The sequence below is a fragment of the Saimiri boliviensis genome, chromosome 8 (assembly GCF_048565385.1).
Source record: "Saimiri boliviensis isolate mSaiBol1 chromosome 8, mSaiBol1.pri, whole genome shotgun sequence".
In the NCBI taxonomy this organism is placed as follows: Eukaryota; Metazoa; Chordata; class Mammalia; order Primates; family Cebidae; genus Saimiri; species Saimiri boliviensis.
The window spans coordinates 17114841-17403198 of NC_133456.1; the positions used below are offsets into that span (position 1 = coordinate 17114841).

Consider the following 288358-nt stretch of genomic DNA (forward strand, 5'->3'; position numbering starts at 1 on the left):
AACTAAAAATTCCTAGAATATATAGATAACAGCTCAATGTAATTTTTGTTAAGTCAAGTTTTCAAAAGAGGAAAAAAGAGAGGAAGTAGCATAGAAAAAAATGAGAGGGAGCTGGCTTTAGACAAATCATCATTTTTCTCTGCAAAAAGAGGGATGAAAGATTAAACATTTATACAATACATACAAGAGAGTGTCCCATATCTGGTTTCAACATAATTTCAGTTTGTGATAATTCTATCAAGCCATATGACTTTTTAAAAGCCAGAATGTATTAATCTCCAAAGTATGGAAAGGAATGATGCCTCCCTTGTGAAACAAAATGATCTGTCATTTAGGCAAACCAGACAAAGACTTTCCCCATGAGGGTTCTTTCATTCTTGGTATCCAGAGTCTTCTTAAGATGTTTAGCCAAATGCTGATGTTTGTACAATAGAATGATTTGCCAGCCAACATGTTTGTTTACCTGACATAGCGACAGTTTTGGACTTGAAGCCTTCCATAAAATGTGGAAATGTCAGCATCTAAAGATGAGTGCTTGGGCGCAGTGGCTCAGGCCTGTAATCTCAGCATTTTGTGAGGCTGAGTTGGGTAGATCACTTGAGGTCAGGAGTTTGAGACCAGCCTGGCCAACATGGTGAAACCCGTTCTACTAAAAATACAGAAATTAGCCAGGCATGGTGGCGCACGCCTGTAATCCCAGCTACTCAGGAGGCTGAGGCAGGAGAAAATCGCTTGGACCCGGGAGGCAGAGGTTGCAGTGAGCCGAGATCAGACCACCGCACTCTAGCCTGGGCGACAGAGTGAGACTCCATCTTAAAAAAAAAAAAAAAAAAAAAAAAACAACCCAAAAAACAATAAAAAACAAAAAACAGATGCTCCTGAGAAAAAAGATGCTCCGATTTCATATTAGTGATAACTTAAGAATATTTTAGAGAGGCATTTTTTGAGTTCAAATCATACCAGTTGAAGACAGTAGAGCATTGGACATGGAGAATTTTGCTTTGTTTTTCTTTTGTCTAAATCGGAGTTTCCCCAAAGAAGTCACTATAATTCCAAATTATCCTTGGGAAAATTGTGCCAGTTAGAAAGTTATGCACAGGCATTAGCGTTAGAAAAAATGTAAAGGGAGCCAGTGTTTGGCTTGAAAGAAAAGACTCTATGGGAACTTCAGCGTGTCCACAGGTTGGTGCTTGTGTGACATTGCGTCTTGGAGCCAACCAAAGACTAATCAGTATTCAGGGTTGTCCAAGGCTTGGAAGACAAAGCCCTCAGAACACACTGATCACGAGCTGGATGCCATGGTGGGAGCAATAAGCTCTCAAGCTTGCCAGTATTCACAGCAAGGGGATTTCCAAGATCAAGTGGGGGAAGGTAATGGAATGAGTTACAACTTCCTGGGGAAACTGCCCCTGTGTGAACCCAACTGGAGAGGCCACGGGGAGGAGGGGAGAAACACAACCAGCCTCACCAAGCGCAGTGCTGGAGCAGGCCAGATGAGCCAGGGAGGGTCCCCTTCACCTTAGTAATGGCCTCATGCTGAGGACAGGCCTGCCGCAGTCTGGGAAGGCCCAAGGCTACTAGCGCCAGCGGGAAGGCTGCTGGGGGAATGTCTAGGGGCTGGGAAGGAATTCATTTCTCACTCAGCTCCAGCAGCGCTGTGGGCTGCCCCACGTTGGGTGGGCGCCACCAGGCAGGTAAGGAGAGGAAAAAGCCTGCTTGGGTGACCTGGGGCTAGCCCAGGAGGACGACCGTTCCCTCTTCTGCCAGCACCGTGGCCTGGCTCCATGGGACACACAGCAGCTGCTGGGTCCACAGGCTAGGGAACCTGGTGAGGATTCAAGGTGTGCCTGGGCTGGGCGGTCCCAGTGAGCAGTGGTGACATGGCGGGGCAGCATCTAATTCTCAGGGACATCAAGGTGTGAAGAGGGTGTGAGGCCCAGCAAGCCAGACCCAGGGGAGTAGGGAGCAGATCGAGAGATGTTCCCAATCCAGGAAGCCCTGGCTTCCATCATGCTGAACACAAACCTACCCTCTCAGAGGACATCGCCCCTTGTTTGTAAATTCATGTTCTAGAAAATCCCCGATGCTGTTTTTGGAGCCATGTGACAGGACTGCCAGAAATCAGGCAGGGAAAGCAATGGCAGGCACACTTCCAGGTTGGGGGCGTCAGGCGCTGTGACAGAGAGAGGACGGGGCAGGGGCCAGTGGGGAGCTTCCCTGCAGGGTTCTGAGATCGCCAGGCAGAAGCTAGGCTGGGATAGGGTGGGAAACGCTTTACACAATAAAGATTAGATTGCTAGGAGCCCCAGCCTTCTAATGCTCTCCCTGTCCGCTGAAGCTCCCTCCACAGACTCCTCCACCCCAGAACCTTCCAATAGGTAAGCTTCAAACCCTTCCTACCTGTCCAGTTCCTTAGCTCCTGGCCAGCCCCTCACTGTTGAGCCCCTCAAGCCCCTGTTTCCAACCACCCTGACTCTGGGGATCCCTGCAAGTTGTGCTAACTCCCCCAAAACCTTGTGGCCACCAGGGGATGCTGGGAAATCGTCTCTGCCTGAGCAAATCAGAACTTCCTGTGGGACACAGGTGTCAGGACCCGCTTCTGGCTGAGCTAGTTGATATTCTGGGTAGCGCACATTGAAGTTCCTCAGGATTGACAGTCATTGTGTCCATTCTAAAGAAGGTAAAGGAATTTGATTGAAAGAAAGTAGGAAGAGTCACCCAGACTTGCAGGCTGCCTCCTGTGCTGATCCTGAGAACGTGCTCACATGGCATATGTGTTTCCTTTTGTGGCCATTTGTAAGAATAGGAAATGACCTATTCTTACAATTGACTGCAGGTGTGCTGCTTGATACAACACCTTTTATTTATTCATTTATTTATTTAGAGACGAGTTCTTCCTCTGACTTCCAGGCTGGAGGGAGCATAGTGCTGCAATTTCGGCTCGCTGCAGCCTTGACTGCCCTGGGCTTAAGTGACTCTCCCACCTCAGCCTTCCGAGTAGCTAGGACCACAGGTGCATGCCACCACCTGCAGCTAATTTATTTCTATTATTATTATTATTTAAAGAGTTGCATTCTCCCTATGTTGCCCAAGCTGGTCTGGAATTGCTGGGCTCAAGTGATCCTCCCACCTCCCAACTTGTTGGGATTACAGATATGAACCACCAAACCCAGCCACAACACCCATTTCCTCTCATACCAATGAAGTCCCTAAGTCAGCAAGCATGGCTTGGTACTCCGCTTAGGGTCTCATAAGATCAACATCAAGATTTTGTCTACCTTCGGCTTATATCGGAGCTCTGGGAAAATCCACTTCCAGGCTCATTTTGTTGACACAGTTTCCATTAAGCCCTTTCCATTGTCAAGCCAGCAACAGTGGGTTGAGTCCTTCTCATGCTTAGAATCTCTCTCACTTCTCCTGCTGCATCTCTGTGGTGCCTGTCAGAGAAAGCTCTCTGCTTTTTAGGGCTTAAGTGTTTAGATTGGACCACTTGGGTAATCCAGCATAATACTCCTAGTTTAAGGTCCATAATTTTAATGACATCTGCAGAATACCCTTTTGCCATATAATGAAACACAGTTATGGGTTCCAAGGATTAGGGCAGGGCCATCTCTTTGGGGGACCATTCTGCTGACCACACATGGTCATGTTTATGTAAAATTTGCAAGAGTGATTTTTCTGGTGTTCTTTTGTATCAGATTCTCCATGCTTCTCTTAATTGAAGACTATGTTTTTCAAGCTATGGTTCATTATTGTTGTTACAAAATGAATTTGAATGGCAATCATCATTTTATTAAGGAATATAGTAAATTTAATTACACTAAAAAAGTGGAAAATATCAGAGACTATTGTACATAACTATTTACATTCCACGAAATTGTTAGTACACACACATCTCTGAACTAGGTCAAGACATAAGTATACTTAGTATACTTGGTTAAAATTAAAATATTTTGAAAAGACCATTTAAGGAAATGATCCTAGAATTCACCTGGAGCCTCCAGTTAGGCCTGTCCTTGTCCCAGGAAGGCTTAAAGCTCCGGGAGGAGAGCGAGCGAGTCCCCTGGTGAGAGGTTCGGGTGAGGGAAGCCCTGCCCCGGCAGTTCCCTCTGACCCTCCACCCAGCACATGGAGAATGGAAGACTCACCCATGTTGTCTCACTTTTTTACCTTTTAGGTATGTCTAGAAGTCAGTTTGGACAGGGACAGAAACCTCTAGACATGTTTTTCTGGGTGAATGAGATAAGTGGAGAAATCACCTACCCGCTGCAGAAGGCAGATGCACCTGCGGTTTCTCCCGAGAGCCCACAAGAGAAGCCCCCATCTCAGCCCAGGAGTGCACAGGGGGCCCCTGGCAGTCCCCAGGGCCCGCCTGCACAGAGGCCTGCCCCTGCACCTCCACCTAAGGCTTCTCCGAAAGACTCGGGCGCAAGAAACCCCCACTCATCTGCGCCGACCTGGGGCCAGGCCAATGCCGGAGGAGGGAGGAGCCCCCACCATTCTCAGCAATCCCTGTCACCATCTCATCACCAGGAGGGACTCTGCCCATACTAGGGCCCCTGGGACCAGCCCCTCAGCCACCGGTCTCCACCTTTCCTGTCAGCCCTTCTGCCCCCTAGGCCTTCAGCTGCAAGCTGAAAAATGTCCCTACTAAGAATAACTGGTTTCGTTTTGAATCTTAAGAGAATTTGGCCACAGTCTTTAAGCACCTTCCTGAGCCACCTGTGGACAGAGCGGCCCCACCTGTACACCAGGCTCTGCAGGCCCCACCTGCCTTCCCTGAAAGCACAGGCCTCACCCCAGGGGTCTCACAGAAATGCCCAGTGCTTTCAAGTCCAATACAATTTTACTTCGATTTTGACATAACGATCTCTAGAGCTTCCTTTCCCTTCCTTTAAAATAGCAAGCTGTCCTGGTATTTCACAATTAATTCTTTGGGCTTCTGACGTTGGTGTCAAAGCAATATGCTTAGTTTCCAGCCAGCGCCTGAGGACCTCCTTGGGTGGGGATGGAAACAAGCCAGGATGACTGGGATCTGCAGGCCTAGGGTCCCCAGGCTTGGGGACAGCTCTCAGGGCAGGGAGGAGCTGGGGTCCTGCATGGAGCTCCCTTCTGAGGTAGCCTGAGGCTGGAGGAAGCCAGCAGGGGACACCACCCTTTTCGGCAGAGTCACCCAGCTCTGTGCTTTCTCTGGGCACTGCCTCTCGGCCCTCCAGGCATGGAGTGACTCAGGCAATGTGGGAAGTGGCCCCCTCACAGACCTGGCCCTCTGGATCAGGCTGGCTGAGAGCTGCAGGAAGCCCCAGGGGTGCAGGAATGTGTCCTGGAGGAAGGACAGGCTTGGCCTGGGCACACGGAGTGACCTGGTTTGAGGAGGAGCTGCTGGAGAAGTTACTGGTGTCCCTGAACAGGTGCCAGGTGGCTCCAAGTTGTACCAGAGCAGCTCCAGGTGACATGTGTCATCAGGATGGACTATGAGTACCCCAGGAACACCAGAGAGGAGTGGCGCACGCAGAGCAACATCAGCTCAGAAGCTGAAGCGCAGCCTGGCCGGCACCTCGGCGCCTTAGCCGGACTCGCAGCACGTTCTCGGCTTTGCCAGTGGGACACTGTGCCCAGTCACATGGAGCTTGAGGTGCTGGGTGTCAAGGAAGTGGACTTCCAAGGGCAAGGAAGAGCAGAGCTACCCAAAAGAGGAGACCCTGGTGCTCCCGGCTCATGGGTGTCTAACCACGGAGTCCTGGTGGAGAAACACCTCCCCTGCCCCTCAGCAGGCTGTACCAGCCCAGACCTGGAATCATCACACCTAGGTGCCTCCCAGGTCTCATCTGATTCTTGGTCGGACCCAGGCCTCCAGGGCCCTTCATCCTAGGTGGGGCAGGTCAGAGGTCAAAGGTTAGGGTGGCTCTGTGTCTCTTTCTGACTAGGGCTTCCAAGTTATTCCAGGAAATGGGCCCATGGAGGAACCTGACCCTTCTGAGAGTTCTCTGAGCTGGGTGCACAGGCCTGGGGTCCAGTCTCAAGTCGGCCACTATGTCCTGTGACTGCAACAGGATTCTACCTATCTTGGCCTCATTCTCCCTCCCTGCACAGTATGGGAGTGAGCGAGCCAGTCTGTCAAGCCTGCAACCTACAGTTTGTGACAAAACACTGGGAACAAGAGATGGCATGGAGGTCAGGCACAGGCTGGGGTCAGCTGTCCTGAGCCTGGCTGCTTCTGAGGGTGGCAGAGGCCCTGCCCATCAGCTCCACAGGGGAGTGGGAGGACTGGTGTGCACTCCCTGTGCCCCTTGTAGAGCGACCTTAATGAAGTCCTTGGTGTCACTGCTGGTGGTGCTCCAGGACATCCATCTGTGCATGGCAACACAGCCAGCAAACAATGGAGAGCAGGCCAGGCTGGAAGGCAGAGGGAGGGTCGGAGCCTGCAAGGTCATCTGGACCCTGGGCCTTGGAGGGAAAGGTTGCCAGGGCAGGGGCTGTGGGTCTCTTGGGCAAGTGACTGAGACCAGGGCCTCCAATTCTAGAGCCCCAGCAAGTGTCATAGAGGCGCCCAGAGAGATACAAGCCCGGCCTGCCGCAGGAATCTGAGTTCACCCTGAGGTGGGGATCAGGGCTCAGTGTACACTAGCAGAGTCCCCAGGGCAACAAATCCCCTGCACGAGCCACCCAGAGCCCTTTTGAGACAGCATGGCTCGGTACTCTGCCCTGGGGCCTGGCAGGGGCCCTTCTCCTGACAGAGGATATATGAAAATAACTGGGCAGCAGTTTCCACCCATTTCTAAGACAGTTATCAGTTTGAGCTCTCAGCGTCTCTAATCTGGAAAGGCAACTGGCAGTGGGAGTGGCCCCTCTCACGTGGGCTTGGTGCGGTGTTGGATGACAAGGGCCTTGCAGTTAATAAAATCGTAACAGCTGGGCGCGGTGGCTCACGCCTGTAATCCTAGCACTTTGGGAGGCTGAGGTGGGTGGATCACCTGAGGTCAGGAGTTCAAAAACAGCCTGGCCAACATGGGGAGACCTTGTCTCTACAAAATACAAAAATAAATTAGCAGGCTGGGCGTGGTGGCTCAAGCCTGTAATCCCAGCACTTTGGGAGGCCGAGGCAGGTGGATCACGAGGTCAAGAGATTGAGACCATCCTGGTCAACATGGTGAAACCCCATCTCTACTAAAAATACAAAAAATTAGCTGGGCATGGTGGCACGTGCCTGTAATCCCAGCTACTCAGGAAGCTGAGGCAGGAGAATTGCCTGAACCCAGGAGGCGGAGGTCGCGGTGAGCCGAGATCGCGCCATTGCACTCCAGCCTTGGTAACAAGAGCGAAACTCCGTCTCAAAATAAATAAATAAATAAATAAATAAATAAATAAAATAAAATAAAATAAAATAAAATCGTAACTTCACCCCAGGGTAGGATATGTGTGTGTGTGTGTGGCAGAGAGAGGGTAGGGGAGATGGAAGTGAGATGAGTAGGGATCTGTGAGTGATCTTATTCTTCCACTTTCTGAAAGATGAGGAGACTGAGGGTCAGAGTGGAGAGACCCTTTAGTCACACAACTGTGAAGAAAGGGGCTACTTGGTCATGGAATGCACATTCTGTCCCCAGTGGTAAGAGGAGTGGGAATTGGAGGGGATCTTGGGAAGTGTCCTTGGGGATCATAGACCATAGAGACAAAAGCTGTCAGGCCTGGGCAGGGAGGGTGCCCAGGCCACACATTCAGCAGCCTTCTTTCTGGGGGTTTGTTTTGAGGCCCCACTCAGGTGAGCTAAACTTGCTGCATTGTGGCTCTGATAGGGTAATGTTTTGAGTAAAGCCCAAATCTCAGGTTTTCATGTCTCCCAGGCAGAATTCGTGTTAGGGGGTGGCGTCCTGTTTGGGGCAGAGATGAGGGAAGGGTGAGGGGGTTCTAGGTCTGTATTAGTCCATTTTCATGCTGCTGATAAAGACATATCCAAGATTAGGTAATTTATAAAGAGAAGGACGTTTATTGGACTCAGTTCCACGTGGCTGGGGAGGCCTCACAATCATGGCGGAAGGGAAAAGGCATGCCTTACATGGTGGCAGGCAAAGAGAGAAAGAGAGCCAAGTGAAAAGGGCTCAGATCTTGTGAGACTTACTCACTACCTTTATAAAAACATCAGATCTTGTGAGACTTACTCACTACCACAGAGCAGTATGGGGGAAACTGCTCCCGTGAGGCAATTCTTTCCCACCTGGCCCCTCTCACAACACATGGGGATTATGGGAGTTCATTCAAGATGAGATTTGGTTGGGGACACAGCCAGACCATATCAAGGTCATCTGAGGGTTGTGCCCTAAGGAGGTGATTCCTGGGGAAGAACTGAGTGTCCTGAGGCTGCCAGGTCTGGAGGAGGAGACACGGGGTCCGGCAGGGGCTACCCCGCAGGGACCATGGGGCTGGTGGGGGCTCAGTGGGGAGCCCCAGGAGCATATTTCAGTTCCATTTGGAAGAGGTTTTGTTTGTTCAGAGCTCCACCCCACCTTGTGAGCTGCCTGTTAAGTGAGCAAGCTCTCCATCACTGCAGACGTGCAAACAGAGCTTGGGCAAGCCCTGCTAGGGCCTCCCAGGCTGCAGATGGCCACAGGTCCTACAGATCACACACTCCTACCAGGGCTGGGGGTGGCCTGAGCTAAGCACCCTCCCATCCAAGGGCAGCCAGGTGCTGTCCCCCCACCCCACAGCTGCTGAGTATGTGTTTTCAGGTGTGGCTAAAGGATGGGGCTTTCAGGGAGAGACCCAGTCCTCTGCCCCTGGCCACACTATCTGCTCCCTCACCATCTCTAGTGCCTTCTGACTCAAAGACTGCTCACACATCTGCTCTTTCCCAGCTCCGCGCCTCTCCCCCAGCCACTCACGTGGCTTATCCTGTGAAATACTCCCTCTTGCTCTCCTTTGCAGGCTTGGAGCCAAAGACAAGTCCCCTTGGGTCGGAGCTCCATGCAATGCAGTTGCAGAGTTTGTGTGCCTGGCTCTGAGGGCCGAGGTGGGGCACAGGAGGAGCCACTGGCTCCTGAGGCATGGGAAGGGCATCCTGGAAGGCAGGAATAGCCTGAGCAAAGCTATGGAGGCCGGAAACTGAAACAGAGCAGGTCAGAGTGCTGGCTGGCCCAGCAGGCCCAGCTGCAGATATAGGCAGGAAGATGTGAGGTGGGAGTGGGAGGGCTTTAAGAGACCCATTGAGGAGCTGCGACTGTTTCTTCTGTCCTGGGGAGCCACAGAGGGTCTTTGAGCAGGGAATGCAGTTCTGAAGGTGTGAAGGGTGAGCAGGGGAGCGCTCTGTGGTCTGGGGCTGAGATGGTGTAGATATCTGCAGGGACAACCATTGCACAGGTAGATAGAGTGGGGGAGAGAGGACGGGACGCTGGGGCAGGGCTGATATGGAGGCCTGGAGTGCTGGGCAAGAAGCAGGATGCAGAGGGCTGGGGAGAGTCTCCTTGGCTTCTGTCACTACCCTTTCCTTGAACAGGCCTTCTGGCAGCTCCTTTGACACTGGGGCTCTGGTGGAGGAAAATATTGGTGTGGTTAGAACTTGATCTAGTCCTGGTCCTCCAAACACCTGTAGCCTACTGCAAGACCACAGGCCTTGGAGTGATCTTTGCTGTGGGTGGGGGCTTTGCTAGGAAGCTGGTGTTCGGGTGCCTAATGGTGGTCAGAGAGGGGCCCTGGAACAGTGGGCCAGGAACCAAACGCAAGCACCCTCAGCTTGGAACTGGGTCTTGCTCCCCAGGAAAATAAACTCAGCATGGCAGGGAAGCTTACTTCCTGGTGGTCTGCTAGAAACTGAAGGTGCCCATGACCCTCCCATGACCCTTCCCCTGTGTGGCTTCCATTGCCTGCTGCGCCAAGCCAAGAGAAGACATTTAGAGGACCCTCGACAAAGGATGTTAAGGCCCTCCAGAGGGAGTGACTCCCCTTTGATCTCCAGGGCCCCTGTTCCTGCTCTGTGCCAGGTCCCTGTGGGCTAGAGGTTGCTTTAGTGATGGCCTGATGCTGAACCATGCTCCCTGGGCCTGTGTGTCCCCAACGGTGACCTACACAGATGGGAGCCTGGGGTGAGGGGAGGGGAACCCATAAACCCGGGTTACTCGGATACCAACCTCATGAACAAAGGCAAGTGGCCCTCGGGACCTGTCACAGCTCTCAGGCACACTGAGTGTGTGAGAAATAAGGCCAGAGACATCCTCATGTGCTCAGCTTGGTGGTCGTCGAGGCCCTGAGACGTACTATGGTGACTTATTCACTTCCCAAGTGATGGAATTATCCATATTCTAACTCTGGTGAGGCCTCTGATAGCCAGAAAATTCTTTCTGTCTTACCACTGCCTTGCCTGCTTTGGCTTAAGCCAATATTGGGGCAGCTGGCCAACCATTCAGGATGAGGGACATTCTAACCTTGGGCTGTTAGGGGGAAGATGGCTTCATGGACATCCAACTTCTCTGCCGTCCCATTGCGGAGCTCACCTTTCCTCAAGGAAGTGGTTCTGGTCAGAACAGAGGGTTCCAGCCAACCCAGGTGAGGGCTTGGGACAGAGGTCCCCAGTGAGCGCCAGACCTGGATGGGCTGGCCCTACAGATCAGGCAGTGGGGAGGGCCCTGGGCTGGGACACACCAGATGGCCCTGGCTGGCTCCTCTTATAATAACCCTTGGCCCTGGGTTTGAGGGACATGGGAAGTACACACAACCCTGGCTCCATCCAGTCCCTGTCACATGTGTGACGTCGCCTTGCTGGTCTGGTACACAGGGCCCTCTGCGTGGTTTCCCTGAACATGTGGCCTCCATCCTGTGGTGACCTCCCTGCCTGGGCTGTGCTGCGTGTGCAGTCATTACTGAGCACAGCATCGAGTTCTGAAGCCAGTAGGCCTTGATTTGGGGCCTGGCTTCTTCACTTCCTGGCAAGTGAAGCTGAAGATGGGGATGGGTGGGTAGTCCCTGTTCTGTGTCCACCCTGGAGGCTGCAGCAAAGACTCCATGGAAAAAGGAGTACATAAGGGGAGCCCAACCCTGGCTGAGGAGGGAAACAGATTCCTAGGGCTGGGGGCTTGCTGTACGCAGCCCTGCGGTGCTGAGACCACCTGGCCAAGAGGGCCATTGCTCATCCCTCCCTGTGCTGCTGAGAGGCTCTGTGGGCTCAGCGTGGGAGGCAAGGTGTCTGGAGCCCAGCCCTCAAGGTCCCCTGCCATCTGGGCAGAATGAGTGGGTCTTGCCCTGACCCTCATAAATGGGGGGGGCTACCTGCTTCTCCAACCAAGGAGACTAGCTGGCAGGGGCAGCTCCTCCCTGTGCCCAGTGCCTATGCCATCTCCTGTTCCAGGCCCACATTGGGGAGGGGCCAGGTGAGGCAGCCTCAGGATGGGACATGGGTGTTGCCCCAATGTTGCATGAAATGGGAGATGAGGGGGTGGCCAGATAAGCTGTGCCTCGAACCATGTGGAGCCAGACATCAATCTGTGGGCTGGAGAGTGTGACTGTGCACTGCTTCTGACTGGGAAGGGACTGGGAGACACACCCAGAGCAGAGTACTCTAGGGTCATTCTAGGGACAGTGGGCCACTAGGGTGAGAACTGCAGGGCTCAGTTCCTAATGGCCACTGGCTCCATTCCACACGTATGCACATCATCTCCCTCGATTTCACAGCAGAGCTCATGTGCCACAGACACCCTCATTTCAGCAGCCAGGCCACAAGTGTTGCCCACCTGTGCCTGTAGCACTCAGGTGGCTGAGGTGGGAGGATTGCTTGAGCCCTGGAGGCAGAGGTTGCAGGGAGGTGAGATTGCACCACTGCACTCCAGCCTGGGTGACAGGAGATCTCATCTCAAAACAAAACAACAACAAAAAATCCTGCACTTCTGGGTGGGGATAAAAGTGAGGCACCAGGGCTGGTACCTACACAGATTATCCCTGCCTCCCAATCACACTGCCCCTCCTGAGGCGTGTCTGCTGTCCTGCTGACCTACAAGTCTCTGGCTCATGCAGGCTGTGAACAGTTCTAGGCCAGTGCCCATGCTAGTGACAAATGAGAAAGTAAGAAATACCAACCACTTCCCCCTCCTGAGGATTATAAGGGTGAAAATCTGACTGCCCTTTCAGTTTGAGCAGCACCCTATGCTGAGCCATTTTCTCCCAAATGAGGACTTTTTTTTGAGACAGGGTCTCACTCTGTCACGCAGGCTGGAATACAGTGGCACAATCACAGCTCACTGCAGCCTGGACATCCTGGCTCAAGTGATCCTCCTGCCTCAGCCTCCCTAGTAGCTGGGATTACAGGCATGTGTCACCATGCCTGGCTAATTTTTCTTATTTTTAATAAAGATGGGTCTCACTATGTTGCTCAGGCTGATGGTGGGCACTTTGGGGCAGAGGTGTGCAAACGTTGCTCTGAGAATGACACTCCTAGGCACCTTTGTGGTCCCAGTGTGCCCGTGCCCTGGCTGGAGCAGAGGGAGAATGAGGCTTCCTGAGCAGATTAGCTGGTGGGAGGTGTGAGGGGCAAGGCCTGCCAGGATTCCCAGGGGAACAGTGGGAGCAGAGCTGCAGGGTGCTGCCCTGACCCAATCTGCACAGCAGTTCTGTGGGAGCAAGTTGAGCCCTCCCGCTGCTGTTCTGTTCATTCCTATCCTGCCAGACCTGACATGCCTGGCAACCCAGGGGTCATCTAAGGTCCCTGTATGTCTCTGCTGTGATCCTGCCTTTCTCCCAGATGGAGCAGTGCTGCTCTGAGGGCCTGCGTGGTGGTGACTCTTTCCTTGGTGCTGACCTCATAGTGGGCTTGCCAGAGCTGGGGGTGCTTCTGCCTGCTCAGATCCGTCCAGTCCCTGGGACACCAGGATTCTAATCTCACCTCTCCTGCCTGCAGCTGGCAGAGGGCCTTGGACAAGTTCTCTTCCCTAGTTTGGGCCTCAGTCCTCCCATATGTAATATCTGTCAGCTTAGGGAAAAACATCCCTAAAATGCTCCATAACAGTTCCCCATGAGGAAAATGTTTTTTGTTTTGTTTTTGAGATGGAGTCCCGCTGTGTTGCCCAGGCTGGAGTGCAATGGCATGATCTCACTGCAACATCTGCCTCCTGGGTTCAAGTGATTCTCTCCTCCCAAGTAGTTGGGATTACAGGTGTGGCCCACTGCGCCTGGCCTGAGGGAAGGGTTTTTAGCAGCCAAGAGAACCAGCTTGTAGTAGCTGAGACTTGGGGAAAGTAGGGTCCCACAGCACCTATGCAGGTCTCATCTGCCTGGGGCACTGGCTGCTCCATTTCTTTTTTCTTGTGCTTGCCCAACTGCTATGGAATAAGGGGTACCCAGGCTGGGGCCGAGGACTACTCATGTGAGCAGTCTGGCTTCCTGGGACAGACTTGCTCAGGGTGGCAAGAACCTCCAAGAACATGCCTTGGTGCCTCCTTTTATAGGTGGGAAGACTGAGGCCAAGTGAGGGGTGGGCCTTGCACCCAGGGCCACTCAGCATCTGCAGCCACTGGGACTCCATATCAGGGTCATGTTTTAACCACGGGTTGGAACCTGTTGTAACCCTGCCATGTCAGAGGGCCCACTATTGGGGTCTTTGGCCAGGTGGCACAGGTAGGGGGCGTGGTCTTGGAACAGGGTGGGCACTTCATGGTTAGGCAGTTGCCAGGCCTCACTGGATGCCTCTGTGGCTCCTGGCCTGTGGGTGGGAAGCTGCCAGGATCATGGTTCCCTACAGAGGAGCCTGCAGCCTTGGGGCCCATCAGTCTCCATGGGACTCATTTGATCTGCTTGGTTTACTCCAGGGAAGCCTGGGCAGAATTCTCCAGGGAAGCTGGGGGTGGGGCAGCAGGCTCCATGAAAGAGGCCAAGTTAGTAAGGGGACGCAGGGGCATCAGGTTGCTGGGACAGTGACCTGAGCTGGAGGGGTTAGCTCCAGGGACCTCTGTCTGGGATGTACACTTACTCCCTGGAGATGCCAAAGGTGAGCTGGTCTTGGAGATACCTCTGGTCCCTCTTGTCCCACCTGCCCACTTCTGAAAGCCCAACACCCTCTCATTAGCTCAGGGAGGCTGCCTGGAGGTGGAGTCCTTTAAGAGAAGGAGGAAGCAGGGCCTGGGAAGAACCTGTCCCGGGGACACATACGCCTTCCTGCCAGGATAGCCTGGGCAGGGGAGGGCAGGCCTGTTTCTTCCTTGGGACAGGTCGAGCCCTGAGCTGGAGCTCAGGCCCCTTTGGAGACCACTTCTCACCTGAGGCTTTGTAGAAACAGTAAGAGGGGTCTGCTCCTGTGCCAGCTTTCAGTGGGGGACAGAATTTTCTCTTTCACGTTAGAGTGGGAGAGGAAGTCAAATAGGCATATGCAAGGACCAATTTCTTCGAATTTCCTGTTATACTGGAATACTTCTAAAACTACTAATAGTTGGGTAACAAGAAAAAAATTATCTGGTTGATGTAGGTATTATTTATTATGTAACAATTAGTTCTGAGACAAAATCCAATTCAAAACATATTACTGAGGATTCTATATTAGTATATTTTAGAAATGCTATAACACAAACCTGATTTTCCAATACATTTTCTTACATAACATTTAAGGAATTTTTCACTATCATTATTTGGCTCTGGAAAATCTTTACAGGAGACATTTGTTACACTAGAAAACAAAATTGAAGTATAGTTGTTATGCATGGTTACAAGGGATGATACGCACAAACTATAATAATTACAAATCAGTGCTTCTTTTGAATACACATTTTAATGTAAACTTTTAAAATAATCAGTGTTTTAGACAAATATAAAACATACTTCAAGAACTGATTTTAACATCTCCTTTACTTTCTAATGCTCTTTAGAAAAAAATTCCTTTCTGATTCATTCAGCAGCAAGAGCCCAAAAATGGTGTTCCAAACCAGGATTCGCCTTGTCCTCTTCCGAAATGATCTGAAGAGGTTTTGGATTGGTTACAGATATTGCCCAAAGGAATCTTAGGGTAAATCTGAGCTAAAAACACTGAATCCAGAGATCAGGTCTCTCGGCCATGCCAGAGTCACCATCAACCACTTGGGGTTAAATTGCATTGCTATGAATGGAAGGTGACTCTGAGGGGCTTTAACCATGCTGGGGCCAATGAAAGGATTTCAAACATCAGTAAGAACAGTAAGATCGTGGCTGAGAAGGGTGACAAGAAATCCTGGAGGGTGTGAACCATTTTATACCTGATTCTATTTCCTAGAGCTCTTTGGGAAACAAGCAAGAATTTTCCTGGATGGTGTTGGCCATGAAACAAATAAGTCACCTCATTAAATGATTCAAAAACATTTCCCACTGGTTTCATACTACCAACAGTTGAAATATTTTAATGGATAGGAGAAATTACAGGTTTAAAATTAAATTCTCTGTCACTGAAGATGTTTTAATAAACTGGTTATCAGATTGCTTATGACAGTGTCAGTACCATATATTCAACTGCTTTTAGTCCTTCTAGTCTTTCTCTTGGCAAAATTTGTGGTTATCTACTTTTTGCTACCTATCAATCACCTGTTTTGGACATTAACTGTCAATTACTGGCTGCAAAATATATGTGTGTGTATATATACATGAGATGTAACTATACAGATGCATGTTGAATTGTAGACATGAGTTCTATTATTTCAGAGCTATACTCTGACTATGAGACCTGTTTGTATTTATACACATATACCTGTCCAGCCCCAACCCAACATTCATTCATATAAAAATATATGACTACTGTAGAATCTTTCATTTACCTATCACTAAAAATATGTTATTTCATTCTAACATCTTTTTATCTAGCCTTGCCAATCAACATCGTTAAGACTGGAATATAAAATATTTTTATTATTTATTTAAAATTATTATTATTATTTTTTGAGACAGGGTCTTGCTCTGTTGCTCAGGCTGGAGGGCAGTGGCTCACTGTAGCCTTAGCATCCTGGGCTCAAGTGATCCTCCTATCTTAGCCTCCCTAAGTAGCTGGGACCACAGGCATGAACCACCAAGCCTGGATTATAAAACCTTTTTAAAATACATTTCCTAGCAGAAATTAATTTATTTTAAAAGTCTACTTTTAAAGCAGCAGTTAGAAACTTTGTTCTTTTAATATGTAAATAATACTGTTATATCAAATTGTGGATTTAAATATTTTTAATTTAAGTCCCTTTCTTATCTCTTAAAAAAATAAAACAGATTTCTGGGTTACTTAATGGCTTCTCCATTCTTCCAATTCCAAGGAATACAAAGGTCTCCATCTTGCATAACAGAGTAAAAATGTGAAACGCAGAGGTGCATCCCATGTAGGTAAGGCAATGATTGTTCTAGAAGTCTCTTACAACAATCCACCATTTGTATACTAGAAATGCTGGGCTCTTTATATAACTTCTCCAGAGAAAATTTCTTTGTTGATGCCTCTATCAATTCATTTTCAATAACCTTTAACCTATTATATAGAGAATAAAAATATTGCCATAAGCTATAACCAAATAAATTAACACACAATGTAAATATAGTCTTACATACCGGGGCTATAACTGCACTCACAGCACTGAAAATGCCATCCACAAAGGCCAAATTAAACATTTGGAAGGCATGCCAAAAGCCATCATGCATTAAATCTTTTGGGTTACTGCCATGTGGATCTCTAAAAGTATTTGTTAATCTTTTTAGCAGTAAAGGGCTAAAAATAACATAAAATTTAAAAAGCTCTTATATTGCCTTACCTAGAAGCTGCTAGTGACTGAAGAAAGCAGAAAACGAAGAATATAAAACCTCTAGCTTTAGGAGCCACCTAAAGTTTTACCCTTAGGCAATAATGCCATCTAAAGATTTCCCAGATAAACAGCAGATTACAGCAAACCAGGATCCTGAGGAGGACAGGTTCTCTTCACTCTGACTCTCCTATTTCACCAGCCCCCTGTCTGTTCCCTCCCCTCTGCCTGAGGTTACAACTCTCCTATTCCATCAGGGGCTTCAGTTCAGGTCTACAAAGTATACAACTCTAGGCAGAACTCAGTGTCTCAAATAGTTTTTCCCACAGGTGGCAAGTGCCTAGGGATACAGTGATTTGGTAAGTGAATTCAATGTGCTACATCTAGACCAATACATGAGTTACTCAGCAAGTCCATTTAACAAAGTGAGTCAAGCAAAACTGCCATGGTCATGTCCCTGAACCAGCCTATTTTAAATACTTCATTGGTTTAAGATGTCCAAATAGCTTATATTTAATCACCCTTAAACTCTGCATAGAAAAGTAGGTATTATAAAATTTCCATAAACTAGACAGTCAAAAACAGAAATGGTCATAGCAGTTAGTTATCCTGGCCTATAATACTGAATCCCTTTCTCTAACAATACCCCGCTCACTTCTCAAGTGCTGTTTGCTTTTTTTCTAAGATTACTCCCCTACGCAGTGCTGCTTAGAGAAAGGCAGACAGTAGTCAGGGCTGACGGTTCTGAAAATGCTCCCGCTAGGCCTGCTTCTAATCTCTCCAGGATTAGACAGAAGAACTCCTAAACTTCTATCAATAGCAGGGGATGAGTAACTTTTTCTGTAAAGGGATTTTTCACTTGTCAAGAAAAGAGATACTAACAACTAGGCTTAGAAATGAAAAGCCTTGCAGTGTGACCATGTTGCTGCATAGTTCTCCAACAGTACATCTTTAAAATCTGGGCAAGACTCTCACTCTCATTCCTTTCAGGAGAAGCCTACAGTCTCATCCCTGGGTTTCCCAGACTCATGGGTCACAAGCTTTATATCAGGAGAATTCATCAGTTCTTCTGGGGTACAATCTTAGAGAAGCATCTGATCCTGACAAGGCAGCCCCTGGTAAGGTTCCCCAGGGGCTGTCCTCTCAAAAGGAAAATAATGTGTACCAGCCTCTCCTCATCCTTGGTTACCTCTACAGTCTGCAGGAGATTAATTTTTTTTTTTTTTCTCCTGAGACAGAGTCTCACTCTGTCACCCAGGCTGGAGTGCAGGGGCACGATCTTGGCTCACTGCAACCTCTGTCTCCCAGATTCAAGCGAGTCTCCTGCCTCAGCCTCCCAAGTAGCTGGCATTACATACATGCACTACCATGCCAGATATTTTTGTATTTTTAGTAGGGATGGGGTTTCGCCATGTTGGCCACACTGGTCTTCAACTCCTGACCTCAGGTGATCTGCCCACCTTTGCCCCGACAAAGTGTTGGGATTACAGGTGTCAACCACTGTGCCTAGTTTAGGAAATATTTAAAATACTGTTTTTTTTTTTTTTTTTTTTGAGATGGAGTTTCGCTCCTGTTACCCAGGCTGGAGTGCAATGGCGCGATCTCGGCTCACCACAACTTCCGCCTCCTGGGTTCAGGCAAATCTCCTGCCTTAGCCTCCTGAGTAGCTGGGATTACAGGCACGTGCCACCATGCCCAGCTAATTTTTTTTATTTTTAGTAGAGACGGGGTTTCACCATGTTGACCAGGATGGTCTCGATTTCTTGACCTCGTAATCCACTCGCCTCGGCCTCCCAAAGTGCTGGGATTACAGGCTTGAGCCACCACGCCCAGCCCAAAATACTTTTAAAAATTATTTTTTTATTTTCCTTATAATTTCTTTGCTTTATTATATTAATACTTGAGAGAGAGAGAGAGAGAAGAGACAGGCTGAGAACACACAAGAGAAACACTGTAACACGGGTGTCTGTGTGAGTACAGGGATTGTGGAACAGGCCTGGAACCAGAACAGAACTTCTGTTCTCTTGGTGAGAAGTTTTCTTTTAATGTTAAAAAATAGGCCACACATTTCCTAGGGGGAAATGAACCTCCTTTCTCTTAACAAAAGTTATATTAAAATGTATTTATCACTTATTTATATTATTTTTACAGATAGGGTCTTACTCTGTTGCCCAGGTTGGAGTGAAGTCATTGCAGCCTTGACTTCCTAGGCTTAAGCGAAGCTCCCACCTCAACTTCCTGAGTAGCTAGGACCACAGATGCACACCAATATACTTAGCTAATTTTAAACTTGTCTGTAGAGACAGAGTTTCCCCTGTTGCCCCGGTGGGTCTTGACCTCCTGGCCTCAACAACCTCAGTCTCCCAGAGTACTAAGATTACAGGTGTGAGCCACTGCACCCAGCCTATTTTCTAATATATATATATATTTTAAAACACTAAGTTTAACAATTCTACCTTTAACATCAGAATGTGAGTTCCACAAGGGTATTTGTCCTGTTTGCCTGTATCAGCACTAGTGACTTTTTACAGTGCTTGGTAGGCATGTAAGTACTCATTAAATATTAGTTGAATGAATAAATGAACATTTTTTAAATGGTTGTTTTTCATTTTTCTTTTTGAGACAGAGTCTCACTCTGTCATCCAGGTTGGAGTGCAGTGGCACGATCTCTGCTCACTACAACCTCCGCCTCCTGGATTCAAGCAATTCTCCTACCTCAGCCTCCTGAGTAGCTGTGACTACAGGTGCCCGCCACCATGCCAGGCTAATTTGTGTATTTTTAGTAAAGATGGGGTTTCACTATGTTGGCCAAGCTGGTCTCAAACTCCTGACCTCAGGTGATCCACCCACCTCAGCCTCCCAAAGTGCTGGGATTACAGGTGTGAGTCACTGTGCCTGGCCTTGAGGTAGGGCCTTGCTGTTGCTCAGGCTGGAGTACAGGGGCGTGACCGTGGTTCACTGGAGCCTTGACCACCCAGGCTTAAGCAAACCTTCTGCTTCAGCTTCCCAAGTAGCTGAAACTACAGGTGCACAACACCATACCCAGCTAATTTTTAACTTTTTTGTAGAGATGAGGTCTCACCATATTGCCCAGGCTGGTCTTCAACTCCAGGGCTCAAGTGATCCTCCTGCCTCAGTCTCCCAAAGTGCTGGGATTACAGGTGTGAGCCACCATGCCTGGTCTTCAGTCACTGTTTCTATTACATGCAAGTATCAGAACTACTTAAACATTCTTTTATTACTGTACATTTTGATTGTTTCCAACTTATCGAAGTGATTTTAAAATCTGAAATGTATGATATAGAGTAAAAGGAAACATCTGAGTGGGTTACTATAAAAACATAAAGGAGTGTCCCTGCTAGAGAGAGGTGGTTGACACTTAGGCACAGGTTACCCTGGGTTATTACTGCCCTACAGAAAAACTATGAACTAGCTTATCATCAGCCTCCAAAGGACTAGGCGTTCCACAGGCAGCAAACGCTGTCCACATGCCAGCCAGGCAATGCAAAGAGACAGGAGCTACAAGTCACACAGTCTTGGGATGGGCATGTGGGTTGTACATACTAGCTTAGAATAGTGTGGGGTTTTTTTCCCCCCTTTTTTAACTGTTCAGCAAGCTGAGGGTTCTGCAGAGCTACTCAGAGGACCCTGTGAGTATGGGTGGCCTCTAGTTCCTTTTCTCTTGAACTAGAACAGCTGAGAGCTTTAATCTTACCAGTTGATGCAAAAGTAATTGCAGTTTTTGCCTTTTTTTAATGAACTGAAACTTAAGAATCTACCTTATAAGTTAAAAAGTATCTGAAAACCACTCTTAGGAACATGCTTCATCAAAGGAGAGAAGTTAGTCTTCATCACTACCCTGCAAATATAAAGAAAGTGTCTTACTAAGGCAGGGACAGCAGAGTAAAGGAAGGGGAGCCTCCAAAGCGGAGGAGAGGCTCCTGGGCCCAGAGTCAGGGGCACCACGGTGATGACTGAGCAGGAAGGCTGGAACCAGTAAGAGCTTCCTCTTCTTGGGCACTAAATATAGGGATGAGGACTCTGGGGCCCAGAGCCAGAAAGAGGCTAAGGAAGCAGGTGAAAGGTCAATGGGTATTTGCTGAAGGATCCCTGTGCGCCAGGCACCCAACCCAGCTGGGCCTGGCACTGGAGGGCACAACATAGATTGAATTCTGCCCTCAGTGGGTTTACCTTCTGTTGGGCGGGAGAGAGAGAGAGAATACGTTAAGGAGGAAACAGCAAATTTGCCGAGGTGGATAGAGAAAGGCACGCCAGCTGAGGTGGAGAGGAAAGTACAGCAGAGGGTAGGGGTTCCACACTGCAAGTTGTGTGGCCGGAGAAAGCGGAATGTGAGCAGGGCCTGAGGAAGCTGAGATTTCTGAGGAAGGAGCGCCCCAGGCTGGTGGAAAGCACACAGGCCCAGGCGTGGATACACACCCAGAGTGCTCGAGGAGGGTAAAAAGGCTGGAGCAGAATGAGTGAGAGTCGAGTCCCAGTAGCTGAGCTGAGAGAAGCAGGGGAGTGGGCAGAGGGCCTTGTGGGCACCAGGCAGAGGGGTGACAGCTCCAACTAGCTTCCCACTTCTGCTCTGAGAACAGTTCGGATCGAGGAGGTGCTGAGTGTGGAAGCCTGAAGACCAGACAAGGGGCCATCAAAAAATGATGGAGGCTCAGACTAGGTACGGCAGGAAAGGAAAGAAGCGGTGAGTTTTTTCCAGGTGTGCTCTGAAAGGTGGACTGGGGTTGGGGGTGAGATGGGAGATGAATCAAGATGACTCATGGGTTTTTATTCGCCTGAGCAACTGACAGGATGGAACATTCAGAAATTGACCCATTTGAATTTTCTTTCTTTTCACTTTCCTTTCTCACAGTCTAACAGCATTACTCCAAAGCGATACAAGGGCCATAGAGAAAAAGTGGAAAAGCAGCCGATAGGTTACAGCAAACAAAATAATCAGTCCTAATGATGAACAGTTGGCTAGAATTGCCTCGAGGGTTAAAGCAGATGTAAAATTTAGAAAAGAAATAGCAGTAACAAATACCTAACAACCAATCAAGAGGTAGGGTGTGATAGGATCTGGCCTACTGAGTTGTCCTCAGTTCCATAAGGAAAAAAAAGGGATGCTGCTCCTTCATTTATTTTATACATAAAATTATCCCACTATCTCGTGCTAAAAGGATGGCTTTCACGGTTAGTTGCCATCTCTTCTCTCTCCTTACTTATTTATTTTTCAGAGATGGAGTCTCACTCTGTCGCCCAGGTTGGAGTGCAGTGGCCTGATCTCGGCTCATTGCAACCTCCGCCTCCTGACAAGTGTTTCTCCTGCCTCAGCCTCCTGAGTAGCTGGGATTACAGGTGTGTGCCAGCATGCCCAGCTAAGTTTTATATTTTTAGTGGAGATAGGGTTTTGCATGTTGGCCAGGCTGGTCTCAAACTCCTGGCCTCAAGTGATCCTCCTGCCTCGGCCTTCCAAAGTGCTGGGATTACAGGTGTGAGCCACCACACCCAGCCTCTCTATATTTAAAATTCCTGGCTTTTTAAATGAACACTTTGTGGAAACTGAGCCTCACAAAAACAGTAAGGCAGAAGAACTGCTTTCACCAGCACCCTGCTAAAAAACCTGTTCCCATAACCCTGTCCTCTTGTCTCCTTGAAACGTCCCTCCATGGACATGTGCAATGGCATCCTCTTCAGCTTCCATCCTGTTGCCTGCTATTGCCTTCCCTTGTCCCCTGTGCTCCCAGGGTGTCAGCTTTAGCTCTTCCCACTTGACTGTGCTCCCGTGACCACTGACAAACTTACATCACTCACATCTCCTACTAGAAATAATTCCAGGAGGCAGAGAGCATGTCTGAGTCTTTCTATCAAAGGTACTGATCTCAGCTTTGGGTACATAACAGTCATAGTAAATGCTGGCTAAGTAAATGACCTCATTTCTTCACAGGTGATACATAAAATATTATCAAGCAATATCTTACCACCTACAAAATAGTAAACTGTTCTCTATAACAGGACTCCTTCAAAGATACAAACAACATAAAACAACACTGCTTAGGAACTAAAATGATACATGTATTTTTTTGAGACAGGATTTTATTATGCCACCCAGGCTTGAGTGCAGGGATGCTATCACAGCTCGCTGCAGCCTTGACCACCTAGGCTCAATCAATCCTCCTACCTAGCTGGGATACAGGCATGTGCCACTATGCCTGGCTAATTTTTCCCCTCCACCATATTGTCCAGGGTTTCACCATGTTGCCTAGCCTGGTCTTGAACTCCTGGGCTCAAGTGATCCTCTCATCTCGGCCTCCCAAAGTGCTGAGATTACAGGCTTGAGCCACTGTGCTTGGCCTAAAATGATTTTTTACTTTAAGTTTTCTTCTCCACTTAACTAAAATGCAGATAAAGTTTTCTTTATATCAGTGGTTAAAAGGTTTAGTTATTATTTATTATTTTTTAAGAGACGGAGTCTAACTCTTTCGCCCAGGCTGGAGCGTAGTGGCGTGATCTTGGCTCACTGCAATCTCCCCGCCTCCTGGGTTCTAGCAATTCTCCTGCCTCAGCCTCCCAAGTAGCTGGGACTACAGGCACATGCTGCCAGCCTGGCTATTTTTTTTTTTTTTAATATATTTTAGTAGAGAGAGGGTTTCATCGTACTGCCAAGGCTGGTCTCAAACTCCTGAGCTCAGGCAATCCACCCACCTTGGCCCCCCAAAGTGCCAGGATTACAGGCGTGAGCCACTGCGCCCAGCCTTTTTTTTTCTTTTTTTGAGACTGAATCTCGCTCGGTGATCCAGGCTAGAGTGCAGTGGTGTGATCTCGGCTCGCTGCAACCTCCGCCTCCTGGGTTCAAGCCATTCTCCTGTCTCAGCCTCCAGAGTAGCTGGGACTACAGGTGACTGCCACAACACCTGGATAATTTTTTGTATTTTTAGTAGAGATGGTGTTTCACTGTGTTGGCCAAGCTGATCTCAAACTCCTGACTTCAAGTGATCTGCCTACCTTGGCCTCCTAAAATGTTGGGATTACAGGCGTGAGCCAATGCACCTGGCCTAAGATATTTTTTCCTTTAAGGTTTCTTCTCAACTTAATTAAGATACAGATAAAGTTCTTTTTATATCAATAGTTAAAAAAAATTTAAACAATAAAGATTGCTGTTAATGAAGTAATAATCAGTATTTTTCCTTGTTGCCAGCCTTTTCCATCTGGAAAATTCCTTGCTGATATTCTTATTTTTCATTCTGTTCCTGAATTGACTTTTATATTAAGAAGCTGTCCTTCTCAAACTGAGGTCCATGGTGGTAACATAATTTAGGTTATTATACTTATAAAACATGTAATCTCTTGCAGGTAGGGAATATGTAAATATGAAATATCTACAAATTAGTCAATTTCCTAAGCTTCACACAGTTTCCAAGTCCCATATTTATGAGTTCCAAATATCTGTCAGTTAGACTGAATGAAGTGACTTTACAGAGGACTGGCAGTACTTACTCTTCCTTTCTTTTCATGTTCTCTCTTGCCTGCTGAGCTTTGGTGAGAATAAACCACTGGAGATTTGCTGGATCGCAGAGTGCTGGAATATTAAAATGCCCGAGTTCATGCAAGCTTGGAGCATATCTGTCACTGCAATAAAATATACATTAAAGGAAAAACTGTTGACCCTCTCCTCTCCCCTACCCGGGAGAATTTTTATTAGTCTTTGGGAAAATTAAAAATAAAAATCAAGAAAAGCCACCTCGAAAATACGGCAAACACTGATTAAAGCTTTGCTGCCCCCGAAGACACACTTCTTCAGTATTGTGACATACTTGCAAGCCCTCTGATCTTTCTTATCTATCACATGCCAGGGGTGACCTGCTGCACCGTGAGGTTGTGAGAGTTAAAGACAGAATGCATGTAAATATCCAGCATAGTTCTTGGCAAACAGCCGAGAACACACACCACAAATGTTGGCTACCAATTTAATATTAGCTTAATCTTATGTTTTCCACTGGATTGACTTTGCCCAGTAAATCCATTCAGCAATATATTCAAAGAATGTTCTAGACATTGAATCCTTCAGTCCTCCCATGCCGGTGTTTCTAGCATGTAGAAGAGGGTTGCTAACACAAGTAGTGGCATTCTTTTAGTTCCTAAGAACTACACATCAAAATACAAAACAATTTAATGCATTTACACACACAACCCACCTAAGGGAAGGAATCGAATAATTCATCTTAGATATTTACCTGTTAAGGATCATTTGTAAACCACGCAAACTTCGAGGGTGAAAAAGTATTCTATTTTTCAACAGTCTATTATAAAACACATCAAGAAGAGAGTAATATTCTTCAAGCGTCAATACTGGCTGTAATTCTTCAATATAAACAACTTGTATGCCACCTAAAAGATAGCTTATTTGGTCTTCTAAAAGCATCAGCCTCCTCTGAAGGTCAAAATAACTTGGCAATCTTTCAAAAAGCTACAGTATTAAAAAAAGGAAATAAATAATTAATTTTATGTTACCATAATAATTTGATTTTAGAATTCCAATAAATGGCATTAAGACATTTTAACAAGAAAATTACTTTCATAGAAGGAAAGTTCAAGTAAGAGATTAAAAAAAAAGACAATGTAATGCTGGAAATATTAATATTCAAAACAAGCCACTGTAAATCTTTTTTAAAAAATTTATTTATTTTACTTTAGGTGAAATGTAAATCAAAACCACACTGAGATATCAGCTCATGCCAGTTAGAATGGTGATCATTAAAAAATCTGGAGACAACAGATGCTGGAGAGGATGTGGAGAAACAGGAACACTCTTACACAGTTGGTGGGAGTGTAAATTAGTTCAACCATTGTGGAAGACAGTCTGGCGATTTCTCAAGGATCTAGAAATAGAAATTCCATTTGACCCAGCAATCCCATTACTAGGTATATGCCCAAAGAACTATAAATCGTTCTACTATAAAGACACATGCACACGTATGTTCACTGAAGCCATTGTAAATCTTTGGGATTTTTAGATGGAAATTTGTGAGGTTCCAAAAAAATAACAATATGCTCCAAATAATGTAAGTCTTAATCCTAGGCACTAATATTTAAATATTTAGATAAGAATCTTAAATTGGTTTAGAATTATTAAATGGTATGATAAAGGTTTCAGAAATAAAGTGTATGTATTTCAACTCAGTGTATTCCTTGAAAATTTACTTTAAAGCAACTATATGCAATTAAATGCAATAAATACGACTGTGCACCTACCATGTATGTAAGCACTGAGCTGGGCACTTGAAGTGTACAGAATATAAGAGTTTGTTCCTGTTTGGCTGGGACTCACAGTTGGGGTACAAGGACACAAAAATCCAAATTTAGCATACTAAATGCCACAACGGGGTGAGTGGATACAGAGGAGGTTCAGGCAAAGGTTTCTAAGGGAGTCTAATTAGACCAATCTTAAACAGTAAGTAGGATTTAGAAATGGCACATGAATGTGGGGGATGTTTTGGGGGAAGAAAAAAGAGCATGTGCAAATATGGAACCAAGAAAGGAACAGCCATGTTTGGAAACAATAAGGAACTTGGTTTGGCTGGCATGTGACCTGCTGCGAGTGAGTGAAAGAGAAGGGCTGAGGGAGGATGTAAAGGCTGGATCAGGGCAGGACCACTAAGGACTTAAGATTTCCTATTAAAAGCCAGGGCCTTTTAGAATAGCTATGTAAAAATTCTACAAATTATTTATAATCTACTTTTAACATCTTGTGGAAAGTAATTTTACTCCCTATTTTTCAATTTTTCTCTCTACGGGTTTTACTCATGTACATATGGTAACTACATTTTAAAAACTTTTTGAGATAACTGTAGATTCATATACTTTCACTCAACCATACATATTATACAATTATTGCATAAGATGTATGCAATTATTGTATAATACCACAACCAGGAAATTGACATTGATACAATTCATTAATCTTACTCAGAGTTCATCAGTTTTACTTGCATGCATTTGTGTGTGTATTTAATTTTCACATGGTATTCACTGTATTTTATGTATATATAATATATAATTTTGACTGTGACACTGCCATAGTCAACACACACACGAGTTCCATTACAGGGATCCCTTTTATAGCACTAACACCTCTGCTCCCCTGCTCTCTACCTCCTGGCAACCACTAATCTGTTATTCTTTTCTATGATTTTATTATTCCAAGGATGTTATGTAAATAGAATCATACAGTTTGTAACTTTTTGAGACTTCTTCACTCAGTGCAATGCCCTTGAGATCCATGCAGTTGCTGTGTGTATCAATAGCTCATTCCTTTTCATTGCTGAGTAGGATCCTATGGAATGGATGTACCAGTTTGTTTAGCTATTCACACACTGAAGGACATTTGTTTTTTTTCCTAGTTTTTGGCTACCATGAACATTCATGTACAGGTGTTTGTGTGAACATAATTTTTCACTTCTCTGCTGTAAATGCCCAAGGGAAACTGCTGGGTCACATTTGGTTTTGTAAGAAACCATTATAGTCTTTTTTTCAGAATTCCTGTACCACTTTATATTCCCATCAGCAATGTATGAGTGACCCATATTTTTCTGCATTCTCACCAGCATGCAACTGCTTTTCATTTTAGCCATCCTGATAAGTGTGTAATGATAATGCACTATAGTTTTAAATTGCATTTCCCTAATGGCTAATGATAAATTGTTTGTTTGTTTTTTCGAGATGGAGTCTTGCTCTGTTGGTAGGCTGGAGTGCAGTGATGCGATATTGGCTCACTGCAACCTCTGCTTCCTGGATTCAAGTGAATCCCCTGCCTCAGCCTCTTTTTTTTTTTTGAGATGGAGTTTTGCTCTTGTTATCCAGGCTGGAGTGCAATGGCATGATCTCGGCTCACTGCAACCTCCGCCTCCTAGGTTCAAGCAATTCTGCCTCAGCCTCTTGAGTAGCTGGGACTACAGGCGTGCACCACCACACTGGCTTTTTTTTTTTTTTTTTTTTTTTTTTTTTTTTTTTAATTTTAGTAGTGACAGGGTTTCACTATATTGGTCAGGATGGTCTCAATGTCCTGACCTCTTGATTTACCTGCCTCGGCCTCTGAAGATGCTGGGATTACAGGTGTAAGCCACTGCGCCTGGCTAATAAATCTGTTTTTATGTGCTTACATGTCATGTGTACATTCTCTTTGGTGACATGTCTTTTCATGTCACTTTTTTTGGCTGGATTGTTTTAGTTGTCCTTTTTAGTTGGATTTTTAACTGCTAAATTTTGAGAGTTTTAGATTGCCCTTTTTCAGTTGGATTTTTTTTTTCCTGCTGAGATTTGAGAGTTTTAAAATATATTTATTCTAGATATAATGTCTTTGTCAGATATGTGGTTTTCTAATATTTTCTACCAAATAAAGATTAGATTTGAATAGACATTTCACTAAAGATGGTAGGTGGATGGCAAATAAGCACATGCAAAGATGTTCACTATTATTTATTATTAGAGAAATGCAAATTAAACCTACGATGAGATTGTACCACAATCTCATCGTAGGTTTAATTTGCAATAGACTGAATAAAATTACAAAGATGATCATAGTAAGTGTTGGCAGTTTTTTAAAAAGTTAAAATACCATATGATTCAGCCATTCTATTCTAGGTATTAACCCAAGAGAGAGGAAATATATGTCCACATATTTGTACACAAATGTTCATAGCAGCTTTATTTATAATAGTCCCAAAGTGCTAAAACCCTATATCCATCAACAGATGAATGAATGAAACAACTGTAGTATATTTATACAATAAAATAGTACATAGTAATAAAAAGGAATAAACTCCCAATACATGCAACAGCATGGATGAATCTCAAAATAAGTGAGTGAAAGAAACCAGACCCAAAAGTTTGCGTGTCCTATGATTCCACTTACATAAAACTCCAAAACTAATCCATAGTGACAGAAAACAGACCAGTGGTTGCTTGGAGAGTGGGGTGGTGGGAGGGAAGGGAGAGCTTACAAAGGGCCATATGCTCACATATATGACCAGGGTTGGATATGTTTGTTATCTTAACTGTAATAATGTCTTCATGGGCATACATATATGCCAAAACTTACCAAATAACACAAAAGAAACATGTGCAGTTAACTAAATGTCAGTTATACCTCAATAAATCTGCTAGAAACAAGTAAAACAAAACAGCAGAATATAAGCTTTCAGGCTGTGCTTCAGAAGAGAAGGCAACACTACCAGATAAAAACTGCCTTAAATACCAGTCTTTCCTTTTAAGTATTTTAAGTACATGATACTTAAGCATCTAATCTGAAAACAGCTGACACTATGATTAAAAACATCTTTTTTAAGTTCACTGACATTATAGCATTGTTGGAAATGAAAGTCTATGAGTGATAAGGAGTTTTTAATTTCAAGGCCCTTTCTTACCTTTGTCCAGTGATGATGGACATCCATTGTTCCTAGCATCACATGGCCCATTGCACTCATGCCTGAACGGTCTGTAAATATTATTGTACACCCTGATGATAAAACACAAAACCTTTGGTCACGGTGAAGGAGCTTCATTCTTTCAGCATTGTGCAAATAATTAAATTTAGTGTATAAACTCAGGATTCAATTCAGTAGAAGTTTAAAGGCTAACTTTATGCCACTGCTTTATTCAAAGAACAGATTTAAAAGTTCAGCCGTGATAAAGTTACTTGGTTTTCCATTAAAATTTATAGATGTACATAGCAGCTAAGTGATATTTTAAAAGAAAGTGGGAAATGTTTACCTTTTGCTTTTTTAAGTGTTTCCAAATTCTGCTGTGCTAAGCGGCCTAAACTATGTAACTGGCTACAGCGGTGGGCAATGCCCCAGCTCCTCTGCCACCTAGACCAACAGAGCACACAGGAATGTTAATAAATGGCACCCGAAGAAGGACCGAACACTCAGCACAACTGCCAGAGTCCTTGGGAAGTCAATGAGTTTCTTTCTGAAGCAGGCACATAACACATTTTGATTGATCATATGTTTCTAAGCTAGCTACCTTTTAAAGAATCAATCAAATGGAAAATGGATTGTTTACCAGAGGGCAGAAATATTACTACTATGTTCAGGTGCCCAAGATTTAAAATAAGCAAATATACAATGTTTCTATTTAAAAATAAGATGATGAAAAGGGAAACCTTTGAAAAAAATATTTTTCTTTATTACATTGTTACAATGATGATGGTTTTGTTTTGCACTCAAGTTCCAACTAGGAATTCCAGTTAGGTTTATCAGGTTCTCTTTTTGTTTTTGAGACTAGGTCTTGCTCTGTCACTCAGGCAGGAGTGCAGTGGTGTAATCATGGATCACTGCCGCTTTGACCTCCTCTACTCAAGCTATCTGCCTACCTCAGCCTCACAAGTAGCTGGGACTACAAGCATGCGCCACCATGGCTGGCTACTTTAAAAAAATTTCTTATAAAGACAGGGTTTCACCATGTTGTTCAGGCTGGTCTTGAACTCCTGGGTTGGGTCAAGCTATCTGCCCGCCTTGGCCTCCCAGTGTTGGGATTACAGGCGTGAGCCACAGCGTCTGACTTCTGCTTCTTTTTATCTCATTCTAGAGAAAGGGATTTTGATGAAATCATGTAATCTGCTCATTTTATAAACTAATATTAAACCTCAGTGACACATGGAACCTGACAATAACATGATGACAGAGGCCCTGCTGTGTAACTGTGAAGACTACTGGTCTCAAGTGATGTCAGAAAACCCACCTTGGAATTCTAATTCTGTGGTTTACCAGCTCTGTGACCTTGAACAAGCTGCTTTCAGCCTTCCTAAGGTTTTCACTTTCATGCATGCAGAGTGAGGTTTCCTGCTGCACAGGTAGTAGACATCAAATGAGGTAATGTGTGTGAAGGAGTCAGGCATTCAAAATGGGCTCCCAAGAAACTTAGGTTCTTCTTTTACCCTAATACTGATTTTGATGAATGTCATTTCTGATCAAATGAAAACTTGCTTAAAAATTGTTTTTTCTTTAAACTACAATTTAAAAAGTAATATAATTTCAAAGAATATTAATTTTTGATTATTTGAAATTAAAAAATATAAGTGATAAAGGTAGTAAATGCTATTTTCATTAAAAATGGTTTATATAGGCTGTTTAGAATGAAAAACAATGTAATTAGTTAATGTTTCTGTTTGCTGGAGTTTTGGCTAATTTTTTTTTAGCAAGTAAAAAAGCCCTCATGCCCATGGTCCTCAAATGTTATGGTCTCAGGACCCTTTTACTCCTTAAAAATGGAACACTCCAAAGAGCTTTTTTTGTTTTTTTGAGACAGAGTCTCACTCTGTCACCCAGGCTGTAGTGCAGTGGCTTGACCTCAGCTCACTGCAACCTCTGCCTTTCAGGTTCAAGCGATTCTTCTGCCTCAGCCTCCTAAGTAGCTGGGATTATAGGCGTGTGCTACCACACCTGGCTAATCTTTGTACTTTTAGTAGAGACAGGGTTCTATCATGTTAGTCAGGCTGGTCTCGAACACCTGACCTCATGATCCACCTGCCTCAGCCTCCCAAAGTGCTGGGATTACAGGCGTGGGCCACCGTACCCAGCTGGGTTACATCTATTGACATTTACCATCATATAAATTAAAGCTGAGAAATTTCTCCATAATACTGTAAAATAATTCTTTTTATGTTTAAGAAATCCTTTCATTTTCCTTGCCCCAGTCTGCTCTGACAGATCTTTTAAAATTACTATTAGAAAAAGTTATTTGCATGCACCTTGATTTATTTACCTTAAAAACTTTAAGAAATGATCTTACTATTTTGTTTTTGGTTAGAAAAGTTTATGCTAATAGACTACGGAATGGGAAGAACCCCCTATAATAAAAATTGAATCTGAAAATGATTAGGGTGATGATAAAATAACAGATATATGCATACATTCAAACATTCCACACATGAAAGCCTAAAAGAATGCTTTGAAATTCTGAATTATCTTATAAAATGATTATTTGGCTATACAAGAACAGAACATGTAAATACCATCTGTACTCTGTAAACACAGGGAAAAAAGATGTTATTATGGTACACAAATAGTCATTTGGTTTAATATAAGAAAAAAAGTTCTAATAATGAGAACTGAAAACAACAAAACAGGCTATAGCAAAAAGTAACAAAGATGTTTAAACATGAAAACTGGATGATGATTTTTCTGAGTTCTAGAGATGGGAAGTCCATGACTGAATCACCTGATTCCTCCTATTCTTTCCTTACAGTTTTAAGAACTGTTAAATCTATTTTGCAATAAATTTCAGCATGGTTCTTTATATAACTGTAATTTCCAAGTTTATGAATACTTATTGAAAAAGTTCTGCTATATAATATAGAACCAAGAATACAACATCCATTTTCTCTTTCCTCTCCTCTTTTTAAACTCAAATACCAATCTTTTAAAACACTTATTATTATTATTATTATTATTATTGTTATTTAGAGATGGGGTCTTGCTATGTTGTCCAGGCTGGTCTCAAACTCCTGGCTTCAAGTGATCCTCCCACGTTGGTCTCCCAAAGTGCTAGAATTACAGGTATGAGTCCCTGTGTCTGGCCTTAATATCTTACAAGATGGGGGAATAATTACTTTTTATATATTACCTGTATATGGAAGAGGGTATTTTTCTTACAAACTTATTATGTAAAAGTTTATTATACTAAAAAGTTTATTATGCTAAAAACTTAAACCTTACTTAAGTAACATACATATAATTTGAGATGAAGTCATGCTCTATCACCCAGGCTAGAGTGCAGTGATGCAATTATAGCTCATTGCAGCCTCAAACTCCTGGGCTTAAGTGATCCTCTTGCCTCAGCCTCCCAAGTAGCTGAGACTACAGGTACATGCCACAGTGCCTAGCTAATGTTTTAAGTTTTTGTAGAGATGGGGCCTCCTTATGTTGCCCAGGCTAGTCTTGAACTCCTGGGCTCAAGTGATCCTCCCACCTCAGCCTCCCAAAGTGCTGGGATTACTGGTAAGAGCCACTGTGCTCAGCCTTACTTCAATATTTAAAACAAGAAATTAGTAAGAGTTTTCTTACATAGATGAAAATTTCATTATGTTCATAAAGATAATTGAAGAGTACTCAGTTATCAGAATAACTAAAGTTAAAGATGCAAATATTTAGCTGCTGAAAAGCTTATCTGTAGGTAATTCATATTCATTTTAATTTTTAAATTAGGTAATCTCTTCTTTATTACCTGATATCTGAGAGCTGCAACTGATGAGACAGTTCATCTTTTAAACGATCTAGTTCTTTTCTAAGTGGCAAACTATTCTTCAGCTTTTTAACAGCACTTTTCCCATTGTTATCTAACCAGGATCTAGAAAGAAAAAGGAGAGATATATATACTTTGCAATACTAACTATAATATAAATATTTATACTATTAAAAGACACATGCATGCACTTGAATGTTCACAATATTAAAGATTTGGAATCAACCTAAATTACAATCAATCACAGATTGGGTAAAGAAAATGTGGTACATATATGCCATGAAATACTATGCAGCCATAAAAAAGAATGAGTTCATGTATTTCATGGGAACATGGATGGAGCTCGAGGCTATTATCCTTGGCAAACTAATACAGGAACAGAAAACCAAATACTGCATGTTCTCACCTATAAATGGAGCTAAATGATGAGACCACGTGGACACAAGTACGGGAACAAGAGACACTGGGGTTCACTTGAGGGTAGAGGATGGGAGGAGGGAGAGGATCAGTAAAAATAACTGTTAGGTACTAGGGTTAGTACCTAGGTAATGAAATAAACAGTACAACAAACCCCTATGATGGGAGTTTATTTATATAACACACCTGCACATGTACCCCTGAAAATAAAAGTTAAAAAAAAAATTGTGGCCAAGTGCAATGGCTCATGCCTGTGATCCTAGCACTTTGGGAGGCTGAGGTAGGTGGATCATGAGGTCAAGAGATCAAGACCATCCTGGCCAACATGGTGAAACCCTGTCTCTACTATAAATACCAAAACTAGCTGGGTGTGGTGGCGTGTGCCTGTAGTCCCAGCTACTCAGGATGCTGAGGCAGGAGAATCACTTGGACTGGGGAGGTGGAGGTTGCAGTGAGTTGAGATGGTGCCATTGCACTCCAGTCTGGGCAACAGGGTGAGACACCACCTCAAAAAAAAAAAAAATTGTACTCAGAAAAAAAAAAAAACGACACATACATTATCTTAAAGCAGAGCCAGTGTTAAACTGAGTTTTCAATCAAACCTTTACTTCTATGTATTCTTTCTTGGAATACCTACTTTTAAAGTAAGTTGCTTGGCGAACTGCCAACACCTGTCAAATCATATTCTAGCTATCACAACTTCCTTCACATATTAAAAAATTAAATTTTAGTTACATCAAACCAGTCACTAGATTTTATAGAGATAGAATAATTTTTTAAAAATTAAAAATACTTCAAAGCATGTTTATTACAACCTTCAGTAGGCTACACTACATCTTCACCGACATCAGTCATACACACAGGGGAGTGTAGAACTAATACTAATTATGAAGCAAGTGTGAGCAAATATAATGGAGCTAAACAGGTGTAAAAGTCAAACTTGACAGACATATCCGATGGGACTAGTGACAATTAAGAGGCAATGGGTCCTGATGAAGGAACATGAAGATTACTTTGTGGATTCTTGCTGGGTGGACTCCAGTTTCCCCTTTATTTTAGTCTTGGATATTACTACCCTGAGCTCCCAATGCTGATTCCCTCATCCCTGTAACCTAGTCCCTCCACTGGTCAGACTTTGCCAATCTAATCATTTGTCACAGTCTTCTTCCAGGTGGGTCTCTTCACTGTCCTGGTGCTCACTGACTCCTCCATTCCTTTCTACCCAACCAAGTGTCCAGTTTTAGTCTCATCTCAACTATATTAACTCTGTAATAAGCTCAGCAGAAAGATGTTCTCTAAACCTGTATTTCTTAGAATGTTTACCTCAATTGTCTTACAAGAATAAATAAATATTAAAAATGCTTTTAGGATTAGGAAGAATAGCTTTCAGAAAAGAGCTGAAGGCCTGTGTGGCCTTCTAGAGAGCAGCACTGCCTCTGTAGAAACTGTCTCTCACTTGGTGCTATAATCATCACGACACAGGGGTGCTTGTTACTGCTCGGGGTCACTGGCTCCCCAAGGGGAGTCCAGAGAAATGAGTTACCTGGATGGAGTCCTGGGAGGGTGAAGAGCTGTTGTAGGAGTTGGGGGTGGAGGGTAGAATGGCAAAGTGACTCTGGGCTGAGGGGAACATTTCAGATTCCAAAACGAAGTGGTGGGGGTGGGCCCTAGGCATTACTATGCAAGAGAAAACTCCAGGAAAACCAGAGGTTCCCTTTCTTCTTCTTCTTATTTTTTTTAATAGAGACTGGGTCTCATTTTATTGCTGGGCTCAAACTTTTGGGCTCAAGTGATCCTCCTGCCTCAGCCTGCCAAAATGCTGGGACTACAGGCATGAGCCACCGTGCCTGGCCATTTTTTCTTTAACAAAAATTTTTTTTGGCCAGGTGTAGTGGCTCACGCCTGTAATCTCAGCACTTTGGGAGGCTGAGGTGGATGGATCATGAGGTCAGGAGAGTTAGACTATCCTGGCTAACACGGTAAAACCCTGTCTTTGCTAAACATACAAAAAAGTTAGCCAGGCATGGTGGCACATGCCTGTAGTCCCAGCCACTTGGGAGGCTGAGGCAGGAGAATCACCTGAACCCAGGAAGGAGAGGTTTCAGTGAGCTGATGTCACACCACTGCACTCCAACCTGGGTGACAGAGCGAGGCTCCATCTCAAAAAACAAACAAAAATTCATGGGCCATGCTAATCTTCTCTGTTTGGTTCTAATTTTTTTGCAATGGGGGTCTCACTATGTTGCCGAGGCTGGTGTGATCACAGCTCACTGAACCTCGACCTCCTGGGCTCAAGTGATCCTCTAGCCTTAGCCTGGGGTGATCGACCTCCTGGGCTCAAGTGATTCTCTAGCCTTAGCCTCTCTACTAGCTGGGGCTACAAGCATGGGCTACCACGGCCGCCTAATTTTTTAAAGTTATTATTTGTAGAGACGAGGTCTTGCTATGTTGCCCAAACTGCTCTTGAACTCCTGGGCTCAAGTGATTGACCCCACCTGGACCTCCCAAAGTGCTGGCATTACAGACATGACCCACTGTGCCTGGCCTCATTCCATTTTTAGTATATATACTGCTGGAGCGAGCACTAGGTTTCTTAGTAGTCACTTTAAATGTTTTAGATGTTGTGATCTAAAGTATTTAAAAATTATCAAGTTTAGAGTATTGAAACTGACAAATCATTATGCAAGGAAGATAAAGTCTCTGTTTTAAAGGAAGACAGATCTAACAAGGAATATACAAATAAGCAATTAGAATAGAATATAAGAACTACCATGAGAAAAGAAGAAGTAATGATTCCTGGAAGATTCTATACAACAGGTAATATGTGATCTGGAACCTGAGAGATACATCAGATCTTTCCAGGCAGGTGAGAGAGAATGTTATGTCAATCATATTAGTACGTAAGGATCTAAGAGATGAACCCATATGCCCAGATGACAGGATGCTTAGAGGGAGAGAAGGGCATAGAGGAGACTGCAGAGGCACTGGGGGTGAAGTGTGCACATTGAGAAAGGGAATTGGAAGCTTATCATTTAGGTGAAAGTGTTCAATTTTTTTTAAATCCATTGACTTTGTGTAGCCATTAATAATCCTTCCTATACCCTCTTTAAGAATATTGGTAAAAATTTTGTCACTTCTGCATGGTGTGTAATCAAGTAGGTAAAAATACCTTAATTTACATTACTACTGTTGATATGGCATTATAATTTTCCAACTTTTCCTCACTGATTAATACATGTTACTTAACTTACTTTAAATCATGTAAGAGAAAGCATGATTTACTGACATACGAATTATTAAATGACACACAATGTTTGATTTGGGGCCCAAATGTTTTACAACATGGATTCAAATATGATCTTATAATTATACAGTCATGAAGTGATTTTTGGAATTCTTACATTTAATGTATAAAAATCACTGGTCTAGCTTAACAATACTTGTGTTTTGTTTCTAAACACTGAAGTAAAAACAAAGGCTCTAAACATGGTTGTTAATATATACAGATATAAAGATAAAGATACCTGTTTCCTGGCTTTGGCCACTGAGAGGATTAGTAGCAACTGAGCACATGTAGCACTGAGATGTTGGTGTTTACACACCATTCCCTACTAGAAAGAACCAGAGCTTCCTGGCAAAACTGCTGAATCAAACTTTGGGGCAGGAACAGTTCAGACAATCCTGGAACAACTTGTGAACCAGAAAGTAAGGGAGTACTCAAGGGAAGACGGGGACATAGGCACCACCCTGAAGAGATGATGAAACGAGGAAATCAGCATGTGGCAACCAGCAGAGTAATATGTGATTCAAGCAAGAATCATCAACGAATATTAAAACAAGCAAGGGAGTAAAAATCTAATGAGTAAAAGGTTATTTACGTAGCCCTAAGTATCTCCTTAAAATAATTAGAGAAAAAAACCTGTAACTTTCTGGAAGAAATTAGTATCATGGGTAATGGGTTACACATACATCACATGCCTCCTAAGTAATCCACTGAAAACAACACACCACTTCTGGGGTATGCCTGCAAAAAACTGAAAAATCTGACTCTAATTATGAGGAAACATCAGATAAACAAATGGAAAGGCATTCTACAAAATAACTGGCTTGTATTCATCAAGGTAATGAAAGACAAGAAAACACTGAGGAACTGTTCCAGATTAAAGAAGATTAAAGAGATTTGACAATCAAATATGGCTCTTGATTTGGGATTTTCTTCTCCTAATAAAGGGCAGTGCTTAGAAAATGAGTGACATTTGAATAACATCTAGGGGTTAGCTAATACTATTTTCATAAGTGTTAATTTCTTGATTATTATTATTTTCTTTTTTTCTAAGGGTTTAGAAAAGCAACTTTTAAAAAGTTATTTTCTTATATAAGAAAATGTTTTTTATTTTTAAAAAGCACAACCTAGGTATTTAAAGGGCTATTGTGGCTGCAACTTACTCAAATGGTTCAGGGAAAAATGTGTGTGTGTGCATGCATATATATATATATATATATATATATATATATATATACACACACACACACATACATACACACACACATATATAGTTTCTATAGTTAAAATGAATATAAAAGGCTGGGTGCAGTGGCTTACTCCTGTAATCCCAGCACTTTGGGAGGCTGAGGCAGACGGATCACAAGGTCAGATCAAGACCATCCTGGTCAACATGGTGAAACACTGTCTCTACTAAAAATACAAAAATTAGCTGGGCATGGTGGTATGTGCCTGTAATCCCAGCTACTCGGGAGGCTGAGGCAGGAGAACCGCTTGAACCAGGGAGTCAAAGGTTGCAGTGAGCCATGATCACGCCATTGCACTCCAGCTAGATGACAGAGCAAGACTCTGTCTCAAAAAAAAAAAAAAGTATATAATATATAGAGAGAATGATAAAGCAAATGTGGTACAAAATTAACATTTAAGGAATCTGGGTGGAAGTTATATGGCACTTCTTTATATTATTTCTGCAAATTTTCTCTATTTTAGAGACAGGGACTTGCTCTGTTGCCCAGGCTGGAGTGCAACAGCACAATCATAGTGTCATGGGATCCTTGGGGTGTCACTTTTCCATTTGGAAACCTCTGTGGTCGGTGGTGTCTTTGTCCAAGTTTTGCTTGTGCCCACTGGGCTCATTCTGCCCACCTGGCCTGGCAGTCTACACTCAGCTTACACTATTGGCCCAGATTCCACATCTGCCAAGGGCCAGCCAGGTGCAGAGTGGCAAGGGGTGTGTGAACGAACACAAGGTCCAGCCACTGCGCACAGCCAGGTGTGCTGGCTGCAGCAGAGTGAGCAACTCCATATGCTGGCACAGGTGCTAGCTCCATGCAAGACTGAAGCTAGACCAGGTGTACCATATGCAGCTACTACTGTGGGAACCAAGGGACATGGTGGTGCCCAGAAGCTTGAAGGCACTGGAACTGCAGAGCCCCAAAGAGAGTGTCACAGTCCAGATTTAGGGAGCCCCTAGGTCTGGGCTCCTTGAAGGGCTGTAGTTTTTCTCTTCTGTTGCCCACAATGTGGTAAGCAGGAGGTGTGTTTCAGCCCTGTTTGTGTAACAGCTGTTTAAGTCCTGCCATTAGGTGGTCCTAAGTTCTTGTCCCACGTCCAGGAAGAATGAGGTACGTGGACAACTGGAGGGCAAGCAAGTTGGAGAGGAGCTTCCTTGAGCGACAGAACAGTTCTCAGGAGACCTGAAGTCAGTAGCTCCTTTCTGCAGGCAGGTCATCCCCATGAATGTCCAACTCTCAGCAGAGAGGAGACCCACAGTGGGTAGCGCCTTTCTGCAGGTAGGTTGTCTCAACATAATGGAGAACTGAAGTGGGTAACTCCTTCCCACAGCTGGTAGTCCTGATGTCTGAGTGTGGGTGAGTTCTAGGTTTTTATGGGCTCCGAAAGGAGCTTTTTCCTGGTGGGTCTGGTAAAAGCATCATCTGATTGGCTGAATGGTCATCAATGAAGTCCTCACTCTGGGCCAAGGACTTTACCTAGAACTGGCAGCCCAAACCCGAAGCTTCAGGCTGTTTCTCGCTTGAAGGTGGGGTTTCATCGGGGACCTCCTGCCATCAACATGCCATCCATGGTGCCTAGGGTGTTTGTGCTGAGGGGTGCCTGCAGGCCTGGACCAATGCTGCCCTTAGCCACCCTCACCATGACTCCTTCCCATGCTTGTCAGCGCCCAAAGTCCGGAGGGGACCAAGACAGCAGGGGACTGGCGTGTCAGCACCACTCTGAGTGTGCACGCACATGGCCAGGTCACGATAGTGCCCAGCCTCTGCTGCAAGTTTGCTCTGCACCTGAGCGGGCACTGAGAGTGGGGAGAGGCCAGGGAGTAGGAGCAGACACTTCTGAGCCAGTGGAGGTGGGGGTTCCCAGGACCCTGAGAGACCAGAGATGTCCCAGTTGAGAGCAGGTGGCTGGGCAACTGCAGCTGTGCTGGGGAGCACGGGGCTCCCACCCCAACAATTCAGTAGGGGGTGGGGCTCCTGACTGTTCCCAGCCAACACCAGCTCTGCAGAGCACACAGCCCCCGTCAGGTCTCTCCTTCTGCAGCCAGTGTCTTGGCAGTGGCCACTCCAGGTGGGCCACTGCTGCCATCAATAGCTCACTGTAACTTTGAACTCCTGGGCTCAAGCAATCCTCCTACTCAGTCTCGGGAGTAGAAAGAACCACAGGTGTTGCTAATTTTTAAGTGTGTTTGTGTGTGTATGTGTGTGTGTGTGTGTGTGTGTGTGTTTTGCAGGGTCTGGCTCTGTTGCCCAGGCTGAAGTGCAGTGGTGCAATCTCAGCTCACTGCAACCTTTGCCTCCTGGCTCAAGCCATTCTCCTGTCTCAACCTCCTGAGTAGCTGGGATTATAGGTGTGAGCCACTCTGTCTGGCCCTATTCCTGCAAATTTTATGTAGGTCTGAAATTATGTCAAAATTAAAATTAAAAAACAGCTTAAAAAAAGAAAGTATAAGTTGCTGGTTAGTTATTGTAAACATTTCTCTAGAGAAAAAAAAACTGTAGAGAATGTCTTTATTCTAGATTATGGGAAAAACAAAACTGAAAATAAAATCAGCAAAAAGATTTTCTTTTTAGTTTTGGTGCTTATGTACAAAGAACACCATCATGTGCTTCTGGATTTTGATCAAATCAATGCAACTAACTGGTCAGGTGAAGGTAATCAGAGACAAATTTTCAGAATTATTTTTTATGCTCATTAACGTTTTCAGGATCAGTAGTTCCTGTATTATCTTTAAAACAATTTAAATGCCGGGCACGGTGGTGCATGCCTGTAGTCCCAGCTACTCAGGAGGCTGAGGTGGGAAGATCACTTGAGCCCAGGAGTTCTGGGCTGTAGTGCGCTTTGCCAATCGGGTGTCCTCACTAAGTTTGGCGTCAATATAGTGACCTCCCAGGAGTGGGGGACCACCAGGTTGCCTAAGGAGGGGTGAACTGGCCCAGGTCAGAAACGGAGCAGGTCAAAACTCTTGTGCTGATCAGTAGTGGGATCACACCTGTGAATAGCCACTGCACTCCAGCCTGGGCAACATAGCGAGACCCTGTCTCTTAAAAAAAAAAAAAAAACAATTTAAGTAAGTATATGGATTTTTTTTTTTTTTTTAGAGTAAAAACACTCTGCACAAAAGTATTTAAAGTAAACTAAGAGTCTCTTCTCAGCTCATACTCATCTGGACATTTTCTCAACCACGTTCTCCAATCTTCTGTAAATATGACCAGAGACTTGATATCCTTGTAGTTTCTTTTCTTTTTTTGAAACAGGGTCTCCCTGTGTCGCCCAGGCTGGAGTGCAGTGACATGATTTCGGCTCACTGCAACCTCTGCCTCCCAAGTTTAAGCGATTCTCCTGCTTCAGCCTCCCAGGTAGCTGGGATTACAGGCGCCTGCCACTATGCCCGGCTAATTTTTCTATTTCTAGTACAGACAGGGTTTCACGATGTTAGGCTGGTCTCGAATTCCTGACCTCAGGTGATCTGACCACCTCAGCCTCCCAAAGTGCTGGGATTACAGGCGTGAGCCACCGTGCCCGGCCTGTAGTTTATTTTCTACTTACATTAGATAGAGCTGGTTTCTTTTGTTGGCAACCAAAAACTCTTGACTAATAAAATTCCCTTGGACTTTTTTTTGCTTCTTTTGAGACACAGTCTCACACTGCTGCTCAGGCTGAAGTTCAGTGGAGTGATCTCAGCTCACTGCAACCTCTGCCTCCTGGGTTCAAGCGATTTTCCTGCCTCAGCCTCCCAAGTAGACATGCGCCACCATGCCTGGCTAATTTTGTATTTTTAGTAGAGACAGGGTTTCTCCATGTTGGTCAGGCTGGTCTCAAATTCCTGACCTCAGGTGATCTGCCTGCCTTGGCCTCCCAAAGTGCCTGGATTACAGGGGTGAACCACTGTGCCCAGCCTTCCTTAGATTTTCTTACTGACAATCGTAAATAGTGCAAGTATATCTCTGCCTTTCCAATATTTATATCTCCCATTTCTGTTTATTATGCATTGGACAGATTCTCCAGGACAAATACATTATAGAGGTGATAGCAGGCATTCCAGCTGGCTTGTTTCTCCACAGTTCTGAGCTCATCTGCTTTCTATCTTTCAAAAATTCCCAAAAATGTGTCTATTATTAGTATTTTCTTATTTATCAAGTTCCACGAAATTTAATAAATCAGTGAGTATTTGCAGGCTACCAACTGGGATCTCCTCTAAATAATGTATGTGCTATTAAGGGGAGTAATGTGATCAAAGCCTTTGGTAAAGTTGGGAACATAGAGGGGAGGTAGAATCCAGGTTGCAGGGAAGAGAAACTGGTGGCAGAAAGATCCTTAGCAAGTTATTCCAATAGTCTAGTGAAAAATGAATGTGGCAATGAGGATTCCCATTAAACAACTTTGAATGATCTTTTCCCAAATGAAGCAAAAACTATGAAAAATGGAAGTAAGCCAAGAGCTATATTTACTTCAGACTCTTTCTGAGCTCCCGAATGTCCTGTGATTGGCTGTAATACTTGTTCAGTATTCCTTTTTGAGCCAATCACAGCCTGTTTGTATAATAATTTGTCTCCACATGTCTTATGTATCCCATTATTCTATTACCCCATGAGGGAAAGATGAGTCCTTTATTATCTAGTATGTACTTAACTGAATGTCACCACAGTAAGATCACTAGACGGTATGCAATTTGACTACTCAAATTAAATTATAAGGTAAAGAGAAGAGAGTACCTTCCTGACCAATGTGGAAACACATGGTTACCTTGTCTAACCATACTTTCGGTCAGAGATAAAGTTCTAAATTACTCTCTAAATGAGAATACTCTATTGGATTTTAAAAGAATCATTATTGCCTGAATTTGCCACATAAACCATTTTAATTCTTAGCTTAAATTTTATAATCACAGACATTTAAAAATTCTGAGCCTCGCCTTTTGTGGCCATCACCTAAGCGGGAGCTGCCAAAATGAAGTTCAATCCCTTTGTGACTTCCAACCAAAGAATCACAAAAGGCATTTCAATGCACCTTTCCACATTCGCAGGAAGATTATGTCCTCCCCTCTTTCCAAAGAGCTGAGACAGAAGTACAACGTGCGATCCATGCCCATCGGAAAGGATGATGAAGTTCAGGTTGTACGAGGACACTATAAAGGCCAGCAGATGGGCAAAGTAGTCCAGGTTTACAGGAAGAAATAGGTAATCTACATTGAACGGGTGCAGCGGGAAAAGGCTAATGGCACAACTGTCCATGCAGGCATTCACCCCAGCAAGGTGGTTATCACTAGGCTAAAACTGGACAAAGACCGCAAAAAGATCCTTGAACGGAAAGCCAAATCTTGCCAAGTAGGAAAGGAAAAGGGCAAATACAAGGAAGAAACAATCGAGAAGATGCAGGAATAAAGTAATCTTGTATACAAGCTTTGATTAAAACTTCAAACGAGGAAAAAAAAATTCAGAGCCTCTGTTTTCAATGGTGAGAAGTTCAATTAATTACTATTGAGGTAGAATAGAGAAATCACATATTTATTCAATAGTAAAATACCAAGTAAGCTAGACTGTTTAACCTCTACTAAGCAAGAACTTTTTAAAAATGCTAGTTTTATTTAAAATGAAATTACCTATGAACAAGTAAGTATTAGTAATCACAAATATATTTTTCTCAATCTTTTTTTTTAAAGACAGGGTCTTACTTTGTTGCCCAGGTTACAGTGCAGTGGTGTGATCATGTCTGGCTAGTAAGCTTGGCTAATTTAAAAGTTTTTTTCTTTTTCTTTCTCTCTTTTTTTACTTTTTATTTTTATTTTTATTTTTATTTAGAGACAGGGTCTTACTATGTTGCCCATGCTTGTCTTGACCTCCTAAGCTCAAGTGATCCTCCCAACTTGGCCTTCCAAAGTGCTGGGACTATAGGCATAAGCCACTGCACTCAGCCCTTTAGTCATTTTCAAGTGTACAGTTCAGTGGTCTTAAGTACATTCACATTGTTGTGCAACTATCACCACCAGCAATCTTCAGAACTCTTCATTTTGCACACCTCAACTCTGTATCCATTAAACACTAACACCCCTTCCCCTCCCTCCAGCCCCTGGCAACCACCATTCTATTTTCTGTCTCTATGAATTTGAATACTTCTTGTACTTCACGTAAGTAGAATCATATACTATTTGTCGTTTTGTGACTGGTTTATTTCATGCAGCATGAAGGTTCATGTGTTGTAGTCATGTGTTGTAGCCTGTGGTAGAATTTCTTCCTTTTTAAGGCTAACATTCCACTGTTAGAATATATCAAATTTTGCTGTAGTTTTAATTTGCATTTCCCTAATGATTAATGATGTTGAGTATCTTTTCATGGGCTTATAGGCCATTTATATACCTTCTTTGAAGAAATGTCTATTCAAGTCCTTTGCCCATTTTTGAATTGGGTTGTTGGCTGGTTGTTGAGTTTTAAGAGTTGTCTATCTATTCTGGATATTAATTCCTTTATCAGATATATGAGTTGCAAATATTTTCTCCCATTCTGTGAACTGCCATTTTACTCTGTTGATAGTCTTTTAGTGCAGAAACTTTAAAAATGTTAATGAAGTCCAATTTGTCTATTTTTCTTTTGTTGCCTGTGCTTTAGGTTTTATATCCTAGAAATCACTGGCAAATCCAATGTAATGAATCTTTTGCCCTAGGTTTTCCTCTTAAGAGTTTTATAGTTTAGGTATTACATTTAGGTCAAAGATCCATTCTGAGTTATTTTTAGTACATGGTACAAAGTTGGTGTCCCAACTTCATTCTTTCGCGTGTGGCCTGTTTTCCCAGTACCTTTTATTGAAAATATTTTTTCCCCCATTTGGTGGTCTTGGCATCCTTGTTGAAAATCAGTTGACCATAAATGCAAGGATTTATTGCTGTATTCTCTATTCTATTCCATTAGCCTATATGTTTGTGTATTTTTCTTTTTATAGAGATGGGGTCTCACTATGGTGCCCAGGCTAGTCTCAAACTCCTGGACTCATGTAATCCTCCTGCTTCCGTCTCCCAAAGTACTGGGATTACAAAAGTGAGCCACACCATGCCTGGCCTATATGCCAGTATCACAATGCTTTGTTTACTATAGCTTTGTAGTAAGTTTTGAAATGAGGAAATGTGAATTCTCCAGCTTTGCTCTTTTCAGGATTGTTTTGGCTATTTGAGGTCCCCTGAGATTCTAATTTTAGAATGTGGCTTCTATTTGTGTAAAAAAATGTCATTGGAATTTTGATAGGGATTGCATTAAATCTGTACATTGCTTTGGGTATTGACATCTTAATAATATTATCTTCTGACCCATGATCATAGAATGCCTTTCCATTTATTTGTATCATCTCTAATTTCTTTCAGAAATATTTTATAGTTTTCATTGTACTACAAGTCTTTCATCTCTTCAGCCAGTTCCTAAGCATTTAGTCCTTTGTGATGCTATTGTATATGGAATTGTTTTTGTAATTCCCTTTTTGGATACATTGCTAGTATACAGAAATACAACTGATTTTTGTGTATTGATTTTGTATCTTGCTAATTTGCTTATTAGTTCTAATACATTCTTCAGTGGAATCTTCAGAATTTTCTATGTATAAGACCATTATCTGTGAACAGATAATTTTACCTTGTCCTTTCCAATTACATGACTTTAATTTCTTTTTCTTGCCTAACTGCTCTGGCAAAGACTTCCAGCAGTATGTTGAATAGAAGTGCTGAAAGTAGGCATCCTTGCCTACTTCCTTATGCTACATAAAAAACTTAACTCTTTTACTATTGAGAATGATGTTTGCTGTGGGTTTTCATATATAGCTTTTATTATGTTGATGTAGTTTCCTTTATTTCTAGTTTGTTGAATGTCTTTAGGATGAAAGGATGTTAAAGTTTGTCAAATGCTTTTTTCTGCATTATGATCATTCTGTATGATTTAAATGATGATGTGGGTTTTCTCCATTCTGTTAATGTGTTATCATACGGATTGATTTTGTATATTGAGCCATCCTTGTACTCTAGGAATACATCCCACTTGGTTATGGTATAGGATCCTTTTAATATGCTGCTGAATTCACTTTTCTAGGATTTTGTTGAAGCTTTTTGCATTAACATTCATAAAGGATATTGATTTGTGGTTTTCTTTTCTTTAAGTGTCTTTGTCTGTCTTTGGTATCAGGGTAATGCTGGTCTCACAGAATGAGTTAGGGATTCAGTTTCTTTTTGAAAAGTTTGCAAAGTATGGCTGTTAAATGTCTGGTAGAATTTGCCAGTGAAGCCATCCAGTTCAGGTCTTTCCTTTGTTGGAAAATTTAAAATTACTGACTCAGTCTCATTATTTTCTATTTCTTTGTGGTTTAGTTTTGGTAGATTTTGTGTTTCTAGAAGTTTCTCCATTTTATCTAGGTTACCCAACTTGTTGGTGTACAACTGCCCATGGTACTCTTTCATAATTGTTATTTCTGTGGAATTGGTACTAATGTTCCTACTTTCATTTTTGATTTTAGTAATTTGAGTCTTCTTTCTTTCTTAGTCCATCTAGCTAAAGGTTTGTCAATTTTGTTGATCTTTTCAAAGAACCAATTTTTGGTTTTGTTTTTATTATTTTTCTATTATCTATTTTTTAAATCTAATATCTATTTTGATTATCTGCTCTAATCTTTATTATTTCCCTCCTTCTACTAGTTTTGCATTTATTCTTCTTTCTCTAATCCCATAAGGTGTGAAGTTAGATTGCTGATTTGAGATCTTTCTTGTTTTTTAAATGTGTTTATAGCTATACATTTCCCCCTTAGCATTGCTTTGCTGAATTTTCTGTGTCCCATAAGTTTTGGTACTTTGTGTTTTTATTTTCATTCATCTGTATTTGCTTTTTTTCCTCAAAATTGTTAATCAAACATTTTAAATAAAATTTTCAGGCTACATTCAGTAATTTAATATTCATATGATTTGTAAAAATCAAATCAGTGTAATTGGTATATCCATCACCTTAAGTATTTCTTTGTTATGCTAGAACATTCCAATTATTCTCTTCTAGCTATTCTGAAATACATGACTGATGATTGTAAAATATAGTCACCTTACTGATCTATCAGACAGATCTTATTTTTTTCTGAGATGAAGTCTGCTGTCTCCCAGACTGGAGTGCAGTGGCACAATCTTGTCTCACTGCAACCCGACTCCTTGTTTCAAGCGATTCTCTTGCCTCAGCCTCCTGAGCAGCTGGGATTACAGGCACCTGCCACCATGCCTGGCTACTTTTTTTGTATTTTTAGTAGAGATGGTGTTTCACCATGTTGGCCAGGCTGATCTCAAACTCCTGACCTCAGGTGATCCGCCCTCCTTGGCCTCCCAAAGTGCTGGGATTATAGGCGTGAGCCACGGTGCCTGGCAGATCTTATTTTTTTCTTTCAAACTGTGTATCTGGACCCATTAATCAGCCTCTCTTCATATCCCCCTGAAGATCTTCCCCTCCTTTTTCTTCTAAGAGTCTTAGTACTTTATGTTTTACATTTAAGTCTATGATCTGTTTTGAGTTAAAATTCTTAATTTTTTTTAACTTTTATTTTAGGTCTGGGGCACATGGGCAGGTTAACATAGGCAAACTTGTTAACATAGGCAAACTCATGGCATGGGGGTCTCATGTACAGACCATTTCATCACCCAGGTACTAAGCATAGTACCTGATGGTTATTGTTCCTGATCCTCTCCCTCCTCCCACTCTCCTCCTCTCCTCCCTAGATATAATTTTGACTTTTATTTTAGATTTGGGAGTACACGTGCAGGTTTGTTACATGGGTATATTGCAACATGTTGGGGTTTGGTGTATGACTGATCCTCACTCAGGTATTGAGTGTAGCACCTGACAGTTACTGTTTCAACCCCTTCCCCCCTCTCCTTTCCCACTCTAGTTGTCCCCAATGTCTGTTGTTTTCCTTGTTGTGCCCACTGGTTCTCATTAATTTGTTCCCACTTATGGCCTCCAGCTCCATAACTATGTTCCTGCAAAGGACACAATCTCATTTCTTTTTATGGCCACATAGTGTTCCATTATATATATGTACCATATTTTCTTTAACCAGTCCCAGTCCACTGATACGCATTAGGTTGATTCCATGTCTTTGCTATTGTGAACAGTGCTGCAATGAAGATATGGTAGCATGTGTACTTATGGTAGAATGATTTGTATTTCTATGGGTATACACCCTGTCGTAAGATTGCTCAGTTGAATGGTAGTTGTTTGAGAAATTGCCACACTACTTTTCACAATGGTTTAACTAATATACACTCCTACCAACACTGAATAAGCATTCCCTTTTCTCTGCAACCTGACTACAGTATCTGCTATTTTTTTTTTTTTTTTTTTTTTTTTTTTTTTTTTTTTTTTTTTTGAGACAGAGCCTTACTCTGTCACCCAGACTGTGAGTGCAATGGCGCCATCTTGGCTCATTGCAACCTCTGCATGCCTCCTCCCTGCAGGCCCAGGCTCAAGCAATCCTCTTGCCTCAGCCTCCCCAACAGCTGGGACCATAGGTGAATATCACCAAGCCTGGTTATTTTTTTGGAATTTTGGTAGAGACAGGGTCTTGTCATGTTGACTAGGCTGGTCTTAAACTCTACTGAGTTCAAGCAATCTCCCCACTTTGGCCTCCCAAAGTGCTGGGATTACAGGTATGAGCAACTGTGCCTGGCCTGACTTTTTAACACTAGCCATTCTAACTGGTGTGAGATGGTAACTCATTGTGGTTTTAATTTGCATTTTTCTTATGATTAGTGATACTGAGCATTTTTTCAGAAATCTGTTGGCTGCATGTACATCTTCTTTTGAAAAGTGCCTGTTCATGTCTTTGCCCACTTTTTAATGGGGCTATTTTTTGCTTGTAAAAATTTTTTTTGGTGGGGAGGGACAGAGTCTATCACTCAGGCTGCAGTGCAGTGGCATGATCTTGGCTCATTGCAACCTTCACTTCCTGGGTTCAAGTGATTCTTGTGCCTCAGCCTCCCCTGAGCTGGGATTACAGGCATGTGCCACCATGCCCAGTTAATTTTTGTATTTTTAGTAGAGTTGGGGTTTCACCATGTTGGCCAGGCTGGTCTCAAACTGTGGACCTCAGGTGATGTGCCCACCTCAGCCTCCCAAAGTGCTGGGATTACAGGTGTGAACCGCCATGTCCAACAGTTTGTAAATCTTAAGTTCTTGACAGATTCTGGGTATCAGACCTTTGTAAGATGTATAGTTTGCAAGTATTTTCTCTCATTCTGTAGGCTGTTTGCTCTATTGATACATTGTTTCTTTTGCTGTGCAAAAGCTCATTTAATTAGATCACATTTGTCAATTTTTGCTTTTGTTGCAATTGCTTTTGGTGTCTTCAGCATGAAATCTTGTCCAGCCCCTATGTCCAGAATGGTATTTTATATATTCCCTTATGATTTATTTTTATTTTCAATTTTCATAGGTACATAGTAGGTATATATATTTACGTGGTACATGACACCTTCTTTGATCTGCTGGTTAAGAGTGCTTTAATTTCCACAATTTTGTTAAATTTCCAGTTTTACTTCTGTTGTTGATTTCTAACTTCATTCCAATGTGGTCAGAGAAGATGCTTTGTGTGATATTTTTCTTTTAAAATCTATTGAGACTTAGTTTGCAGCCTAAAATACGGTCCACCCTAGAAAATGTTCTATATAGACTTGAGAAGAATGTGTATGCTGTTCTTGTTAGGTAGAGTGTCTTATACATGTCTGTTAGATCCAGCTGGTTAAATTGTGCTATGCAAGTCCTCTGTTTCCTTACTTATTCTTGTTTGATTTTTCTAAACACTATTGAGAGTGGAGTATTAAAGTGTACAGCCATTACTGTAGAACTTTCAATTTCTCTCTTCAATTCAGTCCACTTTTGCTTCATATATTTTGAGGATCAGTTATTTGGTAGATAAATATTTATAGCTGCTATCTCTTGTTGCTGTATGGAGGCTTTTATTAAGATGTGATGTCCTTCTTTATCTCTTATAATCTTTTTTGATTTAATGTCTATTATGTCTGATTTTAGTATAACTTTCTTTTGGTTAATATTTGCACAGAATACTATCCTTTTCCATCCTTTCATTTTCAACTCTGTATCTAAAATGAGTCTCCTGTAGACAGCATATAGTTGAATCATGTTTTTTAAATTCACTCTGCCAATATTTGTCTTTTGGAAAGTTTAATCCATTTATATTTAAAGTAATTACTTGACAGAAGGGACTTAATTTTGTCATGTTGCTATTTATTTCCATGTGCCTTATAGCTTTTTTTTGTCCCTTGTTTCTTGCATTACTACCTTCTTGTTATTTAGTTGATTTTTTTTTTTTTGTGGTGAATAATTTAAATTCCTTTCTTATTTCCTTTGGTGTATATCCTTTCGATATTTTCTTGTGGTTCTTGTGGGGGATAACATTTAACAACCTAAAGTTATAACACCCTAATCTGAATTTATACTAGCTTAAATTCAATAACAAAAACTTTGCTCTTTTAATAGTTCTCCCCACCCCTTTCAGTTGTTATCACAAAATTATCTTTATACATTGTCCAAAAACATAAACTAATAATCTTTTAATAAATATATTTTTTAGAAATAGTGATAGATTTTTAAAAATAGCTTCACTGAAATATAATTCATACACCACCTCTACTAAAAAAAAAAAATACAAAAATTAGCCAGGTGTAATGGCACATGTCTGTAGTCCCAGCTATTTGTGTGACTGAGGCAGAACTGTCTATGTAGTTGACTGTGATCAGCCTCTTTGACTTAGCATGTTTTCAAGGTTCATCCATGTTGTAGTATCTATAGTACTTCATTCCTTTTTTTGGTTAAATAATATTCCTTTGTATGGATATGCCACTTTTAAAACATTCATTTATCAGTTGGTAGACAATTGGGTTATTTGTTCTGACTATTATGAATAATGTTGCTATAAGCATATTTTTGTGTGGATGTCTGTTTTCACTTCTCTTGGGTGTATACCTAGGAGTGGAATTCTTGGGTCACATAACTCTGTTTAACATTATACAGTATTGCCAAACTGTGTTCCATAGCAGCTGCACCATTTTGTATTCCCATTAGCAATGAAGGAGAGTTCCAATTTTCCTATCTGCTCACCAACACTTGTTATTCTCTTTTAGAACATAGCCATCCTAGGGTATGAAGTGGTACCTGGTTGTGGTTGTTTAGTTGACCTTGGCCTGTGCTACAGTTTAAATATTTGTCCCCTCCAAATGTGACGTTGAAATTTAATCCCCAGTATTGGAGGGAGGGCCTGGTGGGAGGTTTTGGGTCATGGAGGCAGATCTCTCATGAATGGCTTTATGTCATCCTCATGGTAATGAGTGACTTCTCACTATTAGTTTCCAAAAAATCTGACTGTTGAAAATAGCCTGGCGCCTCCTCCCCTCTTGCCACATGATGCTTGTTCTTCTTTCCCTTCTACCATGACTGGAAGCTTTCTGAAGTCCTTAACAGAAGCAGATGCTGATGCCATACTTCTTGTACAGCCTGCAGAACCATGAGCTAAACAAATCTATTTTCTTTATAAATTACCCAGCCTCTAGTATTCCTTTATATTATAGCAATGCAAAATGGACAAAGACAGGTTGGTTAAAAATGATTTCATTATATCTACAGCAAATATATATATATATATATATATATATATAAATATACATATTGCATGTATTGTTATAAGATCCAAGTAAAAAGAAAAACCCTGATAATAAAATGAAGTCAAAAGAACATTAAAAGGTACATAAAAATGAATGCCAGGATGCCATGTACAAGGACTAATGTTGGACTGTGCAATCATTTGGTTTAGTTTCTAGTGTCATGATGCTTTTGAAATAAAATAGTAACTCAAGCAAGGCTGTTTTCCATGGATTTAAGAGAACAATAACAAAAAAAGCGTCATGATCTAAATTACAAAAAAGTTGAAATTGCATAAATTTTACACTCCTAGGCCTCAAACTCTGTAAAACAAAGTAAGGATTTTAGACCAATAATGGCCTTTATTTTCACTGACCTGAAGCTAACAGAGCAATGGTTTTTTGTTTTGTTTTGTTTTGTTCTGAGAGACAGGGTCTCACTCTGTCACCCAGGCTGGAGTGCAGTGGTGTGATCATAGATCACTGCAGCCTTGACCTTCTGGGATCAGGTTATCCTCTTGCCTTAGCCTCCTGAGTACTAAGAGTACAGGCACATGCTGTCACACCTGGTTAACTTTTTCATTTTTATTTTTCTAGAGACAGGGTCTTACTATGTTGCCCAAGCTGGTCTTAAACTCCTGGCCTCAAGCAATTCTCCTGCCTTGGCCTCCCAAAGTGCTGGGATTACAGTCTGGAGCCACTGTACCTGGCACCAAAAGCTTTTTCTGCTTCTCTGATGGCAACCCATGGTGAGAAATACTTCACATAGTGAACCAGCATATGCGCACACACTTGTATTTACGTGTATGAAACTAAACCAAGTATTTTGAGAAATAATACTTAAACTTAGTAGTAGAAATATGTTCACAATATATAGTTAAAATTAAAAAAAAGTAACAAAGCAAAGCAAAATAACTTTGCTGGTCCTGAGTCACTAAAGGGTGCATTATAACTTGTAATTAAAAAAACAATGACTTAGCTTATAAACAAGGGGAAGAGTAAATAAATTGCATGATATGAGTTAAATCATGGCTATCAAATCCCAAACATTCTATGAAATAGTTCCAATGTGTAGGTGTCCAATATGGTATTTCATGGCCATAAAAATTGATTCTAAGTTTAGATACTGAAAGTGAAATATAAATATATTTGAGCTAAGGTCAAATGGAGAAAATGGAACTCTGACATTCACTGCTATCTTTGTAGCTGTAATAATAGTAATACAATGGTTTTTTAAATAGTTCAATGACATGCTTGTTCAGTGAGATAGACATTTCATATGGAATTGTTTTGTTTATATAAAATGGATCTGGTTAGCTCCTCTCAAATACAAGCTATTTTTTTTTTTTTTTGAGACGGAGTTTCGCTCTTGTTACCCAGGCTGGAATGCAATGGCGTGATCTCGGCTCACCGCAACCTCCACCTCCCAGGTTCAGGCAATTCTCCTGCCTCAGCCTCCTGCTATTTTTTTTTTTAATATATCTAAGAATATACCCAAAATGTAGAACTACAAAAATTAACAACACAGAACAGAATTTCCTAATTTTTAAAAAACTGGAACATTCCTTTTATAATTGTATATAATTTTCAAAAATGACTTAGGTATTAACATTTTCTTTTCTTTTCTTTTTTTAGACAGAGTCTCGTTCTGTCACCCAGTATAGAGTACAGTGGCACAATCTTGGTTTACTGCAGTCTCTGCCTCCAGGGTTCAAGCAGTTTGCCTGCCTCAGTCACCCAAATAGCTGGGACTACAGGCATGCGCCATTACGCCTGGCTAATTTTTGTATTTTTTTTTTTTTTTTTTTTTTTAGTAGAGATGGGGTTTCACCATGTTGGCCAGGCTAGCGTTGAACTCCGGACCTCAAGTGATCTGCCCACCTCAGCTTCCCAAAGTACTGAGATTACAGGTGTAAGCCACCACACCCGGCCTAAAACTTTTATTTTATCATCTATATGGTATACAACAAGGGAATGTTGAAGTAAGATAAAACACAATTTGCTCAGAAATTCAAAATTATAAAGCATGACCTAAAATATACATTAAAATGTAATTAATGAGTATAAACAAAGATTAAGTAGAGTTTTTATGAACTAATAAATCTCTCATTTTGTTTTTTAAAAAATCCTCTATCCTGGGCAACCAAATAAGACCCTGTTTCAAAAAATATTAAAAAATAAAAATAAGGCTGGGCATGGTGGCTCACACCTGTAATCCCAGGACTTTAGGAGGCCAAGGTGGGTAGATCACAAGGTCAGGAGATCGAGACCATCCTGGCTAACATGGTGAAATCCCATCTGTACTAAAAATACAAAAAATTAGTTGGGCACAGTAGCATGCACTTATAGTCCCAGCTACTTGGGAGGCTGAGGCAGGAGAATCGTTTGAACCTGGGAGGCAGAGGTTGCAGTGAGCCAAGATGGTACCACTGCACTCCAGCCTGGGTGACAGAGGGAGATTCCATCTCAAACAACAACAACAACAACAACAACAACAAGCAAAATAAAAAAACTCAACTGATTTATTGTTATGATTTCTTATTTTAATTTAAAAATGCTAAGACAATTTTACCCTGTACTTCTTAGCAAAACCAAAAACAGATAAAATTATTTTGAAAGTTAAAAGTCTATACTAAATAATACTGTAATTATATTTTCTTGTTTCACACAGTGTTCAGAAACATTAAAACCATCTTAACTTGCTTTCAAGATTTAATTTAAAAGAAAATTTTAATCCAATGAATGCAATTTGTAAATCAGGAGATCAGTTTTATATAAATTTGAGGAACTGTCACTTTATTCTCCTTCTGAACTATGTAATTCAGCATGTGTTCCTTATGATTTTTCTCTATAGTCTATATATGTAATGAAGATGAATGAAACAATACAAGAATAAAACTTAAACTCCATATGGCCAAAATGACCATGGTGGCTAACAGGTTTTAGTAGACTTACAGGCACCCTGAATCTCCCTAATAGGCAGTCACTTGATTCACTTGATTTGAAAGCTCTGAAATGGTTCAACAATTTTACAATTATTTGTAAAGTAATTACAGATACTTAAAAAATCAGTACAGTGGTCGCTTGCTATACATGAGGCATTAGTTCCAAGCCCACCCATGGGTACCCAAATCTGTGCATACTCAGGTCTTGTAATTGGCTCTGCCAAACTTGCCTATACCAAAAGTTGGCCTTCCCTATATATACGTTTCACATCTTGCTAATAGCATATTTTCTTTTATTATTATTTATTATTATTTCAATAGTTTTGGGGGTGCAAATATGATATTTTCAATATGCTTTTGGTTGAAAAGAAATCCCTGTGAGAATGGACCTGCACAGTTCAAACACATAGTCTTCATGGGTCAATTGTAATTGAAATGACAAATTGATAAGAGATACCATCTGGCTTTTATGATATAATCTCCTGGAACCCTTACTAGGAAAAACGACCATATACCAAAACGTTGAACAAACCCTCAGCACAGGTTCATTCAAACTGGGCAATGACCATGCTTGGGGAAAGGTCAAGGGGCTCTGGTCCTATGTGAATATGCTAGAATTCGGAAACCAGGTTATGTTAGGGAAATAAGAAACATGAAATCTTTCAGATGAGTACACATGTTATAATGCTACATCAGCACTGTAAGATATGCTGGTAAAGGCATTTAGCCTATGCTGCAATTCACTCTACTCTAAGGGCCCAATGAGCAGTATTACTTGTCTTGTCTTGTCTTTGTTCAGTATAGTGCTCTTCTACCCAGCCTGGACTTTTTGCTCTAAAATTACGCATTCTTAAGCTAAACTCAAACTCCATGAGGTGTGATGACCTGGTTCAGGTAAATTAATAAGATGTCAATGCTTAAGAAATACAATCTGGCTGGGCATGGTGGCTCATGTCTGTAACCCCAGCACTTTGGGAGACTAAGGCAGGAGGATTACTTGAGCTCAGGAGTTTGGGATCAGCCTAGGCAACACAGTGAGACCTCGTCTCTACTAAAAATTAAAAAATTAGCCAGGTATGGTGTCACATGCCTGCAGTCCCAGCTACTCCAAAGGCTGAGGTGGGAGGATCACTTGAGCCCAGGAGTTTTGAGGCTGCAGTGAGCTGTGATCATGCCATTGCACTCTAGCCTGACAGAGTGAGACCCTGTCTCAAAAAAATAAAAATAAAAAGAAATTAAAAAAGAAATACAATCTAAGGGCTTTCAATATAGGCATTAAAAACAAACAAACAAAAATACCTATTTACTGTAATGCTATGTCACTATTTCACTTTATGAAGCTAAATAAGGCTCTAACTGTTTAATAATGGGGTTTACTTTAATTTCTGTAAAGATAAAGCAGGTATTGACAACAGGACTGGATAATAATCATCAACGAATTCGAAAGTTAAATTTCTACTGTCTTCAATTTCTAAAACAGTGGTCTATTTTTAAACATAAGTTGTTATCCTCTTAAAAGGTTGACAAGTCAAAGTGAGTTGTTTTTTGAGCTTGTCATCATAACTGTCAAAATGAGCGCTTGAATTTAAAACAAAGCTGACTTTCAAGGAAATCAAGAATTCATAGCAACGTAACTTACCTATGCACAGAAAATTTCCTTAAGACAATGTATCTTTCACTAAAAATAGCAGATTTTTTAAGTTAACATTAATGAAATTAACAGAGGCACTTTAAGAAAAAATAGCCCTCTAAATTCATTGCTAAGTCACTTCTATTACTACCCTATGTGTTATGTCACTCAGCATTTCCATATTAAAGCCTGAGTTCTTTATACTGAGCCTCTAGCACATCATATTCAGTTATTCAACAGTTCTTCAGTTCAATGAAAATACCGGATGGGTTCTATGAATCTATGAAGTAGATTATTAGACACAGAGATTACCAACACATATTCTCTACTCTTAAGAACTCATATAGTATAATGTAATACAAGAAAGTCTACTTTTACTAACGACTGAGGAGTTTTATTGGATGAATGACATACAAATAAAAAAATTATAAATACTGAGCTTAGACAAGGAATCCAGTTGAATACCACTTTATCTTGTTGAGTTGGCTTTCTATAGTTTCAATCTGTTTTCATTACTTTGCCAAGTATCTAAATCCAGATCTAGGTCCTTGGGGCACTCTTTTCATGATGGCTGTACATACAGCTCCAGATAAAAACTGTGCTCTACGAAATATTCAACTGAACTACAGATCAACTGCTTCTCGGAAATCCTTTAATACATTATTCTTAAACCCTTTAGCTAGAGTAAAGTCCAACAACTGATATTTTTGCAGTTTTGGCTTGACTTTTTCAATCTCATTTTTTTCTATACCATTTAGGCTAGTAATCCCCAACTTTTTGTTCATCTAGACACAGTGCAAGATGAGTACAACAATATCCTCCTATGGGTGTAAGCAGTTTTGTGTGCTGTATCCCACATAAAACTTGAATGCAAGGTTGAGAACCTCTCTTCCAGTCTGTGCTCAGAGAAACCAACTCCCACCATAGCTTCTGTGTGCAATTAACCTTAAATTATCTCTCTTGTTTTTCTATACCAAATTTTCTTTTTTTTTTTTTTTTTTTTTTTTTTTTTTTTTTTTTTGAGACGGAGTTTCGCTCTTGTTACCCAGGCTGGAGTGCAATGGCGCGATCTCGGCTCACCGCAACCTCCGCCTCCTGGGTTCAGGCAATTCTCCTGCCTCAGCCTCCTGAGTAGCTGGGATTACAGGCACGCGCCACCATGCCCAGCTAATTTTTTTGTATTTTTTTTTAGTAGAGACGGGGTTTCACCATGTTGACCAGGATGGTCTCGATCTCTCGACCTCGTGATCCACCCGCCTCGGCCTCCCAAAGTGCTGGGATTACAGGCTTGAGCCACCGCGCCCGGCCCTCTATACCAAATTTTCAATTCAGCAACCTCTATGCCACCACGACTCTGCCATTTATTTATTTATTTATTTATTTATTGGAGATAGGGTCTTACTTTGTCACCTAGGCTGGAGTGCAGTGGCATGATCATAGTTCACCACAGCCTCAAACTCCTGGGTTCAAGGGATCTTTCCACCTCAGCCTTCCAGGTAGCTGGAACTACAGATGTATACAACCATACCTGGCTGATTTTTGTATTTTTGGTAGAGATGGGGTCTCACTATGTGGCTCAGGCTAGACTTGAACTCCTGACCTCAAGCAGTCCTTCCACTTTAGCCTCCCAAAATGCTGCTGGGATTATAGGCACAACCCACTGTACTGGGCTCTTCTTCATTTTTTATCCTACTTCTTACTGTGCCATTACTTCTGGGCCATCATTAAATGATCATTCCCAAACCCACATTTCCATCTCAGTTTTGTTTACAGAAGAGAATCTGAACAATTAAAGTAAACATACTTAGGGAAGTGATTTATCCATCAGTTATACATATAGACAAATACCATAGACTACCATATGTAGGTACATACATACATGTCTTCAGACACATACTTCTGTCCTTTTCTGTACTGAACACTGCTACCTCCCTACCTTTTCAGCCTTATTTGGAATCTAGCTAGGTAACAAGGGGAAGAATCCCTTAATATAGACAATCCACAAAGCAGATATTATGCCAGTGGATAATTAAGGATCATTTACTATGCCATAATGAGAGAATCCTCTTATAAGCCACTGGACTTTTTAGATACAATCAGAGGAAGAGAATGTGCTGGGTCTTTATGAAATCCAAAAATGACTTAAAAAACATTAAAGGTGACTTTACAAGTAAGGTATGCCAAATAACAGAAAACATTTTACACATGGTTTTTATCATCAAAAAAATTACTCTTTAAAGAAGTTATCCTAGATGATATTTAATAATGTTGTCACTACATATTTTTCTTACGTATAGATTATTACACTAAAGTACATTACTATTGAACTGCAAAAGAGTAAAAAATATTTGTATAGTCTTAGGTATAGCCTTTCTCCATGTACTGGGGTAACTTGAATAGAATTTTAAAAACTTAGACAAAACAATCTCCTGCATGTGTTTGGTATCAAAAGACCACAATTTTAAACATGGTTGGAAGTATTTTGGCAACTTTAAGAAACATGAAATATCTTTCTCATAATGGTTACTGGATTAACTAGATTGATAGTATTATTTTTCCCGGAAAATCAGGCTTTAATTTTAAACATGAACTACACTTTTTATTTATTAAAAAAAATGTTTTTGCCATCCAAATAAATCAGTGTCATAAACACCAACTACAAATAAGAGTTTAATTAAATAGAAAGTTTTACATACGTGAGAGTTGTTTCCATTCTTGAGACTTGTTCAAGGTCTTCATCAGGGTCCCTGAATCCAGTAAAGTAGTAATAAGACTTGTTCCATTTGATGGGCCTGTCAGGCCTCCTTTTAGCTTCTTTGAGAGGCTGGGTATGCACATTAGTATTCAAGCTTTGGATATGTTCAACAGATAAACTGCAGGAGTTGAGAATATATAATACTGTGCTTAGCAGATCTCTGGTGTGCAAAGTAAATTTGACTGCTCGAAATCCTAGAGAATATAATTCCCCCAAACAATTAATACAGGTGATTATTTGCTTTATTTCAACATTTATACAATCAAAATCTTTTAAAACATTCCATTACTGATTTAAATTTGTCCTATTGGCAAACCACCTGTAAATGGAAAACGACTTTCCTTCTCCAAAACTATACCACACTATTTTTACCTTCATGAATTCCTTCAATCGCTCCATTTTCTAGTTTGGCCACAGTGACCAAACCCATCCCAGCCCAAGGAGGGGATTCAGATTATTCTCAATTCTGTTGATAAATCTGGTCTGTTAAGAGACAGAAAAGCTCTCCTATAAGCAGGTGTCCACCAAACACAGTTTCTAGTGGAGAGAGGACAGAGAATATAGGTATGCACTGTGACAGTGGGTTAGATAAGAGGGGCCATATAATCTAGTCTCAGTGGTCACAGAAACCGATCTTGAATTTTCTCTGATTGAAGCAGATGGTCCTCATACTTGCTCACTTAACTAGGTAGTAACCCAATATTTTCAGGGGTGATTTAAAATTCTAATTGTTTAAAAGTTACTGATTTTGATGTTGAGTAATCATTGGGCTAAGGTAAGTAATCTAAATTGTTAAGTCATCAATAGAAAATCCACTGGTTTGGTTTTTTTTTCCTTTCTTTTCTGGGTGTTAGGCATGGTTCCAGTTGAGTTTACGTACCTTTTCAATCAACACCACTACCAACTATGCCATTGTCATTTCTCTTATCAAAAGTGAAGAAACATAGATTAAGAATGAAGCCAGGGCGTAAATCTGTGTTGACACTAAGCCAAATATTTTCTCTATTACCACATGCTGACTTCTTGCTTCTTAAAACACATTTTTAATTAGTTTTGGAAATTATACATGTATAAGTACAAGCTTATTATAAAATTAGAGATACATACAGTAAAAGCAAAAGTCTCATGTTAACAGGCATATAACTTTAAATCTTTACTTGAGGTAATCAATATTAACAGGTACATATTCTAAGATGGTAGCCACTAGCACATGGGGCAATTTAAAATTAAATTGACTGATATGAAGTAAAAATTCAAAATTAAGTTCTTTGGCCACATTGGTCACATTTCAAGAGCTCAATAAGCACATGGGGCTAGGGCCTGCCATATTAGATGATGCAGATATGGAACACTTCCCTCATCACAGAAAGTTCTCTTGGACAGCACTGTTCTTTGACCTTTCCCATCTATGTGCTTGTGTGTATCATGTATGATATATATGCACGTGTGTTTATATGAACACATACACAGTTTGAATTATTTCTTAATATATATATTAAGTGGATTCTAGATACATTACCTTGAAACATGCTTTCGTCACTTAAACTGGGTGACCCTTCCATATCTGTATGTATAGATCAACCTCATTCTTTTTAGCAGCTGCATACTAGTCTTTATTTTCTTGTCTTTGTGGATGACAGACACCACAATTTAAATCATTCTGAGAGATAACACATTCTGCTTGCCACACCGACTTATGAGATTCAGAACATGCTGATGAAGAAAGAACTTTCTTTTTTAGTTCAATAATTTGGGTAAACTGAGAACTACCAGCAAGGGAATTATTCTAGTCAGTGAAGGACGAAAGGAAAATCCAAATTGCTACATTGGAGATTAAGAAAAAATAGCTTGTTTTCAGAAGTGCAAAGTAAAGGAGTAAATCTATTTCTATCTCAATTTATCAGCTTCATTATTTAATCCAACATAAGAGCTGCTATACAGTGAGGACTATCTGTACCACACTGCAAATATCCTTTACTGGTTCCTCGGGATACATTCCACAAAGAATTTTGTGGCTTTGGGAAGAGAATTCCAAGCTGCAGTTTGCACTAATTTATACACCTGTCAATAATGTGGGAAAATGCATTTTTACCATCTATGGGTATTACCAGCAAGAAAAAAAAATTAATAGGCAAAAAATAGTAACTAATTATCTAAGTGTGCATTCAAATACTGAGGCTAAAGATTTATTTTTTATTTTTTAGACAGGGTCTCACTCTGTCACCCAGGCTGGAGGGCAATGGTGCCTGCCATCTTGGCTCACTGCCACCTTTATCTCCTGGGCTCAGGTGATTCTCCTACCTTAGCCTCCTGAGTAGCTGGGACTATAGGCACATGCCACCATGCCTGGTTAATTTTTTGTATTTTTTAGTAGAGATGGAGTTTTGCCATGTTTCCCGGGCTGGTCTGGAACTCCTAGACTCAAGCAATTTGCCTGCCTTGGTCTCTCAGAGTGCTGGGATTATAGGCATGAGCCACCATGTATGGCCTAAAGATTTTATTATACTTAACTGACCATTTATATTTATTATTTCCTGAACTGTGTATTCATCATCTTGGCCCATTTTTGCAATGGAGCTACTCTGGTTTCTCTTCAATCTGTAAAAACTCTTTATATATGAGCATTATCTTTTTGTCATATATGCTATATATTTTCTCCCATTTCTAGTTTAATGTTTTCTATAACTTTTACATTTTTGTTTTTAAAGACAGTCTTGGCCAGGGACAGTGGCTCACACCTGTAATCCCAGCACTTTGGGAGGCCCAGGTAGGTGGAACACAAGGTCATGAGATAGAGTCAATCCTGGCCAACATGGTGAAACCCCATCTCTACTAAAAATACAAAGATTAGCTGGGTGTGGTGGCACGTACCTCTAGTCCCCGCTACTCGGGAGGCTGAGGCAGGAGAACTGCTTGAACCTGGAAGGTGGAGGTAGCAGTGAGCTCAGATCACACTATTGCACTCCAGCTTGGTGACAGAGCGACACTCCAGCTCAAAAAACAAACAAACAAACAAACAAACAAACAAACAAAAAAAGACAGTCTCTCTATGTTGTCCAGGCTAGCCTCAAACTCCTGGACTCAAGTGAATCTCCCATTTCCATCTTCTGAGTAGCTGGGAGTACAGGCTTGTGTCACCATGCCCAGCTATAAGCATTTTTTGTGTAAAAAAATCATTAAAAGTTAACCATTAACTGAAAGTAAAAGATTCTGTTTTTACTCAGCCAGAGCTGGCTACAGCTATTTGTCTTAGTGTTAATTCACAGAAAGTTCTTAGTAAATCTTTAACTTGTTTTAAAATGTATTCTAATAACAGCATTTATTTCCTCATGAACCACCAAAAAGATATGGAGCAGAAGAAATAATTTCAGACTTTAAGGATTTCAATGTATTAATAATGCCAAAGACTCATAAAATTTCATATTGAAAATCATTAGTAAATATTTAACCTTATCACCATCTTAATTACTGAAAGCTGATTAATGATTTCTAATGTTCTAGAAATAAAAATTTTTTAAAAACCTACTTGATTTTAATTTTATAATCAGGTAAAAATGTTACAGAAGTAAAAATGCTTTTAATCTTTGTCAGAGGGCCAATCTTTGTTATAAAGGCAAAAGGAAAAATGATTAACTGCAATATTTTAAAAGAAGAATAAATAAATAATGCGGTATACAAGTAAAAACACTGGACTAGGGATAAGGAAACATTAGTTCCAGTACTGGTTGTGTCCCTAATTTGCTGTGTGAAACTGTCTAAGTTTTCCACTAAGCTTTCGAATTCAGTTTACTCTTTAACTCCATGTATATTCAATATTTAAGACAAATCCAGCTGACGGTGATATAGAAGTAGTAGTTGTAGCTGTAGGAATGAGCTTGACTCCCTCAACCACATACAAATAAAAACAGATTGATGATAATATTTTTATTTTAAAAACTATAAAGGATGTAATCTGCCTCTAAAAATTCCATCTGTCCTCCTGAAGAAATCAAGAAACCTAAGTAGACCACTACATATAAGGAAGGTTTTATTGAATTCCTAGCCTAATCTTGATCCTGAGTTAACAGGAGCATATATCTATTTAAAATATTTATGAATATTTGGTTTTATACAAGTAACAATGCATCTCAGTTGCTTATGAGACTCTCATGGCTACAAATAGCACATTCATAATGGATTTAAACTTTCAAACAGAACTGTGTCACTCAGAGTGATCAACATGCTTATTATTCATTATTTACAGCATTCTTCAGTACAGCTGTTCCTTCACAAAAGGGCTACGAGTTGACTTTCTGATTTTAAGTATTGAAGAATAGGACTATTTTAATAAAAACCGTAAGGCAGAGGTAGATGGAGAAACTGCCAAAAAAAAAAAAAAAGAATCTGTGACTCCTGATCTCCCATATTCAACTATGAGAGAATAAAAGGTAGGAGACCGTATATTATCAAATACTAGTCCCTGCAGAGACTGGGTGAGGAGTTGTCTTCAACAAAAACATCCTACTTCAGCACTCTTCAGATCAAGCTCTTCCTCCTTCCATTTGAGGTCCTGAGAGCCGTGGGAGAGTAAGGTGTATGGCAGGGATCTTTCATGTGAGTGGCCTCTACACAGTTCTCCAACTCTTTCATTTTAATAAATGAAGACCCAAAACTTAAGGTCACACAGCTAGGTCACTGGCAGAGCTAGAAACAGATTTTAGATTCCAAAGACCTATCAAATTCTGAGTTTTATAATAGTTTGTTTCAAAAAAAAAATTACAGTGTGTCCTCTGTTTTACCTTAACTCATAGAAAGCACTCAGCAAATATTTAAATTGTCGTAAGTTCATTCTAAAAATATAGTTATTTCCTCAAGCATCATCAAAAGCATGTATAATTACAGAAATGATAGGCCTTTAGTGATCTTTACCTCAATATTTGTCCTTAATTTTAAATATGGGAAAGTAGTGACAAAAGGTAGTGAAAAAAAGGTTGTCTGCTAAGATCAACTGGATTTTAGAAGTAGCATTAAGTTGAAGTTAAAAGACGGGGTTCAAGATCTATATTCTTTCTCTCTGGTCTTGGGAAAGGCACTAAACAAAACTAAGTTACAATTGGGTAAATACTGCCAGCCTCAGAGTATTTGGAGGACTAAATAAGAGAATGCAAGCTATGGTTTTTAGAAATACATATTGTTATGGACATGTTTAACACTTAAAGTAACACCGAACTAGAAAAGGGACAAATAGGAACACTTTAGTTTTATACACGAAAAAGTTTAAACATGCAAAAAAATCGTTGGTTCAAACATAATATAGCTAGGAATAGAATCTAATTCTAAGAAAACAATCAATTAAATGCTATTATTTTTCTATGACTAAAGTTTTGATCCAAAGGCATTCTGACAATGTCAAAATTAATGAATACATTTAACATGAAGCTTGCAAGGGACACAGCAGAAATAAAAAACGTACCGGAAGTACCAAAAGGTTCCTGGCCATCAGAGGAACTCTGGTCTGTTTCTCTTACATAAAATGTGAGCTGAGTTGGTTTCAAAGACTTGAAGCCTGGTTTCTGGAGGTTTTCTAAGTAGACACTTAACCTCTTAAGAGAATTTTCATTGACTTCCTGGAAAAAATCATTAAGGGCATTTACACACAAAATAGAATAAGAAAATATCATAAACTAATCTGACCTTTTAAATACATTATTGAGTATTAAATAATTTAGTACTTTTAAATGTTGGGATTTCATAGCTCTTTGGTAAAAGATAAAATTGGATCTACATCTCACAACATGTAATAAAATGAACTCCATATGGATAAGATGTAAAAAGATGTAACCACATAATAGAAGAAAACATGGTTGAATTCCTTTATAACCTAAATTTAGAAAATGCCAATGATTAAATATCCCAAAGTAATAAACGTTTGTTTAATTTATTATAATATGATGTTCTTAGCCATTATGAGTCCTGTAGGCAAGTGTGGTACATTTATTGCCACTCTAAGACTAAATTGTCATCATTATTTTTTGATAAATATTTCTATTTTTGCTAAAAAGCAACAAAAGAAGGCTAAACATAGTGGTTCACGTCTACAATCCCAGAACTCTTTGGGAGGCTGACGTGGGCAGATCGCCTGAACTCAGGATTCTGAGAACACCCCAGGCAAAATGGTGAAACCCCAACTCTACAAAAAATACAAAAATTAGTTGGGCATGGTGATATGTGCTTGTAGTCCCAGCTACTCAGGAGGCTGAGGTAGGAGGATCACTTGAGCCCAGGAGTTTGAAGCTGTAGTGAGCCCCTTGATGGTGCCACTGCACTCCCCACCTGAGTGACAAAGCAAAACTCTGTCTCCAAAAAATTGAAATAAATAAATAAATGATTACATATAGGAAGTGAATAGGAATTGGGTAACAGAAATAGGAATACAGGAGCAACTTCTCATTAAACTTGGTATTTAGTTTTAATTTTTTTTTCTTTGAAACCAACAAAGGTTTTGCAGATTTTAAAAGTAAATCAAAGAGGATTTAAAAAGAAAAAAACGCTGTGCATCGCTGTGAAACCCTGGACTTTTGAGTCTGATGCTATGAATAGATGGGACTTTAAGCCAGTCTTCCTTAGAAAAGGGCAAGGGTTTTCTATAATAGCGGGAAGAAGACTGAATTGAACATGTGGTGACAAGAAGAATGAAAAGGACTTCATGGAGCTTGTAGTTCAGTGAGGGGAGAAAAATAAACAACAAACCTAATAAATAAGGAAATAGGGTACATGGAAAGGAAAAAAACAAAACAAAACAGAAGTACTGCAGGGTAAAGAGGAGGGGGAATGCTAGAGAAGGAAAGCAGAGATTGCAATTAAAAATAGGGTAGTTGGCCGGGCGTGGTGGCTCATGCCTGTAATCCCAGTACTTTGGGAGGTGGGCGGATCACAAGGTTAAGAGATCGAGATCATCCTGGCTAACAGGGTGAAACCCCCGTCTCTACTAAAATACAAAAATTAGCTGGGTGTGGTGGTGCGTGCCTGTAGTTCCAGCTACTCAGGAGGCTGAGGCAGAAGAATTGCTTGAACCAGGGAGGCGGAGGTTGCAGTGAGCTAAGATCATGCCACTGCACTCCAGCCTGGCGCCTGGCGACAGAGTGAGACTCTGTCTCAAAAAATAAAAATAAAATAAAATAAAATAGGGAGGTTTAAACAAAACAAAACAAACACAAGTAAAGTAGGATAGTCTGGGAGAGCCTCACTGAAAGGTGACACTTCAGTGAGAAAGTAAAGGACAAGCCATATCTGGGATATCTGGAAAAAGGATGCTCCAAGCAGAGGGAGCAGCTAGGGCAAAAGCTCAAAACAGAGGAGGAGTCAATAAATACAAGTTTAAAGAGAACATGAAAATGTAAACTTATCAGAACCATTAAGCTCTAGACACATTGCGTCAGGGGTCCCCAAAACCACTCTCAAGTTCAATGATTTAATAGAAGGATTCATAGAACTCAGACAAGCTGTTTTACTCACCATTGTGGTTTATTACAACGAAAGAATGCAGATTAAAATTAACAAAGGGAAAAGGTATAGATAGAGAGCAGAATCAGGAGAGACAGGTGCAAGCTTCTAGTTGTCACTTCACGGTGGAGTTTCATAGACAGTGCTTAATCCCCTCAGCAAAGGTGTGTGACAATACGTGAGAAGTGTTGCCAACCAGGCAATTTCATCCAAGTCTGGATGTTCAGAATTTTACTGGGGGTCAGTAAGGTAAGCATTTAGTGCTTATGTAAGTCACTTTAGCTTTTCAGTCTCAGCTCGCCAAATCCCCCAGGTCAAAAGAATACAGTGCAGCCCAGGGCCTTAGACACAGGAAAACAGGTATTCACTATAAATCATATTGTTAGCATAAACTATCTGGCATGGTCCAAGGCCTCAGGCAAGCCAGAAACAGTCCTATCAGGTAGGACATTCCAAGGACTCAGAGCTCATCTCCCAGGGGCCAAAGGTTAGCACTGAGGTCAGACCTTTCTTTAGAATGTGCAAGGTTTAAGCAATCCAAGCTCGCTGAGTTAACCCTTTACCACACATAGAAGTTTTTGTTGTTTGTTTTTTAAATTTAAGAGATGAGGTCTCACTATTGCCCAGGCTCGAATTCCTGGGCTCAAGTAATCCTCTTGCCTCAGTATCCCTAGTAGCTGGGACTACAGGTGTGCCATCATGTCCTGCTGCATACAGAAGTCTTAATTTTAAAAAATGCATTGGTAGAAGAACATTAAAGTATTACTAAGCTTGATTTTTCCATACATGTTGAATATTAACATGTCAAATTATTAATGCATCCCCAAGGTAATGAGTATTTTTCTGTTGATTCAAGTTACTGATTACTTAGAAAAGTTCTGACTTTGAGTAACCAACATATGTATCAAATATCATAATCAGAATATTTCCTAGAAGCAAAAAAGCAAAATAGATTTATTTTCCATTGCAAGTAGAAAAATATAACAATGTTCTAATTTTCAAGATTTTAAGTTAGTTTTCATATTAAACTAGATATCAGTGTTAATGAAAATAAAAGGAACCAATTAAGTAATTCCAAAGCACATGGCTTTGTAATATATAGTAGTCCCTTGGTATCCATGGGGAATTGGTTCCAGGACTTCCTGTGGACACCAAAATCCACAAATGCTCAAGTGTCTCATATAAAATAGGGTAGTATTTGCAAATAACCTATGTATATCCTCCCATATACTTCAAATCATTTCCAGATTACTTATAATACCTAAAATAATGTAAGTGCTATGGAAGTAGTTGTTATCCTGTGTTGTTCAGGGAATAATGACAAGAAGGAGAAGTCTGTTCATGTGTAGTACAGATGTTTTTTTTCCCCTAATATTTTCAGCCTGAGGTTGGTTAAATCCATGGATGCAAAACCCATGGATATGAAGGGCTGACTGTATTTTCTAATGTTAAAATATATTGACTGTTTTAACTACATCTACCATAAGTCATTTTTCATTTCAGTTTGTATTCCTGGAGCACACATTAACTGATGTTGTAGGGAAGTGGTCCAGCAGCATGCATCATAAGGAAAAATCACTAGGGCACTGAAAACTCTTCCATGTATCATCCTTAAAAAAAAACAAAAAACAAAAAAAAAAAAGAGATTGATCATGATAAGAGAGGTCTCAGGTTTTCTTTCAAACCCTCAATTGTATTTCAAAAATTAGTACCAAAAACATGATTACTAGTACTCTAAAGAGTTCAAATGACAGCTTTATTGCCTGTACAAAACAATGACAGCTTTCACAAAAAAAGCTATATTTTCAATTTTCAGTATCTACATTTCAAATTAGTTCAAAGCATTGATCATATCACCACAACAGAATAATCCAAATTTATAAAATTCTATGTATTCTACTGTATCAAAGGTAAATAAACTAAACAGAAATGTACACTAATGGTTAAAAAATAAATAGATGTTTACCCTTTCTATGGGGTGCTGTCCAAAGAAATCTGGATGTACTGCAAAGTAGAACGGCCTCAAGGCATTGACTGCTTCAGCTCCTGATAAAGCTCTTGAATAGGGAAACCAGTGTGGCAGTATCTTCTCTAGACATAACCTTTTAAAAAGATGCAGACAGGTTATTCATTGAGGCACTCATACACACACAAATCCTCCATGTATAAAGTCAGAATAAAACTAAAAAGTACTAGGCACAGCAAAAACAAGATAGATTTTTTGTGGTTTTCTGAAATCTATTAGTTTTACAAGTGGTGAGTGCCACATGGTTTCTAAAACCATGGTTATACATTTTTCTGGTGGAATATGAGAAATATTAAATCTTCCCCTCAATACTCCACTTTGAAATTCAGCTAACTTCATTGCAAATAACAATTTTCTTTATAATTTTCTTATTCAGATAAAAAAAACTTAATATCTAATAGTGTATTCCTTTCCTCTTCCCTTTCTTTTTCTTTCCTCTTTTTGTTTCTTTTTTCCTCTCTTCCTTTCTCCCTCCCCTTCTCCCTCTTTCCCTCCCTCCAACCTCTCTCCCCCTGTCTTCCATCTCCTTCCTTCCTTACTCCCTCCCTCCCTCTCTTCCTTCCTTCTTTCCTTCCTCCTTTTCTTCCTTCCTTCCTTCTCTCTCTCTCTCTCTCTCTCTCTCTCTTTCTGACAGAGTCTTGCTTGTCACCTAGGCTGGAGTGCAGCGGTGCAATCAGGAATCGCTGCAGCCTTGACCTCTGGGACTCAAATGATCCACCCACCTAACCTTCAAGCAGCTGGGACTACAGATGCATGCTACCACACCCAATTAGTTTTTTGCTGATCTCAAACTGCTGGCCTTAAGGAGTCCTCCCACCTTGCCATCCAAAAGCAATGGAATTACAGTCATAAGCCACCATGACTGGCTCAATTTTTTTCTTTCTAGCAGCAAACATTTTGATAATTATTATACTTCAAAAGAGATACAGATGTCTATTAGTTCATTCCCTCATTATTAGCACACTAAAATTATACTAGTTGGATAACTTGATATTCTTTTTTTTTCAGACACCGTCTCACTCTGTCGCCCAGGCTACAGTGCAATGGTGTGATCTCAGCTCACTGCAACCTCTGCCTCCTGGGTTCAAGCAATTCTCCTGCCTCAGCCTCCTGAGTAGCTGGGATTACAGGCGTGTGCCACCATGCCTGGCTAATTTTTTTATTTTTAGTAGAGACAGGTTTCACCATGGTCTGGTGAAACTTGAACTCCTGATCTCATGATCTGCCTGTCTCGGACTCCCAAAGTGCTGGGATTACAGGCGTGAGCCACTGTACCCAGCCTATTTGCAGTTTTTTGAAAGCACTTCCACGACACCTATTTTAAAACGTTGTAATTTACCTTTTCCATCCTAAGCTGCTTCTTTTTTTTTTTTTTGACACAGAATCTCACTCTGTCGCCCAGGCTGGAGTGCAGTGGCGAGATCTTGGCTAAACCTCCACCTTCTTCGTTCAAGCAATTCTCCTGCCTCACCCTCAGAAGGAGCTGGGATTACAGATGTGTGTCACTAGGCCCAGCTAATTGTTGTATTTTTAGTAGAGATGGGGTTTTCCCATGTCGGCCCGACTGTTCTTGAACTCCTGACCTCAGAAGATCTGCCCACCTCCCAAAGTGCTGGGATTACAGGCATGAGCCACTGCACCTGGTCCAACCAAAGCTTTTTATAATGAAGTCTCTAGACATTGTACATGCTTTTGTTCTCATACATCTGAACCTTTTATAAAGTCAGTATATGGATTTGTACATGAAGGAATAGAACAGGAGTTTAAAGCAAAGGAAACAATCAGCCAAGATTAATAAACATGAGCTAGTCTAAGTAAACCACAGTGGCAACTCCGGTTATCCCTCTGAGCTTCTGTTCTGATTTCCCAACGTCTGACATATACTTAGCTCTCCTGCCAGCTGCTCAAATTTTACATATCTAAAAAAAAGGAGTACAGGTCATTATTATCTTTCTAAACTCAGCCTGGTTACAGAAGACTAGGGAGCAGTTAACAACTCAATCCAGGATTATCTTATTTTTGTTATTGTGGTACCACGTTTCTCAATGTGGCAAAGCACAAAACCCACATTAGTTCACTACCCTCATTCACTTTCAGTTAGTACAGTCTTCTCACTTTACAATGTTCAATGAAATAATTCCTTCTTTCTACTTTCTCTGCTATCAATTATTATCACTATAAAATGGACAGTACAGTCTTATAATTAGTCTACTCTGCTGTCCCTTTCTCTGACCATACTGGGTATCACCAACAGATTAACTTTCCTAAAATCCTACCATCACTGTATTCCTTACTCAAATAGCTTTGGTGGTGCCCTAATTCCTGAAGAATACAGTAAATCCACTCCTTAGTCTGGTATTAGAAGCCCTCTTTGATTGTTTCCCCATCAATCTTTCCAACTTGATCTCCAATTAAGGATTTGACTGGATTCTGTAAGGAAGATTTCCTTATAGAAACCCTCAGTTCCAGCTCCCAAGAATCTTCCTCATTCTTCCCTTTTTGTCCTACATAATTTCTAAGCCCTAATGCACCCTCCCTGACCTGCATTTTTACCTATCTAAACGGTACTGTCACTGAACAATTAACTGCACACCTCCATGTGCCAGGAGGCATTATACCTATTCCCCAGAATCTTTCCTTTTGTATTCTCATTAGTCTCCCCCTCTTTTAAACTCTAAAGAAAAGAAACTGTGTGCCGAAGTGAACTGAAACGTAAGACCAAAAAGTGAATTGTGTTAAGAGGAAACTTGATCTGTTTTTAGGCTTTTCACACCTAACTATTCTGAAAGAGTATTATTTTTACCTTCCACTCTGAATGTACTCTTGGAGGACCTGTCTGCTCACGTAAATTTTCTTTCCTTTTTTGTTCTAGCTTTTGACCATAAATTCAGAAGTAGAAAAATAATAACACACTGAAATTAACCAAATGCATAACAGACCTCCCCCCACCAATACTAATTACAGATTGGACCACGATGCTTACCTCCTCATAGGTCTCAGGTGGCAAAACATTTCTGAATATATATGGACGTCAACTTCCAGGCATCCATTAATTGCTTAAAAGTTAAGCAGATACCACAAATGAACAAGTGGAATTTGAAATGTAAAACACATTATGATTTATATTATCACCCCAAAATATGAAATACTTTGTTATTAATCTTATAAAACATATATAAGATCTAGATAAGGAAAACTACAAAACTCAAGATGAAGGAAATAGGAAGGCTAAATAAATGCAGAGATACTCCATGTTCACGGATAGGAAGACTCAATATTGTCAAGATGTCATTCGTCCCAACTTGATCTATAGATCCAACGAAATTCCAATCAAAATCCCAGCAAGTTAATTTGTGGATATGACAAATGGATTCTAAAGTTTATAAGGAGAGGCAAAAGACACAGACAGTAGCCAACTTAATAAGGAAGGAGAACAAAGGTGGGAAAACTGACACTACTTTATTTCAAGACTTACTCTAAAGCTAAAGTAATCAAGACAGTGTGGTGTTGGTGAAAGAATGAATAGATCCACAGAACAGAATAGAGAGCCCAGAAATAAATTCATACGAATAAAGTCAACTAACCTTTGGCAAAGGAACAAAGGTAATCCAGTGTAGCAAAGACAGTTTGTTCAACAAATGACACTAAAACAACTGGACATCCACATGCAAAAAAATTAACCCCGATAGAGACCTTATGTTTTTCATAAAAATGAGCTCAAAATGGGTCATAGACCTAAATATAAAATGCCATAAAACTCCTAGAAGATAACAAAAGAGAAAATCTAGATGACCTTGGGGAAAGAGATGACTATTTGGATGTAACACCAAAGGCACCATCCAGCTTAAGTAATAAGCTGGACTTCGTTAAAACTGAAAACTTCTGCTCTGTGAAAAACAACGTCAAGAGAATGAGAAGACAAGCTGCACACTTGGAAGAAAATATTTGCAAAAGACACATCTGAAAACAAACTGTTAACCAAAGTATACGAAGAACTTCTGAAGCTTAACAATGAGAAAACAAGGAACCCAATTAAAAATGGTCAAAAAACCTTAACATTTTGACATACAGAGGGCAAATAAGCATATGAAATGCAGTTTAATATCATGTATCATCAGACAATTGCAAATTAAAACAACAATGAGATGCCACTGCACATCTATTAGAATGGCCAAAATCCAAAACACTGACAACAACGCCTGCTGGTAAGGATGTACAGCCACAGCAACTCTCATTCACTGCTAGTGGAAAGTGGGCAGTTTCTTATGAAAGTAAACATACTATTACAATACTCTCCAGCAACAGCAGTCCTTTGTAATTTACAAAACAAACTGAAAACAATGTCTACACAAAAACCTGTGTACAGGTGTTTACAGAGGCTTTATTCATAACTGCTAAAACTTGGAAGCAAACAAGATGTCCTTTAGTTTAGTAAATGGATAAACTGTGATACATCCAGACAACTGAATATTATTCAGGATTAAGAAAGAAGTCAGGGAGGAAACTTAACTGCATCCTACTAAGTTAAAGAAGTTGGCTGGGTACAGTGGCTCACATCTGTAATCCTAGCACTTTGGGAGGCTGAGGTGGGGGTATCACCTGAGGTCAGGAGTTCAAGAACAGTCTGGCCAACATTGTAAAACCTTGTCTCTACTAAAAATACAAAAATTTGCCAGGTATGGTGGTGGGCGCCTGTAATCCCAGCTACTATCGAGGCTGAGGCAGTAGAACTGCTTGCACCCAGGAGGCAGAGGTTGCAGCAAGCCGAGATTACGCCATTGTACTCTAAGTTTGGGCAACATGAGCAAAAACTCCATCTCAGAAAAAAAAAAAAAAAGAAGAAGTGAATCTGAAAAGAGTGCAATCTCTATGATTCCAAGTATATGAACTAAGCAGTCTACGAAAGGCAAAAAGTCTGAAGACAGTATAAAAAGATCTTTGGTTGCCATGGGTTAATTGGTAGGGAGGGAGGAACAGGCAGAGAGCAGAAGATTTTTAGGACAGTGAAACTATTCTGTATGAATACTACAATGGTGGAAGCATCAATTGCCAACATTTGTCAAAATCCTTAGAATGTATATTGAGTGAATGAATCCTAACGTAAAAAATGGATTTTGGGTGATAAGGATATGTCAGTGTAGACTGACTGTAATAAATATACCATTCTGGTGTGGATGTTGATAGTTAGGGAGGTTATGTGTCAGCAGGGATGGGAGTATATGAAACTCTCTTTACTTTCTGCCTAATTTTGTTGTGAACCTAAATTGCTCTGAAAATTAAAGTCTATTTTTAAAATGAGCTATAGAGATAAAAGTGGGGGAAAGGATTTGTATCATATGAACTTTTCCAACTTTTCTAGCAAGACATTGGAGTATACTGTGGTCTCCCTATCAACTGACCAAGTGATTTTTAAATCCTATGAGCAGTACCTTATTAAAGTCTTGCAAGTCTATTTTATTCACATAACCACCAGGTAAAAAATTATTTTCTCTCCTATGTAATTGAGCTCTGAGCTTTTTCTGTTATCCATTATTCCATTCTTGTAGAGATCTGTTGAGCAGCACATTCTCATCAAACAAATCACCACATGGCTAAAGTCCTATTCTGTAAAATCTTAAGCACTGTGTGTGTGTGTGTGTGTGTGTGTATGTGTGTGTGTGTGTGTGTGTATGTGTACATATATACATATATACATATGAAGCAGCCAATATATGTGAAACAAAGTAACCTAATGAAACATAACTGTCATTAATAGAATGAGAGAAAATTTGAAATGAAAAATCAGAAATTTTTTTTAAAAAGTGCATTCTCAAACAAAAACAAATACTTCATTTCTAGGTTGAATGATATGGCAAAAGTTTCTTAGAAACAGAATGTGTTTATAGATATCCATTTAAATATTTAAAAGGTGTGCCAGGTGCAGTGGATCACACCTGTAATCCCAGCACTTTGGGAGGCTGAGGCAGGAGGATCACCTGAGGTCAGGGGTTCGAGACCAGCCTGGCAAACACAGCAAAACCCCGTCTCTACTAAAAATAGAAAAATTAGCCAGGTGTGGTGGCAGGAGCCTGTAATCCAAGCTAATTGGGAGGCCAAGGCAGCAGAATCACTTGAACCCAGGAGACAGAGGTTGCAGTGAGCCAAGATCATGCCACTGCACCCCAGCCTGGACAACAGAGCAAGACTGTCTCAAAAATAAATAAAAATAAAAGAAAATAAATATTAAAAAGGCAATTTTATGAAATCATGCACATTGATATTTTGTTTGAGACAAATACACAGGTTAACAAAATACTTCTACCACTTCAAAGAGTTCTGAGATCAAATGGAGATACAATGAGGGAAAAAAAAACAAAAAACCATTTGGGGCCAGGCCCAGTGGCTCAGGTCTATAACCCCAGCACTTTGGGAGGCCGAGGTGGGCAGATCACCTGAGGTCAGCAGTTTGAGACCAGCCTGGCCAACAAGGAGAGAAACCCTGTCTCTAACAAAAACACAAAAATTAGCTGGCCATGGTGGTATGTGCCTGTAGTTCCAGCTCCTCGGGAGGCTGAGGCAGGAGAATGGCTTCAACCTGGGAGGCAGGTGTTGCAGTGAGCCAAGATCACACCATTGCACTCCATCCTGGACAACAGAGATTCTGTCTCAAAAAACAAAACAAAACATAACAAAATTTGGACTATTTGAAGTTTCAATGTTACCTGTGAGGAACTGAATTCTCACCAAACTTCATCATAAGGTAAACAAAATAATCTAGATGTAGTTAAGATGCACAAGTGCAAGCCCTGAAGCTTGCAAAGAAAAAAAAGACTAGAAAAATACGCAATCTGTAACAGTGGCTGTCTCTAGGTGGTAGGATATTAAATGTTTAATTTCGTTTCTTATTTCCTAGATTATTTATAACAAACATGCGAAATATATTCTTTAAAAAAAATCAGGCTGGACATGGTGGCTCACGCCTGTAATTCAGGCACTTTGGAGGCCAAGGTGGGTGGATCACCTGAGGTCATGAGTTCAAGACCAACCTGACCAACATGGTGAAACCTCGTCTTAAAAAAAAAAAAATCATCTGCATATGATGGTTCTCACTTGTAATCTCTGTAATTCAGGAGACTGCAGCAGGTGTATTGCTTGAGGCCAGGAGTTCAAGACCAGCCTCTGGGCAACATACTGAGACCCTGTCTCTAAAAAAACAAAAAAGTAGCTGCTGGTGGTGTGTGTTTGTAGCCTCAGCTACTCAGGAAGCTGAGGTGAGGATGGCTTGACTCTGGGAAGTGGAGACTACAGTGAGCTGCAGTTGTGCCACTGTACTCCAGTCTGGGAGTGAGACCAGTGTCCAAAAAAAAAAAAAAAAAAAAAAAAAAAAAGAAAGAAAGAAAGAAAAAGAAGTGGGGCCTTTGAGAGGTAATAAAGTCAGTAGTGCTCTTATAAAAAGTCCTGTTCTCTGATCAGAGCTATCAAAAAAAGGCAAATTACAAAAAAGGAAAATGAAAAAAGCCCCAGAGAGCTGCCTTGCCCCCTACCATGTGAAGTTACAGCAAGACAACAAATCTGCAGACTTCTTGATGTTGGATTTCCCAGACTCCAGAACTGCGAGAAGTAAGTTTCTGTTGTTTTTAAGCTATCTGGTTTATGATAGTTTGACACAGCAGCTGAACAGACTAAGATTGTATCCTTAATGACTTTTAATCATGGAGGATAAAGTTTGTTGTGCGTAAGATGGAATTATGTAGCATATCTGAGAAACATTTCTAAGGCTGGGTATGGTGGCTCATGCCTGTAATCCTAGCCCTTTGGAAGGCCAAGATGGGCAGATCACTTGAGGCCAGGAGTTCAAGACCAGCCTGGCCAACATGGCAAAACCCCGTCTGCTAAAAATACAAAATTAGCTGGGTATGGTGATGCATGCCTGTAATCCCAGCTACTTGGGAGCGGCATGAGAATTGCCTGAGCCTGGGAGGTGGAAGCTGCAGTGAGTCGAGATTGCACCACTGCACTCCAGCCTGGGCAATGGAGTGAGACTTTTTTTTTTTTTAAGCATTTCCATTAAAAAGAATAAAAAATAAAATTACATTTCTGCAAAGTACTAAGTTTTCAGTTATTCAGTTATCCAGAAAAATTAATTCATCTACTATTTACTTTGTAATCATAGAGTATAAGTAAACTACTACTGAGCAATGACTAATAATGGACATTAGTGCTTGGACATGTGACAACAGATTTTCCCAACAAAAATAAAATGCCAAATACAATTCTAAACATTAAATCATGGTTTCCAGATTTCAAAAGAGAGCATAAAAAAAAAATTACAGGTTGAGAATTAGGTGTTTTCTACCTGCTTATTTTGTGAGTAAGCTATTTCCTAAAAAGTATTACACTGCAATACAGTAATAGAATTAGAATTTAGGCCTTTTCCTGTCTAAAATGGTAGCCAGCCACTAGCCATATGTAGCTACTGAGCGCTTGAAATGTGGTTAGTCTAACGTATCCACTGGATTTAAATGATTTAGTACAAAGAATGAAAAGTATCTCAGCAATAATTTTGTATATTGGTTATGTGTTGAAATGATAATTTATTAATTTCAATTTTACTTTTTAAAAAGTAAAACAATGCCGAGCACAGTGGCTCATGCCTATAATCCCAGCATTTTGGAAGGCTGCGGCTGGCGGACCACTTGTGGTCAGGAGTTCGAGACCACCCTGGCCAACATGGTGAAACCCCATCTCTACTAAAAATTCAAAAAAATTAGTTGAACATGGTGGTGCACGCCTGTAATCCCAGCTAGTTGTGAGGCTGAGGCAGGAGAATCTCTTGAACCTGATAGGTGGAGGTTGCAGTGAGCTGAGAATACGCCATTGTACTCTAGCCTGGGTGGCTGAGCGAGACTCTGTTTCAAAAAATAAAAAAGTAAAACATCTAGTTTTAATTGTCTTTAGCAATATACTACTAGAAAATTTCAAATTATATCTGAGGCTTCCATTCTATTTTTATTGGACTGTGCTGATCTAAACACTTCAAGTTAATGTAACTCTTAAAGTAGGTAATTTGCACAATGGATAGGAAAGGGAGGCTTAGGGAGCTTGAGATCTGTATTCAAATCTTGACATCTTCAGTGAGTGTGTGAGCAAGGGCAAGTTACATTACCTTCTGGAGTCTGTTTCCCCATCTCTTAAATAACACAAATGGTTAAGAAGTCTGTTGTACTGCCAAAACATACATATATACAGACATACATACATACACACATACATACATTTATTCCATTCATTCATTCATTCATTCATTCATTCATTCAATTGGAGACACAGTCTTGCTCTGTCGCCCATGTTGTAGTACAGTGGCATGATCTCCGCTCACTGCAACCTCTGCCTCCCAGGTTCAAGTGATTCTCCTGACTCAGCTTCCTGAGTAGCCGGGATTACTATTGCCTGCCACCACGCCCAGCTAATTTTTGCATATTTAGCGGAGATGGGGTTTCCCCATATTTGCTAGGCTGGTCTCAAACTCCTGACCTCAGGTGATCCACCCATCTTGGCCTCCCAAAATGGTGGGATTACAAGTTCGAGACACTGTGTCTGGCCCCAAAACATTTATTTAATGTGAATTAGCTTATGTACAATTGGTCAATAGGGGAAAGATATTATACATGCATTTCCCCCCAACATATTACTGATTTGAAGTGATCAGAGGTGGGTTTTCCACAGTTAAAAAAAGGCTTTAGTGATATGTAAAAACCTTAAGGAAAAAAATAAAATGTCCCAGGTGTTCTTTCTTCTGGTTTAAGATGATGTTTAGTGGCTTCATGTCTGGCTACATTTTCCACTTCATCAAACCATCTGGTAATGTGTAGGATAAATAAAAAAGCTAGAGATTTCCAAGTCTTTTAAAAAAAAAATGTGATTGATAAATCAGGCTACTCCTAGATTAGAATGTTAATTTTGATAAAACTAGTCTAAACTAGATTTACTTGTACTAGTATGTTTATTAGGGTTATGGTTTTTGTTAGTGCTCTTATAAAATTTTGTTAAGTTTTGAGTGGTGTGTGTTTTTTCTCCATAGACTGTTACTTGACTTATTGTTTGGCAGAATATCAGGATTTCCAAAAATGCAAGTATGGCATTACAGCAGAAACATCTGGATATATATAAACATACTGTCCCCATTCCAAACTGCCTTTTAATTCTGAATTTTAAGTTTTCATTAACTGAGAGAATACTTTGAGCTAACACAATGCTACTCTGCTAGACAGGAGTACAGTTTAGTCAATGAAATTAGTGAATATTTTACTGAATTTTGTCTTTATTTAAAAAATTACAATTCTAGTACTAGTAATAAAGAATATAAAATTAAATACAAATGAGAAAACGATATCTGTATTGCTATTTGGTCTGTATCTGATGCTCACTGGAAAGATGAAATGCTAGAAATATTCAATAAGACTTTTCTAAAAGGTGAAATCTAATTTAGAACCTAATGATGTTTTAGTTCTCTGGATATGGAATCCCACATCTGACTTTGTGTACCTGTTTTTGGGGGTACATTACTTATGAAAGTAGGGGCTATCTTTTTCATAGGATTCTTGTGAAGCTTAAGTGAAATAATATGTATAAGGGATTTAGCCACATTTGGTAAAGAGAAAATTCATAAAAACGACAACTATTATTATGTCAGAGTGTATTAAAAATGGCATAATTCTTTTTTACACCTAATGTCGGATCACACGTAAAACAATCAGTTAAATACATTTTATCTGAAAACAAATTTTGAAAAACTTTGTTGAAAAACATAGAATTATCACAATAAGGAGTCAATGTCTGAAAGTCTTAAAAAGTACAAGGTAGTAGGCAATTTTGCCAAGGCTACATACAGTTCAAAAAGTACAAATGAATAATCTAATTTCATAAAATTTTCTCTAGAAAAATACTTTTAATTCATCAGAATTAACAAATAGCTGATTATTTTTACTATTTGAAAACAAAGTTAGCACTTGCTAATAAATAAAAACACAAGTTTTGATGGAAGTAGCATTTCTCTCTTCAAAATAAAAACCTAAAGTGAGTATAATAAAGTCATATTGTGCTGTGGGAATTGCCTTTTTTATGAATTAATACTTTTAAAGACAAGTGTTCCTGGGGCATGGAGAAACAACAAGAGCAATAGAGAAATGACAGGGAATGTGACTTTTCCTTTTTCCAGCAATTCTCTCCCACAATGGTAGCTAGTTCCTATTTCTAGAGGAAAATGCTATGTACATAAAATATATTCAGTTAATAATTCTGCGATCCATTCAACAAAATTATGGCTCTAAGATGATCACTTCCTATACAAATCATTGGAGAAAATTAAAAATATATTTTCTGGTTCTGTTTAAGAATGAACAACCAATGTTTCCCTTTGGAGTCCTATGAGCTTTTTTTTGAGAATGGGCTCTGAAAACTAAGTGACAGATCAAGATCCAGTTTTAGAAAACAGGAAAGGGATACGGTAGGAAACAGAGAAAGACACAACTCCTAGGGCAGTGGTTCTCAAAGCAGCAACAGCATGAGTGAGAAATGCAAATTATCAGGTCCCACCCTAGTTTTGCAGAATCAGAACTGGTGGGATTCAGGAATCTATTTTAATACATTTTGGGGGATTCTGATGCGAACTCAAGTTTGAGAACCACTCTATTAGGGAATCCTGATTCTATTACCACAGAGGATTCTGGGGCATCTGTTAATGTTTACCCTTTATTTAAAAATAATTTAATATGAACTTGGATCTTTATATACCCAATTTATGCTAAAAATCAAAGGAGGATTTCAAGTTTTTGCTTGAATTAGTTGTTTCCTGCATGATTTATGTAATTTTCAGATTAAAAAATTAAAATTCTAAGTAAAGACAATGTTAGAGTCCAGCAAGTTGGCAGGCATGGCTGCTTACCTCTTCATAAAGCCCAGATTTTGGGTTAGTTTTCAACCCTGTAAGTCCAGAACCCAATTTTATCACTTCAAGGCAGAAATATGAGGGCCTTGGGAAAGCTAAATCAGAAGGCCTGACTGATAACTAGAAAGTCAACTTTTAAATTTACTTTGAGATTATAACTCCTAAGATGACTAGAAGATTCAAATCTAATGTTCTTCTTTCAGGGCTAGCTACACAGAAAATCAAATTACTATCGGCTGACTGCAGACACATTGCTTCAGAGTAGAGTTGGGTGCTCTCATTTAGACACTAGCTCTGAAAGCCTGGGGCATCAGCAGCAACTGCAGGCTCCTAGTCTTCAGGCAAATTCTTACATAGGTGGTTCCTGCCCATAGGGCACTTAGCCCATTATACTTCCATTTGGAAAATGCTATAAAACAACTAAAGAGGTGCACTGTCTTATCAGACTTGGGAGGCACACTGAGTCCTTAACTCACCCATTCATTACCACTTATGGGCCAGGTCCTGTGTAAAGCATAGGGACTAGAAAACTATTAAGACAATTCTAACACTCAAAAGACTTGTAGAGGGAGGGGAGAGTGTAAAACTATATATTACTTCATAACTATAAAACAATGCAGTAATGCAATAATACAAATATACACAGAATATGAGAAACTCCCAGATGCTACACTTAGAATGGGGCGGAGGACGCTCAGGAAAGTCTTCTTTAAGATGATGCCTTTTCCGGATGGGGGCAAAAGACCGGGAAAGACACAATTTATTTACCATTGTAATGATTACTTTGTAATGACTGTAAATGTAAACCATTGTAAATGATTACTTCAATGTACTTAATAGTGATACTAGTTTTCATAAAATGAAAATTTCTAATTTTACCTAAAATCTGTGCTAAGTGAGGCATTAAATCTTCTGTGCAGTTTCAAACCGAATTTGGTGGAAAGATACGTGAATCGGTGAAAAATCCAAATTATGAAAGAGTACAAAACGGTTTTGTTTTGCTTAAATTACTTTCGACTAACACAGAAAGAATAAAAGTGTGTGCCAAACAGAGCTCTCAGGATTGAGCTTTGACCATTTGGCACAATTTTTACTTGAAAGTAATTTATTTGAACAGTGACTTCCCTTACTGACTATCTCGTAAGGTTTCTGAAAGCAGTTTGTTACACCAAGGAGGGATAAAAGCGGTAATTTTCATGGTTTTTCAGTTTAATATGTACTTCTTGGAGTAGGGGGAAAAGGCAAAGAAAAAGAGCAAAAGCAGGAAATACTATTAGATAAATTAGCCTAGATTCTGTGGCTTCCTTTTCTAAATCTCTTGCTATGAGATTTAGTTCGTAACAATTTCCTGTAAATAAAGACCTCCGTAAAATGTTAACTCGCAAACAATAAAACCTAAATCGTCTTTGCATTCTCATTTTCAAAGGGAGTGAAAATATAGATGCGATGCGGCTACTGCGGCCCCTGGCACTCTGCCTCAATTCAAAAGTTAGCACGTTGCGCTAAGGTGGCTCTGAGCACTCCCCTCAGACCCCGCTTCCCCCCGAGAGGAGCAAGAATGCACCACCGGAGTCCCTCCCCTCCTACTCCTTACAGTTCCAGCACCGGTCCGACGCGAGGGCTTTGTCCGACCTGTTCCACCTCCCACCCAGTGCACCAGGAGGGAGGACAGTCGCTCCTCCCGCAGGGCTGTGCGGGCGCGCATGCGCACCGGGGCGCCAGCCGGCCAACCAGCGCGCGCCTCACCGCCCGGCGTTCCCACCTGCCCTCGCCCCAGTGGACGACAAGTTCTGACGGGCTCCTAGCCTCAGTGCTCTCTGAGCCTCCCCTAACGCTGAATTCTCAGCTGGGCTCGCACAGCTCCACCCGCCCCCAACACTCTCCTCGCTCCGGCGACGGCAGAACGCTCAAGGCAAGCCCGGGCAGGGGGACGGGCTGCAGCGTGCCAGGCCTTCCCCTTACAGCGCCTGCGCGCATTCAACCTTCGGTAGTGCCCTGCCCCTAGCTAACGTCAGCACCCTGGTGACGGCTCCACCTTCCTCGCGCGCTCTGAGGCCCCCGCTCCTCCGCGTTCTTACCGGCTGCCCTGAGGGTTCTCGGCGTGCTCGGCTGAAAGCTTTAGGAGGCGCTAGCTGGCGCTCCAAGTAGGCCGGAGCGAATCGGAAAATGATTGGCCAGCAGGTGGTGGGTCCTGACTCAAGGCCGGCAGGGAACGGAGAAGGGCAGCCGAGCACGCGCTGGATCCTGGGGAAGAAAGGGACAGCGGGCGCTGGAGGACGCGCGCACGCGCCGTATGGTCCCTCGCCCCGGGCGCCCTGGGGGCAAGCGAGGCTCTGCGGGACTCCTGGAGCTGGTGCCGGGGGTCAACTCTCAGTGGAGAGCCTTGGATTTTAGATGTCTCATTTAAGTATCCCTTTTGGTTTTCATTGTATAAATATAGCTAACTTTTAAACATTTATTTTCCGGCCTACGTTGACTTTGGCCCTCTCAACACATTTTTAAACGTTAAGCATTGTCTAGTCAGCATTAGCGTTTTACTGTTTTAATTTTGTTCCTGTAACTTTGATTTTACCCCCCAGAAACTGCCACAGATAAAATCAAGCAAATAGAATTGATAACTAAGATCGCCTGGTGGCCGTCAAGCAGACCATCCTTAGGCAAAAACTTCTTACTTGGGGAATTTAGAAGTAACTAAACTTCCCTGTTATCTAAAGCAAGCATCTGGTACCAGGCTTCTTCCCCCCAAATTTAAAAGTAACTAGAATTTCTAAATTAACTAGAATCTCCAGAATGCACGCGTGTTAAAACTCATTATGCACCTCTTGCTATCTGCTCCATGCCCCAATCATCCCCCGCCCCCGCCATCCAGATAGCTATCACCCACATACTTGGCACAAAAGTTACACGTGCGCCACTAGTACAGAGTTCTCAGAAAATTCCCCCACATATTTCGCCTCTCCACAAGGTGGCAAATGGAGATTTGGGAACAATTCCAGTTCATGCCCCTTTTTCAATGTCTGATCTTTGTCAAATTCAATCCAAGTTGGGTTTAGGCAGGATCCCTCTAAGTTCATTCAAGAATGTTGGGCTTAAAAAAAAAAAATGTTGGGCTTTATTGCCTTTGATTCAACCTGGCAAAACAGATTTGTAGGTATTAATTATTTGCTGTTCCCACGAAGAAAAATAACGCATATGGTCTTTAGCTCAAGCTTGGGCGGACAAAGCTCAGCTGGCAACCCTAATAATGGAGGTGGGGCAGAAGCTGTCCATGACACAGAACCCAACTGGCAATACCAGGCTGCCAATGCCAGCCCAAACAGAGATGGGCAGACAAGATTATATGATAACTGGTTTGTTAGAAGGAATAAGACTGTAATAAAACCTGTTAATTTTTCTGAATTATGAGAGATCACTCAGGAGCCAAGAACCCTGCCCTTTTGTCCAAGCTACGCTGATGGAGACCATACATAAATATACAAATTTAGACCCTGAAAGTCCTGAGGGCCAATCCTTTCTGGCCATATATTTTATAAGTCAGGCCTCCCCGGACATCAGACAAAAACTCCAAAAATGAGAGCAAGGCCCATAAACTCCCTTTCGTACTTTATTAAAAGCAGCCTTTAAGGTTTTCAATAACCAGGAGGAAACATCAAAAAGAAAAAAAAAAAAGGCTCAATTAGAGGAGGAAAAATGCTGTCACCAAGCTAATTACAATGAGACAGCTAATGCTCATTCTTTTTCATTAGCCAATAACCCCAAGGCTCATCCCCATAACACTAACAGAACGGGGAGGCCTGTCATTAATGCAGGAATCAAGGACACTGAAGGTGAGAATGTCCCAAACCTCCAGGTTACAAGCCATCTCTAGGACCCTGTCCTCACTGCAAACAGGACCCGTCCTCACTGCAAATTGGAAGAGTCCCTCCCTCCCTCGTGAAGGTGGGCCACCTCTTCCTTCTAGGCTATGACAGTCACAACCTCACCAACCTACCTGACAAGGGGGTCCTGCAGAACGAGGGTGAGGGCAAGGGCAAGGGCAAGCACCTCTAAATCTATTCCTGGATTATGATCAAGTCTCTGAAATGTCAGTCATCCATCCTCTAGATCAGGCGTCCCCAAACTACGGCCCCGCGTGCCGCATGCGGCCCCCTGCCGCACTTCAGGAAGGGGCACCTCTTTCATTGGTGGTCAGTGAGAGGAGCACAGTATGTGGTGGCCCTCCAATGGTATGAGGGACAGTGAACTGGCCCCTGTGTAAAAAGTTTGGGGACGCCTGCTCTAGATGACTGATGGGGCCTTGAAGCCATCCAGGCCCCTGTATTTTCCATCGCTATGGATCAGCACAGGGTAAATCTGATTGTGGCTGAATATGAGTAACAGATGGTGTTACTCATAGATACAAGGGCCAGTTATTCAGCTTTAAACATTTACTATGGCCCAATATGCCAGTCCTCCATTTTCCTCATGGGCATTGATGGAAAACCCCAATGAGGCTGTTTCACACAGCCACTTCCTGGTAAAATGAAAGGCTATTCCTTTACTCCTTTTTAGCCAAGCTGCCCTGTTCCATTATTAGGTTGTGACTTACAAAATTACAGGCTAATTTACAGCTAAGGCCCCACCATCTAGCTGTATTAACACTTCACCCAAAGAGCTCCTGCAGCTTCTCCCAGATAGTAATCTACTTCAGTATGTGGATGATTTACTAAACTGTAGTCCTAACAAGGCTGTTCCAGACCAAAATACAGTATTAGTACTAAACAAACTTGCTAATTGTGAGTACAAAGTATCTCCTTCTAAAGCACAAATATCCACACAAATTGGTTCAATTTTGGGGTCTTACTGTAATTCCCCAGTGAAAAAGCCTTTGCAGTGCTTGTAAAGATCTTAAACACGACACCTGTAGCAACTAAACAGCTTCAGTCATTTTTGGGTAAGGCTGGGTTTTGCAGAATATGGATTCCTTCCTTTGGGTTCATAGCAAAGCCTTTATATGAAGCCCTCAAGGGAACTAAGGAATAGCCTGTATTCTGGACTAATGATATGAGGCATGCCCTAAACACTTTAAAACAGGCTTTAATCTCGGCCCTGACCTCCGCCCTACCAGATCTGACTAAGCCTTTCTTTTTGTATGTACACAAACAAAAGGGAATAACTGGGAGTCTTTGCCCAAGATTAAGGGGCCTTCTAAGGGCCAAGTGCCCTATAGCATGTTTTTAAAGAAACTTTAGACCTAGTATCCCAGGGATGGCTTAAGAGCCTTAGCAGCAGTGGCCTCTTAGACAAAGAAGTCTTAAAAATGTATTACCTGCCCCTCCTGGACTCTTACGGTTTTGTGGCACTGCTATTAATTATTTAAACCCTTTTCAAGCTTTGGCCCTATCCCACCTTGATAATTCTCTTCATTATGATGATAGTACTCTGGGTATAATAGCTATGACCCAAATCACTGTCTTAAACATAACTTCCAATCTAGAATCTCATTCTAGAAGAAAAAGGGCCTTAGGACTTACTGTTGGAGTAGTGGGAATTATTACAACTCTTGCTCCTTGGGGAAATTGTACTTATCTTGAAATCACACTATGGGAACTTACTGCCTCCCTCGAAATAGCTTAGCAAAAACTAGCACAAGTTTGTCAGCACTAGAAAAGTCTTTAGACTCGCTAGCAGGAAAGGTTTTTTGATAATAGAAAAGCTCTAGATTACCTCCTAGCTGAACAAGGAGGAGTCTGTTATTAACAAAATTTTTGTGCTGTCATTAACAGAATCTGTTGCACCTACATTAATGTGTCTGAAGAAGTGGAAACTGATGTCCAAGAAAATTTCAAACAAACCACATGGCTACACACACTTTCTCAAAGTAACCCAAACTAGGGCAAAAATCACCTGGCTTCTCCGATTCCTTGGACCTTTATTCCTCATCATTCTTCTTCTAATATTGGTCCCTGGCTCTTTAATGCTCTGATTAAGCTTCTATTTTCCAGAATACAATGATTCACCTGCAGATGATTATGTAATCCCAATACCAGCCTGCAACAGCAAATTCCACTTATATGGAGTCTCTTAATGGAATCCAGTGTCTCCCTGTCCCCAATAAGCTTTTCATGAGCTTCATGACAGACGGCAAGAAAGGGAAAAACACAACTTATCTCCTCAATGCTCCCTTTCAGCAGGAAGTAGCCAGACAGACTTGATAACCCCCTTCACTGTGCCGTTTTCCCTTTCCTGAAACCCGAATAGGCAGCAGGTACACAGGAGCATGGAGGGGATAGAAAGGGTCAAAGATGTGACCAAGATATCTATCAGAGGGAAAATGAGGAGAGTAAAGATCACCTGGTGGCCATCAAGCAGACTATCTGCAGGCAAAATTCCTTACCTGAGGAATTTAGAAGTAATCAGACTTCCTCATTATCAAAAGCTGGCATCTGGTACCAGGCTTCTTTCCCCCGAATTTGTAAGTAACTAGAGTTTCTATACATCTCCAAATGCAGGCATGTCAAAACTCATTGTGAAACCCTTGCTAACATCAAGGCACCAAAATATCTACAAATATAATCATTTATCGTTACCTACATGGCTAATATGGTCCAAATTACCCTTAAGCTCCTGCTTTAAGGTCTACAAATACTCCTAAGGAAAAATCCACTGAGGTGAGCTCAGTTCTCTCTTGCTGAAGCACCCTTCTGCATCTTTCTGCAGCATTCTTTCTATCTAATGAAACTTCCTTTTCAAACCTATACTGTTGTCAGTAAATTCTTCTTACTTCCTTTTCAAACCTATACTGTTGTTAGTAAATTCTTACTACCCAAGAGCCTACACTTTTTGTTGCTGGGGCTCTGACACCTCATCCAGCAATTAACGCTCCTTTCCCTTTTCTATCATTTGGCACTGCTGATACGCAAAAATGCCTTTATTTGTTCCAGCAGTAAGCCTCTTATCATTAGAAACCAGTCTAGTCACTTGTGATCCATTCCATCCAATCCCATGTTTCCTAAAAGCTTAATTTATCATCCCTTCCCTCCTGCATCTTCATCCTAATACATCTTTGCCACCAGCATCTCAGCAGTCGCTTATTTCTCTAATTCCTGTCTTAGGGTTTCAGTTATTATTTGTAGAAATGACTAACTACAAATTGCCCCGTTTCTATTCTCCCCTTGCTTTCAAAGGTGCCTCAAAACGATCTCTAAACCTAATTCATTTCCTAGGTGCTCCACTGAATTAATGGCAGGTTATAGTCACCCAGCTCCTCCATACTAAAGAACTGGGTATCTTTCTGGACGTCTCTTGCTTCACTTCCCCATATCCCATTTGTGATAATATGCATTCCACATTTCATCCATAGTAATCAGGCATTCTGGCAAGAGCTAGGATTTAACTTTCCTAGTATTGTGATGTTGCAGACTTATTTCAATGATGCTGCTATTTACCATATTTTGAGAACTCTCTTAAGAAATACTTTTGGTCCAGCCAGGCATGGTAGTCCATGCCTATAATCCCAGCACTTTGGGAGGCCAAGGCGGGCAGATCACTTGAGTCCAGGAGTTCAAGACCAGCCTGGGCAACATAGCAAAACCCCATCTCAAAAAAAAAAAAAAAAAAAAAAAACACAAAAAAAACAAAAAAACCCAAAACCCACAAAAATTAGCCGGGCATGGTGGCGCATACCTGTAGTCTCAGCTACATGGGAAGCTGAGATGCGAGAATCACTTGAGCCCAGGAGGTTGAGTTGGCAGTAAACCATGACCATGCCACTGCACTCCAACCTGGGCACAGAGTAAGACACCTTCTCAAGGAAAAAAAAGGAAAGAAAGAAAGAAATACTTTCAGCCCGCTTAGTCACAACTTGTTACCTTATTCATACTTTTTTCTCTAAACAATTTTAAATTATGGTTTAAAGTATCAAATTAAAGATGAAGACTACCTCCTTGGAGAATTTGCTACAGATTCTCAATATGACTTGTAAAGAGGAGTTTTAACTTCCTAAACTGGTTTGAAAGGAATAATCTTTGTTCAACTAATTAAGTTCTGGGTATATTTGTTTAAAATAATTGCTTTTAGTCATATCTACTGTAATGTACATAAATTTTCAAAACTCATCTAGTATTCTAAGATACACTAAAGGAAAACCATTTTGAGGGTAATTTAAACTTTTTTGGTATAATTCAGAAAGCATTCTGAATTTTGGTGTTCATTTTCACTATTATTCTCTATTACAGATGTAGTATAGCTTTAGAGACTAGACTGAGAACATCTAAACCTATTTTACACCTCTAAATGTTTTTCTGAAAACTTCAGTTACCTGCTTGCATATTTTCCCAGTTATGTTTCCCACTTATTAAATGCTGCACAGTATTCAGTTTTGGATTTCAGAATAAATAGGGATTTATCATGCTTAGTTTCTCTGAAAGTCAAAAAGTAACCTGAAAAGTCACTTTTCAGTGTGAATAAAATAACTGAAAATTAAATATCATAACAATTTTTAGTGCTTTAAAACTATTAACTTGCTGTAAGTCAATAAAGTCAAAAAGCTGAATATAGTGAAACTTCTTTATTTTTATTGCGTTTTATTTTCAACAATGATTACTTGAACTTAAAAAAAAAAAAAAAGAAGACTTTATTAACTAATGGTTACTAAAAAGCCAAACCTTTCCAGCCCACTTCATATTCTCATTTAACCATTTCAGGGCAGAACAATGTTCTAAACTATAAACCTGTTCCTTATTAACATTGACAGTCATGTGTTTGATGAAAAGTTTTGGATCCGATATACGAGCAGCCATAATTAACCTTTCTACTGCGGCTTGATAATCATCATTCCTCTGAGACTGGTTGTTTTCACACCTATAAAATGAATACCTCATAAAGTCAGAAACTCTTTAAACAGATATGCTATATGGTTTCTTCAAAAGATAGTCATTTACATTTATTGGTACTAAGCTATGACAGTCTTTTTACTATATTCCTCTAAAAGTGGCTTTCAAACTTTTTTGATCATGACCCACAGTAAGAAAGGCATTTTGCCCAGGGCTGGTGGTATAATCCCAGCGCCTGGAGGCTCAGGTTGGGGGGATCGCTTGAGGTTAGGAGTTCAAGATCAGCCTGAGCAACATAGCGACACCTTCATCTCTACAAAAAATTTAAAAACTAGCTGGGTATGATGACGTGGGCCTGTAGTCTCAGCTGCTCAGGAGGTTGAGGTGGGAGGACGGCTTGAGCCCTGGAAGTTAAGGCTGCAGTTAGCTATGATTGCACCACTGCACTCCAGCCTAAGTGACAGAGCAAGACTCTTAAAAAAAAAGACATATTATGACCCAGTATATACCTTCATACATAAACAATAAAACAAGACTTACCCTGATGACAAAAACCCTGATTTAAAAAATAATGCTGGTTGTAACACCCTAAATTGATTTCACCATACAAATAGTCTGCAACCCAGTTTGAAGAATACTGATCTAGAACACAGCTAATTACCTATATCTTTGTATTCTGAAAGTTAATAACTGCATAATTATTCATGAGAACGCATAAATTACTAAATGTAATCCAGTTTAGAATTAACATTCACATGTTAGTTTTACTTTGACACTAATTTTAGTTATAAGCAAATACTTAATATGTAGCTAACGTTTGGTGATAAATTGTATAGCTATAGGGCCTTTATTACATTTCTGGTTATTTTCTTCAATCCTGATTTAAAGTGCTTTCTTAAGTGCTAGAATTAATTTTTCTAACGAGTATTCTACCAGCTCTATCTGCAATCAATTGTGACTGCACTGACTTTCATAAAATTCACAACTTATGTCGGTTTTTCTTCCGGGGCAGGGAGTGGGAACTATTTAAAATAGAGATGTGGCTGTTACATTAAGCATGACTTTTTTCTTTGTGTTCACTGCTTCCTACTCTTGGTACCTATGCGATCCAGAGTGACAGGTGTAAGGACTTGCACTTGAGACAGGAACCAGTGGTTACAAGAAGGAAAGACTGGTCAGGTGCCTTCTAGTACATTCTTGCTTAGAAAGAGGTACCCAGGAATCTGGTAGGTGGTACAGATGCCAATCATGTGCAGTTTTAAAAGTCTAAAGATGAACAACATTCTCATAGAGGTAAATGTAACAAGGCAGGGCTCAGCATGATTATAACAATAGAGAAAATATATTGGCTTGGACAAAATCAAAGATTCATTAGGCATGTCACTAGTTATGCACTACAGTTCCAATACCTTCCAAATTCAAAAAATAAATAAAGAAGTTATATGTGTGTGGGGAATAGAAAGCTATGAGGAAAAACATGACCTAATTAGGATGATGAGGAGCTTAGATGCTTTAGCCACCATAGTGGTGGTAAATAAGGAAGCCCTCGGGGGGTGGGAGAAGACATCTATAAGAAAAAAGGAGAATTTTAGTTTTTTTTTTTGAAGGTAGAAAAAAAAAACTTAATTCCTAATTCTCCTCCCCTTAAGTGTGGGTTGGACCAAAAGAATCACCTACACCAAACAAAGGAGAGCAGAAGTGACAGGATGTAACTTTGGATAGTAGGTTGCTGGATGACAACTCTCCATAGGTCTTTCGAGTTTGTGAAGTTTTGCAAGAGTCACTGCCTACCCTTTGTTCTTAACTACAAGGATTATACAGTGAATGACCTTGAAAGATAAAGATAGTTTCTTCTTCTGGAGCAAAAAGCAGGTATGCTCACAGTCTTAGAAGATGGAGATAGTACCTCCCTGCAAAGCAAAGGGCAGGCATGCTTATTACTCATAAAAGATTTGGGTCTCCTAAGCTGGGCACTCCTCTCCTGTTAACAGAACTCATGGCATATGTAGGTATCCATGTGGGCCCACTTATGGGATGTAGGAGCAAGAGGAAATGATGCAAATATGTAGATAATCATGCTGTTTGCTGTACCACAAGTAATAAAATCCTCTGTTTTGAACACAGGAGTCTTATGTCTTATGCTACTATCTAGGAAACTGTGATAGGTTAGCTTGTAGCTTGCAGTTAGGGTAAAATTTCAAACTCTTTGCAGTTTTTGCTTGATATAGGTCAAAAAAGACCTTGTAGCTTCCTCCTTGCTTTGTCTTTCTTGGATCACTCATTCTGGGAGAAATTAGCTGTCAGTAATGTCATTTAACACTTAACCAACCTATGGAGAGGCCCATGTGGTGAACTGAGGCTTCCACCCAACAAGTAGGGAAGGATCCTCCAGCTCCAGCAAGCTATCACGTAGGTGACTGAAGTTTCTGACAACATCCTGACTCCAACTATGTTGAAAAACTCTGAGTCATATGAAAATCCCTGAGCCAGTACCATCCAGCTAAACCTCTCTGAAATTTCTGACCAACAGATTCTAAGATACTATTTGCTGTTTTAAGCCATTGGGGCCAGGGATAATTTATTCCACAGCAATAGATAACTAATGTAATTTTCAACCAGAGGATCTGGTTTGTCACATCAGTAAACTGAAGCAAAATTCTTGTCAAAAATCTCTAAAACAGGATTCCTAGGAGATCTTTATATTGCAAGTTTCCTGGATAAAGCTGACAAGAAATCATATGGCATACCACCATTTAGGCACACCATCTACTATATGCTTAAATTCTAGGACTCCAAACAAAATTATGTGAAAGGGTATCACTCTGGTACAATACCTACTTTATAATATTTATGCATATATAGCATTGTAAAATGTAGAAACCAGGCTGATGGCTTTATTTTCAATGGTATTCATAACTGAACCTAATAAATGATCATGTATTTCCCTTTTTGATCCTAGTTCTTTGATCTTTTGAGTTGACCAGAGATAAAGATTTTTATAGGTAATGATCTCTAAACACAAGAAAGGTTGGTACCTAAAAAGGATCCATCTCTTTGAACATCTTTGAATGTCTGTATCTTTGAAGTTGCTAAAGTGTTTGCCGAATGCTACTAATTTGTTTGGTTTTAAGCCTCAAACAGGTCTAATCCTTTCTCAACTTAAATGATAACAGAGTTTGCAATACACACACACACACACACACACACACACACACACACACACACAGAGTACATATAAAAATATACACATAAATATATATGTATATATAAAAATACATAAAACATTTGCATCCTAGGGTGGGTGTGGGAAGCCATGATCTACATTCAGAATGCAGTTAAAGTTATGTCAACCAACCTTTTCAAAACTATCTGTAGTATCTGTGTAGAAGTTCCAGGACTCTGAATACTACTAGCATTAGATACCATGAAGATTTCAATTGCTAAAAGCATTTCAATTTCAGATAAATAAGATGGAATTAGAAGAAGTTTTCGGTATAAATTTCCTTCCAGTCGTGGGTAGCAACCCAAGGAAAGAGCACCTGAAAAATCAAATAATAGGTCAAACTTTACTAAAACCCAATAGGAAAAAACTAGATTTCTGAAATACCTACAGGTGATAATTACTTACACAGAATCAATCTTCATATTAGAAGCAGATTAACAAATTACATGATAGTGAGAGCTTCTACTTGTATATCTGACATTATTCTTTGTAAAGTGCTTTTGAAACATTAAATAAAAAGTGAGAAGGGCTGGGCATGGTGACTCATGCCTGAAATCCCAGTACTTTGGGAGGCTGAGGTGGGCAGATCACAAAGTCAAGAGATTGAGACTATCCTGGCCAACATGGTGAAACCCCATCTCTACCAAAAATACAAAAATTAGCTGGGCGTGCTGGTGCGTGCCTGTGGCCCCAGCTACTTGGGAGGCTGAGGCAGAACTGCTTGAACGTGGGGGATGGAGGCTGCAGTGAGCTGAGACTGCACCATTGCACTCCAGCCTGGGCAACAAGAGCAAAACTCTGTTTCAGGGAAAAAAAAAAAAAAAGTTTTGTTAGGATAAGTTTCTTGAAGAAATCTTTCTAATGTGGGTAATAGCTAATGTTTGAATACCTACTATGATGTGCCAGGTACATGTGCTAAACACACAGGTTTTACCCCATTTTAACCTGACAATCTGCTACCTTTGAAATTAGGTACAATTACTCCCATGTTATAGATGAGGGGCTTTGGTAAGGACTCAGGCTCTCCAAGCCTTTATGGGGTGCCCACTTTCTAGCTCCAGATTTCGGATTCCTAACCACTAGGTATTCCTACCTCCCTAGGTCACTGCAAGGAGCAACAAACTGTTAACTCATTAATTTTACTAGTTTTGGGTAAGTATAATTTACATACATTCTTATTTAAATTTTCTTAACAGAATTTAAAAATAGAAAATAACGGATTAAGTAGAAATCTACTAATACGATTTTTTTCACTCAAAATGAAATGTGAAAAGAAAAATACATTTGATTCTGGGGGTGGGAAGTAATGGAAAGACATACTAATAACATCTCTCTCCTGATTTTTCAGTTCTGAGAGAAAAGTAGTATTTTTAGGACAAGGGAGAACAAACCAGGAACATGGGGAAGGCAACTTTGCTGTCCCTGGACAATCTCCTCCTGATTAGTCTGGCATGAAAGCAAGGCAAAGCCATCAAGAAAGTAACAGACAACTCACAAGATGGACAAAATATTTGTAATTCATATATCTGAAAAGGGATTTGTATACAGAGTGTATATAAATGCATATGTACACATGTATATATGTATGAATACAGTCTTACAACCAAAAGAACCCAATCAAAAAAGGGCAAAGGATTTCATAGACACTCTTAAAAGAAAATATACAAATGACCGATGACTGTATGAAAAGGTCCTCAACATCATTAGTCATTAAGGATATGAAAATCAAAACCATAATGATATATTACTTAACATCCACTAGGAGGAAGGCTAAAATAAAAAACACAGTAACAACTGTTGATGAAGATATAAAGAAACAGGAAATCCCATACATGGCTGATGGGAGTATAAATATAAAATGGTGCAGCTTCTTCGGGAAACAGTTTGGGAGTTTGGCAAAAAGCTAAATATAGATTTATTTAGTCAGCAATTCTCCCAAAAGAAATGAATGCGTATATACCCATAAAAAATTTATGTAAATATTCAAAGTAGCACAATTCACAATAGCCAAAAAGTAAAAACAACTCAAATGTCCATCAACCAAAGAATAAACAAATTCTATTCTATAGAATATTGTTTAGCAATAAAAAGGAATATATTACTGATACATGCTACAACATTGAAATTTGAAAATCCTAGTCTAAGAAGCCAGTCACAGCTAGGCGTGGTGGCTCACTCATGTAATCGCAGCACTTTGGGAGGTTGAGGCAGGAGGATCACCTGAGCTCAGGAGTTTGAGACCAGACTGGCTAACATAGTAAAACCCTGTCTCTACTAAAAATACAAAATTAGCTAGGCATGGTGGTGCGTGCCTGTAATCCCAGCTACTCGGGAGGCTGAAGCAGGAGAATCTCTTGAACCTGGAAGGCGGAGGTTGCAATGAGTGGAGATTGCGCCACTGCACTCCAGCCTGGGTGACAGAGTGAGACTGGGTCTTCAAAAAAAAAAAAAAAAAAAAAAGCCAGTCACTAAAAGCCATGTATTGTATGATTCCATTACATGATCTGTCTAGAATGGGCAAATTCATGGAGACAGAGAATAAATTAGTTGCTGTAGGACTAGGGTGGAAGAGGAGACAACTAGGGAATGGAGAAGAAATGCTTATAAAAGTTTCTTTTTCTGGAGGTGTTAAAGATGTTTTAAACTTAAATGGTGGTGATGGCTGCATGACTATGTGACTATACAAAAACAAATGTATTATATACTTTAAGTGAATGAATTTCATTATATGTGAAATTATCTCAATAAAGCCATAAAAAATACTAAAAGAAAAAAAGTTGTAAAAAAGTCAAAACAAAGGCACTCAAAACAAAGGCACTGGCACCAAGTCTTAACAGTGTCTTGAAGAAAGCCAGCCTTAAGTCCCAAATAAAGTACTACTAGACATTATTAGATGCCATTGAAAGGCTCTTCTTGCAAGTGTTAAGCATCTCTGGGCATTTCACAATGTTGTGAATTAGCTGGGCATGGTGGCACATGCCTGTAATCCCAGCTACTTGGGAGGCTGAGGCAGGATAATTGTGTTTGAACCACGGAGTTGGAGGTTGCAGCGAGCCAAGATCATGCCACTGCACTCCAGTGTGGCAACAGAGCAAGACTCCGTCTCAAAAAAAGAAAAAAAAGTTCCAAGACAAAGGTAGTGTATTTTACATAGACATTAATTGCTTTAACATACTGCTAAAAAAATCTTTAAAAGTAATTCTTACTAGGACTGAATAAAGTGAATTTGCAGGAGTGAGGAATGACAGCTAATGGATACGAGGTTTCTTTCTGGTGTGAAGAAAATATTCTAAAACTGATTATGGTGATGGTTAAACAACTCTGTAAATACAGTAAAACCATTGACTTGTATACATTAAATGGGTAAGTTATATGGCATTTGAATTATACTTCTATAAAGTTGTTAAAATTTTTTAAAATAAATGATTGTTAGGATCCTTTAATATAAAATTTTATTTCCAACTACAAAATAGAAATATGTATAGAAATCTCATTTAAATGTCTGAGCTTATACTTGTTCCTGTGGCATATAAACACCTTCTGATGGTATCTCCCCCAAGTTGCACAGTTATATAAAAAATAAATTATTCTCATTAATTTCAATTCTAGAAACGAAAATCACACACATACACATATATGTGGGTGTGTATGGTTTCTAGAAGTCTGAAGGTAAATAGTAAAGAGTTGAAACATAACCACAAAACTGAAATTAGGTATTATGAACAAACAGTTTTATCTTTCCTCTAAATTGTGGATCACCCTTTTTAAGAAACTCAGCTTAAAACTTCTTTTGATTATAACCTACAAGAAACACATTTTACATAATGACCCAGCATACATATGTGCATATATGCAACTAAAGTGAAAATTTTATCAAACAATTAATCTTACTACTATAATGTGCCCTAATATTTTCTTTCCCATTTCATTGGGGAAAAAAAGTTACCACGTGCTAAACTGATCACAGCTGGTTGTCTGAAAAACAGGTAGCAGTGGCTAGGATGTTTGAAACATCTGATACAGGGTGACACAGAGTGGGCACACAAATATTTGTTATATACATGAAAGTGGTAGAAATGGTAATTGAAGACAAATCACTCATGAAGGTAAAAAAACAATTCTTTTCTAGCTCTAGAATCTACATGGAATTACTTTCTAATTAAAATACCTGCAAAGTGGCTTGGACTAGAGAAAACACTAGTTTTCCAGGCTTGTTTGTTAGAGAACAACAGCTGTAAATAGATTAACAAAGTTCTATTACTAGAAGCCATGTGAAAAACATACCATGTTTCATTGTATGGCAGCCTTTGTGCTTCTGATGTGATCTGCTATTGAATATTCTTAGTTATAACAATTAGGGATATAGCAGAGATAAATGAAAACACAGATATTCTTTAAACTTCATTCTACCCAATTGTTTTACTCCTGTATTATTTATAAGGTATGCCAAACTGGTTCAATCCTGTCATTTGTTCCCTTTGCTTGCCCTCTAGTGGAAAAGCTAGTGTGCAAGAAATAAAGATTAAAAATTGGAAAGACTGGAAACAAGGAAAACAATTGGAAACAAGAGAAACAATAGGTTTCAAAAGACAGCACAGATCTGTTGAGACCACCATATTTGAATATGTATTAATGCTCTTTTAATATATAAAAATATCTAATCTTAAATATTATAAATTCTGTCAGATAATAAAATTATAAACCAATATATCAAAACATTTTAAAAGTAACTTACTTTTGTAGTGGGCTCTGGCTTTGAGCCATAAACAACTCCTTCCTAAAGAAGTAATTAATCTTCTAAGAAAGGAAAAATCAATAGGTATGCTCTTTGAAATCATGAATTCTGCCACAGAGGATGACATACCAAGACTGTTGCTTTCTATACAGGAATCTAGAAGCTTATTAAAAAGAACACTATATTGTGAGACTTCCACAGTTTCTGAAATGAAAAAAAATGATATAATAAAATTGATTTATCTTAGTATCTCAAACTTTCATCTTATACTCCTTTTTCTTTCTCCTCTCCTTGACCTTTTCTTACCCATTATAGGAGTCACAGTCACTAAAATACAATCATCTTATATATTCTCTTTATTTTTCTTCTCCTTTTCCGAGACAGGGTCTCGCTTTGTCGGCCAGGCTGGAGTGCAGTGGCATGATGCTGGCTCACTGCAATCTTCACCTCCTGGGCTCAAGTCATCCTCTAGCCTTAGTCTCCTAAGTAAGTTGGGTCTACAGGTGCACACCACAAGGCCTGGCTAATTTTTATATTTTTTGTAGAGACAGGGTTTCACCATGTTGCCCAGACTAGTTTCAAATTCCTGGGCTAAAGTGAACTGCCTGCCTTGGCCTCCCAAAGTGCTGGGATTACAGCCATAAGCCACCATGCCCAACCTATCTTACATATTCTCTAAGTAAGAAACAAAAAAGCATTAGACAAAAGCAATACCATTAACTTCCTTTGCAATGGAGAAGATAAAAAGAAGTTTGACAAAAATTTCAGAGGTTGCATTAAGACCTCTGTATTTGATCCCCACATGTGACTGTATCCGTAGTGTCTTGAATAATTTCTTGATTCTGTTTGCATTATATACAGTTCAGACCTTAGCCTTATATATCCCTTGACTAAAAATAAATCATCCCCTAATAAATATTTACTCTCAAATTTAAAACAATCCTTTAATAGGTTTTCTATTCCTTTAGTCACTCTTTTTTTTTTTTTTTTGAGACGGAGTTTCGCTCTTGTTACCCAGGCTGGAGTGCAATGGCGCGATCTCGGCTCACCGCAACCTCCGCCTCCTGGGTTCAAGCAATTCTCCTGCCTCAGCCTCCTGAGTAGCTGGGATTACAGGCACGTGCCACCATGCCCAGCTAATTTTTTGTATTTTTAGTAGAGACGGGGTTTCACCGTGTTGACCAGGATGGTCTCGATCTCTCGACCTCGTGATCCACCAGCCTCGGCCTCCCAAAGTGCTGGGATTAAAGGCTTGAGCCACCGTGCCCGGCTCCCTTTAGTCACTCTTAAAAGAAAGAGAAGTCATCTTAGAGACTTTTTTTTGTATTCCCTATATTCAATCAGTTAGGTTTTTGAGCCAGACTGTAGTTCTTTATAGTTTTAGAATCTTTTAGTTATCCAGGCCTTATCAGGAAATCAAGCTCTCTACTTTTAGTATTTCCCTAAACACTATTGCCAGAGGAACTTCCCTGAAACACCAACTTCATTATCTCACTCCCTAGACCCAAAACTCTAGTGACCCCTTTTTATTATACACAAGAGAAGAAAACTCCTTTAGGTCTTCCAAAATCTGGCACAACTATCTGTCTAATCTCCCTATTACTAGTTTGTTTTATTACCAAGTAATTGTATATTAAGAGATTGCTAGATAGCAGCCATTAGGCCAGGAATACCAAGGTAAAGAAAATATTACCACCTTGATTGAGCTCACTCTGTAGAAGGAGAAACAGATAAGAATGCTAATTACAATACAGGAGCATAGGGGAATTAAGTGGAAAAATGAAAATTTATAAATAATATGATGAAAGTACTGAGGGGAGGCCCTGAAGTTAATGTTTTCATCATCCTCTGAACCTATCACACAGCTCATTCTTGACCCAAAGCTTTTGCTCATGGATACCCAACATTCAAGAGTACTGCCTACCATTGCCTGCACTGGTATTTTTTTGAGCTTGGCATCTGTTTCATTTCCTCCATTTCATTCTGGTTTACCTGTGTTCCTAGTTAATGTAAACTAAGTTCTGTATTTATTCAGTGATAAGAGAAAAAGCTTGCTCGGGGCATTTAAACATATTGTTTACCGATGACTTGACAGAAGTAGGAAAAAAGGAATGAAAAAAATGCTTGTCTTAGGAAGTGCTGGCATACAACCCAAACGTAAGCATCTCTGATTTTTTCAAACCATCAGGAAAACACATTCAATTTGCAGAGAACACATTGTACAGAAAACTACTTCATTAAAAAATATGCTGGAATAGAAAATTCAATCAAAACAGGTGGACAACTGTTTCTTATTAACAGTTAAACACCAGATGGGCAACAGATAATTAAGTGAGACTTTTAAAAAACATACCTTGAGAATTCTGAAAACCTGGTAGATTCTGCAAAACTTCAAATGCCTGTCTAAAAAGGTTCTTGGCTAAGATGTCATGTGCAATTGTACAGAGCAAATTATGTCGATTAAGCACATCCAGCCGATCACAAGGCCACAGAGGCGTATCGATTATCCATTCTGACTCTTACAAAAAGAAAAAAATATGAATATTTTATACCATTAAAATGACACTTAACAATATAATCACAACTAATATTTCAAAATATCTTTTGGAGAAATTGGAAACTTAAATATGTGTACTCAGAAAAGATAACCATGGCTGAAATTTATTTGAAATAACTGATATAGTGATAATCATCATTGGAAGAAGATGCAAACTAATGGCCACTTTCTTATACTTATTGTTAATTAATTATTCTTCTAAGTGTACTAGTCAATTACTAATTTTAAAGGTAATGTTTATTTTTATACAAAAAGTTCAAATTATTGTATTTGCTTTAGTATATAATATTCATGTGGATAAGCTTAACAATTTCACAATAAATACCTAATTTAGTTAGTTTTGGTGTTACTGGGGATTTTTTTTTTTTTTTTTTTTTTTGAGACAGAGTTTTGCTCTGTCACCCAGGCTAGAGTGCAGTGTAGTGGTGTGATCTTGGCTCACTGCAACCTCGGCCTCCCAGGTTCAAGTGATTCTCCTGTCTCAGTCTTCCAAGTAGCTAGTACTACAGGCGCATGCCACCATGCCTGGCTAATTTTTTGTATTTTTAGTAGAGATGGTGTTTCACTGTGTTAGCTGAGATCATCTCCATCTCCTGACCTCGTGATCCACCCGATTTGGCCTCCCAAAGTGGTGAGATTACCAGGTGTGAGGCATCACGCCTGCCCAGCCAGGGAATAGCTTCTATTAACAATTTCTGTCTATTTAAAAAACAATTTCTATTATGAAATCATTGTTGTATATAGAATAATATCTAATATATGTTATAAAAGCATAACAATAAAATTAACTATGTACCCATCACACCCATCCTAGGACTCTCAGACCAACAGATCTCAGAGCTTCTTTTAAAAAAAAGAATTTACCTATAATGCAGAAGTTCCTTAATTTCTGCCCTGATTTTCACATTAAGAAAAACAGTGGGAGACTGTAGTACAGAACACTGAGGTGCTAAAATGTTAGAAATGTAAATATTTTATCGTTTACTTAATTTACTCAATCATTATACACATAATGAAACATTACTATACATAACATCCAAATCACATTTTGGTGCTGTTTTTCAACTGGACTAAATATAGACGTAATCCTTTTCTTTTATGGTCTTCCCAGCACAGTGAATATAAAAAGTATTGAAGAAAAAGTTGGTAATTCAAATATATGATAACAAAAGAAAGCTTTCAGTATCCAGTATAAAGCTTTAAAAAGGAGCTTTTCAATTACTGGAGCTCACTTGATTGATTGACTTAACAGAGTTATACTATGTGTTGGAATGTTCTAAGTGTTTTAAGAATATTAACTCACTTAGACACTTTCATTAATTTACTCCTACATTTGTTGAAATTTTAATATATGGAGAAATGTAAATGAACTTAGTATCTTCAAAGACTGTATGATCATCTGTTAAACATAATTCCCATTAAAAGTAAAACTGTTAGTTCACTATTCCTTATAAAGTGAATTTTACTTTAATTATTTTTTATCTGTTACATATATCCAACATACAAAAAGTAGACTATGTAAACCTTTCCTCACAAAAATTGCATTGTTTTTCTTTAATACTTTTTTTTTTTTAAAATACTTAAGGTAGGGTAATGGTCACATTTTTTGGAAAGTATATATGATATTTTATGAGATTCATTTAAAATTTTTTATCAAACTGTTTAGCTATATAAGAAAATCTGATCTTGCATGCTCTCTCCCCACATTGTCTCCCTGTCTGAGTTTTTGGGTTTTTCTGTGTTTTCTTTTCTTTTTTCTTTTTTTTTTTGAGATGGAGTTTCTTGTTACCCAGGCTGGAGTGCAATGGCGCGATCTCGGCTCACCGCAACCTCCGTCTCCTGGGTTCAGTCAATTCTCCTGCCTCAACCTCCTGAGTAGCTGGGATTACAGGCACGCGCCACCATGCCCAGCTAATGTTTTGTATTTTTAGTAGAGATGGGGTTTCACCATGTTGACCAGGATGGTCTCGATCTCTTGACCTCGTGATCCACCCGCCTCAGCCTCCCAAAGTGTTGGGATTACAGGCTTGAGCCACCATGCCCGGCTTTTTTTTTTTTTTTTTTTTTTAGAACCTGTTCGGTGCTGCCAATCAACTGAGGGTCTGTGAGTGGCAGCATGGGATCAGGCGGCAGGGTTTTCCCCATCCCTTGCCCTGGTTCCTTTGCAGGATTGAGCCATCTGGCCATGGGGGGAGGGGCCAAGCTATATCCCAATGCATGTAGGGTAAGGGTCCCTGCTAGCACATCCAGGTTGTGGGCCAAGCTGCGCTGGGGAGAAGAGACCTGGACATGAAAGGGAACCGGTCCCCAAAAGTTTCCAGTTGCCTCTCCTCTTCCCCTTTTTGTCAACAGATCAGTTTGTGGTTTCTGTACCTGCAAAAGCTTCAGGAATTATTAAGAAAAGAAAAAATATGTATTTTTTTCCCAAGGAATGGGGTGGGGACAGTGGAAAGGTTGCTGGGAAATAAGTCCCCTGGGAGAGGGGGCACAGCCACGATGCTAAAATATCTCAGCCTTCTGAATGGCTGGATTTTCCTAGGACCCTCAGATCCATAGGCCTCAGACCCTCAGACCTGCCCCGGGGCCTGGCGGGGAAATTGAGGCTCATACAAGGCAGTGGAATTCTGATTTGTTGGGGCTAAGTCTGACCCCGACTCTATGCTAATCCCCCAGCCCCACCGTGGCTTTCAATAGGTTTTTATTGTGACGGAGTCTCGCTCTATCGCCCAGGTTGGAGTGCAGTGGCGCGATCCCAGCTCACTGCAACCTCTGCCTCCCAGGTTCAAGCAATTCTCCTGCCTCAGCCTCCTGAGTAGCTGAGACTACAGGCGTGCACCACCATGCCCAGCTCATTTTTATATTTTTAGTAGAGGCCGGGTTTCCCCATGTTGGCCAGGCTGGTCTCAAGCTTCTGACATTAGGTGATCTGCCTGTCTTAGCCTCCCAAAGTGCTGGGATTACAGGCATGAGCCACCATGCCTGGCCCCTCAGTAGGTTTTAAGGAGCCCCCAGCCCTCCTTCTCCCCTTCTGGGCCTGACCAGCTATACTGCTTCATCACTCCCCTGCCACACGCCCCACCAAGTGCTGCACAGGGACCCCCATTTCAGGGGCCCTGTACCATGAAATAATGTGAAATACTGTCTATGGACCAAACACAATAAAACCACTGTTGTTAAGAAAAAAAAAATCTGAGTAAGCTGATTATTTTATGTATCAAAGTTAACTGATAACTGAGAAGTCACTTGGAAATTAATAGCTTTAAATTTAACTAATCCAGCTAGTTCACAATTTTACCAACATAAATACTAGGATGAATATTTCATGAGAACTCTTATGAGAATTAAATTCCCAAGAATAAGAAACAGTTTACTAGTGGACTTAATACTAGTTTTACAGCAATAAAAGTTATTACTGCATTCATCTTCATGTTTTTCTCTATTTCATATTTGGGAAATATTTTCTATTTGTCTAAAGCCTCAGAATCAAAGGGAGAGCATATTTTCTATAATAGCCTGTCTTTTTTTATCCACTTACTTTCCAACAGATGCACATTCAATCATTATTCATGCAAGATTTTGAATACATACACCAGCAACATAAAACTATTAAATGAATTTTCAGACTAGTCAGTGAGACTATCAAACAATTATCCTTTACAATAGTGAATAGCAAAATGTGGGACTATGTAAAGATACCTATTCTTCCCTTTAGGTATACATTTATTTTATTTTTTTGAGACTGAATCTCGCTCTATTGTCCAGGTTGAAGTGCAGTGGCACAATCTCGGCTTACTGCAACCTCCTCCTCCCGGGTTTAAGTGATTCTCATGCCTCAGACTCCCGTGTAGCATACACGTACCCACCACAACGCACTGCTAATTTTTGTATTTTTAGTAGAGATGGGGTTTCACAACATTGGCCAGGCTGGTCTCAAACTCCTGACCTCAAGTGATCTGCCCGCCTCGGCCTCCCAAAGTGCTGGGATTACAGGCATGAGCCACCAAGCCCAGCCAAGGTATCTATTTAATATAATTCCAATCAAATTTCCTACAGAACTGGATTAAAACCTGATTCAGTAATTCTGAAATTCACTTGAGAATAGCAAAGAATAATTTAGAAGAAGAGTGAAAGTGGTCTTGCCTAAATAGACAGGTATCACATATTCTAGGATTGTATTAAATGAAAAGAACATCGTGCTACCATAGAAACACAGAGATTCTTGGGAGAAAGGTGCAGAAACAGAATCAAGATTCTAATACATGATAAAAATGGCATTTCAAGTAATTAAAAGATGAAATGTGAAAACATTTGGAGGAGATAAATAAAATTAAGTTGCTATCTCATACCAAAACTTAAACTAACAAGAAATGAAAAAATTGAAAGAACATATAGATGAATATGTAACTTTGAGATAATTAAGGACTGCCTAAAAGCATGATAGAAAACAGAAATTACTAAATATTTAAAAAGCAGTTTAATTAAGTAGAAAAAAATGTCAGTGGGCAAAAGAAAACAAACAAAAATGCAAAAAACATCATAAAGTTAGAGAAAAATGAAAAGGTAGGAAAAATATTTGTAAATACCCAAGAGATCAAGGACTAGTATCTTTAATACGTAAAACTACTGCAATATAAAGGGACATTATTGTACAGTGTGATTATTTCCTAAGTGTGATTGATACACACATCACTGACGGTACCTGAAAATTTGAGGTGTTACATTATAATTTTAATAATTTAATTGTATATTTAAAAATTATAAAGATCACATTAAATATGAAAATCACAGTGAATCTGTGGTTTCACAAATATCTGGATGAGGCCAAGTTGCTTGATCTACTTAAAAAAAAAAGTTTTTCTTTTTTTGAGACAGGGTCTCACTCTGTTGCTCAGGCTGGAGTGTAGTGGCATGATCACTGCTCACTGCAGACTTGACCTCTGGGGCTCAAGCAGCCCTCCCACCTCAGCCTCCTGAGTAGCTGAGACTGTGCCACCACACCTGACTAATCAAAAAAAAATTTTTTTTGGAGAAGAGTCTGACTCTGTTGCCAGGCGTCAGGCTACAGTGCAGTGGTGTGATCTTGGCTCACTGCAACCTCCGCCTCCCAGGTTCAACCAATTTTCCTGCCTCAGCCTCTTGAGTAGCTGGGACTACAGGCGTGTGCCACCACACCCAGCTAATTTTTGTATTTTAGTAGAGACAGGGTTTCACTATGTTGCCCAGGCTGGTCTCCTAAGCCCAAGTGATTAAACTGCCTTGGCCTCCCAAAGTGCTGGGATTACAGGCATGAGCCACTGTGCCTGGTATTTATTTTTAAAATATAAAGTATTTATTTTTAAAATATAAATGTTTACTATAAAAAACTCAAGCAAAACAGAAAAGTACAAAGAAGTATTTTAGAAATAACTGAAAATCCCATGACTGTAAATGATTCACATCTGGTAAAAATTATTCGAGAAAGAGGTGTTAATGATTTAAGTAGTAGGTCTTGATGAGTAGATATAAGTGGAACTGTGGTATTAAATCAGAGACTGAAGATGGCCTGGCCTAATACAGCTTTGTGCTGGGGAGATCCATCCACTGACTGAAAATGAAGACAACATATTTTTTCTTAAATATTAACATTGTTTATATGCTTATATTAGTACTGTAATCATAGGTACTGGTCCACATGTGTGAGCTAATCTTTACGCTAAATTTAATAGTATAAACAACAACAAAAAAAACCACACACACATGCTTTTAAAACCTCTATCTATTTCCTTCTTGGAAGGTATAAAGATATATAAATGAAGAAAATCCATCCATCCATCCATCTACTCACCTCAACTAATATTTACTAAATATTTACTCTGTGCCAGATACTACCACAGGTGAAATACTCTAAATGTAATTAACTTAAAAAACAATAAAAATGGTAGTGCTTATAACAGTGGTTAATAAACTCGGGGGAGTGACTAGAGTGAATATGGTTTAAGAACACAGGTAAGGAATGAGAAAATGTCACTGTGAGAGTGCTGCAGGGAAATGGTCCTCAAAGTGAGGTCACCAGATCAGTGGCATCAACAACATTTAAAAACTTCACAGATATGCAAATTTTTAGGACCCACCCCAGACTTAATGGATCAGAAAATCTGGAGGTGGGCCCAGTAATAAGCGTTTTAACAAGCCCTCTAGAAAATTCTGATGGTCAAGCTTGAGAACTACTGTCTTAGATTTACCAAAACAAGCTCAGTATCACCATTTTGCTCAGGAAGCTGACTATCTCAGGTCAGGATCTATTTGTGTAGTTTGTGCTTCTGCTCTAGTTGCAATTTTATGAAGTGTATTAGAGCAGAAACTAGGAAAATAATAGTACTGGTGTACTAATTAAAAATATGGACTTTGCAGTCAGACAGACCTGGATTGGAATTCCTGGTCTACACTTATTTGTTGTGTGATGTTCTCTGAACCTCAGCGTCCTCATCTTGGGATACCATTACCTACGTTATGGGGTTAGTATTGATTAGACAATATGACACAAGTAATACATTTAGCACAATGCTTGGTAGACAGTGAATACTCACATTATTATGAAACCCATAATGAAGAGAAATGTTAAATTCAGAAAACAGACCAAGAACATAAACTGGCAATTCACAAAAAAATAAGGTTTAGATGGGCAAAAAATTTCTTTAATAATTAAATGCAAAGTAAAGCTGTGAATATAACTTTTGCCCTATTAAATTAGCAGAGAGAAAAGAAAAAAAAATAATACTCATTGTTGGCAAGGGCATTTCATAAGCTGCATCTTCATACATTGTTAAGAAGACTGTAATTACTATAACCTAACCGAAGGTGTAGAGGACTTTCATACGCTTTTCAGAGAAAAAACCTGGAATGGAATGTACTAAATAGGTAGATTAGGGTTTGCATAACCTGGAATGTACCAGTCTGCCTGTCTGATAACCAAAAACCATAATATCAGGCACTAACATCCGGAACTGACAACTAACATCTGCACCTGTGATCCCTAAAGGACATGTTTGTATAGAAACTATACCTAAATGCAATAGCTCTCCAATAATTTCTCATAAAGAAGAGACTTTCTAATAAACCTGAAATAACATCTGCAAATCTGAATAGCAATAAGGGCAAATTTGCTGACATTTACCAAAAAGCTTTAAAATGTCTTTACCCTTTAATACAGCAATTCTGTCAGAATTTATCCTTAAGGAAAGAGATTTAGCAGTGATGTTTAGCAGGGATTATTGTTTATAAGTAAAATCTAAAAACAAGCCAGTTCAGTAAAAGTGGATTCATGGATCAAAAGATGGATCTATCCAACTGTCTGTTTATAAGATAGAAAACCATGCAGCCCATTAAGTGATGCTGTAGAAGAAATTTTCATCAAAAGGCTACTGCCTGGAAAAAAAAAAAAGCACAGTATAAAAGAGTCCATATAGCAACATTAAAGTGGATAATAGCAATTTCTGGGTGACCAAATGATATGGGATTTTTATCATTAGTTTTGCTTATCCACCTTTTCATATTTATTGATATGTATTATTTATATAAAAGCAATAAGTTATTTCAAAATTCAAAGGCAGTTTCTCAATAAATGTCATATATATATATTTTTTTTTACAAAATTTGTATTATAGAGAGCTAAGATACTTATTTTTCAGCCTCTGAACAAAGATTATAAAATGATGGTTTTTAAGACTTTTTAGGTTGGTATGGGAGAAGGCATGGTAGGACTCTGTTGCTCATTTGCAGGATAAAAAGCACTAGTGCTGAGAAAGAGTTTGAAATGTCAAAGTGAAATGCCAAAACAATAGACGACTTCTTGCCATAAAGTCTGCCGCCCACGAAACAAAAAAATGTGTGAGATATTCTGCATTTCTCAAACTTGAGTAATGTATATAACCCCATCTTTTACAAATTCAGTAGGTAATAAAGACATATTTTAAAAAAAATAAAATATACGCAAAATGTTAATAGGTTGCCCTGTCCTCCAAGCAATTTCTCCTCCCATAGGCAGAGGCAGCCACTATTACTAGTTTCTTGTGCATCCTTCTAAAAATATTTTAAGGGAAATAAGCAAATATGTATTTATCCACTGTATTATTATTTTTATTGAAATGGTAGCAACTGCTCTGTATATTCCTTTTTTTTTTTTTTTTGCTTTGCAATACATCTTGGAGATCATTCCAAATGGACACCTACAGATCTGCCTCATTCTACTTTATCATTTGGCTATAACACAGTTCAACTGGAATGAGGATTTAAGCTACCTGGAATCCTTTGTTACCATTGTTGGTGTAACAAAAGATTCCAGATAATTTAATATGCATACCTTTGTATACAGGTATAAATGTATATGCAATACAAATTCCTAGAAATGGAATTAGTAAATGAAAAAAATGCATTTTAAACTTATGACATTTATTTTGCCAAAAAGCTCCCACAGACGACCTCTGTGAATGTCTTATTTCTCTATACCCTCATGAAAAGCATATCACCAAACTTTGATCTTTGATAGTCTAATGGATTCAAAAATGGTATTTGTAATTGTAATGTACATTTCTCTTATTACAAGTGAGTATTAATCTCACTTATTATCAGTGAGATTGAACTATTTGTATTCCTTTCTTAGGAATGGCCTGTTCGCTATAGAACCCTTTTAAGAATTAAAAAATTCTAGGAACAATGGAGCAAACTTCTGTGGGCTCTTCTTTTGTAGAAATACAATTTTACTTATGAAAATTACCTTTAGGTAAAACTGTCACTGCAAAAAAAGAATTGATAGAAGTTTAAAGTTAGTCTAAAAATGGCAACACTGAAATGTAAAACAAAATCTCCACAGATCACTCCACATCCCTCCTAAAACTCCCCCAGTTTCTAGTTTGAGAAAGACTGGTTTTGCCACAAACTTTTAGGCAGGTGGTTCCTATTGTAAGGTGACTGAAGCTCATTTTTATCTAGTGTTTTCCCATTCCCATTTCCTGCCACATTGCTTCTTTCCGCACAGAGCTTGTGAGCTCTGGCTTATATTTCACTAATTTATATTTTTGTATTTTGGCACTCTTCCCACTTAGGAAACCTCACTCATCACGTTTAAGTTGAAGAATACCTTTACAAACAAGCTTTTGAATGAAGCCTACTCATAACCTCTGTATTAAACCGTCAGCACTGAACATATACAAGGTGTTTTATACACATATATTTCCCATATATGAATCACATGTTCATATATGTGCCTATATGTGAATTACATGTATTCATATATATATGTGCTAGTATGTGTGTTAGTGTTTTAAAGTTCTCCATTTGTTTTATTTATTGATTCTGTCTTCCCACCTAAACTCTTGTTATCCTTGAAGTTTCTTTGTTCTTATCCCACTTTATCAAATAAAATCTGTCTGATGGTCCAAATAGCCAGAGCTATCATTAGCTTCATTAGTGTCATAACACTATTGCGCTGTTTTATTTTTCTCATACCAAACTAACCTTATTTGTTCCTGCTGGCTTAACGTCATTGTAATTTCTGCTTAGAAAAATTGCCTTACCAAGGAAAGTAAGCTCTACTCATCTTGGTTTGAAGTCATGTTTGCCTATATGTGTGAAGACAAGAGTTTATGCATACTACAATCAGGATTTCTGTTTTACAAAGCTGCTGAAGCCTGGGCTCTGAAGCTGGATTATCTGGGTTTGAGTTTGGCCTCCATTCCTTACTTGTTACGTCATTTTGGGCAAGTTCGTCAATATCTTTGGCAACATTTTTTTATCAATAAAATGGGGATTTTCATAGTTCCAAACTCAGTGTTCTATGAAGATTAATTGGGATAATTCAGGGCAAACAGTAAGTATGGTGCCCAGGCCATAGAAAGAACTAGTTTCTAAATCAACAAAGGCTCAATAATTTCTTCTTTAAGGCTAAGTTAACTTTTGCCTTTCAGTTTACATAACAACCTTTCCTACCCCATATCTTCACTAGGGTTTAGACCAAACTATTAACCACAGTTCAATAGCAACTTAAACTAATTACATAGACAAAAATGCATAACAAGTTTAACAAATTATTTTATGCTTGCATACATCAGAACTTACCCCTCATTACCCAAATGGCACCATTTAGGCTTCCACTTTTTAGAAAAATTTCTGCTGCAACATTCACAATCTGACATCTTGATGCTAACATCTCAGGCCCTATAAGTCCTTTTAAACTTGTAAAGTGTATTTTTAATTCATATAGTTTATCTAAGACCTTCCTTCCCTAGAATAAAAATAAAGAATGCTAATTGGGTATCAATCAATTATAGACACACAAAGTCACTGATAATTATTCACAAGCCAATTATCCAGTTTGAATCATCATCCTAGACTGCTGAACTGCACCAAGACTCTTTCCTTAAGCCCCTTACTGTTCACAGATGAAAGAGAAAGAGGAACAAGCAAGGTTCTCCCTCATATTAACCACCCTTCCCACCAATATCACAAGACCCCCTTTAACAGCAGCCTTCTTTTTGTTTTATACACTGTACTTCTCCTTAAGATTTCATTTGACAAAAGGATTCTAGTTAACATTAGAAAACTACTGATTATACGTTTTTGCTTCTCTTCTGTTGGTCAGTCTGGGATCTAGGAGGGAGAGACAATAAAAATGAAAATAATTTGTTAACAAATTTAGACACACTCAGGAGGAGGCTGAAATAGGATGATCACTAGATCCCAGAAGTTCAAGACCAGCCTGGGCAGTGTGGTAAAACTCCTGCCCTACCTCCCAAAAAATTTAGAAAAAGAATGATAGTGAAAAATAAAATTGTTAGCTAAAATTATTAATTGAGTAGATTAATTATTTCATGTATCCCACATGAAAATTACCTTTGGTTTAGACATCAGAAGTTGGACATACATAATTATTTTATACTATAGGTCAGCAAGCTTTTCCTGTAAATGGCCAGATAGTAAATAGTTTAAGGCCACATTTAGTCTGTTGTACATTCTTTTTGATTGTTGTTTTTTAAGTTTGTAACTCTTTTAAAATGTAAAAAAATTCTTAGCTTGAGGGCTATATAAAAACAGGCTTTGGGTAAATTCTGGCCCATGGGCCTTAGTGTATAGACCCTTGTTTTATATCCTATACTAGTTCAATCAAATGCTTATTATGATGTGAAGGTACTTTCAAGGTGACCGTATAAATGAGTGCATTTTAAAAGGGATATGTTTAGTTCAATTTCAATTTTACTTTTACATTAAAAAGGAATAGGTTTCATTAAAAAATTCATACTAAGGTGATAAAATACTTTTCTAAATAAATTGGTTAAAATTTTAATTAAAATAGATAAAATTCACCAATCTACTGTCTTAAGAAATAATAACCAAATAAAATTTAAAAATACTCTAAAATTTCAGCAAAATCAGTCTTTTTTTTTTTTTTTTTAACTTGAGATGGAGTCTCACTCTGTCACCCAGGCTGGAGTGCAGTGGTGCGATCTCTGCCTCCCAGGTTCAAGCAATTCTCCTGCCTCAGCCTCCCAAGTAGCTGGGATTACAGGCATGCACCACCATGCCCAGCTAATTTTTGTATGTTTTAGTAGAGATGGGGTTTCATGTTGGCCAGGCTGGTCTTGAACTCCTGACCTCAAGTGATCTGCCCACCTTGGCCTCCCAAAATGCTGGGATTACAGGCATGAGCCACCACTCCTGGCCTAGTCTGAGTTTTTATAAAGGATCTTCTTGTTAGGTAGTCCTTATATTCCCAAGCATTAAATAGTCAGGATATTAATGCTATGACGAACCTTAAGCTCAATTGTGAGAGCAGACACAAGCTACATCTTGCCCACTCCAGGCCTACCACACAATAAAAGCAAAGCCTCCTGGAGACTTTTGAGCCTGGAGACTTTCTATTTAACTATTCTAGGTTAAAAAAAATTTTTTTTATTCATGAATTTTGTAGGTATACAGGTGACCATGTACTAAAATGTTATTGAACATACTCAATTATGAAATAACCTCTTCATAAAAGTAGCAAGTAACAAAAGATATACTTTAATAGTTAAATCAATAGTGACTACAATCTCTACTCCACTCTCTATGTAACTCCATCCTGAGCACTTCCTCCCTATTTTGGATTTCCCTGTCCTCTACTTGAACTCTACTGAGCCTATAACTCCACCTGCCACCTCAGGAATATCTAAAGAATGGTAACACAATATGGTCTTGAGTCGCTAAACCACCTCTATCCATGGTAAGCTAAGACTCAAAGACATCAAGTTATATCATATATAGTGTTCCGGGGTATTCTAAGAGGTGATTTTTAAGAAGTTCTGTTAATTGTGAGTATTCTGAGTTCATCTTAAGAAATGTGTCTTAGCTGGGTGCAGTGGCTCACAACTGTAATCCCACCACTTTGGGAGGCTGAGGCAGGTGGATCACCTGAGGTCGGGAGTTTGAGACCAGCCTGACCAACATGAGAAACCCTGTCTCTACTAAAAATACAAAATTAGCTGGGTGTGGTGGTGGATGCCTGTAACCCCAGCTACTTGGGAAGCTGAGGCAGAAGAATTGCTTGAACCCGGGAGGCAGAGGTTGTGGTGAGCCAAGATCACACCATTACACTCTAGCCTGGGCAGCAAGAGCGAAACTCCATCACAAAGGGGAAAAAAAAGAAATGTCTTGAACTCTTCTAAAATTACAATATAACTGATACTCATGTGTTGGCAAAATAATACAAGTTGAAAGTTACTTCAAATAAATATGACATTTAGCATGGGTTCTTAACCCATTTATGCCTAGTGTTAAGCTTGTGGGAGTTATTTACATCCTACTGCTCAAGGTCATCACCAAGGTCTGATTTTTTCCACAAAAAATTTTGCAACTTCTGGCATAAATGGGTTAAGTGTTCTCTATACTGAGATTTTATTTATTTTTATAATAACAACTATTTTTAAAGATGGGAATCTGTCCATGCTGCCCAGGATGGCCTTGAACTCAGCTTCCCGAGTAGCTGGAACTATAGGTACATGCCACTGCATCCAGTTTAAATAGTAGCCATTTGCTTAATATACCACCTAATAAAGCACTCACTAGTCTGGGTCCCATTTTATCAATGAATGATTATTAGCAAGCTCCTAATTGGCAGGGTTAACTTATATTCTGTTCATAATTTTAAAGCTAATGCTCTTTATACCAAGCTAAGACAAAAACTCCATGAAGTACCTTGGACCACTGCAACAGCTTGTGATAGGAGTACAAAGCACTGATTCCGATTCTTCCCAGTACACTTTTATCTACTTTACTGTTTTGTGGATCTTTGCTAACTGAAACAAAAAGCAGGCATACAAAAGAAAACAGTCACTTAAAATGATGGAAGAGCCAAATTAATACAGAATTATTGATACTACCACAAAGACCAGGTGTTGGCAAAATGTGCCCTGTTTTTGTATAGCCTATGAGCCAACAATGGTTTTCCTGTTTTCAAAGCATTGTTTAAAAAGAAAATAAAACAATGTGAGAGATCACATGTGGTGTGTTCAAAGCCTAAAATATTTACTATATGGCTTTTTACAGAAAAAGTTTGCTAACCCCTGATAAAGGCTACAGTAGTAAAGAACTCAGGTCAAAAACAAAGCAAATTCAAAACTACACAAATTCTATTTACCTGTAATAGTAAAGAGAGTAACAACTTAAATAATTCAAAACTTCAGGTGCTCCAGTATAATTTGCTAGCAATAGTTTTACCAATTTGAGTGAAAAGAAAAATAAGAATATAAAACATCTGATACTAAAACACCAATTCCTCACTTTTTATCATTATACTCTAACTTAATAAATAGATGGAAAACTTCAGAAACAGAAGGAAGGGTATCTGAAAACTGCATTAATTTATTCACAACCTGGAAAATATTAAGGAGTTTTACATTCTTGTTAAGAACACTGCCACTGGCCAAGCTGTGCCTTATGTCTATAATACCAGTGATTTGAGAGGCTGAGGTGGGAAGATCCCTTAAATGCAAGAGTTTGAGACTAGCCTGGGCAATGAAGCAAGATCCTGTCTCTACAAAAAATAAAAAAATTAGTTGGGTATAGTGACATGTTCTTGTAGTCCCAGCTCCTTGGGAGGCTGAGGCAGCAGAATTTCTTGAGCCCAGGAGTTCGGGGCTGCAGTGGGCTATGACTGCACCCCTGGACTCCAGCTTGGGTAAGAGAGGAAGACTCTGTCTCTAAAAAACAAAAAAGAACACCACATCATCCTCATACACAATATTCAGGCCAAAAGTTACATTTTACCTGTTTCAGCAAATTCACAAAAAGGAACATCTGGTCTTTCTTCTCCATAGTTTTTTGTGAGTGTTTTAGCAATGCAAACACAAAATGTCTCAAAATCTGCAAATTTTTCACAGCCCATTTTTACATTAAGGTACAATTTTCCCAATGTGGTCCAGTCACCTTTTTCTTTACAATGCTATAAAAATTATTAAAAACAAAACGAAAAAGAAAAAAAAGAATAAAAACTATGTCATTTATGCAAACATGGTTTTAGGGTCAAGCAAGTTTACGCATTAGATATACATAAATTAGTAAGACAAAATTTGCAAATCTTATAAACTTACTGACAAGCACCACATCAATAATATACTATTGTAAGTTTGCTTTTCTGGCTATAGTAAAGCCTCTATAAATTCCAAACAGCAATGCACATTTGCTTTAATTATCCAGGTCTTAAAGTGTTTAACTATACTCACCCCCAAACCTGAACTTGACAGTGGAGATGGATTTTATGGAAAACAGATGATGAGCAGCATGATTTGAGCTAGCTCCAGGGCAATGCATTATTTTACTACTTTTAGAAATTCCCTTTTAATGTTATGTGGGCCCAAATTATAAATGGCTAAATATCATTTTGGACATTACATTCTACAAAAGTAGCTACAAAGTAAATTTCAGTAAACTTATCTTTCTATAATTTCTGTTAAAAAGTCTTTCACAACAACGAAAAAGTAGTCTAAAGGATATAAAAGTACTAATTAAAACCAGAGCAACAATTACTACATACATACAAAAATGATATTAAATTTAAAAGTAATAATCATTCTTAAGGTCCTCATTTCTTATACGCTAAATGGTTGGAGGGTTCTGTGTGAGCTGGGCTTTCTTCCACCATTTCATGTACTGTAGCCATCCATAACAAGTACCTCAGCTTTCCTGTGAACTGAGTGAGTCTGCCTACCCTCAAGAATTAAAGACTAAGTTTATAATTATTATTTTACTTTAATGTAAGTTAATTTTGAAACTGAACAATTATTTTTAGAATTCTTTTTAAAACAGTCTACAACTCTAGAAATTAAAATGTTTGCATTTCAAAATACTAACTTGTAAGAAAAATAAAACTTCCTTTTCTTGAGCATTTTCTCTGTATAACAGCCACATTCCTAAAACTTTTCATAAAATGGAGTTATTATTCAAAACTTTTTGGTTGCTATTGATTTTCAGACACCCCAGCGATGTATTTAAAATAATAAATGTCTTTTTTTTTTCTTTTCTCCTAGGCAGAACTGTGGTTCAGAAGGATAGAATAATAAATATCATACCTCTAATTTATTCAAGGCTGAATCTAAATCACACTTCCAGTTCTTTTTAAATTGCCTCATCTGTAACCTTTAACAACAGAAAAGGGTTAATTATGCTATATTTAAAGTATATTGCCTTAAAAGTCACTGCCGTATCTAATTAATCTTTTCTATAGTTTATACCTAAGAAACCAGAAGAAAAAAAATGAATGTATATAATATGCAATAAACATTCTTCAGAGCTTAAAAAAAAAAGGGAGCGATATAGATACCTACTTTATACTATTTCCTCCCCAAAACAATAAGAAGGAAAAAGCAAATTCCACATGAAATCATACCTTCAGCCTAACTTGAAGACAGAAGATGCCAAAACTTCAAAATAACTGTGACTAAAAGGAGAAAAAAAAAGACCAAACATGATCTCTATTGCTCCTATCCTACCCTTACTGCTCCACGGGATTTGTGGCAAGCAAAGACAGACCAAAACAAAAACAGAGCAAGTAAACACACAAAACCTGACGGGGGGAACTGAAGAGGAAACTACCAGAAAGATCTAACATTGATTTAAAAATACTGACACAAAGACTGAGTCCACATTAAATCTGAAAATGCTAAAAAACAGAAAGCATCTGGGAAGATCAGAACATAGACCACAAGGAATGATCTTAAAAGTCTGTGTGATTTAAAGGAAGCAATTTTTGAAATGCATAGTTTTTGGAAAAGAAAAAAAAGACAAAAATGAAAAAAGCACCCTTTAGCACTAAGAAAGAAAAGAAAAAAAAAAAAAAGGCAGAAGGAGTAAGAAGGTACCACTGAACTAGGAGTATTATGTAATACCCAACTATGAGTTCGTCGATTTTGGCAATTTGTCTAGAGCATTAAGAAGGAAGAACATACTATCACATTTGGGATTAAGAAAAAAAATGAAAAACAATGTTCTAACTCCTTTTACAAAGCAAGTATAACTGATATTTAAACTAGATAGACAGGCTGTGTGAGGTGGCTCACACCAGAAATCTCAGCACTCTGGAAGGCTGAGGTGAGCAGATTCCTTGAGTCCAGTATTTTGAGACCAGCCTGGTCAATATGGTGAATCCTACCTCTGCAAAAATTAGCCAGGCATGGTGGCATGCACCTGTAGTACCATCTACCTGGGAGACTGAGGTGGGAGAATTACCTGAGCCCAGGAAGTCTGGGCTGCAGTGAGCTGTAACTGCACCACTGTACTCCAGCCTGGGAAACAGAGCAAGATCTTGCCTCAGTCAATCAACAGTCAAACAAAAAACAACAGCTTTTATAAATACAAAAATATATATATATATATATAAAATGATACAGAAAACCTCACTTACAATAGCACCCAAAATATTAAGTACTTATACAAGGAAAATTATAAAACATTCCTGAAAGACACATTACTACTACATGGAGCTAGGAAGTTGACACTAAATATATGGAAAAGCATACATGCAAGAAGATCCAGGAAAACATTGAAAAACTATGAAAAAGAATTATCCCTACCAAATATTAAAATATACTATTAAAACTTCTATAGTTACTACAGTGTGGTTCCAGTGCAGGAGCAGGCAAACAGTCCAGTGGAATAAAATACAAAGAGGAGAAACAGACACCACAAATACGGAATTTAGAATATGATAAAGGTGGCATCTCAAATAACTGGAGGTAAAGATGGACACTTTAATACATGTTGTTGGGAAAGGTGGATAATCATTAGAAAAAGCTATAACTGGATCCATATCATACAACATACCTAAGAGAAAAAACTCCACGTAGATTAAAAACTTAACTGTAAAAATGAAATCATACAAATAGTAGAGGAAAACATGTGCCAGTTTGTCTAAAACATTCATGTAGAGAAATGATGACCCAAAATCCACATGCAATAAAACATAACCTTGACTCAAAACTGAGAAAAAAGACTGAAATATAAGATTGCATAAAAATAAAACCTTTTGCATGGTAAAAAACACCAGAAGGTCAAAAGACAACTGACAAACTGGAAGAAAAATTGCAATATTTACTACAAAAGCCTAATATCTGTATATGTTAAGAACTCTAAAAGTTTAAGGACCAAAGAACAAAAACGTAATAGAAAGAGGGGGAAAAAGAGCAAACAGTTCATACAAAACATGTAAAAATAGTCCTCAAGTATCTGAACAGAAAATGCTCAAATTCATTCATGAGAGAAATGCAAACTAAAAGACCATTTGTCACCTAATAGATTAGCAAACATTAAAAAGTGTTTTAACACATTATGTTAGAAAGCTGGGCAGTAAAAAACGATGAGTTCGTGTCCTTTGTAGGGACATGGATGAATCTGCAAACCATCATTCTCAGCAAACTGACACAAGAGCAGAAAATCAAACACCGCATGTTCTCACTCATAGGCGGGTGATGAACAATGAGAACACATGGACACAGGGAGGGGAGCACTACACACTGGGGTCTGTTGTGGGGAAATAGGGGAGGGACAGTAGGGGGGTGGGGAGTTGGGGAGAGATAGCATGGGGAGAAATGCCAGATATAAGTGATGGGGAAGAAGGCAGCAAATCACACTGCCACGTGTGTACCTATGCAATAATCTTGCATGTTCTTCACATGTACTCCAAAACCTGAAATGCAATAAAATAAATAAATAAAAAAAAAAAAAAAAGAAAGCTGGGCTGAAATAGGCAGTCTCATATTTCTGATGGGAACACAAATGGGTGCAACTGTTCTGGAGGGAAATTTGGCAATACCTAACAGAAGTTATATATACTTAACTTTAAAAGTTATAAACTTATCTTTAAAAATTGTTGATTTTTAACTAAGCTCATGGGAATTTCCAAAAATAGTACATAATGTCCTGTGTACTCTTCACCCAGCTTTTTCTAATAGTGACATCTTATATACTACAAGGAAACTGACATTGGTACAATATTGTTTACTACAGACCTTATTCAGTTTTTGCCAATTTTTATATATATTTGTGTGTGCGTGTATGTGACCACAACTGTTCCATTTCCACGAAGGAATTTTCTCATGGTACCCTTTTCTACTCATCCCCTCTCCAATGTTCCTGTCCCCTGGCAATCACTAATCAGTTCTCCACTTCTTAGTTTTGTCATTTCGGGGATATTTCATAAATGAAATGCATGCATTGTGCAGCATGTAGCCTTTTGAGATTAGCTTTTAAAATTCAACATAATTCCCTTGAGATCAATACAATCTGTTGCACATTTCAATAGTTTCTCCCTCTTTTTCCTGAATAGTATTCCATGGTATGTACCACAGTTTAACTATAACTATTCATTCACCTATTGAAGGATGCATGAGTTTCTTTCCAGTTTCTGGTTATTACAATTTAAAGCTGCTAAGAACATTTATGTATAAGTTTTGATGTGATCATAAGTTTTCATTTCCCTAGGATAAATGCCCAGGAGTTCAATGGCTGTTTTTGGTATGTGCATGTTTAGTTTGTAGAGAAACTGCTGAACTGCTTTTTGGAGTGGCTGTTACCATTTTATATTCCCACCAACAGCATATGATCCAATTTATCCATACCCTCCCCAGCATTTGGTGTTAACACCATCAAAAAAATTTTTTTTTCTGTCATTCTGATAGGTGTGTGGTGATATCTCATATGGTTTTATTTTACATTTCTCTTGTGGCTAACAATGTTGAACTTATTTTCATGTGCTTAGCTGCCAACTGCATACCCTCATTGGTGAAACATGTTTATGTCTTTAGCCCGTTTTCTTTTTTTGGAGAACTGCTCACTCTGTCACTCAGGCTGGAATGCAGTGGCACGATCTTGGTTCACTGCAACCTCCACTTCCTGTGTTCATGTGATTCTCCTGCCTCAGCCTCTTGTGTAGCTGGGACTAGAGGTGTGCGCAACCACACCTAATTTTTTATTTTTAGTAGAGTCGGGGTTTCACCATGTTGGCCAAGCTGCTTTCAAACTCCTGACCTCAAGTGATCTGCCCATCTTGGCCTCCCTAAGTGCTGGGATTACAGATGTAAGCCACTGTGGCTGGCCCCCATTTTCTAATAGTATCATTTGTTTGTTTACTATTGAATGTTGAGACTTTTAAAATATATTCTCGGCTGGGCACGAGAATGTATTTCAAAATATATTCACAGTGGCTCATGCCTGTAATCCCAGCATTTTGGGAGGCTGAGGCAGGTGGATTATGAGATCAGGAGTTCAAGACCAGCCTGGCCAACATGGTAAAACCCCATCTCTATTAAAAATATAAAAATTAGCTGGGCGTGGTGGTGTGCATCTGTTAAGTCTAGCTACTCAGGAGACTGAGGCAGAAAAATTGCTTGAACTCAGGAGGTAGAGGATGCAGTGAGCTGAGACTGTGCCACTGCACTCCAGGCTGGGTGACAGAGCAAGACTCCATTTTGGAAAAAAAAAAGTGGGCATATATATATATATATATATATATATATATATATATATATATGTTGTAACTAGAATTGTGTGTGTATATATATACATACATATATATTCATATATATATATAGAATATATATATACACATACATATATATATATTCTAGATACAACATAAAGTGAAAATATTGTTTACAAATATTTTTCCCTAGTCTATGGCTTATCAACACTTTATTTCATAGGTTGCTTTTGGTGTCATCTTTTAGCCTTCTTCATTTAGCCCTAGGTCTCCAAATTTTCCCCTATTTTTTCCTAAAAGTTTTATAGTTTTATGTTTAAATTCACAATTCATTTTGAATTAATTTTTGTATAAGTGTCAGGTTTGGGTCAGTTTTGTTTGTTTGTTTTACTATGGAGGTTTAATTGTTTCTGCATCATTTGTTTAAAAACTAGCTTTCTTCCATAGAATTGCCTTTGTACCTTATAAAATCAATTGAACATATAGTAGTGTTGTTAATTTCTGGATTCCCTCTTTTCCTGTGATCTATATGTCTCTCCCTTCATCTAATAACAGTGTCTTAATTACTTGATTACTGTTAGTAAGTCTTAACATTAAGTAGAGTGAATCCTTTTACTTTATCCATTTTTTTTTTTTTTTAGACACGGTCTCAATCTGTCATCCAGGCTAGAGTGAAGTGGTGCAATCACAGCTCACTGCAGCCTCAATTTCTGGGGCTCAAGTGAACCTCCCACCTCAGCCTCCCAAGTAGCTGGAACTAAAGGTGTGTGCCACCATGCCCAGCTAATTTTTTATATTGTTTTGTAGAGATGGAGTTTTGACACATTGTCCAGGCTGGTCTTGAATTCCTGGGTTTAAGTAATCTGCCTGCCTCGCTCTCCCAAAGTGTTGTGATTACAGGTGTGAGCCACTGCACCCAGCCTATTCTTTTCTAAAAGTTGCCTTAGCTATTCTAGTTCTTTTATCTTTGCACATAAATTTTAGAATAAACCTTTTTATACCTACAAAAAAATCTTGCCAAAGGGATTCTGATAGGAATTGAGTTAAACCAATAATGAAATTTTTGGGAACTGACATGTTTACTATATTGAGTTTCCCAATCCATGAACATAATATGTCTCTCCATTTATTTAATCTTTTGATTTCTTTCATCAGCATTTTGTAACTTCCAACATACAAGTTTAACATGTATTCAGTCAGATATCTAGCTATTTTTTTTTAGACATTGTAGATGATATTGTTTTAAATTTTGTTTCCCTAGTTCGTTTTCAGTATATAGAAATATGGCTGATTTTTGTGTTGACTTTTATGCTGCAACCTTGCTGCACTCATTAGTTCTAGGAGGGTTTTCTCTTTTTGGTACATTCCTTGGCATATATGTACAAAATGCCATCTGCAAAGATGGATAGTTTTATTTCTTCATTTCCAATCTGTATGCTAGCTATTTCCATTTCTTGCCTTACACTGGCTAAGATTTATCATAGTATGTTGAATAAGAATGGTACCAGTGAACATCCTTCCCAGGTTCCCAATCTTAGAAGGAAGCATCCAGTCTTTCATCTAAATATATATTTGCTGTAGGTTTCTTACAGATAGTCTTTGTGAAGTTAAAGAATTTCTTCCTTTATTCATAATTTGCTGAGTTTTAAAAATCATGCATGGATATCAAATTTTGTCAAATGCTCTTCTGTATTAACTGAATAATCATGTGGTTTTTCTTCTTATGCTGTAGATATGATAAATTACATTAATTTTCAAATATTGAACCATTTTTGCATTCTTGGAATGAACCCTATTTGGTCATGTGTATAATTCTTTTTATGAATTCCTGGATTCAATATGGTAGTATTTTACTGAGAATTTCTGCATCAAAGCTCAGGAGAGATAATACTCATTTGTAATTAATTAGTTTTCTTTCTTTCTTTTTTTTTTTTGAGATTGACTGTCACTCTTGTTGCCCAGGCTGGAGTGCAATGGTGTGATCTCGGCTCACCTCTGCCTCTCGGGTTCAAGTGATTCTCCTGCTTTAGCCTACCAAGCAGCTGCGATTACACGCATGTGCTACCATGCATGGCTAATTTTGTATTTTTAATAGAGATGTGGTTTCACCATGCTGGTCAGGCTGGTTTTAAACTCCTGACCTCAGTTGATCCACCCGCCTTGGCGTCCCAAAGTGCTGGGTTTACAGACTAAGCCACCGTGGCCTGCCGTAATTTTATTTTCTGTTGTGGTACTCTCTGTGTCTGGTTTTGGTATCTGGGTAACACTGGCAACAAAATATACTGGTAAAATCCTTTATATTTTCTGGAAGAGACTGTGTAAATCCATGCTGATTCTTTTTTAAATGACTGGTAGAATTGTCCAATTAAACTAACTGGTCCTTGAGATGTCTTTTTGGGAAGCTTTTAAATGATAGATTAAATTTCTTCCATAGTTATAAGACTATTTAGATGATCTAGTTCATATTGCATAAATTTTGGTTTCCTGTGGTTTTAAGAACTTGCTCCATTTCATCTGTGATGCTGAGTTGATGTCAAGTTGTTCAAGGCAATCCCTTATGATCATTTTAATGGCTGCAGTCACTGTACTGATAACCCTGGTCTCATTTCTGGTATTGGTAATTCATGTCTGTTTTTTTTTTTTTTTTTTTTTGTCTTGCTAGAGGGTTATCAATTTTATTGATCTTTTCAAAGAAACAGCTTTTTGTTTCATTGATTTTTGTTTTTAGCTTCATTGATTCATATTCTTACATTTATTGCCTTTCTGATGCTTGCTTTGAGTTTATTTTGTTCTTATTTTTCCTTGTTTCTTGAGGTGGGAGCTTAGAATATTGTGTAAGACTTTCCTCTCAGGAATGCTTTAACTGCATCCCCAAGTTGTGATACATTTTCATTTTTATTCAGTTCTAACAGTTCACTTAGTTTTCTTTTGAAACTTTCTCTTCACACATGGATTATCTAGAAGTGTGTTGTTTAATTTCCAAGTGTTTGGAGATTTTCCTATTATACCGCCCCCCCACTGTTGATTTCCAGTTTGACGCCATTTATTCAAATAATGTACTGTGTATAGTTTTAATTCCTTTACATTTTTTGAGGTTTATGATTCAGGATATGGTCTATCTTTGTGAATGTTCCATAGGTGCTTGAAAAGAATATGTATTCTTGCTGTTTTGGGGTACAGTGTTCTATAAATGCCTATTAAATCCTGTTGACTAATGGTGTTTAGTTCTATATCCTTGCTGATTTCCTAGTGTTTCTCTCGACTATTGAGAGAGGGATATTGAAGTCCCCAACTATAATTATAGATTTGTCCATTTCTCCTTTCAATTCTATAATTTTGTTTCATGTATTCTGAAGCTGTTTTTTGGTGCACATATTTTCATAATTGCTATGTCTTCTTGGCATATTGATTACCTTATCATTATGTAGTGTCCCTATTTGTCCCTGTAGTTTTCTTTGCTCTGAAGTCTATTTTATTTGTTATTAATATAATCACTCATGCTCCTAACTAATGTTTGAATGGTATATTGTTTCAACTACCTATATCCTTATAATCGAAGTTAATTTCTTGTAAAGGGCATATGGTCATATTTTTATATATATACTCTGTATATATATATATATATATATACTCTGTGTATATATAAAAGTATATATATTTTATATATATATATAAAATATATATACTTTTATATATGTATACTCTGCCAACTGCAATCCTTTAGTTATTGTAATTGGAACATTTACACAAACAGTATATCTTGGATATCACTCTAAATAAATTCATAGATAAATTCTTCATTTTTTTTATGGCTGCAAAGTACTTCATTGTGTGGATATACTATATTATTCATCTACTGTATTGGTAGTTAGATTGTCCCTAATATTTTGCAAGTATAAACAATGCTGTAATGAATAACCTTGGGTGTGCACATTTTTGTATTGATAGGGGTATATTTTCAGGGTTCATATGTGGAATTGGGATTGCTGAGTCAAAAGGTAAGTGCACTAGAGCAACAACTAAAAAAAATATACAAAGAGAGACACTCAAAAACTATAGATAATCAGAATGGAATTCTTAAAAATGTTCAAGTAATCCTCACAAGAAAATAAACAAAAAGGGAAACAGGAGATAAGAAAAAAAGTAAATAATAAAGTTACAGACTTAATTTCAATATTTACTTTCAACACTTAAATATAAATGTTTTAAAATAATCACTGAATGTTAAGAAAATTCCTAGGTTATAGGCACATATAAAATTCTCACTAATGTCCTGAATATAAACGTTAAAATTCTTTCTAGCAGCCTTATCTTCTGTTGAAGTCTTTCAAATGAACTGTAAACTAGCTAATTAAAAATATAATCAAAATCAAAATATAAATGTGAATTAAAATTCATTTGCCCACTTTGGAATGCCAAAGCAGGCAGATTACTTGAGCCTGGGAGTTCATCAGACTGTGAAACATATTGAAAATCTGCCTCTGAAAAAACACAAAAAAATTAGCTAGGGTATTATGGCATGTGCCGAGTGTTGGGAGGCTAAGGTAAGAGAACTGCTTGAACATGAGAGGCTGAGGTTACAGTGAGCGATGAGCCATGAGCCATGATTGCACCACTGTACTCCAGCCTTGGTGACAGAGGGAGATCCTGTCTCAAAGAAAAAAAAAATTATTTGCCTAGTGCAGAAAAGGGTGATTATTTCAAAGAGTCAAAAACATTCAAATATAAAATGCATATACTATTTTTTTTTCTTTTACTTTGAGGCTGGGTCCACATCCTCAATCATAATTTAAACTCCGTAACTATCCAGTTATTATCCCACTCTCCCAAAATACTCTCCTTCATCAAATAGGTCACCAATGTTAGTACCTCTTAAAGAATACTACATACAGTCATGCATCATTTGATGATGGGGACTTTTTTTTTTTTTTTGAGACAGGAGTTTTTTTTTTGAGACAGAGTCTTGCTCTGTCGCTCAGGCTGGAGTGCGGTGGCACAATCTTGGCTCACTGCAACCTCTGCCTTCTGGGTTCAAGCGATTAACCCACCTCAGCCTCCTCAGTAGCTGGGATTACAAGCTAATTTTCATATTTTTTGTAGAGATGTGGTTTCACCATTGTTGGCCAGGCTAATTTTCTTATTTTTTGTAGAGATGAGGTTTCACCAGGTTGGCCAGGCTGGTCTCGAACTCACAACCTCAGGGGATCCATCTGCCTCGGCCTCCCAAAGTTCTGAGATTACATGCGTGAGCCACTGTACCTGGCTGGGGATATGTTCTCAGCAATATGTCTTTAGGTGATTTCACTATTCACCTAGGCTATATGGTATAGCCTATTGTTACTAGGCTACCAATCTGGACAGCTCATGTATCAATCATGGCTCATGGCTCACTGTAACCTCAACCTCTCATGTTACTCTACTGAATACTGCAGGCAACTGTTAACACAAACTGTAGACTTTACAAATACTATATACTTAGGTTACGCTCAATTTAGAAAACAGTTTTTCTTTCTTCAATATTAACTTTAACTTACTGTAACTTTACAAATTGTTTTTAAACTTTTTGACTTTTGTAATAACACCCAGCTTAAAACATAAACACACTGTATATCTGTACAAAAACATGTTCTCTATATCCTTATTCTATATGCTTTTTTCTATTTTTTAAAATTGTTATTTTTATCTTTTTTACTTTTTAAACTGTTTTGCTAAAAAATGAAGACACAAATACACACATTAGCCTAGGCCTACAGAGAATAATGATCATTAATATCACCATCTTCCACTTCCACATCTTGTCTCACTGGAAGGTCTCTGGGCCAATCACACGTATAGAGGTGTCATCTCCTATGATAATAATGCCTACTTCTGGAATACCTTCTGGAGGACCTGCCTGAGTCTGTTTCACACTTAACTTTTAAAAAATATAAGTAGGAGTACACTGTAAAATAACAGTAAAGTACAGTAAACACATAAACCAGTAGCAGTAATTTATTATCATTATCAAATATTATATACTGTACATAGTTGTATATGCTATACTTTTATATGACTGGCAGCGCAGTAAGTTTGTTTACACGAGTATCACTACAAACATACCGGGAGTGCATTGTGCTCTGACATTACAACAGCTAAGATGTCACTAGGAGACAGGAATTTTCAGCTCCATTAATGCAATTCCTGTGGGATCACCATGGTATATGGTATATGTCCATCGTTAACCAAAACATCATTATGGGGCACATAACTATAATGGTTTTGAAGTGGGAGCACAGGAAGGGGCAGAGGGTATAAAAACACAATTTTCAAAGTTATATGCTGTAAAACAGACTAAGAATATTCGTGATTGTGTTGCTTGTGTTTGAAAGCACAGTAGGGCAATTGTAGTTAACAGGAATGTACAGTGTATTTCAAACAGCCAGAAAAGAAGATCTGGAAGGTCCCTAATACAAACAAATGATAAACGTTTGAAATGATGAATATCCCAGTTACCCTGATTTGATCATTATACATTGTATACAAGTATCATTAAAACTCAAGTACTCCATAAATACATACAATTATTATGCATCAATAAAAAAATGTGAAAAGCTGGTTTGTTCCGGAGTCTTCCTATATACTAACAAGGTCTGCTGTCAATCATTGCCTGAAGGGTGAAGTTCAGTAGCTGTTCAGGGCACAAGATACTGTTATTCTCTTGACCCTTGATGCATATGCTTTTTTTCTGTGCCAACTGCTACTGAATCTGGTGGGAGATTAACATCTGCTAGTTACATGAGCTCTCTGCCATAGCTGCCACTGCCCAAAATGGGAAAAGTTTTTCACATATCACTCTGGAGAAGAATGAACTCCATATTTGGAAGACAACATTAATGCACCCTACTTAAAAACAAATTAGACTCCAGGACTATATGCTGGATGAATTATACTTTTCTTAAAAAAATTTGTTTCTTAGGTAGTCCCAAAAATCTATTTAGTCTATACAGTGTTACAAACATGAATATTGTTAATTATCAGTAATTAAATGTAATAAAAATCATAAAACTTGTAAAACTCAAATTAATTTCAATGCTAGTGACTGAAGAGAAGTACTACTACTTAGAGCTGCAATTCTTTTAACTGCACCAAGACATCCAGGACACAATGGCAAACTCACCAGGACACCACAGGTTATTTTAAATTTTCAGGCTGACATTTGTCAGACACTGAACAAATTACTACTATTAATTGTTTGGACCTAACTAATAAATGGGACTGTTAAGATCTTTCCTTTGGCCTATGGACACAGAAACAAGAAAGTCTGGGAACCTCTGCATTAGAGGGCAATGAGAAATGAGATAAAAATAGTGATGGAAGCTCCAATATTGAAGATTTCTGGGCATTCTGAAGATCTCAGTGGTTGATTTGCTCTTTATAAAATCTATACATTTAAAAAATTATAAGTCATTTAAACACATAATTTATATCTTTTTAATGCATGTTATACTTTAATAATTTTTTTAAAGTCATGTATATTTTGGTACTACTTGTACAACTGTGAAAGCTTTTTTTTTTTTCTTTTTTTAAAGGTCTTTGGAGGCCCATAAGCTAAACAGGGAAAGTAAATAAAGGAAGGGCACTAAAGTATTTTATTAAGCTAACAACAAAAAGTGAGTCAGAGAAAAAACGATGAAGGTAATTTGTACAGATATAAGAAAATACATTAAGTGTAATTAAGTAGTGAAACAGAAGATAAAAGACACTGTTTTTATACTTGATGAGCAGGACATTGAGAGTAAATGACGTACTAAGAAAAATGAGGCGAGGCTGGCCAGAGGCAGCCTGACTAGAGCAGGATATAGCCAAGAATTGGGAGAAGGTTTTATGACGGGTAACTACCTAAATGTTTGAGCATGCTAACAGTTACTAGGGCTTTGCCTTCAGCTTTTATAAGTCCCCACCAAGACACATATATTTTGGCTTAAATAATAATGATGTTTCTCACCTGGATTTCATTTCCAGAACTGCAGTTATTTCTTGTTTGGAAGCTTGTACTTGGTATAAGAGCTTAACAATATAGTTAAAGTGCTCTGGGTCAAGCACCATCCCAGTTTCAATAAGCTGCAGAAGAGAAAAGAGTGGTTATTTTTATAAAAATGTGACACAACTGAGGAGCCCTGTGTGAAATGTGTGTGAAACAACCTAGACACTGATGGAAGAAGAGAAACATGGAGACAAGTGGAATAAAACTCATTTAAAAAATCTGAGGCACAGAACCACAAAAGGATATCCTACTTTAATAATTTAAAGCAAAAAGGAAAATACTAAGTTTTTGAATTTTCTTCCTGTTGTCTAAGTTATCTCAACCACTTTCTCATTTATACCTCTTATTTGGTACTCAGTCTATCTTCTAGTCCAGGACTGGTGTTCATACCTTATCCCTGATTGTAAACTTCCTGAGAAATACTGTTCCTGTGCCTCACACAGAGCCATGACCAGAGAATAATCAGTGATTCCTTGATAAATTAATAACTCAGGTTGACTAACTGCCCACATGTAATACAGTACTTAATTAAAAAAAAATCAACTCAAAGGTTTTATCCATCATTCACATATGACTCATTTCCTGTCTTCTTCATGAGCCTCAGCTCTAATGAAGAGGGCCAACAGGGGAATGTTTGGATACTTCTAGTGTGAGAATGGATGAATGAGAGGCAGGCCTTCTCTGACAGCTCTTTTGCATGACATCATCCTGGAAAAGTGGGAAGGTATAAGGTTGTGAGCTAACAGTCTTATTAATTGCGTGAGCTCAAATGATCCTCTTGACCTTGATTCAAAGGTATTATGACTAGGTCCTTCAATGCTACCCTGGACAAAGGTTTAGAGAGTTAAGAATGACTCAACTGAGTGATGTTTGAAATTCTGTGAGCAGTATTTTTGCTGAGATTTTTTGTGGCTCTATTTCGGTTTTCAGAAAAATTCCCCCTTTAAAAAATTACTGAAATATCAAAGTATTTTTTGAATGTTTGGGAGAATGTATGCTTTATGTCTCCAGTATAGATTTGAAGGAAGTACTAGAAAATAAAAATTTGGGATAGGATAACCAAACAATACCAGGGGAAAATGGAAAAACTACCTGTTCCAAGGTATAACGTGAAATGTTGTGATCTGGCTGTTAGAACTTAAAATTATATATTTTGAGACAAAATTTATTTTAGTGAAAGGTAATAGTAATAAGCTGCTGAGAGATTTTCCCCCACTTTGAACTCCAAGGAAAATTGTTGCAAATTTAGTGGTACTAGGCCCCCTTTGAATGGGTCCTAGAAATGTTACCCTAAGCCATGCGATTAAACAACTTAAGCTAAAAATAGTTTTGGTGAAAAATTCTGTAAAAATGACTGTTTGAAGCCTAAAGATTAGGCTCTAATCCTTAAACTCTATTAGCTCCTCTTGATTCAAAGCACGTTCAATTTTATTTTAAAAGAGGGAAACAGCTCCTCTCCTAAACCTACCAATCTACTACCTTAACAAATAGTTTTCCAAACTTTAGGAAGTAAAGGAGTGGGCATCATGACTTTTTTACTGTTATGCTCTATAATATTTGAAAGGACCATTGGTGGTCTAACTGTATTCACTGACCTTGTAGTGATTTTTGACTAAATAGATAAGGCCAAGTATAAACAAACTTGCAAGAGAACAAATCAGTTATCTGGTAACTGACATGCTTTAAAAACTGCCCTTTAACACTGCTTAAAAACCAGGGTAAATATAATTGTTTCATAATAGACTAGGTAACAATCTAAGGCAGTATAATAAGATGTTAATGATCTTTTCTCAGTGATATTTATGTTAAATACATGAAGTATGGTACACTGCTAGAATAAAGAGGAGGAAAAGCATATTTCTCCATGATGGTATTATGGTGTTATTACTGAACCTGAATAGTCTTAACAGGGAAAATTAGTACTGGTTTTAAACAACTTCCAGAATGGATGGCTCCATATTATTAGCTATGCAAAGATGAAAATTATTGTCTTTGTTAGATATTCTCCACTAAGGGTAATTTTATTTGGACAGTCACTGGGATACATTTTGCAGAAAGCCAAGTTATTAAGTATCAAACAATTTATGGGATCTTACTAAGATTTTTTACAACCACAATGGGTTATCAGTAACTTCTGATTAAAAAAAATTTATAGACAATTGTTAAGTTTTGTAATGTGAAACCTGAGGTATTTACTCAAATATCTGTTCATCTGCTAGAGTTCTTCCAATGTTGTTTCTGAAAGAAAATTGGCAGTTTTCCTATCAGGACTATTCTGAAGTAGATGATTAAGTAGTCTCAAGTGTTAGGAAGTATTTAACAAAAGTTGAATTTTACATTTTTGTGAGTACTTCTTGGTTTTTTAAAATTCCTGTTGTAAATGATCTCAGTTCTTTTAGAGAAAGAAAATTTTATTTAATCATCCTTATGGAGTAGAGACAAAGACAATTCATACATCAAAAAGCAATCACCTGAGTGCTTGAAACTATTTAAGGGGAAGACTTAACAGCCACTGGAGTCTTTTTTCAAAAACCTATTTCAAGAGAAAAGGAATCCTTCTGGAAATAGAATTCTTTGGCATCCAGAATGTGAATAAAAGGCAGCTCAAGTGTATACATGGAAACAAAATTATTTTCTTGATTACTCGTCATCAGAGAATAAAAGAGAGAAAATAAAATCATACCTTGCAAAATATATCAGTTAAAGCAGGTACAGCATTCCTTAATTTCATAGTTGCCACATGCTCAAATATGTTTAGTACTATTTTCAGAGAAGGCTAGATAAAACAAAAAAAATTACACTCATTTTCAGATCTTCTTTCAGTACAACTTAAATTTCTCAAATTCATTTATGTTGAAAAACACAGGTGGTCTCTAGGAAGTATACAAAAATATAACAAATACAGAAATTCAACTGCTAACTTCAAACAATCAATATGACAAAGAAATTAACGTAAAACATTAAATAACACATATTTTCAGGCTACTTACCTGTATTTTAACCATTATGCTGAGGTTCACTATTTGAAGTACTTCTTTCAATAAACAATGTTTGAGTAAAGAATTTAGAAGGTCATTTAGCACTTGTAAATCAAAGTGTATACCTGGGGGAAATTTTCTGTAGTATTCCATAAATATGTTTACTGCAAATGAAAATATATATACTAAAGTCATTTGCTGCTTTAGATAGCCATATTTCTTAAATTAGATAATTTTTCTATATTTAAAGATAAAATAGTATGAATTCAATATAAATTCTTGAAAGGCACAGTTCTAGTATTAGAAATATTTGATGGAAATTAAAACAAAAGTCAAAATGGCAACAATATGTGAAGTCAACCAAGCATGTTTCGCATGGAGTAACTCAACATGCTACCTACAAAGAATAGGTCCAAACTTCCATTCTCATATATCATAATGTCAATACGAACTCCTAGAGAGTCAAGCTCTGAGGCGGTCTTGAGGCGGTGGCCTTGGTACACATGTGAAGTTGTTTAGTTTGGTATTGGATGCAGACTGTTTTGACACATACCCATTCTTGTTGCTTTAAACTCACCAACATGTTGACATTGAGTATTTTTTTTTAACCTCTCCCTGCCTTGTCATGGGTGGGGATGTTTTTGATTTTAGTTTGTGGTTGTGAAAATTCTACTAAAAATTACAATGCTGATTAGTTTTCTTTGAGGAAGTACTTTAACCTTCCTTCATGCTCATCCAAATTTTTTTTTTTTTTTTTTTTTGAGATGGAGTTGTGCTCTGTTGCCCAGGCTGGAGTGCAGTGGCGCGATCTTGGCTCACTGCCACATCCGACTCTCTTGTTCAAGTGATTCTCCTGCCTCAGCCTCCTGAGTAGCTGTGATTACAGGCATGCACTACCATACCTAGCTAATTTTTGTATTTTTAGTAGAGACGGGGTTTCACCATGTTGACCAGGATGGTCTCGATCTCCTGATCTTGTGATCTGCCCACCTCAGCCTCCCACCACGTCTGGCCTAAATCCTTAATTTTCTATGTAACACGATATTTCCAATTTTTCCCCTTTACTTTTACTAAAATTATTTAAATTGGGATTCTTTCATTGATCACTTTTTCCTCATTCCAAAATTTCCCAAATTAAAATCTGTATACCTTAACTGCCTTAGTACAAATACTTTTGGTTTTATTTTGTGTTAATTATTTCTACTAGAAATACTCATTACCAGCTGGATTACCTAGTGTTGTTTGGGAAACCCAGTAGCTACTGACAAAGTTCAGTGGCACAAGTGAAAAATTAAAGATACATAAAGCAAGTTCTTAATTACCTACAAAGAGACTTACTCCCACACAATAACAGTGGGAGACTTTTAACACCCCACTGTCAGTATTACATCAACAAGACAGAAAATTAACAAGGATATCCAGGACTTGAACTCAGTTATGGGCCAAGCAGACCTAACAGACATCTACAGAACTCTCCACCACAAATCCACAGAATATACATTCTTCTCAGCATGACATCACACTTATTATAAAATTGACCACATAATTAGAAATGTTAAAGTTTTAATAATGTTTAAAACTTTAATAATATGGTATAACAAAATTCAAATCTTTTGTAAAGTTTTTTACATACTACAGTTATTTTCCCTGGGCACATACAGATACATTCTTGCTGCTATACATTGTTTTTTTTTTTTTGAGACTGAATCTCTCTGCGTCGCCAGGCTGGAGTGCAGTGGCACGATCTCGGCTCACTGCAACCTCCGTCTCCCGGGTTCAAGTAATTCTCCTGCCTCAGCCTGCTGTGATACTTTTGGCAGTATTTATGCAGCTGCCTGTACAGAAGCAGATCGACTGATAAAACAGTAAACCCAGAGTATTATTATAGCTTATTAATAAAACTGAAATTATAGACATTCAAAAAAGGTGCAGTTAAATCTATGTTAGCCAGTGTGTAAATAATCTACTAATTGACATGCAACCTTCCTCCTTTTTGTCATTATTTATTTATTTATTTATTTAAGACAGAGTCTTGCTTTGTCACCCAGGCTGGAGTGCAGTGGCACGATCTCAGCTCACTGCAACCTCTGCCTTTCTGGTTCAAGTGGCTCTCCTGCCTCAGTCTCCCGAGTAGCTGGGATTACAGGTGTGTGCCACCACGCCTGGCTGTTTTTCTTGTATTTTGAGTAGAGACAGGGTTTCAGCATGTGGGCCAGGTTGGTCTTGAACTCCTGACCTCAGGTGATCTGCCTGCCTCAGCCTCCCAAATTGCTGAAATTATAGGCGTGAGGCACCACACCTGAACTCATTATTTTTAACATGTTAATATATTTTCTGCATTGAAAATAATAATCCTCTTGTCCAGGTGCAGTGGCTCAGGCCTGTAATCCCAGCTGAGGTGGATGGACCACCTGAGGTCAAGAGTTTGAGACCAGCCTGGCCAACACGGTGAAACCTCATCTCTACTAAAAATACAAAAAAATTAGCAAGACATGGTGGTGCACGCTTGTAGTCACAGCTACTTGGGGAGGTACTGAGGCAGGAGAATTGCTTGAACCCAGGAGGCAGAGGTTGCAGTGAGCCAAGATCGAGCCACTGCACTCCAGCTTGGGGGACAGAGGGAGCCTCTGTCTCAAAACAAAACCAAAACCAAATAATGATCCTCTCTTGTTAAACTGTTGGGTAGAAACTGTCTGAATATTTTAATAAATTTTAACACAAACTGCTATATTGTCTTTTACTTCATTTACTTTTTTTTGAGATATGGTCTTGCTTTGTCACCTAGGGCTGGAGTGCAGTGTTGTGATCTTGGCTCACTGCAACCTCTACTTCCCGGGCTCAAGTGACCTTCCCACCTCAGTTTCCGAGTAGTTGGGACTACAGGTGTGCACCATCATGCCTGGCTAATTTTTTAAATTAATTTTTGTAGAGATGGGGTTTTGCCATTTTGTCCAGGCTGGTCTAAACTCCTGGGCTCAAGCAATCCACCTACCTTAGCCTCCCAAAGTGCTGAGATTACAGGTGTGAGCCATTGCCCCCGGCCTACATTGCTTTTTAAAAAGGTTTGTCAATTCATAATGCTACTTTACCAATTACTCACCAGAATCAGGTACATTTACTCCTTTCTTTGGTTAGGAATGCGTAATTCTAGAATCATTAACCACTGGATTTTCCTCTTGAAATGTTTCTAATTTTCACAAGAAGAAGCAATATTCATGCCTTTCTAAACAGCTCATTGAACTCATTATTCTTATATATTGAAATAGTTTTATATATTACCAGTGGTAAATCTAAAATATTGAAGATAATAGCTCTTTAGTTCAAATTTATGTGATCAAATTTCTATCTTTTAAATTCCCTTTGATTACTTTAAACCACAGAAATCGTCATCTGTCTAAAAATCTGATTTAAAAAATTTTTCTACTGAATTGCTAATACAATTCATTGATTCATTCTGGTACAAGCTAAATAGCAGCTGTTTTAAAACGTCTTTGGCCATAAAACTTCTGGAAAGGAAATTTTTATGTGGAAATTCAAATATAAAACAGATAAAAAGGACCTATAGTTTTACTCTTAGGTATATGCCCAAAAGAACTGAAAACAAGAACTCAAACAGAGACTTATATATCAAGGTTCTTGGCAACATTACACTACCCAAAAGGAGAAAACAACCCAAGTGCCCATCAACAGACGAATACATAAACAAAACGTGATACATACCCATAATAGGACATTATTCAGTCTTAAAAAGGAAGGAAATTCTGACATGTGTTATAATATAGACAAACCTTGAGGACATTATGCTAAGTGAAACAATCCAGACACAAAAGGACAAATATTGTATGATTTTACTTATATGAAATACCTAGAAATAGACAAATTCATAGAGTCAGAAAGTAGATTAGAGATTATCAAGGGCGGAGAATGAGGGTAATGAGGGTTACTGTTTAATGGGTAGAGTTTCTGTTTGGGATGAGAAAGTTCTGGGAATGGATAACGGCGATGGTTACACAACATTGAATGTACTTAATGCCAGTGAATTTTACACTTAAAAATGTTTAAAATGGTAAATTATATGTATATTTAATCACATACATGCTTCCAAAATGTCCAAGACAGATTGTGGAAATGTTCTAGATTAAAGGAAGCTACAGAGTCATGACCACTAAATGCACACCTGGTCTTGGACTCGATCCCAAACTAGACGGAAAAATGCTATAAAAGGCCATTATTGGGTCAACTGACAAAATTTGAATATAAATAATAGATTAGACAAAACTATTGCACTCATGTTAAATTTACTAATGTGGATAAATATACCATGGTTATATAAAAGGATAGCCTGTTTTTCAGAAATATGCATTAAAGTATTTAGTGATAAAGGGCCATGATGTGTGCAACTTAACTTTAAGTGGTTCAGGAAAAAATTTGTGTGTATGGCCATGCACATATGTGCACATGTGTGTACACACACACATACATGGAAAGGAGGAGAGAGAACAAATCCAAATGATAAAGTAAGCATATGATTATTGTTTGTAATTTTATTTTCACAGATTTTTGTAAATTTAAAATTATTTCTGAATAAAAACTTAAAATTTAAAAACTTCTCAAAAGAATTTTATGTGGAAATTCAAATATAAAATAGATAAACAAGAAACTATGGTTAAACAGGGGGTGGGAGAGGGGTCCACTGACTCAGCTCCCTTCTATTGTGCACCAAAATGGTTCCTGAGGCCTCTCGGTACAGCCTGAGCAGCTAAATTCATACCTTATACTATGGTATTCAGAGTCTCTTTAAGTTGCTTTCTAGTTATCATTTTTAAAGTGATTCCTCTTGTATCAAATCCTATGGTCTTTCTAAACACTAAACCCCTCATATATATCAGGTCTATTCTGAGCTGTCTATTCTTTCCTACTGATCTAAGCTTTTATTTTACACCAAAAAATTTCCACAGGTCCTTGACAACTTTCTACATTTATTCTTTGCTACAGGCTCTTATTTTTATTTTGTATTAATTGTTTTAAAGAAAAATTCAGATGTATTTTTCTTGTGGCCATATTGAATCTTTACACAGTCAGAATTACACGTTGGGGAGTTTTGCATCTTTTTCATGACATCCTCTTTTCTTCCACATCTCATGTTATGGAATTATTTCTGGAACTTAAAAGTTCATCCACATCTAACCTATAAAGTTTCTCCTCCTTGGCTATCACAATCCCTCAGGTCACAAGTACATTCCCAGATAGGCTCCTATTACTTCACCTTAACTACTACTTCTTTGTTATAGTTAGATTAAGTTCAGACTAGCAATTCCCTTAGGTGTTTTCCTTTAATCCTTGGGGAGATGATATCACAAGCCAAACAAAACAGTAAATCTGTTAGAGACTTTCTTCCTTCTTCTTCTTCTTTTTTTTTTTTTTGCAGATTGAGATCTCAAGCAGAAATATATGAAGTAAAGGTGCTCTATTACCACATCTATGTGGCTTTGGTGGTTGTGTGAGGGTGACAAATACAAATTAAGCATGGTCTTCATACTCTTGCAGCTTACTATTAGTATGAAGAGAAGGTAGCAAAGAATGGGATGGGGTTGTGGAATCAGATAAGGGCCTAATAGAGGAGGTAATCCTACTTCCTATGTGTTAGCCTCAAAGTCTGAATAGTTCTTTGCCATGAGGAAAGGGGATGGAACTAGAAGCATCCCTGACAGAGAGAAGTGGTAATAGTAGCCTGGAAGTTTTAACACAGCCTAGCATGTATAGGGAACTGCACAGAACTCACTGGATGGTGCACTGGCCACAAGAGGTAAATGTAAAAAGAGAAGAAGGATGAAGAAGTAGGAAAGATTTAGCTTCTGAAAAATCCCTTTAGATAGAGTTAAAGACTAATTAACAATACCATTCTATCTTACACTTGTAAATAAAATTTCTAAGTCATGAAAATATTAGTGTGCAAGGGAATTACAGTGTTAGGTAGTTTATCATTTTTTAAAATTAATCAAAATATCTCATTTATTTTCAATCCTTTCTTAGGCCAACAGAGCCATTCTTGAGTAAGGCATTCAGTTTTCAAAGTTACAAATTATTGAATTTACTTTTAAACTATTTTCAAACAACAGCACATTACTTAATATCCCCACATTAATAGCTTTATACTAATCATTTAATTGTTTCATACCTGCACGCTGTAGCAAACACAGTTCATTGATGTTTATATATTTCTTAAACACATCCATGCAAACCTGCAAAAGTCATGAAAAATGTAAAATAACCTTTTAAAAATATTTTGTAAGAACTACACAAATTTCAATCCCATCTTTTTACTTATACTGAAATTTTTAACTGATCTCAAAGCATTGGAATAAAGATGCTGATGTTTGGTTAACTCACAGATATGAAGTACATACATATTGAATTCATTAAAAAATCTTATGTTATTTTTTAAATAACCATTTCCTGGTGCAAAGATAAACATACTGACCAATGTATTAGAACAGAGAGCCCAGTAACAGACCCACTCATACATAGTCTGCTGATTTATAACATGGTGTCACTGTAGTGCACTGGGGAAAAGATGGTCTTTTTGATAAACGGTAATGTGTCACCTGAAGATCCACATGGGAAAAAAATTGTATCTTGATTCTCTTCTTATATCATAAACAAAAATCAATTCTAGCTGATTTGATTCTGCAAGAGGTAAAGCAAACTTTTAAAGGAAAAACCTAGAAGAACATCTTCATGACTGTGGCAATCTTCAACAGGACACAAAAAGTTAACACCACAAAAGAAAACTGACAAATTGGACTATAAAAATAAAGAAATTCTATTTTTCAAAAGATACTTTAAAGAGGGTAAAAGGGGTTTCTGACTACCATAGCATTGCAGTGAGGATCAAATGCCTGAAGACTTGGCCTTGGACCAGCCATTTCAGTGGAGAAGTGATGGCATGGTGAGCCAAACGGATGAAAGCATTTCAGTGGGATTTTGCTAGAAAGTGGAAGAAAATGCATTTGCTTAGTTTGTATTACACAGAGAAAGACTCTCATCAGTATTAAAACCTACTAGTGGAGTTAGAGAGTCTCCCTAACACAGGGAAAGGATAAATGAGAGACCTCCAGTGGTCCACACTCTGGCTGCAGACTCCTACAATCCTAGCCATGAGACAGTCCCTCGGCCCTTGTGGGTCCTGAGACTAACATAGGAGACTGCCTGGAAAAGCACTGCCCCAGAGAGGAAGAGTTCATGTTGAATCCCACAAACACCTAAGCCCTAAGCAGCTGCTAAAAAAGCTGCTAATTAACAATCCTCTGGTGCCATTTTGGGAGCCTGGCCCCCAGAGACTGTGCCCTGCCCTGGGGCCCAATGGAAAATCCCTGGAGCCCCACTGACATTCCTGGCCTGCAGCTGCTGCTGCCAGGGCTAAGGTGGGAGCCAATAGCAGTGAACTAGCCCCCCCAGCAGAAAGACAGCTGCACATTTTCACATGCCAGAAGGACAAATTTTACTGTTTGTACACATCACTGCTGTGAGCTGCTAAAACAACTTTGGAAAAAGAACAGGCTGGGCACAGTGGCCCACATCTGTAATCTCAGTACTTTGGAAGGCCAAGGTGGGTGGATTGCTTGAGTCTAAGAGTTCAAGACCAGCATGTGCAACATGGTGAAACCCCATCTCTACTAAAAATACAAAAATTAGCTGGGCATGGTGGCATGCACCTGTAGTCCCAGCTACCTGGAGGCTGAAGTGGGAGGATCACCTGAGCCCAGGAGGCAGAAGTTGCAGCCAGTTGAAATCATGCCACTGCACTCCAGCCTGGGTGACAGATCAACAGGGGAGAGGAAGGGAGTGGAGGGGAGAGGAGAGGAGGAGAGGGGAGGGGAAGGGAGAGTAGGAGAGGGAAGGGGAGGGGAGAGGAGGAAAGGGAAGGGGAGGGGAGAGAAAGAGAAGAGTGAGGGGAAGGGAGGGGAGGGGAGGGAAAAGAAAAAGGAAAGGGAAAGGAAAGGGGAAAGGAAAAGGAAATGGAAGGGAAAAGGAAAGGGAAGGAAAAAGGGAAGACAAGGAAAAAGGGAAGGGAAGAAAAAAGGAAAAGGAAGAAAAAAAGAAAGGAAAAAGGGTAGGGAAGGGAAGGGAAGAGAAAAAAGGAAAGGAGAAAAGGAAAGGAAGGAGAAAGGAAAGAAAGAAACAAAAAAAGCATCTAGTTACTTATAAAGAAATCTCCATCAGACTAACAGTGGATTTCTCAGCAGAAACCTTAAGAGAATAGGATGATGTATCTTAAGTGTGCTAAGAGAAAATACGGGTACTAACTGATATTATACTCAGGAAAGTTACCCTTTATAAATGACAAGAAATAAAGCCTTTCCCAGACAAGCAAAAGCTGAGGGAGTTCATTACCACTACACCAGCCCTACAAGAAATGCTTAGGGGATCCTACACCTAGAAGTGAAAAGAATAATATCTACCATCATGCAAATATAAATGCCACCGATAAAGCAAAACATACAAACAAGAGAAAAGAATCAAATGCTAGCGCTACAGATAAGCAATAAGAGAGAAAGAAAGGAACACAGAATATACAAAACAACCAGATATCAATTAATAAGATGACAGGAATAAGCCCTCACACGTCAATAATAACTTCCAATGTAAAGGAGTTAAACTTTTCACTCAAAAGATATAGACCGGCTAAATGAATTAAACAAACATGATCCAATTATATGTTACCAGAAACTCATCTCACTTGTAAAGACACATACAGATTGAAAGTAAAGAGATGGAAAAAGATATTCCGTGCAAACAAAAGCCAAAAGCAAGCAGGAGCAGCTATACTTACCAGATGAAACAGATTTTAAGTAAAAAAATAAGAACAACAAAAAAAGATAAAGAAGGCCATTATTTAAAGACAAATGGATCAATTCAACAACAGGATATAACAACTTAAAACACATGCATGTATCAATGGAGCACCCAGACACATAAAGCAAACATTATCACATAAAGCAAATATTATTATATCTAAAGGGAAAGACAGACTTCAATACAATAATAGTTGGAGACTTCAACACCTTACTCTAAGCATTAGATAGAAAATTAACAAGGAAACATTGGACTTAAACTGCACATTAAATCAAAGAACCTAACAGACATTTACAGAACATTTCATCCAACAGCTACAGAACACACATTTTTCTCATCAGCACATGTAACATTTTTTTAGAACATATGTTAGAATACAAAACGTATCAGTAATTTTTTTAAAAGATCAAAATCGTATCAAATATCTTCTCAGACACAATAAAATTGAACTAGAAATCAGTAACAAGAGGAACTCTGGAAAGTGTGCAAATATATGAAAACTAAACAACATGCTCCTGAATGACCATCAGGTCAAGAAAGAAATTAAGAAAATACAAAAATTTAAGCAAATGAGAAAACAAAATACCAAAATATATGAGATATAGCAAAAACTGTTCTAAAGGGAAATTTATAGCATTAAATGCCTACATTAAAAAGGTAGAAAGATATCAAACAAGCAATCTAATAATGTATCTCAAGAAACTAGAAAAGCAAGAACAAACCAAATTCAAAACTAGTAGATGGAAAGAAATAAGATCAGAGCAGGGCTAAACAAAATAGAGATTTTTTTTTTTAAAAAAAGAAGGATCAACACGATGAAAAGTTGGTTTCTCAAAATGATAAGCAAAATTGATAAACTGCTAGCTAGACTAACCAAGGAAAAGACCCAAATAAACAAAATCTGAAATGAAAAAGCAGACTTTACAATGGATACTATGGAAATACAAAAAGATCATCAGAGATTATTATGAACAACTAACTATGTAAAAGTAGAAAATCTAGAGGAAATGGACAAATTCCTGGACAAATACAAACCACTGAGATTTAATCAGGAAGAAACAGAAAACAGGACCAAAAACAAGTATGAAATTGCATCTGTAATAAAAACTCTCTGAATAAAAAAAAGTCCAGGACCAGATGGCTTCATTGCTGAATTCCAAACCTTCAAAGAAGAACCAATACCAATTCTCCTCAAACTATTCCAAAAAATAGAAGAGAAAGGAATTGTTCCTAACTCATACTATAAGGCCAGCATTACCTTGATAACAAAACCAGTCAAGGCTACAACAACAACAGAAAAAACTATAGGCCAATATCCCTGATAATATAGACTCAAAAATTTTCAACAAAATGTTAGTAAACCCAATCTAAGAGCACATCAAAACAAAACAAAACAACAATACATCATGATCAAGTGATATATTCTAGGAATATAAGTTTGGCACAACACACACAAATAAATAAACATACATCACATTAACAGAATGAAGGACAAAAATCATATGATCACCTCAATAAATGCAGAAAAAGCATTTAATAAAAGTCAATCTCCTTTCATGATAAAAACTCTCAATAAACTAGGCACAGGAGCAATACACCTCAATATAATAAAGGCCACTGTATTAGTAGGTAATTCTTGCACTGCTATGAAGAAATTATCTGAGAGTGGGTAATTTATAAAGAAAAGAGGTTTAATTGGCCCATGGTTCTGCAGGCTTTAAAGGAGGCATGGTGCTGGCATCTGCTCAACTTCAAGGGAGCCCTCAGAAAGTCTGCAATCTTGGTAGAAGGTAAAGGTGGAGCAAGCACATCACATGGTGAAAGCAGGAACAAGAGAGCAAGAGAGAGTGCAGCAGAAGGTGCCACACAATTTTAAATGACTAGATCTCATGAGAACTCACTTACTATAGTTAAGAATCCACCCCCATCACCCAAACATCTCCCACCAGCCCCCACCTTCAGAATAGGAGATTACAATTCAATGTGAGATTTGGGCAGGGACAAATATCCAAACTCTATCAGCCATATAAGGCAAATCTGCAGCTAACATCATACTGAATGACCAAGACAAAAATGCCTACTTTGGCCACTCTTACTCATCATAGTACCAGAAGTCCTGGCCAGAGTAAGCAAGCAAGAAAAAGAAATAACAGGCATCCAAGTTAGAGAGGTCAAATTGTCATTCTTTGCTGATAATATAATTTTATATTTAAAAATGACTAAAGAATACACCAGAAAACTCTTAGATCTGATAAATAAATCAGTACATTTTTGCAGGACACAAAATCAAAATACAAAAATTAATAGTGTTTCTATATGCCAATAAAGAACTAGCTAAGAGAGAAATCAAGAAGGCATTTCCATTTATAAAAGTTACCAAAAAAAAAAAAAACTTAGAAATAAATTTACCCAAGGAGATAAAAGATCTCTACAAGGAAAACCACAAGGCACTGATGAAAGATACTGAAGATGACATAAAACAAATGGAAAGACATCCCAAGCTTATAAATTAGAAGGATTCACATCATTAAAATGACCATACTGGGCAGGGCTTGGTGGCTCATGCCTGTAATCCCAGCACTTTGGGAGGCTGAGACAGGTGGATGACAAGGTCAGGAGACGGAGACCATTACTAAAAATACAAAAAAATTAGCTGGGCATGGTGGTGCACACTTGTAGTCTCAGTGACTCGGGAGGCTGAGGCATGAGAATCGCCTGAACCTGGGAGGCGAAGGTTGCAGTGAGCCAAGATTGTGCCACTGCACTCCAGCCAGGTGACAGAGTGAGACTCTGTCTCAAAATACAAACAAACAAAAAAATCCAACCATACTGCCCAAAGCAATCTACAGATTCAATGTAATCTCTATTAAAATACCAATGTCATTTTTCACAGACATAGAAAAAAAAAATTCTAAAATTTACATGGAACCAAAAAAGAGCCAGAATAGGCAAAGCAATTCTGAGAAATGGAACAAAGCTAGAGGTATTACACTACCTCACTTCAACATACATTATAAGGATACAGTAAACCAAAAAGCGTGGTATTAATATAAAAACAGACATTGATATAAAAACAGACCAATGGAACAGAACAGAGAAATAAATAATGTATAAATTTATGTATTTACAGAAATAAATTTATGTATTTACAGCCAACTGATTTTTGACAAAGGTGCCAAGAATGTACATTAAGGAAAGAAGCCTTTTCAATAAATGGTGCTGGGAAAATTAAGCTATCTATATCCAGAAGAATAAAACTGAACTCCTCTCGCTCACCGTACACAAAAATCAACTCAAGATGGACTAAAACTTAACACCAAAAACCATAAAACCACTAGAAGAAAACATATAAGAGATACTATAGGACATTGGTCTAGGCAAAGATTCTATGGCAAAAACTGCAAAAACGGGCAACAAAACAAAAAATAGACAAATGGGACTATATTAAACCAGAAAGCTTCTGCACAGCAAACAACAGAGTGAGGAGAATCTGTTGACTGAAAGAAAATATTTGTAAACTATTCATATGACAAAGGACTAATTTGCAGAATGTATTAAGGAACTCAAACAATTCAACAATTAAAAAAGGAAATAATCTCATTAAAAGGTGGGCAAAGAACATGAACAGACATTTCTCAAAAGAAGACAAACAAATGGCTAACAGGTATATGAAAGAATGCTGAACATTACTATGTAAGAAGGAAATGCAAATCTAAACCACAGTAAGATATCATCTTACCCCAGTTAGAGTGCCTATTACTAAGAAGACAGAAAATAACAAATGTTGGTGGGGATGCAGAGAAAAAAGAACTGTGATACACTGTTGGTGCAAATGTAAATTAGCATGGAAAACAGTATGGAGATTTCTTAAAAAACTAAAACTACCATATGATTCAGCAATCCCACTACTGGGTATTTATCCAAAGAAAAGAAATCAGTAAATCAAAGGGATACCTGTACTCACATGTTTATTCCAGCACTATTCACAACAGCAAAGATATGGAATCAACCCAAGTGTCTGTCAATAGATCAATGAATAAAGAAAATGTGGTATATACATGCAATGGAATATTATTTGGTCATAAGAGAATTAAATCATGTAGTCTGCAGCAATATGGATGAACTGTAGGTCATTATGTTAAGTGGTAATAGGCCAGGCACAAAGACACATATACCATATTCTCACTCTTACTGGGAGCTAAAAAAGTTGAGGTAGAGAGAAGAATGATAGATACAGATGCTGGGAAGAACGAGTAGGTAGGAGTGGTATAAAGAGTGGTTGGTCAAATACTATAAACATACAGTTAGATAGAAGGCATAAGTTCTAATGTTTGATAGCAGTGTAGGATGACTATAGTTAGCAACAATGTATTATGTATTTCAAAGTAGCTAGAAAGAATTTGAAATGTTCTCAACATATAGAAATGCTAAACACTCAAGGCCATGGATACACCAAATATCCTTTGATTGATCATTATGATCTTGATTCACAATATTTTACATATTTATGGGGTATAAGTGATATTTTGTTATATCTATGCGTGTAAGCTGTGTAGATGTATAAAATTTAAATTTTATTTATGAGGTATATGTGACATTTTGCTACATGCATATACAAAAGAGTACATGTATAGATGTAACAAAATATCACAGATACCCCATAAATATGTAAAATATTATTAATCAAGAGCAATTAAAAAAAAACCTACCAGTGGAGGCACAAAATAAGAACTGCCATCCTCACTTAAAAAATTAAAGGCTTACATTAATAAAAAAGAAAAGAGAGAATAACCAAATTGATGCAATAAAAAATGATAAAGGGGATATCACCACAGATTCCACAGAAATTCATATAAACTAGTGAACCTGGAAGAAATGGATAAATTCCTGGACACTTGCCTCCTCCCAAGCCTAAACCAGGAAGAAGTCGAAACCCTGAATAGACCAATAACAAGGTCTGAAGTTGAGCAGCAACGAAGAGCCTACCACCCAAAAAAAGCCAGTTCCAGAAGGGTTCACAGCCGAATTCTACCAGGCATACAAAGACAAGCTGGTACCATTCCTTCTGAAACCATGTTCTCCACATGTACCACAGAATTTAAAGTATAATAAAAAAAAAATTGAAGGCTTTACTTCCATTTTGTTCCTTTTCAGTGATTAGCACAGGGCCTGGTATGTTGTAAATATTCAATAAATGGTAGTTATTATTATGTTTCTTTTTATTAAACTCTTTTTGTCTCTTATTTTCATCATCAAAGAAAATGGGGATTAAATCATTAATATACATAAAGCATTTGAAATAGAATCTGGCATATATGGTAAGTGTTGACTATTATTCTTTCACCCATGAATATCTTTTTATTTTTTTCTGATATTGTTGCCTATCTGTATTCTGCTTGTATTTTATACTATATCCTTAATATTAAATAACATTGATTTGTTTGCTTGTGTGTCTCTCTGCCAAATGTGGTTCTTGATAGCTGGGACCTATCTTATTTATCTTAGTGGTTTTAGTGGATAGTCTTTTCTTGCTACATATGATTGTGGCTTTGAGCTGGGTTTTAAAAGATAAAAAGGATGGTGTGACTGGAGCATGGGGGGTGGTACATCAGTGAGAACTCAAATTTGACAAATATACTGACACATGATTGCAAGTTATTGAATGCCAAACTAAAGAATTTGAATTTATTTTGTATACTAAAGGGAGGTATTTTTTTTTTTATTATCGACCAGATTAATTCCATATTTTAGGAAGATAATTCTGAATGCAGAGTAGAGGATACAATGTAAAGAGGAAAGAGATTGAAAACAAAAAGAAGATATAAGAAACTCTGGCTCTTGCTGTATTAGAGAGTTCTTATTTTAGCTGAGGTCTTCTAGCATATAGTCTTTTACAATCATGTAACCTTTTAAGCCTTATCACAGAAAGACTTCAGTGTGTCCCTGCTAACTTTGTTTTGACTTCTGTTAAAAGAAACTCTTCAGAAAATATAAATGTAAGAGTTTATTTGAGCATTAAAAGATTCACGAATGGGGAAGCACCCCAAACTAGAGAGGTTCAGAGAGTTCCATTTTAACAGTGTAAACAGTGGGCTTTCTTATAGACTGAATGTGGAAGCAAAGTAGAGAAATTACTTGATTGGTTATAGCTAGGTGTTTGCCTTATCTGGGCACAATCTGGTGTTAAGTCCCTCATTAGAGGATAGTTGTTGATTTGATTAAGTTTTGACAATCTATAGATTGGGAAAAAATATTTGTAAGCCATATATTTGATAAGGGGTTAGTATCCAAAATATATAAGGAATTCAAATAACTTTATAGAAAGAATACAAGTAATCCAGTTTGAAAATGGGCAAGGGAGCTGAACAAACATTCCTCAGAGGAAGACAATACAAATGGCTAATAAATGTACAAAAAAGGCTCAACGTCACTAATTACAGAAATGCAATTTATAAACCTCAGTGAGCTATCACCTGACATCTGTCAGAATGACAATTATCAAAAAGACAAATGATAACAAGTGCTGGCAAAGATAAGGAGAAAAGGAAATCTCTGTATACTGCTGGTGGTGATGTAAATTAGTATAGCCGTTATGGAAAACTGTATGGTCACTCCTCAAACTAAAAATAGAATCACCATATGATCCAGCAATCTCACTTCTTGGTATTTACCCAAAAGATATGAAATCAGTATGTTGAAGAGATGCCTGCAATTCCATGTTCATTGCAGCACTATTCACAATAGCCAAGGTATGGAATCAACCTAAGTGTCCATCAATGGATGAATGGATTAAGAAAATGTGGTACATATACACAGTGAAATACTTATTCAGCCTCAAAAAAAGAAAGCAGTTTTGTCGCTATAACACGGATAGACTGGGGAACATGCTAAGTGAAATAAGCCAAATTCAGAAAGACAAATGCCATATATGTTCTCACTTATGTATAGAATATAAAACAATCAAACTCAAAGAAGCAGAGAGTAGAACAGCGGTTACCAGAGGACAAGGGTGAGGGGTGGTTAGGTGAACGGGGAGATGATGATCGAAGGGTACAAAAATCTCAATTAAACAGGAAGAAAAAGTGTTTTTTTCTTTGATATCTATTAACAGTATAGTGACTACAGCAAATAATAATGTACACTTCATAATTGCTAAATTTCAAATATTCTCACCACAAAAAATGATAGTATCTTATGTGACAGATATGTGATTAGCTTGACTTAATTATTCCATATCATATTCATAAATCAAAACATCGCACCGCACCCCATATCATTTTCAATTTATAATTTAAAAATGAAAATTAAAAAAAATAAAAAAGGTGTAAAGGTAACTTCTAATGTAGTAAATGATTTTATAAAGATAGATATATATACATACACACACACACAACCAAGAACTTGTATACAGATTATATGAGTTATTGTAGACAGAGAAGAATCTCATAGAATATAGGGAAAATATCTGTATACTTCCAAAAAGAGCAAATCCTACTAATGCCCAATAAACATTTTGAAAAGTGCTCATTTTCATCAATCATCAGGGGAAGTATCACTACCGCCACTAGAATGGCTAAATGCAAAAGGCTAATAATATCGAGAGCTGGGTAGGATATGAAACAACCAGAACTCTCAGACATTGCTGGTGAGAGTGCAATTTGGTAAAACCCCTCTGGAAACCTGTTTGGCTGTTATCTACTAAGGCTGAATATATGCAGACCCTATGACACAGCAGTTCGAGTTTTAAGTATAACCTATCAGAATGTATACATATGTTCACCAAAAGACATGTAGAACACTGATGGTATTACAATTGAAACATCCAAATCTGCCCTACCCGATATTCCATTTTGATATACTCACAAAATGGAATATTAACTATCATATAACAATGAGAAACATCTAAAATAGGTGTTTGCTCAAAAATATTAAGTAAAACAAGACACAAAAAATACACATATGATTCCATTTACATAAAGAACAAAAGCAGGCAAAACTCCATGTATGCTATCAGAAGTCAATGAAAATCTAAATTAAAATGTGTGACTGAGATAGTTATTAAAACAATCTCTAATTTAAAGACTTTATGTGTTTTACCTTTTCATCCCCTTGTTCAGGCACATGAACAAACTTACACAGTGGACGCTCACAGCCACGTAATGTATTAAAATGAAATTTGCAATATTTGTAGGGTATCATCAACCCCAGGGACTTCTGGAACACCTAGAAAATTAGAAAGATTTCCTTTCTGTATGAACTGTAAAGCACTTACTATAGTCAAGCAAGATAGCATTTGAAGCAATACAAATAACATATATTCCAAAGAGTATCATGATAACTTGTTTGATAATTTGACAAGAAAAAATAAAATTTCAATTTATATTTTCAAAAATCATAAATCAATTCAGAGTGACTTGTCTGGATTTTAAAAAATTTATCTTTATGTAAAATATTCCATCAAGGTTATTCTCTTTTGCGTCTCATCTTTAAGACTATTTTTTTAGAGCAGCTTTGGGTTCACAGAAAAATTAAGGAACAGAGATATCCTACGGACTCCCTGCCCCAACATACTTTACGTATTTCAAAAAATGTACACATTCCTCCTCCCTTTCATGCACCTGCTTCTCCTTTTACAAAAAGTTAATTCTATTATAATATGTACTATATTTCAGATACATTTATCAGAACCAAAATTCTTAGTTTTTCTGATTAATAGAAAAAGGCAAATGACAGAGTCAAAGCTTCTTACAACAAACTTTCCCCATAAAACTGCTTTATATTAGCAGCTTTCTCTTTCATCACAGGAAACTATTCATCCTGTATATTTTCTGTTTTGGATGTCCTCCCTCTGATGTTTTCTTTCTTTCTCTTTTTTTTTTTTTTTTTTTTTGAGAGGGAGTCTTACTCTGTTGCCCAGGCTAGAGTGCAGTGGCACAATCTTGGCTCACCGCAACATCCGCCTCCTGGGTTCAAGCAATTATCTGCCTCAGCCTCCTGAGTAACTGGGATTACAGGCACCTGCCACCATGCCTGGCTAATTTTTGTATTTTTAGTAGAGACGGGGGTTTCACCATCTTGGCCAGGCTAGTCTTGAATGCCTGACACCTCATGATCCACCCGCCTTGGCCTCCCAAAGTGCTGGGATTACAGGTATGAGCCACCAAGCCTGGCTCCCTCTGCTGTTTTCAACCTCTTATGCTATTTGTGATTATCCTCTAAGTCACTACTTACCTCTTACCACCAACCTCTATTCAAAATCCATATAATATCTGGAACTGCTTAAAAAATGACGATACTCAAGGAAATATAATCAGAAGGTCCAGAGTATTGGTTTTATGAGATGATTTTTTTTAAGGGAGGGTAAGGGAAGGAGTGAAGGTAGGTGAGGAAGAGGAGGGAAGAGAAGGAGGAGGAGGGGGAAGAGAAAGAAACAGATGATTTTTTTAAAGTAGACTTACCCCCACATTTTTTTCCTTCTTAAATATTTCACAAGTTGCAGGATTCTGCAGCTTTAGAACAGAATGTTTTCCCAAAAATCTGAAATCTAGAAATGATTTAGAGTGACATTACACACCAATATGTTACAACTTAGTCTCTTCATAACAATGAAATAGATGATCACTACTATCTGCTTTAAAGTTTCACTTTGGAATATTCATGTTCAATTCACAGACTGTGCTGCCATGTGTGTTCCTGTGAAATACAGTATGATTTACATCTTAGGTACTCTCAAGTATTTCTAGACCTGAATTTAAAATTTTAAACTCACTATAAGCTGCAGACAACTTTCTTAAGGACCTCACATAGCAGCATTGGGCACTGCATTCAAATGATATGTCTCTAAGTAAAACATACAAGTATTATACACAATAAACATTTTTAAGAGAAGAAAACTAGTGACAAATCCAGGTGCAACGGACTGAACTGTGTCCTCACAAAATTCACATGTTGAAACCCTAACCCTCAATATTACTATATTTGGAGATAGGATCTTTATAGAAGTTAATAAGGTTAAATGAGGTCATAAAGGTGGAGTCCTGAGTCAATAGAATTAATGTCTTTATAAGAATAGGTACTGGCCTGGCATGGTGGTTCATGCCTGTAATCTCAGCACTTTGGGCAGCCTGGTGGGTGGACTGCCTGAGGTCAGGAGTTTTGAGATGAGCCTGGCCAACATGGTGAAACCCTATCTCTACTAAAAATACAAAAATTAGCTGGGCATGGTGGTATGTGCCTGTAATCCCAGCTACCTGGGAGGCTGAAGCAGCGAAGTTGCTTGAACCCAGGAGGCGGAGGTTGCAGTAAGCTGAGATTGTGCTACTGCACTCCAGTGTGGGCTACAGAGCAAGACTCTGTCTAAAAAAAAAAAAAAAAAAAAAAAATAGGCACCACAGAGCTTATAGTCTTTCCAAGAACACACCAAAGAAAAGTTACGTGAGGGCTTAGCAAGAAGGTAGCCATCTGCAAGCCAGAAACAGAGCCTGCATCAGAAAATGAACCCTTCTAGAACCTTAGTCTTAAACTTCTAGCACTGTGCAAAATACATTTCTGTTGTTTGAGTGCTTTAATCTGTGGCATTTTGTTATGGCAGCCCAAGCAGGCTAATACACCAGGCATCATATCCTTTAATGTTGGTCTTTTAAAAAGATAACTAGGGCATTTAAAAATGTTCTTTTCTAAAGATAAAAATAACAAATAAATATAAAAGTATTTTTAATTTTAAATCATTTATTTTTTACTTTGGCAGCATCCAGCTACAATCTGAAACAAGCTGAAGTTTTTGCCGCACAGCTTTGCAGTAATTTGCATTATGAAAACTGTAAGACTTTTTAAGATAAAACACATGACCATCGTGGGCTTGCTGTTACAGTACACAACACAAGGCGGTATGAAGTAAGTACTGGGTAGGTATAGAAAAGTTAGGTGTGTGCTATACAACATGATTTTATAGATTCTAAATTCATTCTTTAGTGTAGTTTATTTTGTTCAAAGTATTGTTAATTATCAAAAAACTGACACAATTTCTAAAATACATATACAAATACACTCCATCAAAATATATTTTAAATATAATCTGTAATTTATTTGGACTACCACTATCACATAAATACAGACATTTCACACATTGTTCTATCAAAAGTACTAAGTAGGCCAGGTGCAGTGACTCACACTGGTAATCTCAGCACTTTGAGAGGCCAAGGCAGTTGGATCACAAGGTCAGGAGTTCAAGACCAGTCTAGCCAACATAGTGAAATCCTGTCTCTACTAAAAATACAAAAAATTAGCCAGGCGTGTAGTAGACACCTATAATCTCAGCTACTTGGGAAGTTGAGGCAGGAGAATCGCTTGAACCCAGGAGGTGGAGGCTGCAGTAAGCTGAGATTGCGCCACTGCACTCAAACCTGGGAGATAGTGTGAGACTCCGGCTCAAAAAAAAACAAAACAAAAAACCAACTAAGTAAAGGTGCACAAATCTTCTAATTTTAACATATTCTATATGTTTCCATTTTTCTTAATCTTTTTTTTTTTTTTTTTTTTTTGGTAAAAAAAAAAATCCTAGTTTCTGTACTACTAAAAGCGAACAGGATTTCATTAAGAAAACCAATAGTACCATTCGTCCAGGTATTCAGTATTGCTTCTTCTTGATGACCACTTAGATTCAAAGTAGGTACTAATAAGCACTGAGGTTTCGGGACTGGTGCTGCAAACTGACCTTCATCAACCATAATGTCTGCATTTCTAGAATCTTTGCTGTGTGAACAAAAATACTAACATCAGAATTTAAATGCATTTTTACACATTAAAGTAATGCTTTGCAGGTATTTTTCTTATTTAAAATTTTTATTTATTTTTTATTTCAACCCTGAGTTGAAAAGTCTAATTGGTGTCATTTTTAAACAGCATATGCTCACGTCTCTGTGTCACATTTTGGTAATCCTCACAATATTCCAAATTTTTTCATTATCATTTTATCTGTTATGGTGATCTGTGAACCCATAACAACGTTACTACTGATACTGTTTTGGGGCATCATGAAAACTAAGCCCTTATTAGAGGATGCACTTAATCAACGAATGATGTATGTGTTCTGACTGCTCCACCAACTGGCTGTTCCCCGTATCTTTCTCCCTCTCCTTAGGCCTCCCTATTTCCTGAGACAAAACAATACTGAAATTAGACAGTTAATGACCCAACAATGTCCTCTAAGTAGTCAAGTGAAAGAAGGAGTCTCACATCTCTCACTTTAAATCAAAAGCTAGAAATGATTAAACTTAGTGAGGAAGGTATGTTGACGGATAAGATAGGCCAAAAGGTAGGCCTCTTGTACCAAATAGTTAACCAAGCTGTCAATGCAAAGGAAAAATTCTTCAAGGAAATTAAAAAGTGCTACTCCAGTGAACATACAAATGAAAGGAAAGTGAAACAGCTTTATGGCAGAAATGGAGAAAGTTTGAGTGATCTAGATGGAAGATCAAACCAGTCACAACATCCCTTAAGCCAAAGCTTAATACAGAACAAGGCCCTAACTCTTCAATTCTGTGAGGATTGAGAGAGATAAGAAAGCTACAAAAGAAAGTTTGAAGCTAGCAGAATTGGTTCACAAGGTTTAATGAAACAAGCCATCTCCGTAACATAGAAGTGCGAGGTCAGACAGGAAGTGTTAATAGAAAAATTGCAGCAAGTTATCTGGAAGATCTGGCTAGGATAACCGATAAAGGAAGCTACACCAAACTGATTTTTAATGTAGACAAAACTGCCTTATACTGGAAGAAGATGCCATCTAGGACTTTCATAGCTAGAGAAAAGTTAATGCCTGGCTTCAAAGATTCAAAGAATAGACTGGCCCTCTTGTTAGAGGATAATGCAGCTGGGAATTTTAAGCATTCCAAAAATCCTAGGGCCCTTAATAATTATGCTAAATCTATTCTGTCTGTGCTCCATAAATGAAACATCAAAGCACATGACAGCACATCTGTTTAAAGCATGGTTTACTGAATATTTTAAGCCTACTGTTGAGGCCTATTGCTCAAAAAGATTCCTTTCAAAATACTACTGCTCATTGACAATGTATTTTGTCACCTAAGAACTCTGCTGGACATGTTCAAGGAGATAAATGTTGTTTTTAATGCCTGCTAACACATCTATTCTGCAATCTATGAATCAAGAAGTAGTTTTGACTTTTAAGCCTTATTATTTAAGAAATACATTTCATTAGGCTCTGTCTGCCACAGACCGTGATTTCTCTGACGGAGCTGGGAAAAGTAAATTGAAAACATTCTAGAAAGAATCCACCATTCTAGATGTCATTAAAAACATTTGTGATTTATAGGAGGTCAACATATCAACATTAACAGTCTGGAGGAAGTTGATTCCATCCCTCATAGATGACTTTCAGGGGTTAAATACTTTAGTGGTGGAAGTCACTGCAAATGTGGAAGACATGGCAAGACAACTAGAACTAGAAGTAGAGCCTAAAGTTGTGACTGAATTGCTGCAATCTCATGATAAAACTGGAACAGATGAAGAGTTGCTTTTTATGCATGAGGAAAGAAAGTAGTTTCTTTCTTTCTTTCTTTTTTTGAGATGTAGTTTTGCTCTTGTTGCCCAGGCTGGAGTGCAATAGTGTGAACTCAGCTCACTGCAACCTTCACCTCCCAGTTCAAACAATTCTCCTGCCTCAGCCTCCCAAGTAGCTGGGATTACAGGCATGCGTCACCAAGACAGGATATTTTTTTATTTTTAGTAGAGAAAGGGTTTCTTCATGTTGGTCAGGCTGGTCAAGAAAGTGATATTTTGAGATGAAATCTACTCCTGATAAAGAAGCCATGAATATTGTTTAAGTGACAAAAGACTCAGAATATCAAACTAGTTGATAAAGCAGAGGTAGGGTTTGAGAGGATTGATTCCGATTTTGAAAGTTGTTCTACTGTCTGTAAAATGCTGTCAAATAGTATCACATGCTACAGAGAAATCTTTTGTGAAAAGAAGTGTCAATTGATGTAGCAAACTTCACTGTTGTCTTATTTTAAGAAATTGCCACAACCACCTCAACCTTCAACCTTCACCCCAATCTTCAACCACCCTATTCAGTAAGCAGCCATCAACATCCAGGTGAGATTATGACTCACTGAGGGCTCAGATGATACAATCATTTTTTGGCAATAAAATATTTTAAAATGAACGTATGTACATTTTAAAAAGACATAATGCTGGCCGGGCGCAGTGGCTCAAGCCTGTAATCCCAGCACTTTGGGAGGCCGAGGCGGGTGGATCACAAGGTCAAGAGATCGAGACCATCCTGGTCAACATGGTGAAACCCCGTCTCTACTAAAAATACAAAAAATTAGCTGGGCATGGTGGCATATGCCTGTAATCCCAGCTACTCAGGAGGCTGAGGCAGGAGAATTGCCTGAACCCAGGAGGCGGAGGTTGCGGTGAGCCGAGATCGCGCCATTGCACTCCAGCCTGGGTCACAAGAGTGAAACTCCGCCTCAAAAAAAAAAAAAAAAGACATAATGCTATTGCAAACTTAATAAAGTATAGTGTAAGCATAACTTTTATACACACTGGGAAACAAAAAAATTTGTATGACTCATTTTATTGCAATATTTGCTTTACAGTGGTAGTCTGAACTTAAACCTGCAGTATCTACAAGGTATACCTGCATATATTACAATTCTTTAATATCTCCAATAGGTTGTTCCTGCCTTCTTAACTAGAAACCCAAAACTTAAGTGGCTGGAGTAAATGAAGGAATGGGGTGGAATGAGGAAAATATTTTTGACCATGCCAAAAGGAAAAATCAGGCTAGTTCCTAATCCAGAAGAGGTCATTCAATTATTCTACTGATACTGCAATTAAACAAATTATAAGTTATTCTTCAGGAAAAGTATATACAATAAACCTATAAAGGTCTCTGAGAGCTTTCCTGGGGAAAAGGTGTTAAAAATGTTATTGTTCCAGGGTGGCTGATTTAAACAGCTTAAATTGTATTCTAATATGCAAGATCCTACATAGCCAATTTTACAAAAATATAATTTGGATGCTACTTATGTAGAAAAATAACTTAAGCAAGGGGAGGGAAAGTTATTTCAGAGAAGACTAGTAAATACAAATGCATTTACTTTTTAGGAGAAAGGTTTACACTGACATTCAGATACTATAATCTTTTTCCTTAAAAATAATTCTAATAAGTTTTATCAGCTTGGGTTTTCTGGACCAGAGGACAGTAAAATTAGTAAGAAGAGGGACCCATACTTACAAGAGTTGAAATTTATTAGCATTAATAGAATTTAAGATTTCCATACAAAATAAAGATATTCACTTCTCTCCCCAACTTGGGATGTCATTGATATGTACAATCCCTATGTCCCCCGCCAAATAAAACAAAAGTGGTAACATAAACAAAGAAATAGAAATTATGAATTTTTATAGATGGAAGAGATTATCTTTTATTTTTGATCAGATGACTGAAGCCCAAGATGTAAAGACTTAATCAATCAATGTCACACTGGTGATTGCTATGGTAAGAGTCAAGTTGATAAACCTTTGCAGGCTGCAATTACATTACCTTAGTTTGTAAGCAAAATGTTTTCAACAGAAAAAAATAATAGTTAACCTTGTTACTCTTGCTTTCTCTTTAGTATCTTGAAATGGTCATGAACCATAATGAAACTTCTGTGGCAACAATCTAATTGTTATCTAGCCTTCACCTTAACACAGTAGTCCTCAAACTTGAGCATGCATCAAAATCAGCTGGTGGCCTTGTTAAAAACAGATAGGCCCATCCCCAAAGTTTGATTCAGTAGGTCTGAGATGAGACCTATTAATTTCCATTTCTGACAAGTTCCTACATGATGCTGCTTCTCCAAGGATCACACTTTGAAAATTAGTGCCTTAACATTAAAGAACTCAAATATATCCATCACCTGCCCTGGGTGAGCCTTTCCTCAAATGCAAAATGAGGGTGGTAGAGGATGGATCAGATGATTTCTAAGGTGGATCAGATGATCTCCAACTCTAAACGTGGTGGTTTTAAATGTTCCAGCGAGTGTGCTAAAACCCTCAGTATGAATCACTGCATCCATGTAAGATTCTTGCAAAGCGCAATGTGAATCTGATTTCAGCCACCTTTATCTTCATAAAAGTGAAACATACATCATTTTTTCTTTTTATCACTACTCCTTATCTTTCCTCAACAAAATATTTTCATGGCTCAAAAAACTTAGTGACAGTTTTACGGTGACTTACAACATCCCTTACACCTGAGTACACCTGACACATTAATTAAATGATACCTATATACGGCTTATGGCATATAGCCCAAGCATATACACAGCAGAGAATAAAAAACGTACTCAAGATACAAAATTAGATGAGTGACTATTTAAATTTATGTAATTAAAAATTATGTTACAGACCTTTTGCACACTTCATAAATGTTTTCTTTTTCTTCTTTGGTAACCACTTTGTCTGTAAATCTATGCTGTGAAGAAATTATGGTTAAATTAGTACAAATGAATGTCTGTGTAATACATATTAAGCTATGAGGCTTACTGGATTTATTATAATGTATTAGATGTTAATTAAACAACTAGTTTATGGCCAATCCTTAAAAACAATTATATTCTACATAATTTAAAATACTGAATACTGACTTAAAAATTTCCACTGCTGCTTAAGAGAAAAACTGAATAGCCAAAATATTTGTCCAGTTTTTGATACCACTTTTAATTACACAAGTCACTATTTCAAATTATTAGGGAAAACTAAAGTTGAGTTTCTTTTTATTCAGAAAAAAAGCTTGAGCTTTGAGTTATTTTAAAGTGGTATTTATGAACATAAAATTTATCTTTTATAAGAAATATTTAAATGTGTTTGAAATATAACTATACTTATATTTCACAAGTAGCTATTTGAAATACTGATTTTCTATTCATAAGGTTACACATGTTCAAATATTAAACGTTTGAAAAAACAGGCATCCACTAAAAGAATAAAATACCTAGGAATACAGCTAACCAGAGAAATGAAAGATCTCTATGATGAGAATTACAAAACACTGCTCAAAGAAATCAGAGATGACATCAACAAATGGAAAAACATTCCATGATCATGGATAGGAAGAAGAAATATCATTAAATTGGGCATGTTGCCCAAAGCAATTTATGGATTTAATGTTATTCCTATCAAGCTACCAATGATATTCTTCACGGAACTAGAAAAACTATTTTAAAATTTGTATGAAACCAAAAAGAACTCAAATAGACAAGGCTATCCTAAGCAAAAAGAACAAAGCTGGAGGCATGATGTTACTGACTTCAAACTACACTACAGGACTATGGTAACCAAAATTGCATGGTACTGGTACAAAAACAGATACATAGACCAATACACAGCCCAGGAATAAGGCTGCACACCTATAACCATCTGATCTTCAACAAAGCTGAGAAAAGCAATGGGGAAAGGACTTTCTATTCAATAAATGGTGCTGGGTAACTGGCTAGCCACATGCAGAAGACTGAAACTGGACCCCTTCCTTATACCATATACAAAAATCAGCTCAAGATCGATTAAATACTTAAATGTAAAACCCAAAACTATAAAAGCCTTGGAAGTCAACCTAGAACTCTTAGGGAACTACAAAAATCAGCTGAGAAACATAAAACATAAAAAACTGAAGGACCTACCGACCTACCGTGTTCCTGGATAAGAATACTCGAGTTAAAGATGTTAATTCTCCCCAAATTAATTTATATAAAAAACTACAATGTGAGTTTAAAGCACTCTTTAAAAAAATACATGAGAGAGAACCACCAAAAAATATTTTAGATTTATAATACATCTTAGTATCTTTAAAAGCAAGCCTTCCTATTATTTCTTTCTTACTATTTTACAAATAATTGACAGTATGCTATTGGTGCAAGGACTAGAAATCAATGAAACAAAAGAGAAGAAACAGATCTATACATAAAATTTTGAAAACGTTAGATATAGCACTTGAAACTTATGAGGAAATGATTTAACAAATGGAAGAACTGGCTAGTTAACTGGATGAAAAATAAGTGTACTCCCAACTCACCATATGCCAAAATACCTTTCAGGATCATTAAAAATAAATTCTAAAAGTAGCAAAGGAAAATAAAATAGCAAAACAATCAAATATATAAAGGAGTATATAATTTGGAGGTTTGGGAAAGCCTAAGCATGACACCAAAGGCAGAAACCATGAAGTATAATATCAATAGGTTTGATCACAGATATTTTAAATATTTTCATATGTTAAGAGAATAAAAAGTGCAAAGTGTAATCTGCTAAAATAAAGTTACATTGTTTCTATATTCCTTCTACTAAGATAAATTTTAGTTTGATAAAAAAATTTAAACATAATAAACACCACCACAAAACCGTAAAAGAAAATATAGGAGAAAAATTTAAATGTTGAGATGGGGAAGGATTTCTCCAAATGTGACTTGTAACTCCTATTATAAAAGAAAACTGACATATTTGATTAAATAAAAATAAAGGGCTTTTACAAGGTGAAAAGCTCCTAAACTAAGTCAAAACAAATGAAATCCAGAAAAAAGTACAGTCATATATGACAAGGAACAGATATGTTTATTACATGAAAAGTTCTTACAAGTAAAAAAGATAAAATCTGGAAGACAATGGGCAAAGAAGCATGTATTAGTCCATTTTCACACTACTATAAAGAACTGCCCAAGACTGGGTAATTTATAAAGGAAAGAGGTTTAATTGACTCCCAGTTCAGCACAGCTGGGGAGGCAACAGGAAACTTAAAAGTCATGGTGGAAGGTGAAGGGGAAGCTAGGCAGCTTCTTCAAAAGATGGCAGGAAGGAGAGAGAATGAATGAATACCAAACACTAATAAAACTATCAGATTTCATGAGAACTCACTATCACAAAACAGCAGGGGAACTGACTCCATGATTCAATGACCTTCACCTGGTCTCTCCCTTGACACACAGGAATTACGGAGATTATGTGGATTCAAAATGAGATTTTGGGTGGGGACAGAGCCGAATCCTATCAGGACATAAATAGGAAGTTCACAGAAAACAATGTAAATGGCTTCCAAAGATGTTTAACTAGACTCATAAAAGAAATTCATAATAAAACTAAAAGTCATTTGTAAAAAATAAGCAGATGGACGAAAAATTAATAATGAATTAGTGTGTGGGGAGAAAATGGCACTCTCACACAATGTTGTTGAAAGTATAAATCAAAGCAATCTCTATGAAGGACAATTTGACAACTCCACTTCCAGGAATTAATCCAAAAATGCTTGCACATATGCAAAATGCCTTATGCTCAAGGATGCATAATGCAGAAATATTTAAATAGCAAAAAAATGGAAACAAACCAAGTGTCCATCAATAGTGGGACTTGTTAGAGTATATTCATATAGTAGATAATTACACAACCACAAAAACAAGACATCATTACATACATTGAAAGGAAAAACATCTCAAGCAAGGTAAAGAACAGTATGCTACCATCTGGATGAAATTCAAAAGAATATCACAATGGGTGTACTTTGGGAAATGGAAGAGACTCTTCTATTGGGCTAACTCTTCTGCAGATAACAACCATAAACCTTGGATAAAATATTTTTAAACTACCTGAAAACCCTGTAGAGATATGAAAAGTAGGCAGAACCTAGAGGGAAGTCTACACTCAGAAAAACAGAATGCCACTAGGTAATTGTCTTGCTTAAAAGGCTGTATAGTTTGAACCACTTAGGGAGGACAACAATTTGCCCTACTGAAAAAGAACCTGAAAAACAGAGTTTGGGACAAAATCAGAAATTGGAAAGTGAGGTGACGAATCTGGGAGAAAGTATAAGAGACAAAGTCCCCAAATCTACTCCTAACTTGGCCCAAATCTCTTGCTGATCTTTGAACTACATGTATGTTACGTGGATTCCAAACAGCCCAGCTAAGACTCAAAGAACTGAACAAACATGCCCACTGACTCCAACCACAGGGGAGTAATCTGGAGGTTGAGTTCACCCAAGTTAAAACCTAACAATTAACTACTATAGAGCTCAGCAGTTACAGCCCATTTATCCCAGAAAAATTGAAACACTTTCATGTACACAAAAACCTGTACACGAATGTTTATAGATAGCAGCTTTATCCTGTAACAGTGCCAAACTAGACACAATCCAGATATCCACCAATGAGCAAATAGCTAAACAAACTGTGGTACATTCATACCATGGCGTATTACTAAACAGTAAAAATGAATGAACTATTGATACATGCAATGGCTTGGTTGAATATGCACAGGATTATGCCACGTGGAAAAAAAAAAGAGAAACCAATCTCAAGAGGTTACATATTCTGTGATTCCATTTATATAATATTCTTGGAATGACAGAACTACAGAAATGCAGAACAGATGAGTGGTTGTCCAGAGTTAAGGAATGGGTGATGGAGGAAAGAGAGAAGAAAGCAGGTTGCCCTATAAAAGGGCAACATGAGGGATCAATGTGGTGATGGAAATGTTCTGTAATATCTTGACTGTATTAATGTCAATATTCTGGTTGTGATATTGTACTATGATTTTGCAATATATTACAACTGGGAGAAACTAGGTAAAGAGTGCATAGTTATCTATGTATTATTTCCTATAACTGCATGTGAATCCACAATTATTTCAACAAAAAGTGGGATGCTGCTGAAACAGTATTTATCGATAAATTATAGCACTAACTGCTTCTATTAGAAAATAATAAAGGTTTCCAATCAATGACTTCAGCTGCCATTTTTGGAAACTACAAAAAGAACAACAAATTAATCCAAATTAAGTATATAAAAAATAAGAAATAACCAGAGCAGACTCAGTGAAACTGAAAACAAAAAAGCAACATAAGAAAAAAAATCAGTAAAACTAAAGCTGGTTTTTTTTTGTTTTTGGTTTTTTTAGAATTATCAATTAGTAATCCTCTTATAGAAATTCTTGGGAGGGAGAAAGGTATGACTGAAGAGGTAACATAAGGGAGATCTTTGTGGTGATGAAACAGCTCTTTGACTGCAGTGGTGGTCACATAAATCTGCATATTTGATAAAATACACTGAACTTCACAAATACATTCCATCACTAAATTCTTGCTTCTTAAAGATGTAATTATGGGAGAAAACTAGGTGAAGGCAACATGGGTCCTCTCTGTACTGCTTTTGTAACTTACTATGAATCTCTATTTCAAAATAAAAAGTTTAAAAAAGTAGTCTAGTACTTTATCAGGGGCCCAAAAGTAGAATCATCAAGTAATGACTACTATGGTAAGCCTAAAAATTGACAAGTGATACACAGGAGAAAAGTAAAGGTCTCTGGAAAAGAATCATTCACACACACACACACATTTTTTTTTTTTTTTTTTTTTTTTTTTTTTTGAGATAGGATCTTGCTTTGTTGCCCAGGTTGGAGTGCAGTGGCCCAACATGGCTCACTACAGATCTGACCTCCCAGGTTCAAACTATCATCCCACCGACACCCTGCCAAGTAGCTGGGACTACAGGTGGACACCAGCACACCTGGCTAATTAAAAAATTAAAAAAAATTTTTTTTTGTACAGACAGGGTGTCACTATGTTGCTCAGGCTGGTCTCAAATTCCTGGCCTCAAGTAATCCTCCCACCTCTACCTCCCAAGATGCTGGGATAACAGGCCTTAGTCACTGCACCTGGTATATTGATCTTTTATTTCCTGCTATATATGTATGTACTTACGCATACATACATAAATACTTGTATATACATACACATATAGTGGGAAGTAAAAGATCAATAAGGAAGCATTTCTAAAAATTTACAGCCAGCCATATACAAGAGCCAAAAAGAAGCAGGCCAGGAATATGTCCCATAAGTCAATCTATTTACCCTCTACTGTTCCTAAAATGTAAGATGAGAGAGATGAAAAAAAGTTTGCTAATTACCAAATTTGGGGGCCAGCTATCTTAAGAAAAAATATTACTAAGTCTCATGTTTTGTAAAGGGTTAGTATTTTGAAGTCTACCATGGTATTTGAAGGATAAATACATAATTCCCCTTCCCTCAAACAAAACAAATAAATCATCCCATACTAGGAGGCATGGCCCTCAGGTACTATGCTATTTGAAAATTAAGAAAGATTACAAGATTTTCAGTACTTACTGTTTTCTGAGGCAGAAAATTATATAATATTTTATTTAGAAAGACTTTCATAGGTTTGTGACAAACTCCAGATACTAAAAAGGTAACTACAGTATGTAATTAAACAGAACATCCCATTTTCCCAGGGAAGGAAAACCTTGTTTATACTATGCTTACACCTAGTATCAAGGATACATCCCACGGCTAGAGTGACTTGATTCTTTAACTCAATAAAGGGAGTTATACTTGCTACCCAATAGCACTGTTAAGATGGATTTATGCATTACCACTATTTTAGACCAAAAAATTTAAAAAAAATGCAAAAGATTCCCTACTACCTTTTCATCCAAGTTTGAATCTTTTATTTGTTCACTGAAGTCTCCCAGTGTTTCATTTTCAGAGGCCTTATTAGCAACTTTTCCTAAGGAAGTGTTCGCATCTTGGGAATCTTGTCTTATTTCACTTGCTGAAAAGGAATAATATTCAACTATAGAAACTTTATAGACAAAATGAGTTATTCAAAGGCTGTTCTAAAAAATGACTTGGAATTCAGAGGCTCTCTTAAGGTCTAATGTGACAAATATAAAGCAGAGTTTTCAGCAAATTATGCAACAATTCCTCTCTATCAAAATAACTCCATTATGTTATATAAAAAAATTAAACAGATACTTAAGAATTTTTCTTGATCATCTCAAGCTATTTTAAATATACTTATAAAACTTGAAAGTCAAAGTAAAATTAACTTTCATACTAAGTTACATCCTGTGAAATAAAGATTCAGATATTTAAACTTGTGACTAGCTGTTAACTATAAAATTTTAAGCAACTCAGATTTAAAATGTGATAAAGCTTAAATACATATTTCAATTTCAAAATAAGATGACAAAAACTGCTGAGGCCAATTACCTATCTTTTATAGATAAAGCCTAACAAGGTTATTTATTAAATAATCAAACAAAATATCTCAATCTGATCTTCCAACCAGTCAATTAAAACAGGAGAATTGACAAACTATAAAACATATGGTTAATAGACCCTAAAATGAAAAGCTTCTTGTTCTAATGAATTCATTTTGACTAGGCCTGAATGCAGATATAAAGAGATGCTTCAATATGCATATTCTGAAAATGTCAAATTTTACCTGCTGAGTTGGAAGCACAGGTCTCTGACTTTATTGATCCACAGTCCAGTACAGAAAGTTCTCTATTATAAAGCAAACAGAGCTTAAACATTATAACAGATTCTAAGTAGAACTTATCCATTTCTGTAAACACTACATAACCGTCATTTTAGCTGCTGGTGAACATTAGCTCAAGTACTCTAGGGCAGAGCATACTATAATGAGACTCAGAACCCAATGCACCTGTGCGGATTCTTCATTTGGCTCTTTAATCACATATGCCTCAACTGTTAAGGAAGGTGCTGCCACTCAAACTTTGTTACTGAGAACTTGACAAGACAAGATATACCAAGCATGCAAAATTTGAAAAAATACTACTCCAATACAAGATAGTGTTTAATTCCTACTCTTTTTTTTTTTTTTTTTTTTTGAGATGGAGTTTCACTCTTGTTGTCCAGGCTGAAGTGCAGTGGTGTGATCCCGGCTCACTGTAACCTCTGCCTCCCAGGTTCAAGTGATTCTCCTGCCTCAGCCTCCTGAGTAGCTGGGATTACAGGCATGTACCACCAGGCCCAGATAATTTTGTATTTTTAGTAGAGACGGGGTTTTGCCATGTTGGTCACGGTGGTCTCAAACTCCTCCTGACCTCAGGTGATCTACCAGCCTTGGCCTCCCAAAGTGCTGGGATTACAGGCGTCAGCCACTATGCCTGGCCAACTTCTACTCTTAAGCATGTATGTATACATCATATGGTCAATGTCACAGGAAGACAGACTGAAAGCAGCTTAATTTTTTTGGTAGTCTCTAAAGACAACTTAGGAGTCTAAAGATTAAGAATATGTAGATCAGAGTTAGACCAATCTGGGTTCAAATACTGTTCTGCCACTTGTGTAAACTGTGGCAAAACTACTTAACATATTTAAGTTTAACCATATCTGTAAAATGAGAATACCACCTACCCACAAGGTATTGTGAGGATTAAATGAGATAAGATGTCCTTAAAACCAAGAGCATAGGCCCAGCAGATGAAAACTACATTTATAGGAGCCACTCAGATACAAATGGCCAAACACTATTCCATTTTTGATCACTTAGACAAAAATTTAAAACACATAAAAGTACACAGAACAAAATAAACACTCATAATCCCACCATTTGTTCATTTAACAAGTGGTAAGCATATCCTTCAGCACTGCGCCTGCTCACTGGTTCAGAATTACTTCCTAGCCAAGAAAGAGGAAAACTAAACATAACATTTTGTTTTTACCATTCTCTGAAGTTTGCAAAACAAAGTATTTTTTCCCAACATAAACCCTAGAAACAATAAGAAGTATAAAGGATGGGGAAATAATACAAACAGAAAACATACACAAATGCAAATCTTTCTCTAACTCAGACTTTTCTGGATTCACAACTAGCTATCTACTAGAACATTTCCTTCTCAGTAACTCAAAATGTCTTAAGTTTGACCTCCCCAACACAGCTCTTCTGCATGGGAGATGGATGGTAATGCTTTTCTCTGAGATAAGAAAGAAACCAGGTATCAACCTTTACACCTCCCTCTGCCTCACCCCCATCTGATGAACCAATATTCACTTCTTAAACCTTCCTCAAATTTACTCCCACTTCTGTGTAAAGTCATCATGTTCTTTCAGTTTATTACAATAGCTCCCTGCCAGCTCATCCTCCACACCAGAGCTATAATGATTTTTAAAATGTAAATGTGATCAAATTACCTCTCTTATTTAAAAAGCTTTCTGTGAATTCCTATATGCTTAGCATACAGTTTAAACTCACCATAAATTCTAGTTTGCCTAGGATGGTCTGTTTACGCTTGTTGTCCTGGCGTATTATTAACAGCTTTCCATTTCCTTCTCAAAAGCTTTGCAATCCAGGAGGTAAATTCTATGGTCATTTTACTCTCACAGCCCTTCATGACAGCTTTTGCGCATTCTGTAGCTTCATTTCTTGCCATTTGAACACCAAGCCATGGGACACTATTTTGGAGTCTCAGTTTTCAACAATTAGTTAATTCCTTCTTATCCTTTAGCGATCATTTTAAATGCCACTTTTACAAGGAAGCGTTTAACATCTTGCATTTCTCCTATTATTTTATTGTACATGCTTATCTGCCATCTTAAAAGCACTGTGAGGACAAGGCTGGTATATGTCTAGTTGTTCTCTACACCTGCAGTACCTAACATATTTCTGGCACACAGTGCTAGACACTAAGGAGACCTAAATGAAGATGCCTCTCTCCTTTCTAGCAATTCCAGTACAAAGTGAGGCTCACATACAAGCAGACAAATAAACTGAGATATGTCCAAGAAAACTACTGGAACAAATCATAAATAACATCTCATATGTGATTTGACAGATAAGTGAATGCAAAGAAAAGGACTTTCAGATAAACACATGCAAAAGGCCTAAAGTACATGGTGCATTGCAGAAACAGTGAGCCGCTTGCTATGTTTATCTTTCATTAGCCTTTCATCTCACTTTCCTCCCTCCAATACCATAGTTGTCAAACAGGGAATGGATACAGATCCACCAAAGAGCCTTAAAAAGCCATGCCAAGCAATTTACCATAGTTGTCAAAGAGGGAATGGATACAGATCCATTAAAGAGCCTTTAAAAGCCATGCCAAGCAATTTAGACTATCCCCAGGTGGCTGAAAGCCAGTGTAACACTCTTAACAGTTACTGGCAGATCAATTTCTATTTTGAATATCACTATGACAAAAGATATATTAAGAGAGTTTAGGAAGATTAACCAGGAGCTAATTACAATAATCTAAGAGAAAAATAAGTAAGAACACAGAGAGAATCGAGAGGAAGGAACAGCCATGAGAGATACTGAGGTAATAACATGAACAGTTAAGTTACTCAATAGAGAACTGAGGAATGCTTCTGTGGCCTCTAATTATCCTGAAAGTTACATTCATAAGTAGGTACAGTACATATATTAGTTTAATTTCCAAGTATTAAGGCAGTTTTTATAATACTGCTAGTATAATTAATATAGGTGTGGGAAACTTTTTACTACAAAAATAGCTAACTTACAAGGAAGATAAAATTACATATGCAATTCTTTTAAGAAATAGTTTAGTTTTGTCTGGAATTTGAAAAACAAAAAAGTTAAATTCACCTAAGTGAAAAAAAACATAATGTGAGCAAAACTGTAATTTACATGAATATTTTATAGTTTTGCATTGGTGGAGTATAGTTCCAGTTCTGAATTGGTGGACTAGAAAAGGTAAAAATGAAGGTAAGAACAATGAAAAGAGAGAAAAGAGATTTGGATGAGGTTATAGAAATATAGATAAGCAAGACGATCTGAATAAAAAGGAGAGGAGAGAATAAGATAAGTTTAAGCCAACTCTGACAGATTATATCAAGCTTATCCTCTAATTTTCATGTGGGTAATAAAATGTTATTTGGTGAGTCCCAACCAATAAATTTTTTAATGAAATTGAATATGAAATATGAGACTACATCAGTTATGGTAAGGAAAATAATAGTTTTCATAAATCTATAATTTCATATATTTATAAACATATACCAGATTGCAATATAAAACAGATCTTTATTGTGGGTAATTGACAAAACGGCTGGAAGATGACTGCTTTAGAATAATTACTATTTATAAATATTTTTTAAAAATAGAAAAATTTTGAAAACTATTGCCCAAGGAAAAAGTTTAGGACTGAGCATACTAGCTCACACCTATAATCCCTACAATTTGGGAGGCTGATGTGGGAGGACTGCTTGAGTCCAGGAATACAAGACCAGGTTGGGTAACTGGTGAGACTCAGTCTCTACAAAAAGAAAAAAACATTAGCCAGGTGTGGTGGCATTCACCTGTAGCCCCTGCTACTTGGGAGGATGAGGTGTGAGGATTGATTGAGCCTGGTAGGTAGAGGCTGCAGTGAGCCATGATGACATCACTGCACTCCAGGCTGGGTAAAAGAGCAAGACCCTCTTTCTCAAAGGAAAAAAAAAAAAAGAAAAAAAAGAAAAAAAATCAGAATGTTACTGCTTTTTTTGAGATGCTAATTGTGGTCAGTATTCATTTATTTACAAATAACCATATTCTGTTTCTGGATAGGACCACCACAAATTTCCTGGGCAATTATTATGCAAATAGTAGTAGCCCTAAGCAGAGAAATATTATAGTATCCAATTCAAGGCAGAGGTTCCCTAGCCTGATGCCAAACTATAATGTGTTAGGCCTCCAGATACTACAAATGTTCAATCAGGTACAATATTGTTTATTCCAGCAAAGACAAAGAATAGTTTATGTAGCCTGAAAGAAGAAAGAAAAAAAATCAGAATAATGTTTCTTCATAGTCCCTCCCCACTTGCTACTTTAAAGAGGAAGCAGAGATGAGAGGAAAGGGAGCGAAAGTAAAATAATGTTCTGGGGTAGTCTGCAGAGTAACTGAATTAAATACATAGGAAGAACCAAAATGCCACTCTTCCAGCATGCTGTTTTGTGGAGCGGGGACAGACTTTGGAGCAGGTTGCCCTGAGTTCAGATGTCAACTCTGATACTTGCAAGCCGGGTCCTTTGGAAAGTTTATCACTTTGATCTAAATATAAAAATAGGGTGAATTTCAACCTCAGCACTGTGTCACTAAATAAAATAAGTAATGTAGCCAGCACAGGGCAGACATTAAATATCAGTTCTTATAATTAAGTATAAAAGTTTGCAGTAAACTTACAGCACATTAGATACTAGTGGAATGGGACAATGAAGAAAAGTAAGTTTCTTAAAAGACAAGGAATCTCAATATATAAGGGATAGAAAAAATGATCTTTATTTTTGGTGGAAATCTTTTTTTTTTTTTTTTTTTGTCATCTGATGGTAAAATTGGTAATAAGACTACTCCATTCTAGAAGTCTTCTCTTGGGGAACAAACTAGGATTATGTCAGACTCTGAGAAAGTAAGTTACTTGAGACAGGATATAATTTGTCCAGTATAGATCCAGGCTAGGCATAGGTCTAATGAGACTCAAATGCCTGGGCAAAAGTGGTTGGCTTTTATTTTCTGTGCATTGGTATATTTATCCCTCAGAAGTTTGTGTTTATTATTTACTGTTTCCAGAATCTACAATGGCTGCCTATGCATTTGAGACCAAGTTGTGAATGTGGTAAATAACTGATCCTTGCTGACCACCACCATCAATTTCATACTGAATTCAAATTTATGAGCCTAACTTTCCCACCTCCTTAATTGAGTATCACCCTACTTATAAAATCTTATTTCCCACTATTCTTCAATGTCTATTTGCTTAAGAAAGAAAGGATTCACTGTCTCATTTACATATAATCTAATTCAAGTGTTTGAGAAGTGGCCTGCAATATTCTCAAATAAGAATTGAAACCTTAATTCTCTTCCCTATCTCAATATAAGAGGGACTGGACTTGCAAAGAAAGGTAAATAAGACATGAACAATTCCTAATGTCAAGAAATCCAACAGTTAGCAAGTGAGAGATTAAATTATACTATCAGGAAATCAGTGCCACAACTGAGGTAGCATAAGATGCTATGGGAATGCATAACGGATTCTGTCTCTGCCTGATAGAGTCAGGAAAACCTTCAATTTTCCCTACACAATCATGTTTATATGTACTTTTACCTTTCTGCCCACATACTCCTCATTATTTCTCCTTCTCTACCAAACTTCGTTCCTCCTTCTCCTTTGTTAATCTAAACAAATCCAAACTTCAAGGAGAAATACACAGTTTTGCTTTCCCAAGATACCTTTTTCTTCTTCTCTTTTCACTTAGACACTTTACAAATTCTCCCAGTCAGGTCTAAGAATACTTGCCCTAGTGATTAAATTGGCTCAGGTTTGTCTACTTGTTTTACCAATAAGGGGCAGTCCAGAGTTTCTGACAATATGTGGGTCTAGCCCTTTTATCTTCTACTTTTATTTCTGTAAAATAAAAACTCATTCTAGCAGGCTTCAGCCTCTCAGTATCTTAGAGGGGAGAAAAGGGAGTGTATGAACTAGTAACTGACTGGTAAAAGGGACATAGCTGAAATTCGAAATTATATTTTAGCTTCATTTAGTTCTGGAACCATTAACAACTTTCTGTGCAACTACTGACAGATCCTCTGGTTATCAGGTCTTCATTTTTCCCTATTAAGGTTTATCCTAGCACTGTGGATGACTACAAAACTAGTATTTCCAGTGCAGAACAAATATAAAACTATTAAAATAACACTGAGAAAATGTTCAATTTTGTTTAAAAACAGAAACTTTAGAAGTAGATGAAAGGCAAAGCAGAGCCAATAACAGCATAACTGGTGCTTTTGAAGTGAAGAAAAACGAAGTTCAACGTTAATAACAAAAATGTTATCTGAAATAAACACTTGCTACTGCAAACCAAAATGGCTAACCTTATCTCAGGAAAAACTGATATATAATTACCACTCCCAAGGTGGAAAGCAAGAAGAAAAAATAAAGACAGTTTAGAGCGGAGCTATGGGAATATTAGTTTGGCCTCAAGGTTTTTTACTCTAATACGTAATGCCAGAAAGCAGGAGAACAATGTCTACATAGTTGTGGGAGGGAAATAGGTAAACTAAGAATTTTACACACAGACAACCTGCCCTTAAACAAATCATTCTCATGCACCCAAGATTTTAGGGAACACAGTAATTATGAACCCTTCTTAAAAAATTTATTTGCTGTGAAATCTAGCCAACTAAGCAGTGAATCAAAATAGTCAAGATTAGGCCAGGCATGGTGGCTCACACTTGTAATCCTGGAATGTTGGGAGGTCAAGGCAGGTGGATCACTTGAGATCAGGAGGAGAGTAGCCTTGCCAACATGGTGAAACGCCATCTACTAAAAATACAAAAAAAATTAGCCAGGTATAGTGGCACATGCCTGTAATACCTACTACTCGGGAGGCTGAGACAGAAGAACTGCTTGAACTCAGGTGGCATAGGCTGCAGTGAGCCAAGATCCACCACTGTACTCCAGCCAGGGTGACACAGCGAGATTCCCTCTCAAAAAAATAAAATTGTCAATATTAGAGGAAAGTAAAAAGGACTGGTGGTAGGGATGGAATCAATTTAAATAGAGAACTAATAATAGGAATCTTTGGAGTTCAGGTCATTCAAGAGAATGTTAATGGCACAAGGCTTAGTAATATAAAGTAAACTTTTAACAAAAATGTGGGGTAGGCAAGATTAGGAGAAAACGTGTGTACAAATGTGTTCATCTTTCATATTAAGAAAGCAAATACTGCTGTCTAAAGTTGGAAAACAATTTTTAAAAGTGAAGATGAAACTCAAACTTTTAAGTAATTTTCCTTATTAACTTGAGAGAGAACTTTGAGAAACTAATTTCTTGTGGTAAAAAAGTATAAACTGTTTCTATTTGCAGAAAACATGACTGTATTTTAGAAGACCTCACCATCTCAGCCCAAAATCTCCTTAATTTGGGAAGCAAATGCAGCAAAGTCTCAGGACACAAAATCAATGTGCAAAAATCACAAGTATTTCCTATACACCAATATCAGACAAACAGAGAGCCAAATCATGAGGGAACTCCCATTCACAATTGCTACAAAGAGAACAAAATACCTAGGAATACAACTAACAAGGGATGTGAAGGACCTCTTCAAGGAGAACTACAAACCACTGCTCAAGGAAATAAGAGAGGACACAAACAGATGGAAAAACATTCCATGCTCATGGTTAGGAAGAATTAATATCGTGAAAATGACCACAGTGTCCAAAGTAATTTACAGATTCAATGCTATCCCCATCAAACTACCACTGACTTTCCTCACAGAATTGGAAAAAACCACCTTAAAATTTCATATGGAACCAAAAAAGAGCCTGCATAGTCAAGACAATCCTAAGGAAACAAACAAAGAAAGCTGGAGGCATCATGCCACCTGACTACAAACTACACTACAAGGCTACAGTAATCAAAACAGCATGGTACTGGTACCAAAACAGTGATATAGACCAATGGAACAGAACAGAGGCCTCAGAAATCATGCCACACATCTACAACCATCTGATCTTTGACAAACTCGACAAAAGCAATGGGGAAAGGATTACCTATTTAATAAACTGTGTTGGGAAAACTGACTAGCCATGTACAGAAAGCTGAAACTGGATCCCTTCCTTACACCTTATATAAAAATTAACTCCAGATAGATTAAAGATTTACACATAACACCTAAAACCATAAATACCCTAGAAGTAAACCTAGGCGATACTATTCAGGACAAAGGCATAGGCAAGGACTTCATGACTAAAACACCAAAAGTAATGGCAACAAAAGCCAAAATAGACAAATGGGATCTAATTAGACTAAAGAGCTTCTGCACAGCAAAAGAAACTCTCATGAGTGAACTGGCAACCAACATAATGGGAAAAAATGTTTGCAATCTACCCACCTGACAAAGGGCTGATATCCAGAATCTACAAAGAACTTAAAACAAATTTACAAGGAAAAAACCACCCCAACAAAAAGTGGGCAAAGGATATGAACAGACACTTCTCAAAAGGAGACATTTATGCAGCCAAAAAACATATGAAAAAAAGTTCATCATCACTGGTCATTAGAGAAATGCAAATCAAAACCACATAGAGATACCATCTCATGCAGTTAGAATGGTGATCATTTAAAAAGTCAGGAAAAAACAGATACTGGAGAGGATATGAAGAAATAGGAATGCTTTTACACTGTTGGTGGGAGTGTAAATTAGTTCAACCATTGTGGAAGACAGTGTGGCAATTCCTCAAGGATCTAGAACCAGAAATATCATTTGACCCAGCAGTCCTATTACTGGGCATATACCCACAGGATTATAAATTATTCTATTATAAAGACACATGCACACATATGTTTATTGTAGCACTGTTCACAATAGCAAAGACTTAGAACCAACCAAAATGCCCATCAATGATAGACTGGATAAAGAAAATGTGGCACACATATACCATGGAATACTATGTAGCCATAAAAAAGGATGAGTTCATGTCTTTTGCAGGGACACGGATAAAGCTGGAAACCATCATTCTTAGCAAACTGGCAAAGAACAGAAAACCAAACACTGCATGTTCTCACTCATAAGTGGGTGTTGAACAATGAGAACACATGGACATAGGGAGGGAAACATCACACACTAGGGCCTGTTGGGGGATAGGGGGCCAGGAGAGGGCTAGCAGGGGTTGGGGGATAGGGGAGGGATAGCATCTACATTAGAAATACCTAATGTAGATGACGGGGTGATGGATGCAGCAAGCCACCATGGCACGTGTATACCTATGTAACAAACCTGCATGTTCTGCACATGTACTCTGAACTTAAAGTATAATAATAATAATAATAAAAAGAAGTATAGTAATTCAGTGATTCATTTCATTCCACTTTCATTTCTCTGCCTCTTCTGGTTAAGTATAAATAAAATTATCTTTAGTGTTTTTACTAAAAATGGCATGATCCAATTTATCTAATACTATATCCACTTATATGTAAAGATAAATGTCTGGAATGATGCATACAAAGAGCAATTAATTTGTTATTTGGGGTGGTGGAATCTCCCCCACCCCAACATTGCTTTTTAATGAACATGTATCATTTTTCAAAATCAGCCATTATTCTTTAAAAAAAGAATGAAGAACACATGTCCTACACTTTAATTCATGACATTTATCTCTTTTTACCTTTGGCTTAGCTCACCGTCAGCCTCTTGTCAGTCAACAGAGATATTTGCTCTTGAATGCAGAATTTACTCTAATTTCTTTTGTATTCCTCAAAGGAAGTGTGGTATTAACAGTTAAAAATGCTAAAACCTTTTCTATTCATTATTTGATTTAATCCTCACAACCCTGAGGCAAGTACTTCCCCTTTTTACAGAAAGATGAAATAATTTGCCTAAAAGGTCACATAGTTATTAGATGGTAACAAGAAGATTAAAAAACCAAGGTCAGACTACAAAGAGGAAGCTCTTAACCACAGGTTTAGAGTAAGGTAGGCCTTGGTTCAAATCCAGATTCTGTTAGCAAGAGTGTGATCTTGGGCAAGTGACAACCTTATCTTCATTTTTTTCTAGCTTCAAAACAGGCAGATTACCATGCTATCTCATTACATGGTTAAAAAAAATCAATAAAACTCTTGGTTCTCCATTTGGCACATAGAAAGCAATCTACTTGGTGATAAATTACAAGTTCTTGCAACAATAAGAGCATCAAGAAGAGTTACGATGCCATAAAGGTAATTAAAAATAAATGCCAGAGAAACTTAAATCATGCACCACTGAATCCTAATGAAAAGTGTTTTCATTTTTTTTGAGTCTGTTCACAAAATATTATGATATTCAAGTAGTATAACATACAAATAACAGCTTGAGGAATTACAAAAGTTAAATATGACATAATATTAAATCAAATTGGGGCCAACCAGAATAGATTAAGTTCCTGAGCATGAAGTTTACTACTTGGCTCCATTTAAAGTTGCATTGAGCAAACAGTTCTAGTTGGGGAAAAAAATCCTTATTTAAAACCACTGCCTTAAAAGTAAAACCATAAAAAAATTTTATGCTGTTTATCTCTGAAAATTAGTTTAACTTTTGATTCTACTTTCAAGCCCTAATTACTTCGATTAAAAATTTCCAAGGCTTCTCTGTCCCCTGAAAAATGAACTATTAATCAAACAAGGAAGCCACAGAAAATGGATTAAAATAGGTGGCACCGATCTTAATAAGCACCCTGGCTGAAATAAAAGTTTACCTGCCTATTTATAATAATTAAAGAACATTTGAAAATAAACTTAATTGACTTTTGAAAGAAGCAATCTCTATCATTCAAAAAGCCCTTTCATGAACCATAATTTTAAATTCTGAACAGCTAATTTTTTCTATCTTCCAAGATATACATAATTCATTATTTTGACTCTAAGTTTTAGCATAATGACATTTCCAGGTATCAGCAGTAATAAATACATTTAATAAATAACTGAGTTAAAAAATAATGGAGCTTCAATGATCACTGAATACATTAGTGAAACCTAAGAGTAGAGTCTGCTTTTCTAACCCCAAACAATCTACACTAAAAGGCATACTTGAACATGCATACCTCAAGTCATCACTTGGATCTTTTTTTATTGGAGTTTCCACGTACTTGAAGTCTTTTGATTGGTGCTCTCCAGCAACACTGGGCTCCTGGCTTTTCCTGGGGACCTCTGAAGTAAATGAGAGCTCTCCTTCATTGGAGACTCCAAAGAGGTCTGGGTCATCTTGAATTACATCAATTAAGAGGACATCATCTTCATATGCTTTAAGAATATCTGGACACCCTACTTTGATTTCTGAAAAGTTCTTAGTTATTTTTCTACCACTAACTTCACTGGAAACTGGTTGGAATGTTTCTTGTTGATTACAGCTGAAGGAAGGATTTTTCTCCACATACTCAGGATCACAAGAAAAAGCATTATTTTCAACTGCGAGAGAAGCAACTTCTTTATTAGACACAATATTGCCTCGTTCGGAGATGTGATTAGATGGTTTGTTATTGTTACCTTGCCTTGTAAACCTTGGATAAATACTACAGGAATTCTTATTGTAGAATGAATCAGAACTAGCTTGCGCTGGAGTTACACTATGTCGTGTGCTCAAAGTTTGAGGTCCTAATGTTGTCATGGAGATATTTTCTTTACTCCTATTCTGTCTTACCTTTGCTCCAGATAAATTGTCCAGAAGTTCTAGAGGACTGTAAGGTTCTCTCTCTGATGACTTGGCATTTATTTCTTTTCTTTTTTCTGTTTTATTCTTAAGTAAAGGAATTTTAAAATTAGTTAGCCTTCCTGTGTTCAATATTTTAACCAAGTCTGGAACTACAAATGTTTGTTTAGCAATGCATGCTTTTCGATGAATAGTTTTGCCTGTAGAGTTATTTGCTTCCTGACCATCTTTGGAAGTTGCTGTCAAATTTAGTTTTGTTAAATTTCCTCTATCTTTTTTTTTATTTCCTGTTAAGATTTTAGTCTCACTGGTTAATTTAATATCTTCAGTAGTGTTAGAAATTACCTCTGACCCACTTCTGCTCAGTTCCTCTGATTTTATCTTATCATCCTTGATTATAGGTTCCTTCATAATCATTGAAGTAGGTTCTATTGCAGAAACTGAAGACAAACAATTCGAATTAGAATCTAGTTTTTCTTTACTTGAAGATTCAGTGTTTGTTTCTGTTAAGGAACTTTGTAATAATAATTTGGAGTTGGTTAAGTGGGTCTGGTTTGTTTGGTGTTTAAGAACATCATCTTGCCTGCAACTTTGCTGAGACCCAGGAAGAAAGTAACTTGATTCTGGCAAGGAAGCCTTTTTCCAACACCAGGCAGATATTCTAGCACATGAATAATAAGGCCAAGTTCTTTTACCAGTCATAGGTATTGTTCTCTGACAGCTTAACTTCAATTCTTCAGATTCCCTTCTCAACTCTTCCCGTGAAGATCTCTTTTCAATATGGTACTCATTAGGTGATTTCCCTATGGAGCTTTTCATCGATTTAAAATTCTCTGTCTGTGCCATGCTTTCATATCCTAAGGGCTCTGAAGCATTCTCTGTTTCTTCTTTCAAAAGTGGTTCAATGGTTTTCTGACACACAGCATTTACATGATGTTCAGGACTTGTTTCTTTTCCTGCCGTTTCTGGGAGACTTAATAAATGATCCATCAGAGAGGCTGTATTACGGCTTACTTTTCTCAAAACATTTAAAGGACCTTTAGTCTCTGCTTCTTTACCATCAGCAATCATTTTATTTTCTTGCAACATCAACTCAGACTTGTTATACTCAGAAAAGTTCATCTCAGTAACTGTTTCACCTGCTTTTTCAGACTTCATTCTTTTCCTGGATTTTCGCCCAACACTGCTCTCCTCTATTGAGTATTTATTTTTTTCTCGTTGAAGGCAGGAAAGCAAGTCATTGGTTTTACTTTGACATAAATCACTCTCTTCTAGTAGTAACTTATTTACTCCCATTACACTTTCTTGGGTTTGTAAAAGCTGAGAAATACTATTTGTGTCACTCTTCTCTGCAAGACTCCTAAGGTTTTCTTTCTTTAACTTTGAGGAATTTTCTGCTACATGCATACATCCACCATCAGGCTTATATAGCAGGTTGTTTTCATCATTACAACCCTTGGAATGGGGGAAACAATTGTAATCATATAATTTCAAAATGGAATTATTTTCTACTTCAGGTGACAAGATGTTACAAGAATATTTTGGAGTATTCTTGTACAGTTCATCTTGGAATTCAACGTTAATATTTTGTGTAGCCTCATTTTCTGTTATTTTGGGAGGTGGGTTTTCTAAGCTTTTAAGTTTTTTATTTCGAATTCTTCTTTTAATGCCTTCCTCTATACCTTCCTTACCCAAAGACTGCAAGCATTCCACTGTTTGGAAAGACTCCGAACTGGTTAATGATTCCTTTCTTACCAGGTCTATCCCTGGCTGAGGATCATCACTTGAGGCTTCAGTAACTTTTCTTTTTTCCTTGGCTGATCAAAACAATAAAACATACCAGAAAAGATTTTACATTGAGGAGGAAAATGCAATACCACTGAAATTAAAAACTGTGAGGCTATCATTTTTATTTCCCTTCAGAGCTGTATGTAAATACGTTTGTTTTTAAATGAAAACCTTAATTTCTGTTAAGGAATTACATATAAACCTGTATAAATTCTAAGGCCACTGAATAACCCTTACAGCATCATCATCTCACACTAGCCAAAATGTACCACAAGAATTCCTCCTATTGTAATTCTGACCAAGGACTTCTAATGGGGAACACCCTTTTAAGAAAATCCATTTTTGCCATCTTCTGGTCAACCATGTGCATCAGAAATAACCATGCAGATTCGAGTTAAAGACTAGCGGCAAAATAAAGATGGAGCACGCTGAGGTGCAAAGGCTAAATTAAAGGTAAGTGATCGTGGGTGCTTTCTTACTGTGTCTTTCCGTTTGCAAGCGGAGCTCAGCCTCCTTTGCGGCTTGTATGCCTCGCCGGTCTGACGGGCTCACCTGGCCCCTGGGCCCCTCCACTCGACGCCTCGCGGCCTTTTCAGCCCCTGATGCCGCAACCGACTTGTCTCTTTCCACCTTGTCTTTCCCAGGGGTGGCCTGGGCCACCATTCTCCTCTTTTGCCTATTTTCCCTGCGCCCCCCGGCCTCAGGGCCGCAGCCTCTCGCTGCGCCTGGCCCTGGCGCCTGCCGTCTCCGCAGGCTTCTCACATTGCTTTCAGGACCCAGGGCCCTCGGGGGGCCCAGGGGTGGAGGTCGTCGCATGTGCCCCAGGGCCGGCCCGCCGGTGCTCCTCCGCACCAGCTCGCAGGAACCCACCGCGGCGCAAAGCCGGCACCAACCTCCGCCTCCAGCACCTACCGCCTTCTGACCCACCCCACACCGCTAGTCACCACAGCCTAGGGCCGGAAGCGGAAGCGGGGCGCGTAAGCGGAAGTGGGCCGAGTGGCTGGGGCCCGGACTGGTGCTTCGGGATGCAACGGGGCGGAGAGCCGCGAGTTCCGTGCTAGCGTCTTTCTGGAGGGCCTCTCGCGGCGCCCTGAGGGTGGCAGTGTCCAAGACCGGTTTCATGGCGAGGGACTGTAGCGGGGCTGATCATATCACAGGCCTCCGTTGTCCCTACCACTAGGCTGAGCCTCGCGGAACGGTTCAGGGCTTATTCTCCCAGCTGCTGCTCCTCACGCCTTGCCTGCTCGCAAAGACCACTGAGAGCCAGTGGCTTCTAACTCCACACCAAGTATCCTTGAAGCCCCCGTCCGACTGCCTTCCTGCTGTCTTTACCCGGGTATTCCACTGGCACCTCCCACTCCGATGGGCAGAGCCGCGCATCGCCCCTCACAAGCCTGCTGCTTTCACACGGGTGGATGCGCCACCATGCGCCTGCCGGAGACCTAGAAACCGTCAGAGACGACCTTCTTTCGACTTCATCCCTCACATCCGCATTCGCTAGATCTGCTTAACTATGTTTTGCTTGTCAGCCACTCTCCCGCTTGCCATTACCGTGGCTCTGGCCCTTAGACTTTCTTGACTGACCTGCTGCATTATGCCTCTGAATCCATTCGTGACCTATTCCAATCCAACTTCCAGCTCCTTGCCAGGCCATGCCTCTCCAATGAAAGGGGGTCCTCGCCCTCCTCAGTCTGACCCTTCTTGAACTTCTTTTGCTCAGACACTAAACAGGAAGTCCAAACTCTAATGTGGTATCTGTGACTGTCTGATGTGGCCTCTGAAAATTTAGCTAGTTTTCTCTTACTGCCACTGTAAAAGTTGTTGTGCTTTGATGGAAAACTGAACAGAAGTCACCCTTCCGAATTATCTGACTCTAATTCTATGGGAGTTATTTTACAGCTCTGTAAATTACAGATAAGCGATAGCAACCAAAACAATGGTCTATAGACATCCAAATTCTGTCCAATAGAAGTTTAATTGGCTTCCCAGCTGGGTACCGTGGCTCATGCTGGTAATCCCAGCACTTTGGGAGGCTGAGGTAGGTGAATTATCTGAGGTGAGGAGTTCAAGGCTCGTCTGGGTAACATGGTGAAACCCCATCTCTACAAAAATACAAAAATTAGCCAGGCATGATGGCAGGTGCCTGCAATCTCAGCTAGTCTGGAGGCTGAGGCAGAAGAATCCCATGAACCTGGGAGGTGGAGGTTGCAGTGAGCAGAAATTGCACCATTGCACTCCAGCCTGGATAACGGAGTGAGACACTGTTGCCAAAAAAAAAAAAAAAAAAAAAAGTTTAATTGAGTTCTCATTTCTATTGTGAAAGAAGCCAGTTTTTGCCTCCGTTTCCACATACATTTCATTCCTAGCCTAGAATGTTTGTTGTTAGAATTATCCTTTGAACCAATGGTTATAAAATCTGCCTGATGATAGAATATAATCTTTAATACATGTTCATCTATGACTCCTATTATTTTCTCTTTTTTGAAAATTATCACTTATCACCACACATAGCCTGCACTTAAGCCACACTGGACTGAGGTTCCCCAGATTTCATAAACTTTTGTCATGCTTGTGCTTCTGTACCTAACAGTCCTGGAAAGTCTTCCTTTGCTTGTCGTCCTGGTGAACTATATATTTCCGCTTCAAGATTCAGTGCAAGGATCACCAATCAAGGAATCTTTCCTGCCACTGTTCTTACACTTTGAGGGGTAAAGTGTTCCTACCTGTATACAAACACACTGTTCAGCTTTTTACTTGTGTTTCTCCCTTAGTAGGCTAGGAAATTCCAAATCAAGGGCAGACACCTTCCATTACTTGTTGCTTTCTGTGTGTTTAAAGAAAGACCTGGTGAATTCGAATACAATTCATTAAAGAATGGTAGGCATGAAGCATAGAGTGTGACTAATATGACAGTTTGGATGAGCAGCTCATGTGGAGTATTCCGAGGAGCTTTTAGAAAATAGAATTTAAGTGAAAGAGGTATAAAAGATACAGAAATTTTCCTTGTTTCTTTCTCCTTGTAATTACTCTTAGTGAAAGGGAAATCAGCTTAAGACTAGCAGAATTTATAAAAAGTTATCATAAGCATTTCAGGCTCATTCCATGTTCACTTTGTTCCTCACTTTATATCTCAGTTTCCTCATCTGTAAAATGAAATAGTATCTCCTCAGAGTTCTCATGAAAATTAAATGTACCAATATTTGTAAAGCAGTTAGAACAATGCCTAGTCAATTACAAACATTTAACAGATTTGTTAAGTAAAAACTTCATTTTATACACACACACACACACACACACACACACACACAAACACACACACACACACACGCACACAGTCAGAGTCTCACTCTGTTACCCAGGCAAGAGTGTAGTGATGTGGACATGGCTCACTGCAGTCTTGACCTCCTGGGCTCAAGTGATGTACTTACTGCAGCCTCAGGAGTAGCTGGGACTACAGGTGTGTGCATCACCATGCCCAGCTCATTTTTTAAAAAAAAATAGAGATAGAGTCTCCCTATGTTGCCCAGGTAGGCCTTGAACTCCTGGCCTAAAGTGATCCTCCCACTTCAGCCTCCCAAAGTGTAGGGATTACAGGTGTGAGCCACTGGGTCTGGCCTCAATATATATTAAAAGGTAGACTCTATAGAATTCTGACATTTACTACCTTCAAAATAAACATTGCTACTAGGATGTCAGTTTAAAAAAGATAAAAGTTCAAGAGTCTGGCCTCTGGTCTGAAGCTGGAGCCCGCTGGCTTTGCAAAGGCTGTTCCTGCCACCAGGTACCCACTGCCTTTGGCTCGCTTTAAGGACAGATGGTATTAAAGGTAGTTATAGGCCTAGGAATTTAGAAACTTTTATGACCCACAACTGTTGAGCAATATGTAGAACAGGAATGAGAAGAACTTAGTAGCATAGGAAATTCCAAAATCAAATGCAGTCATCCCTCCATATCTGTGGGTTCTGCATCCACAGATTCAACCAAATGGGTATCAGAAATATTTGGAAAAAAAGCAATGAATAAAAAATACAAAATTAAAAACCAATGTAACAATCATTTACATTGCATGAGGTATTATAAGTAATCTAGAGATGATTTAAAATATACAGAAGGATGTGCATAGGTTATATGTAAATACAATGTCATTTTATGTAAGGAACAGAATCACAGATTTTGGTACTGAGAGAAGTCCTGGAACTAATCTTCTGTGGACATTGAGGAAATACTGTATACTGAGGGTTCTGCATAAGAAAATTATAATTTTTATTACAGCTAGCTTTTAAAATCTTTATACCAAACTGCTTTCACAGAAAACTTGAGGCTAGATGTCTACATAAACAATTTCCATGGAACTTCTGTTCTCTTCTGTGAAATGATTATCATAATTTTACTTAATATTTGTGGTAGTGTCTGGAAAGGGAGGGGATTATCATTTATCAAAAAAGACTGTCTTCCTAGTGGGAGATCTTACAAAGTTGGGAATCCAGGATGTGGAACAGAGTATTTACTCATAGCTATTGGGTTTTATCTCAGTCCACACAGAGATGACCTTCTACGGGTGCCTAGGAGTCCCTTCTCTTTTAGACCTTTCCTTTTTCCCTTTCTACCCATGTGCTCTTGCCTCTGCATCCTGGCTGACAATGTTGTTCAGCCCTTGAAGTCAATTTCAGGGTCACCAAGTACCCAGTGTCCTAGTTCTATCCGGGAAAGAGGACAGCAGAGCCACATTCTCTGCATTCCACAACTCTAAGTTGTAGATTATTAATCCTCTGGATGGGTTACATAATTTATGGGCTCCAGTTCAAAATAAAAACTCACACCGCCCTTTGTTCAAAAATTTAAAAGTTACCCCATTTTTTTTTTGAGTCTTCATTTCTGAAGTCTCCTGTTCATATAAAACTTAAGGATGTTTGTGAGCTTTTGGCCAGGCATGGTGGCTCACACCTGTAATCCCAGCACTTTGTGGGGCTGAAGCAGGAGGATCGCTTGAGCCTAGACATTCAATATAAGCCTGGGCAACACAGTGAGATCCTGTCTCAAAAAAGAAAAAAAATTAAAAACTTTCCGGATAGTGACAGCAGGGCGTGAAACCAAGTATGGAGCCCTGTGCAGCTACACAGGCCATGTGCCCATAAAGCTGACCCTACAGATTCATGTTCTATTTATACAAACATCTATAAGACTAACAGTCTATAGTTAGTCTTATAGCTTCTATAAGTTCTCTTCTTATAATAGTCTATAACTTCTCTATTGCTAATATTTGCCAACTCTAACATAATAACTTCTATCCTTTATTGTGCCAGTCCTTGGCCAGTTTGCAGTTAGAGCAATTCCATACTTCTGCCCTGCTATGACTCACAGGGGCCATCTCCTAAATCTATATTTTCCACATTCCTGGGCCAGCTGGCTTTGGGTGAACTTTGGCCAATAGAGAACCCTGGCAGAATAAAGAAGGGAGAGTTTTCCCACATTGCTTTCTGCCTTGAACTGCCTAGCAGACCACTGCTACGTCTCCCCTGGGACTCCATCTCTTGCTCAAGGGGCTCCCCGTGGGGCATTGGTCATGTGCCTTGAGGTCCTTTTTCCCCTCCAGTCTAGAAATGGTAGTTGTTTTCTGCTGTTATTAATATCTGGGCATCACAAACCTTATTTGATTTCTTGGTTCTTCTATCCCATTCCCTGCAGTACACTCTTGTTTTGTTGTGAGTGATGAGGTTCAAGACATGCTATCCCCAAATATGGCACCTTGGCATTTTAGAAAACAGGAGAAGCCAGGTCACTTTCATCCTCCCTCTGCCCTTCTCCCCTGAAACAGGCCATAAAATCTAGGTGACTTTTTCTTGAAGGAGGCCATAGCCCCTCATTCCAGAGGTGCCCTTCCTATTCCCAGAAGAATGCATTATCTTCATCTCTGAAGACATAGGGACACAGAGAAGAACCTGAACAAACAAGTCTTGCTAAGTTCACCCTAGTTTATTACCATTAGATCATACCCCCTTTGGCCAATCATAATTCTGTACAACTGTCCACTCTTGAAGCACGAAAATACACAAGTTTCCCCATTTCTTTGAGTCTTCATTTCAGAAGGCTCCTGTGTCACGTAAAACTTAAGTTTGTGAGCTTGTCACTTGTTAATATGTGTTTTTTATAGGTGCCTCAGTCATGAACCTAGTGATGATTACCAAAATAAGTATCTTCTCCCCTATGGGAAGAAACAGTTTTCCTCCTTCAACTTGGGTCCAATGTTTGGAGGTCTAAAAATTAATTGACAATAGACATATTAATAGAAGAAAAACCCAAAATTTGTATATTCACTCTGGATCCTTTAGATGAAATGGCTACTCAATTAGCCAAAGGTAGAAGTTTCTGTATCCACTGAATAGGAGAAAGGAGGGGGAAGAAGGGCTTCTATGGAAGAACCAGTGGAAAGTTTGGTTCAGATAAAGTCTAAGCAATTACTAATTCCAGTGATAATAGTCTTTTTTTCTGGCTGTAAATCATTCAGAGAGGGAATTATGGTGGTTGGTATTTCTGGGCGGTCCTGCTTAAGTTAGCAAAGGAAGTCAAGATAAGGTAACTGCCCTGCCCTTGCGGCTGCTGTTTGTTCAGATGGTTTTAGCTTAAAATAATCTTTATGCCACTTCATGAAGGGCATTCTAGATGCCTACAGTTTAAAATACTTAATTTCTTTTTTCCTTGTAAAAGACCCCACTCTGTAACTAAAGGAAGCTGGATTGTTGAGTCACAGTGTCAGATGTTCTTTCACTGTCTTGAAATTAATGTTTAAATAATGCAAGAATAAATTTTGTGTTCTCTCAAAACATGGTCACTTATCTTTTCTGCTAAACATACCCCATATTTTCTCCAAATTTGGCTTCTTGTTCAATTTCTGATTGTAAATCATCTACCTAGGAATATCACCCAATCCAATATTCAGCAGGCAATAACATATCGATATCTCTCAAATGTTAAAAAAAAATTAATGATCCTACTTTAACTTAGAAAAAAACGAAAGGTTTCAAAATCTGCCACTTGCCTCGAGTGATTTTACATCTTAGTCTAGACTTGGGAATCTCAATTAACTTTTTATCCACTAGAGGGCCCCAGATCAGAGCTGCCAACGATGACTCACCTCTTTGCTCAGGCTCCAGCAACTCCAGGCTCTTTAATCTTAAGAGCCTCTCTGATTGTGTCATTGAGTCGGAAGAACTCAGTTACTGAATGTAATAAGTCCAAAATGGAACACAATAGGAATCTGCGAGCAGAACAGGACCTTGAAATAATCTAGTCTAACCTCTCTGTTGTTGTTGTTTTTTTTTTTTTTTTTTTTTTTTTTTTTTTTTTTTTTTTTTTTCTGAGACAGAGTCTTGCTCTGTCACCAGGCTGGAGTGCAGTGGTGCAATCTCGGCTCACCGCAACCTCCACCTCCTGGGTTCAAACGGTTCTTCCGCCTCAGCCTCCCCAGTAGCTGGGACCACAGGTGCATGTCACCACGCCCGGTTAATTGTAGTATTTTTAGTAGAGACGGGGTTTCACCATGTTGGCCAGGATGGCCTTGATCTCTTGACCTCGTGATCCGCCTGCTTCGGGCCCCCCAGAGTGCTGGGATTACAGGTGTGAGCCACCGCGCCTGGCCTAACCTCTCCGTTTTACTCCTGAGAGGCAAGACCAGCTAAGTAATTTAAAAGCTCCGCCAATCAATCATTTCCTAAGCGTTTCCTCTTGGTTGCTGCCTAGCCACCTGTGCTTCCAAAGTGGCCATTGTCCAGCAGGCAAGAACCTCTGGTCTGAAAGAGAGATGGAAGCAAGCACACATTTATTCTGCTGCTTCTGCACCAGCCGCACACCTAAGAAGCCTAAGGTGAATGTGCTCATATGAACTCCGGCGTCTCCGGAAAGGATCTTATATTATTTCTCTCAAATTTTCAAGTTGGGGCCAGGCTTGGTGGCTCAGGCTTGTAATCCCAGTACTTTGGGAGGCTGAGGTAGTGGATTACCTGAGGTCAAAAGTTCGAGACCAGCCTGGCCAACATGGTGAAACCCCACCTCTACTAAAAATATGAAAATTAGGCCAGGCGTGGTGGCGGGCGCCTGTAGTTCCAGCTATTCTGAAGGCTGAGGCAAGAGAGTTGCTTGAGCCTGGCAGGCGGAGGTTGCAGTGAGCAGAGATAGCTCCACTGCAGAGAAAGCTCCTGGGTGACAGTGAGACTCTGTCTTAAAAAAAAAAACAAAAAAAAAAACTGATTAGGGCCATCATTTCAGTGTATTATTTTGTTTGTTCATAGAGGAGAGAAATGCCATCTCACTATCGCATATGGGATAACCTCAGAAGGGCTAAGAGGGCTATGTGGGTAGCTATGATGTCAACATCAAGTTTGTCAATAGATAGAGAAGATGGTTGTCTAAAAGGTTTGAAGTGAGACGGGGAAAATTCCTTCTATATGATCTCTTTCTTACTAAAGAGAACATTGTATGTATTTTTATATATACTGATGACTTTTAAAGTTATATCTCCAGCCCCACATCCTGCTTTGTGTCCTCTTGGCCATGTTTCTTGGGATAACCACTTCCGTACTGGCTTTGATTCACTTGGCAGGATGTGTTCACCAGGACTCTTCCCTTTCTGCCCCAGGGATTCCCCAAATGCCTAAGAGCAGACAGCTGGCTTCCTTCAGGGCTTGGGTAACTATAAAGTGCAGTGGTGCTAGCATGCCTATAGAAACCTTCAGCAAGCAGGGGAGGGGAGCTGGTGGATAAATGCTCCTGCTTCCTGTCCCACAGACAGTCCTGGAAGCATTCGGCACATTTTGTCAGTTACCTCTGAAAAGCTGAACTCATTGCACAAGGCAGCAACCTTAACAACATATTCTTTGATTAGATTTTGCTCCTTCCTAGTCTCACTCTTCCTATTCCCTCTCTTCTGGTGCCTGTACTTCCCAAATAACCTGCTTACCTATAGATCCTTGCCTTGGGCTCTATCCAAGCTAAGACAATATCTAATCAACATTTAAAGTATGCTCAGATATAACTTTATTCCCCCACAGTTTCCCCAGCTCAGCAAATGCCAACTCTGTAATTCTGTTTACTTAGGTCAAAACTTTTAGTTTCATTTTGAAATCCTCTTTCCCAACTCCCATCCAATCCATCAGCAAACTCTGTTTACTCTATTTTAAAATCATATCCAAGATCTCACTATTTCATATCACCTCCTCCACTTCCACCTTCTAGTCAGGCCATCATCCTTCCTGGTCTAAACTATTTAAAAAATCTCCTAATGGTTTTTCTATTTATAACTTTACCCAACTATCCTCTACACAGTTGACATGTTAAAATTCAAGTTGCTTCTGCCCAGAAACTCTCCAATGGCTGCTCATCCCATTGAGAATAAAATTCAAAGTCCTCTGATAATAATGGCTCTGGAATCCCTGTGCCCTAATATTCTACCACTGCCCTCCTCCTTGTGAGGCTCCACCCTACTGACCTCATTCTCAGCACTTGAACTGCTAAGCAAGCTCCCCTCCTCAGATCTTTTGCATTTACTGTTTCTCTGCCTGGAATGTTTCTTTCCTCCAGAATCCACATTCTCCTCCTCCTGACTTCCTTTAGCTCTCTGCTCAAATGCTCCTGTATAGAGCAGCCTTCCCTAATCACTGTTAACATTTTAAAATCTGGAGTTAGCAATATATTAGTCCATTTGCATGCTACTGATAAAGGCATATCTGAGACTGGGTAATTTATAAAGAAAAAAGTTTAATGGGCTCACAGTTCCACATGGTTGAGGAGGCCTTATAATCATGATGGAAGACAAAAGACACATCTTACATAGCAGCAGACAAGAGAGAACTTGTGCAGGGAAACTTCCTGTTATAAAACCACCAGATCTCATGAGACTTATTCATTACCATGAGAACAGTATGGGGGAAACCACCCCCATGATTCAATTATCTCTCACTGGGTCTTGCACACAATAAGCAGGAATTATGGGAGCTACAATTCAAGATGGGATTTAAGTGGGAACACAGCTGCACTATTATCAAGCAAGGAAAGAACTTTATTCAAAAAGATCATTGCAAGGGGCGTGGAAAAAGACTATTGCAATGAAAGAATGGTATGACCATAACGTCTGCAGGGGCCTCCAGAGATAGGTGAGAAGCATTTTTCTTTGTAGAGAGGAGTGAATAAAGCTAGAAAAGACGAAGTATGGGGTAGTGGAGTGTTCCAAAGAGCGGTGTGTTCCAACAGGAGATCACAGAATGTTTGACCCTGAGGCCAGCCTCTTCTCAGGAGGGGCTGTATACTGAGCCAAAGTTCAGGGATCTGGAGGAAGGAGATAAGCTGGACAAAAGTGTGAAACATGCGTTTTGTTCCAACTGGTCAGTGGAGACAAGTAATTCAGCTAATGATTCATGAGGCAAAGAAAGGTCAGTGTCTGGCCTTGTCATAGATAATTAAGGTTAGTATCTGTGAGTCTTATCTCATTTAAATGGGGAAAGGTGGTTCTTTGCAGTAAGCTGTTTTTTGGAACCCAAAGGGCAGGGAGGTATCTTAACCTTCAGTTTTCCAGGGTCACAGGGCACAAGTAAAATTCAACATTGCTGCCACTGCACTGGAAGTTCCCTCTCATGCACTTTCCTGGTCTGATTTTCCTCACGACACTTTCAATAGTGCCATATTGTGTATTTGTTCATTGTTAGTCTTCCTCAACCCTCTGCTAGAGCAGGGCCTTTTTTTATGCCTTGCTGTATCTCTATTAATGAAAATAGTGCCTGACACACAGGTGCCAAGTAAACATTTGTTGGCTGCGTGGGGCCTGTAATTTTTTTGGGGGGGTTTTGGAATAGCAGGACTGTCAGGGTCATGGCTCAGGAAGCTGATCTGGAAGGGATGTGCAGCATGGTAGGAAGAAACCAACTTCCTTTGGGGACCCTCTCCATAGTCCATGTGGGAAAGATGAGGGCTGTGATGAAGGGAAACGCTGACAAATGAGGTTACAGATTCAAGGGATCCTTAGGAAGAAAAACTCTCTTTGAGAGCCAAGAGAGTCTTATTTTCATCTCATAAAAATTGATAAATAATAATTGTACATACTTATGGGGTACAATGTGATGTTTTGACATATATATATATACATTGCAGCATGATTAAGTTAAATCAAGCGAATGAACCTAATCATCGCTTCATTTTTTTGTGTGTGGTATGAAATCTACTCTTTGCAATTTTGAAATATACATTTTTACTAACTATAGTCACCATGCAGAGCAAAAGATCTAAAAAATATACTCCTCTCAACTAAAACTTGGTGCTTTTTGACCAACATTTTCTCCATCATCAACCCCTAGCCTATGATTCACCATTCGAATCTTTGCTTCTATGAGTTCAACTTTTTTAGATTCCCCATATAAATGAGATCATGTGGTATTTGTCTTTCAAGAGTATCATATTGATCTCTCTTCTCTGGGCACCTAGCCTGATGCCTCACTACTGGTCAGTCCTTAAAAATAAATGTCATGGTGTCTCCATGGACATTCAGAGAAGCATTGGGAAGAGTTTATATATATCTATGTTGAAGAACATCAAGACTGTGAAAACAAGAGCAAATGTGAATCTTAAAAAGGGCATAAAAAGAAAAGAATTCCCAGCCCTGGCATTGTCTTCAATACTTTCCTTTGAAGGACAAGTCAATACAGTTGTATTGACAGAAGAACATCACATACTTGGTGGCACCAAAGAGCTAGATTGCTTTCTTCTGTTTCCCTACGATCTATCCTTCAATAGCCACTGCCCACGTACCTACCCTCACCCTCAAAGCACTGACACTGTCAGGCAACCTACAGTCGTAGGCCTTATTTGTCACCCCTCAAGCTGTGCCTTCAACAGTAATGGTTGTCTTAGACTTGGCACACATGGAAGTAGTGTAGACAGACTGTAGTCTCTGGTGCCAAACAGCCTGGGTTCAAATTCTGGCTCCAGCATTTACCAGCTCTGCGACCTTGTGTTAGGGCATATAATTTCTATGCCCTAGTTTCCTCCACAGTAATAGTAATTCTTACCTCCTCCAATTGTCCTGAAGATTAAATGTCAATGTAACAATGTTTGGCATGAAGAAAGCACTAAATGAAGTGTTAGCTTTAGGAAATCTTTTAATAATTGTACCTTATACTTCTGATTTACTAGTGAAGTTCCATTTATATTCAGCACTCTAATACATGTGCATGCCAAGAGATTCAGCAAAGGGCTGAGAGAAAACTATCTTGCATACATCAGTTTCTAAGATTTTACATGATGTGCCAGCATCCATACCTTGACACACTGTAAAATGCATCCTTGTGCCCCCTGACCTTGGCCCCTGACAACATTCCCTGGTTCTTTTTTTTTTCAGTCATTCTATCCTTTTTTTTCTTTTTTTTTTCTTTAAGTTCTGGGGTACATGTGCAGATCTTGCAGGATTGTTACAAAGGTATACACATGCTATATGGTGGTTTGCGGCCTCCATCCCCCCATCATCTACATTAGGTATTTCCCTGAGGTTAGCCCTCCCAACCCCCTGGTATCCCTCCCCTAGTTCCCCACCCCACAACAGACCCCAGTGTGTGAGGTTCCCCTCCCTGTGTCCATGTGTTCTCATTGTTGAACACCCACTTGTAAATGAGAATATGTGGGATTTGGTTTTCTGTTCTTGTGTCAGTTTGCTGAGAATGATGGTTTCCAGATTCATCCATTCCCCTGCAAAGGACATGAAATCATCATTTTTTATGGCTGCATAGTATTCTGTGGTGTATATGTGCCACATTTTCTTTATCCAGTCTGTCATTGATGGGCATTTGGGTTGCTTCCAAGTCTTTGCCATTGTAAATAGTGCCACAATGAACATATGTGTGCATGTGTCTTTATAATAGAACGATTTATAATCCTTTGGGTATATACCCAGTAATGGGATTGCTGGGTCAAATGGTGTTTCTGTTTCTATATCCTTGACAAATCGCCATACTGTCTTCCGCAATGGTTGCACTAATTTATACTCCCACCAACAGCGTAAAAGCATTCCTATTTCTCCACATCCTTTCCAGTATCTATTGTCTCCAGATTTTTAAAATGATTGCCATGCTAACTGGCATGAGATGATTTCACACTCTCTGGTATGTGCTTTTTGCATGAAACACAAGTCGTAAGTCAATGGATGTTGTCTTGGTGGGAGGCGGAGCTTACTACTTCTCAACACTTAAAACCTGAAACACCCAGTGATGTCAGAAATTTGTCCTTTCAGTCAACAGATACTTATTAAGCAGCCATTATGTTCTAGCTCCTGTGCCCCACCTAACCCTTAATGCAACATAGTTCCATAAAGAAAACAGATTAATGCAACATTGAAAGTGAATAACAAAAAACGAAAAAGAAACAGATAACAAATAACTTCATGAGGTTACATTCCAGATAGAGTGTTGAAAAGAGGGCTTGCAGGCTTATACAGCACTTTTTCTCACATACTGCCTGGCACCTAGAGATCTAATGTGACTTTGGTTTAGCCAGGAAGTGACTAACCCAGTATTAGGTTCAAAAGAGTGACATGTGCATGAGACAATTCAAACTGTACAAAGGCACATAAATTAAATTAAAAAGTGAAAGTCTTTCCTCCAATAGCTTTTCCCAGAGGTAATTACTCTTAGGTTGAGTAACCATTTCTCCAGATTTTTTATAGATGTACAATTAACATATATATATATATATATATATGAAATCTGTACAACATTTTGTTTAGATATAAACTTTCCTCAAAACAAAGCAGTTTGTATTGTTGCTCTTGTCTCAATTTATTTTTCCCTTTGTGATTTTTTTTCAGCTATTGATTTAAATAATTTTCATAGAAATTGTAGCCCTCTGTTCCATGACCCAAGCAAGTGCTATGTGGAATAGTAGCACTTAAATAAAAAATTTTTTGATAACCAAGGGAATGAAAGGAGTGGGGAAGATACACAGCATTTTTGCTATTTTTCTCATTGCAGGGATGACAAGTTAGAAATAAAATTAAAATAGGATCAAGTTTGAATTCATACTTAATGAGTGTGTTCCTGATATTTTAATTTTCAGTTTTATCCATTTTTATTATTAATTGTTTAGGATTCCTATATCTTCCTAAGGAATTGCCATTGTATCTTTATGAAACACCGTTCTTTATTTCTGGCACTCTCTGCCTTGATTCTACATGAATTTTTAAAAACAGCCACGCTGGCATTCTCATGGTTGGTGTTGGTATACAGTTTATCTTTTATTCTATTTGTTTGTATCATTTCCCTTTAACCTGTCTGTAGGCCTCCTGTAGTAACATATAGTTGGGTGTTGGTAGTTTATTTATTTTTACCTAGTTTGACATTCTCTTAATTTAATCTCTTGAGAATTTAGCCTTTATTTATTATTTTTTAGATGGAGTCTTACTCTGTCATCTAGGCTGGAGTGCAGTGGCACAATCTCAGCTCACTGCACCCTCCACCTCCCAGGTTCAGGTGATCCTCCTGCTTCAGCTTCCTGAGTAGCTGGGCTTACAGGTGTGTGCCACCACATCTGGCAAATTTTTGTAGTTTTAGTAGAGACAGGGTTTCACCATTTTGACCAGGGTGGCCTTGAACTCCCGACCTCAAGTGATCCACCCACTTCAGCCTCCCAAAGTGCTAGGATTATAGGCATGAACCTCTGTGCCTGGTCTTAGCCATTAATACTTAATAAAATTACTGATATTAAGCCCACTGTCTTGCTATTTGCTTCTATTTGTCCCATCTATTTTTTTGGGTTTCTTTCCTGACTTAAAAAAAAGTTTTTTTAGGAAGTTAGATATATTTTATTATATTATATCCTTTTTGCAGTGGTGAGGGGGGCGTTAAACAGTAACTTGTTGTCTTATATTTTTAGTAACCAGAAATTATAATATGTATTCTTAACTCATTACATCTGCCTTAAATTGGTACTTTACCATTTCCTGAATTGTGTAAGAACCTTTAACAATGTAATTCCACTTACCCTCTCTTGCTCTTTATAACATTGTTATATTTTACTTACACATGTTATAATACCTTACAATGTGTTGTTGTTATTGCTGCTCTAAATAGCTGGCAATCTTTTATAACATTTTAAACAGTGTTTGTATTTGCCCACGTATTTCTTCACATTTTTTTTTTTTATATACTGAGAGGACATGGGATAAATTCTTGTGGTTTTATTTGTTGAAGAATGTCTTTGTTTCACTTTATTTTATAGAATATGCTTTCATTGGGCATAGAATTACAGGCTAGCTTTTATTTTATGTTTTTCCCCTTTAAGCACTTTAAAGAAATCATTCCATTGTCTCTGGCTTCCATTTTTTTATTGTTGTTGTTGAAAAGTCACTGTTGGCCAGGTGTGGTGGCTCACATCTGTAATCCCAGCACTTTGGGAGGCTGAGGTGGTTGGATCATGAGGTCATGAGTTTGAGACCAGCCTGACCAACATGATGAAACCTCGTCTCTACTAAAAATGCAAAAAAATTAGCCAGGCGTGGTGGTGTGCGCCTGCAATCCCAGCTACTCTGGTGGCTGAGGCACGGAATTGCTTGAACCAGGAAGTGGAGGCTGCAGTGAGCCAAGATCGTGCCACTGCACTCCAGCCTGCATGACAGAGTGAGACTCTGACTCAAAAATAAAATAAAATAAAATAAAATAAAAAAATAAAGAAAAGAAAAAAAAAGTCACTGTTATTCTTACTGCTATTCCCTTGAATGTAATGTGTCTTTTTTCTTTTTTTTTCTGACAGTTTGAGATTTTTCCCATTATTTTTGATGTACAGTAGTTTAGATGTAATTTTCTTTATATTTGTCTGCTTGGGATTCACTGAGCATTTTGAATCTCGGAAGGACTTTTTCCCTTCTCTGGTATTTCCTCTAGATTTTTTTCTCCATTGTCTTTAAAAATATTTAAAACATTTTTTTGGTTATTATCGTAAGAGCAATGATTTATTGCAACTCCCTAGGATGAAAGCTGAGTGCTCTGCCTCTGATATTTAATTCATCTATTCACAAGATAATTTAATGGGTAGTCAGCTAAGCTTCTTTCACTTTATTGATTCAAACCTGTCAAAGTAAAACAATGCTCCCTCACCTGAATCAATAGCACACCTGCACATATACACATATACACACACTAATCTTTCAGTTCTAGAGTATGTAGCTGGTTATTTGCTTTTTTGCAGATTTTATTTTATTATCATTTTTTGAGACAGGGTCTGTCACTCTTTTGCCCAGGCTAGAGAGCAGCGGTGTGATCATGGCTCACTGTACCCTCCAACTCCCAGGGTCAAGTGATCCTCCCACCTTAGCCTCTTGAGTAACTGGGGCTACAGTAACTGCACTACCATGCCTACCTAATTGTAAAAATTTTTTTAGTAGAGGTGAGGTCTCACTATGTTGCCCAAGCTGGTTTTGAACTGGCCTCAAGTGGTTTTTCCACTTCAGCCCCACAAAGTGCTGGTATTACAGGTGTGAGCCACTGTGCTCAACTTTCTTTGCAGATTTTAAAATGTCACTTTTTGTTTCAGAAAACTGACTGAAATTTGTTTGTCTTTAATCTGCATGAGCATAGGTGTCTGTACATTCATCTGGTAATTCCACTATCTGTAGCAGTTGTGAATCTGTCTTTGTACTTGTTTCTCTTATCTGTTTGTGCTGGGTCTTGGTCATGTTTCTTAGCTTCTTGTGTACCTGTTGTATTTGACTGTATTGATTGTTCATGACCATACTTGAAAAAATTATTTATAGATTTATAGAAGTATGTAGAATTATATCATCTTCCTCCAGAGAAGATTTTCAATTGTTTGTTTCAGGCACTAGGGGCACTAGCAATGTGAGACCACCTGTATCCTGTAACAGGATTTTCCTGGCCACCCAAATGAGTCCTGGTGTTTACGTAAGGTCCAATTACTTATAGTTCACTTTCATTTCTAGGGTTCAGCCTGTCAGGCTTACGATACTAAATGAGGAAATTTTTTGCTGCTGCTTCCCTCTCTCAATCAGCTCTCAACTTCACATTTAACTCCATAGCCCGGAGTGGCTGTCGGAGGTATGACTCAGACTCTCAGTTCCTCCATTTATGTTTTCTAGATTTAGCAAATAAAAATGCAGAACACCTAGTTAAATCTGAATTTCAGATTATCAACAAATAATTTTTTAGTACAGGTATGTTTCCTAAAATATTTGGAACATGCTTATACAAAAATTATTCATTGTTGGCTTGGCACAGTGTCTCATGCCTGTAATCCCAGCTCTTTGGAAGGCTAAGGTGGGAGGATCACTTGAGCCCAGGAGTTCACGACCAGCTTGGGCAACATGGTAAGACCCTGTCTCTACAAAAAAATACAAAAAAAAAAAAAAAAAAAAGAGCCGAGCATGGTGGTGCACACTTGTAGTCCCAGCTACTCAGAGGCTGAGGTGGGAGGATCACTTGAGCTTGGGAGGTAGAGGCTGCAGTGAGCCAAGATTGCACCACTGCCACTCCAGCCAGGGAAACAGAGGAAGACTCTGTCTCAAAAAAAAAAAAATTCTGTAATTAAGATTGTCTATGGCTAAAAGCAGTGGAGGGATTATCTGTTAGTGACTAGAAGATTCTTTAGCTTGCCCAAGTCTTCATCCGGGATCAGGAGAATATTTTTCCTTACTACAGAAAATTTACAGGAATAGAGGAAGACAAAAAAAAAAAAAGTTTAGTTTTGGTCCTACACCCATGTAATTCTTACTCATTTTACAGGTTAATACATTTGTTTAAAAAGCTGCTATTAATATTTGAGTATGTTCTATAAGAGACATGGCATTTAGTCGTCCTACCAGCTCTACGAGAATGGGCTTGTTGCCAGGACACTCAGTTAGGGACACTGAGACTCAAAGGAGTGTCCTCCTTCAGCAAATTGGAGCAGGGTGGAGATTTGCACACATTTGCCCAACTCTGTAGCCTGTGAAGTTCCTCACTGCACTGCGGTGCCTCCCATGAACATATTTCTCTAGTGTTTCCTGGGGGTTAAGGCATCAGTACCTTTTATTTATCCTTCTGGTAATGCCATGAAGTGGGCCAGTGGGTGGTGATAGCCCCAGCTTTACAAAGGGAAGTGATTTGTAGAGATTCCAAGCCTTGCTCATGGCTACTGGTTCTGTGATCTGTTTTTTGATTCTTGTTCTGCTGGTCTTTCTCTAGGGTGCCTTTCAGAAACGAACTTTGCTGAATCTAAGGGTTATGCTTGGAGACAATTTTCTGTTGACTAACTTTGGAAAAGTTGTGAAAACACACATACAGAAAAATACATAGAACATGTTTGGCTTATGCAAAGTCTGTGTAGCCATGACCCCAGCTCAAGAAGCAATATTTCAGCACCCCAGAAACCCCATGTGCCGTGACCACAATCCTGCCTCTTCAAAGGTAGTGCTTGCTGTGTCTTTCATGACCTTTCTTTATAGTTTTATCACCTACACATACTTGTATGTCTCTCAACACTATAGTACAGTATTGTTTTCAAACTTTGTAGGAACTGAGTTGTATTAGTGTACTATTTTGTGTTGAACTTTTTTCACTCAACATTGTTTTAAAGGTTCACCTATACTGCTATACGTAGTTCCAGCTTGCTCTTATTACTGTATAATAAATTTCACTGTATGAACATACCAAAGGAAGTATTCATTTACTATTGGACAATAGGATTATTTCATGTTTTGACTGATTATAGACAATGTAATGTTTCTGTATGTGCACATATGAAGACATTTCTGTAGGGTGGCATGGAATTTCTAAGTCATTGGGTGTGGCCATGGCGGTGTGTGTGCTGGAGCTGCCTCATGCTGTACCCCAAGAGCTACTTGTTAAATTTTCTGAAATTTTTATGAGCAAATTGTTAACACAGCTATTAAAAGTTAAATTATATCAACCTACAATTAAATAAATTATGTCAAATATATGGGTGACACATACTGAAGACTCATCACTTTCTAGTTATTTTACATTGATATTACTATCTATACTTTTGAGATTCCTTCTGTTCATTGTATCTGTATGGTAGCACAGTAGTGTACCATTGTGCATCTTTTCTCAATTCTGCATTCACTGAATTGGTAGCTTGAAATCAGTCACAGTGGGAGTATTTACACCATGGAAATAAGAAAACACTACAAATCAAGGCTTTCCCTCTGGAGAGCTGGTTGCTAAAACATTTGGCAGCCCACCACTGGATATGTGTCGTCAAATTTATCAGAAAATTTCAAACTGTTTTCCCGAGTTGTACCAATTTGCATCCCTACCAGCAATTTCAGAGTTCCTGTAGATCCTTGCCAACACTTACATTTGATTCTGCTGGGCAAGTAGCAGTATCTAATTGTGGTTTTCATTTGCATTTCCCTTCAGCACTTGTCTTGTTTATTGGCTATTTGGATTTCCTCTTTCTGTGAAGTGCTTCTTCAAGTCTTCTGCTCATTTTTCTATTATGTTGGATGTCTTTCTTATTATTTTGTGGGAGATCTTTTCTCTTACAAAGGTTATGGACCCTTTGTTGATTTATGTACATTGCAAACATCTCTTGTGACATTTCACTTTTTCCTTTCTTGTTGCAAAACAGGCCACAAAAACTATGTGAACTGTAGCTTCATAAGTTAGCATAAAACAAATCCCTTGCAATCACTACCCAGGCTGAAAAACAGACCTTTGCTGACCACTTTGGTAGTAGTACCTCTGTGCCAATCACAGCCTTTCTCTCCTCCATAAAGACTATCCAGATGTTGACAGTCATCATTTCCTCACTTTTCTAGTTCTAGCTACAAATGTGCATCTTTATGTGCAGTAGTCTAGTTTTGCTTTTTTAAAAATAAACATCTTAGAAGTCTCTTAATTTACAAGTTCCCTCCTCTCTTTCTTTTCATGATTTGAAGACATTAAGTCATTTGCCCTGTAAAGTTTCCCATAGACTGGATTTTGATGATTGAATCCCTATAATGTAAGCTATCATTTTCTCATATCTTCTGAATTTTCTGAGCTTTGATCCTATTCAGGTTTTTCCTCCTAAGGTAAGTTTGTAGATGGCAATGTGTTTTTTTAACTGGGAGGCACTTAATGTCTGTTTCCTCTCTCCTTCTGTGATATTACTAGCCCCTGATGTTCAACACCTACATGCATGAATTCATTAGGGGGTGCAAAATGGGAAGATTCTAAATCTATCATTCTCTCATATATTTCTTCAATTTACTTTTAAAAAAGAGTTTGTTTTCTATTGTGCTCCAGAAGTGACTTTTTTCTTTTAGTAACATTTCACGATGCTTTTGTTTATGACCTATGTATTTGAGTATCTGTCTACCACCCTTATCTTTTTATTGTTCATTCCCTCATCTCTGGTTGAGGAAGCCTCATGAAAAAACACAACCCTGTTAGTCTTTGATAGTGTCCCTTTTGTCTGTATGAAAAGATGTTATAGGCTCATCTTGGACATCTCCTATTCTGGCCCTGAAATCATGTTGTTTCTCCAAGGAGCCCTAGTTTCTTTTAATAGGAAGTGGTGTTTCAAGACCATAGTCTGGGTGCTAGAGTGCTCATTGCTTACAGGCTGCTCATTGTTTCTATGTCTCTTCAGCAGGTAAGTGAAAATAATGTGAGTTAATGTTGATACTTCTATTTCAAATTCATGATCACAGAATTTTTACTTCTTTTTCCTTATCTCTGTTACTTCTATCCTTCCAAATAGAAGACCTTGGTTCTCAAGGATACAGGGAATAATAGATTAGACTATCCCATAATTACACGTTTGCTCACCTCCATCACAAACACTACACTCTCAGAGCTACAAAACCAGTGCCACCACCACAGAAGTTACTGATGACAGCTACCTTTTCCACACACTCTATTTTCTTTGCCTCTCTTAATCCTGTGCTGTATCTATATTGCCAGAGTACATAGCAATTACATACTGTATTTTCTCCCTTATAATCACAGTTCCTTATAAGCAGGAGTTTATACAGGGATGCTTAGGCAAAACTGACACTTGCAGCACATCTTTACATATTTCAAAGAGCAGATTTTAAACAAAAAAGAAGTGTACTTGACCAAGGTCATATGTTATGTATCTCCATATATGAAGATGTACACTCTTCCCTCCTTTTAACTGGTGTTTTGGGTTATGCAATTAATTCTAGCAATCTCACTAGATGATCTTTTAGCATAAAGAATAAGAGAGAATGTAACAGTTATGGCTGTTTCCAGATTTACAGGCGCAGAAAAAACAGATATACAAAACACTTCTGGCATTTGGAGGATTACAAAAGAAGGGCCATTCTTGGTAAAAGTACACCAAGTTTTATTTTCAAAACTTTCTTTTCAAAGTTAGTATCTATATCTTTCTGGAAAAAAAATACATGCCTTTGTTAAAAACTTCATCAATATAGAAACATATTTTAAAAGCCACCTTTAAAAAATCACTCAAACTCACATTACCCACAGGGAGTTCCAAAGTTGGAATTCCATATTGTCAATTAAAACTTTAGTTCTGATTATGTTACTTATCATAACTTCTGCCAGAACTTCCAACATTCTCAAAGTCACTTTAGATAAAGGGAAGAAACAAACAAGCTATACTTAGAATCATGAAAATGCAACTCAAATGTTTTGATAAATATAGTAGTACATCCCATAAGTTGAAGCTGTCAGGATATTACTGGTGTATTGTAAGTTGTACAATTGTGGTCATTAACTGCAAACTCTACCTGTAGAGTTGCAAAGCAGCAATTACCCCACAATATACTTGATTATGCAGGTATATGTGGTAGGAAAACAGGTAATCAGATAAAGGAAATGAGATTAATCATGCAAAACTTCTTTGTTTACCTAAGATATATTCAACTCCATGGTGCTGACATAAGTTCTTCAATCATATCATTAACACACTAATTAGACAAAGCAAACATCAGCTTAATGGCTCTTATTTTTAAAGACTAGCTACAATGTCTTAAGTCCCTGCTCTGTCTTTCTCAAAAAGTTGTTTATCTAAAAGCTCAGCAATTCTAGTTGGAGGTTAATAAAGAACTTCTGATTTAAGGCAGACACAATCTTAACTTTCATCCAATGCGTTCACAATGAGGTTACAACCCAATTGGTTTACCTCTGGAGAACTAGATCTTTGTTATACCTAAAGTCATCTACCTATTGTGAAGTCAGTGGATTCAGGCAATGTAATGGTCTTCACAGGCTCCAAAAATTGGTAGGAAACCTCTATTTACTTGCAGCCCTACCTAAAGCATTTCCTAAACTACTGCCCCTTCCTGTGCATGGTATTTCTGCCAGGGAGAAATATCTAGAAACATCCCTGACCTACAACATCAACTTCCCAAGAGAACTTATTAGAAATGCAGGTTCTTGGTCCCCACCCGAGACCTCCTGAATCAGAAATTAGTGTGGGGCCTTGTAGTCTGTATTAACAGCCCTCTAGGGAATTCTGATGCAAGTTCAAGTTTGAGAACTGTCATCTAAGATTTGAGTGACAAATCACTATGTGCTTTGTGAAATTAAATAAGTCAGTATTCTTTGTGATGCTTGCCACAAATTATGTTCCATAAGCACTTGTTTACCTCTTTGAGCAGCATCCAGGGAGAGTTTTTTATCTACTGCATTGGGGTAAGATAATTCATACTGTGTGGACCTGTGTTTTTTTCCTGAGATCGGCTTGGACCCCAGTCACAGCCACCCCCTGCCCTGTGATTCACCTTCAAGTCAGCCGAGTCATGACTATAGGAAAACACGAGCCAACCCTAAATCATTTAGCAGCTTCTCCCCTTTTCATAGCTTGCCCACAGAGATAGGAGACCCCTACTAAACTGTGTAACTCGGTTTCCCCCACAGCCACTGCAACCAGTCACATCCCTCAGTGACTGTCTGCCACCTGATACAGCTGCCCCCAAAGCCCTGACAGCTCAGTATAACATGTCTAAGCCTCAGTTTCAAGTAGTGAGACAAGGAGCTAACTTTGGGGGAACACTAATTATAGCCAGAAAGGCAAATTTAATGAGAAACCAGCAGAAGAGGACCTCGTCTTACTGCTGTTCATACTCTGTTCGTGAGCTACATCAGATGCTGTCCTTAGCTCACCAGCTGTTCCTTCTTCCTGACCAATTTTGTTTCTGGGCCACTTCAGGTGGGAAGCAGACCCAGCAGGGCAACAATGCAAAGTTGTCATAATATGTGTGCTCTTCTCTTGTCTCCTGTAATCCCAAAGTGGTTACCCTAAAGTTACTTCCGTTGCCCTCTTTATCTTGCCAATAAGAGAATGGTAAAAATTTGGTGGAGGGCAGAGATGGATGGGAAGCTAGGAAGTTTTGTGACCTGAATGCATCGGCGTTAAGTACATGTTCCTACAAGTGAAGATCAGCTTTTACATCCCAGCTTTCCAGCCTATACCTGCTGTCTGTCTTTTCCACAGTCATCTGCCTTGTAGTCCTCTCTTTATTAGCACCTCCCAAAGAATGACAAGCTAGGATCCAAACGGGAATAACTTTGGGGTGTTCAGTTGCTCACCTTTTTCCTTCCTCTCCTTAGAAAGTCTGAGAAACGGTCTCTTTTGCCAGATTTGTCCTTTGGCCTGCTGGGCTAGACTAGAGTTCACTGGCGGAGCAGCTGGCTGCTTGAGGAAGGGAATCACTCTTGGTTCACTGTTTCCACCTGCCAATCTGCCTCACCTCCTCACCCCACCCCTACAGGTCTCTAACCGCTAGATTTCTTAGCCTCTGATTCAGCATAGGTTAGAGAGTACAGTATTTCAGGTAGCGCTTTGCTTCTTTCTCCCTGGAAATCCCTGAATCAAGATAGACTTCTCAGTAAGAATCCCCTTTTCTCACCCAGAAAAATGAAAGAAGAGTTCAGGCCTTTGGCTGTTTTGTGAAGGGAAGATTTTGTGGAGGGAAGATTTTGTGAGGGGAAACATTTTAGAAAAAAAAGAATAGTTAAAAAATAATGACTGTTATAAGCTTGGCAAATCTTACTTCCAAAGATATGATGAGGCTTTCAAATATCCATGAACTTTTTCCCACTCCGTCACTTTTAAGAATGGCCACCTCTAACGAAGTGAGGCTATCATATAAACACAGTAAGCACAGAAGGGTAAAAATGGGACCCTGTCTATACTCATCACTGTCCAGGTACCCTTTTGAAAGAAGATGGAGATCTTTAAGTCAAAAGGAACAATCAGTACTTTTAGAACAAGAACGCACTATCAGTTGGAGATAGGGCAGAAGGTGGCCTAGATAAATGATTCTCTGTGGTGCATAGAGCACTAGAGATGTCTGAAAGGTAAGTCCTCACACTAGTGTTAGCTCTGCATTCAAAACAACTTGGTAGAGAGATGGCAAATTCTTAAGCCCAGTAGATTGCCAATACCCAGATCAAAATCGAGATTGATTTATTTTTGCTCACGAACTTTTGACCATTTTCTAGGCTTTTTAATAGACATCATCTGGGTCACTTACCACACTTGGAAGAAAAAGAGAAGTCTCAGACTACCTCACAAAGTGCAAAGTCCATTAAAGGAAAGAAGTATTATTTATATTATAATAGCCCAACCAAGAAAACAGTTGGGCATTGTGAGCACTGATTGAAATGATTAAGAATGAAGGGAATAAGGGCTCTGTACCGAACCCCTTAGCACACAAAAAGCCTTGCAGTATAGCTAGGATCTCTCTAGAGCCTAGGTTTCACCTAATGCACCACACCCTTTGTAAGGCTGCAGCCCCTTCCCCATGCAGGCACTGAGAAGACTCCTCATTTCTGATCTCAAGCTTCCTGGTTCCTCTCCCTGGCCCTGACCGCACTACAGGAACCCGTTCTAAGAACTTAACTTCTCTACAGCCCCACCTACCCACACCTCCATACTCTTGCACTCAGCCTTCCTCTTGTATCACCTTCCTGCTTGTTAGCCGAATCAGATCACCTGGGTATATAGCAGCATGGCGCCTGTTAGCAATCCGGTGTCAGCTGAATTCTGAGCCAGCCTTTCTTTCCCCTTCTCCTGCCCTCAGTGTTAATTACCCACAAAATTAAATTGTGTTCCACAGCTTAATACTGACATTCTCATAAAGGTAGAAGGACAGATTTCTGCTTGTAATAAACAATTTCATGTAAACACCTAAAAGTAAATTTCATCAACTAGTTTAGAATACAAAGGAGAACCAAATTTGTTCAATTTAACAAATTATTGCAATTTTAAAAATTGTAATAGTTTTTAATTGTAGGCTGGGCATGGTGGCTTTTACCTGTATCCCAGCACTTTGGGAGGCTGAGGCAGGCAGATCGCTTGAGGCCAGGAGTTTGAGACCAACCTGGCCAACATAGTGAAACCGCTATCTCTGCTAAAAATACAAAAATTAGCTGGATGTGGTGGTGGATGCCTGTAATCCAAACTATTCAGGAGGCTCAGACACGAGAATCACTTGAGCCTGGGAGGTGGAGATTGCAGTGAACCAAGATCGTGCCATTGCACTGCAACCTTGGTGACAGAGTGAGACTGTCTAAAAAAAATAAGTTTTTAATTGTAAAATACAGAATTCATAGATAAAGCAAATATTTTTATACCTAGTATTTAAAGCTAACACCTGTGTGATCACAACCATGTGGCAAGAAATGGAACATTGCCCGATTATGAGAAGGTTCCCCACTTCCAACCCTTCCTGCCTCTTGTGATAACCACTTTTTGCTCTTCTTTGTAGTTTTACTACTTTTACATCTAACCCTAAATGACCTAGTAAAGTTTTGGCTCTTTTGAGCTTCATTTAAATGGATCATACTGTATGAATTTTAAAAAAATCTTTCTCTTTTTGAGCTTCTGCACAGCAAAAGAAACTATCAACAGAGTGAAAAGACAAGCTACCAAATGAGAGAAAATATCTGCAAACTGCATCTGACAAAGATCTAATATCCAGCATCTATAAAGAACTTAAAACAAGTTTACAAGAAAAAAACAACCCCATTAAAAAGCGGGCAAAAGACATGAACAAACACTTTTCAAAAGAAGATATACATATGGCCAACAAGCATATGAAAAAAGCTCAACATCACTGATTATTAGAGAAATGCAAATCAAAACCACAGGAGATACCATCTCACACCAGTCAGAATGGCTATTAATAAAAGCAAGAAATAACAGATGCTAACAAGGTTGAGGAATAAAAGGAATGCTTATACACTATTGGTGGAAGTGCAAATTACTTCAACCATTGTGGAAGACAGTGCGATGACTCCTCAAAGAGCTAAAAGCAGAACTACCATTTTACAAGCAATCCCATCACTGGGTATATACACAGAGGAATATAAATAATTCTATCATAAAGACACACATGCATGTGTATGTTCATTGTAGCACTATTCACAATAGCAGAAGTATGGAATCAACTTAAATGTCCATCAATGGTAGGCTGGATAGAGAAAATATGGTACATATACACGATGGAATACTATGCAGCTATTAAAAAAACAAGGTCATTTTATTTGCAAGAAAATGGGTGGAGCTGGAGGCCATTATCTTTAGTAAACAAATGCAGAAATAGACAACTAACTACCACATGTTCTCACTTATAAGTGGGAGCTAAATGATGAAAACACACGGACACATGGAGGGGAACAACATACGCTAGGGCTTTCTTGAAGGTGGAGGTGGGAAGGAGGGAAAGGATCAGGAAAACTAACTAATGAGGACTAAGCTTAATACCTGGATGATTAAATAATCTGTACAACAAACCCCCATGACACAAGTGTACCTATGTAACAAACTTTGACAGGTACCCCTGAACTTAAAGTAAAAGTTAAAAAAATTCAAATCCAGATACATTATTTTAAAAATCTATCTCTTATTTATGTTGTTATTATTTGTCTATTTTTCTGCTGGTCATTTTCACCGTTGCATAATATTTCATTGTATTAATGTATCCCAAGTTATCAATGTTTATTTTTGATTAGCATTTACATACAGTTTTAGGTTATTATAAATAATGTTTCTATGAACATTCTTCTGTGTGTATCATAGTGCACATATCTGCAAATTTCTTTAGGGCCCAGGAGTGAAATTTCTGGGTCATCGGGTTTATATATTTTCCAGATTATCAGATAAGGCCAAACTTTCAGTGGTTGTAAACAAAACAAAGTGGTTATGCCAATTTAAACTTCCACCCAAAGAGTTTGAGTTTCCATCATAACACATGCTCAACAACATTTAGGATTGCAAGACTTCCCATGTTTTGGCAATCTGATGGGTTTATAGTAGCATCTCATTGAGGTTTTAGTTTATATTTCCCTGATTATTAATGAAGTTAGGCACTTTTTTTCTATTCATAAGGTCAGGTACTTTTTTCTATTTATTGGCTATTTGAATATCTTCTTTTGCATGTGCTTGTTTAAGTCTTTTGGCCATTTTTACCTTATTAGTTTGTAGGACTTGATATATTCTGAGCTTCAGTTTGATGGCTTACCTTTTCATTCTCTTTTTGGTGTTTTTTGATAAACAAAAATTGTCAAATTTAATATAGTAAATGTACTAAGCTTTTCCTTAAAAGTCACTATACTTTGTATTGTTTAATAGATATTTTCCTTCTCCAAGGTCAGGACAATATTTTACGTTATCCTCTGAAAATTTAGATTTGCATTTTACATTCAGGTTTATAATATATAGGTTTCAGTATCATTTTTTTCCATATGGTCACTCAGTTGTTTTAGAAGCACTTATTTCAAAACTCATCCTTTCCCCAGTACTCTGTGATACACCTTCATTATAAAGTGTCCTCATTTTTGAGACCCTGTTTCTGGGATCTCTATTCTTTCTATTGTTTCTTTGTCTAGTTTTTGTATCAATACCACTTTCTTAATTATGACACGATTGTATAAATAATTGATATCTGGTAGAGCAAGTCCTCCCAACACATGGTTCTGCTTTAAGCCTGTCTTATATCTTCATGGTCTTTACATTTTCATACATTTTATAAGATCATTTATCAAATGCTTATTTACATCTATTGAAATGATTACATTTTTCTTCTTTAATCTATTAATGTGACCAGTTAAATTAATTGATTTTCAAATATTAAAACATACTTACATTTCTGGGATAAATCCAACTTGGGCATGAGGTAGTTTCATTTTTATATATTCTTTAATTTGTTTTGCTTGTATTTTATTCGAGATTTTTGTATCTATGTTTCACAAATGACTTGTGATTTTCCTCTTCCTTTCTTATATAGGCCTTGCCAAGTTTTGTTGTCAAGTTTGTGCTTGCCTTATAAAATGAGCTAGGCACTTTCTTTTTTTTATGCACTGGAATAATTAGGACTAGATTATAATGCTTTTTTCCATAAGATTAAAAAAATTTCATGGCTACATAGAAGGTGTATATATTTGTGGGATATATGAATTACTTTGATATAGGTATACAATGCTTAATAATCACATCAGGGTAAATGGGGCATCCATCACCTCAAGCATTTATCCTTCCTATTACAAATAATCCAATTATACTCTTAGTTATTTTGAAATTATGACAAATTATTGTTGACTATAGTCACCCTATTGTGCTAGATATTATTTTTGTATCCATTAACCACTCCCACTTTTCCCCCACCCCTCACTATTCTTCACAGCCTCTGGTAGTCATCATTCGACTCTATTTCCAAGAGTTCAATTGCTTTAATTTTTAGGTTCCACAAATAAGTGAGAACATGTGAAGTTTGTCTTTCTGTGCCTGGCTTATTGCACTTAACATAATGACTGCCAGTTCCATCCATGTTGTTGCAAATGAATAGGATCTCATTCTTTTTTTTGGCAAAAAGTACTACATTGTGTATATGTACCACATTTTAAAAAATCCATTCATCTGTTGATGAACACTTAGGTTGCTTCTAAATCTTGGCTATTGTGATGTTGCAATAAACATGGGAGTGCAGATATCTTTTTGGTATACTCATTTGCTTTCTTTTGGGTATAAACCTAGCAGTGGGATTTCTAGATTATATAGTAGTTCTATTTTTAGTTTTTTGAGGAACCTCCAAACTGTTCTCCATAGTGGTTGCACTAATGTACATTCTCACCAACAGTGTATGAGGATTCCTTTTTCTCCACATTCTCATCAGCATTTGTTATTGCCTGTCTTTTGGATAAAAGCTATTTTAACTGGGGTCAGATGATACCTCATTGTAGTTTTTATTTGCATTTCTCTGATGATCAGTGATGTTGAGTCCCTTTTCATAAGTCTGTTTGCTACTTGTATGGCTTCTTTTGAGAAATGTCTATTTAGATCTTTTGCCCATTTTAAAATCAAATTATTAGATTTTTTTCTTACTGAATTGTGTGAGTTCTTTATATATTCTGGTTTGAGCTCTTTATATATCCCTTGTCAGATGGACAGTTTGCAAATATTTTCTCCCATTCTGTGGATTGTCTCTTCATTTTGTTGATTGTTTCTTTTGCTGTGCAGAGGCTTTTTAACTTGACGTGATGCCATTTGCCCATTTTTGCTTTGGTTGCCTGTGCTTATGAGGTATTACTTAAGAAATCTTTGTCAAGAGCAATGTCCTGGAGAGTTTCTTCAATGTTTTCTTGTAGTAGATTCATAGCTTGAGGTCTTAGATTTAAGTTATTAATTCATTTTGATTTGATTTTTGTATATGGTGAGAGATAGTGTTGTAGTTTCATTCTTTTATGGATATCCAGTTTTTCCAGTAACATTTATTGAAGAGTCTATCCTTTCCCCAATACATGTACTTGGTCCCTTTGTTGAAAATAAGTTCACTGTAGATGTATGGATTTGTTTCTGGGTTCTTCATTCGGATCCACTAATCAATATGTGTGTTTTGTTACCTGGCTTCAGGTAACAATATTTTTGCTAACAATATTTTTTTTACCAGTTTTGTTATTTTTGCTCAAGATAGCTTTGAGCTGGTCTGTGTCTTCTATGGTTTCATGTAAATTTTAGGATTTTTTTTTTTCTATTTCTGTGAAGAATGCCATTGGTATTGTGACAGGGATTGCACTGAATCTGTAGATTCCATTGGGTGGTATGGACATTTTCACACTATTGATTCTTCCAATCCATAAACATGGAATATCCTCTTCAATTTCTTGGTGTCTTCTTCAATTTCTTGCATCGATGTTTTACAGTTCTCATTGTAGAGATCTTTCTTTAGTTAAGTTTATTACTAGGTATTTTCCCTTATTTATAGCTATTGAAAATGGGATTACTTTCTTGATTTCTTTTTCAGATGGTTTGCTGTTGACATACAGAAATGCTACTGATTTTTGTTTGTTGGTTTTTTATCCTGTAACTTTACTGAATTTGTTTATCAGTTCAATTAGTTTTTTGATGGAGTCTTTAGATTTTTTTCTTCCACAAATTTTTGGTAAAACTTGATGAAGCTATTTGGCATCAAATTTTTGTGTGTGGGGAAGGAAGTTTTTTTTTTAATCACCAAGTAAATTCATTTAACGGTCATAGTACTGGTCAGGTTTTCTGTTTATTCTTCAGTAGGTAAAATTCTAGCAATTTATTCATTTAATTCAGATGATTTGAAGCTGGGCTGCATATCCATGTGGTGCTGGTTCATTCTTGCCCCTAGGGTGTAGACTATTTATATCAGTGTTTACAAGAAATTTTTGGAAGCACAAACATGAGAATAATTGGTTGGGGGCTTGTAGATTCTAGGATTTTATTCTTTTTATGACTGAACAGTACTCCATTGTGTATATACACTACATTTTCTTTCTTTCTTTCTTTTCTTCTTTTTAAAGACAGGGTCTCACTCTGTTGCCCAAGTATGAGTGCAGTGGCATGATCATGGCTCACTGCATCCTTAACTTCTTGGCTTAAGTGATCCTTCTGCCTTAGCCTCCAACGTAGCTGGGATTATAGGCGAGTGCCATCATGCCAGCTATGTGGTTTCTTTTTTGCACTTATTGTAGAGATGGGGCCTTGCTATGTTGCCCAAGCTGGTCTCAAATACATCACCTCAAGGCATCCTTCTGCTTTGGCCTCCTGAAGTGTTGGGATTACAGGCGTGAGCCACTGGACCTTGCCCCACGTTTTCTTTATTTAGTCATCTGTTGATGGATGCTTAGCTTGATTCTATATATTGGCTATTGTGAATAGTACTGCAATAAACATAAGAGTACAGATCTCTCTTTTTCTCTCTCTCTCTTTTAAATAGAGACAAGGTCTTGCTCTGGCACCCAGGCTGGAGTGCAGTGGCATGATTATAGCTCACTGTAGTCTCAACCTCCTGGGATCAAGTGATTCTTCTGCCTCAGCCTCTGGAGGAGCTAGGATTAGCCACTATACCTGGCTAAATTTTTGTAGAGGCAGGGTTTCACTGTGTTGCCCAGGCTGGTCTTAAACTCATGGGCTCAAGTGATCCCCCTGCCGTGGCCTCCTGAAGCACTGGGATCACAGGTGTGAGCTTCCGTGCCTAGCTCAGATATCTCTTTGACATACTAATTTCATTTTATTTGAATATGCACCCAACAATTGGATTGCTGGATAATATGGTGGTTTTATTTTTAATGTTTGGAGGGCCCTCATACTGTTTTTCATAATGGCTGTTCTAATTTACATTCCCACCAACAGTGTATGAGTTCCTCTTTCTTGACATCTAGTTAGCATTTGTTAGGTTTTGTCTTTTTGATAATAGCCATTTAATTGGGGTGAGGAGATATTGTGATTTTGATGTGCATTTCCCTGATGATTAGTGATGTTGAACAATTTTTCATATACCTATTGGCTGTTTGTATGTCTTTTTTTGAGAAATATCTATTCAGGTCTTTTGCCCATTTAAAATTTATTATTATTATTTTTGCTATTGAGTTGTTTGAGTTTCTTAGGTGTTCTGGATGTTAACCCTTTGTCAGATGCATAGTTTGCAATTATTTTCTCCCATCCTGTAGGTTGTCTTTTCACTCTGTTGATTGTTCCCTTTGCTGTGCAGAAGATTTTTGGTTTGACATAATCCCATTTGTCTAGTTTTGCTTCTGTTGCATATGCTTTTGGTGTCTTATACATAAAATTCTTATACATAAAATTCAATGCATGAAATGTTTCCCCTACCTTTTCTTCTAGTAATTTTGTCATTTTAGGTAACGAAATGTGAAATTTCTTATTTCTGTGATTTCACTTTTTTGGTAATTTTTTTTTGGGAGGTCTCTGGCTGAATGTTCTTCTTCCCTTTCCTGCCTGTATTATTTCATCTCAGTTTTACATGTTCTGCTCAAATGCCAGCCCTTGTTGAGACTGTTGCCTGCTGGGATCCTTCTCTGATCTCCCAAATCTCTCTCATAATCTACTTCACTCTGCTTTGTATTCAGTTGATTGCTTTTATGTTGATCTCTCTCTTTCACTCTAGACTATATTTTAGGTGACTTTTTATTCATTTTGGTATCCACTGTACTGTCTGGCACTTTTATTTGTCTCTAGTAGCACTTGGTAAATACTGGTTGAATAAATGAATAAATAAACTCATGAAAAGATTTTCAATTTTCTTTGTTTTAAATGAAAATTATAATATGATACTATGTTCTTAGTGTTATTATTAATATTTTTATTTTTTATCTTCTGATCGGCAAAAATAGCATATTCTAGATCTAACTTGTACTTCATTTGAAGTCCAGTATATTTCTGTGTATTTATTATTGTGTTTCTTTTTTCTGTGCATTTGTGTTTACATCCTTTGCCAATTTTGAGGCACAGTTATCCTTTTTCTATGGATTGTAGGCACTCTATATTATGGATATTATCTTCCTGATTATATACACATTACTAATATTTTCTCCCATTGTCTTTTAATTATGCCTAACATATCTTTCATTAAACAAAAGATTTGAATTTTTATATATTCAATCCATCAGTGTTTTCCTTTCCACATTTTGTTTTAATAAGAGCTACAGTTCTATGAGAAGCAAGATCTTGAGGAAACAGATCCCCTTTCTAAGAGATAACCATTTTGTAGCTAATGAAGAGATCCTTAAGTAGCTTGGTGACATCTTCTGCATTTTAATTCAGAGGTCCAAGCTCTCATATGTATGCTACAGACACACAATAGCACATCAAGGTTAATTTTTTAATGTTTCTATACATGATTTTCAAAACCATTGCCTGATATTAGCATTCATCATGTGATTTTGCAGTTCACTGACTTTTTTAGATGGTTTAATAATTTCTTTGTGAATCAGTAAGAACTTCAGAAGTAACCCCTTGAGGGTGTATATTCTATCAAATTCTCTCTGATGCTTCGACTTTCAGTCTACCCAAACTAATCAATATTTACAGAGAAATATATAGGGATTCATGATTATACTGCAGTCAGACTGTGAGTCCTACAATGGGGTGGGCTTTCATATGGGCTGTTGTCATTCAGTTTTTACAGGTAGAAATCATTGTTCCCAGGATCTGACAGCATAATGCCATGACATTTAAAAAAAAATCTTGCTGTCAGGCATACTCTTTTGCCCTATCCCCAGTGGCCTTCTAGGTCAGGAATAGCCCAGAAAGACTTGGGCTCACAGCTGTGGTCCTGATGGACTGCATCTTAGTGATGTTCATCTTAACCACAGTAGGAATAGGTTATTGGGAAACCCTAATGGGAAAAACAGTAATCACTGAGCTGTTCTAAAAGTACGATTAATTGCTTTGTCATCAACTATAGCCTCCCCTACACATTCCTAACAAGTTTATTGCCGTACTCGGAAGGGCACAAATTATATTCTTGTCCTGTGAGTGCATGGATCATTGATGTGTTCCTGAAATCTGAATTTGCATAACGATATAACCACCTTGAATGATACCTTTTGGTTGTTTTCCTTTGTACTTAACTTGTTTAGATATTTAACCTGAAGTAGATACCAGGCTTTGAACTTAGGAAGGATCCTAAGGATTCTTCTCCAGTGGCGAAGCCTATCTTGGCATAAGAGGGTAGGTCCAGCTTGTACTTGATTATCATCTTCCATTTGAGCTATTTTTTTTCTTCTGCAGCAATTCAAATGAATAAAGAATTCTGATCATAAAGCCAGCAATAACTTTCATATTTTGAGTCTAACTTAATAATATTAGCAAATGCTTATACAGTGCATAATGTGTATCAAACTCTACGATTTTATATGTAATAACTCACTTAATCCTCACAACGGCTCTTTAAGGTCACTACTACTATTATCCCCACTTAGCAGATGGTAGAACTGAGGCTTAGAGACATTTTAGGGTAATAACACAACCAAGTTTAAAATCTAGATGACTAACTCTAGAATCATGTTCTTAACCACCAAATTATGCTGTTCAATTATTATTTATTTAGAAAAATTACAGTATGACTTTGATCAGGATAAGAATAGACCCTTAAGCTGGTGGCCAACATACTGGAGTGGACCTCTCTAAAATTTGTTCAAAGTAAAATCTAGGATGTGCTATAAAATCATAATAGTAATAGCAGCAAACACTATAATAATAGCAAAATATGAGCTAGTGTTCTAAAGCTCTTAGTATATATTAATTCTTTTAATCCTCATACCAACTTCATTCAAAATACGCTTTTATTATTCCTACTTTACAAATGGATGAACTGAGGTGCAGAGAGGTGAAGTAATTAGCCTAAAACACACAGCTTAAAGTGCTTACTAACGATTTCCTAATTACTGTTAGCCATCTGTAGAGACAAAAGTGACTCCATCTTGGATGGGAATCCTCCATGTTAACTTCTGATTAGCCCTAGTTCCATGAATGTGTCCTAATTTCTACTTAGTGTTCCTAGTGTAAGAACATGTACTCCTGCTTTTAGGTCAAAGCGATATTGATGTTATTGCATAAATCATAAGCTATGATACACATAGCATTCTGGCCTGTTCTGGAGGGTTGTGGTTCATGTGTCTCCAGAGAGCACATACCCCTTTCCCTCTGGTATATAAGCCCTGGTTCTGGGGAATAACGGTGTGTAGATCTACCTGTCTTATGGCCACTGAAGACCATGCTTTTTGCTGTAAGTTACCCAGTAAAACACCCTATACGGACAAACTGAATTTGCCTGCCTGTGTCTTTGGTTCCTCTGCTCCTTCCGCATTTGAGGGTTGCTTTGCATGTATAGTGCTTTCATGGAACACCATCAAACCATTTGTTCTCTATAAACATACAAGGCTTTCTCACCTGTATTAGTCTTGTTTTAGTCTCAAAATAATTGTGTACCAAGCTGTTCAGTAAGTCAGGTTTTAATTCCTTTAGCATTTAAGGTATTTTCTGTTTTAGGCCATTAGGAGATAATTAAGAGTACTCCAGCACTTGAGATCAAAGTTAATATCATACTGTTGAAATGGAATCATGGCAATCAATTATTAGCAAGAATCACAATCCAGGGTTGCAGGACCTGGGAGGGAACAGATGGAGTCCCCAGATGGTCAGTACAGACGCAGGAAGTAAGTAGAAATGCTTCAAACCCAACAGGGAGGGAAGCTGGGGTTTCAGATCCATGGCCACCCATTCTGCTCCTGGCTCTGGCCTTCTTTTGTGTGTCATCCATGTCAAAAAATTGTTTAGAGAATTTAGGTGATTTGAGCCATTTGAAGTGGGGGAAGAATTAGCAAAAATGAAGAATACAAATTCTATTCCATTAATAGAGCTGAGCTGCACCATTGCAGGGCTGTTTGTTGACCAAAAGAAGAGTCAAGGGTGCAGCTCAGCTCAATTGTCCCAGGCTGGAAAGCACATGGTCTCCAGCTCATGGTCTGAGCTGGAGTTCTCCTTGGGCAGGGTTGCTATGTACCGCTGTGTAGATTGTTGAGTGTACCTGTCTGACAATACACAGTGACCTTGCTTGTATGAAATGCACTTGGAAGAATTCCTTATCAAATAGATTTAATTATAATCTAATCCACAAAAAAGATTTTCAAAATACAGAAAAACTTTGTTCCCTTGGAACTTTTCTTGTTAGTTTTATTGCAATGGTTTCTTTTCTTTAAAATAATAACTTCATTAGCCGGGCGCGGTGGCTCAAGCCTGTAATCCCAGCACTTTGGGAGGCCGAGGCGGGTGGATCACGGGGTCAAGAGATCGAGACCATCCTGGTCAACATGGTGAAACCCTGTCTCTACTAAAAATACAAAAAACTAGCTGGTCATGGTGGCACCTGCCTGTAATCCCAGCTACTCAAGAGGCTGAGGCAGGAGAATTGCCTGAACCCAGGAGGCGGAGGTTGTGGTGAGCCGAGATCACGCCATTGCACTCCAGCCTGGGTAACAAGAGCGAAACTCCGTCTCAAAAAAAAAAAAAAAAAAAAAAAAAAAAAACTTCATTGAGATATAGTTTATATACTATACAATTAACCCATTTGAAATGTATAATTCAATGGTTGTTAATGTATTTAAAGTTGTGCAGCCATAGCAATAATCAATTTTAGAACATTTCCTCATGCTCCAGAGAAACTCCATACTCATTAGCAATCACTTCCCATTTCCTCCAACTACCCAGCTCTAGGCAGCTACCAGTCTACTTCTATCTCAATGGTCTTGCCTATTGTGGACATTTCATATTATTGGAATCACACAATATGTGATTTTTGTGTCTGGCTTCTTTGACTTACCATGTTTTCAAGATTCATCCATGTTGTAAGATGTATTAATCATGTATTCTTTTTTATTGACAAACAATATTCTGTTTTTAGAATATACTACATTTTGTCTGTCCATTAATCATTTGATGGACATTTGAGTTGTGTCCACTTTATGACTGTGATGAATAATGCTGCTATGAACATTTGTGTACAAGTTTTTGTGGGAACATGTTTTCAATTCTCTTGAATATTTACGTAGGAGTGGGATTGATGGGTTACATAACTCCATATTTAACCTGTTGAGGAGCCGCCAGATTGTTTTACAGAGTGGTGGTACTGCAGTGTATGAGGGTCCCAATTTTTTACATTCTCACCAATACTTCCCTGTCTTTTTGATTGTAGCCATACTAGTGGGTGTGAAGTGGAATCTCATTGTGGTTTTGATTGCATTTCTCCAGTGACTAATCGTGTTAGTCATCTTCCTGTGTGTATTAAACATTTGCAGATCTTGTTTGGAGAAATATCTATTCAGACACGTTACCCATTTAAAAAATTGGGTTATTTTTCTTCTTACTATTGAGGTCTAGATGATCTCTAAAAAAACATATTCCAGATATGTCTCTTATCAGATATATGATTTTCACAATTTTCTTTCATCCTGTGGGTTGTCTTTTCATCTTTTCATTTTCTTTTCTTTCTTTTTTTATTTCGCTCTTGTTACCCAGGCTGGAGTGCAATGGTGTGATCTCGGCTCACTGCAACCCCCGCCTCCTGGGTTCAGGCAATTCTCCTGCCTCAGCCTCCTGAGTAGCTGGGATTACAGGCATGCACCACCATGCCCAGCTAATTTTTTGTATTTTTAGTGGAGACGGGGTTTCACCATGTTGTCCAGGATGGTCTCGATCTCTTGACCTCGTGATCTACCTGCCTCGGCCTCCCAAAGTGCTGGGATTACAGGCTTGAGCCATCGCGCCTGGCCTGTCTTTTCATTTTCTAATAGTGTCCTTTGAAGCACAAAATTTTAAATTATTGAATAAGCCCAATTTTATTTCTTCTGTTTCTTGTGCTTTCAGTGGCATATCTAAGAAATCATTACTTAATCCTAGGTCATGAAGATTTACATCTCTGTTTTCTTCTAAGAATTTTGTGGTTCTAAAACTCTTAGTATATATTAATTCTCTTATACTTAAGCCTTTGATGGCTGCAATGTGAAAGATAACCTTTTCAACGTGGTATTTCTTTGCAATGCACATTCTGTGCAACCTTGTATGGTAGCTCTGACTTAGAAGAACTTATCGGATGATTTCTATCAATACTTGTTGTTTGTCTTTAACGAGCAAGACATTGCATGTGTCTATGAGTGTTTAGGGGATGTGCAGCTGCAGCAATTAATTTTGGTAACTAGTTATTGAGCACCTTTTGTGTGGAGTCCTCGCTGAGGGCACTCAGGTGAAAAACAGTTCTTTTCCTCAATGGACCTAGAAGCAAGTGGGCAAGGTGAATGCGTTGACACATAACTAGTGTATAAGCCAACCATCTTTGTGGCAACTTGCATTTCAATGATAAAGTCAGGGTCCTTTGCCCAACAAACAGTATCACCTCTCCTCCCAAGCTGTCACTGTTTCCAGCATCCCTAATCCCTGTTCTAGGTAGAGATTCTGGAATGACCATTGTTTATAGCATAGACACAGGCTTGACTGTACAGTGGCATCCCACATAAATCATAGAGCAGACAGCCTGTTTTATTGAGTCATGGAGGAAATACCCTTGGAAATGCAAGGCCCACCTAGGATGTACAATACTTGGGCTACTGGGTAAGGATTTGCACAATGCTCCATCTGGTGTGTAGGTCATAGAACACTTACATTGTTATCAGCTGGGTGATTGATACAAATATAGATTCACAGACCACTGACCCAGGATCTCTTGGTGTGGGGCCCAGAACTTGCACCTTACTAAGCTCCCAGGGGTGGCCCATGTATAATGAGAGCCACTTACTTAACTTATTGTAAGGTACATTAATGTGCTTTGGTCAAGGAATAGGCCAAGGCAGACATCCAGGCCAGAGTGACTCAGTAAATTTAGGGTGCAAGTGCATACTCCACTTGTTACATAACCTGTTGTGTAAGTTCATACTTGACTCGGAGCCACTATTGTTTGGAAAAGGTATAACTGCCCTGCTGATGCTGTACAGGGGCTTTGGGCTCAATATGGCTCCTGGGCGTGGCTCAACATAGCTTTTGTGCAAGTGCTAGTGCCCAGAGAGCACTAGCACTACTGACCGCTGTAAAGGAGGATGGCCCTCTGGCAAATAGACACAGAGGAGCCAGGATATGGCTTGGCTTGTGCTCAGAGGGAAGGAGTTAAGTTGTTAACCCTAGAGCTGGCCTTGCAGGCTGCCTGTGCAGCTGTGTCTGGGAGCCAGTTACTGAGAGGAGCACAGAGCCGGAGCAGACAGTTGAGATAAAGGCAAACAGTGCAAAGAGCTAGGGTGAGAGAGCTGCTGATGAGAGAGCTGCTGAATAAAACCATGTTTGCCTGCCTATGGCCCACTGAGTATTCTTACAGTTATCTGCCCCTCCACCCACTCGCCTCGAACCTCGGCATGGGATGGAACCTAACCCTGAGCATGGCATTGGGCTTAGTCGTGGTGCTGGTCTAACACCCATGCTTCCAAATGCTGTTTGGGCAGCAACTTCTCCCAATGGCACATCAGACTCTGGGGAACGACCCTGTACTTCCAGAAAAATATAGCCAACCCAAGTTTTTTTGAAAAACCTACTTAGCATGCTCTTTGTAGTCATAAGTAGTATTGATTGAAGCCTTGCTCATGTAAGGCAGCTGAGTGGAATCACAGTTTTCACCTGAGCAGGCGGCCCAGGCACAGGCCATAAAAGCTCTAGACCAGCAACCTCTGCTCTCGCAGACATTGTGGGAGTCAGCTTGTGTCTAGAGTCCTTTGTGAAACCTGCTGCTTGGGTAGCTGTGACGGCAGCTTTCTGACGACTGGAATTTGATCCCCTGGTGAGCAAACAGGTCTATAGGAAGAGCCAAGTCTCCAGGAGAGGAGGAGAAACCAAGGTCAGCTACGTGTCTTCCTGTATTGATGGACGTAAGCCCTCTGTACATTTAGTCTGCTCTCTGGAAAGTAAGGTCTCCAAGCTACCACTTCATGTATCCCACCTTTGCTTTGAAGAGCCATGGCTTTCTATGGTGCTAGGAACAGGGATAATAGGATTGAGTCAACTGCTGTTTTGGTGAGGTGTCTGAGGAACACACTTTAGGAGTCGGTAATTCTAAAGTGGAGATTCTTTAGAATCTCAGTGGAGTAAATTTTGATTTCAAGCAATTCTTTTCAGTTTTAGCTTCAAGCTTCTCTAAAGTTACTATTAGGTTGAACTTTAGCTTTGTTTTTAAGTAGAGAGAAATTCCTGCATCTAACAACAAGGCTATTCCCAGAAAGTTGTAAGGCCTGGGGCAATGTAACCATACAGCTTGCCCAAGACAAGGGCAATAGAAAGTTGGCTGAGCTATTGGCATATTTCATGGATCCTTGAGGCTTTGGTTAGATATGGAAGTTCGAATTGTGATGATGAGAACAAAAGGAATAAACTGCAGGACCATATGGGTCTCCCAGGAACTGCCTTATTGCCCCTTCAAAGGACGGGCCAGTCTAAAATGGTAATAATAGGATCACTATGGCAACACCCAGTCATTTAAATGTTGGCTGTATCTATGAAGAGGCCAGATAGATCCTATTTTAGTTGATAACAAATTCCTGGGTTTCTGTTTTTAACTCAGTTCAGGTGTTGTCTCATTCTTTTTCGTGGCTGTAATTTACCTTGGCACAAGCCAGGTCTGAGTTCGTCAAGTCTGAACAGTACCGAGCAAAGGACAATGCTGCCTTAGGTGTTTGCTCTGGGTTTTTTTTTTTTTTTTTTTTTTTTGAGACAGAGTTTCGCTCTTGTACCCAGGCTGGAGTGCAATGGCGTGATCTCAGCTCACCACAACCTCCGCCTCCTGGGTTCAGGCAATTCTCCTGCCTCAGCCTCCTGAGCAGCTGGGATTACAGGCACGTGCCACCATGCCCAGCTAATTTTTTGTATTTTTAGTAGAGACGGGGTTTCACCATGTTGACCAGGATGATCTCGATCTCTTGACCTCGTGATCCACCCGCCTTGGCCTCCCAAGGTGCTGGGATTACAGATGTGAGCCACCGCGCCTGGCCTGCTCTGGTTTGTTAGCTCTTTCTTCAAGCTACCTCTTATTAGCCTGGAATACTTTCCTCGTTGGCTACCCAGCTCAAGTCATCAATGTAGCCAGCCAAAGCATCAAGAACAAAATGGCACTATACCTAGTGCAAGTCTACCTAGCAGTTCTGTCTACACGTCAAGACCTCACTAGTTCTTATTCCCCTCCATGGTAACTCACTGCTGCTTAGAGGAAAATGTCCAGGGATGGAACCTCATTGACTTTGACCTGCAATGTCCTTGTGCTTCTTCCCCAGAAAGTGATTGGCTTAGTAGGGTGCACCCCATCCAGGGAAGGGTGGGTGAGCATGAACAGCCAGAGAACTTGATTTTTCCCATGTTTGCTTGGAATGAAGATCTAAAGTCTTTAATGCTGCATTTGTCTTTTGATAAGGGGAATTATTTTTTAGTTTCTGAGCTATAGTTAATAGCTTCACTGTGACTCTTCTACCAGATGACCAAAAACACTCACTGATGGTAGAAAACAGGTCATGTGTTCTTGTGACTCACACTGAGTTAACTCAATACCTAGTGGGAAGTAGGTATTTGACAACCATTGGTTAGAAATAAGATGCAGATTCTCTGGCATTTGAAGGTCTTCACCAGCCAGGTACTTGAGATGCTAGAGAGAAATTGAACTGAAAGGAGCTTAGTCATTTGATCTACCCTGCCGCTCTGACCCCAAACCCCCCACAAAATGATGAGTAACTCTGTCTCCTTAGACTATATGGTTGAAAATGAGATATTTAAATTTTTCATAACTAGTTAATGGTAGGGCAATATGGAGACTGGTCTGATATTGATCACATTGCTTGTCCCATCTCATCCACTTTCCGGTGACAGACAGCTGTGGTGAGTTCACTGAATGGGTCAGCGTGTCTGCTTCATATCTTCCTTCAGGTGGTTGCAAGCCTGGACCCTGGGAACAGTGATCCTTTTTGTATTTCCAATTCTTAGTGTAGGTGCTCTTGAGTTCTTGAACAATCAATGGTTTGTGCACAGATAGAGCTAGCAGGGGCCCAAGTAGCCAGTTTATTTTTCTAGTCTTTCCATCTTCAGAAGTAGTCATTTCCTTCCTTCCATTCTCCAGCTGTGGCTCCATCTATCTCTCTTGTCTCCACCTGGCACAGGTTCAGAAAACCCTACAAGACTCCTGTGCAATCCCAAGGACTGTGTTGGTGGATGTGCCCAGGTTGGTCTGTCCTTCCATGTTGATTAAATTGCTTTTGGCAGAAAGCATTTGACCATGTTATTGGCATTGGTCCTCAAGAGCCAGTTGGCACACTTAAAGTTAGAGCATTGAGTGGCAACTCCATGGGGAAATTCACTCTCCCTTCGTCTCTTACTTATAATCTTATGAATTATGCATTCCTGAAGACAGTGAAGCAGTATGTGTGATATGTACAGCTTTTCTTCATCCAATTTTTTTGTAATCTGGAACTACTAATGGCAGGGGTTCCTACCCTTCCTTGTTTTATTGGATTGACTCTTTGGTATTTTTTTCTAGATGACTGTAGCTATTGAAAGGCCATTCTGAGTAGCTAGAGTAAGAAGACTATCAAAGGCAGGTTATGGAGGGGAACTCTTTGCTTACTACTTATTCTGTGCCAGTTATGTTAGACACAGTTTATTTAATGGTTGTAACCCTGTCTGAAATGTGTTCTTAATTAAGGGTCACAGTGATTTGAATCATTCAGACTCATTCCTTTCACTGCATTCCTCTAGAACAATGCTTTCCTAAGTAATGTAATATATATTTTTAGTATATATATAGTCACTATATTTCTAAAACTAATTATGGGAAGATGTTGGGTTACTACTATAGCAAATAAAATAGAAGCCAATTTTTACATTTATCTCCTTTTACTTAAGAGGTACAATGTTAGGGTCACTGGCTTTAAGGTTGAGTTTACTGGAGCTCTGTCCACCAAAGAGTAGACTTAAAATTCTTAGCTGTGGCTATGTTGATCATGAAATAGAGTTTCAGGGCCTGTATGTTCCATTTAGGTAAAGGCTGTAAGTTGAGTGAACCTTGAGGCTTGGCAATTGGTCAAAACTAGAATTGCCCATCTGTGGAGTAGAGGCCATTAGGGTTTGTAGTAAACTGATAAGTTGCTGATACCCTGGTTAGCTGAATTCACTATGCACTGGTTAGCTCATTTACTGAACACATATTTTGTGGGAAGGTCTGGAGCTATGAAATTAAGACCATCTCGGTGGACACGGTGGCTTACACCTGTAGTCCCAGCACTTTGGGAGGCCGAGGAGGGCAGATCACAAGGTCAGGAGATCGAGACCATCCTGGCTAACATGGTGAGACCCTGTCTCTACTAAAAAAAAAAAAATAGCTGGGCATGGTGGCATACAGCTGTAGTCCTAGCTACTCAGGAGGCTGAGGCAGGAGAATTGCTTGAACCCAGGAGATGGAGATTGCAGCAAGCCGAGATCATGCCACTACACTATAGCCTGGGTGACAGTGCAAGACTCTCTCAAAAAAAAAAAAAAAAAAAAAAAAAAAAAAAAAAAAAGAAAGAAAAAGACCACCTGACCCTTAAGGTGCTGAAAGATGGATTTATAACCAAGCATACCCCAGAAGTAGGTTGCATATTCACTTCTTCCTTCATTCTCTTTCCTCCTTATTCTTCTCTTCTGCCAGTAGCACCCACACCAATTCTTTGGTTCTACAGGAAACCTCCAGGATAAAGACACTTGCTGAGTGGAAGTGCTCACATGCCAGCAATTACTGTGTCCTGGAGTGAGATCTGGCAGCTGATGCCAAAGAATAAAAAACGACTTTCCTTTCTCCTGTCCAGTGGGCAGGCTGCTATATTTCACTGCTAGCCAGCATTTTAGTCACTTTATCAGCAGCTTGCCTATGATTCCTTTAGATAGTATCAGAATTTATAGAACATGAGACTACATTTTGAGAATTTAAAAGGTAGGCTGGGCATGGTGGCTCATGCTTGTAATCCCAGCACTTTGGGAGGCAGAGGCAGGTGGATCATCTGAGGTCAGGAGTTTGAGACCAGCCTGGACAACGTGGTGAAACTCCATCTCTACTAAAAATACAAAAATTAGCCTGGTGTGGTGGTGGGCAGCTGCAATTCCAGCTACTCGGTAGGCTGAGGCAAGAGAATTGCTTGAACCCGGGAGGTGGAGGTTGCAGTGAACTGAATTCACGCCATTGCAGTCCAGCCTGGGTGATAAGAGCGAAACTCCATCTCAAAAAGAAAAAAAGTGTTTAGGCATCTATCAATGACTGAAATTTTATTTCATATCATCAGATCGTTTTGACATCCTTAGGGGTTTTGGATCTTTTCAATGCTCTGAAATCCAAATATGAATCACCTCTTCAGCAAATAAAACGTGTGGATATTTTCTGTGCACTGTTGACCACCATGGCCCTCGCTTTCCCTTATATGAGGAGACTAATCTAAGAAATGGATTAGAATAAACATTGTTGTATCTGATCTTCTTTCTTGGTTCTTTAATTCTGCAATTCTAGGAAAACAACCCCAGGGCCACAGTGGGATAGCAGGTGTCTCATTTTTCTAGAGTAAGTCATTTTCAGTCTTTAGGAATCAATAGGACTGCTTTTTATAAATTCTTGCAGAGGCCTTTCATTCAACAGATATGTTTATCCACCCAGAGCAGAGTCTATAGGAGTTAAGTAGTAGCAAATGTGGGAAGACTGCTTGCCTTATGAATAAGCTAGGTGATTTCTGTCAAGTCCAGATAAACAATACGGGCTGCCGGGCGCGGTGGCTCAAGCCTGTAATCCCAGCACTTTGGGAGGCCGAGGCGGGTGGATCACGAGGTCGAGAGATCGAGACCATCCTGGTCAACATGGTGAAACCCCGTCTCTACTAAAGGTGCAAAAAATTAGCTGGGCATGGTGGCGTGTGCCTGTAATCCCAGCTACTCAGGAGGCTGAGGCAGGAGAATTGCCTGAACCCAGGAGGCGGAGGTTGCGGTGAGCCGAGATCGCGCCATTGCACTCCAGCCTGGGTAACAAGAGCGAAACTCCGTCTCAAAAAAAAAAAAAAAAAAAAACAATACGGGCTATTGGCCTCTCATGAAATATCAACTGTAGACAAGTAAGAAAGAAAAGTGGCATATGGGAACTTAAACAATTGAAGGCTCTGGTGAGAGGCAGCCCTAGCTGCAAGTATAGGGTAGCTGGGGGAGATTATGGGAAGAAAGCTCTTTGGTTCTGTTCATGCCTCCCTGACATACTGCCCTAAGACAATCACTGGCTGTTCCTTCTCTGTTGGAATGAAGAACAAAATTCCAGCCCCCACTGAGGGCCAGGTAACATTAAGATAGCAAGCAAAATAGGAAAGAAAAAAAAAAAAAAGGCCCTACTGCTGTGAGGAGTTGAGGAAATAAGGAGGGGGCTGCCCAGTTACCCACAGGCAGTCCTGGGTCTACCCTTTCACCTCCAAGTCCCAGGGGCAAGGGCATTAGGTAGCTCATCCCAAGGCTGCATCCTAGAGTTGAAAGGTCAGAGTTGCCTGGTGGAGAGATGGAAAGCAGTTCTCTGGAGCCTGCAGTTCAACCCATCCCCATCCCTTAGGCTTACCAGGACTGAAACAGAGGAAAGCTTGATTTCAGCCTTTCTCAGGTCCTATTACCAGGCAGAGGAGCTCAGACACCCAAAGAATAGCTCGCAGGCTCAGTAACTAGACACTTGAAGAGTGCCACAAACTGAACAACGCAGACCCTCTGAAACAATTAGTGGAACAGATAGAACAAGGACTTAAACAGGGATGATCAAGAAACTTGAAATAAGGAATGGTGTTGGCAGCATGAAACAAGAAATCAAAAGACCAAGTGGAAGTATGAGAAGAATAAAGATGAAGAATGTGCAGCATAAACAGCAGTAGACAAAGCAGAAGAATAAATTGGTGAGGCGGAAGATCAAATGAAGACAACAGAAAAGTATAAAGCAAGCAGGAAAAAAGTACGATATGAAAGATGGCTCTGATGTCTGGGAGACCAAAGGGGAAAGGTGGAGACTATAGCTAATTTCAGGTGATCAGGCTTAGGGTCACATGGTCATCCACAGAGGCACTGTTTGGCTTGCACTGAATTTAGATAAATTGAGACCAAAATTGTAAAATGAAAATTAAGCTCCTCTTGGAGGAAAAAGAAAAATCAACATTCTTCTATTAAAGCCAGCTTTCTCCTTCCTGCTTCATCCAACTGTCCACTTGGGTATGTGATATGCTTGACCTGGAAAAGACAGCATGCTTGACTATGCATATCCCTCATCCAGAACAGATAAAGTCTCTTTAAAATTATTGAACAATATAAAAAAGCTATATTAAATGATATCCGTACAATCACAGTGAACCATGTACAACTTCCAAGATTCCCGAAGGAATCCTACAATCCAACAAACTGCTGCCATAGTTCAAGGGTGGTGATGGAATAGGGAAAGCCTTGTGGTTTCCAGTGAGCAGTAGCTTAGGTCACCCCCTAACATAGATGCTTCTTTAGTAGAAGGTGTGACTTCATGAAGATAAGGGTAGCCAAATCTGCTGCCCCCCCTGGACAACTGTGTTGTGGTGGTGGTAGTGGTTGTTATTTAAAAATTCTGAGTGGTCTGTCAGATGGCTGGAGTCTTTTGCTGTCAATGTATTTCACATGCCTGTCATCTTCTGCTTGTAGCTGTATACCACCTGGGGCAGCCCCGATGTACCTCTTCCCATTTGGAGAAGGGAGATGGTCAAGCTTGAACTACCTCAAATGCTTCTATCTGCCTTTCCTCAGTGAGTGATGCCCTCTTCTCTGTAAATTGTAATCAGTTGTGCATGCAGCAATATGAACAAATGATTTTGACTAATCAGGCCAGTTTGGAAGTGGGATGTGAACTCATTTTATTAAAATTCAAGGACACTGGTTTTCCTTACTAGCTAGGAATCTGCCCTTACTAGGACTTTCATATGGCAAAAAAAAAAAAAAAAAAAAAAAAAAAAAAAAAAAAAAAAAAATCCTGTATTTGGATTTCCCTTCTCTGATATTTGGAAATTGCTTTGTGGCATGAAATGCTTTTCTTTGTGTCTGTTCTTGAAAAACTGAATTACTTTGAATGAAAGTAGTGGCAAGCCCACCTCCCCTAGGGCAAAGATAAGAACATGTATATGAGGAGGCATGTTGACATGTATATGACATGTGTTCACATGTTACTTCCCCCAGTGCTGGAAGGAAGGGATTGAAAAAGGAGCTGGAGGGAAAATCCCTATGCCCGTTTCCAGATGACCTGCAGTGTCAGTATGAGGCAGCATTAATCTTTCATTCATAGGAATAATCTTTAGGGGTTAGTGAGCCCCCAAGATCAAATGTAAGATTTCATGAGCACATTTTTTTTTGAGACAGGGTCTCACTCTGTTCCTCAGGCTGGAGTGCAGTGGTGTGATTATGGCTTACCGCAGCCTTAACCTCTTGGGCTCAGGTGATCCACTCACCTTAGCTTCCCAATACTACAGGCATGCATCACCATTGCTGGCTAGTTTTTGTATTTTTTTGTAGAGACGGAGTTTTGCCATGCCCAGGCTGGTTGAACTCCTGGGCTCAAGCGGTCCACCCACCTTGGCCTCCCAAAGTACTGGGATTACAGGTGTGAGCCACCACACCTGGCTCATGTGCACTTTTCTAGGGAGCTCATGTTTTACCAGATTCCCAAAGGTGTATGTAAAACAAAAAAAATAATAATAAAATAAATTTAAAAATTGAAAAAGGTTAAAAATGCAATTCTGATTGGAGGTCATAAAAAGAATAATGGTCCTAAAAATAGGGGTAAGAATGGAAGTCTCCTACTTAATAGACTTTTTGCTCTTGCCCAGTGGAAATGCCATTGCCACTGCCCCTGCCGTTGCTTTTGGCCACTTACCTTTGTGGGTCACTGAGGTCGGGCAGCCTGACAGGCGTAGATGGATTGGCTTAACTCTAAGGAGGGACAAGTGAGTTTTTAAATGTAGCAATGTCATTGGTTCTAACACTGGTTGGTGTAGATGTCCAAATGCTCACTCTACACCAGGCATGGTGGTTAGGGCTGCCAGTGTGAGTCACTTTTATCTTCACAATAACCTTAGGGATAGATGGTATTATCCTCACCCACAATGATGAAAGTTATCAGAATTCAGTCAAAAGAAAGCAGAATTCACTGCTATTATTAAACTCCGGTGGGCATTCTGCTCTTCAGAGAGGGCTTAGAATGCAAAAGAAGGGATTCCAGACTGCAGAAGGGACTGGGTCTAGTCCTCTCCAATGAGTTTAAAGTGGGGAAAAAAAGAGCTTTGAGTTTTCCTTTCATGCCACTAGATGGCGGTGTGTGAAAGGCTATTTCCTACCAGGATGTTACCCTCCAAGGAATGCACCCATTTTTTTTTTTCTGGGGTGTAAAAAAAAATTGCCTAAGAGTTTGAAAGAAGAGTTCTAGGACTAAGCTGGGAACCTCCCCTAACCTATCCCTCCCACACATCCCCACCTTTTCCCCAGAACAATGTAAACCTAATGTTTCATAATTTGGTTAAATAGTGCCTCTCTTGAATAATGCATCCCACCTGCCTCTGTCTCCTGGAGAAATTACGCATTTCCATCAGCAGGGCATCTGCAACTGGCATGATGACTGCATTCTCAACATGTCATAACAGTTCTGCAGTGATAAGGCTTTCATCTTGAGGTCTTTTTACATAATCCTCCTTATAGTCCCGATTACAATGCCTTGAATTCTTGAGATATACAGTAGTGCAAGGTCCACAAGCATGTTTTGAAACATTTCACTGCTGAGGTCACTAATGACTCAAGAACACTATGGTCCTTTACATTTCTCCCATCGTATACTTTGTCCTTGTAAATGATATCCTGCTTGGGTATTCTCTGATGTTATCAAAACTTTCAGACACCTTCCCAAATGTACACCTTTTTGCCAATTGTAGGCAATCAAAGATATTTTGTATCACTAGGAACTGGCCTTTTTGAAGCCATTTGTTGTACTGCAACGAGACCAAAGTAAGCTCTTTCGATTAAGGGTTTTTCTTTAATCAGTAGTACAATTTTAATGGCTGTTGCTATTTCTGTAGGGCTGTAAATGTATTTTTATTGCACCCTTTCCAGCAGTTAGGCACTGAGACAATCTCTTGTCTAAATAGCTTCATCTAAAATCATATATAATTCACCTGCTAAATGGCTAAACTGGAATTGTGCCTCTTTTCTTACATAGGAATTTAAAACATAGAATTATTAAGTAGTAGGATCCTCTTCCTTCTCAGATGTGCTTGATGAAAATGTCCTACAGTCCTAAGCTGTTTGTTTCAGAAGAGACTTAAGAGCCAGGTAGGAATCATGTATATGATGTATGTTCAGGGATCTTTGCAATTTCTTTTACAGATCCATAGCAGAGATTTTTTACTTAAATGGAAGATAGTCTCAATTCTAACTAATCTATATGTTCTGTTTTGAGGCTCCCATTAAGAACACCTGCATTATCAGATTGTTCCATTTCTAACAACCTTTCTTCTGAAATACCTAAACACTATTATGCCTTATAATATTTTTACATCTATCAGAAAACATATACCATCTAATTTTGCTATTGCTAAAATAAGTATCAAAGTTCTTTCCTTAAACACACCTTTATTTGCTATTTCTGTAAAGCAAACTGCCATTGGACTTCCCATTAAACAATGTCTAGAATCTTTGCCATTGTGTCTGTATGCTAGTCACACTTCTTATAGCATCTACTTCCAGACTCCCCATCTTTCAAACTTGTCTTCTTGCAGTTGCTGGATTGAGTATCATTTGGGTTACATGTTCCCCCCTTGTCCCTAAAATTTCCTCCCATTCCATCCCAGCTATTTTAATACATTTAATAATACGTCTTTAGATATGTATGATTTCTTTAATGTACAGTGGAATGCATTCCAATTTACATAAATAGTTCTGCATTATTTTCTGTCATGGCCCCTTAACCAATTGCCAAGTTTTACCTTATTGATCTCATTCTTTCTTCCTATTAAGTGCTTGCTTAAGATGTGTGCACAACTATGAATGCATCCTGTTCATGGCATTTAACTGCAGGATAGTGTTGTAGTATTTATCCACATTTCCCTTATCTGATCTATTAGTGATGGTCACTATATCAGTTAAGATAATGTTAGTTCATGGATCAAACATGATGAGTTTATTAATAGTATCAAACAGTCATTTCTGGCTGGACACAGTAGCTCATGCATGTAATCCCAGTGCTTTGGGAGGCTGAGGCAGAGAGGATTGCTTGACCCCAGAGTTGGAGACCAGCCTGGGCAACATAATAAAACTCTGTTTCTACAAAAACAATGAAAAATAATAGCTGGGCATGGTGGGGCACACTAGTAGTCCAAGCTACTTGAGAGGCTGAGGCAGGGTATCACTAGAGTCCAGGAGGTTGAGGCTGTGGTGAGCCATGATTGCACCACTTCAGCCTGGGCAACAGAGCAAGATCATGTTTATTTTATTTTATTTTATTTTTTTTAAATGACCCAGTCATTCCTGATAGAAGTGCTCTGGGGACCCAGATGTACCTATCTCGTGGCTCTGCCATCTTCAAACCAAGGTTTCCTATAATAATCAGGAAGGAGAAACTGAGAATTGCATCTGAGGGGATTTTCTGGGCCATGCTGAGAAGGGTACAAATCACCTCTATACACACTCCATTGACCAGAGCTTGGTCACAGTCCATGTCCATTGCTGGGAAGGCTGGAAAGCCATGGTTAGTGGTATGGCTTTTAAAATTTCTATTTTTCAATTCGTATATAGAACTACAATTTTTTTTTTAATGCTTACCATGTATCCTGTGACCTTACTACTTTTATTAGTTCTAGTAATTGACTTAAAATGTTCTTTATAAACAATCATGTTGTAGTGGCAATTTCTAGTATACCCTGTTAATAAAAGTTGTGAGAATAGATATCCTTGCTTTGCTACTGCCTATAAGGGGAAAGCCTTCAACATTTCATCATTAAATATGATATTACCTATAGGTGTTTTGTTGATTTTTCTCAAGCCATAAACCAACTTTTTACTTTAGCCATAAGCCCCACTTGTTCATAATGTTTAAGTTATTAATGTTTTGCTAAGCATTTTTGCATGTATGTTCATGAACAATATTGGTCTGCAGTATTCTTGTATCATCTCTGTCTGGTGTTGGTATTAGGGAAGTGCTGGCCTTAAACTATTTTCTGAAAGTTTATATAAGACTACTGCTAACTTTTTTCTTGACTATATTAGTGAAACTATCTGGGTTTGGAGTCTTGTTTGTGGGAAGGATTTTAAAAATAGTCAATTTCTTTAATAGGTATAGGCATTTTTATTTCTAGATTTCTTATTTTCTCTTATTTCTTTATTTCTTAATAAGTTGTATATTTCATGGAACTTGCCCATCTTACCTAAATTGTTTCATTTACTGTTGTTCAGTTGTTCATAATATTCTTTTATCCTCTTAATATCTTTTACTCCTGATGTATATAATTTGTATTTTCTTGATTAGTATAGCCAGGAGTTTATCAGTTTTGTTGATCTTTTATTAGAACCAACTTTTTACCTTAATTTTCTTTTTTCTCCATTTTATCAATTCTTATATTTATTCTACTTGGTTTTGGTTTACTTTACTCCTTGTTGGAGCTAATACATGGAACCTCATATCCCTGATTTACTACATTCTTTTATAAAGTAAACACTTAGGGCTATAATTTTCCTCTGAACATTTAAGCTCTGGTTTAGCTGCATTCCACACATTTTAATGTCTTATTTTAGTTATACATCAGTTCAAAATGTTTTCTGATTTCCTTTGATTTACCTTTTCTCTTGTTAGAGGTGTATGGTTTAATTTCCACATTTTTTTTTTTTTTCTAGAGCACTTACTGATCTCTAATTCCATTGTGGACAGAGAACATACACTGTATGATTTCAAACTTATGGGTTTATTGAGAGTCGATTTATAGCCCAGCACATGATCTATCTTGACAAATGTATCATATATGATCTGAAGTTTGTTGATGAAGTGTTCTATAAATGTCAATTTGGCCAAAAGTATTTTTTTCAAATCTGTCTTGTTTAAGTTTTAAATCTGGTTTTCTATCAATAACTGAGTGAAGAGCATTTAAAAAATATTCAATAATAATTATGTATTTGTTTTTCTTCCTTATACTTCTATCCATTTTTGCTTCATATACTTGTAAGTTCTGTTATTTGGCTTATATGTATCTATCATTGCTTTTTTTTTTTTTTTTTAAGACGGGGTTTCACCATGTTGGTCAGGCTGGTCTTGAACTCCCAACCTCCTAAGGAACTGACTCTTCTATAATTATAAATGTCCTTTATTGATGGCAGATCTTTTTGTTTTAAAGAGTACCTTTATCTAGTCTTAATGTAGCCACTTGAGTTTTCTTATGCTTCCTATTTGCATGGTATATGTTCTTCCATAAATTTACTTTAAACCCAAGTATAAATTTATACTTAAAACATTCTCTTGTAGATAGCATGTAGATATGTTTTGTTTTTCTTAACTAGTCTGATCATCACTGCCTTTAATTGGAGTGTTTAGTCCATTTACATTTAATGCAATTATTCCTATGCTTAGGTTCAGGCTTACCATTTTGCTATTTGTGTTCTGTATTTCTTATTTATGTTTTGTTCCTCTGATTTTTCTTTCTTAGCTTCTGTGTTTAAATATTCTTTAGAACTCCATTTTAGGCTGGGTGCGGTGGCTCATGCCTGTAATCCCAACACTTTGGGAGGCCGAGTTGGGTGGATCACCTGAGGTCAGGAATTCAGACCTGCCTGGCCAACATGGTAAAATGCCATCTCTGCTAAAAATACAAAAATTAGGCTGGGTGTGGTGGCTCATGCCTGTAATCCCAGCACTTTGGGATGATCATGAGGTCAGGAGTTTAAGACCAGCCTGCCAACATAGTGAAACCCCATCTCTACTAGAAATACAAAAAATTAGCTGGGTATGGTGGTGGGTATCAGTAATCCCAGCTACTCGGGAGGCTGAGGCAGGAGACTTGCTTGAGCCTGTCAGGGTGGAGATTGTAGTGAGCAGGGATTATGCCAATAAACTCCAGCTGGGGTGATTGTATGAGACTCTATCAAAAAAAAAAAAAAAAAATTAGCTGGGTATGGTGGCACATGCCTGTAATCCCAGCTACTTGGGAGGCTGAGGTGGGAGAATTGCTTGAACCTAGGAGATGGAGGTTGCAGCGAGCTGAGATGGTGCCAAAAACAACAACAACAAGAACAACAACAACAAAATAACTCCATTTTAACTTAGCTCTGTGTGTGTGTGTGTGTGTGTGTGTGTGTGTGTGTGTGGTTGTTCTAGGAATTACTATATATATGTGTGTATATATATATATATATATATATATACATATATATATATCCTTTTCAGTTTACTTTGAGTTTATATTATACCATCTCACCTAAACTGTACTTTGTAGCCATCTACTTCCATACCTATCTCATACTTTATATGATAGCTGTATGTATATATGGTATTATCCACATATAAGCCCCACAATTCAGTGTAATAATTGTTGCTTTAAAGGTTATATTTTTTATTAAGAAAAATATACTATGTTTGCCCATATATTTTCTATTTTCAGTGATTTTCATTCTTGAAAATCCAAGTTTCCGCATTATTTTTTCCTTCATTATAAAGAACATTCTTTAGCATTTCTTATAGAATAGGTCTACTAGTGATAAATTTTCTTAGGTTTTATTTATCTGAAAATGTCTTTATTTTGTCTTCATTCTTGAAGGATATTTTGGCTGTATATAGAACTCTGGGTTGACTGGGTTTTCCTCCCCACCAGAACCCTCAGCACTTTAAAGATGTCATTACACTTGACTTTTTGCCTCCACTGTTTCTGATGACAAGCCAGAAACAATTCCTAATTTTGTTCTCCTACATATAAGATTTCTTTTTGTCTAGCTGCTTTCAAGATTTTATTTTCTTTTTAACTTGGATTTTTAGCAGCTGAATGTGGCGTGCTGAGGTGTGGTTTATTTGTATTTATCCTGCTTAGGATTCACTAAACTTCTTTAATCTGGAAATTCACATTTCTCATCAAGTTTGGAAAATTTAAACTATTACTTGTTTGAATATTTTGTGCTCTGTCTCCATCTTACCTCTTTCTGGGATTCCAGTTACACCTGTGTTAGATCTTTTGATATTTTCCCACAGGTCATTTTGTGGGGTGGGGGTAGGTCAAACCTGCTTTTAAGCCCACCCAGTGAAAAGCTTGAATTATTTTGATAGCCAAATCTTTCTAAAAAGTATCCTTACTATGTCAGTATTTTAAGAGTGTACAGCATGCATAAAATGATGTTTTTTATAAATATATATATAAAGTTTAAAAAGCAGGTTTTCTCCTGCCTGTTGAATACCAACCTAGTTCTTTATCTTGGCACTCAAATCTTTTTGCAATAGCTATGTGTATTATTTGTATATGTAAATGATTGCTAGGATTGGCAGACTGTTGAGAGCTTCATGGCTGAGGAGTGTGATGGAGTAATTATCAAGGAGAGGAGAGGGGTGATTATTTGTGACCAAATACTAACAGCCACTGTTTCTTCCCTGACAATTGCCACGTCGACTGGCCTGTCAATGCTTCTTGTAATATTCTTTTACGTCACATGTTTGGGCTGTTATATAGAGTATGTCTGTGTCCTTTAAAGTCTGACATGAGAGCATCTTATTTCCTCCAATTTTTAATCTCTGTGACAACAAGGTTATAAACATGAAGAACACCAACAAATCTCGGTCCAGATAAAAACATGGGGCTTTTCTAACACTCATATCAAACCTAAAGTCAGATGCAAGATGTTTTGATGTGTATGGCTACTTAAAGACCTCTTTTCAGGGAAAAGAATAAAGGAAAGGTAAAAGTGTGCTTGGGTTGAAGTAGAGGGTGACCATGATGGGCAGTTTCTGACCCTAGTACTGGATTAGGCTGCTCATTCTGAGTTATTACTATGGTTTGTCAATGACAGTTCAGCAGTATATAGACCACATATAGACATACATATAGACATATACATATGTATATAAACATATGTCACCCATGCTGGTGACCAATGGATACACATATATATGTATGTGCATATGTATATAGACATATACATATGTCTATATACACATACATATATGTGTATATATGTCTACATACACATACATATACGTGTGTGTGTGTGTGTGTGTGTGTACTTTTTTTTTTTAAGACAGGGTCTTGCTCTGTTACCCAGGCTGGAGTGTGGTGGCACGATCTCAGCTCACTGCAGCCTCCACCTCCCAGGCTCAAGTGACCCTTGCCCTCAGTCTTCCAAGTAGCTGGGACTACAGGCGTGAGCCACCACACCTGGCTAGTTTTTGTATTTGAAGAGATGGGGTTTTGTCATGCTTACCAGGCTGGTCTCAAGCTCCTGGGCTCAAGTGATCTGCCCATCCTTCCAAAGTGTTGAGGTTACAAATCTGAGCCACCGCACCTAGCCTACCTTATAACTTTTGCAAATTCAATGTATATATGACACAGACATTACACTTTAATAGCTACTATCTTGAATGTCTTCAGACTCATTAGAGCTATTTGAATTACTATCCTCATTCTTGTAGAAAAAAATATTACAATAGCTCACCTTTACTTAATGGATTTGGGAAAAAAATTGGTTAACTGGGCAATGTTTCTTTTAAACTTACAGAAAAATTGTTAGATGCTAATGAAGTGTTTAGTGACTGTTAAGAGTCAACATTGCAGGATCAGTAGGAGTGAATAACAAAATGAATGTAAACTTAAGTTTATAAGAAAAGAAACAAATGAGCCTCAAACTTTTTCATTTGTAATTTATTTCCATGCTTTGTCAATGATAATGCTTTCAGATATTGTTGCATAAGTGTAGTCAGCATTTCCCCTGGGCTGCTTTTTGCTACTACTTCACATGCTGGCAATTTTGATAAAGGGCATTGCTCAGGAGAAGATGGGGAGATGTCTTCAAACCTATTTGGAAATAAAGTAAATAGTTCTGATAACTGTGTAGAGCTGAGACATATAAGGAAGCACTTCAGGTTATCAGCAGAATAAATATGTCATTCATGCCTTTGCCCATGTAAATGTCACAGGTGAAGTTGGGAGCTTTGCTGCCATCAAGGTAGGGAGGGACCCTGTGTTGTGCTTTGATTCAGCCACATCTTTCTTGGGATGCCCTTGAGGGAAATTCCCACACAAGGAATAATTGGACACAGGAGAGCAGCATGTCACTCTAGCTAAATCTGTGACACACACTCCCCAGCCCCCAATACAAAGTCTGAAAAAATTGCGGTAGAGCATGAGGTTTATGCTTGAGGCATAATAGAGTCTAACTACAAATAGGGTTTCTTCTCCTAAGCCCCAGCCCCAGATCTTGGGGCCTTGTTCCTTCTGCCCAGCCTTATGGTAATGAATTCAGATCAATGACCATATGCTAAAGAGTTTATACAAGGAAACCAGTGCATGGTGGGATCTGTGTCTTGTCTCCATTAGTGATTAGTATGTATTCCAGAAATAACATCAAAAGTGACCAAATTTGGACAACAAATGTTAATAAGTATGTAACGTAGTACTAACCTTCTGAAAAGCAGGAAGTGCTGTGAGAGCAGTGTTGGGAGTGATATGTGACACCTTGCATGCTGCCCCGCCTGCCTTCGGTCTTGCTTCTGATTCCAGGCACAGCTGAATATGGTTAGTACCTTCTTGCTGACAGCACCACACCTGCATAGGGGCTATTCTTACATCCCAAGGGTGCCTGTGGGAAACCACATGGCATGGCTACACATGCAACCCAGATGTTGGGGGGCATTAGGGTCCCCTGGACAACCATCAGCCAGTAGACAATAGGAGCCCATCAATAATGCTGCTCCCTTTAGTCCCTTAGGTGGACAATTCTGGGGAACACTTTACCCAGCTTCTAGGCCATGATGGGGCTCATCCCTAGTGGCCCGTGCTGGTGACCAACAGATAACAATGATGAATCCTTGAGATGGCTTTCCCTCTTCCCTGTTTCATGTTCTTTTCCTTACTCCTAATCCCTGATTGTCCTTGTCAAGTCAACTGCTATAAACAAGTTTGGCCTCAGGCTCTGCTTTCAGAGAGAAGCACCCAAGGTAAGGAGCCATGTGAGACATTTAATGCAGAAAACTGTTTCTGGATGGGAAACTATTTTGTATCATTCTTTTAAGTTTTATTAACTAGAAGTAGAGACTTATCTTCCACCTTCTCAGTTAGCACCTCTTCTGTACCTGTCTGAGCACCTCCTCCAGGCATGTCCCACACCCTTGAGACAGTTGTCGTGGCTTGGATGGAAAGAGCAACATACCAGATGTGTACCCAAGCTGCCGGAGATGGAGGGTGCCAAACAGGTAGAAAGGGTTCATGGAGTAGATGCCTAATTCTGTTTGGGGGAATCATCTGAGTCTTTCGTTTTTTAATTGAAATAACTTTTTTCTTTGTCCATCTCTTGCTGGAGGCTGTAGAAAGTCAGGTGTTTTTTACTGACTGTGGCCAATTTCAGCAGAAAAGAATTTGTGGGAAACATGAAAAGCCAGAACTGGAGGCCACACAGCTAGAAACAATACCCCAAATAATATCACACAACTAGTCTTCTGAAAGGCACAAAAGTGGCAATGTGTACAACCTCTGTGCCAGGTCCTGAGTTTTGCAGCCACCAAACCAACCACTCCTGCCATCATGAGCATCAGACTAGAGCTGCAGGTCTCTGCTGGCCATTCCCTATGGTGCTTCAGGTGGGCCCAGGAGCACCATTTCCTCCGAGCAGAGCTGAAGAGCCCCCTTCAGTTGCCTAACATTCTACCAAAATGGATATCAGCATGGGCAGCAATCCAAAGGGGATCTATTTGGTCATTTTCAAAGATACCATTTAACGTTACCACATGGTTTCTAATTTGGTTCAATGGGACTCTGAGCTCTGTGTCCCTCATTTAATCAAATGTGCCACTTTTACCTGTTTTATGCATATAGGATTCTTGTAACTTTGTCTTTAGAATAAATTTAGAACCATCTTTCTGAGGAAATGAGCATCTTCAAGTGTTGAGAGGCCTTGGAAAGAATATCAGAGGCCCTTGAAAGTATCTTTTTAGGTGTGTGGTTAGCCATGGAAGGAAGAGGCTCCCTGAGATATTATTACCAAGTACACTTTAGGTTGGAACATGACCTCTGACAGCATGGCTAAGTCTCATGCTAACCTAGTGCCACCTCTCTCATCCCCATGGTAACCTTAAAGAAACAATACACATACCACACAAAATGACTGAAGGAAATGGAGAATCACACTTGACAAACCTTATGATCCTGGGCTTACTCCAGTGACATGAAAACTTTCTATTTGTCTTCAAAGATGAGATAGAAACTGACTTTTTTTCAGATATTTTGCAATGATTCTAATTCTGAGTGGATCAGGACTCTAAGAAGATCAATGTATATGAGTCTCAGATTGGATTCCATGGAAAGCAGATAGAGTTAAGAATGCAAATGATCTTGGGAATTCCCCTTCCTTGAGGGGCCCAAGCTGTACTCTGTTCTGCTGAGAATAGCCTTCTCCAACAGCTGTGTCCCACTCTATTTCCTGGGCCCTGAAGCAGCTATTTGTGTCCAGAGTGTCCTCAAGCTTCTCATGAGCCTCTTGTTGGTTTTTATGCCCCTATCCATAGGTGCTCAGACCTGGTACAAGGGGCCAGGAGAAAAGCTTTCTCCACAATTGCCCAAGCTCCCATCTTGGTCTACTTTCTCTTCATTCTTTCTCGCCTGCCCAAAACATCTTCCCTTTCTTACAGTTAGGAGGCAAAAGCTCCTATAAGTCATCAGGTGCAAAGAGACTAAAGGTACTGAGAGACCCTGTCCATCAACCCAGCTCAGCCCATCCACACACCCAGAGATAAGGGCCACTTGTCATTCACATGGACTTTTAGGTAACCCTTGACAGAGGCCAGTCATCACAAGGTCCTTCCCCTGATACCACAAGCTCACATTCAGTACTTCCTAGATTTCCAACTTGCAGGTAAGAGAATTTAAAAGCAAACTCAGGGTTGGGTGTGGGGCTCATGCTTGTAATCCCAGTGGTTTGGGAGGCCAATGTGGGCAGATCATGAGGTCAAGAGATTGAGACCATCCTGGCCAGCACGATGAAACCCCATCTCTACTAAAAACACAAAAATTAGCTGGGCATGGGGGTGTGTGCCTGTAGTCCCAGCTACTTGGGAGGCTGAAGCAGAAGAATTGCTTGAACGTGGGAGGTGTAGGTTGCAGTGAGCTGAGATCCTGCCACTGCACTCCAGCCTGGTGACAGAGTGAGACTCTGTCTCAAAAAAAAAAAAAAAAAGGCAAACTCAGTCTCTTTCAGTCTTTGGTAAATGGATGCCTTGCCACAGGTTAAAATGAGTCATCAGAGTGAAGGTGCTGTGAATTCTTAAGAGAAAGCCCTGTACTATTGTAGAGACGTCTTTTTAGGTGTCAGGATGCAGAGTGAATTTGTTTAGGATTATAAACTTTTCTTTTTTTTTTTTTTTGTTTGAGACGGAGTTTTGCTCTTGTTACCCAGGCTGGAGTGCAATGGCGCGACCTCGGCTCACCGCAACCTCCGCCTCCTGGGTTCAGGCAATTCTCCTGCCTCAGCCTCCTGAGTAGCTGGGATTACAGGCACGCGCCACCATGCCCAGCTAGTTTTTTGTATTTTTAGTAGAGACGGGGTTTCACCATGTTGACCAGGTTGGTCTCGATCTCTCGACCTTGTGATCCACCGGCCTCGGCCTCCCAAAGTGCTGGGATTACAGGCTTGAGCCACCGCGCCCGGCCTAGGATTATAAACTTTTCTAATGGAAATAGAGAGTAGTGGCATGCTTTAGGGAAGCCACTGGGATTGTTCTGGAAGCCGCCTCTCATGGGATGGCTCCCAAGACAGGTGTGTCTGCATGGGCAGAGACTTAGGTAGTGAGAGGAAGACTAGAGAGATCTCTCTAGAGAGGGCTGGATTCCAGGCTTTCCCACCCTAGCTTTTCTTCTGGTCCCTAGGGACTCTGGGTTGTACCCACTAGCTTTGTAGACCACAGAGAGCTAAAGCACCTTGGGTTAACCCAACACTCCAGTTTATGATGGTTTCTGGCTTGTCCTCACAGTGAGTGTAGAGGTAAGTGATTAATGGCTGCTTTGAAAATCAGCACCATGATGCTCAATTCTCAAACGACAAGGGGGCAGATGCTAAGGCTCTAGGCACTAAAAAAACAGCAAATTTATGTTTCCCTTTTGTTGGCGGGGGGGGCAAAAGAGTGAGAGGAAGAAGTGGCTTGTGAAGATTTGCTAGTCTTGAAAATTAGTTTTTACCTTATATCACCCAACTCAAGTTCCTGTGCTGCCCAGCCTGTGGGTAGGGCTTTAGCTTGAAGCTGCCAGATTACCTGAGAACTCTGAGCTTCTCAACTGCTGTAAGCTGTCAGAAAAGGCAGAGCTCCCTCTTCTGACATACGATTTCTGTGCAAAGTTTGTTCTGTAATGCCCAGGAGTGCCTAGTACAGAGGGTGACTCAGCACCTCTATCTGACTATCTGCTTGACTCCTCTCTCCTGAATCAGTTCCTCCGGCAGAGAGTTGGTGGCATCATTTGACAGAAAAAGGGCAAAGCTTCTGGACTTTGCTCCTGACCAGTCATCATCTTCTTAATTTACTAGGTTTAGTATCCCCTTCATGTACTGATGTGGGGGTGAATTCATTTTCTATTGCTATGTTATAAATTACCGTATAACAGTTTAAAACATCAAACATTTATTATCTTACAGAGCTTCTGTGGGCCAGGAATCTGGGAGTGGCTTAGCTATGGGGTCTGGCTCAGAGCATCTCACGAGGCTGCAGCCATGCTGTCACCTGGCACTGTACTCATCTCAAGGCTGGACTGAGAATGGAGTCTGCTTCCAAGTTCACTCAGCTTGGCATTAGCCCCAGTTACTTGCAGGCTGTTGGACTGCAGGCCCCAATTCCTCACTTGTTGTCTGGAGGCTTCAGTTCTTTACCACTGAAGCCTCTCCTAGAGCTGTTTACTGGAGAGAATATCAGAGGCCCTTGCTCTCACATGGAAGCTTGCTTCTCCCAGAGGAAGTGGTCCAAGAAAAAGAGTGAGAGACAGAAGCCACAGTCCTTTTATTACCTAGTCCTTTCTGCCATATGCTGTCAGTCACACGCAGACCAATCCTGGTATAATGTGGGAGGGGACTCTGAAAGGGTGTTAATACTAGGAGGTAGGAATTGTTGGGGATCATAACAGAGACTGTAATCCACAGTGGCTATTGGACGAAGAGCTTAGAATCAAGTTCAGACACTGCTGTTGACCTGTCTTCATCTTTGGTGCCTCTCTAAAGTAGCCAGTGAGAATCTCAGTCTACAAACCCAGGTGTATAAAAATGAAACAGCTTTCATTTTGAGCCTTCATGCCACTGGGCTTTAGGAAACTATAACTTTCCTTTTTCTTGGGAGAGGTATTGGGAGGATAGCTCTCTTTCGTTATGAGCATTTGTTAACCCATTTTCCTACTGTGATATCTATTGTCCTAGGGGCTTTCTTCAGCTTTGAGGCTGTAGCTGGGAATTTATCTGCATAGCCATGAAGTATCTCATCTGCATAGATGTACCACAGCCCTTTCCTTTCTGAGGTCTGGCTGCTTCTCAGGTGGTTCTTCCTGGGAAATGGGAAACCAGTTGTCTCCACCATGGGACCCCCAGCTGTCTTTGCTTGTTTTTACTTCCATAACCCAGAAAAATTCTTTGTACACTATTTCCATCATTTTCTGGCCAAAGTGTCTTTCTTGAGAATTCTACCCTGACTCTAGTGGGTTTAGACTTTAGAAATGAGCCCTGTAGAGTCCTAGGTTGCTGTGACTGCCTATGTTCTTGAAAGGCCAAAACAGAGGAAGAAAAGAAGATGAAATACCCTGCCATGCCAGTATGCTCTCTGTCCTTCAGGTGACTGGACTGCACATTGCCTGGAGTCTCACCATCATGCCTTTACTGTGCTGGCCCCAGGTTTGGCAGGCATATACACACCTGCCTGTACTTCTGAGTCATGTGCTTTAGGCACTCTTTTGATCTTGAGACTTGTCTCCTTTCTGACACCTTTCTTCCCTGACCTCAAATTCCAGAGGTCATCATTCTTCATCCTGCATTTTATAGAACTCCCTTTCCTTCATTGCTTATTCTCTTTAACCTGCTCAGTGTCAATTCAGAGATCACAATTTGACAGCCTATTGCTGAATCTGTCCCAAAGATATAGTTTGACCCATGACACTTTTTTGTCTTTGAGTTCATTGCCAGCATTTAAAAATGGGCATTTCACATACACTTGGGCTTCTGGTTTGCACTGAAAAATCATATCTAGGAACAATAGACCCATCCTCCCATGGAAAAGTAGTTGGCTGGTGCTGTGAGGCAGCTACCTCCTTAGCTCGGTCCCACTGTCCCCAGCTTGCCACTGTCTGCACCTGCCTGCTTTGCTCTTCTACCTGCTAGACCTGAATCTGGGTTTCCTGCTCTAGTTTCTTGTGTAATCGCCTTGCCTCTTACAGGCTAATTGTCCTGAATGCTATGCTGCCCCTTTCAATCTAATGATTGCCTACTATATTGGGCTGAACTGAATCCAAAAAAAAAAAAAAAAAAAAGGAAGTAAAAACCATGTCATCTATATACTAGATACTAGCTAGAAAGGGCATTAAAAAGCAATTGGCCCTGTCCGATAATTTCATCCAGAAACTTTCTGCTAGAAATTCAATTTACTCTCCAATATTTATCTGATTTAGGGAAGCAAGTGCAAAAGCCCTGGGGTGCGGGTGTAGGAGGGGGCAAAGTAAACGAGAGGGAAAGCAGGAGATGAGATCAGAGAGTTCACAGGAGGCTGAGGTGTGACTGCACAGGTGAAAGGAAGTGGTCAGATTCTGGTTTGCCAGGAGATTGGCATTTCCGTGGGCTCTGAGCTCCATAAAAATGAGGTCTCCCAATCCGTTCTGCACTATGGAGCTGAACTTGGCTCCTGAAGTTCACTCTTGAGAACACTTGCCGGAGAAGATGTAAGCCCACCTTTGATTTCCTGTGCTTCCCAGTCACCCTTTTGCAGAACTTATTATCCAAAGACTCAGGAAGCTGAGCAGCATGCCCGAGGCCATAGACAGTAATGTCCAGGTTTAGGCCTTGGCATCCAGAATGCAGGATTTCTGGACTCTCCAGGGATGACCTTTGCTCCAGAAGCTGCCCAGGATCATTAGAGATATGCAAGATCTCTGGGTGTTCTCCCCATGGAGGGGGGGTCTTTCCCTATCTCTCTGTGGCTGTTCAGAGCAACCTGGCAATTGTATAATAATCCATTTTCTTGACTCATAGCCCTAAATTCCCTCCTGCCCAGTTCTTTCTGTACCTCCTAGTTTCTCCTCGTGACATCCCTCTGTCTAGAATGGCTCCAGTATGAGCAGATTTGACTTTGGAGGCTGTTTTGCAAACCAAAATGAAGAGCCTGCTTTCACGTGGCTTGCAGGAACACCCTGTGAGCAAGCTTCAGCAGCAGCAGTTGCTTCATTCAGTCCTGGGATACAACAAATGCTCCAAACGGGCGCACATGCCTAGCGGTGCAGCCCGTTTCTCAGAGCCACCCAGCAAGCAGCCATTTAATCTCAATTGCTCCCCAACAGTGTGTGCCAATTAAAGAGGAAGCCAGCAGGGCAAGGATCACTGGTGAATCTTTTGAGGGAAGGAGACCCCAGGGCTGTCTAGCCAAAGGCTCTCCCCCTCCATTCACACACTGTGCAAGAATGCAAACGGTGGGGCTGCCAGTTGGATCGAGGGCTGCCCCAGAAACGGGAGCTGAGATTCAGTCCAGATGGCAGCAAGAGTGGCAGCACCACAGAATAGTATCCCCAGGGCTCGAAACTTCCAAAATGAGATTTACAGTTCTGGCCCGCCCCCTTTCGGGAGGAAACACCTGCTCCAGCAGCTTTGGGAACGGCCTCTTATTATCAACTTCTGTGCAGGGATCACATTTTTGCAGCTAACTAGTGCCTGGTGTGAAATAAAAGCTATTTTGAGGTGGGAGGAGTTCTCAACCTTTCCTCTTGGAATTTTATGTCTTGATTAATTTCTCTCTCATCCATTATTTCTAGGTTTCCTTTCTTCCATAATTTTCCCTTCTCTAGCTGCTTTTCCTTTCTAAAATTTCAGAACCATTGCTTTGGAGACAAAGCCAGGGCTTACTAGTAGTTTCCAATGCTTCCTGTCCATCAGAATCATCGAGGGCACACAAACAGTTATGCCTGGGCCACTTTCCAGCTCACTTAAGTCAGAATCTTTAGGAGTAGGTCCCTGTCGTAGAAATGTAAGTTCCGTAGCAAGTCCTAATATGTAGCCAAGGTTCAGAACTCCTGGCTACACAAATGATGCTAAGAAGTAAGACAGACTTGGACAGCCCTGATGAATTGAGGTTTAGCTTAATGCCTGCATGCCAGTCTCTAGAAGCAGGATTTAGTCCCAAAGATGAGCTATGAGGCGCTGGATTATTTTTTCTTGGCTTTTCTCTTGTTCTATGAATGACATATGTTCATTGAAGATTTCGAAAACACAGAACCAGAAAAATCTGTAACCATTCAGAACTATAGTTAATATTTTGGTATATATTTTAATGTATGTATTTTTTAAAGCTAATTTTTATGCACATGTACAGAGCTTCTTGAATCCAAAATGGGATCAAACTATATGTAGCCTAGTAACTCTTTTAATATTACGAGTCATTTTCTGTGTGAGTAAATACAACATGGAATGCAATTTTAATTGGTGGCATAGTATTGTTTAATTGGCCTTCTACTAATACATTTTAGGCTACCGTTCTCTTAAAATAAACACCATGATGTCTACTCGTGTAGTCAAATCTTGCCCACATATCTGTGATATTTTTCTGATCTTATCTCTCTGCTCATTCATGGGTCATCTTGTCTAGTCCTGTAGCTTTAAATATACTCCAAATTCGAATATACCAAACTGTATTGACAATTCAAATTTATTTTCTTCAAAAGGAGTTATTATGATGCTCCTCTGGCTGCCTACATCTAATTTTCTATCTACTTCTTGTATGTTTATTTTCAAACCAGAAATCTATTCATCATTCTCAATTCTTCCCTTACTCCCACAGCAGGATCTCTCCCTGGCAATCCCTACACAGGACTTTTTGGTTCAAGCTCCACATTGTCCTGAATCTATCTACATCTCTGCATCTTCTGTCATCTCCTACTCTAAGCCTCAACTCTCATTTGGACTAAAGTTTTCAGTCTTGACCTTTTTATATCTCTTCTCCACATTGCTGCTGCTCCACAATGATTTCCTTTAAAAGGCTTAAATCAAATGATGGCAGTTCCCACTTTGCAGAGTTTCCTGGCTCTCCACCTTCTAGAGTGAAATTCAGGACTTCTTATGATCTACGGGCCCCACAGATCAGGCTACTGCTTACCTTGCTATTCTCATCATTCCACTTCTTCCTTTGATGACTAGGCTGTAGTCATACTTGTATTCTTTCCGTTCTTAAACGTGCTATTTTTTTTCCCACCTTGGGACTTTGATACTTGCAGTGCAGCATCCACCTATTGCAAGGGGAACCCGTGCAAACATGAAGCTCATGTTTCTTGTTGTTCCATGAGTAACTGAATCCTTTGAACTAGGAGTCTCATATCTTTGACTATGAAATGGTGGGAGGCTAATTTGTTGGCTTACAAGTAGGGTAAAATCTTAGACCCTTCACAACTATCAACATTCACCATGCCAGTGTTCTTGGGAGGAAACCTTACCTCAGAGGAGATCAAATGTACTCGGCTGCTTACTGAACACATTGCTTTTGAATAGACCTGGCAACTCACTTCTTAAGCACTGTAGCTTCCCCTATCCCTTTCTCCACTATACCCACTTTCAACTGACTATTAGACCGTACTGCACTAAAAATTTCAGCTCTAATCAATGGAAAAAACAGAAGTGATAGTCTCTCAACTGTTATAGTAGTCCTATTCATCCTATGAGTAAAGTGGGTGGCTCTTGGGGACAAATGTTGGCAATCATGGCTTTTCACCAAACTAGACACAGTGAAAACTATTTAGGAAGTGCAACAGATTGAAAATGTGACAGATTTGACGAATGCTTGCTTTTCTATATGAATTTCAAAAGGAAGCCAGGCACAATTCATTTTCTTATGGGAGGAAATGCAGTATGCATTTCTGAATTCCCCAATGTATGCTCACAACCTGGTGAGAAGTGATTTGGATTTGATTACTATCAAAAGTAAATTGTTTTTCACATTGATATGATGATGACCTCCTTTGCAGAAGAAGCAGACAGGGAAGACTGGAGAACTCCAGTAGCACATATGACCAGCTGAAGATGGTTAATTCACTTGGTCGAGTCAGTTCAATTTGGGGGAACAATTTGGGCAAAGGCTATGAAGACAGGAGACATTACTGCTCAGGGTACATTTGTTTCTTATAATTTTATCAAGCTTTTAAACAAAAACAGCAAGTGTGGACTGGTGACTTCACCTCAAGTGTCTAAACGAAGGCGGCCTCTAAGTGCTGCCCAGCTGCCTACATGTACGGTTCCATAATCCTTGGCTTGTCTGACCCTCTGCTTCCTCCTTCCAGTGAATAGATAAAAAAGAATGATATGGCCAGCCTAACCCTGCTATCTGCTCTAGGGTTGGCAGTATGGCTGAATCCATGGATCTAAATTCATTATCTGATTTGAGACAGACAATGAATGGACAAAAGGGGAAATTGTGACAGATGGCGATGGAGCACACAAATAGATGGTGATGCTGGGAAAGGATGTCACTATCTTCTCAAGATTGCATCTTGAGCCAGGCATGGTGGCTCATGCCTGTAGCACTTTAGGAGGCTGGGGTGGGCGGATCACTTGAGGTCAAGAATTTGAGACCAGCCTGGCCTACATGGTGAAACCCCATCTCTACTGAAAATACAAAACTAGCCAGGCATGATGGCAGGTGCCTGTAATTCCAGCTACTTGGGAGGCCGAGGCAGGAGAATTCTTTGACTTAAGAGGCAGAGGTTGCAGTGAGCCAAGATTGTGCCACTGCATTCCAGTCTGGGTGACAGAGCGAGACTCCATCTCAAAAAAAAAAAAAAAAAAAAAAAAAAAAAATTGTATTGTATCCTGGAGCAAGAGAATAACACAGTTATGTGTTTGTGGTGCCAAACCATGGCAGATTCTAGGAGAAACCTCTGGATTTGCTTTCCCTTGAGAAGAAAATTTGGACTGAAGCTAGAATACAAGGTATGCTTATTGTTTAACTGATTGATGGACAGGGTCTTACTCTGTTGTTCCAGGCTGGAATGCAGTGGCACAGTTAGTTCACTGCAGACTCAAACTCCTGGGCTCAAGCAGTCCTCCCACCTCAGCCTCTCAAATAGGTAAAACTACAGGTGCATGCCACCATGACTGGCCCAAGGAGTAGTTTGGAATTCTACTGGGTTGATTAAAGAAAATGCACCAATCGGTACCTCTTTGATCAATCTGTATGATAGCTGTCTGGATCATCATTTGGGTGGCTTTTGTTTGTTTTGGTTATGTTTGTGATATTCATTCTTTTGTAGCCCTTACCTTTGAACTTGCATGTGCCTGGCAGCTGATATACATTGTATTGTTGTGATTCAGGATGGCATCTAGGTAAGGGTATAAAAAGAGTTGCATCTTACTGCTTATACAGTATCTCAGAATTCACTTTGCTTTTTAACTATACCAGATGTGAATGTGGATGAAAACCATGCAACCAAGCATTCAGGAATAAGAGGGGTGTCCAAGAGGGTGAATATCTATGTGATATGGTAGCCCCAGCCCACTGACTCCCTTGGAACTTTGGGATGGCAGATGAGGGGTGCTGTGTAGTGAAACCTGGAAGCTTTGGTTTGTGAGAACTTGCTTTTTGGTGGCTAGGGTATGATCATGCCTGGGACCAGTGGAACTCAGTTTACTGAGCAGTGGCTTTTAATGACCACCCCAGTTAAGAAAAATAAATGGTATTTGAGACAAAGGATGTTTTTGCTTGGAAAGTTGGGTAAATGACACCATCATATTAACTGATGTATGATGTGGTAAGCATTACGTTAATCTCTGTAATCAATATAGAGTATAATAAAAGATTTTAAGCTTCACGTATAGAGCTAAATGAAAATCAAGCCAATGTAGCAGAAGATCTCCAGGATGAAAAGATGTTTTGGGAAGTAGTCTTAAAACCTCCAACTGATGTAATTCCCATCAAAACTTGCCAAAGGACACCAAGGAGTTGAATGCTTCTATCAACAACTATTAAAAAGGTGCAAACAATGGTGGGGGTGGGGAGAGAACAGAGAAGGGAGGAATGGAGCAATTGGTACCATATTACATGTCAGAACATTTGTGAATGGGGCAGAGTGTTAACATGTTTTACAGAAAGAATCCCAACTCTTCATTGGAGAGTATAGATCTTGGTGGTTGTCTGTATTTTAGTATATTTATTTTGTTTTGCAACAAATATTGTAGAAACTGCTATACTAAGAATAAGAAAGTACCTCAAACATGTATCAACATGTTTTAATGGCGATCAAGAAGTGAGCTGGAAGAAAGGGGTTAGCAGCTGCTTTTGTAGTCTTTCCTCGAGGCTTAGGGATAGCTGAGGATCTTTTTGCAATATTACCCCAAAGAATTGTTGAGATGATATGCTACTTATTACATAAACTCCATCTGAGGATTATGTACAGGTGCCTAGTCTGCACATACGTATTGTCAAAATTTGTTGTTGAATAATGAATAATGGATATTGAGATGCAACTGCCTTAAAGAATCGAGACTAGTCATATGCCCGAGGGGCTATAAGGCCAGCTGGCATAAAGCTGAAAGAGCTCAGAGTTCATGGCTTCCCTGAGCTGGGATCAGCAGCAGTCACACAGTCTTGTCTCTTATGACCACACAGGTCCTGAGTTCCGAATGGCTGGGACACCAGCAGCTGTGCCCAGGAATCACAGGACCTATGCTATGCCATTGCTGTGCATGCCAGGATATTTCATGCTCTCTATCCTTTATTAAAGCTAAATACACTTGGTGCTAGGTGAGGTCCATTGTGTCTTGTGAGTTTGTCTATCTGAACCCAAGTTCGCTGGAGCTAGTGGATACTGCAGTGACTTTATTTTGTATTTTATATTGTTTTATTCATAGCCACAAGGAACAGTTAATGGAAAGTAGAAGGCATGAGGAAATTGATGTTGAAATATATGTTTAAAAAGAAAAATGATACTTCCTTATTTGCTTCAAGATGCTCTGCCTAGATCTGTAAGTTGCACTTATCGGATCAAGATCTTTATATAGCAGATCAACATGTCTCTCTGCTTAAGCAACCAGTGCTAAAAAGAAAATATGGTGAAAATTACTCCAATTTGGGTTTCCGTTTATTGGGATAAATACTATGCACATCTGTAATATGTTATTTGTAGAGAAATACTTGCAAAAAGCAGCCTAAAAATTTCACCCAAATTTTGTCATTTAAAAATCATGAAGGGTGTGATAATTATATATTTGGTCTTAGAGGAAAACACACACTTGGGTCCATGGGAAGGTGGAGGGTGGAAGAAGAGAGGGGATCAGAAGAAATAACTAATGGGTGCTAGGCTTAATACTTGGGTGATGAAATAATCTGCACAACAAACCCCCATGACATACGTTTACCTATGTAACAAACCTGCACATGTACCCTGAACTTAAAATTTTTTAAAAAGGTAATATATTTGGTCTTTTTCCCTGGTTCCTGTCGCACAGCTCCTAAAACACTTGGAATTCTCAGAGTGATGGAGTGACTTTACTATGCTAATGAGATGACACATGGCTGAGGGGTTCATAGATAGCTTTAAGATGGAACTGGTTGCGGAAAGAACAACTGTGTGATCAGAGGGTTGGAAGTTTCAGCACCACCCCCAGCCCTCCAGGGGACAATGATTTAATCAATCATTCCTATAGCACAGAACCTCCATTAAAAACTCCTTAATGACAGGTTTTGGGGAGTTTCTGGGTTGGTGAATGTATCCATGTGCTGGAAGAATGGTGCTCCCCAGCTCCATGGAGACAGAGCTCCTGTACTCAGGACCCGTCTGACCTTGTTCTGTATATCTCTTCATCTGGCTGTTCATCTGTATCTTTTGTAATGTCCTTTAAGGCAAACAAGTTATAGTAAATAAAGCACTTTCCTGGGTTCTATGAGCTGTTCTAGCTAATTATCAAATGAAGGGGCAGGGAGGGTTTGTGGAAATCTTTGATTTGTAGCTAAGTTGAACAGAAGGGTGGGTCACCTGGGGACTCAATACTTGTAACTGGCATCTGAAGTGAGGGAAGTCTTATGAGATTGGGCCCTTAAACCTGTGGAGTCTGCTAACTACAGATAGTGTTAGAATTAAGTTGAATGATAGGACACCCAGTAAGTATCTGGAGAGCTGGGTAATTTGGTGTAAGGAAAAAACGCATAAATTTGGTGTCAGAAGTGCCTGTGGGTAAAAATACCCCAGAATGTTATAAAAAGAAGCCAGTTGATTTTATCTCAAAATACAAGAATTCTAAACATCTAATATTGACTTCTGTTCTTCACTAACAAACATCATCTGAAAGTAGTGCTTGAAGCACTGAACACAAGTCATGAAACATCATGAAACATTTTGAGGGAGCAAAAACGATTTCATTTAAATCCTAGCTCAGTTGTTTCCTTTCTAGGGGCTCGCCTGAGTGACTGTCTACTATCTTCCCTTGGCTCCTTCCCCTTGGGTATTGTCTACTCCAGATATTGGGATTCTTTATCTCATTACCCCCTTCTGTTTTGTGGCTTATCACATTCTCCCTCTAGAATGTGAGCTTCTTGTGGGCAGAGGTGATTTCTCTTGTTTTACCACTTTGTCTCCACGGTGCATAAGAATATTGCCTGGAACATGATAGCCATTCAATGACAATATGAACATATCAAATATACCTTACTCCCCCCATAAAGGTAGTTATTTTGTAACAATTAACAAAAATGGTGTATGATATGCATTTTTCCTGTAACATCGTATCTTAAAGATGATGGCATGATTCAAGTACTTGTATAGTCAGATAATATATACTATGCTTTGCAGCTAGAGGCCATGTATGGTTCTATTTCATTGATTTAAACATATATTGAATTTTAAAACCAAAGTAGGCTGTGGAAACACATTGCTCAGATCTCCTGCTGAGGGGAGTATTGCTGACTGACAGCTCTAGCTACTACTTCTCCAGATGTGCCTCTGGGTTTGCAAAGAAAGCATGCTTCCAGCCAAAGACCAACATGTCCTAGTGGGATTTTCTTTTCTTTTTCTTTTTCTTTTTTTTTGAGATGGGAGTCTCACATTGTCCCCCAGGCTGGAGTGCTGTGGTACAATCTCAGCTCACTGCAACCTCCGCCTTCCAGGTTCAAGTGATTCTCTTGCCTCAGCCTCTGGAGTAGCTAGGATTACAGGCACCTGCCACCATACCCAGCTAATTTTTTGTATTTTTAGTAGAGCTGGGGTTTCATCATGCTGGTCAGGCTGGTCTCGAACTCCTGACCTCGTGACCCACCTGCCTTGGCCTCCCATTGGTGGGCTTTTCTAACTGGTAACTTTTGCTTGAGGACTCACCACTGGCTGGGTTGAAAGTTTCTTGGAATAGCAGTGCAATCTTTGACTCTTCCTACCCAGTTTATTCTCTCTGAGAAGTTCAGTGATGGGAGGCATTGGCCGAAAATTGGAGGATAAGAGGAAGGGAAAGAAAGGCCAAATGCTCCTCCTCTGCTCTGTTTCCTTTAGCACCTCTAGCAACATCTGTGTGTCCTTCAGGGCGCCATTGCCCTCTGTGGTCCTGCCCTTGCTAAGCTCTACCCCTTGAACCTCTAGCCCCATCCAACGGTCACTGTAACCAAATTTTTATTGGCTTAGGGAGTGACAAACATACAGTGGAACAGAAGGTAATTTATAAAGAAGTCCTTCTTTACATAAAAATTTAATATGTCAAAGGAGTTAATAGGTTTGTAATAGCTTATGCAATAAATGGTACTCATACTGGAAAATGTAAGTGGACTTACCTTACTCCATATAAAAAAATCAAATAGATTCAAGTCTTAAAATATATATATATTTTAAAAAAGTAAAAAGTCTTGCAAGAAATGTAGGAGAGTGCAGGTGCAATCTGGGATAATGGAATTGTTTGTAACTGTGTTGTTACTTATCTATTGCTGCGTAACGAGTTATTCCAGAATTTAGCAGCTTAAAACACCAAGTGTTTATTATCTCAGAGTTTTTAAGGATCAGAAATCTGGGAGTGGATTAGCTGGGGGCTCTGGTTCAGAGTCTCTCTAAGATTGCAGCTAAGGCATGGGCCAGGACTGTAGTCATCAGAACACTCAACTGGGGCTGGAGGATCCACTTTCAAGCTCACCCCTGGTGTTCCTGGCAGCTTTCAGTTCCTCGCTGGCTGTTGGCAGGAGGCCTCCACTTCTCACCATGAGGACCTCTCCATAAGACCGCTCCCATTATGGCAGCTTGCTTCTCCTACAGTGAGATATCAGAGAGAGAGAGAAAGGGAGAGAGTGCGAGTGAGCACATACCCAAGAGGGAAGCTTCAGTGTTTCTCTCACCTAACCTTAGAAGTGACATCTCACCACATTTGCCATGTTATATTCATTAGAAACAAATCGCTACGTCCAGCCCACATGTCAGAGGAGGGGAATTAAGCCCTCCCTCCTGATGGAAGGAGTATCAAAGAATTCACAGGTACCTCTTTAATAGCACCACTAACCCAGAAGAGACTCTCAAAAGCAATAAAAGAAAAAAAAATCTGATTATATGAAAAATAAAACATTTGCATGGCAAAATACTATAGAAGTTCATAGACAAGAGACAGCTTGAGAAAATATTTGCAGTACAGATAAGGGTAAATCTCTATGATATATAAAGAGCTCATAAAATTTGACAAGAAATAGACAACCTGATAACAAATATGCAAAGGATATCAAATCAGAGATTGTTCTTGACTGCTGGTGACAGAGTCGTTCCTGTTGTGGCTTAAATACTTGAGGGTGTGTTTGCTTTGTAATAGGTCCAGAGGGAGGAGGTTGCTGGCATTGGTTCAGGTAACCAAATAATTTCTGTTGGCTTAGGGACTGACAAAGAGAACTCAGAAAGAGATTCTGCTTTATTATATATAGAGTCAATAATTTGACATGTGAGGTATGTATATAAACATATATGCCAGAAATTTGACAGGGCTGGGTGTCAGCATTCAGCTGGCCTTTTTGTATAGTTACACAGCTGCTATAGCTTGATGCACATTCTAGGCCTCAAAAAGAAAATGCAGGAAAAGGACAGAAAATGTGTTGCCTGAAACCCTAGTCAATGACTTCTATTTACATCAAATCCAAAAATCTAGAACTAAGAGAATGCTTTTTAATCCAAACAACAGAAACCCCAATTAAGAAAAGATAAAGAATGAGGAAAACTCTTTACACAAAAGTCCTGAGGTTAGAAAGGTCGCAGTATTAATTCAGTAGCTCCCTGCCAAGATATATCCTAACTATTTCTATTTTTGGCTTTGCCTTCCATTAAATACTTGCATTTTGTTCCTAGGCTATTCCCTCATGGACACAAGATGGTACAGCTGCAAGCATCATTTATCCCTACAGCAATACCAAGGACTAGAAAAGGCAACTATGCCTTCCATACTGGAAGCATTTGTGACAAGGGTAATGGAATTATCATGACTGAATGACTGCATAGACCAGAGAGTCTTAGTGGGTGGGCCAATGCTGAAAGTGGGAACAGCTCTGAGAGTTTGATCCTGTTGGTCCTAGCCTGCATGGGACTTGGGGTGTGTGGAGCCTCCCAGTCTAGTTGCCTGCTAGGATAAATGAAAGCATTTAAATGGTGCCATATAGAAAATATATTATTTGTGGGCCTTGATATGAAAAAGGATGAAAATCAATGGGTAAGAGATATCCACATTCACCCTAGGGTGAGAGAAAATTATGAAACACTGGCCACCAGAGCCAGGACAATACTCTGGTCTTACTAGCAAGGAAAAGGAGGAGCAATTAAATGTTTGCCATACCTATAAAAAGGGCTAGAATCAGATCTAAATATTCTGATTAGTACCTCTAGAAACAAGACAATAGAGCTATTGCTTCAAAGTGGTGAAGAAAATAACTTTGACCCAGAACTTCATCCCCAGTAAAACTGCTGCAGGTTGAGATTACTAGGAACTAGACACTGAGATGAAGATTAGCAGATAATACTTAAGGATCAGCACATGTGGGGGAAGGGAAGGAAGCAGAATTAGGCAAAGATAAAAGTGGAGCTGCAATGAAACTCTAGCAAAGGCTTCAGTGGACCCCAAGGGGAACCATGAGGTGGGATGGCCCTTTGGAATTGTCCCATGCTGCAGTGAAGGACTGGACCTTATACTCCCATAGGGGCCAGTTATTGGGTGTTATAGGCAGTTTTCTAGCTGAGGGCAATTTCTGGGAAAGACAAAGACACATTTGCCAGCAGAACTCCTAGATACTAGGGGAATAAGTTCTTCAGTTTTGAGGGAAATATGGGGGCCACATCTCAGCATCCAGCACAGAAACTTAACATCTATACAACATATATTTATACAGTACATACTATGTGTTGGGTACCATTCTAGGCACTTGCAGTATATCTGTAAACAAAAGAATATATTCTACCCGGGCAGATAAATCATAAATGTAATACATAATTATATAGTTGCATGTCAGTCAGGGTCTGGCCAAGAAAATAAAAACCATTCTGGAATCTTTAGAAAGAAGGTGTTAATACAAAGGGGATTAATACAAGTGTTGAAGGAGCCGGAGAGCCAAATAAGCAAGAAGTGGAAGCTACTGCTACCTCTTGTGCCAGAAACACAAAAGGAAGAAGAAAAATTACCAGAGCCCAGAAGTCGAGGCCATTGGAGGGGGTGAGGGGCTCAGTCTGGAAGTCACTGGACCACAGAGGAAGGGGATACATGAAGGGAGGTGGAGCCAGGGAGGGGACGTAGATGCTGTTGGAAGTGCCACAAGAAGTAGAGAAGAGCAAGCATCTCACTCTTCAGCCTTTCCATTTCTCCCACCCTTCAATCTTCTGCGAGTGTTTCCCATTTCCCGAAGCTCCCAGAAGCCAGAGTATAAGGGAGCCTAAAAGATGTTCCCTGTGACACAAGTCAGGGGAGGGATGGGGACTGATCTGAGTATAAACCATCATTGAATGATATAGTACACTGAAGGGTGATAAGTACTATGGAAAAAAGAATGCAAATAACCTAAAGAGAGCTGGGAATGTTAGAATGGAGGGGAGTGAGGTCAGGAAAGACCTCAAGATTACACTGAACAAAGAATTAGGTGAGGAAGTAACCAGGTGATTGTTTAAGGGAAGAACATAGTATCCTGGGGAGAGAAGAGCTAGAACAAAGGTGTAAGGTGAGGCGAAAAGGTGCCATCCACCCATGATGGAGGAAGAGTGAGGTGGTTGGTGGGTGGAGCACAGCCAATGAGCTGTGAGCAGCAGGAGATGTGGCCAGAGAAGAATGGGAGCCAGTGAGGTAGTGGGGACATTGTTGAAGGTTTTTTCTTAGTAAAATTGGGAGACATCACATGGTTTTAGTTAAAGGAGGGACATTCAAATAAGTGGTTTAAATGCAGATCTTTTTCCAAATGGGTGGATTGAAAGCATCCCACCTCATCCCACCTACAGACTCTTACCAAAAAAAAAAAAAAAAAAAAAAAAAAAAGGCTATTAGAGACTAATTTAGTAAAGAGATTCAGGAAGAAATGGAGAGCTGCAATGGTGGGTAAACCCTGGGTGGTCTAGGTAAGTATTAATTGAAGAAATGTTTTAAAAGAATGATGAATTCCAGCTGATTTCAATATGGAGTTAGGGCAGCGGGTGGTAGAAGGACTAGCAAGGTATAAAAGCAGTATGATTCTTGTTTTGGGGGAAAGATATAGAAACAGGCTTTATTAGAAAAGTATACGTAGGTTAAACATTTAAAAGTTAAAAGTTTAAGAGTAAATCACTGAAAGAATAAACATAGAACATAGAACTTTCTAATTTGTAGAAGAAGCTGGAACTAAGGAAACCTAATTCAACAAAAGGCAGGAAAGAGGTGAGTGTGGGTGGTAGAACTGGTGTAAGAAAGAAAGAGCTCAGAAAAAACAACATCGGAAAGAACGTTAAGTATAGTTACCACTCGATCTAGCAATTCGACTCCTAGATATCTACCCAAGAGAAATGAAAGCACATGCCCACACAAAAAGTTATACACAGACATTTACAGCAGCATTGTTCATAATAGCCAAAAGATGGGAACAACTGAAATATCCATTGATAAATGAGTGGTTAAAATATATTAGAATATTTAGTCATAGAAGAAAGTACTTTAAAGAAATTAAGTACTGCTGCATGCTACAGCATAGATGAACCTTAAACGTTATGCCAAGTGAAAGAATCTAGTCACACAAAAAAAACCCCACATATTCTATGATTCCATTTATGTGAAATGTTCAGCATAGGCAAATCTATAGAGACAAAAAGCAGTTTGGTAGTTGCTTGGGGAGGGTGGGATGAGAGCCATGAGGGTGATAGTTAAATGGTAGAACTACAGACAGAAATGGACAGGACCCCAGTAGTGACAGAATGATTAATTTCTGAGTTGCTATTACTGTTGGGTGAGGTGGGTTCCCATGTGTCTTTCAAAGAGCCTGGCATAACATAGGGCATTTTGCTAATTCATTCATTAAACATTGATGGGGCGTGAGGAAGTGCTGTGCACTAATGATGCAGCAGTGAATGTGATGGACCCAGGCCTGACCTTGCAAGAGCACTGGACGGCTATAGTTACTTGAAGTGTTCACTGACTGAGAAACCCAGGGATATGTTTAATTAGAATGGATCTCAAATACACAGGGTGTGTGGGGATGACCCGAGCAGAGAGAACGCCAGGCTTCCGTTTTAATTATATGTTATATGCTGGTGACGCAGCGTGAATTCTCTTTATCTTTCAAAATGTTGCTGCATACTTCCTATCTTTTGTTTCACATTCCTTGAGACGTAGGCATTCTCAGTTACTTGTAAAATGTTTAAAAACAAGGGCTAGAGTGTATTTGTTGGAGAAACAAAGCTGACAAAGATTTCTCTGATTACTTGGCCAAGATTTAGCATATTTGGATTTATACTTGGAAATGCAGATTCAGGTGTCCAAAGGCTCCTTCCTGGCTCTACCTCTGATTTCTGTGATTTTTGCAAAGGTGACTTAGTCACTCTTGGGTTCTGAAGGCTGTTTCAGCTCCAAATATTTTTCACATCAAGTTGGCATCCCTTCAGAAATGGCAAACATGAAAATACTTTTTTTGATGGAAGCAAGTTAATAGATTAATTTTTGTTATCCTTAGCCCATAATTTATAACCTGATCATGAAAATGAACCCTAGCTGATCTGTTCTTTCTCTAGGGAGTCTGCTGAGTATTTATAGAGATTTGTGTCCCTGCTGGGTTTTAGGGTTGGTTTGCCTCTCCTTCCTGTTAAGGGGAAGGCTCCTACTAGTAACAGGGAGAGGGGCAACTGGGCAAGTGCTGTGTTCTGTTCTATTTGACCTCACCTCTCTGGCCATGGTCATCTAGACTTTGAGTAAACTGACTCTCTACTAGTAATCGTCTAGACTTTGAGTAATCTGACTCTCTACTAGTCAAAGACCTGAGTGGCCTGAGTGGAAAGGAGCAGTAGAGCCAATCAGATTCTGTTTTGGAGGGTGTGGTGTTAGCTAACAGAGACGGAGGCAGACAGTAGGAGGGGGAAAGAGGAGAGAACATGCTGGCAAACTGAACGGGGATCATGACTAGCAAAGCAATGCCGTGATGAGGGGGGAGAAAAGGAAGTGTTGAAGGGCAGTGAGCCAAGTGTCAATCATGCTCAGGTGTATGTGTATGACAGTGTAACTGTTGGCAGCCTCATTGCTTCCTGACTCAGACCAAATTTGACCAAGTGTCCCGACTGTGCTAACAGATGTCTCCCAGCCTGTCTGGAGTGGGAAGAAGTCTCTTTCTTGCTTTCTCCTGGCAAGTCTACCAGTACTTGTATGAAAGGAACCCTCCCAAGCAGATGGGACATATTAAGATTGGGGGGTGGCACTATCCATCTTAAAACAGAGAATCCCCAGAGGAGAGATGTCTATCTACTGGGCACGGTGCTGGTGACACAGTCTGTTGTGCTTTCTGATTTTAAATGCCATTTCATGCAAGAGTGGAAGGTCCTCTTAGAGTCCCCCTAACCCATCCCATTTTAAACACCTCTAATGCCCCCAATCAAAATCACTTCAATTGCTAAAAAAAAATCCTAAAACATTGATATAGATAAGCTACACTGAGTTCCACATACATCCTAATCACAATCCTAAGACATTGCCAAGTTGTCCCACAAAGCACTAGCACCCCAACCTGTGTGGCAGCGCTGTGTAGTGCATGCACATGGCCCTTTGGAATTCCATTTTCTTTTGTGAGCATCGTCACCTTGTACCCACCTGTCAGATGTACTTTCGTGCACATAAGTCCTTCTCCATTTAGTGGCCATCTATTGTGCTGCATTCAACCCAGGTTCATTGAGGATGCATTCCAGACCAGACACTGTACCACATTCGTCTATTTAAGGCATTCACAGCTAGAGGGAAGGCAGTCAATTAATTGGTTTATTCCTGGTGGTATGTGTCTTCCCATCTCTAAAACTAGGAGTGCAGAAGTGCCTGCTCTTCCTCAATTGAAGATGGAGGTGTAAATGGATGGTATTTCCTCACATGCAAAGTGATAAAATATCTACCCAACATACTTAGTTTGCCTGTGCTAGGCTGGAAGTCTCCACAGTGGAGCTGGCTATTGCAAACCAGGTACCCAATTACAGTACTTTAGAGTGGGCATTGGGCTGCTCTGTCCTCTTTCCCTGGCCACGTCATTGCAGAAGGGGAAGTAAAGTGTTTAGAAAACAACTTCAGGTAAAGGGTGGGTGACAAGTGCCTCCATGATGGGTGGACTGTCATCTTGGGGCTAAGGGCTGCTGCTGTAGGGATTCACTTATTCATGAAAGGTGAGTGCTTCCTGGGTGCCGGATATCATTGCAGGGCTCTGTACAACAGTGTATGAGATGGATGGGTGCCTGCTCTCTTGAACCTTTCCTAGGGGCCCCCTGGCAACACATAACAAACTGCTGAGTGTGGTGAAAAGTTTGCCTTACTTGCTGAGGACAAAGCACGTTAGTATCTCCAGCTCTCCACTCAGGAACCAGCACTCACTTCATGGTGTGAAGGATCGTTCCAGTAGTAGGCCCTGTCTCCAATTAGAGATGAATTCTGGAGAGAACAGGGCTGGTGAGGCCCCCTAACTTTGGATTTGGGTTCCTCTAACATCCAGGCTTTATCTGGGTTATTACCCAGGGGAGACAGTTCCCCACCTAACCTGGACCAAGGCAGGGCAAACCTCCAGCTCAGCCCTTCCCAAGAGTGCAGCTGGGATATACCAAGGGTGTGGTCCCTCCAAGTCAGGCCCCTTCTCTCCCAGACACCACAGTTCTCCGTGGGTGTACCATGGCACACACATCAAAGCTCCCCAGCCTGGGTCTGAAGCATTGAGAAAACTATATATTTTAATTTCTATTGTAGCTATAGGTTTTTCCATAAGCATTTCTTTTTTTTTTTTTTTTTTTTGAGACGGAGTTTCGCTCTTGTTACCCAGGTTGGAGTGCAATGGCGCGATCTCGGCTCACCGCAACCTCCGCCTCCTGGGTTCAGGCAATTCTCCTGCCTCAGCCTCCTGAGTAGCTGGGATTACAGGCAGGTGCCACCATGCCCAGCTAGTTTTTTGTATTTTTAGTAGAGACGGGGTTTCACCATGTTGACCAGGATGGTCTCGATCTCTCGACCTCGTGATCCACCTGCCTCGGCCTCCCAAAGTGCTGGGATTACAGGCTTGAGCCACCGCGCCCGACCTGCATAAGCATTTCTTCACTGCAACCTTGTGTGGCTTTTCTCCCTTGTCTTTCCCTCTTTGGATCAGGCCCTTGTTTCTTTATCAGACTGAGAGAAGAGCACCCCAGCTGGCCTCCACACTTAACCTGGTCCCCTCCACAGAGCTGGGAGCGTTCTTACCCTTAGGAGTTCCCACACCAAGTTCTTTTGTGTTTCTGGGTCGCTGTGTGCACTGTTTCCTTTGGTTGAATGCTTTCCTTCTCTTTCCATGCCCCTCTTCTACTCCCTACCTCAGGGAATATTTCTCATCCTTCAAAATCTACTTCCATCGCATCTCCTTGGGGAAGCCTTCACTGATCTTGTGACAGGGCTTTTCACTCTCTCATCAAGGCTGGTTCTTAATCCTAGCACATTGCCACCCAGGTTGTGATGATTTGGTCATATCCTTGAGGCAGGATTCACATCTGTTCCATCCTCATCCTCATCAGGCAACACCATGGGTCAAACACAAAGAGTATTGTTTTAGTTCAGGCTCCCCCCAAATCAGACCAATGCAGGATGTGTGATCAAACTGGTGACTGCTGGGGAGCTCTGGGACAGTGCAGAATTCTGTGTCCGTTAGGCTGGGTCATGGTACCCAGATGTTTGGTCAAACATTATCCTAGATGTTTTCCGGGAAGGTGTTATTTTGGATAAGATTAACATTTAAATTGGTGCACTTTGAGTAAAGCAGATTATCCTCCAACATGTGGGTGGGCCTCCTCCAAGCCATTGAAGGCATTAATAGAAAAGACCACCTAAGCAAAAGGGAGTTGTACCAGCAGGCCTCGTTATTTGGAGACCTGCTCCTGGTGGGCATTGGTTTCCCAGCACTTCCAGCCTATTGGACATGTGGGTAGAGCAGGCTCTGGCAGCCACAGAAAGCCCTCAGGCAAATATTTTCGGGTACTGATGGTTAGAAGTCTGGCCCATGTGCTGGGAAAGCTGCCTCTGGAGTCTGGGTGGGGCTTTGACAGACCTGCCATAGCCTGTTCATTGAGTGGAGAGTGTCTAACAAGGCACTCCTCCACTGCCCTATATGAAACTAGGATAGAAGTTCGTGGCCTGACTTGAATGCTAACCCAAACTCTCTACCTTACAGCTTTCCCACCTCTGAAATAGAACAGTATCTCACAGGATTGCTGGAGAAAGCAATGATATAATACATGCAAAACTTATGCACAGTGTTTAGTATATAGAGCATACTCCATAAATGATAGCTACTATTATTAGCTATTGGAGCTTCTAACCTCTTTTAGACTGTGGTCTCTAAAGCAGATATTGGAACACTGGGTACTTGCAGCTCTTCATTCCTCCTTGTGGACACAAAGACATGTGGCAAGACTGGACATAAGACTAACATGACCACAGAGAGGCCCTGCCCTTGAATTTGGGCAGCTTTTCTGCCAATTTAAGGATTTCTCATCAATTCCAATCCTTTCTGACTGCCTTCAGCTTTGCCATTTAAATGGCCACTAAGCATAATGAAAGATCACGTACTTATTGTCAAAGATAGCTAGCTATGTGATCAGTGAAAAGAAATTGACTCAGGAAATGGAAATACATTGGGGAGAGTGATGTGAGGAGCATGTGCATCAGGGTTACATGAGCTAGAAGCCCACAAGCTTCCATGCCCATCTCTGTGCGACCCGCCAGGAAGGAGAGCATTCAGTCCCCTTCTGCAGGCATGAGAAAGGATATTCATATTTACCTGTGGGGAGTGTAAAAAGTCTCTGCAGTCACAATGTAGTAAATAACTGGAGTGTGGCACCAGCATTTCAATAGGCGAGTTGTAGGACTTAAGGGTATTTTGAAACTGTGTTTTGAAAAAGAGAAAACAGCATTCATTATTCTAAGAGGTTTGGAGCTACCATTAATTCATTCTCAAATTCTCAGCCGTGGGTCATTTCAGAGCTGTTCCATGTGTTTCTTCCTATGGAATCAACCTGGTTTGTCTTCAGCTGCAACTAAACCAAGACCTACATGGTGAAGCCAATGGTGCAGCAGCATACTTGGCTCTCAGATAGACAGTTGCTGCCAGGTAAGGCAAAGGTGGTAAACTTAGAGAATTCTGCCTGTTTTCTGTGAGACAACTCAAGGTTTGTGTGGATGGACAGCAGATGAAACCCTCACTACTACTCATAATGCAAATCATTAGACCCCCCACAGGGAGGCTGGGATAGTTAATATCAAATGAGAACTGTAAGAAAAAAAAAATTTAATGTAAGCACACAAACCTATTCGAAAAGCTCCTGAAAACAAAATGCTTTTTTTTGGTGTGTGTGTGTGTAGGGGGTTGTTGAAGGACAAAGAGATTCTAAAATATTATAGACTTTCAGAAATTCTCATTTGAGACTTCAGTATAGATAAAGACAAGTTGGCTGGAAACAAGTGTCCTTGGAATATTGATGGAAACATTTATTCTCATCCTACACATTTTAGATAATTTTGTTTGCAGCACATTTTAGTATGCGGTGATTTAAGTACAATAACATAAATTATCTACTATATTGACAATGTTCAGTCTTGACAGTGCTCACTGTCACTGCTCGCACCATTTTGCATTTCATAAGTGTTTCCAGATATACTGAAAAAAGTCATCACTTCTTGTACGGAGGAAAAACAAAGTGCCAAGCAAGTACTTCATTGCTTGCCTGAATTACAGATTGTCTTCTGACCCCAGCCACATATACAATGAAGCCATACTCTCTATAGCATACTTTTTTTTTCTCTGTTTATTTTATTTATTTTTTTATTGCATTTTATGTTTGGGGGTACATGTGAAGAACATGCAAGATTGTTGCATAGGTACACACATGGCAGTGTGGTTTGCTACCTTCCTTCCCCTCACCTGTATCTGTCATTTCTCCCCATGCTACCTCTTCCCACCTCCCCACCTCCCCGTCCCTCCCCCACTTACCCCCAACGGACCCCAGCATGTAGTGCTCCCCTCCCCGTGTCCATGTGTTCTCATTGTTCAACACCCGCCTATGAGTGAGAACATGCAGTGTTTGATTTTCTGCTCTTGTGTCAGTTTGCTGAGAATGATGGTTTCCAGGTTCATCCATGTCCCTACAAAGCACGCGAACTCATCATTTTTGATGGCTGTGTAATATTCCATGGTGTATATGTACCACATTTTCCCTATCCAGTCTATCGTTGATGGGCATTTGGGTTGGCTCCAGGTCTTTGCTATTGTAAACAGTGCTGCAATGAACATTCGTGTGCATGTGTCCTTATAGTAGAATGATTTATAATCCTTTGGATATATACCCAGTAATGGGATTGCTGGGTCAAATGGGATTTCTATTTTTAGATCATTGAGGAATTGCCACACTGTCTTCCGCAATGGTTGAATTAATTTAGACTCCCACCAACAGTGTAAAAGTGTTCCTATTTGTCCACATCCTCTCCAGCATCTGTTGTCTCCATACTTTCTAAAAGCCAATCAACTTGATTTGTGTTATTCTGGTTCATTCCAAAGAGATTTTAAGCCCAATGTTGAAAACTACAAAGAAAAAGATCAGCCCATGTATTGGCTGACACTTACATGGTCGGATTATCCCCAGTGGAGACTTCTTTAAGAAAATGGAGAGAGCAAAAACATTGGTAGTCAGTTAATCAGAACAGTAACCCTTTGGGTAAATGGTACTATTTCCATTTTATGATGAGAAAATAGTTTCTGAGCAGTTAAATATCTTGCCTAAAATCCCTCAATAATTAACAAAGGCAGGATTTGAACTCATGTCTTTCTGACACACACATCACACACACACAACACGTGATTCTTTTTATTCCACACCTGTGCTGCTTCACCATAGTTCATTCCTGACTAAGAGCACTTCTGCTCATTAAGGCAAAGATGTAGGCTGTGATTTCCTGGGAGACATTGCTGCAGTTTAACTTCGAGCAAATAACAAACTTGACAATCCACAGCTTAGCTCTGTTGACTAAAAAGTACTGTCCAAAGTAGGAAAGGAGGGTTAATGGGACATTATGGAACAGAGATACAAGTCTTCCTTACTGTAAATCTTGTTTTCAAGTATGTTTTGAAGGAATTGATATAGATTTCTGGGAAGGCCTCATGTGTTTGAGGCAAGACTGATCCAAGAAGAATCTGTGTGTTGTTTCTTCAGTTGGGATTAAGAAAGCATGTTGGCTGGTGGGAAAACCCAGTACCTACGCCACATGCTGATGCTGCTAGACTAACATCCACTCCTGTCACCTCCCACACATTCTTCTGTGTCCCCAAAACCTTATAGTGCTCATACATCCTGAGTTTCAGTGGAGGCTGGCTCACCTCGTCCCAAGGGGTGGGTTTGATTGGTGTAATCAGGAAACTCCTATTCCCCTGCTAGTCCTGTAATTGACTTAGGTAAGGATAGATGATATAGTACAGTGAACGTGAGGAATAGGCAGCTGGGGTCTTTCTTGACAGGCATCCTCATTTTTTAAATTGCAAAAAAGAGGCAGATCCCCTTCTGCCTCTCTCATTTGCCGGCATATGATACCTCAATGAACACAGTGAGATATTAGAGTTGGATTGAATGAGTTGGAGGCGGTTGAAAAGGCAGACCATGCCCTGTCATCTCTTTGCCTATCTAGGAGCTGCCCTAATTGTTTTGGATTTCTTTTATGTGAGATAAATTTCTCATAGTTGAGGCCAGTTATGTTGGTTTCACGTTGCTTGTAGTTCTCTTTAGGTTTTCTACCCTGGTGCTAGGGAAGGGAATGAGGGGGAATCCCTGGCATTTCACAAGGACTTTAGGACAACTTTAAAGCTTTAAGATGCACAGGGTTCAATTCAATTGAGAAATTCTCCCAGACCAAATCCGTGCATTCCTATGGCAGCTGGTTCCCTCCTTATTGCACAGCTAATTTCCAGGAGGGCCTTGGGACCTTTCAGGTAGTTTCGTGTGCTATCTCTGATACTCTTAAAAGTGCCTCTAGTTAGAGAACACTGTTCCAATTACTCTCCATGGATTGGTGGCTCATGTTTTCTGATTGCACAAACTTTACACACTAATGGGAAAGAAATAAAAAGGATGCAAAAACAATTACTTGTAATCCCAGCATTAAGACAACTATTTTGGTCATATGTTGGGTATGTGTGTTTCTAATTCATTTTTCCCCTTTCAAAGATGCACTCATCATAATATATATATATAGTTTTATATCCTGTTATTTGAACTCAAAACTGTAACATATGTACTCATCATAATATATAGTTTTATATCCTGTTATTTGATCTCAAAACTGTAACATATGCACTCATCATAATTTATATAGTTTTATATCCTGTTATTTGAACTCAAAACTGTAACATGAGTTCATTTTCCATATATCATTAAATGTTTTTAAAACTTTGCCTTAATGATTGTACATTTATTTATTACATGACCATAATTTTGTATTTTACATGAAAGATACAATTCCTGACAATCTTGCATAATTTAAGCTTAGCATAATTTAGGATAATTTTCTTTTTCATAAGCAAATACTGAAGTTTTTCTCTGTGTTAATGACAAATGTCATTGACAGCCTACCAGCTTTGAACTATGATTCTTAAAATTCTGAGGTGATTTGCATTATTTAAAAAATTTCCAATAAATTCATTAGTCAACAAATGTGGAAGCACCATGTGCTGCCACATGTCTAAGCTTTTGAGAATCTCCAAGGAGCAGTTGATCATTCTATTAAGAGATAAACAATAAGTGTTAATGAATTTACCTATTTATCACTTTTTTTTTTACATTAAAAGATGATAGAAAGTATGGGAAAAAAGAAAACAAAATTAGGGCAGGATGAGGAGATTGAGAGTTCCAGGAGAGATGGATGTGATCTAATTTAAAATAGAGTGAGAAGGAGAGAGAGTGAGCCATGTGGCTATCTGGGGGAAAGCCTTCTGGGTAGAGGGAACAGCCAGTGCAGAGGACCTGGGGCTTGAGAGTGCTTGGTAAATTTGAGGATGCCAGTGAGACTAAAGCAAAGAAAATGAGGAGAGTAGTAAGATATGAGATCAATGCAGTAGAGAGGTCAGATCATGTAGGCCTTGTAAGGGCCATTGTAAAGTGATTAGCCTTTGTGCTGAGTAAATGAGACACTATTGCAAGGTTTTAAGCAGAAGAATGACATGATCTGACTGCATGGGGCTTTTCTTGTGAACACTTCAAATCCACTAAGTCCCACTTCTTATTCTGTTATTTTTTTTTTTGAGACGGAGTCTCACTCTGCTGTCCAGGCTGGAGCGCAGTGGCATGATCTCGGCTCACTGCAACCTCCACCTCCCAGTATCAAGTGATTCTCCTGCCTCAGCCTTCCAACTAGCTGGGACTACAGGTGCAGGCCACCCTGCCCAGCTAATTTTTAGATTTGTAGTAGAGATGGGGTTTCATCATGTTGGCAAGGATGGTCTCAATCTCTTTACCTTGTGATCTGCCTGCCTCAGCCTCCCAAACTGCTGGGATTATAAGGAATGAGCTACCATGCCTGGCCTGGTCCCACCTCTTATTCTACCACTGCTGCAGTAACCAGTCATGGGAAGACTTCAATAGCTTTGCACCAGGGCAGACTCACACTGCCTTGTCATGGTCTCATGCAGTGTATCTCTTGTTTCCTTCCTGGAAGCCATCAGGGCTTCTCTGATGCCGAGGTGTGGGGCAGTTGTTGAAATATATTTGGAATTCATGCATGTACAACCAGGAAAAGATGATAGAAAGTATGGGAAAAAAGAAAACAAAATTAGGGCAGGATGTTTTGGCATTAATGCCCAGGAATTGAAGGAAGTAAAGGTGTTAATTCCCACATGGTCAGGTTAGTCAATGGAGGTGGGAGTTATAGATGAATTCCTGCCATTTTCTCTCCTTCGGGGGTAGACTGAGATGCATTTTACAATTCCTCAGAGGTGCTGTGGAATTGAGTTTCAGTTGCAAAATAGTAGTCAGCTCAATAACAAACCTTTCTATTGGCTTTTCCTTGTTCCCAGCTTCATTTCCCTCTCCCTTATTCCTGCTTCCCAGGATCACAAACTCACTGAATGCAAGACTGTCTGGAGCTCTCCTTTGAGGGAGCCCAGGGTAAGATGTCTAGTCAGAAAGGTTAAACTTCAGAAAAGGTTAATGGTTAATTCATACTGATATAGTAGCCATTTGACCAAGAAAGCACAGGCAGAAGGGACTTCTAGGTGGATGCCTTAGAGCTGGGGTATGATTTGCCTTGATTTCTCTTTCCTGCTTTGATTATGGAAACCTCTCTTGAGATGGAGGTTGGATCATCCCAGGGCCCTGAGTGACTATGCTAAGTTAGAACCCTCTGTTGATCCACAGTGTATATGCAGCATGAGTAAGAAGAAAGTTTTTATTTTTAAGCTGCTGAGATGTTGAAAAGATTTTGTTTGGTATTGCAGAAAAACCTAGCCCATCTTGACTGATACACTCAATATGGGTGCTGTGCTCAGAGGTACAAGTGTGTGAAACATTGGGAGGGGCAAGGACAACGTGGTAAGACCATCCTCAGAGTTGTGGGCCTAACAACCCTGAGTAGGGGTCAACAGCAAGGTCCCAGCCATCCGAGGACTTGGGCCCCTTCTAGTAGGGACCATTGCCAATCCCAGCACTTTAGTTCTCTGGCTCACAAGGATTATGCTGCAGTTTCCAGGAGCCTCACTTGCTTCTAAAGGGATGATCCAGGGCAAACTGCAGCATCTGATGGGGAACTACACAGGGTTCTGTAGTTGCATATCGCCCCTGCCAGCCTCTGAACAGTGATGTGGAGTCAGGCATGGCTAGATCTGCAGAGCACTGAGAGAATGTGATTGATTCTTTCTGATCAGCAAAACACCTTGCTTTATGATCTGATGAAGACTGCATTGATTTGAGGGATTAATTTATCATAATGGTCAAAGAGCTTGGTAAGAGAGGTACTTACTAGATGTATCCATAATCAGGATAGATGCTGTCTTTTTTTTTTTTTTTTTGTAGTCATATACAAGTTACCTCTAAAAACGTATAAGGAAAAACAAAACGTATAAGGAAAAACAAAAATAGCTAAAACAATTGTGACAAAGAAAAATAAAGTAGGAGGGATTAGTCTACGTGACTTTAAGACTTCTTTTATAGCTACAGTCAGTAAGACAGTGTGGTCTGTATTGCAGAAGGTTAGACACACAGATCAATGGAAAGAATAGAGAACTTGGAAAACTGTCCAAATACCTTATGGTCCAGCAATTACACTCTTAAGCATTTATCCCAGAAGAAAACTTAAGTTCACACAAAAACTTGTACATGAATGTTCATAGAAATTTTAATTGTGATAGTCAAAAACTAGGAATGACCCAAATGTCCTTCAATAGGTGAATAATTAATAAAAATGTAGTACATTTTTATCATGGAATACTATTCAGCAATAAAAAGAAATACACTGTTAGTGCCTTCAGCAACTTTGATGGTTCTGAAGGACATTAGGCTGAGAAGAAGTAACCAGTCTCAAAAAGTTGTATACTATATTGTTCCATTTATGTAACAGTCTTAAAATAATGTCATAGTGATGGAAAATAGGTTATAGGTTGCTAAGAGTCAGGTGGGAAAGGGGATGCATGTGGGTACAAAGGAGCCCTGTGGTGATGGAACAGTTCTGTATCTTGATTGTGGTAGTGGTTACATGAATTTAATGTGATAAAATTGAATTGAACTATATACATACCATCTGAATAAGTCCTGCAGACTGTATCAACATCAATTTCCTGGTTTTGATATTGTATTGTAGATATGCCAGATATTTCCATCAGGGGAGACTGGGTAAAGGGTACACAGCACGTCCCAGGTTTTTTTTTTTTTTTTTTTTTTTTTTAAACTTTCTGGGATTCTATTTCAAAATAAAAAGTTAAAAAAATAATATAAACTATAGATAGGATCATGCCACTCTTCTGTTTATAATACTTAACTGCTTTTCCATTGCTCTTGAGTAATTTCTCACTGCGGCTTGTGAGGCCTTTGTGATCTGTTCCCTCCCTTGTCCCTTCCCCTTACTCATTATTCTCCTGTGACACAATTCATCTGTCAAATCCTGGGCTATGCCAACAGAGTCTTTCCACTGCCCCTCTTTCCCCAGCCCCTTTTAAAAAAGATTTCACTTTAAATGTCATCTCCTCAGAGAGCCCTTCCCTGACCATTGTTTTCCTCATGGAACCAGAATAATTTTGTTGGTTGTGCTTATAACCTTTCAGGTTTTTTAAATTGACTTCCTATCTGCTTTCCAACTAAACTGTAAGCTGCTCAAGAGCCAGAAATATCCATGTCTTGTTCTGTTTTACTACAGCATCTGATACTCTGCCCAGCCCATGGTTTCAGCTGAATGAATGAGTAAATCCATGAATTATGGGTAGAGCTGGATGAGTGCTCTGGTCTCCTGTCTTCTACTGCAACACCCCTTCTATGGTTTCCCTTGCCTGTCCTCAACAGGTCATAATAAACATTAGAAGCAACATTCAGTTCCCACAAACTCAGTGGCTTAAAACAACATAGATTTATTATCTTACAGCTGTGGAGGTCAGAAATCTGAAATGGGTGTCACTAATCTAAAATCAAGGTGTCAGCAGGGTTGTGATCCTTCCTCAAGATTCTAGGGGAGAATTTTTTTTTTTTTTTTGCCTTTTCCATCTTCTAGAGGCTGTACTCATCCTTGGCTCATGGCCATCTTCCATTTTCAAAGTCAGCAATGGCCTGTCAAGTCTTTCTCATATTGCATCAAGAGGACTCTACCTCCCTCTTTCACATTTAGGGACTCCTGTGATTATATTAGTCTAGGATAATCTCCCTATTTTAAGGTCAGCTGAAAAACAACCCTAATTCCCCCTTTCCATGTAACAGAACATATTTACAGGTTCTGTGAATTAGGACGTGGACATATTGAGAAGCCATAATTCTTTCTACCACACCATTAGATTCTAACTTCCATGAAGAAAGTGACTCTTCTTTCAGATTGGATCCCTAGAGTCTGGAATCTAGTATCACTTAATAAATTGTTGAAACAAACTTAAATACCCCATGGAAAGCATTGATGTCCAGTGCAGGACAGACACTCTTGCCTTTACGCACTGAAGGCCCTTCTTCCCAGGCTGGCTCCACCATATAATAGCAGAATATTCTTCAAGGCTTTGTTCAAAGCCCCTTTTCACATGAAGCCTCTACTAAGTGTGAACCAGTTATTCTCCTCATTTCTAAGGGCACACAATTATGGGTTTCCATTGACACATGTTTTATTAGCCTGCTTCTTTTACTGGGTCATGAATCACCTGAATAGCAACAGTCTCATTCATTTCTGAGCCTTCATGGTTCCTAGCATGTGGTGAGCCCTTAACTATTGAAAAGAAAGGGGGGCAACACAAGGGAAAGATGAGAACCAGCCAGCATGTGGAGGCTATGAGAATAAGGAGCCCCCTCAGGGCCTTCCATTTCTTCTCACCGGAGGAGAACCTCTATTGCAAGGTAGCTAGATTGCCAGCGTTATGAATATGTCTGTAGTAAGATGTTAGAATCCAATCTCTCCCCCGACATTCCTTCTTGGAAACATTAGGTTCTCATGAATGCCAGCCATCCCAGAACCTACAGCTGCTATCTGACACCTGCCCTTTTGCTGACAGTGAAAGCAACCCTGGCTGGTTTTGAGCCCATGATGATGGCTCTGCTTCCTGATCTGGCCGTTTACTTTTGTGACCTCTCCAGTGTTTTTGGGCATCTAACATTCTCCTTTGCCACCCTATTGCCTTCACCATGTGCTTGCTTTATAGAGTAGCTGCCCCTTGCCTGTTTTGAAGGTCATACCTGAAAGCCCACACCTTGGCTAAATACCTTTTCCCTTCCAGAAAGTGCAGAAGGTGACTTCCATGCAGTTTTAAAAAGTGGGTGTGCTTTTATTTTTCTTTTTTCTTCAAAGACACTTTAAACTCTTTGGTCAACATTTTTCATCATTTTCCTTTTAGATATCCAAGGTCAAATACTATTTTTAGCCATTGTTCTCCCCAATGGGGTTCTCCTCAGAGCATCCTGGCTACTGGGGCTGTACTTTTATAAGATTCTTCAAGGGATAATACACAGGTAGCCACATCTCATTTCTCTCCCTTTTAAGTAGGTTAAGTCTTCCACAGACCATTTGCTTGTCATACGTCTAGTTATTCTTGAATGACTTGCATATGGATAACTGACTGGAGGGATAAGAATAAAGACACACAACTTGGGTTGCTTTGAGAGAATATATTATTTACCAAATATTCTCTTGGGGAGAGCACTGGGTATATTTGAAAGAAGTACTTTGTTAAACAATTAGGAAGCAGGTGAAACCCCCAAGTGGCCTTGGTGAGAACAGAATAGTCTGTGAAAGAAAAGAGAAGGAATCTTAGGTTGATTTGAGTTTGGGAGAAAAGTAATAGAAGAGAGAGAGCGAGAATGAGAAAATAGCAAGGTGGCCTAAAAGGCACCTGTTCAAGATGTGACCCTTTGACATGGTGTCACAAATCCTTGGTGAGATGTAGCTAAGTCACAAAATACTTGACCTGAGTAGATTCTTGTGGGAATTGGTAAAGTCAGGTTGATACAATGCAAACTTGGGACAACTTATGCTGCTAGTTGGAAACTATGGGAGATAAGAGGACATAAGCCACAGGAGCTCATAGACACTGTGGAGAGGGCAAAATAAAAATCAGAAGCAGATCTGTGTCAGTTGGCTCTAAAACCATGAATGAGAACTATTGTTCAGGGGTGGTTTGTTATGCCTCAGTTGTGCAGCAGTAGCTGACTAATACTCCTCTTCTCCTGTGATCACAATTCACAGTCCAGCTCTGCCCCAATTCTTCAAAAAGCTTTCTCTTCTACAGCTCATGTTCTCAATAGTGTTCTGCTCCTCTAAAATTCTACTGCCTTTGTACCCTTTGCTATTTAATTTAATGCTTAGAGTTAATATCTGTGTTAGAAGAAATTCAAAAACACAAAGTCTTTAGTGAACTTGTGGAAGAGATACTATAAATGTGTCAGAAAGATGCAAATGAATAGAAATAGAAATAGAAATAGAACAGAATTGTCCTTGGTAGACAGTTGGTCCTTAGTGGTAATTCTTGAATGCCACAGGCAGAAAGACCAATTTTCTGGAGGTATAAATGGCAGCAGTATGTTTAGTTGTGATCAGAGTGCAATTTATGTCCAAAGCTGGACAATGGTGCTATAAGGTAATCACTAAGTCTTATCTGTTGCATAAATTTGGCCATTGTTCCAGGCCAAATAATCTTCTAGGCTAGATTCCCACCCGCTTTGGCATTCTTTAAGGTAATCAATATCCTTTCAGAAACTTAAACCAGCCAGACTTAAACAGATTTTGTTGCTTGCAAAGAGTAACACAGGTTCTATAGCTACCTTAATGTTCTGATGAAAACCCTTGAATATGCATTCTCAGCCAACATCTTTTATTATTCCCTGGGATAAATTCTTAAAGCTGGCTTGTAGTTTCTGAGTAAAATGAAGAACACACATTTTCCACTGATCCCACTGAATATGACTTTAAAACCTGAATAGAATGCGTGACATATCTATTTGCGGACTTTGAAAGATATACGGCAGCAGGCAGATTGGGGAAAAATACCAGAAATCAAAGTACCACCAACCTGCCAGTGAATTTACCACTTTTTCTTCCTCCAGTATCTCCCAGTCAAATGCAATGCAGCCAGAAACCCGAAAGTGAGCACCAAGGCACAGAAGGGCTCCAGGAGAATCCTTCAAACCTTCTGGCTTGAAGAATTGGAAAGGGAACTTCTAACATATACACAGTAGAAATCTTCTGGGATTTAATCTTCTCTTCTCTGAATCTTGTTCCACCCCAACCCCATAGTGCAGATGCTGTGGTAGATCTTTTATACCAAGAGGACAGAACTAACCCTTATACTTAGCCCAAGTATAAACCCAATCATGGAAGTGTGAGGCAGAGTAGGATAACTACAGTCTTATGTTTCTGGCCTAAAAGAAGATACCCAAGAAAATAAGAAAGTATCAACTCCTGCAGAGAAGGGGGAGCTCAAAAAGTGACTCTGTTTATGAATAGGGCTGTGATGAATAGTTGTTTACGAACTTCAAGTCTTACTCCTGAGACATGATGTGTGCATCTGATTATAATTAGCATACCTGAGATGTGAAGTATGGATATCTTATCCCCTGGGTTCCACACTGAATGGTACACACATATGACAGATCTGAAGAGCATTGCCAAAGTCTGACAACTGAACTGATAATTGGAAACATAGTCCTCATGTTGGAAGTTTAAGCCTGAAGCCAACCAGGTCCATCGTCTGTGAAAACAAAAAAAATCAACATACCCATAGTATTTAAACAATACTCAAAGTCTCATAACATAATACATAAAAAGTCCAGGATGCAATCCAAAATTATTCAGCATATGAAGAATCACTAATATTTTAACGTGCGTGGGGAAGTACAATCATCGCAAGAACACAGATGACAGAATTATCTGACAGAGTTCAAAGCAGCTATAGTTGATAAAACAAGCAATTGTGAACACTCTTGAAACAAATACTAAAAGTCTCAGCTAAGAAATAGAGAACATAAAGAAGATGTAAATTTTAGAACTAAAAATTACCACAACCAAAATAGACCCAGTGGATGGACTCAATAGCAGATGGAGGAAAGAGTCAGTGAACTTTGAGATAGATAAGGAGAATGTATCTAAACTGAAAATGGAAAATGTGATCAGAGCCTTGGGAACCTGTGAGATAAAAATAAAAGGACAGACAGATCAGAAATTAATAAAATTGAACACAAGAGCAATTAAATCAATGAAACCAATGGCTTGTATTTTGAAAAGATCAATAAAATTAATAAGATGCTATAAGGACTGACAAGGCAAAGAGAGAAGACGTAAGTTACTAGCATTAGGAATGAACAAAAGAGGAGATATCACTACAGATTCCACAAACATTAAAAGGCAAATAAGGGGATACTACAAACTACACATAAGTTGAAGAAGTTAGATGAAGTGGACCAATTCCTCAAAATCCAAAAACTATCAAACCTCTCTCAGTTAAAATGGGAAAGCTGAATAGTCCTATATATTTTGAAATAAATGGAATTTGTTGTTAAAATCTTTCCAAAAAAGAGATTTCCAGGTCCAGATTTTTTCATGGATAAATTCCACTAAATACCAATTCTGAACACTTATTGTCTTGCAGAAAATAAGAAGTAAAGGAATATTTCCCAGCTCATTTTATGAGTCCAACACTATCCTGACATGGGTTTGAACTGTGCAGGTCCACTTATACACAGATTTTCTTCTGCCTCTGCCACCTCTGAGACAGTAGGACCAATCTCTCCTTCTCCTCCTCAATGGGAAGATGATGATGAAGACTATTATCAACTTCCACTTAATAGTATGCTTTCTCTTTCTTATGATTTTCTTAATAACATTTTATGTTTTCTATCTTTACTGTAATAATATAGTATAATACATATAAAATATAAAGTATATATTAATTGACTGTTGTTAGTAAGCTTTCTAGTCAACAGTAGGCTACTGGTAGTTAAGATTTTTAAGTTTTTTTTTTTTTAAAATTTTAAGGTTTTGGGGAGTCAAAAGTTAACTGAATCTTGACTGCACAGGGGTCAGTGCACCTAATCCCCTGTCCCCACCATTGTTCAAGGGTCAGTCATACATGCCAATATTGTTCATGAGTATAGATGAAAAAATACCCAATAAAATATTAGCGATGATAAAAAGCAATATGTTAGCACACTTGACCTAGTGGTATTTAGCTTAGGAATGCAAGCCGATTCAATATTCAGAAATTGATCCATGTAGCTCACCATATTAACAGTCTAAAGAAAAATCCTACATGATCATATCAGTAGACATAGAAAAAGCTTTTGTCAAATTGCAGCATCCATTATTGATGAACACTCAACAAATTAAATTGAAGGGAGTCTCTTCAACTTGATACAGAGCACCTGCAAAAAATACAGCTAACATCGCACTGGCAAAATAATGATTTCCCCACAATACTGAAAACAAAGCAAGATGTCCAATTCATCCACTGCTATTCAACACCATATTGGAAGTCTTAGTACAATCAGGAAATCAGGAAAAAATAACCCCTCCCCACCACAAAACAAAAACTATACAGATCACAAAATAATAATAATTTCCTTTCATAGACAACATGATTTTTTTAATAATAGAAAGTCCCAGGAAATTTCCAAAATTCCTACAACCAATACATAAGTTAGGCAAGTTTGCAGGATACAAGGGCAACATACAAAAAAATCAGTCATATTTCTATACACTAGCAATGTACAATTGGAAAGAAACATTTAAAAAATAATTTCAATAGCTTCTCCCATAATACATATAAATCTGGCAAAATATGTACAGGGTCTGTGTGCTTAAAACTAAAACATTGATGAAAGAAATCAAAGACGACCTGATAAATGGAGAAATATACTGTGTTCATGCATTGGAGGGCTCAACATAGTCAAGATGTCAATTTTGTTCAAATTTATCTGTAGGTTTAATGCAATACCAACTGAAATCTCAGCTGAGTTTTTAGTAGATATAGACAAAATTAATTTTATGGAAAGTAAATGAAATGGAATAGCTAAAACAGTTTGGAAAAAGAAGAATATAGTTGGAGAAATTATAGTAATTTGTCTTAAGACTTACAGTAATCAAGAGAGTATGGTATTGGTAAAGAGACACATCAATTGAACATAGATTAGGAAGTACAGAGCTAGATTCATGCAAATATGCTCAATTGATTTTTTATAAAGTCTCAAAGCAATTCAGTGGGAAGGGACGGTTTCTTCAGCAAATGGTGTTGGCACAAGTGGACAACCATAGGCCAAAAGACTACAGCTAAACCTCACACATGATACAAAAGTTAGTGAAAATAATCATAGATCTAAATATAAAACATCAAGCTAGAAAACTTGTAGGAGAAAACAGGAAAAAATCTTCATGACTTGAAGTTAGGTAAAGTGTTTTTAGATGTAACACTAGAGGCACAATCCACACGCAAAAAAGAATAAGTTGGACTTAAATTTGAAATGCTTGATCTGGGTCTGGGTGGTATGGCGGCTCATGCCTACAATCTCCCAGCACTGGAGAAGCCCAAGGCAGGAGGACTGCTTGAGCTCAGGAGTTCAAGACCTGCAAATAACACTGTTAAGAGAATAAAAACACAAGCTATGGACTGGCAGAAAATATTTACAGATCGCTTAACTGACAAAGGACTTGTATCCAAAATACGTAAAGAACTCTCAAGTTCTAACAATAAGAAAGCAACCTAATTTAAAAAGTGGGCAAAATATGTGAACATTTTATCAATGACAATATATATGGCAAATAAGCACAAGAGAAAAGTCCGACATCATTAACCATTAGAGAAATGCAAATTAAAACCATGATGAGATATCCCTGTATACCTTTTAGAATGGCAATAATGAATAATACAATATCAAGTGCTGAAGAAGATGTGGAGCCACTGAATCTCTTGTATATTGCTGGTGGGAATGTAACTCATGAAAATAGTTTGGCCATTTGTAATAATACAGTTTCTTATAAAGTTGAACATGTACTTACTGTATGACCCAGTGATCCCACTACTGGGTATCTATCCTAGAGAAATGAATACTTACGTTCACACATAACCTGTATGTGAATGCTTATAGTAGCTCTGTTCATAATTGCCCCAAACTGGAAACAACCCCAAAGGTCATTCAATTAGTACATAGATAAACAAACTGTAGTATATATGATACCACTCAGCAATAAAAAAATTATTGATAATTGCAGTAACTTAGATGAATTTCCTACACATTATGTTGAGTGAAAGCAGTTTGCATACTCCATGATTTCACTGATACGATATTCTCAGGAAGACAGAACCATAGACATTGAAGAACAAATCAGTGGTTGCTAGGGATTATGGGGAGCGGGGGAGAAGATGAGTATAAAGAAACAATACGAGAGTTTTTTTGGTGTGTCCTTATTGTGTTGGTAGCTACATGAATCTGTGTATTAAAATTCGTCGAACTATACATCCCCCAAATTTCCTAAGCATAGACTTTGGTGGGGATGTCAAAGTATATGCACATATTTAAGTTTTTTGAACCATATTTCCATATTGACTTTTGGAAGGATTGTAGTAATTTACATTCCCATCAGCAGCACCTAAGAGTATTGAGGGTTCAATATCCTAACTCACTATCACTGGGATTTGTTCTTGGTCACTTTTCCTTTTTGTGCCGATTTTATACGTGTAAATGTTAGGTATACTTTTTAAGAAGAGTATGTGTGTATAGCAATCTTCAGCCCAGTTTGTTTTGAATTGTATGTATTCACTTCAGGTCATATTGTCAAATGCCTTTTTCTACTTAGAAACAATCACAAATGCCTGTGCTTGTTTCTAAGTCGGTATGGAATAAATTTGGTAACAATGTCATTCCATATTCAGGAATAAGGTAGATGATTTCTCCTGCTGGAGCTTTTGAGCTGTGAGTGGGAATAAAGGACCTTAACACAAACTCCTAAAAGAGTTGTTATTCTTTCTTTCAGGACTTGCAGAGACCTCTGAAACATAAGCTTGTATTTTACTATGGTTGCCCAAAGAATTCAATTTTAGGCACTTGAAAACATTAGACATAGGCGATAGAAATGTCCAGGTGAAGGTGACAGGCAAGGTTGTTTCCTATGGAAAGGGCTGCAGGAATGCATGCTACCAGTTATCACTTGAGACCTCCAGGTGAAAATTTAAAAGGTTTCTGTTAGCAGACACTATTAGCCCTCCATCCATTTACCATTTTTGTACCTGTGGGTTCCCAGCATGCCTTCACTTCCAACAGCCAGCACCTGAGCCTCTTTGCTAGAGGGTCGCTCAGCCTGCTGGACCCTGCTTTGCTTGCATCCATGGATATGCAGGAGTACTCGGACATTTATGTTCTTATGGGAGCATTGCTTGACTGAGGACTGGCAGGTGTCAGGGATATAAATTCTCCAGCTTCTTTGCCTGTGATTGCAACACACTCTTTGCCTGTGATTGCAACACATTTAGATTAAGCTGTCCCCAGAAACTCGCTGAGAGATTGAGCCACAGTTACCCTCCATGGACCTTCTCTGGTACTGAATTCTTGCTTGGCTGCCTCCTCTTCTTACTTCCCTCTTCTCTCCCTAGGTTTTCCTGGGAATGTTTTCTAATAAATCAAAAATCACAAATCACTTTGACATGGATGATCACCTCAGGAGCTTTTATGGGAAATACAACCTAAGACACTCCTTTCTCTTTATCTATGACTCAATTAGAAAATTCATAATCCCACTGTATTCTAAGGCAGTGGTCCCCAACCTTTTTGGCACCAGAAACCAATGTTGTGGAAGACAGTTTTTTCACAGACCTGGCAGGAGCAGGGTAGAGGGCTGGTTTCAGAATGATTCAAGCACATTACATTTATTGTGTATTTTATTTCTATTCTTATATTGTAATATATAATGAAATAATTATACAACTCACCATAACATAGAATCAGTGGGAGCTCTGAGCTTCTTTTCCTAGCAACTAGATGGTCCCAACTAGATGGGGTGATGGGAGACAGTGACAGATCATCAGGCATTAGGTTATCATAGGAGCATGTAACCTAGATCCTTCACATGCAGTTTACAATAGGTTTCTCACTTCTGTGAGAATCGAAGGCTGCCTCTGGTCTGACAGGAGGTGGAGCTCAGGCAGTAATGGGAGCATGGGGAGTCGTTGTCAATATAGATGAGGCTTTGCTTGCTTGCCTGACTTTTACCTCCTGCTGTGCAGTCTGGTTCCCAACAGGCCACGGACTTGTGGTCTTTGGCCTAGGGGTTGGGGATCCCTGCTCTAAGGAATTGTATTAGAATATTGGTTTGACTGCCTTAACAAGAACTCAGACTAATTTGGCTGACATTGACAGACAATTCTTTCCTTCATGAAACTCTCTAGGCAACTCCATGATGTTGAGGACCCAGATCCTTCTTTATTTTTCGTCCATTCTTCAGACGTGGCCCTCATCCACCTGGACTATGATGGCTTTGCACCATATTCGCACAGGGCAGTGGGGAAAGAGAGGCATGCTTTGGAAGCTGTGCACAGCATTTCCCTTCGTACTCCAGTGGCAAGAACTTAGCGGTGTAGTCGCATCTAACTGGAATGGAGGCTGGCTGGGTAGACACATATCCAGTTTATAACGGGGGGCTCCCTCAAAGGGAGAATAGACTTTGGGGTAACCCGTAGCTTCTGCTACAGGTGTGCTTCTCTCTTATCCATAGCTCTGGAGAGAGGAAGGAAGGGCACCTGCCTGGGTCCTGTTTTCACTCTGGTTCTAGCTTATTCTCTTTGGCCTTGTCCCCTTGCAGACTCATGTGGTAAATGATGTATGTGCCAGTGGAATAGCTGGTCTTTAAGTAAATCTCTTCCAGAAGTGTAGAGAAGTTACCCGAAATTTATTATTCACCTCAAAGTATAGCACTTACCTTCTATACTGAGATCACAGAGCCTTGGGTACAATGCTCTTAGGTGGGTTAACCAGAAGCAGTGATTTTTTTTTTTTTTAAAGGATGAGACATCAGTAAAGGAGTGGGAGAAGCAGTTCAAAAAAGGGAAAGATGCTCAGAAAGGTGTGATTTAGGGCAAAGTCACAGACTTGCCATGATTCCACAGAGGAGCTTTGGAGCACAAATGGTACTCAGACTAGAAGGAAGGGTGCTGAGCTTTCATATTCTTTTACCAATTGGGCACTGGCTAAAGGTAGCCTCGGGGGACAAACCCCCAATGTCTGCAGACAAGGCTGTGCCAACAGCCCCTGCACAATCCTTCTGAGAGAGCTGTGGGCACAAACCTCCGGAGAGCTACACAGAACCCATAAAAGAGATCTGAGGAGATCTGAGAACAGCCTCAATAGCGTCCATCACAAGTGAGGTTTACCAATGAGCCCAGCAGCAGTTTCTTCGGGACTGTCTTCTTGGACGAAGGGGTGGCCTGCCAGCTCCATAGGTGTGGGGCTCAAGATTTGTGCCAGCTCCTTGGACAGTCATTTTGACCCCAGGTCAGGGTCTTCCCTCTGGGTTCCTCTTGCTTACTCGGGAAGCAGAAATAAATTGGGATGGATCCATGAAAACCAGAGCCCTGCAGATTATAGGAGTGACATTTCTCTGTCGACCCACAGGGATGAAGTAAATGTCATGACACTGGGGATCCCAACCAAGGCCTATCCCTTCAAACAAAGCGGATGGTTGATGCAGCTTAAGTAATTTTCCCGTATGGCTGTTTCTAGGTACGTCTTTTAAAATTAGTTATGCTTAAATTAGCAGCGCCTTACTTTTAATATTCCTCTCTCGAAGCAGCTAGCACAGTTTCAATCAGGCACCTGATTAATATGCAAAAAATGATTTGTTTTGATTTTGGTCTACTGGGGTTTTTTTTTTTTTTCTTTGCCAGGCAACTTCTTTGTCAAATTCCTCTGCTTTTAAGGGATGAGAAGAAATGTATCTCCTTAAAGTTAGAGGGCAGTTTCCTTAAAAATGGAGATGGGAAGGCCTTTCTGGAAGCTGGTCTGAAATTTTAACAGCATAACTTAGCCAGTGGCAAAATCTCTTTTTGTAATTTTTCAGTCTATTAAGTACAAGCCCCACCTTAAGGTAAAATCAGCTCCTTGACTAAGCCACATGAAGTCTTGGCCATTGGAAGTCGCAATTGACATACTTGCCTTTCAAAGTATATAGCATTTTGCTGCTTGTTGTGTGGCTTAGAGCAAGTTACTTAACATCTCTAAATCTTAATTGTCTTTAAAATGTTGACAACACCTATCCTTGGAATTTTGTGCCATATGTCTGTAGTCTTTCATCCAAGAACCTTGATGTATTGTAGAATTCAGAATTCAACATCTATATCATATTATTAACACTCCCAGTGGAGTCTGGGGAAGCACCCTATCATCAAGTACATTAATATTTCTGCTGTCAAACTTATGAATATTCACAATGAGTCTCATAATGACTAAAAATAGCCTTCCATCAGTCGAGGGCAAGGTTTGTAACTAAGTGAGTTACAAATAAATCTTTCAATTTTCAGAGCTTTTTGGATTTGGAGATTGGGAACCAGAGACTGAGGTCCTGTAATGAGACGGTCTCTGTGTGTATCCATCCATTTCCCAACTGGTTTTAGGAAAGACTGAAGGTGTTGCAGTGATGTGTGTGGAAAGGTTCACTCCTGGAATAGTTCTGTTTTCCTCCCTGCTTGTGATGGCGGGTGGGTGGCTCTTGGGCATTTTCCTTTCTTCTTTGACATTTTAAAAACTGATTGTTTTCTCTGATGGTCTAATTTCAAGTATAACTCTACTATTTTGATGTAAATAAAAAGGACACACTGAAAATAAACTTTTTAGGGAGGAAAAAAATAAGTAATATGTAAACACTTAATGGGTGGGTTCATTAAGTGATAAATCAAATTGTCTAAAAATTGGTAGGAAGTCTGAAAAAAATTCTTTAGGCAACAAGTTTCAGAAGTTCAGAACTAAATACACAGTAAGAGTTTATTATTATACACAATGGGCTGGAAGCCTGTGGCGAAACCCCCAAAGTCCTGCGGCACTGTCCCTGCTCCGCACATCTGCAGCAATCTCTGAGGAACTTCTGAACTGGGCTTGAACCTATGATGACATTTAATTTTCACTTATGTCAAAATACATAATATGTCATATTTATAACACATCTACACAATAAATTTTCTACAAGAGTTTTTGGCTTCCACGTATAGTATATATTCTCCTAAAATTTTCTTGTCAAAATTTAAGTTGAGGTAAAATTTTTGACAAAGGAATAGTAAATTATTGGCCTTGATCACTTTGGGGGGACATTTTCTTCTTTATTTAAATTTATGTTTATCTTAGAAAATAATACCAGTTTGCATTTCTGAAGCAGTGACTTTTCTAGGGACTGTTATTAGCACCTACATTTACAGGCTCAAGGATCCCTTATCTAAATTCCTCAGGGCTAGATGAATTTTCAGGTTCTAGACAAGCAAGATGAGATAGATGGTGACTGCATGTTATACTCCTATGGGGAGGAGGGGTTTTGTGGTACCATCCCCGAAATCACAGACAGTAATTTATTTTGGAAAATGTGTAACTGAGATAAACAGATATAAACAATCTCATGTAAGCTTTTTCTACTAGATAATTCATGAGAAAACTTCTGGTTTTCAGAGCATTTGGGATTTTGGAATTCTAGATGAGGGATGATAGATATATTTTCTCATTTAATCGTTACAATGACCCCATGAAAAAGAAACTATTATTCCCTGTGTAGTGAAGAATTAACCTTACCCTAAGAGAGGTCTGGCTTTTGCCCTAAACTACTAGGAGGGCCCTGGAGTGTCATGCCTGATAGAAATGTCTTTATTTGCCTGGGAGATTTAGCTACTGGACTGTCTAACAATGTGGTTTATAATGGGGGCTTTGGGCCATGCAGTATACTTCTGATTTCTGGAGGAACGGATGACTAAAGGTTTTAGCCTAACCTCTGAAAGGGGCTGGGTACTAAAGGTCAGCCATCTGGGCAATATGTGATCAAACCCCAATAACACTGGACACCAAAGGCTCACATGACCATCGCTGCTGGACAGCACTCTGTGCATATTGTCACATATCATGGCCGAGAGGAGGTAACACCATTCATTACTCCAGGGGCAACTTGAAGCTCTGCATCTGGACTCCTCTCATACTCTGCCCTGTGCATCTCTTCCTGTGGCTAATTTTAACTTGTATCATTTTCCAGTAATTAACCATGAATTTAATAGCTTTCAGTAAGTTCTTGAGTCTTTCCACCAGTTATCAAAACTGAGAGTGGTTTTGGGAACTCCCTGAACTTACAGTTGGTGTCAGAAGTGAGCATAGCCTAGGCAAGGTAGCCCATTCCTGTAATCCTAGTGCTTTAAGAGGTTGAAGCAGGAGTCTTGCCTGAGCCCTGGAGTTTGAGACCAGACTGGGCAACATAGCAAGGTTGTATCTCTGGGGAAAAAGAAAAATAGCAGGCCATGGTGTTACATACCTGTAGTCCTATCCACTGGAGAGGCTGAGGCAGGAGTTCAAGGCTGCAGTGAGCTATGATCATGCCACTGCACTCCAGCCTGGGTGACAGAATGAGACTCCAAGTAAGTAGTCTTGTGTGGAGGACTGTTCCTTTAAACTGTATAGCTGCCTAAATTCACTGAAACCACATTTTCCAGATGAACAAACAGATGCAAAGAAGATAAAATAACTTACTACGGGCCACAGGACTTACAAATGGAGGAGTCAGTTCAAACCCAGGCCATCTAGCTCCAGAATCAAACTTTTTCTTAACCACTTGTATAATGTGTGACACTTGTATAATGTGAATGTCTCTCAGTAAAAATTATCTTGTTAAGACTTATTAGAGGAGGAAGGGGCATACTTTTGAGGTGGCTTAGTTAAACAAATGACTGTTCTATTGCTGAATATATATTAAACTGTAAAGGGAACATCTCTCAATGATCCTATTTCTTGATTGAATTTCTTTTTCTCCTTATGTTGCATATATTATGGTCATTGTAATAGTAAAAAAATGGGAAACAATATAAGCAAAAATATAATTCATCTCCCAGAGTATATGGACAGGCCAGGTATTATGAGACTTGATTGTAGGAAGCCATGTTTTGTGCCACATGATAACATGGCTAAACCTGATTGGATTTGAGGTAGGCAGATCCAGCCAACCCATAAGCTAGCCTGATCCTAGCATGTACATATGAGTGTTACTAATTAGATTTGCTTGGGAACTCTGAATTAAGAAAATCAGATACTAATGAGGCAGATGGTAGTGGGAACTGAAGCACAAATGTCTAAATGGACCAAATAATTCAGGATGGGCTATATGAAACCCTAAGATATAAGGGAGCAGAAACTATGAGAAAATAGAGGATAGCAGTCCATAGAAGAGAATGAAGCAGAAACACAGAAGAAATCAAAGGTGCCAAATAATATCCCATGTTGGTTATTATTCTTTCTTTGTGAGTCTGATAACATTATGAGCCTTCAAAATATTATTTTAGTTCACATATATTTCATTATTAATACATTTGAACTTTAAAATTTTTATTGACCCTCTGTCTCTATTTCCCCTTTTGTGAATTGCCTGTTTATGTCTTCTGCCCATTTTCTATTAGTTTATCTTTTTCAGTAAAAACGACTATAGGACTATAAAACAACTATAAATGGGACCATACAGCCAGCACTGTGGCTCACACCTGTAATCTCAGCACTTTGGGAGGCTGAGGCGGGTGGATCACTTGAGCCCAGGAGTTTGAGATCAACCCGGCCAATATAGAGAAACCCTGTCTCTACTAAAAAATACAAAAGTTAGCTGGACATGGCGGCATGCACTTGTAATCTCAGCTACTCGGGAGGCTGAGGCAGGAGAATTGCTTGAACCTGGGAGGTGGAGGTTGCTGTGACCTATTGCACTCCAGCCTGGGCCACAGAGCAAGACTACATCTTAAAAAAAAGGCAGTGGGGTGGAGGGCAAAACAAAGTCTTAAGTGGATGAAGTATTAATTAATATAGGTAGGGATATTGTAGGAAAATGAAGTTAGATGTTAAAGGCTAAAATAATTTAGTCATGTTAGAGTTAAGTTAGAAATAGTAACACAAAACTCATGCTGCTGAATATTAATGTCTTTCCAACTTTATCTCTAAAGTGACCCAGCAGCAGTGTCACTCCATCTTCTGTCAGTATTTATGTGAAATAATCTGATATGTGCCTCTGGTGTGGTTCTTAGCATTGTCTCCAATAAAAGGAATCTGGCCCCTTAGAGAGCAGCTCGTATCATTTTTGGTTTTTTGTTTGTTAAGGAAAAGTCAATATGAGCCTGACACATCTTGTTTTAAAGCAAGAATGCTTTCAAAAATGTCTATGGTAGCGCTGAAAGGACAAGAAGGTCAGCTTAAAGGGCCTCCCACTGGCCATGTTGTGACAACTTGAGAATGAAAATGAGAATAATAGTGAAAAGTTAACTATTACAACTTGAATCTATTTTGCCATGAGTTCATAATGATCCTGAAAGAGTAACAAATTAATGTAAAAAATATACAAATGTAGCTCTGCGTCAAAAGGTTGGTGAATATACTAGAATATTTAAATTTTAAGTAAGTACATAAGATTGGTCATTGGAAATGATTGCATCTTGGAACATCCTGTTGTGGGAGAAAGGGTGGCTTTGATTGATCTGGTAGCCCCTTCCAAAGACTTCTCAATGGGACTTTCACTCTCTCATGCTCTAGGGAAGCTGATGGGGGAAGTTGGAGCTTTGCATACTCAGAGCAGCCAGTGCCCAGGCATAGTAGACTCTCCTTGTCAGTCATCCTCAGCATGGGGGCTTCTTCCCAGTCTGTCATGATGGCAGCAAAGGCAGGGAACCATCCTTTGCAAGTGTAGAACCAGTGTGAACCATGGCTAGGGCTGCTCAGGCCAAGAAGCAAGGAAAGTGGCCAACACCCTTGGTGGAAGGGGGAGGCAGAGAGCCCAGTGGGTCAGGAATGGTGCACAAACTGGTCCAGAACAAGTGGTGAGCAAAACTGTAAATGCTGTTGAAAGTGGATTATTAAACCAGAGACATTTTATCATGAAATTGAACTATGGAGATCTTAGTAGAAAGTTAGGTCCATTGGGGTAAAAGTAATTCTGACTCTAAAACTAGAATAACAATTTTGTATGCTTACATAATAATTTGTTTTTTTTTTTTGTAAAATAGTTTTGCATTTGTAGTCTCATTTATTCCTCATACCACTCTAAACTGTGGAGGCAGCAGAGTTGAAAAAATATAGATATTGAAGGCTGAAGGACAAAGACATTGAGACATTTGCTGGCTGAGTCATGTGATGTGTTGCTCAGCCTCTCTGAGGCTTAGCTTCCTCAATTGTAAAATGAGGTTACTGATGATATATCCCTCGAATGGGGGATGTTGTGGAATATGGATGTGTGCAAATCACCTGATGTATCACGGGTGTTTAATAATAATCTCATTTCAGAGATAATAAAAGTGAGTCAGGGATGTTAGGTGGCTTCCTCCAGTCACACATAAATAGCAGGAACCAGATTTTGATTCTAGTCTCGTAGACTTATGAAAAATAAGGCTAGAAAGGGCCTAAGATTTTGAATGTTTTATTTTAAGCTTTGCAGAAAACCCTGGAAAACTCTAAAGTGGGAATCAGAAAGGTGAATCTAAGTTAGCTGGACTTGGCATCCTCCCCCAACCTGCTGAGTAACCCCTGAAGAGGCTATGGTATCCTACAGAGTTCCTTGGAGCACTGTTTGAAAATCTGCATGTAGTCTAGTCACACCTATGCATTACAAACGAGGCTCCTGAGGCCCATAGAGGTGACATTACTTGCCCAAGGCCACATAGCTGTTTCCTGGCAGGAGTGGGACTTAAGCCTTGTTGGCAAGACTCAAGTTCATTGTGTTCCCTCTCTCCATATTACCACCCTTGTGGGGCAAATACACCTGGCCCCACATGAGACAGTGCCATTTGATGACACTAAAGGGTACATTGCTCTCCATGCTGGAAATTGCCTGTTGGTCCTCACCCTCATTTCCATTCTTCCTTTCTCCAGTGCTCTCCCTTGCAGTGTGCACTAAAGACTAAAGTGTAGGGCTGCTCTTCTAGTTAATCTTACCAATTGCGTTTCTATCAGCCTTTGCCAATACAAGATACTTGCAGGAGGCTGGAAAACAGGGGGAGAAGAAGCCACTCTGCTCCTTGTTCTGGAGCTGTGAATGACTGAGGGTGACTTTGCAGATTTCAGCAGCATCTGTGTTTCCAGGAGCAGCACCCATGGAAACCACTCTGTGTTGTCTTGTGGCAACCTCCTCATTTTTTCCCTTTGGCATTTGAAGAAATCCTTTGACAATATCAGCTATTTTCCCTTGCTAAAGAGAACCAGGGGAATATGCTGCGCCATCTAATGGTTACGCAATCATAGAAGAAGAACTCCTATGTTTTATCTCACATCACATATTCTTTGCCCACTTCTCATTTCAGCACCGCAGTGATGGACAGTTCCACCCCCTAGGTGATGGTGTCCCACAAGCTTTGTGTCAATTGAGGTCCTCCCAGAAGAGGATAAAACAGGATTAGAGGAGCAAGAGGTTTATTGGGGAAACATCTGTGAAGGGTAAAGGGAAGGAAGCAGGAGTCAGCAGGGAGAGTCTCAGACTATGGTGCAGGTCTGATAGTTGTGAAAGAAGAGGAGAAGGAAGGATTGTATAGGAAGAGCCTCAGACCTTCTGAGTAGTTCTAAGACAGTCTTAGCCAAGCCATTCGGTGAGTCTCTGAGCAAAGATTGCTCTTTAGGGGAGTGTTGCATTGGGAGGTAATGGTTTTGTTCCAGTACTCCATTGCACTCAGTTGTTGGCTGGAAGCAATCAGGGAAAGCGTGGTCTTGGGGTGAATGCTGAGGCATATCTGAGGGTGCAGCAATAGGAGACTCCCTGCAGTGGATTCTGTTGAAGGAGATCTGGATGGAACACCATCATGACTGCTGTGAGTGGGCCCATAGCTTCTCTGTGTTTTTCTGCTATGAAGCTTTTTCCAAAGCTGATGAAGTCCATTGGACTTGCACACACACTCAGCCCAGAAGTGCAAGGCCACTCATGCCTCTGGGGCATGGACCTGTGGATGAATGTGCAGCTTTCTATCTAATGCATATTCATATGGTGCCTCAGAATGTCCCCAGTAGGATAGAGCCCAGTTGCCCATAGCAGTGACCCTCTCATCAATGCATCCTTTATTGTAATTTCCTCCAGTTCCCACTACCTCACTCCTGCTTGGGGGGATCACTCTACCTACCCTCACACAAGTCTTCATCCCAGAATCTGATTTTGTGGGCTGATCAGGATAACATGACTGAGAAGCTGAGCATTTGGGTTCTCAGGCAATGTGAGAGAACCTTAAGATGGGGATGACACTCCAGGGTATAGGGCTAAGATTCCTACTAAGGTGAAACTCAGATGCTGCAAGGCTTGTTTCCTTAAGGGAGACTGGGTTATCAAACACAGTCTATTTTAAAGTGCCTTGTCTTTTTGAATCACAAGGTGGTTCTCATTCACTTCACAGGGTCTCTGGTCACATGTTGTTTAACCTTTCTGCCTCATTTTGCTGACAGTACATCTCAATCTTTTAAAATTCATGCTACTCCTGGATAACCATCAAACTTCTCAAGATCTTCCACCTGTCCCAAGTCTATTCCTTAAGGCTAACCAGCCTGGGGATCACTGTTCTGTCTTCTGTGTATGGCAAATAGTGAGACTTCCCTGAACACTTCTTTCTATATTTATAAGAATTATTGCATATCATAGCTGCATGTGAAATTATATTACAATGCTTTCATACAAGTTGTCTTCCCCTAGACATCAATCTTCTTGCTTTATTTTAATGATTGCTACATTAGAGAAATGGAAGAGTGGCTTTTCTCCCCTTCTTCGCTTCCACCTTCCCTTAGAGTTTCACTACTGATGGGAAGTGATCTTTGATGAGATAATAAAGAGCCAGATAATTTTATTAGCCTCAGAATTTGTAGTTTCTGCTGCTGGTGCCCTGCTTGCACCTTCCCAGCCACCTGCATCTGCATTCTGTTGCCTGCAGTTTATTCTGGCAACAGAAGACACTTTTTCTTGATGGTAGGAAGCTCTAGGGAATTAACAGCCCCTAGGAGTAGCCCTCAACTAATGAATATCCCAGTTCTTTGAGGTGTTTATTCTACATCCGCTCCCAGAGTATCCCTGTGGGTGGCACTAAGCTCAAGTGGCCCTCCAGGGGTAACTAGCTTGAACCCTTCCACATCCCATTTTTCCATGCCTCTAACCATGTTTCCTGGCCACTTCCCAAGGAAAACTGTTTGTCCCCAGATCTTTGTCTTGGGATCTGCTTCTGAGAGAACCCAAATTAAGATATAACTTGCTGCAGCTCTGCTCTGAGAACAGTTGAGTAATCCCAAGGGAAAGTGTTTGGAATACACAGAACAAAAACTTCCTCCAGCAACATCATGCTGCCTCTTCAAACGGAGCCAGGACCTTGGGGAGGGAGAAGGAGAAAAAACTGTGGGGCTTGGGAAATCAAGAGATAGAGGAAGGAAGCTGATAGTAAATATATTGGTATGGTACTCCTGAACTCTCTCTGAAGAGAACTGATGGAGATGCGATAGAAAAGTAAAGTGATGTAATATACCATGTGCTCAAATCTTCTAACTATAAGAATGATCACTTCTTGAAAATGAGTGAACCTAATCCTTTTTTGGGAAAAGGCAGGCTTAATCAGGGGTATCCTCCATGACTGTGTGTGGGGCTATGGCTCCCTCCATATCTATGATAGCATTGGTTGATGAGGATTGAAACCTATTGGCTCTTTCTCTTTAACTGGGATTCCAGGGCTCTTTGATTCTTTGACTAAAACATGTGTCCAGACCAGGAGGCTCCTATCCCCTAATATCACTCCCTTGATTCATTGTGAAGGAGAAAGCTTTTGCCTGGTGCCCACTGGAAGCTGACAAATCAGGTTTCTTTGGGTGGTGCTGCTGGGCTGGATCATGCTGAAAGGTGATCGCTTTTTGAAAAATCTATTTGATCATTAGCAATTTTGATGCTGATATTTATTTTTCTGAATCTTGATCCAAATGGAGATGATTGTGTGTTGAAGAAGAAGCCTGGGGAGTGTAGAGGTGGAAGATTTCTGAGCAGAATTAAGCAAAAATATTGGATGGAGGTAGAAATATTCTCCTTCTGATGGCAGGAAACCCCTAAGGATTCCTTCCTGCAGAATTTATACCTGCCATGTCCATGCCAAACACTTCCAGGGGCAGCCTGTTTCTTCTGTTACTATTTTATATAATGAAGTTTCTCTTTAGGGGGTGTACATTATAGCTAGCTCATAGTTCTGAAATGTCTATAAATACTCACAGATTTAAAAATTACATTCATGCAGGAACCTGCCAAAGGAAACAAAGGCAGGTCCCCTCAAGACATGGAACACGCTTAAGTCTCTGTACCCTTTGGGGAAAGTCCCTCACTCATCCCAGTGCAAGTCACACTTACCACACTCTCTGCAGCAGAGGGCCATATTCCGGCCTTGTTAATACTGTACAGCGATGTCTCCATACTATATTCATATCACATGATATAATAACCCTATATCAATACACAGGGTTGTACACACTGCCGTGAATACAGCAATGTACACAACCATTGCTTTCAGTATCACACCATCATTATGGCATTTTCCTGTTCATGACCATCTAACCCAAACTGATGGGAGTCCTGTAGCCTAGTTACCAACAGGATATGGAATGAACACATGCAAGATTCCAATAATCCCAGATGATACAGCACACAGGCTTGGATTATATCATGCAATGCTACATACTCTTATTGCCCTTTACAGAGATTCATAAGCCAAGTCCCATGTAAGGGCTGCTGAAAATAGATTTAATGCATTCAAAGCTGCTGTAGGAATCAGCGACATGCACGTCATACCCATAGCTTTACGCTTCTGCCTATGTTGCAAAAATGGCGGGATACAGCTGGTGCTATAAAACCTTGATTGGAATATGGTCTGAAAACTTTGGAGGACCTGGACAATGACTAATGGTTGAAGTTCACTTCATGGCCCATGAGTGGCAATAAATAACTTGTTTAAAGATGTTGATTCCATACTCATTTTGATTCTGTGGGTAATTGATGAAATCCCCAAATTCAGAGATGCTTGGAGATGCCTTGAGAAAGCCATGGATCCCAAATGGTTTCCTTTTGTGAAGGCAACTCGTCATCTGGATGCTGTGAAAAATCATTGCAAGAGCCTTTCCTTGGCTTGCCTCCACAGCACTATACCATGCCTCAGAAACAAGCTCCACTGTGAAAAACTACCACTAAGGGAAAGCCATTCCAGGAGGGATATATGAAACTTAAGCTCAAGGATACATAATGCAGAAAGCTTGGATGGACTGATCAGTCAGCATTTACAATGAGCAGTGGGAAATGCTGCAGTCATGTGGAGTGACTCATGAAATTGTCCGGGCAACTCTTGGAGACAAAAGAGGAGAAGGCGAGTCACCATCATCTGCAACAGGCAACAGTCTGTAGGAATCCAGAGGATAAAAAAAAAAAAAGATTGTATTCATGCAATAGAATAGAAATGAACAAACTGGTTCATTTGTAGGCTTGTAATCCTTGAGGTACATGGTTCTTTATGAAGCATTTGATTTTCAAGCTGTTCGCCTTTGACAGGCAAAAAGCAGCCCTCTCTGATGTGCTTGAATATCTCTGGGAGGTTAGTGGAACCACACAGCAGAGGTGGGCATAGGGGTGTTCTAGGGACACCACTTTGTGAGAAATACTGATTTAAAGGAACAAAGTGAAAATCCAGGGATAACTTTCATTGCAATAACCAGCATCCCAGCTTGGAAAAAAAAAATCTCAAAGCCTACCCCCAACCAACATCAGCCTCCTGGAGTGAGTCTGAGGACTGGATTTTAAAAATCTCCTTTCCCCATGACTCTCATCTATACTAAAGTTTGAGGATCTCTGCTTTAGATAGGAAAGGAAGCCATGAGTGGAGGAGGCAAACCTCTCTTTAACTTTCTGATTCAAATATTCCGTTGCATGTGTCTGATTTCTTTTATTTTTTTTTCTTTTCTAAAAACACACAAAGCAGCCCTGTGGAATGAGAGGATGAAAAAGCCAAGAGCTTAAACAAAATCAAGGAGTTTCATATGAGAGATCAGGGAATGTGACTCATATTTAACATGTTGGCAGGCTTATGACCCTAATTCTATTTTTTTTTCTAAAATATGAGTACTTATGGAGTCGAATTCAAAAAGCATGTGAGAGCTTCAGCTGAAGCAGGACATTCAAAAGAAATTTTAAGGCTTGTAGAAGCGTAACGGGGAAGGAATAACTTACTTCCAGCTATCCCCTGACCTAGGAACACGCTCACTCTGCTCCTCAATTAGAGCTCCCTACTGCAATGGAAGTCAGTCACAGCTTAGTACAGATTTGTTCACAG

At 39.2% G+C, this 288358-nt stretch overlaps 3 protein-coding genes across 6 annotated transcripts; 1 reads left to right on the top strand and 2 right to left on the bottom strand.

Moving 5' to 3' along the window:
* The first annotated feature begins 4179 nt into the window (after positions 1–4179).
* On the top strand, positions 4180–4931 carry CUNH3orf86 (chromosome unknown C3orf86 homolog). The gene is given in 2 exon segments (XM_039477578.2): positions 4180–4486; positions 4489–4931. Coding segments are annotated over 2 exon segments (501 nt in total). The 3' UTR covers positions 4683–4931.
* A 9494-nt stretch (positions 4932–14425) lies between these two features.
* On the bottom strand, positions 14426–82561 carry TCAIM (T cell activation inhibitor, mitochondrial). Of its 4 annotated transcripts, none has more exons than XM_003926221.4 (11): positions 82375–82561; positions 71354–71426; positions 68311–68446; positions 64315–64468; positions 58804–59056; positions 32925–33047; positions 29469–29566; positions 29123–29214; positions 24935–25167; positions 24198–24329; positions 14426–16435 (listed from the first exon to the last, which is right to left on the bottom strand). In XM_003926221.4, the coding sequence occupies exons 2-11, from the start codon at positions 71380–71382 to the stop codon at positions 16195–16197; spliced, it is 1491 nt and encodes a 496-aa protein (XP_003926270.1). In that variant the 5' UTR covers positions 71383–71426; positions 82375–82561; the 3' UTR covers positions 14426–16194. The 4 variants fall into 4 exon arrangements, with proteins under 4 accessions (XP_003926270.1, XP_003926271.1, XP_074260122.1 ...); XM_003926222.4 differs by lacking the exon at positions 82375–82561 and adding an exon at positions 81891–82239; XM_010336980.3 differs by lacking the exon at positions 82375–82561 and adding an exon at positions 81891–82239 and having other exon boundaries at positions 16332–16435; positions 24198–24279.
* Positions 82562–88829: 6268 nt separating this feature from the next.
* TOPAZ1 (testis and ovary specific TOPAZ 1) lies at positions 88830–177230 on the bottom strand. The gene is made up of 20 exons (XM_003926220.1): positions 176721–177230; positions 173849–176270; positions 162757–162818; positions 161954–162081; positions 155881–155945; positions 151071–151210; positions 148918–149003; positions 147557–147682; positions 136782–136845; positions 130616–130767; positions 130309–130401; positions 127587–127702; positions 115200–115266; positions 113899–114073; positions 112828–112928; positions 109717–109882; positions 99421–99585; positions 97068–97271; positions 92465–92648; positions 88830–89137 (listed from the first exon to the last, which is right to left on the bottom strand). The coding sequence occupies exons 1-20, from the start codon at positions 177055–177057 to the stop codon at positions 88918–88920; spliced, it is 5073 nt and encodes a 1690-aa protein (XP_003926269.1). The 5' UTR covers positions 177058–177230; the 3' UTR covers positions 88830–88917.
* Positions 177231–288358: the final 111128 nt, after the last annotated feature.

What these genes read in the sequence shown, in the direction of transcription:
- TOPAZ1 (XM_003926220.1), bottom strand. Translation starts at nt 177,057, where the DNA reads ATGCGACGACCTCCACCCCTGGGCCCCCCGAGGGCCCTGGGTCCTGAA. An exon ending in ACTGAATACCTGGACGAATG is followed by an intron (nt 149,004 to 151,070) that starts GTACTATTGGTT and finishes AATCATTTCTAG; the next exon opens with ATTTCAGATTTTTGGGAAAA. An exon ending in CTACAGATAGTTTTGAAAAG is followed by an intron (nt 89,138 to 92,464) that starts GTTGGTTGACAT and finishes TTCATTTTATAG; the next exon opens with GTGTGAAAACAACCAGTCTC.
- TCAIM (XM_003926221.4), bottom strand. Translation starts at nt 71,382, where the DNA reads ATGTTTTGCCACCTGAGACCTATGAGGAG. An exon ending in AACACTTAAAAAAGCAAAAG is followed by an intron (nt 29,215 to 29,468) that starts GTAAACATTTCC and finishes TTTTATCATCAG; the next exon opens with GGTGTACAATAATATTTACA. An exon ending in AACATGAAAAGAAAGGAAGA is followed by an intron (nt 16,436 to 24,197) that starts GTAAGTACTGCC and finishes TCTATATAATAG; the next exon opens with GTTAAAGGTTATTGAAAATG.